Genomic DNA, 268,637 nt, shown 5'->3' on the forward strand with positions numbered 1-268,637 from the left:
GCTGCTCCCTCTCCCCCACCTCCTTCCATTCTCTAAAAATCAATGGGAAAAAAAATCCTCTGGTGGGGATTAACAACAACAAAAAAAGGTGATGCTGTCTGATCCTTTATCTCTTTACCTATCAGGGCAGTTGGTCTGTCACATTGTAAGCTCTTTGTTTCTTTTTACCTTTTCAAGTTCCAGTTAAGAATTCCACTTTGGAAATTTAAATTAGAGTCTGTGTATTTTTGAAATTTTTTTATCAGGCCATAAAAACCAGAAAGTGATAAATATGGTATGTGTGGCCCTAACAGGTTTGGCTCAGCGGATTGTGCCTGCTGACTGAAGGGTCCCAGGTTCAATTCTGGTCAAGGGCATGTACCTTGGTTGCAGGCACATCCCCAGTAAGGGGTGTGCAGGAGGCAACTGATTGATGTTTCTAACTCTATTCCTCTCTCTTCCTCTCTGTAAAAAATCAATAAAATATATTTTAAAAAAATATGGTAAGAGTGAAGCAGCACATCAAGATTGTGGCTTCCTTGATAATCTTCAAAAAATTGAAGTATCTATGAGTTATACTTGAGGGAAGAAGATTTTGAAATTCCGTTGGTGAGTCTCTAAGAAGCAATTATAGTCCATAACCACAAGGTGGAGCTGCTTTCTCTTTTTAAATATATATTTTTTATTGATTTCAGAGAGGAAGAGAGAGAGAAACATCAATGATGAGAGAGAATCATTGATCAGCTGCCTCCTGCACGCCCTCCTACTGGGGATTGAGCCCGAAACCTGGGCATGTGCCCTTGACCAAAATCGAACCCCGGAACCCTTCAGTCCACAGGCTGATGTTCTATCCACTGAATCAAACCGGCTAGGTTGAGCTGAATTCTCTTGATGAAAGAGAAAAGGCTTTTATCTTTTAAAAGCATTTAAAGTTTCACTATAAAATTTAAAATGCCAATAGTTTCGTTTCAGTAGATAGGCTGAAGACCTGTTTGGATGTGTGTGTGTTTTTGATTTTGTGGTTTTGCTGTTTGCTTTTTTTGCATCCCTGGGTGGGCCTGAGTTGATGGTTTTAAAAGAATAAAAATAATTCATTAAGCTAAAGTCTGATTAGAATGTATTTTCTGTTTTATGAAGCCTTCACCCCCCACCAGAAAATAGTTCTAAGGCTGGTCTACCATGCTAGCTGCAAACACTAAACTGTGAGGATTTGTTCAGACCTGCATTACAAAATCTTCAAATGAATTTCAAATTGAATTCATTTTAGAATGAAATTGACTTGTTTTAGAATTGTTTTCCCAATATGAAATAGAAGAACTGTAATAAATCAGAAAATCTTACCAGCCAGTTTTAATAGCAGTATAATTATGGTGCCCATCATTCTGTTAAATACTTTCTTCAACTCATTTAATTCTCATAACTGAATGCTATGCCTTTTTACAAAGGGAATTGAGACTCAGTTATTAATATTTTAATGCCTTAGCTCTACTTTGAGTATATTTGGACTTTGTTAGAAACAGTTGCCTTTCTTGTCGTTAGGTGCTCAAGATTGTTTTATTTGCAAAATTACCAGTTTTTTAAAGAAATTTTTAAGGGTAATTGTCAGCATAATAAACTGTTACAAAGGTTATTTACTTTACAGCAGGGGTGGGGAACTACAGCTGGAGAAATCATTTGGTCTGGCCCTGCCAAGGTATTAGGGGTGAGTTAATTAAATGTTTGACCAAACATAGCAGGCTAATTTTTAAGTTGATAATTTTGTATGGCCTGAGAATGATGTTATAAATATCCAAATGGCCCTTGGCAGAAAAAAGATTCCCCACTCCTGCAGTTTACAGTGTTGCCATATGTACCAAAACCTCCCTATTATCAACATGGTTGTTTTGTGTATAATGTATGGATAGTGAAACTTGCAAACTTAATTTGTGAATAGCATTTTAAAGTTGAAATTAACTTAAAACACAACAACACAAGTTTCTTCTTGCCTGTTCCCTTTCCTTACTGCATATAGGCAACCACTGTTTTATGCATAGGGAAGGATACGTTCATGCACGCGAGCGCGCGCACACACACACACACACTTAAAAACACAAATGTTGCCTAGTTTATAAATGTTTTTAGTATTCTAGGGATATTTCTACTTCTGCACATGTAAATCTGCTTATTCTTTAATAATAGTTATGTGGTATTTCATTATGAATGTATAGTATTTCTTTGGGTTTCTAATGATACTTAGGTTATTTCCAGTCTTGCTCATCTAAACAACATAGTGAGATCCTTTACACGCATCACTCTTATTTTCAGTACTCAAAGGAGATGATTTAACTCATAGACATGTTCAGTTTTTAACTTAAAAGCTAAGTTCTCTATAATCTTCATTAAAAAAGGATACCAGCCCTAACTGGTTTGGCTCAGGTTCGATTCCGGTCAAGGGCATGTACCTTGGTTGCAGGCACATCCCCAGTGAGGGGTGTGCAGGAGGCAGCTGATCGATGTCTCTCTCATCGATGTTTCTAACTCTATCCCTCTCCCTTCCTCTCTGTAAAAAATCAATAAGAATATATTTAAAAAAATAAAAATAAAAAAGGTTACCAAGTGAAAAATTACTTAAACCTAAGGTGGGATGCTAACTAAGTTAGTGTCTGGGATGTCTAAAATAACCAACACTGGAATTGGGTGACACTTGTGCAGTTTTTCAGGATATTTAGGTCTGATAGTTATAAATTTTAAGAGCTGAATTACCAATGGCTTTTTTTCCTTTATGCTAGTTGGAAATGGAGGATGAAGATACAATTGATGTGTTCCAGCAGCAGACAGGAGGTGTCTACTAAAAAGGGAACCTGCTACTTTACTCCAGAACTCTGTTCCTCCAGACCAAGAAGACATTCTCAATTAGAAAACTGCAATTTGGTTTCAACACATCTGACTACTACAGTATAGTTTTCTCTATTCTTTCATTTTCCCCTTCCCCATTCCTTTATTGTACATAAAGTAACTGATGTATGTGCACAAGCATTTGCATTTTTTTTTTTAACTAAATGGCCAATGGTATGTTTTGATCTACATCAAATGGAGATGGGATGGGGAAAAATACTGGTTCTGTGAAAACACCCCCTTTCTCCATTAGTGGCATGCTCATTCAGCTCTTATCTTTATATTCCAGTAAGTTATTTTGCTCTCACTGTTTAACAAAAAAGAACAACATAAAAATTCTTGCATACCTTGTTTGATTGGAGAATTTTAATGTTTTTCATTTATCATTGTAAAACCAAGGACAATTTTATAACTTTTTTGTACGTAGCTGTTACATGTAGGGCAATCTGTCTTTAAGTAGGGATAAATTACTCTAAAAAAATGAATCCTAGATAGTTTTCCCTTCAAGTCAAGTGTCTTGTTGTTTAAATAAACTTCTTGTTTAAAATGAGCTGTTCTCTTTATTCTGAGGATATTAAATAAGAAAATTGAAGTTTAGGAAAAAACATGATACCAATAGGCCTGCTAGAAGTAACATTTAAAGGAAGAAATAGAACTTTTTATTTGACAGACTAATGCAAAACAAAGAGTAACAAAGTTATAAAAATGACTATCAACGGATGTTCCAGCCTCCTCTTTGTTCAAAAAGCTTAGGCCCAAATATGCAACTTTACTAGCAAAAAAAAAAAATAGGTCATACTGTGTGGATTTACTCTCAAGCATTCTTTTCTGTAAACCATTACCTGAGGTCTTAGTAAATGCAGCTAGAAAAAAGGTTCTGGTTTAGCTAACTGCTGATAAGTCACTTAACTTCTCTAGCTTTCACTTTGATGAGTATGCCCTAATCTAAAATAGAATCTAATCTGTTTCTTATTTAAGGATGTTGAAGGACAGAAAATGTTTATCTACATATATTTCTTTTAGCATTAAATATACAGGTCATTACTGTCTTCAAATGTATGGGGAAAGATCACGGCTATAGAACCAATAGAGTATTTGAGCAGGAAAGATAAAAGAAGATGATCTAATTCTAACCCCTGTTTTAGAGATGAGAAAACTGATCCAGAGAGTTGTCACACAGCTACATGGTTATAAAACTGGGACTAGAGATAGGTTTCCTACTGCCTGTTAATTCCAATTGAATTCTCTAAAACTGGTTCTCAAGAAACAGTTCCCACCCCTGCTAACCCACCAATGTGGTCTTGTTGGATCAAGTCCCCATGTGCTATAATCCACGTCATTCACTTAATTCACTGTACCTCTTACAGCATGATCTCTTACATTCCCTATGTCCACAGTGAATGAGCTTCCCCAGAATCAGCAATTCTCTAGATTTTTGGCTCTATTATGTATATGCGTTAATCTTGAATCAATTTTTATTTTGCTACCAACCCATTTTTACAACTTATATTGTGAGATGGTGGGAAACCTGCCCCCAAGAATTCTTAGACGGGATCAGTTAAGTACATTTCACTTGACTTACTGATCTAGGTGCTATTAAATAGTGGAGTTTTGTGGTGTCCTAAAAACTAAAGTTAAATTGAAATTTAAATCTGAGAACTTTAATGTGGAAGGGGTCTTGAATTGGGTTTTCTTCAGTTGGAAGAATTAATACTATGAGTTTTTGCCTTGTTGGGAGAAGATAGACTTTAAATTCCTTCATAGTAGAAAAACTTGGTACAATTAAAAGAGCCAGAGAGAAATGTGTGGAAAGGGCACTGTTCAATAATATAGTATGTCGTAGCTTATTGATATTTGGGTCAGTGTATATACCTTATTTGTGTTCTTAAATGGACTTTTCTTGATTGTTGCTCTTGACCATTTCACATAAGTTGCTACCAAAACAAATATTCTATGGAAAAAACTTGAGTACTTTTTAAAAATCACTTCGAAAATAAGTGGAATTGTTTGAGTTGAAAATACTGAAAGTAATTTTTGCATTTTTTTTGGTTTGGGAGGGGACATTCAAGTGATGGGAGTTATGCTGCCATTTTGGTTAACTTATAATTTAGCTAAACTCTGGCTGCCCTCATATTTAATGAGATTGAATGCAAGATGGGAAGGAATAGTTTGAGGAGAATTGGGAGACGGGTGAAAGTGTGCAATTATATTGGGAATTGTGACAGCAGCAGGTCAGTGGACAGTGGAATCCCAGGATTTGAGGGAGTTTTTCCAAGATCTTTGTGTATATGTGCGCGTGTGTGTGTTGCGGGGTGTGGGGGGCGGGGGGTGGCGGTGGTGTATAGTATATTGGAGAGGGCCACCTGTGCTGCTGAGGGTTATTTTTGGGTTAGGTTGCTGCTGCTTTTAACAGTGATTCTGGAGATCCTGGTTTTTCATTAGAACGTCTGGGTGAGCTTTTAAAAAATACCAGTGCTTCTGCCCTACCCCCAGAAATGTATTTCCAAAGCATGTGGAATTGAGAAGCAATTCTGGGAGGCATCCTTACAACTCTTAAGTTAATCACCTTATGGTGAAGATTAAATGAGATATGTTTTAGCTAGAAAATGCCTCCCACATACTGAACTCTAAATTAAAGTTATTATTCAGCCCTGGCTGGGTGGCTCAGTTGCTTGGAGCTTTGTTCCATACACCAAAAGGTTGCAGATTCAATTCCCAGTCAGGGCTACCTAGATTTCGGGTTCAATTCCAGTTGGGGCTGGAGGCAACTAATTGATGTTTCTCTTAACATTGATATTTCCCTTCCTCTCTCTAAAAATCAATAAAAATATATCCTTGGATGAGGATTAAAATAAAAAGTTGTTATATCCAATGTGAAGTAAGGGCTCTGCCATAGACTGAATACCTAAATCTCTACCAGTTGGCCTGCACTTAATGTAAATGAGAAATCAAAGACCTGGCCAATAACTTTCTATTTATTAAAAAAAAAACACAACTGAATATGATCTTTGTCTCTTGTCTCATTAGTTTTTTAATAAATGCTTAATACTAAATAGTGCCCTAGTGAGTCTTGAAGGAAAAATATTCCTCAGGATATTTTTTTAATCCTCACCTGAGGACATAATGATTTTAGAGAGGGAGGAAGAGAGAGATGTGAGAGAGAATCATTGATCAACTGCCTCCTGCACGCTCCCCACTGGGGATTGAGCCCGAAACCTGGGCATGTGCCCTCCCCTGGGAATCAAACGGACCTCCTGGTTCATAGGTTAACACTCAACCACTGAGCCACACCTGCTGGGCTTTTAGCTATTATTTTTGCCAAGGAGGTGAATTCATTTTAGGAGCACGGGACAGATGGGTTAGGGACATTTTTGTTTGTTTTATTAAATAGAGAAATAACATCGGAATTGAGTAAAGAGGACAAACTTAAACTACATAGTTTTATTTTATTCAGCTCTTAGTCTGAAAAGAGGAAGAAATCGGGAAATATGAGTTACGCTTTCCCTCTATAATTCAGTGATTAAAAAGGACCTGAGGGGCGTGTGTCAGACCTTAGTAGAGTATATGTACCATTTTGTTTACCTTTGAATAAAGAGAAGGCAAGAACATGACAAAGCCATTTTCCATTATTTGAGACCTCTTCACGCATTTGTTTAATGGCAAATGAGTTTTAAGAGAACTTAGGCTGTCTCAGTGGGCATTGATCTGCCACCCTCCTTTTTTTGGTGAGGATATGGCTAAGAAAAGAATGGACAGATGCATACTAAATTTGGCTTTAAGAGTGATGGATGCAGAACTTATGTGTAAATATGTGTGGTTAAGTCATACGTAAGTGATACGCTTATGAAGTATACTGCAATATTGAGGCTGAGAAATAAAGCTTGTTAGAAATACTTGTCAGTGGGCCATTCATTAATTCAGTCACTAAACCAAATTCAAAAGCACATGACCAGCATTTGTTTTTAAATAGTGAAACAGAAGGGTAGAAAATATTAAAGAGTATGTATTAAACTGTGGTTGAACTTAAGCTGTTGCTATTCTTGTAGGTCTAAAATAGTCAAATATCTGCAGTTTCAAATGGTTCAACCTAATACGTGTGTATCGATGTCAGTGAAATGCACTGATCAAAGAGCTTGGTTCAAACCCAGTTTCAGAATCTAGGGAGAGTATTACCCACTCCCTCTGGCATTGTGGAATAAATTGGGGCAGGTTGAACTGCCGGGGGATTCAGCACATTGCAATGGTAGTGGGAAAGCTGATAACATGCAAGGTAAAAACAGGTGCTTGAGAGCTAAGAGTTGCTCTGTTAGTGCATGTTTTTGTTTTTAGTTACGACCTTAGCTAAAGTGGTGAGGCACAAAGTGGTGAGAAACAACTTGCATGTTATTTTGAGTAGGTTGTGCATTGCATTCTTGAATAAAACTCCAGATACCCAGTAGCAAAATTAAAAACCAATGGCTTTCCTGTCCATATTAAAGAAAAATTATTAGGGCTTCAAACATTTTTCTGACGTGTTTTAAATACTAGATTTCTTGTCACCTGATTCAGAACAATAGATTGTGTTCTGAGGAGAATGTTGGGTTTACTCAAATCTGTTGGGTAAGCTGATTTACTAACCTTTCTGAACTGAATTACAAATGGATGACTAGGACTTTGAATATAGTAAGGAAGTGGCAGCATGGGACTAAGGTAAATTTAAGAGTACTTAACTGTTTAAAGATATGAAAAGTTATAAAGCATGTGGGCAACTGTTCGTTCTTCTCCCCTTTACTGTATTTTAAAAGTAGGTGAAAATGGACATGCACATATAGGGCAGTGGTTTTATTTATTTATGGCAGTGGTTTTAAAATTGGAACCCTGCCCTAACCGGTTTGGCTCAGTGGATAGAGCGTAGGCCTGCGAACTGAAGGGTCCCAGGTTTGATTCCAGTCAAGGGCTTGTACCTTGGTTGCAGGCACATCCCCAGTAGGGGGTGTGCAGGAGGCAGCTGATCAATGTTTCTCTCTCATCGATGTTTCTAACTCTCTATCCCTCTCCCTTCCTCTCTGTAAAAAAATCAATAAAATATATATTAAAAAAAATTGGAACCCTGGGGTTGTACAAAAAGGTAGGTAGACTGCCAAACAGGCCTGCCTAAAATGGCCTTAATCTGATGTCTGTTTTACTAAATTTACTCTTTTTAATAAATCAGAGGAGATTAAAAGGGTTCTCCTGGGATTTATGTTTTATCCTTGAAGCAGAGGTTCTCAGCCCAAGCTATATCTGAGAATTACCTGTTTAACTTAAAGATATCCATGACTGAATCTGACACCCAGAAATTTCAGTTTAGTTGGTGTTGGATGGGGCCTGGCATTCATTTGTATTTCTTCAAAGCTCATAGGTTATTCTGATGTGTAGCCAGTGTGAGGCACCTCTACGAGAAAGCTTTCATTTACTAAGTACAACATTCTTAAAATTCTTAACCCCATTCTATAGATGAAACTGGGCTTGAGAGTATCAGTGTACTTAGAAGTGTTACATTGAGAGGGAGCAGACCCAGAACCCAGGCTTTTGGATTTCTAGCCCAGTGCTGTCTGACCACAGCAACCTGTTTTCTGCTAGACTGCAGGGGATGGGGGAAGTAAGGCAAGGCAGGTACAAATTCAAAAATGGAGGTTCAAAGGGACCCGACCCTAAAGAGTCAGGTACAAACCCCTCATTTCACATACAAAAAAGTTCAGATCGTTAGAAAGTATGTGATTGTTTTCCAAGTAAGTCAATAAAAATGGCCATCACTTGGATGACTTCTTATATGGCAGGCCAAGCAGTTTACATCATTACTTAATTCAGACCTCAGCTCTGTGGAATCCAGGTACTAGTTTATCCTTATTTTATGAATGAGGAAACGTGCTCAGAAAAGTTGAGATTAAAACCCAGATTTCTCCCATGAGAGCCTGAGCCAGCAACCACCATACTCCTCTAACTCCTAGTCTGTACCTACATGATTCTTATTTTGTTAGAGAGAGAGAGAAACATTGACGTGAGAAACACCCATCTATCAGCTGCCTCCTGCCCTGACCTGGGATGGAACCTGTAACCACTCCAACCAATTGAACCATACCAGCCAGGGCAGTAATTACATGATTTTTCAGGAGGGCTTGCATGCTCACTGGCTAGATGGATCTGAAGGTGGTTTTTTGTTTTTTAGCTTTTATTATTATTATTAAAGTTTTGGAAGTTTAGGCCCAGCCTTTAAGAGTGAAAAGATTTTAACCCAAACAAGTGGTGTGCTTCAAGTTTTTGTGGTAAGCACATAAATCCATGCCTTCTAGAAGAGAAGAACTTATCTCTGGCTTTTTATGAAAGCCCGGAAGAGCGGTTAACCAATAGTATAAACTTCTAACTGGAAGGAGGAGGTTATGCAAAGAGGAAAGTAGTTCAATTTTATGGAAATACTGAAAAAGCTCTGCCTTGAGGAAACATGCATGCGTTCCTATTATGTTTTTGTAAGCCGTCATTCCTGAGCCTTCCAAGTGTGTCTGCATTTGTTGCAGGGATAGATTTACCCAGACAGGTGGAAGAGTCATGACTTAAGGGTACAAACAGCTGCAGAGCTCTGGAATAGTCTTGATAGCAAAGGAAGTGGCCATTCCCAGCCACCAGGCATTAACAGCCTTAGAACAGACCTTCAAATCAGAACGACTATAATTTTGGTCTGGTGCATGCACCGCCCATGACAGCTAAATATTAACATTAAAATGTAAAGAATTTCCAGTCGTTTTAAAAGGGATCATCTTGGCGTGCTTTCTGTTGCTGACTCAATGTTGCTGCCCTGGGACTGTCAGGTTTCCACAGGAGATACACAGTAGGTACTCAATAAATGTCGATGTAGGGTAGTAATTTTCATCCCTTAAGGAGCATGCCCGAACTAGCCCACCATAAGGAAGGCAAATAAGTGTAGGGTAACGACAAATCTGCCCTGCCCTGTGGGTTCCAACTTACCCGGAGCGAGCTTTCTCCTTTGTCAGGTAACTTTTTGAAGTGACAGCGAGCATTACTCATACGAAGCATGGGGCAGGTTTGTCCTTTGTCCAATCATCTCCGAGATTTGAGGGTGGGGGAGGGGGCACTCCTCCAGACCCTCCCTGACCAGGAAGCGGGCGGGTTTAGGTTGAGCCTGGACCACCACAGCCCATCGTGAGGCGGCACGATGCTTGGCACTCCGGGGAACCAATAGGTACGAAGAGAGCTATTTGAATCGGCCAATGCCGGAAGGGCGGGGGCGGGGTTTACGAGCCCTATAAAAGCGGTAGCCGGCCCAACAGGCGGTGGCGGAGGCTTCTGCAGTGGTCGCTGTCGGTGGGGTGGGGAGCTCCTCTGCGCCCCTCGGGCCGGATCCTTTCTACTCTCTGGTACCACGCCAGCCTGTCTCACTCCTCGGCGTCATGACGACCACCACCACCTTCAAGGGCGTCGACCCCAACAGCAGGAATAGCTCCAGGTGAGGCGGCGGGTCCGCGCCACGCGGGACTCGGGGTCAGGAGGGCCGCTGCCCAGCGGGGCCACGCGGGCCGAGTTGCGGGTCGTTGGCGGTAACGTGCCCGGGGGCGCCACGCTTGCGTCTGGCCAGGCGGCGGAGCTCAGTGGCCAGTCCCGCCTTTGTGTCTCCCCGCGAGCCCTGCACGCTGCCCCGCCCGACTCCCTCTCCTCTCATTCATTCCTTCCCCGGGAGCGAGGGGCCGGGAGGGCCGGCCTCGCCCTTAAAGCGCCGCGGGTTGTAAGTTGGGATGTACCGAGAGGGTTCGCGCACTCCTCTTTTCACCGTGGCCAGCCCGTTCCCAGGGCGGTGGTCTTAGCCTCCGGGTGCCCATACAGTTTACGGGGCGTCTCGTCCAGGCCCCATTGTCTCACCCCCGGGCCACGCGCTCCTGTCACTTGCTCGGGGGCAGGTGGCGGCTGCGCGATCGGCGAGGCGATCGGATTCCGCGGCCGCAGCGAGCGGGTCTGGCGGGCTTCCACCCACTGGGGCCGGTCTGGCAGGTGGCATTGGTGGTCAGGCAGGATGGCCATCGCGACCCCCAACTCCTTCCTTTCCAGGACCCAACCGCCAACCCTTGCCAAGTGCCTCCCTTCTGCTAACAAAGGAAAGACCCCTGCTCCCTCCCCTTCTGCGCCCACCTCCGAACGGGAGAGGGAGTGTGCAGTCCGAGTGGGTTTTCTGTGCTCAAACCTTCGGACCTCGGTCTTTGCACCCCACGCCTTTGACGTTTGTTAAAGGAGTTCATCTGGGGCCCCAGTTCCCTTGCCGGAGGAGGTTTCCTGTTCTTGGGCGGGGCCGGAGACATCCATTGTCTCTTCCGTGTACTATTTCCACTTGGGCAGCCGGGGCCTCTCTGGCCACTTAGGCCACTGCGCTTGGGGAAGGGGCACTGGGCGCCGTGTTTGGACCGGGACCCTTTTCCAAGCGGCTGCCCAACTTGGCGGAAGGGTTTGGATCCGGTGGAACATGCCCACATTGTCCGGGCTGCTCTCTAAGGTGGGATCCGGGCATCTCTGGGATCCTTGCTCAAGGCTTGGAGGAAGCTCAGACTGACTCCCCTTTTTCTCGGCGTCTATTCTTCATCGATGGTGATCTGCCGTCCTGTGTGGCCAGCCTTGGGGTCCTGAGCAAGTGGCACAAAAGGGAGCCATTTTGTGGGGCTAAGGAGACAGCCGTGAAAGAGCAGTGTCTCGGGGGTTGGAGAACTTGGGGACAAAAGCAGGCCAGTCTTAGGAGGGAGCTTTGGCAATGACATGCCTTTGTAATTCATTCCTTTCCCTTTCGCAGTGTAGAAAAAACAGATTTTTAAAAACTAAATGAGTGGTTCCTGGGAGGATGGGGGAGCGTGGGTAGTACACAAAATACCGACGAGGGTCACTCCCTCTTCTGTTGTCATCCTTCCAATGAGATCATTTTTTTCAGAGGACACTGGAACAGATTGAACCCTGGTTTTTCCGTTTGTGCCACGGGGTCAACTTTCTGCGGGTCCGAATGTAGTGGTTGGAATGCTAATGTGTAAAAAAAATCTGAGGTTTTATCCTTTGGGGTTGAGTTCGGTTTAGTGCTTCATAAAGAATCTCGGTAACCTGGTCAAATGCATCCTCACACTGGCTTTTTGATATGTATACTTGAAATGTCAGACGGAAATGAGTTTTGGTTCTGCACAGTAAGTGTTTTAATTCACCTTTTGTCATCAGTTTCTCTCCAGTATTGTGATCTCGGGACGGTAGCATTGTCCTTTTATTTACTTCCTACCTTTCCTTCTTCCATAATCTCAGCTAATGCTCCTCAACTTCTTTCCTCCAGTAACATCCTCCCGGCCCCCTAAATGTGTGATACATTTAGTCTCCTTAGGAAATGATCTGCAAAGACCATATGGGAAGTCTAGGATTTTAAGAGAGAAGAAAGAAAAAGTAATTTTTAAAACATTGCTATCTGCAGTACGTGGAGACATTTTTGTTGAGTCTCAAATATGTAATCCCGATTTAGTTATCATGTGTGTTGCTCAGAAGGAGTAGTAGGGCCTGAAGAAGTAAAATTGATATAATTTCCGTCTTATGATTCAAATCCTTTGTTTGGGGATGTCTGGCTGTTACAAATGGGCTCCACAACACTGACGTCATCGGAGTAGGTACTACCTGCTGTTCTAGCAGGAACATGGACCTTTAAAAAGTTGAAATGGTCAGAGCTTTGACTTTTTTTTTTTTTTTTTTAAGCTGGTGTTTGGGTACTAGTGTCTTTTTTTTTTTTTTTTTTTTCAAGGCCAAAAAATATTTCCCAGCCCATTAGGGTTTTGAAGATTTTCATCTGGCTAAAAATTCATAAGGGTTTAATTATGATGGTAAGGGGAAAAAAATCACTAATCTCTAGGGAATGAAGGGGGAAGACAATGAAGCAAGTTAACTTTTGGGGTACAAATGTTGAAAACCTAGTCACTTCAAACTTTAACATGAGAGAAAAGCATATTTAGAATTTATACCTTTAATTATTACTTAAACCATTTATACCAACCTAAAATTATCATCTTTATAAAATGTATGACTGAACACACATAATTTAAGTGGATATTTAAAAAAAAACCCACAAACCAGTGAGGTTTTAAATGTTTGACATGTTAATAAGAGAACACAATGGATCTCTCCCCACGACACCCCCGAAGGGCAATATAATGACACTAGAGGCTTGGTGCACAAAATTCGTGCATGGGTAGGGTCCCTAGGCCTGGCCAGCGATCAGGGCCGATCAGGTTCCCCGCCTCCCTGCCTCCTCCTTCCTTCGCTCCCTCAGCGCCCCGACACTGCTGCTGGTAGCCTGCCATATTCTGCCCCGCCCCCTGGTGGTCAGCACATGTCATAGTGAGCGATCCAACTCCTGGTCGAACTCCCGAGGGGACAATTTGCATATTAGCCTTTTATTATATAGGCTTTTTATTTAGTGTAAATTGGGTACTGAATTTTACTATGGACAGACACAAATATCAGATTCAGGGTAGGACACTAGAGGACCTACGTAAGAATTATAAGACAGTTTAAGATTAGGAAGCAAGAAAACTAATCAGAGTACCAACTATGTGGGTTTGTAGTGTAAAGAGAAAAATGGCCTTGTGTGGTTCCCCCGTATCAATGCCAGGAACTGGGGATTTGGGTTTTGGTCCTGTCTGTGTCAGTTAACTAATGTTGGGCAATTTATTTGGAACTTCTCAGGGCCTGACTGGCTCCCTTAAAAATTAGGCTGAATCCTGGCTGGTAGCTCAGTTGGTTGGAGTGTGATCCTGATACAATATGCCAAGGTTACAGTTTTGATCCCTGGTCAGGGCACACATAAAAAAGAGGCTGTTGAACTGGATAGACAGGGATTTTTCAGACTTTTGAATCTCATGGCACACATAAACGAATTACTAAAATTCAGCACACCAAAAAATATATTTTTTGCCGATCTGACAAAAAAAATAGATATAATTTTGATTCATTCATACCGGATGGCTATTGTTGTGTTGGTTGTTGCCATTTTTTGTTTGGCAATCTAAGGGAAAAGAGGTCAGGGTATTGCATGTTTTAAAAATTCTTGCCGGGACACCAGCTGCAAATGGCTGGGATAGAGCAGAGCCCAGCAAATTACCACCTGAGGGCCAAACCCAGCTGGCCTCAGATCTTGACATTTATAAGTGGTTGGGGAAAAAAAAAAAAAGCAAGAAGAATAGTTCATGACTTGTGAAAATGACATGAAAATCAAATTTCCGTGTCCGTAAGTGAAGGTTTATTGGAGCGCAGCCACACTCATTCATTCTCACGTTGTCTGCGGCTGCTGTGTGCCATGTGATGAAGGCCCATAGTGCCAGACTGCCAGACCCGCAAGCCAAAAATACCTCCTCTCTGGCCCTTTCACACATAGGATCTCTAGTGTTTTTACCTCAGGTTCCACCTGTTACTCTTTGAGAGCATGGAGGAAGTGAAGGTTTAAGAGTCACTGAGGGGGCCTGGCCAGTGTTGCTCAGTGGTTAGCATAGACCCAGGAACCCAGAGGTCATGGTTCCATTCCAGTCAGGGCACATGCCCGGATTGGGGGCTCGATTCCCCAGTTGGGGCCTACAGGAGGCAGCCATACAGGTTTCTATCTCTCTATCCCTCTCCCTTCCTCTCTGTAAAAAATCAATAAAATATATACTTAAAAAAAAAAAAGAGTCACTGAGGGAAGGGTGGAGAGGGCACTGGTAGGAGAAAGTATGGGGTGGAGGTAAGCCGGAACTGTTTGGGGGACAGTGAAGAAAGTGGCCTGACTGGCTTGGCGAAGAGGGCAGTGCTGAGAGGAGGCCACATTGGGAGTTGGCGAAGTTTGTCTGCTTTCCTTCAGTCCTGCCTAGGCCTACCCAGACCGTGCCTCTGGCGTGTGGGTAGCAGGACTAAGACAGCACAGGGGAGCCGGTGGGAAAGGACACAGGACAGGGCAGGAGAGCATGCCCCTTGGGCAGGAAGGGGCAGTGTAAGGGAGCTGAGGCCAGGGTGTCGCCTACAGCCAAGGGGGCAGGAGCCCGCCCGGCTCAGGGCTTCTGGCTGAGTGGCACTCCCGCTGTGGGAGCGCACTGACCACCAGGGGGCAGCTCCTGCAGTGAGCGTCTGCCCCCTGGTGGTCAGTGCGTGTCATAGCGACCGGTCCTTCCTCTGGTCGATTTGCATATTAGTCTTTTATTATTTAGGATATTATGTAGGATGTAATTGGGTTTATATTTGTTCTCTAACCTTTTTTATTCACTGGGTTTTGGGTAACTTTTTGTATCCGCTAAAGGCAAATCTCACTGTAATGTGTATAGCTTTCTGTTGTATGGACAGACTTTGATACCTAACCTCCTACTATTGGATAATTAGGGTATTTCCAACTTTTCCCAGATTCACCTGTTTATAGGGGTATCCTTGTACATATGTATGCTTATCTCCTTAGGATAATTTCTGGAAGTAGAAATGCTGATTCATATAAAATGTAAACCTAAACAATTGATACACATACCAAAATGTTCTTTAGAAAGTTGGTACAAATTCATGCTGGGAATTGGCATTTATTTTCCATCTTCACTAGTCTAATAAGCAGAAAACCCCACAAAACTGTCATCTTGGTATGTGTGTTGTTGTTTTTTTAAAAGAGTTTATTTGAACCAAACCAACAAGATATGCAGGGGAGCAAGATCTCAAATGCTCCTAACTATCATCTTGTTTTAAGTTTTATTTGCTAATGAGGTTGAATTTTTAATATTTAGGGCTATCCATATTTTTTAATTGGATATTAGTACCGTTTGTCAGTTTTTTTTGTTATTTTTTTTAAGAGCACTGCATTATACTAGCGATATTATCCTTTGTCAAACGTGTATTTTTGCCGAGTTTAATCTGTCCATCTCCTGATCTCTGGCTTTCATCTTGTGCTAAGAAAGAAAGCCCTTTTCTTCAAGACGAGGACACATATGTACTTATTTTCTTCCAGTATTTTTGTTTTAGTCTTTTTTAAAAAATATATTTTTATTGGTGTCAGAGAGGAAGGGAGAGGGAGAGAAAGATGGAAACATCAATGATGAGAATCATGGATCAGCTGCCTCCCGCACGCTCCCCACTCGAGCCCACAACCCAGGCATGTGCCCTTGACCGGAATCAAACCTGCGACCCTTCAGTCCGCAGGCCAACGCTCTATCCACTGAGCCACAGCGGCTAGGGCTGTTTTAGTCTTTAAATGGAAATATTTGGCTTAGCTGGAACTTTTTGGTCAATGAAGTGAGTTAGGGATGTATATATTTTGTTTCATCAAAATGACTGGCCAGTTAACTCACCGCAGTTTCCCCCACTGATCTCAAATACTCCGGCGGCAGTCTTTTTGAGAGAGAACGCTTTATCGTGACAGAACTCTGGGAAAAACAGATCAGGTTCTCTCATTAAGTGATAAAACATTTAATTAGTAGATTTGAACAACTCCATTAACAAGCTTGATCAAGTGGACATAGAGAACATTGGCAAATACACTCTTTTCAAGCATATATAGAGAGATTTACAAAATTGACCACCTATTAAGCCATAAGGCACATTTCATCAAATTTCAAAGGGTTCATGTCATAAAACTGTTGTCTGTCTGTGTTATAATTAAAAGCTAGAAATCAATAAACTATAAAGATCTCTATATTTGGAAACTTACAAATGCACTTCTAAATAATGTATGGTCCAAGGAAGAAAATAATGACATGCTAAAACATTTAGAATGGAACAGTAGTTTAAAAAAAAAATCAAACCTTGGGAATGCCTTTAGTGGGGTATTTAGAAGAGAATTTATACCTTAAGTGTTTAATTTTTCTTTTACTTTCTAATATAAGGAGCTTAGTTTACAAATGACAACCGTATTTGTAAACTTGGATGAAATGGACATACTCCTAGAAAATTGTTTCTTATTCAAACTGACTTAAGAAGAAATAGAAACCAGACCTCTCCTATCTCTAATAGAGGAATTGAATTAGTGGTTAGAAAATCTTTCCATAAAACCTTCTCCGTTTTCTGTGTTTTGAATTTTTCTAGGGAGGGGACAGGGTGGTCAGCCTGTGGCAGGAAGATTTGGAAATGTGAAAGTACTATATTCATTGTTGAACAAAAACCTGTAGGTGGCCGAAACCGGTTTGGCTCAGTGGATGGAGCGTCGGCCTGCGGACTGGAGAGTCCCAGGTTCAATTCCGGTCAAGGGCATGTGCCTTGGTTGCGGGCACATCCCCAGTGGGAGGTGTGCAGGAGGCAGCTGATGGGTGTTTCTCTCTCATCAATGTTTCTAACTCTCTATCCCTCTCCCTTCCTCTCTGTAAAAAATCAATAAAATATATTTTAAAACAAACAAACAAACAAAAAAAAACACCTGTAGGTGGTGCCCGAAGGTGCATGCGTCTAGAACATGCCTGTGAATCTTACACTTGATGTCTCTTATGGACTTTCTCCCTGTGGCTAGTCACTTGTGTTTACCAGTGACAGCAGTGAGGCCCAAGTATATAAACAGGACTCATCTGTGATGTTGAGATAGGAGAGACGCTTCATTATTACCTTTGCTTGGCCTTCTAAATTGGTCTGGTTAGCTTTTAAAATGTATATTCTTCCATTTTTTATTTCGTTGAAAATAAAAATGGAAAAAATAGGTAACGAGATGTGCTTCTAAACTTTGTACATATAGGGTAGGGCAAAAGTAGGTCTACAGTTTGTATGGAAAATAATACAATAATAAATAATAATACAGATATAAGACTAAACTGTTTTGCATACTCACAACCGTACACCCACTTTGGCCCCACCCCGTATATCCAGCTAAGCCCAGGAGGCGAGGTCCCTTAGGTCCCTAGCTATTTCCTAAAAGGAGCCGCCAGCCAGGCTATTGTTTGTGATGACTTCCGGGCTATTGGGTGACAGACAGCCTTCCTACAGGTATTATAAAGCTGCCTTTTTGTTCTTAACACCCAGTGTTGGATTTATACCCCAGGGAATCACTTCCTGTCCCCATTAGCAACTTTCTTTTGTGGGAGGGAAGGGGAATGACTGGACAAGGGGGAAAGGTGCTGACTGCATTTTTGCCAAGCAATGTGTTGGTGTGGCTTGACAGTTCTGTTTTCCGTTATTCCTAGGGTTTTGCGGCCTCCAGGTGGCGGATCCAACTTCTCATTAGGCTTTGATGAGCCCACAGAGCAGCCCGTGAGGAAGAACAAAATGGCCTCCAGCATCTTTGGGACCCCCGAGGAAAACCCCCCTTCGTGGGCCAAGGCGGCAGGTATGGCTTAGGACTGATTGCCGGTCAAGGGGAGGACCCAGCGTGAAGCCGCAGCTGTCATAGGGCTTGTGAGCCAAATCTAGCTTTTATCTGAAAGATAAACAGCAGTTAGAGCTCCCCTTTGGGGGAAAGACTAGGACCAAGTCTCGGGAAATACTGAGAGCTTATGGGATGGATCAGGATAAGGAGTGACATCGGACAGGGTTATTCAGTCCCTCTGTCAACATTTTAAAGCCGTCACCTAACTTCCCTCAGCTGTTTGCTCATTTTGTCATATGAGACTAACGTATAACATTGCTCGCTAAGAAAGGGTTTGCCTCAGGTCTTCTATTACGTTCCTCAAGAAAGTGTCTTTTGCTTCAGGGGCCAAGTGCAGTGGTGGCAGAGAAGATCCTGAGTCGTCTGGACCCCAGAGAAGGAACTCCTCGGAAGCCAGCTCTGGAGACTTCCTAGACCTGAAGGTCAGTGTGGCCGTCGGGGGAGAGGACAGGCTTCGAGGAGGTTTCTGTTCAGAAATCAGATCCCCCTGGCGTGCTGAGAGCTTCAGTTCTTCCCCTGGAGTTCCCCATAGAGGTTGTTGGGAAAGGGACTGGGCAGTATTGGTGATGGATGATGGACAACTAAAGAGAGGGAAGTCAGAAAGTGAGTAAACGTGACCTTGCTGTCCTGAGGTCTCTTCAGCCGTTAGCATTGGTCTCACCCTCGTGTTGATTTTCAGGGCTTGTGAATCACAGCACACTCACTTCCTGTGTATCTCAGGCATGGCGGTATCTCTGAGTTCAAGGACTGTTTGAATTGTTGGCAAACGTTAAACGTCCAGTTGTTTTGAGCGGAACTCGAGGACTATAGCACCGCCCCAGAGCCCCAGCTGTGTGTCTGGAAAGCCGGGAGGGTGCCCTCCGGAGTAGGGATTTCAGGGCACATGGAGGCATCAGCCACCCAAGTGTGGGAGGCCCATGGGAGGGGGTTTGGAACGGTTAGATGCCTGTCAACCCCTAGGTCAGAAGAAAGGGGGAGAATGGAAGGACAGACTCACCAGTTTCCCATTCTGATAAAAGAGCCTCTGAAATGCTAATTGATATAAGACATCAGTATAGATGTTAAGATTTAAAAAAATAAAATTATTTTTAGTTTATTGGGGTGATATTGGTTAGATGTTAAGGTTAAATTTTGGGAGTGTTACTGGCACCGGGGCAATCTGTCCAGCATTGTCCCTGGTTGAATAAAGGTTACTTGTTGTGAGGCAGCCTGACCCTGACCTCGACCGCATCAAAATGAAAACACTTGATTTCAAAGACCTAGTAGTCTCTCCGAACTGTGACTGCTTTATTTGCATGTTGCAAAATTAAAATCCGGAGTAAAACTTTAATCTCTTTTCTTTTGCAGGGAGAAGGTGACATTCATGGTGAGTACTTCCGAAGCCCACATTCCTGGTTCTGTAAATGGTTTTAGAATCGATTGGCGCCCTGGCCAAGGGGCTCAGTTGGTCTCGTATACTGAAAGGTGGCAGGTCGATTCCCAGTCGGGGCACATGCCTGGGTTGCGGGTTCCATCCCAGGTTGGGGCATGTACTGGAGGTGACCGATTGATGTTTCTCTCTCCCCCTTCCTCTCTAAAATCAATGAAAGAATCGATTGGAATTTTGATTCAAATCATGTCTTGGGAAAGAGGTTGGGACTGCAATCTAGCTTTGCCCGAGTGCCAGCATACTCTGGGCGGAGGAAAGAAAAACGACACAGGAAAGTTAGCAAACGGCCACATTTGGTACGGCCAGCAGTGAGAGCAATGCTAGAAGTGTGTGCGAAAGGATTAAAAAACCCAAATCCTTTGCAAATATGTGTACATTATTCAGGCTGGTATTTGTTACACTTAACGAGAGCTTTTTGTAAATGGCTCTGGCAGTGCAAGCTTGGCCCAAGGCATTGAGCTTACAAAGTTTGTTTGATTTTTTTAAATATATATACTAAGGTGCTTATTTATCGAGACAATGGTAACCCGGTGATCTTATAAATGATGATTTAGGGGGCAGATGTAAATTTCCATCCCCGTGGAAATGAGCTATTGTCATTTAATTATTTTAATCTGTGAAGTCTTTATTGGCATTTCCTTCACAAGTGCCAGAGAAGTCCTGACAAGTGTGATGCGGAGTTGACACTCACCAGGCGGCGGCAGCGGGTAAAAACGGACTCGCTGGAATGCAGCTATCAGGCCCTCTGGTCCGGACTTGGCTTCCTCACGGCCTCTTCCTGCCACCACGTTCTGTGCTGCAGCCTCCCCGGGAATCAGATGTTTAAGAGCCACATTCCTCTGCTGTCCTCTCAAACATTGTTTCTTTTCTTTTCTTCTTTTTTAAAAAAATATTTTTATTGATTTCAGAGAGGAAGGAAGGAAGAGAGAGAGAGAAACATCAATGATAAGAGAATCATTGTTCGGCTGCCTCCTGCATTCCCCACACAGGGGATCGAGCCCGCAACCCAGGCACGTGCCCTGACTGGGAATCGAACCGTGATCTGGTCCAGAGGTCGATGCTCACACGGTGTTTCTCCACGGGCTGGGGAGAGCTCTTCTGAACCTCTGTGAGCATAACCTGAACCTCTGTGAGCATAACCCAGGCGCATGCTCATTGGACACATTCCCTTTGCACTGGCTGAGGATGGGTTTGTTTTTTGTTCATGTCTAATTTGTCCCATTTGAAAAGACTGTTCTGCAGGTAAAATATCTTCTAGGCTTTTCGATTCCACTGCTTTTTGTAATTCTGAAATGCTTGCACTGTTAGACCTTATTTAGCCACAATCTTGACTCACTAATTTTGGCCAATGAATATAATTAGGGATTTGGGGAGCCTGGAGAATATATGAAAACCCTGAGGAAGTTATGAGAGGACGTGTCATTTGTCCTGCTGAATAATTAATAACCCCCCACCCCAGCTCAGTTCGTTACAGATTCTTCAGGTAAATCGCTCATTGAATTGTGCAGCATGACAAGTCCTTCCTCCTTTTTTCTCTCAATGTCATCCATTTTGCCACCTGATTATTTTGTGTTCCTGATACCTGCTTTTACTTTATTTGTCATAAAATGACAAGGGGCCTAATGATTTCAGACACATCTGGTGGAGTAGAGGTCAACCCCAATGCTGTTGCCAAGTTGACTTCAAAGCCAAGCTATTCTGCTCAGCTTAAACAAAACAGATTTGTTTGGATATAAGGAAAATTGCCTTCGTCTTTTGAGCAATTAAATACAGGAGTGGCCACAGGGAGGACTTTGGAAATGTATAACGAAGAGGAAATTAAGGCCTGCTGTTGTTTAGTCTCCATATGTGCTGTTCTTTATTTTCTTCTCTCTTTTTTTGGTATGCTGTTACCTCGTTGTGAAAGAGAACATTTTATTAATAATAAAAGACAGAAGATGGGTGGAAATGAGCTTGATTTAGCTGAGAATCACTCTGCGGGAATTAATTGCCACGGTGGAGCTGCAGGGTAATTTTGTGTCCTTTAGAAGTACCCATTAGCTGCTTGGCCTCACAGACAGTGGAGAATTCAGGGAGATCTGTGAAGCAGGGAGCCGTGTCCTCGCAGCAGGAATGAGACCGCTCGCCTGGATAACGTTGGCTCAGCCTGAGTTCGTTGTCTGTCTTCATCTATGGGTTTTGGAGGTTTTGTATTTGTAGTACATCGGACACATTTTCTTTTTAAAAAAAATATATTTTATTGATTTTTTACAGAGAGGAAGGGAGAGGGATAGAGAGTTACAAACATCGATAAGAGAGAAACATCGATCAGCTGCCTCCTGCACACCCCCTACTGGGGATGTGCCCACAACCAAGGTACATGCCCTTGACCGGAATCGAACCTGGGACCCTTCAGTCCGCAGGCCGACGTTCTATCCACTGAGCCAAACCGGTCAGGGCTGGACACATTTTCTTAGGTTATATAAGGGACACTTATTGTGGGACTTGGGTCCTTGATGGTGATGCATGCGATCCTGTTTCTTGCGCAACAAGTGTAGCAACAGGAACTGAAGGGTAACCGACCCTTTCTCCCCAAGCTTCCGTTCACAACCGGAAGGGCTGTCGCCTTGGAAAGGATCCTGTGAAGAGTTTCACTTGGAGTTCAGTACTGTAGAACATGTGTGTGTCATATTATGTTCCTTCTGCAGAAGGTCCCAAACATGCATCAAATGCGATGGGACAGGCAGCAGGAGCTTGTATCGGAGATTTTGGTGTGTTTCTGATCTCAGACCACTTCTCCCTGGGACTTCTCCGTTTCAGGAGGCTAAATAAAGACTTGGTACAAGTGGTTTTAGGAACATGAACTTTTAATGTTTAGTCTTTGAAGAACTTAGAGAAACTATATATTTTTTTTTTCGAAATTAGAACTTTTCATTGGTGTCCAGTATGCGTCCATATGGAGTTCCTACATAGTATATAGCATAACCAATATTTCGGCTTCACTGCTTCCAGGGTTTTGGAACTCCCAAACTGGGAGGGAATACTTGTCTTTAAGCCCTGGCTGGGTGGCTCCGTTGGTTGGAGCGTCATCCCGTACATCAAGAGGTTGTGAGTTCTGTCACTGGTCAGGGCACATACCTAAGTTGTGGGTACGATCCCCAATTGGGGTGCATACAGGAGGCAATTGATAGATGATGTTTCTCTCTCACCTCTCTCTAAAACCAATAATACATATCCTTGGGTGAAGACTGGAAAACTTTTTTCTAAGTTTATGGTAGCTTTTCTCCCATGTCTGCTACTAAAGGTGCCTCTGTGTGTGATTATTCTAAGGCAGGTATTAGAATACTCAACTGAATATGGTCTAACACTGAATGAAATGAGACCTGGATTTTCTTTAAAAATCAAAAATCTAACATGCCTTAAAACTATGAAACTCTTCGTAGGAACTTCCTTTCACAGAATACTGAGTTTTTTCTTTTGCAGTTACTCTTAACTTTGAATCAATGACGTCTCTGATTTTGGAAACTACCTGGTTAAGAATATATGCTTGTTGGCAGTTTCACAAATCAGCCAGTGAATCAATCAGTCAAGCAATATCCAGGCTATTGGACAATAATACACTAATTCTAAATATTTTAATATGGAAAGTGCCCAGTTAATGAGAGATGGGAGTGACCTGGTTAATGGAGGTGTTATTACAAGCCAGTAGGGGAAAGGTGGACTCGTTCATAAATGTTGATGGTACAACTGGCCATCTGTGTAGTTAAAATCAACCTCGCCCAGTAATCATGGACATGCAACACAAAACAGGAACGCAGTACCATGTTCCTCCCATCAGCCCGGCAAATGTTAAAGCAAGGTGGTGAGGAGGCGGTGGGTGTGGAGGTGTCAGGAGGGCACACATTGCTTTGGGGGGTGGGGGGATGCGGTGGGACGTAGCACAGCCACGTGGGAAGGTACGGGGTAGTGTCTGCTTTACAGTTTTGTTTGCAATGCTTGGGCCGGTTGCTCAGTAGAAGACTGGATATATATAAACACACACACACACACACACAGCACTTTAATTAAGCAAGGTGAATTATGACCGTGTGTATAAATATGGGTACATTTGCAAAGGAGTGGGGGAAAAAGGAAGTTGATCTTGTTTATGTTAAATACAGGGAAAACAGTATTATATGTCACATGCTGGATATAAAATACGTAAAATATGCATACAACAAACCCTCTGGGCATAGGGCGAGGAGACCCATGTGGAGGTGGATTAGGAGTCAGGGATCTAGAGCTTATCTGTGATGTTCTAATTTACAATATTCATGTCTTGCTTGTTTGTGTAATTGAGGAAAGAACATACACAGAACAGGGCCTGGGGACACAAACCGCGGTTCCTTCTGGGTGGTGGGGACGTGGCTGGGGTGGCGGTTTGCTTCTTTCTGTCGCTAGGTATGTTTTGAATCTTCCTAAAAAACAACCAACCGACCTAGATCCTTCAGATTCACCGGGAATCATCGTTAGCCTTCCTTTCCTTCTGTCTCCATAGAAAACGTGGACGTAGACTTGCAGGCCAGCCTGGGGCAGAGCGAGGAGAAGCCGGTGCCCGCCGCGCCCGTGCCCAGCCCGGTGGCGCCGGCCCCGGTGCCGTCCCGGAGAAACCCCCCCGGCGGCAAGTCCAGCCTGGTCCTGGGCTAGCACGGCTGTCTGAGTGCTGTCGTTTTGTTTGTCTGTCCGTTTCCTCCATGCTTGTGAACTGCACAACTTGAGCCTGACTGTACATCTTTGGGATTTGTTTCATTAAAGAAGCACTTTATGTCCTGCTGTCTTTCTTTCCCCCTTTTTCTTGGTGAAGAGCAGGTTCTTCCTCCGTCCTCCTTCCTCCGGGTCGGTGGGCCCTGGCATGAGCGCCCCTAGTAGTAGAGTGGAGGGAAAGGAAAGCCTTGTGAACTTCGTCCCGTGTTTTTAAGAACAAAGAATTTGGTTCCAAATGTGTTAGAGGATCTTTTGTACTGAGGTTTTTAAAACCCTTTTCTGGTCAGCTTTACTTGGGTTTACCAAGCCTTGATTGGACAGGCCAGTAAACAGTCCACAGGCACCGTCCCTGAGCGCCCCCCGCCCCCAGGGCTATCTTTATGCCGAACCTTCAGGGTGTCGCCCCAACTTGTCCGTGCCCTTTGCTAAAAGCATCTCCCTGTGCCGAAGGGAACCGTAATGAGGCCTGGGCCTCATGCCTTGCTGCCTGCAGAGCGAAGAAACTGCCTTTTCTTTTTGAACCGTAAGCAAGAAGCCAGGCACTAACTTGGCTGGCCGGGAGCAGAGCCTCCTGCTGACCCGCGGAGGACGCCCCGCGTCCACTCCCGCTGACCGATTCCCAATGCTGGTGAGGCGAGCGAGGGCGTGACCGGCAGAGGAGGTCCGCTGGGGGGGCGGGGGGCAGTGCTCTGACAGCCGGAAGCTGCGTGCATGATGCTGGTGCCTGACCGTGACACGAAGTCTCATCCTTCAAAACTGTTGTACTTCCCAATCCTGGACTGTTGCTTCAAGTAAACAAATGTACAAATTTTGACATACTGCGTCCTGTGTCTCCTTTTTGAGATGGTTTCCGTGTTCTGGCTATTGCTTTTTTCTTCTTACTACAGATCCTCTGCTCAGTGATCGGTCACTCAGGTGAAAAGGACCCGGGAAGGCCGAGGCCAGCGGGCTTCTCCCTGAAGACAGTTCTCTAAAGCAGCCGGTTTCCATTCACAGCATGAGCTCAAAATGCCAAAATGATCATGACCTCTGATATCTGTGGCAATAGAATTCAGGGACCATGAGATGAATTGATATCTAAAATAATTATTAGCCAATATGCTGTATGTCTGACCCTTTTACTACCTACCTACCCTTCATGCTGGGTGTAATGGACTGTACACCCAGCACAGAGTCCAACCTGCAAGGTGCTTCTCAATGGTGGGTGGTCAGAGAGGGGAGCTCCAAAGGAAGGAAGGGTCCACATTAATTAGAAGGGGACGGGGAGGGGGGCGGGGGAAATCAGGCCCCTTGAGTGGTAGGGAGACGGCTGGGTTCTAGGGAGAAAGCTCTAAGCCAGTGATCGGCAAACCACGAGCCGCGGTTTGCCATTCTGTTGACTAATGAGTTTGCTGACCACTGCTCTAGGCCAACATGCTCTATCAAATGTCTAAATTGGGCATTATTAGGCCTGGCTGTTAGGCCCATCGGTACTACTGACCAGCTGCATTCTGTTGGCTTGTCATTCGGGACTCAATTTCCTAACTTAATTAAAAAGTGACACTTTTTGCTCTGGCCTGTTTGGCTCAGTGGATAGAGCGTTGGCCTGTGGACTGAGGGGGATCCCAATTTTGGTCAAGGGCAGGTACCTCAGTTGCAGGCTCCTCCCCGGCCCTGGTTGGGGCGCATGCCAGTTGATGTGTCTCTTCCTCTCCCTTCAATTCTCTAAATATCAATGGAAGGGTATCCTTGGGTGAGGATTAACAACAAAAGAATAAATTAATTTAAAAATGTTTTTTAAAAGTTACACTTTTGATGAACTAGATCACCTATTAAACCCCTCCCATGATCGAGATGGCTCGAGTATAGTGTAACCACAGACTCATTTGAACTATTGGGCATCTGGGAACAAGAGGAGTGTTTCCAGGTTGGGGGGTGTTAAGTTTCTCAGTGTAAAGCACACGAGCCTGAGTTACGGCTTCTCTCATGACTTCGGAGGTAGGCAACCAGCACCCTCTCTCAGTGAAGGTGGGGCTCCCGGAAAGATATGCCCCTGATTTGTGTCACCACTTATGATTTGGGGATTTATCTCCATAATCTACGGAGATAAATGCCTAATCAAAATTAAGGTGTTCTGAGGGAAGGACAGTTCTGCCTGTCATTTTGCTACGAGCAAAATGACATGGAATTTCCCAAGATAATTTACATAGAATTTCCTAAAATTCCATGTACACATGTTTGCTAAGGTTCAAGTTTCCAGTTAGAAAGTGTAGGGTCTAGAAAGTGAAATTGATTGATCTTACAATGATGATTAGAATGGACAGTTTGCACTTTTTTTTTTAAATTTGGTTGCACACCTTTATTTTTTTATTTTTTAAAATATATTTTATTGATTTTTTACAGAGAGGAAGGGAGAGGGAGAGAGTTAGAAACATCAATGAGAGAGAAACATCGATCAGCTGCCTCCTGCACACCCCCTTACTGGGGATGTGCCCGCAACCAAGGTACATGCCCTTGATCGGAATCGAACCTGGGACCCTTCAGTCCGCAGGCCGCCGCTCTATCCACTGAGCCAAGCCGGTCAGGGCCAGTTTGGACTTTTTACCTAGTTTGCACAACGTCAGTGTCTTTAGTGAATGAGGGGGAAAGAGAGACAAGTTCTCAGTGTTTAGTGCTTGTGCGGTAAACGCTTCCTCTTTTAAGCGTGTTTGTGTCGTCTTAGAATGAATGGGACGCCAGCCTCCGTGGTAATGCGCCTGTTGCAGTGGTTCGGCAGTATTCGGCGCTCAGATGGGGACCTATACTTGGATGTAGTCCGGACACTGAACGAAATCTACAAAAGGGGCGTTATTTCAGCATTTTCCAGAGGGGGGTAGCGAGGCGTCGGTGCCACACGGAAAGGCCAGTCGGTTCCCGAGCTTGACGGAAGCTCTTCCCGGCGGGACTGGGTTCAAAACAGCAGGTTGTGCATTCCTTTCTTAGGAGCTTGACTCACGCACCTTCACTGACTTCGGTTACCGGGAGCCCGAGATCCTGCCTCGGGTGGGCGCTGGCTGCAGGCGGGGCCTCGGGGCTCGGGGTTTTGGGGCGGCCGCGCCGGGTTCAGGGGCCGCGCTCCTCGTGGTGGGAAGAGGCGCCTCCGTGTTGAATGGCCCCGCAGGGCCCTGGTGACGTCCGCGGCGGCCGAAGCCCGGGAAGGCGACCCCTCCGCCACCCGCCGCGGCCGGGGCTGGGGTTGGGCCTCGCGCCCCGCGGCCCCGCCCACCCGCGGCTCCGGAAGCGGCGGCCCGCGCGCCCCGCTCGCCACTCGCTCGCCGGCCCGGCCGCCCTTTCGGATCCCGTTTCGGCCCCGGCGCTCGGCGATGGCGGCGGCGATGGCGGCGCGGCGCGCGCGGCCCGTGCGGGTGCTGGTGGACATGGACGGCGTGCTGGCCGACTTCGAGGGCGGCCTCCTGCGGGCCTTCCGCCGCCGCTTCCCCGAGGAGCCGCACGTGCCGCTGGACCAGCGCCGCGGCTTCTTCGCCCGCGAGCAGTACCGAGCCCTGCGGCCGGACCTGGCGGTAGGGAGGGGGGGGTGGGCGGCCGCCCTGGGAGCGGGGAGCCCTGCCCCACAGGCGCCCGGAGGGGATCCTTGACCTCAAAATCCGCCTGAGCGGGAACTCCGACCCCACAGGACACCTACCGGGGGGAGCCCTCCGCTGGGGCCGGACGGTCTCTGCTCCATTTCCCGAGACACCCCCTTCCTGTTCTAATTAGCAAAACTCACTTCAGACACAGTTCACACCGGATAGGAACAGCCTCCCCTCCCCCCCCCCCCCCCTGACTTGGAGGTCCCCGCTGGGGCCAGATCTGCTGGGGCAGAAGCCAGGATGGGAACACTGTATCTTTCAGGACAAAGTGGCCAGTGTGTATGAAACCCCAGGCTTTTTCCTAGGCTTGGAGCCCATCCCTGGAGCCTTGGAAGCCATGCAGGAGATGCACGCCATGCACGAGTGAGGGAGGCAGGGAGAGGTGGGGGGCGGGCGGGGCGGGGTGCGGGGGGCTGGCACCACCCCGACTGACGGCCTTCCCTGCAGCACCGAGGTCTTCATCTGCACCAGCCCCCTGATGAAGTATGAGCACTGTGTGGGAGAGAAGGTGCGGCTGCCCCAGGCCTCCAGACAAACGTCCCTTCCTAAGTCCTGTTTCTAAATAAACCAGCAGAAACCCGGGGGGAGGGGGGGAGGGGGGAGGGGAGCCGCCGCTGTCAAAGGCCACAGACCCCCTCACACTGCTTCCTCACTGGCCTGAATGCGGGGCCCGCGAGGCCCCACTGACAGACCTGTGCCCCCCACGCAGTTCTCCTGGGTGGACAAGCACCTGGGGCCCCAGTTTGTGGAACGCACCATCGTGACGAGAGACAAGACGGTGATCTTGGGGGACCTGCTCATCGATGACAAGGACACCATTCTAGGTGGGATCTGTTCTCCTTGGGAACCTCCAGGCACCTGGCCTGCTGGGATTGGGGAGAGGGAGCCGAAACCACCCGTTTACAGATTCTTGCTGCCTTTCTCCCGTGTCCTGTCCCAGGCAACGAGGAGACCCCGGCCTGGGAGCACATCCTGTTCACCTGCTGTCACAACCAGCACCTGGCCCTGGCCCCCCCAAAGCGACGGCTGCTTTCTTGGAGCGACGACTGGAGGGAGATCATAGAGAGCAAACGGGACGCCGTCATGGCCCCAAGGCGGTGGACAATAAGCAAAGGAAAGGATGACAGTCAGGCAAGGAAACCCAGCAGAGCTAAGTGACAGGGCGGCGGCGCGTGGTGACCCCAGCGCTGGGAGCAGCGAGGCACAGCAGCCTCTCACAGGCCAGCCACCGGGCACCTCCCGAGGTGGCGGGCGTGGAAGCACGGTGAAATCAGTCGGGAACCTCAATAAACAGTTTGGCTCACGCTCTGTCCAGGCTCTTTATTTGGGAAAGGAGAGCGCAGGCGCCCGAGGGCTGCAGTTGGATGAGGCTGATAGAGGCCTCCCCCCTCTCCAGAGGCCCCAGGACCTGCCCCAGCGCCCCGCCCCCCGTGCCATGCCTCCCTTGGTCACGTGGGAGGTCAACCTTAAGGGAGTACAGATGACCAGGACTCCCCACTGCTCCTGAACCCCAGCCTTCCATGGGTGTCCCACACCCCTTCCCTGTGCTGACCAGCATACACTGGACTACGAGCCACACACTTTAGGTCAGTATCTGGTCCTCTGTCCCCCTGAGCACCACTCTACCTGCATCCCCCAAAGCCTCCTGAGATGCACTTCCAGGGGCAAGGACCATGGGGGGGGGGTGTGTGGAGATAAGACGCAGCTCAAAGGGTTTGTGCCTGTCTGTATTCTGATGTCATCACCCTCAGGGCCTGGGTCTTAATGCCCGATGGTCACGTTAACAGTCATCGGGCTGCGTCACACAAGGGCAGGGACCACGTCTTCATCCTTGAAGCCCTCCCGTGGAGCCTGGCAAATAGGCCTGGGTGGGTAAACGGTTACTCCTGGGCCACAGAGTCCTCTAGGCCCAATGCCCAGCTACCCAGAGCCTCGAGACGGTTTTAACAACAAGGCTCCTCATTCCTGTTCCTCACAATGACTCCAGACCCTCTGGGAAGGGGGCCTGGCTCCCTCCTCCAGTGCGGGCAGTTTCCCGAAGCCCGGGCCCCGCTGCTCTCAGGAGAACCACCTTCTGCAAAAGCCCTGGCTCTCGGGCCCAGGTCGCTCCTCACAGGAGGGAGAGCCTGGCAGGGGGTGGGCCAGTACAGGCCCCTGGCCGTCCCTGGTGAGGACAGCCTAGGAAGAGGGCACTGCCTCCGACTTCCTTCTCCACATCCTCCTCTCCTGACGCCTGCCTCCTGTGTCAGTCCCTGTCAGGCTGAGGAAACTCACCTTAGAAATGGCTGCAAGGGCACCAACTGGGGAGAAAGCGCGCAGTGGGCGCCGTGCTGTCCTGCTTCCCAGCCCCCACCAGGATTGCAGGCTTGTCTCCGGCAGTAAGAGGACCGCGGCCTGCGGTCTCCGTGGGTCAGGGCTGCTGTGGGGCCTCGGTCCTTGGCAGTGGGATACCCAGGGCAGAGTGAGCCGGCCGGCGGCGGGCTTCGGCCACCTGGCTCGGGGAACAGAAGTCTTCCAGGAAGATCTGGGCCAGGTTCCGGAGCCTCGTGTTGGCCGAGAGCGAGAAGCGCAGCATGCACTGGACCACGGGCATGGCGGTCAGCTCGGGGTGGGAGGCGGGGCCTGGCGCGCTCAGGTACATGATGGTGGTGACCGCGGACAGCACCGTCTCCTCGTTGGGACTGGACAGGCAGTTGATGATGAGCGGGACGCCCCCCGTCTGCAGGATGTGCTCCTTGTTGGCCCTGTCTGAGCACAGGTTGCAGAGGCCTCCTGGGAGAGAGCAAGGTAAGCCTGGATGCTTCAGCCCCGGCCTCCTCCCCTCTCCCCTTTCTGCTTCTCTCTGCCCACTGAGGCCCGGGGAAGAGCCCCAGCCTGTGAGGAGGTGGCCCAGGGACAAGGATCCAAAGCCCATTCAGGTCTCCAGAAAGGCCTGCCTGCCTGCCACAGCCTAGCCTGAAAGTGGGCCCAGCCAGTTCAATGGTTGATATACTTTCCCTTTGTTTAAAGTAAAAGACAGTCACCAACCCTGGGACCTTTTGGCCCCCGATCTTCACAAACTGCCACCCTCTTGCTGGTAACCAGCACTCACTGCTCCCTCACCAGGGAGGGTTCCCTGGAGCACCCCACTAGCCACTCCCCGCCGTGTCTGGGGGACTCACCACCCCAGTCCATTTGCTCCATGTGCTCAGAACACTTGAGAACGCGTCTTTGCGGACCGTTTTCCTGTCACTGCCTGCCAAGCCCCACTAGCAGGTGCGTGTCTGCGATCAAGACCTCAGCTTCCTCTTGCATCCCAGCCGCCCAACGACTTGCCACCCAGACTGAGGAAGACCGGAAACTTGGGGGCCACGTGAGCCACGGCCGCATCGGCGAGCACAGGAAGCACCCGGGAGGCCGAGGTAATGCGGATGCCTGGCATCATCACAGGATCAGCTTCCAGGGGTACCACCTGGGTTCCTTGGGGAACTGGTGTGCGGCACGAGCACTCAGAGAGGACCCAGAGCTTCTGCCCCACTGTCAACCTCGCTAAACCGTGGGCCGTGGTCAGTGAGCAGAAGAGCGGAGCTGTTATCACTGACACGCGATCCCTGCTGGAGTCCTGGGGAAGGGGGCTCCCACAGCAGCCGTCACCATGGAGGCCAAGTTCGTCAGCAGAAGGGCTGCGGAGAAGGTTAAGGGGTGTGTGTGTGTGTGTGTGTGTGTGTGTGTGTGTGTGTGTCCTGATAGTTTTTTGAAATACCTTTTTATTGATTTCAGAGAGGAAGGGAGATAGAGAGAAGCATCAAGGATGAGAATCACTGATCAGCTGCCTCCTGCACGCCCACTTCCCGCCCCCGCCCCGACTCAGGAATCAAGCTCAAATGTGCCCTGACCAGGAATCAAACTGTGACCTCCTGGTTCATAGGTCGACGCTCAATCACTGAACCACCCAGGCCGGTCTGTGTCCTGATTAGTTTGAAGCCACATGGAGGGAAGTTCATTAAATGTTCACACGTTCTTTAGTTTAAAAAGAAAGAACGAGCCTCAGCTGTCTAATTCAGTGCCTGACCCACGGGGCACTCCACGAATATCTGTTGGAGGTTTTAAAGCAGTGAGGGGAGGAAAGGGTTACCTGCAGAGGGTTGGGGCTGCTTGGGATGGCTCCCTGAGACCCAGCCCACCTTGGACCCCCCCCCCCCCCGTAATTCTGGATCTGGGCTGTGGCTCCCTGACAGGGTACATCTGAGGGAGGCAAGGGGCTGAGTGACGTTCCTGAAATCAGGAGGAGAGGGAGACAAGGCTCTGATGGAGAGGTCCCTCCCTACTGGACACTCACAGGCCTTCCTGTCAATCTTCCCTCCTGCCCATTCACCCCAGTGTAGCTTGGCACACGGGGCCACCCCTGAGTGCCTTTGTACTGCTGCCTGTCCCCTTCAGTGGGCGCCATCGGGCAGGGCCCCGCTCTCTGGTGGCCCTCTGTATCCCAGCACCTACAGCTGTGGAAACTCCCTGACACATGCTGGAGACACGGATGAACCCCACAAAGTATTACCATCACCCCCGTTTTAGCAGAGGAAGCCAAGGCTGCTGAGTAACTCGTCCAGAGTCCCAGAAGATGGGGAGCCCTTTGCCACACCCCGGGGAAAGGTGTCCCTCTAGAAGCTCCAAGGACAACTAGCCCCGCTGTGCACAGGTGCCAGGCGCGACTCGGAGCGGGGACAAGAGCAAATGCTCGGGGAGGCCTCAGGCTTCTCAGACACACCTGCACCATCTCCCGCCCTGAGAGTGTGAGCCAGCCCCGACCCACCCTGCAGACGCAGCCCAGGGTGGGGCTGGGACTTGCCTCGCTGTAAAGTGGGAGACAAGGAGGACGGACTCACTCTCTGGCTGGTTAGTCACCATCACACCCAGGAGTGCCTGGGCGGGACACTGCCACCAAAGCCAGGGGAGAAGCAGATGGCAAGCCCTGCGGGTGGGGGCAGGAGGCCTCAGGAGAGCAGGCCCCACCTGTGCCCATGTGCAGGCCTGGGAGCCTCCAAGGATGGATCGGGTACCTGCCAGAGCTCACAACTGCCTGGGTCCAAACACGGGGGGGTGGGGGGCTCTTTTATAAAGGCTCCAAACTAGAAACAACTCGAATCTCCAACAGGTGAATGGGTGAATACATCGGGCACATTCATTCAAAAACACAAACTAGCCCTGGCCGGGTGGTGGGTTAGAGCGTTGTCCCGTTCACCAAAAGGTTGCGGGTTCGATTCCCAGTGAGGGCACATACCTAGGTTGTGGGGTTCTATCCCTGGTGGGAGCTCGTATGGGAGGCAACTGATGATGTTTCTCTCCCCCTCACCACCCCCTTCCCTGTCTCTAAAAACAGTAAAACATATCCTTAGGTGAGGATTAAAAAAAATAATACCCTAACAATTGGGATGAATCTCAAAAACATTTGTGGAAGAAAAGGGGGCCACATACTAAATGTGCATAGTGGCCCTCAAACGCAGAGATGGAGAGGAACCACAGGGTGATCTGAACATCAAAATTCCCAACTAAAAGTGGGTCATGGCGGGCAGTCACATCCCAGGCCTGTCTTCATCTTAAGTGAGCCTGCGTGCTGTCTTTTGCATGTGAGATAGCATGCCACCTTTCCCTGTAATTTTTTCCTGACCCTTCAGGGCGTAACCGCAGCGTCAGAGCAGGGACCACAGCACCTCTCATTGTTATCTTGTGGCCACACACTACCTCTATGTGCTGTCAATGTCTCCTATCCGGTACCCACCAATGTAAAGTGTGCCCTGTTTTATTCTTCATCCACTCTCAGAGATCCCCCGCTTGGCTTTCTCCCGCCTCCCTAAGCCACCACCAATGAATTTCATGTAACGTCCCCCCCCCTTACATCTCCTCCCTTGATTCTAATGTATAAAATAAGCTGTAAAACTGTCATTCTCTGGATCATTTTCTCAATCCATTGAGATTTTGCTTCTCAGCAATAGTCAGTTTGGCTCAAATAAACTCATAAAAATTCTCTCCACTGAGCCAAACCGGTTTCGGCATCTCTACAGGTTTGGATGTTTCTTAGGTCGACACATCGTTGAGTGAAAGAAACTAGACACAAGAGCACACATCCTGAATGGCCTGGATGGTTCAGTGGTTGAGCGGCGACCCATGAACCAAGAGGTCACCGGATTGATTCCGGGTCAGGGCATATGGCAGGGGCTGCAGGCTCCATCCCCAGTAGAGGGCGTGCAGGAGGCAACCAACTGATGCTTCTCTCTCATTACTGATGTTTCTGTCTCTCTTTCCCTTCTCTTTCCCCCTTCCTTCCCCTCTCTCTAAAATCAGTAAAAAAAATATTTAAAAAAAATTTTAAAGAGTATACATCTGCATGATCCCACTAATATGCAGTTCAAGAACAGGCTAAAGTAATCCATGGGGATAGAGGTTAGGTTAGTGGTTACCTTGGGGTGGGAGACACTGACTGGGAGAGGGCACAAGGGACCTTGCTAACACCTGATTCGGGCTGCTTACATTGGCATACACGTACTTAAGGCATATGCATTCCACTGTATGTTCCCCGGGCTGCAATTTAAAAATGGTTACCGAGCAAACACGAGGACAAGTTCGGACTGGCTGGTGAACATGTTTTGGACAAACCAGGCAGGAGAGAAAAAGAAAACAAGAGGCAAAAGAAGGGCCCTTCAGGACACACGGAGCCACAGAAACCCCTGGGAGAGGCAAAGGAGAAACCCCCAAATGCGGCCTGGGATGAGGAAGCTGGCGGCTCTAAGAGGTCAGGCAGGTGACTCTGGGTCACACAGCACGTAGGGCCTTGTTGCTGGGAGAGCCAGGATTGTCCCAGGGATTAAACGAGGTCATGCTGACACATGCTTAGCCGGCACCTGGTGCCTGAGGCGAGGCGGGCCTTGGAGAGATGGCCCAAGACATGACCACCTCGGAGGACCCGCCTACCCTGGGCCGGCCACAGTCCACCCCAAGTCAGAAATCTTCCTTTTTTTTTCTTGGGTTTTTGTTCTTGGGACTATTTGTTCTTGGGTTTTACGTTAGCATCTTGAAAATGGTTCTTTCTGAAATTTCAGATTTGGGGGACATAACACTGGATTGAAAAAGCTACCATTATGTAGAAGAAGGGAGGTGGTGGGGGGGGGACAAATATATGTATATGCTCACATTAGCTGGTTCTTCGTGAGGAGAGGACTGTGGAAGAGACAGGAATGGAGGGAGACTTCTTTAAAACCCTGTAATATAGTTTTGACTTAAACTGATGAATTTCATTTCTAGAAGTTTATCCTATAGATATAGACCCACAAGTAAGGAATGAAACACCAATAAGGTGTCTACTGAAACACTGGTTGTTCTGGCAAAATGGAAAGCAGCTAAACACCCATCCCTAAGGGGCTGGCGAGGCCTCAGTGGCTCCATGCCAGGGAATAAACACCACGCTGCTCTACAAGAATGACTGACACTGCAGGTATGTCAAGATATGCTGCTAAGTATTTTAAAAAAAAAAAGGCAAGCAGAATATAGATATAGTATACTATCACATGTGCAGAACATGCAAAAATATGTTCATATAGATATATACATGTTTGTAAATTCCAAAAAATATTTAAGAAACGAGTAACAGTGGTGAGCTACAGAGAAGGTTAGAGAGGGAGTTACCTTTCACTACCTTTTATATTTTGTATCATGTGAATCAATTATGCATTCACATAAATTAATAACAAACACGCAAACGTGCGCACGCACATGCGCTCTCTCTCTCTCTCTCTCTCTCTCTCTCTCTCACACACACACACACACACACACACACACACACACACACACTACTTGTGCCTAGAACTAAGAGATGGGGAATTGGGTCTCTGTAAGTCAGGAAAGATGGTGGAGGCTGCCCTCATCCCCATGAGGCCAGCCTTCTGAGCCAGTGAGGAAGGGACTAGTGGGCGAGAACCTCAGCACCACCTCCATCCTGTGAGGGAACCCTGCCGCCGGTGGATGGCCGAGGAACTTCTTCCTAAGCAGAAAGCTGTAGGACGGCAGGAGCCTGACTGATCAGTGGGAGAAGGATGTACAGGGAGCCACTGAGGACTTAGGCGACCAGAGCAAGCAACTCAATTTCTCTAAGCCTTGGTTTCTTCATCAGTAAAATGGGCAGAGAGAATGAAACAATGTGACTGAGGCCCCGCCCTGGCGCACAATAGACGTGGACGGACAAAGCACCTGTCCACAGCCCCGGAGGCTGGCACGGGGCCACACCTGCAAACCACACACACCGCAAAGGGCCGACACGTACAGGTCCAGGTCCGTTGAACAATGATAAAGCAAACGCCGGTGTAACCAGCCCCGAGGTCAGGAACTAGAACACTGTCAGCAATCCAGAGCCTGTGTCCCTTCCTGATCCAGTTCTCTCCCTCAGGTAAACACCTTCCTGGTTTGTAACAACTTACTGTTTGGCTCAGTGGATAGAGCATCGACCCGCAGACTGAAGGGTCCCAGGTTCGATTCTGGTCAAGAGCACATTATCAGAGTTGCAGGCTCGATCCCTGGCCCTGAGCAGGGTGTGTGCTGGAGAGACCCAACCAATCGATGGGTCTCTCTCATATGGATATTTCTCTCTTTGTCTCTCCCCCTCCCTTCCACTCTCTTTTTTTTATTTTTTATTTTATTGATTTTTTACAGGGAGGAAGGGAGAGGGATAGAGAGCTAGAAACATCGATGAGAGAGAAACATCAACCAGCTGCCTCCTGCACACCCCCTACTGGGGATGTGCCCGCAACCAAGGTACATGCCCTTGACCGGAATCAAACCTGGGACCTTTCAGTCCGCAGACCGACGCTCTATCCACTGAGCCAAACCGGTTTCGGCGCTTCCACTCTCTTTAAAAATCAATGAAAAAATATCCTCGGTAAGGATTAACAAAAAAATAAATTAAAAAAAAATTTTTAAAAATTTATAACATTATTGCATGGAGTCGTTGACTGTTCATTTGCCTTGCTAAATAGTAGCAACATCCCACAATGTTGGTATCCAGTCTACTGTTTACTGTTTCTAGTTTGTGTCTGTTACAAGTTTGCTAGTGACATTTTTGCACACGTGTCTGGATATGCATGTGCCCTACTCGGATGACTGTAACTGCTGGGTCAGGGGGTATGCCTATCTTCAATTTTACTAAATACTGTTTTCCAAAGAGAGGTCCCTGAGGACTTACCTATACCTGCCTTTTTCTGAGCACCACCACCATCTAGTGGCAGCTACGTGTATTACAGGAAATAGAGCACAGGAAAGAGATTTAACCTGAATTGTGGGAGGCAACCTATTTGAACCCTGTTTTAGTAACAAGACTGTCAAGTGTTCTGTGATGTCCCAGGATTCAACCAGTTTTCACAGAATAGAGGATTCTCTCCTGGTCCCTTTATGTCTCCATACGGCATCTAAGATGGTGCCGGTGTGCACCCGCAGCATATAGGATGCCTGAGAGTCAACCCCTGGTGCTTTGGGCAAACATTCCCAAATTAATGCCAAAGGCTGCCGGAGTGTTTATGTGGGGCACAAGCTCGGAATACTCATTCAAGTATCTGCTGAGATCCTGGCTTTATATCTGGTTCCCCATAATTCACTCAATTCCCACGCCCTGTCCTAACTTGAGCAGTACCATCTCCTGGTGACAGTTCCGCTTAAAACCTGGGCCGGGGATGACTTGCCACCAGAACCATCCCAGGGATGTGCTGGAGGTGGCCAGGGGCCATGGGAACCAGGGGAGAAGACACACTGGACTTGGAGCACTGGTTCCGGCAGCCGGGTCCCCTGGGCACAGAATTTGGGTCCAGGAAGATGGAATGAACTCCTGGCTCCAGTTATTGCTCAGTGTGAGCCTCAGGCAATGGGACTCACCTCACGGAGGTGCTGTTTCATCGCCGGTACAGAGGGCGCAGTGCCACGTGCCTGCGGTTGGTGGCCAGTCCTCTGCACCTGTCGGGCCCTCTCTCACCTTCTCCAGCCCAAAAGGCCAGAGCATTCAAGACAGCAGCGGAGATAAGCAAGGCTGGGCTCTGCCCTCGTGGAGATCACAATCTCAGACCCGCCACCGGATAAAAGATTCACAACGACAAAGCGCAGCGCAGAGCCTTTCAACAGCAGAGTGAGCGCTGACAGGGTTTCCCATGGAGCACCAGCCGCGTTAGGAGAAAGGAGAAGGCAGCAGTAACCGGATCCGCTTCTAAGCAGCACTGGCCCTCCTTCCAGTCTCGCACAATAAGGAAAAGAGAAACTGAATCTGCAGGGGATCCCGGGAAGAGATTCAGTGCCCAGACAGCCACTGCTCTGGGGACTGGGAACCTTGCTCTGGCGGGAAGGAGGGAGGAAAAAAAGAGGAAAAGGTGGCTGGGAGAAGAAAACTGGGGAGCTGCCCAGGAGAGCAAGAACTCAGGGCAGGCCCACGTCTCCCGGCACCATGGGCAAGGACCTCAGGGTGCTCCTGCTTGGTGCCTGATGCTGTGAAAACTTTTCTTGGGCGACTGCTCTTTTTATGCAACTTTTCTCCGGAGTCAAAAGCTTGAGTGGGAGGAGTCTATCACTCCGGGGTGAGGTTAGCCACGGGCTTCTGCAGGGGCCACTGTCACCATTCAGATGTGGGACGCTGTAGAGCCGAGTTACAAAAAGGCAGGGGATGGAGGACGGACACTGGCGAAAATCTTCAAGTAGCAATCTTTTAGGACAGTGGTCGGCAAACTGCAGCTCGAGAGCCACATGCGGCTCTTTGGCCCCTTAAGTGTGGCTCTTCCACAAAATTAGGAGCACCCTAATTAAGTTAATAACAATGTACCTACCTATGTAGTTTAAGTTTAAAAAATTTGGCTCTCAAAAGAAATTTCAATCGTTGTACTGTTGATATTTGGCTCTGTTGACTAATGAGTTTGCCGACCACTGTTTTAGGATATTTATTTAGCGTAATAATCTTCCAGAGGGGCAGAGACATAGGCTAGCACCACGCTCTTAGACCCGGGCCCCTGGCCCAGCTCTAACGGGACTCACTCTGGCCCTCTCCACAGGCTAAAAAAATCCAGGGAGCCCACCCAAAGCCCTCCCTTCCCCACACCAGGCCCTGAACCTCCTCCCACAGCGCATGGGCCTTTCCTGGATTCCTGACTCCGAGGGTGAACCCCACTGTTGGTGTGCACACTCCTGGGTCCAAGGAGAGGCCACAGGAAGGTGTGTGTGGGTGTGAACAGAGTTGGGTTGTCCACACACGTGTGTGAAGACCTGTCATGGTGAGAAGATCAGGGGTGACCTCATCTGAACTCTGGCCATAACACCACAAACATTAGGGGCAGACATGAATGGTCTCTCAAAATTTTCAATCACACTCACCTATGATGTATTCGGCGGGGGGGGGGGGGGGGGGGGGGATGTTACTTGATTCTATCAAGGCTTTCAATCTAATTTCTAGGTTACAGGAAATTAAGGGGGATGGAGGGACACACTAAATAACACCATGAAGAGATAGACTGAGGTCTAAGGAACGTTAAGAACCAGATAACCAGATTAACTGCATGGATCCGGGAATGGATTCTGGCTTACACAAACCAACGAAAAAAGTGTCCTTCTGGCCCCAGTCAGGTCAGGGCACATACAAGAAAAAGCAACAACCACAAAAGTCCTTTGGGGAATTATGAGGTAAATTTGCAATCGTTGGGTATTAGGTGACAATGAAATTATTATTAAAGGCTTCTTTCCCTACACAGATAAGATTCCTTTCACTATATAAAAATATGTTATTTTTAAACATATATATTTTTATTGATTTCAGAGAGGAAGGGAGGAGAGAGAGAAACATCAGTGATGAGAACCACTGATCAGCTGCCTCCTGCACGCCCCCTACTGGGGACTGAGCCTGCAACCCTGGCATGTGCCCTTGACTGTGATTCAACCCAGGACCCTTCAGTCTGCAGGCTGACGCTCTATCTACTGAGCCAAACTGGCGAGGGCGAAAAATGTTATTTTTTAGAGATGCAGCTGCAAAGATAATTTGTTTGCCTTCAGAATAAATTCCAAACTCCCGCAGCCTAGATCTAAGCCCCTCCCTGCCATCTCTGGTGCTGCCACCTCTGTGACCTCCCTTTGTCCCGGTCTCTGCTTCACTCGCCACAATCCTGACACATCAGCCTTCCTTTGGATCCTCCTGCTCTAGGGTCTCCCACCCACCACGTACGCCTGCCCATGATGGCGAAAATGGAGCAGCCCCCATCTCCTACTGCTCTATCTTATCCTGTTTATGTCCTTCAGAGCCTCAGCTGTTGGTTTGTTTGCCCACCATCTGCCTCCCCCTATTAGAATGACTTGTTCGCCATCTCTCCAGCACTTAGGACAGGACCTTGCTCACGCGGTTCATGCCCAATAATTATCTGTCCAGTGAAGAATTCAATAGATCTTAGACCATACGTCATTCTAAGTCACTACTTTTCTTGACGTGAAAACATTAAAATAAAGATGTTTAGAAGATCACTCTACATAGTTTTCTCTCCAGGTGGCTTCAATCCATTCCTTCACTTATGATCTCATCTCTAAGCAGGTGGGAAGGCAGGCATGCAGAGGGTCCCGGGCTTGAGTGCCAGACCTGACCCAAGCTGGCTGTGCCCCGGGCCCTGTGCGAACCCCGAAGGCTGCCGTTGCAGCTGAGGGGCTGCCTGAGATCGCTTTCCCAACCACTCACTTCTGACTCGCTTAGCTCACCACAGCCCGCCAGGCATCCGGGAGGCCGACCCATCCTTACCGATAGCAAACTCCACCAGGGTCTCATTCTCCTCCGACAGCGAATCGAGGAATAAGTCCAGGACCTGCAGCTGTCGCAGATACTGGTAATTGCTGGGGTCATAGGCGAAGTTGGCGAGGTTGGCCAGGACTTGCTCCTTGGCGTCTGCAGCGGAAAAGCGGCACTGGAGCCGGGTCCGGGGCGAGGGTCGCGGGCGGACCCCCGCCCTGTCCCCTGACCCCCACCCTGTCGCTCTCACCTTGGCTCTCCGTCTCCTGGAACTCCGTGACCAGCGCCTGCAGGTATCCCAGCCGCCCGACGTGGGGGTCTACCTTCGGCTTCTGGGCCATGGCCGGGGTGGCGGAGGGTGCACGGGGGACAGGCAGGAGAGGGCGGCAGATGAGGCCGGAAAGGCGGGCGAGAACCTCCCTGGGCCTCCCTCCCTGGGCAAGGGCGGGCCCGGGCGGGATACGGGCTCCTTTCCCAGCGTCAGGCTGTGCGGTAATTTGCAGTGGGATTGGGGGAATTGGGGTGTGGTGTGATGTGAGGACCGTGTTGGGCGTGAAAATCTAAACTGGGGCGCGGGGGACACGGAAGCGACAGGGCAGTGGAGGCGAGAGATGCACCACCCAGCCCCGAGCGGCTGGGTACGGTTTCCCGCTGGATCCCGGACTTCCGGCGGAAGCCGCGCTTGGCCCCGCCCCAGAGGGCGGGGCGGGTTGGCCCAGGCGGACCAGGGGCGGGGCCGTCGTGGGAGCTCGGCGCGCGTGCGCAGTAGACGTCCCGTCTCACAGCCCGGGCCCTAGCAGGGCTGTGGATGCTTAGGGGAACCCCTTTAGGGCCCTTAGGAGCCCAGAGGGGGCCGGCTGTCGAGGCAGAACCACCACTAGATCCCCTTGCATCTGACGAGGGGGCACAGGCCAGCCTCCTCGACCAAAGGACGCCCCACTGGAGCGTGGGCGCCAGCTCCCTGAGCCCCCCCCCCCCCCAACTCCCAGGGGTCCTTTTCCGAGAAGCCGGGCGAGCCTGGCACCCATGCTCCCCAGCCCCGAGCTGAGCCCTCCACCTCTGGTCAGAAATATCGGAAACCGGGTAAGGCTGTTTGCCAGCCAGGTGGACAGGGAGCGCTGGGGCAGCGCCAACCGGTGGTCGGAACCTCTGTCCACCCAGACGTACCGTTTGGGCCGCTTTCTGGGTTGGGGAGCAGTCCTGGGTGGTGAAGCCCTTCGGCCGGATTATTTTTTGGGGCTTCTCAGGAAGGTGGTGTGTGACCGGGACCTCATAGGCGCTGGGTTTATAAAGCGCCAGGGAAGGAGGTGGGTCCCACGGAGCTTGAAATGTGAAGGTAAAGGGGGCCTGGGCTGTGAGCTTCTTGAGGGCAAGGACCATGTGCCTTTGGCCCTGGGCCATACTCCATCCTGCTACCGCCCCATTGGGAGCAGGCCCCACATACACGGGCTCAGCTCCCTGTGGTCAGCCCCTGCCCGATGCACCCCCGCCCAACCCCTCGCCTGGGGCCTGCATAGTTATGGCCATAGTCTGGGTGCTTGGATATCGAGGCTGCTTCTTTGGGGACCGGATGCGATCTGGGGGTGTACACTCAGCCAAAGGTGGCCAGGGGGTTTCTCTGCCTCTGGCCGGACAAAGCAGCAAAGGCTTGTGGACAGAGCTCCACCCTGTGCTACTCAGGAACTGCCCCAGACCAGCTAAGTGTGGGTTCTGGAATCAGATGGGCCACCCATCCTCCCCCGCCCTTGGTTTCCTCCCAAGCCCTCAGGGGCCCTCCTCCTTGGGGAAAAAATTCTCAGTCCTTGGTTTTGTGTTGAGGGCATTGACCAGTTCTTACCGGTTATCTGTCCAGTCCCAGGCACACAGTAGATGCTTAACAAATATTTGCCTGGTGATTATGGCTACTATTGCCCGGGGCAGATAAAGTCAGAGTTCTTTGTGCTGAATGGTCACTGATCATCATTTTTTCCTTAAAAGAAATCTTTTAAGGAAGTGGGCCTGTTAGGGGATGCACGTTTCCAAGCCTGGGAGCCACTAGCACCCAAAGCATTTACCTTCTCACCAGCCCAGCCCCCTCCTTTTCCACTCCATTAAGATGGAGGAGACAGGACTTTGTAAAATGTGCCCATGCTTTTCCCCTTCAGTTCACAAACTGTGGGTGGTGGCCAAGCACAGGACGGGGTGGGGAGCAGGAAGGCAGTGGGGCGCTTCAGGATCCGACTTTTCAAACTGGGAGAGACTTTAACTTAACCAGGCCAGCCTCCTCCTTTTTAACCTCTTGCACTCGGATATCGAGTGTGACTCGACACGGTTAGCATCGGTAGCAGCTCGTATGTCGAGCCACACTCGACACGTAGTTTCACTAAATTATAGAGATTAAAATTACTCTTTGAATGTATCAATAATTTGAAATACAAAAAAATCCAAATAAATAAGTTTGTATGAAAAGAAACTCCAGTTTTTTATTCTACTGCCGCGCTTTGTAAAATCTGGGGTATTTAAAAAATTAAATCCCGAGTAGAATAAAGGAATCGAGAAAAAAGCAAGTGAGTGCAAAGGGTTAAAAGCCCAGAGATGCTGAACAATTTGCCCAAAGGCACACAGTAAATTGAGGCAGAGTCTAAGTCCCCTTTGCTTCGCCTCTGCATTACTTCCTTTGGCCATAAGGGGGCACTCATAGCAGGGTCCTGGAGAGGACAGGACAACCCCAAGGATGCTTACGCAGGCCAGCTGGACTTGTGGAGGAGGAAGGCTATGAAAATAAAATCAATCCTCCTGATAAGGTTTTCTCGTTGGAGCCTGGTTGAGCCTGAATCAACAAACAAGGCCCTGGGCGTGAGCAGCCCCTGCTAAGCTGGGAGGACTGAGGGGGGAGGAGGCCTCCTCCAGGCCTGTGTTCCTGCTTCATTAGTTCCCGGGGTTTATAATCTGCAGCAGGAAACATTTCTGTGTGTAATTCAAACAAACTTTTTCTCCGGTTGCCTCGGCTGGGACCCTGCTGGGACAAGCCTGGGCTGATGACAGCCAGCCCCCCACAGTGATGACCTCAAGGAAGGGCACCAGCAAAGGGTGTGTGGGGAGAGCTCTGACCTCCAGGCCAAACACAGGCCCATGGGCAGCAGGGGGGGGACTGGCAGCTGGCCCAGCCAGCTACTCACCCAGGGCTGACGCCTCTGACACAGCGGGGAGACGAGGAGGGCAGGAGAGGGGCATAGAAGGGCTTCTGTTGCGAAGGCAGCTCTATTTTCAGAGGCCCTTGGGCCCCGCCTAGCAATCGGACCCTCCCTGCTCAGTCAAATGCCTGGCTTCCCCCCCAACCCCAGCACTAATCTTCCCGGTCAAATACTGGGTGGGGCAAAGGAATGAGACCCTGGAGCGGGCTCTGCCGACTGTGCAGGGGGTTCCTCAGACTTCACTGATTCGAGGATCCAAGTCAGGTGCTCCCCTCCGATTCTCCGCACAGACGCCAGGACAGGTGCTCCACCGACATTTAATCTGTCCGAACCCTGATGCAGGCTCATCCGCAGCCTTGCCATCCACGGCTGCAGGCCACCACCAATTCTCTCCCAAGGCCCTTCTTCCCAAGTCCCAATCAGTGGGAGGCCCAGCAAACCTGTGCTGGGGGCAGCCCCGAGGGCAAGGGCTGGGCCACAGGGAGGAAGGGAGGCGGGAGGGCTTAGGACAGGTGAGCTCTTTGGAACTGTCTGGAGCTGGAGAAGGACAGAGAGGTCACCTCAGAAGCATCCAGGCTGGACCCGAAGGCCCGGTGTGTTGAGCTGTAGCAGCGGCAGTGGGCAGCCAGATGAGCCCGGTCGGCCGTGAGAGACCCAAGCAGAGCTCAGACCCACCTTCCTGGGCCCCTCGTACCCTGGTGCCCAAGGGAAAAAGTCAGGAGGACCGGCTCCTGGATTCTGCTCCTCGGAAGGAACCCTGAGTCTTCGGAGGCCAGCTCCTGGCTGAGTCCCGACGTGCGGGGGCGGGACGGGACGGCCTTTGGTTCGGGCTTCACGCGGTGAAACAGCAGGACATCCCGTTCCTGGGCGGAGGCAGTGTTCGCTCACTGACCTCGGGGCTCAGATGCCGGTCACACATGTGATCCTGGGGCTCAGACGCTGGTCACATACATGATTTCTTCGGTGCACGGCCGCTTCTCCGAACTGCCGGTGTCCTCCCGGGTGAGGGCCCGCAGCGGGGCGGCCTCCGGGATGGCTGCTTCGGCCTCGGCCGGCCTGCCCTGCCTCTCCTTCCTCTGAAGCGCACAGAAGCCGCCACCCATGAAGAGGGCGGAGGAGACGATGAAGAAGCTCGACATGTAGAACACGTAGCTGAAGTTGCTGTCGGTGTTGTCCAGGACGAACCCTGAAGGGCGGAGAGCAGGTTAGACCCGGCCCCGGGCTGCCAGCCCCGCACTGTCTCTGTGGAACCCATGCTTCTCTCACTGGGAACTGTGGCTGGCACCGAACAGGCACTCAATAAATAGTTGGTAAAGGGAAGGGGGAGAGGAAACACAACCTCCTCTGGCCCGGGCAGGAAGAGTCCTCCGGCCAAAGCGCCCTGAAGGGCATGTCTCGCTCACCCTGGGGCAGGCGCTGTGACAAGGGCCAGCGGAGTCGGGATATCGGCTCGGCACAGGCCAAGCCCTGGTTACGGCAGGGTCTCTTTTCTGCGTTTTGCAGATGACACTGTGGCTCAGAGAAGGTCAATGACCTGCGGGGTCGGTCCCACGGGCAGGAAGTGGCAGAACCAGGATGTCAGTAACAGCCAACCCGTGCCCAGTACTGACTCTGCCATCTTCTCTCCTAAGCGCTTTACGGTGTAACTTGTGACCCTCACCACAAGCTGAGCAGGTAGATTCTATTCTCATCCTCACTTTGTTGATAAGAAAGCAGGTACAGAGAGGAGATGACAGACTCAGGTAAGTGTGGTACCCAAACCCCTATTTTTAACTCTTCATACTGAGTGCCAGCTGGGAACAGGCTGCAGCCAGTCCCGTGAGGTGCCTGGGGAAAATCACAGATTCCAAGCCCCTACCCCTGGGATGCTGGACGGGGCCTGAATCTGTGCAGACGGTTCCCTCCGCCTCACCCCCTAACCCTGCCCTCCCAGGCCACGCCCTCCCTCTTGGGCCTCACCAGCCATTGGCGGGGAGATGAGGATGGAGATGCTCTCCAGGATGGTGCAGAGGCCCAGGGCCCTGGAGAACCGATCCATGGGGACCACGTCCATGAGGACCTGGAAGAAGAGGGCGCCGACCACACTCATGGACACGCTGTACACCAGGCAGTAGCCCACCAGCACGCGGAAGTTGGCCGACACCGTGCACACCAGGTTGGTGAGCCCGTTGAGCAGGACGGCGAGGCTGAAGAGGTACTTGCGGTGTGTGGCTAAGTTCTGGCGGCCGGCCACCAGCCCAGCCATGGGCCGCAGGAAGATGTTGCTAAAGCCGATGATGGAGATGAGCAGGGCGGCCTTGTGCTCGTCGACCCCGTGCCGTATGGCGTACGGCACCAGGAAGACTTGGGGCAGCGGGAAGCCGAGGATCATCCACGTAACGCCCAGCGTGAACACCCGGTAGCCCGCGTTGTGCCACAGGATGTCGAAGGCCAGGTGGCGCAGGACGGCCCGGCCGCATGCTGCCAGGCAGCCGGGCGCGGGGGTCTTGGAGGGCACCGAAGGGCCTCCTCTGGGTGCGGGGGCCACGCTGGGGGCCACGGGCCTCAGGATGGCCCCGCAGACGCAGCAGTGGAGGAAAACCCCGCCGAAGACCAGGAAGGTGCCCCTCCAGCCCAGGTCCTCCAGGAGGTGGCGGGCCAGCAGCGGCCAGAGTGTGATGCCCAGGGAGACGCCCACCGAAGCCACAGCGTTGGCCAGTGCCCGCCGGCGGGTGAAATAGAAGCCCAGCACGGTGATGGTCGACTGGAAACTGAAGCACAAGCCCAGGCCTGTGGTGGAAGAGGGGGGACCAGCTCGAGGGCGTTCTGGAGCCTCCCACAGCACCCACAGCGGGGGTCACAGGGTCATGTCCCACGCCTGCTCTCCTTCCCGTCTAGCCCAAACCCACCTCCAGGTCCCCAGGGATTTAAGACGGAGTCAGCCCGCCTGCCCTCCTCCCTAGAAACATCCGCCCCTCAGATCTGCCCTCCCAGGGCTGCCAGGAGCACACCTGTCCCCTGGGCACAGTACCCAGGGGATCTTTAAAAACTTAACAGCAGCCCGCCCGGCGTGGCTCAGTGGTTGAGTGTCAACCTATGAACCAGGAGGTCATGCTTCCATTCCCGGTCAGGGCACGTGACTGGGTTTCGGGCTCGGTCCCCAGTGTGGAGCGTGCAGGGGGCAGCCAATCGATGATTCTCATCATTGATGTTTCTATCTCTCTCTCCCTCTCCCTTCCTCTCTGAAATCAATACAAATATATATTTTAGCCCTAGCCGGTTTGGCCCAGCCCAGGTCCTGGTCAAAGCACGTGCAGGAGGCAATCAATCAATGTGCTTCTCTCACGTTGATGTTTCTCTCTCTTTCCCCTCTCTCTAAAAAAACCCAAAAACTATAGTAAGTAAGTCTCTCCCCTGCTTAACACCTTCCAGAGACTTCCCCTCACACCTAGGGGAAAAGCCGAAGTATTTACTATGCCCCGGGAGGCGCTGTACCATCGGGCCTCCGGCCACCTCTTGGATGCCATCTCAGGCCACGCTCCCTGTCACTCACCAGGAGGCAGCCACATCAGCTTTTTTCTCTTCCTCTGGACACCAAGCTGCTCCCTGCCTCGGGACATTGCTGCTGCGGTTCCCTCTGCCGGGGACACACTCCCCCCAACTTCCCTGTCCTGACACAGCTCACTCTGTGCCTGCCCCCCAACAGCTGGGCCTTCTGGAGAGAAAGCTCACAGCCACCCATGACCACCGGCCTCAGGCGGGCCCTGGGTGGCCAGATCTGTCGCCCATCAGCTCTCCCTCCTCCTGGAGGACGCCCGGGCTTTCTTCCTCTTTATACTCCACACCTCCCCGCTCCTCACTCCCAGCTGACAGCCGCCTTCCCTTCCGCCGGACAGTGGACCATCTGTGCTCCCAGCCCTTTCCCCCTGCCCTGCATCTTGTCCACTCGGAGGCATAGCCCTCCAGCCATTTCCCTCTCGCCTGCATCACCCGTTTTTCTCCTCTTTTCCAGATCATTCTCCTTCATTGTTGTTCCTCTCATTAAAAACAAAACACAACCCTCCCTTGACCCCACGGCCTCTTCAGGGTCCCCGCCCATTTCTCTGCTTCCCTTACACCAAAATTTCCTGGGATGTTTGATCAGCTCAGCCATCTCCAACTGCCCTCCTCCTGTGCTCTGTCGAAACTGTTCCCATCAGACTTTCACCCCCACCTCTGCTCCAGAATTGCTCTCGCCAAGGTCACCAACCTCTCCGTTGCCAAATCCGAAGAGCCTGGGCCCCACGGGGTCTGACCCGGCAGCAGCGTGGCACACTGAACCACTCCCTCTTCCTCTCGAATTTCCTTCATTTTTTTTTTTTTTCAAGAAACCCCACCCTCTGGGTTCTCCCACTTCTCTGTCACTTCCCCCTGTCTGGACCACTGCACACTGGAGTGCCCTGGGCTCAGTCCTCCCTCTCCCTTCCTGACAGCAGGGTGACACCTCAGCTCAAGACTTGAGTACCAGCCATCTCAGAATGTCCCAACAGCTCGCTCAGCTCGGGGCCTGTTCCACATCTGAGCTCCCCGTCTCCCTGCAAACCCGCCCTCCCCTCGTTTCCCATGGTGGTGAGTGGCCGCCTCATTCTTCCAGCAGCTCAGGGCACAGAGACTGGGGTCAGCCTTCCTGCTCTTGGCTCATCCTTACCTCTTCCCTGCACTTCCTGCTCTTGGCTCATCCTTACCTCTTACCTGCACTTCATGTGCTCAGTCTCCTACAGGGTTTTCTGAACACCCCGGCCAGCTGGCAGGTGCTTTGCAAACAGTGGTCAAATGAATGTCACTTACCCAGCCGCCTGAACCCCTCACATGACTTCCCATCTCACTACAACTGAACCCCCATCCAGCCTTCACCCCTTGTTCATGCCCCTCGACTCATCTGGCCACCAAACTGCTCCTGGCCACCGCAGGGCCTTTGCACTTGCTGTCCCCTCTGCCTGGAATGCCCTTCCCCCCCAGAGCCTCGGGGCAGACTCCCTTCTTCAGCTCTCTGCCCCCGTCCCTTCCTCTCAAGGCCTCCTCTGCTTGCTTGTTGCAAACAGCAACCTCCCTTCGACCCTGCGTATCTTCCGCTTTGGGCGTTCTTGATAGTCTACATGTTCCCTTGTTTAATCTCTGCTCACCACCGCCCTCCGCCAGGACGCTGTCACATCGGCTGTCCTGTCTTCTCACGCACTTGTTGCGATCAGATATACCCCTTATTTATCTGTCCCTGGCCTCTCTCCCTTGTGGGCTCCCTCCTGTGAGCAGCCCCAGCACTGAGCTTTGCCTGCCCTGTTCACTTGCATATGACACTTTCTCATAGGCGCCCCGTTCTCCAAACGGAATGACAATCACCTGTGAAGAAGCCTGCTGCGAGGTAGAGCTGGCCGAGGGAGCGGCAGAAGGAGCTGGCCACCATGCCCAGGCTGGCCAGCACGCCCCCCAGCATCACGGTGGCTCGGCAGCCAAAGCGTCCCACCAGGATGCTGCACAGGGGCCCTGTGGGTGGAGGCAGGAGGGGCAGGGATGAGAAGCCAGCCAGCAGGGGAGGAGTCCCAGAGGGAGGGGGCGGGGAGGCCGGGAAGGGGTTCCAGCAGGAACTAACCAGGAGGCTTAAAGGGCATAAGCCCTGGCGCCCGCAGTCCTGGATCCTGATGCCCACCCTGCCCCGCACTGGCCATGTGACCCCAGCAAGGCTCGCTCTCTCTCTGCCTCAGTTTCCTCTCCTACAGAATGAGGGATCAGGCTGGGGGACGTGGGACCAGGTGTGAGGTGAGGTGCTGCCAATGTCCAGTTTGACCCAGACAAGGACCTTCGCTGCCCTACCTGAGGCTGCTTCCAGCCGCTGACACAGGATCGGCTCCTGGCCGGGGTGCCCTCTTCACTGGGGGTCTGTCTCGGGGGCGGGGGGAGGTGTCCCAGGCACCTAAATCGTAGTGAGCACCCCTCTGTCCCTACTCGTACCCCATCCTGAAGAAGACTGGCCATAGCCCTCCCTCCAGCCTCCCACCTGTCTAGGGTGAGCAGCTGGGGCCCTGGGCCACTCTGCACCCCTTTGCACTGGCCTCTGGAGAAAATTGGGGTACCTTCTCCCCTCCCCCACCACCTCCAGCCACCACCAGAGCCCGGCACCCAGATGTGTGGCTGCTGTTGGAGAGGGGCCTGTCTTCCTCTACCCCACCCCCATCCCGAGCGGCTTTCTCCGGGCCCAGACCCAGAGGAGTAAAAACCAGCCAGTCCTGGCCAGCTGCTCCTCGGCACTGTGCAAGGCCCCATTCGCCCAGTGCCCTGCCCCCAAGTCCATGGAATGGAGTTTCAGGGAAAGTGTGTGTGCGCACGAGGTTTGTGTGTGCGTGTCTGGGGTGAAGAGGGGATGTGTGTGTGTGTGTGTGTGTGTGTGGCCGGTATCAGCTTTGGGGTGAAAGAGGAAGTGAGCAGTCCATCCTCAGAGATAATCGAGCAGAGGCCGCAGTAGAGGGAGGGGCGAGGCTTTGCCGTGCTATGACCACGGGCCCACATAGGCTCCCCGCCGCCATACGCTGACCTGTCTTAGGAAAGGTGATATTGGGGAAAGCCCTGAGTCATGGAGTCGGGGGTGGGCCTGGGCCGGGAGCCAGCTTAGCTGAGATAGCTGAGGGTGCTGGGGTGGGGCGCTGGAAGGCAGGGTGTTCCTCTGGCAGGCGCCAGAACTCACTCTGCAACCTTGGGCAGGCCTTGTACTTTGTTCTTGCTTGCTTTCCTCATCTCTGAAATGTGTGGGAGCAGGGGGCACTCAGGATCAACGATACTTTCGAGTTTAAAATGGTCTATCAGCCCTGGCTGATTTGGCTCAGTGGATAGAGCATTGACCTGAGGACTGAGGGGTCCTGGGTTTGATTCCGGCCAAGGGCATTAAAAAATAAAATAAAATAAAATAAAATAAAATAAAATAAAATAAAATAAAATAAAATAAAATGGTCTATCAATCTCTGAGCATGGGCTAAAGGTGTGTGAGAGAGACAGACGAGACAGACAGGAGTCCTAAGCAGACTGAGATGCGGGAGAGCCTGCTAGGGGGCAGTGAGTCAAAAGCTGGCTGGGAAGTGAGAGTCCCACTAGATGCCCGGCTCCCAGCCTGTGGCCCAGACCCATCTGGCTGCATGGAAGGAGCCCTCTGAGATGCCCACTTCTGCACCAACCTCGCAAGTGAAAAGGTCATGTGGTCTGGGCTCGGCCTGGCCTTTTCCCCTTGCCCTGAGCCCATGCCCCGGGGTGACAGGTTCAGGAGTCATTCCAGCAAAGGTGGCACCTCGCAGTCTGACCTCCCGCCCGACTGGAGGGAAGGAAGTGGAAGAACAAGCAGGCTACTGGTGCCAAGTGGAGGAAGTGGCAGGAGGTGGGCAGGGAGATGGGGTCTGCTAGGCAAGCACCCCACACCCTCACGCAGGGAGAGCCCTGCGGCCCCACCAGACCCCGCTGCGGGTGACCAGGCCCCCCCTAGAGGCCCCTGCGGAGTCTCCCTGGAGGCCAGAGCAGCCAGAAGCTCGGGGCAGGCCCCTGAGCCCAAGGCTGCTGCGCAGACTCCCTGGACAGCTCCTGACCTTCCCGCATGGCTGGGGTCAGGGTGAGGTGGTCACAGTCCTGGAGGAGCCAACCAGGAAATGAGGGGGGCTGCCTCCTCCACATCTCCCAGCCCTTGCAACTCCCCCTCTGCTGCCTGGTGAGAGATGGGGCTCTCCCAATGCCCCCATCTTGCTCCTGGTGTCTTCAAAGAGCCCCCTTCTGTCCTGAAGCCCGGATGAAGATCTCCAGGATACCAGCCTTCACAGCGGCTGACATTTCCCTCACTCAGCACTTGCCGAGTGTCACGTGATCTCCCCACGATCCCATGTGGGAGGTGGGCAGGACGCCGGGTGTCACCCCCATGTTGCAGGGGAAGGAACTAAGGTTCAGGGTGATCTCCCAGCGGGACCCCAGGCTGCGCCTCCTCTAGTCTGGATCCATCCTGCAGTGGCCATTGAGGGGACTGGCTTTGCATCTTAGGTGCCGCCCCAGCCCAGCCCAGCGCAGCCCAGCCCAGCCCAGCCCAGCCCAGCCCAGCCCAGCAGGATTCCAGCCCGGGGAGCGAGCGGCCCTGCTGAAATCAAGTGAAATCTTAGGAATTCACCTGAAAGGCAAAGCCAGTGGCGTCCAGGAGCGGGACCCAGGAGGCCAGCGAGGTTGTGGCTCCTTGTGCCCTCCCCGGTCCCCCCTCAGGCTGCTTACCCCCTGCGTGGAGCATGGCCATCAGGATGGAGGGGAACCAGGAGGTCTCGCTGTTGCTGGCCTGGAACTCCCGCTGCAGCTCAGTGAAGAAGATGCCGATGCACGTGGGGAAGCCCAGGGTGAGGCCCTGGGCCACCACGGAGGCCAGCAGGACCACCCAGGCCCAGCAGCCCTCGGGGCGCTCCAGGGCCTGGGGCATCCTCTGCTGAGAACGCTGCCACGGCCTCGCCGCCACGGCTACCAGCGCCTGGGCTGCCTGGGGAGGGAGGGGACAGAATGAAGCTGCCAGCCGCCCCGGCCGGCTCACCTGCCACCTTCCCAGCAGCTGAAACCGTCCCTCTTGCCTCAACACCAGGTATCAGAGGAGCGCCACCTCCTGGGAGGCGGCCAGGGGCCCACGCGTTGGCCTTGGCATCTCCTTTCACCCGCTTCCCAGAGCCAGCCTGGCAGGAGGAGCTGGCAGGTGTGGGATCAGTGGGACCCGGCAGGTGAGTGGAATCCTTTCCAGTCTAACATCCCTGGGTAGTCAGCAGGTGGGACTTCCGGGGCGGCGTTGGCCCGGGTACACAGCAAGCGCTGGCTGACCGCCTGGAGACCGGAGCAGGGCCCCGGGGCCAGGGCCAGGGCCGTCCCACTGACCCCACAGGCGCGCGCATACATTTCCATTCATAACCAGGCTCCCTGCACACAAACACAGTCTTTCGCAACGCCACGGCAACCGCGAATTTCTGTCCGTGCTGGAGGCCAAGGTGAGCAGGCTGGTGCCGGGTGCAGCCAAGGAGTGTCCAGAACACTTCACAAGGGCACAGCCTCTGACAGCCCTACAAGGCTCCTTCTAGAAAGATCCATGGCCAACAGTCCAGCTCCACAACATGCTGAGCCATGATCTACCTACCACCTGCAAGGGCTTCTCTGCGCACTACCCCTCCAACACGCCAATACACACACAGTCACACGTGGACACAAATCAAGACACATGCTCACAGACATACACACAGGTAGACACAAACCGACATAGACACACGCAGGCAAGCCCAGAGGCATGCAAACAAATGCACAGACAGGCACATGCTACATAGACCCCACAGACACACACACCCTCACATCTTTGGCTCAGTCCTATCTCAGTTCCTTGCCACCACCAGGTCACTCCCCCTCATCACAGAAGCCGCCATAACCAGACCTGGAAGCCCCAAGTCCCCCCGCCCCCCAAATGCAGAGCCCTTTTTCGGACCCTTCCCTCCATCCTGGCTCTCCCCAACATCCTCAGACCTCACCTGCTCTCGGGGCTCCAGGCTCGGCAGGCAGTGGGAGCAACTTTGGCCTCCGTGAAGCCACGGGTCCCATGAGCTCCTGTTCCCACAGCCTCCCTCCTTTTAGCTCCAGGTCCGGGGAAGATCCATGGAAACTCAGAAAACGCTCAGAAACATGAAACCCCCTCTTCCTGCCAAGCCCAGCAGCCCACACCTTCCCCCCAGGCCAGGCGCTGGCAAACAGCACCTCAGCTGGATCCACCCTAAAGGGGTGGCTCCAGGTGCTCAGATCCCTGCTCAGGGCACAGCCCTGCCCAGACCATTGTCCCACTCATCCCAGCCTCGGGGTGTGCGTGAGAGTGTGTGTGTGTGACCGCGAGCCCTCGACCGGGCCAGCACCTCCCGCCCTCCTGGCTCCTGCCTGGGACACTGGCCCTAAAGATCCCCTCGGCCCGATCCTCGGGCCAACCTCAGATTCGGCTCCTCCTCGCTGGCTCGGGCCCCTTCCAGGATTTCTGTGCCCTCAGCAAACGGAAAGGCCACCAATGCCACCTGATCCTCTGCACGGTGACCTGAAGGTCAAGTCTCCACACCCTTGTCCACAGCTCGCCCCTCCTCCCTGACACATCCCGGCCCCTCACCTTTCCAGGATGTGCCGCTTGCTTTCCCTTCTCGCTCCCAGAAGGGCCACCAACCAGCCTTCCCCTGCACCCCCACTTCCTCCTGCTCTTCCCTCCGCTGCTGCCCCACCCCCGGCACTCCCAAGCTCCAGACCCTGCGCTTCCCTTCAGAGCAGCACGGTCACGCACAAGAGGTGGCAGGGAGGGGCGATGGGAGAAGAGACATCGTCCCTGGTTCCTCCTTGTCCTGCCCCTCCGTGGAGAGGTCCCTTTCGTGCCCTCCTCGGCAGCCACTTCCCTAGACAGTCCCTTTGGGGACCTTCACTCTGCACCCACCTTCCTCCAGGAACTTTCGGGGGAGCCGGCTCTTCACAGCTTCTCCTCCCTGGAGACAATCAGAGCCTAGGAGACCACTCAGCACCTTGGCCCTCTCTTAGCTTGCTGCCTCCCAGCCTGGGGACCCCTGGCGTCGTCCCTTTGGGAGCCCCCCCCACAGAGAGGAGCGGGCCAGCCTCTCACACCTCAGCAACTCCCAGGCTTTTATGTCCCGTGGGTCCTTCAGCTCCCCCCCCCCAAGCAAGCTGCCCCTCCCGCCCCCCAACTTGGCTACCATGGTGGTTCCTCCAAAATCTTAAGCCAGAGAGAAGTCCGGTTGGTCCTTCAAGATCCCGCCCTAGGAAGCCACCCTGACCCCCACCCCCGTTGGGCTAGACCCCCTTCCTGTTTCCTCCCGTGAGCGGTGGTTTTCATACCACATGGGAGTGGGTCAGTCCTTCATCTCGTCCCCCTGCCCCTTCCCCCATCTTCTACGCTAGGAGCAAGGACCTGTTCCCGCGCTCCCACCCGGCCTCCGGCAGAGCCCCAAAATGCTATGAATGTGACCCACCTGTGTTCCCCAGAAGACGGGCAAGCCGAGGACCAAGGCTGACCTGGCTTCCGGGCGGGCAGGTCCATTCCAGAAGACTCAGAGACGCGACGGGGCTGGGGGCTCTGGCGTGGCCTCTGCCCCGGCGGGGAAGTGGTCTTTCCTTTGTACTGGGAACCATGAGTCACCATCGCTGCCTGGTGTGTGGTCGGGGCAAGGAGGGAGATGCGGCTAGAGACACCTCACCCTCCCTTCCTGGGACTGGAGGGGAGCCACCTTCCCGGGGAGCTGCCCCCCTCAGCGTTCAGGGACTCCCCCGACCCAGAGACCATCTTCATGCCCAGGTGACAATGCCAAGATGACATTTATTATCCTCCCAACCCCCGGGGCCGTTTTTAGGGCTTCCCATCGGATGACAGAGGCCCTGCTGGGCCCTCAGCATCCTCTCCCTGCCCTTCCGAGTTTGCAAGTATGGTGGAAAGGGCGAGCGACGCTCTCACGCCGGGGTGTGGGGGATCCCGGGCTGGTGTGCAGGGTGGAGGGCCTCCTCCTCTCTTCCTCTCCCTCTCTTCTCATGGTGAGGGGGAAAGGAGGGGCCACAAGCCCAGAGCAGACCCTGGAGCCCCCCTCCCTCACCGGACCACACACAGGTCAGGGTACAGGACACAGGGCAGGGGGCAGGCAGCTGTAGGGCTCCCCCATGGGGCCCAGAGCTGCAACAGCCGGCTTGAACCCTCAAACCCCTGCACCTGGCAGGGGCCCCGGAAGGAAGGCGGCAGTTCCAGAGGTCGGTGAGCTGGGGCAGGTCACCTTCGCCCTTCTCTGCCCCAAAACGTGCCCCACATTTCCCACAGGCGCCGGCCGGCCACAGCCTGCCAGGGGGGTGGTTGGCAACAGAAATTCGTGACCTCTTGCCACCCTGGGCCCTGTCTGCCGTCAGGGATCCTGTTTCCACTCCGCTTCCCACCCTCCGCTGGACGGAGCTCCTCGGGGTGGGGCTTGGGGACGTCCAGGCGGCGCCCGGGAGCATATTTCAGGCCAGGCCTTGGGGGGGCGGGGGTGCCCGTCCCCTCACTCCCCAGGTCGTGGGGGGTCAGCAGTCGCTTTGGAGAGACCCCTCAGGGGTGGGGGTCCCCAGCCATCGGAGGCTGGGGCAGCCCAGGAGCCAGGACAAAAAGGCTTTTCGGGATCCTCGCCCCGGACAGGCGGGAAGGGGCTCGGGAGGCCCCGCGCAGACGGGGGCCCCGGCGGAAGGGCGCCTTGGAGCCGTGGGGAGGGGAGGGAGCCCGCTTACCGGCTCGCGCGGGCCCAGCTGCCGGCAGCTCCACTCGCGCCGCACGGCTTCCTGCGGCCGGGCCTCCCGGGGCGGAGGTGGCAGGACGCCGGGCGGGCGGCCCCGGGGAGGCGGGCGCAGGGCGCGGGGGGTGGGACCACCTCGGAGCCGCCGGGGCGTGCGGGGAGGAGGTCTTGCCTGGAGGTGGGAGGGCGCGGCGGGGCGGGGCCCGGGCCAGCACCCTCATCTCAGCCTGGTCCCCTCCTCTGAGTGGCGTGGGCCGTCCAGCAGCCGGGCGGACGCGGCCGGGCGGGGTTCATTTGTATGTCGTTAGCATGTAATTTGCATAGACCATATGCTCCCTCTTCTGGACCCCAGGAGAGGGAGGGAGAACGCGTGTGATTCAGAGACTCCATCTCCCGGCGGGAAGGGGGTGGGAAGCCAGGATGGGGGTCACCTCTTTGAGGGCTTCAGCTGCCCAGGGGGCCTTCCAATGACAGGCTGGAGCTTGGAGAGCCACACCCAGGGGGAGCCAGGCAAACTCTGGTCAGAAGATGCCCACCACGTGCCGAAACCGGTTTGGCTCAGTGGATAGAGCATCGGCCTGTGGACTCAAGGGTCCCAGGTTCGATTCCGGTCAAGGGCATGTACCTTGGTTGTGGGCACATCCCCAGTAGGGGGTGTGCAAGAGGCAGCTGATTGATGTTTCTCTCTCATTGATGTTTCTAACTCTCTATCCCTCTCTCTTCCTCTCTGTAAAAAATCAATAAAATATATTTAAAAAAAAAAGAAGATGCCCACCACGTGCCAATGCGCCCCTCAGCCACGCCCCCAGCTAGCCAGCCCTCAATAAGCATTGTTTAAAATGTAATTACTGCCAAGTTACAGTGATGAAGACAGTGTAGTACTGGCATAAGGACAGACACAATGGGATCGACGGGACAGGATTGATTTTCCACACGAGTGCTGAGATCCAATGTGGGAAGAGTAGTCTTCTCAGTAGATGGTGCCGGAACAACCCGATATCCTCATGGGGAAGAATGAGGTTGGACTTCTACATCGCACCATTTAAAGAAAAACAAAAAGGATCCTAGATGGAAATGTGAGGCCTAAAAACTGTAAAACTCTTAGAAGAAAACAGGATTAAATCTCCATAAGCTTGGATGAGGCGATGGATTCTTAGATCTGACACCACAAGCATAAGGGACAAAGGAAAAAAAACATAAATTGGACGTCATCAAAATAAAACACTTTTTAAGAATAATAATATATTTTGATGGATTTCAGAGAGGAAGGGAGAGGGAGAGAGAGAGAAACATCAATGATGAGAGAGAATCATGGATCGGCTGCCTCCTGCATGCTCCTCACTGGGGATCGAGCTCACAACCTGGGCATGTGGCCTTGACCAGAATTGAACCCAGGACCCTTCAATCGGCAGGCCGACGCTCTATCCACTGAGCAACACCAGCCAGGGCAAAAGAAAACACTTTTGTACATCAAAGGACGCCACCAGGAAAGTGAAAAGATAACTCACAGAATGGGAGAAACCATTTGCATCTGATAAGGGACTTGTACTGAGAACTCTTACAACTCAGCAATAAGAAGACAACCCCAGTAAAAAGCGGGCAAAGGATCTGAGTAGCTATTTCTCCAAAGCAGATGGCCAACAAGCACATGAAAAGATGCTCAGCATCCTTATTCATCGGGGAAATGCAAATCAAACCCACGAGGAGATACCATTTGCCACCCACGAGGTGGCTTCACTTCTGGGTGTATCACAGACGCGATACTTGTGTCGAGTTGGAAGGTGCGTCTTAGACAAGTCATCGCTGTGCCTGTGGCTCATTTTTTGTGCCAACTGTCTCCGTGCCGGGGCTGGCTCTGACACGGGAGGACATTCAGTTTAACTTGAAGGTGTCTAGATATAAACCTTGGGAGAGTTATGGGCAGTTAGACAGACCTGAGCAGAGCAAGGACGACGGGCCAGGTGCAGAAGGTCACCAGGGCAGGAAGCCCCGGGCCTAGCAAAGGGCAAACCTGGGAAAGCAAGGACCTCGCCCCCAGGTGACCTTTCCTGCCCTGGCATCTCGCTGGTCATGTGGTTTAGACCCCCTGGCCTTTCCTCCCTAAACATAACCTCTAGGCTTCAGTGGTATTTCAGTGTCAGACCAGGGACCCTGTGGCTGCCTCAGGACCAGCTGCATTGACTCAGGACCCCCTGCCCTGGCACCGACCAATCAGTGGAGACCATGACCCGGAAAGAGCACACCTGGAAAGCTGATGGATATTCTATGAAGACCCTCTCCTGAGCCCTCCCCTAAGATTTCCACCTGCAAGAGAGAGAGAAAAACCCTCAATGCAAAGGACCCAACTCCACCTCTCCCCCAGGGAGCACGCCCTAGCCATCCCCTTCCCCCTTCTTCCCTCTAGGGGACCCCACGAGACTTGCAACCAGGGGAGCAGTGGGCAGTGTCACCTTGTCGCAGGCTAACCCCCTGAACCTGTCTCTAAGGCCCCCTTTCCTCTGACTTCCCGGTGAGCCCGAGCAGCCCGCCTGGGCTCTCCCATTGCTGCTTCTATGCTAAGCCCCTCCTGGTCTCCCTTCCTGAGTGTGCTCTTGCTGCGGCCAATGAATTCTTGCCTTCTCTGCTGCACTTTGTCTCTTGATTGAAATCTTTCCTTCAAGAAGACAAGGACTGAGGTCTCGTCGTCTCGCCGGTAACAGGAGGAAGGGATGGGATCTAGTAAGATTTATCTTATGGTCCTATAGGATGATCCCAGACCTAGGGAGGTCTGGATGGGGGACAGGGAGGATATACTTGGGGGTCTGCACCATCTTGGGCTCCTTATCTCAGCCTGGCCAGGGACTGAGTGGCAGCACCTACCCCCGGCACTCAGGACAGGCTGGGTGCAGCCTCCACCCCCGCCCCGGGTACCCTGGCAGGGCGCAGGCACTCCAAACCCAAGGGTGTCCTGGAGGATCCTATTGTTGTAGTGTAACCCCCCATCTTACAAAGGACGCCTCGAAAAGTCAAATTATGGAGTAATTTATTAAAGGCCGGCGGCATACGAGGGGCTAAAGCTCCAAATCTCACAGCCCCGAACAGCTTGCCACATCTGGCTTATATTGGCAGAATATCACAAAAGTATCGATTACATCTTTGGGTCTGAAATGAGGAACCTGTTTCGAGAAAAGCATTTTTACAGAAGTGAAACTGAGCAAGTTAGTTATCTAAAGTATCTATGAATCACTGAATCGACAGAAACACATTATCTGGGACCACCGGGGCAATTTAGAATAATTGTGCTGTCCAGATTCTGGAATCCCTGAGTCAACAGGAATGCATTATCTGTAGCTACTGAGGCAATTTAGGGTCTGTTCTGATTCCGGGACCACTGAGTCAACCGAAACTCAGTTATCTGTAGCTACTGAGACAGTTTAGGATAACTGATCTGTCCTGGGTCCCAGAAGAATGTGCTTCGATGACCAGTGAGATCACAATCAATGGGACATTCAAACCATCATCAATGGAGTATTGGGAGAGCATACGTAAGTTCAGAAAATCAAAATAACTTTTAAATGAGTACAGGACCCAAAACAGCAGGTTAAAATATTAAACAGCAATTTTTACCCAAGTATGGTTGCTAATACTTCACTATCCTCTCTGAAAAATCACCCCACTGCTGATTCAACCTGCACTTCACCCTGTGCTTCCTCAGGAGGAAGTTGACAGAGTTGTGGGGTACCCCCTCCGCCAGCCGGGACCCCGGGGGGCCTTTATAGAAAGAGCTTCCCGTCAGGCTGGGGCCCGGCCCCTGTGGCTGCAGCCCTCGGAGCCAGGGCCTCCCGCTCCCACAGGCAGTCCCCCCGGCTCCCCCCCCCGCCTTCCTCTGTGACTGTCCCCTCAGAGGGGGTCTCAGCACACAGCTTTGTTAGAGTGACCAGAGTGGAAGGGGTCGTCATCCTATAGAAAGGGGAACTGGCCCACCTCCCCAAAGAGAGGGGGCGGCGCTTGCTCCAAATCAGAAATCAATAATCAATAATTCATCGTTAACTGCCTCCTGCCACCGCCGTCCATCAGTCCATCAGTGATACCAACCTGCACCTCGTTCTCTTGCTGGTCTGCGGAGCCCCCCGCCGGCTTTGGTCAGTGTGCGCCGATGGCTGTGCCCTCTTCCTGGAACACCCTGTCCCCAGGATGCTTGTCTACCTATTGGCTCCTGGTTGGCCTGCAGGTGGCAGCTTCCCCACCTGACCCTGCTGAGTGCTGGGTGTCTCCCCACTAAGCTCCCGAAGGCTTAGGAGCTTCCTGGCCCCGGGGATCTGTTTCCCAGCACTGAGCATAGGGCCAGGCACAGCCAATAACAACTATAATAATGAGGGTCGACATGGATGGAGCGGCCTGGGTACTGACTCACTGGCTGAATGAAGGAATGGATACCACCCACCCAAGTCCTAACACCCCAACCCCAGAGCCTGAGGTCCTTTAAAATATTGAATTACTCCAAAGCTCCAGGATGGGCTCCTGCTCTTGGCCGGTGCTGTGACCGGCTGTGTCCCTGGCATAGCCAGAGTGCCCTCTGCTGGCAGAAGGGCGACAGGTCTGCTCCTGCTCCCCGGGATGCTGGGGCGGCTGGGGCCCTCTGCGCCTTCCCCGTCACAGCCCCTTTCTCCTTCGCTAGTAGGAGGGCAGCTTCTCTGTTCTTCCTCCATGTCACCCCTCTGCCCGTTTGCCGGGCAGGTGGGAGCTTGCCAGTTGGCCCAGAGGCCTAGGCTGTGCCACCAGCTGGCTGTTCCCCTCGAGGCCCCCTGAACGCAAATCTGGTGGGCAATCTGTCCCAGGGCTGGTCATAGACGCTGGTTGTGATGTTGGGGGACCCACTACCCCCACCCCCACTCCACTCCAGCCCCCACCTCCTCGGGGGGTGGACAGAGATGTCCTGATCTGTCCCAGTCAGGGCAGCAGATTACCTCATGCTGGGGAGCAGGATACGGGAAACCATAAGGTGACCTCAAGCCCCCTGATTTGGGATGGTCCCTGTGCTGAGCCCTGCCCCATTTCAGGGGTGTGGGAAGGGGCGATGGTCATAAATCCAGGCAAGTGGGCACGCCTGGAACTACAGCCTGGCACAGCCCTCACTCCAAGGGCCCCTTGCCCCGTCCTACCTTAGGGAGAGGCTGTCGGAGTGCGGCTCTCCTGGCTTTGGGACCCTTCTCTTCCTTCTCCTGCCTCCTCCTCAGCTCTCTGACCCCGGCTCTCTCCCCAGCCCACGCTCTCTCCGGAGCTCCAGGCCCATCTCCTTGAGATTGTCCCCCTGTCTCACTGTCCCCACACCACCCTCACCCTCACCCTCACCCTCACCCTCTTTGGACCACGCCCCACCTCCACTCTGACTCAGTCAAGGGCCTCATCTTCCTATCCAGCTTATCGCCCATCCTTCCCCGTGCTCGGGCCTCGTCTCTTCCTGATGCTGGGCCTCTTCGGGCCCATGTGGCCTGGACGCTGAGCCCGATAGGATCTCTCTGCTCGGCCCCCTGCCTCCCCAGACTCATCTTCCCAGGCTTCTGCTTTTCAGGGGCCGCTGGTGCCTGGCGGGGCTCTGGCCTGCACACCCTCTTCCCACTTCCCCGTTCCTTCAGCCCATGTGCCCCACAGCCCACGCATAGGACTCATCCCCCCACCCGCCACCACCTCACGTGAGGTCACGCCCTCACCTCCCGCCTCGTGCCTTCGCCTCACCTCCAGCGCCTCCCTCTCCCTCAGGCTGACCCTGGCTCTCAGGCCACACATGGGCCTCCCCACTCCAGCCGCCCTCTTTCTCCCCCTCTCCCGCTGCGGCTTCTGCCCAGCCCCTGCCAGGCTGACCTGGTGTGAGAGGCCCTCCTCTCACTGGCCCATTCCCACACCTCCCTCCTCCTTCCACCCTCTGAAGCTGGACTTCTGTCCCTTCTGGTCATCCCCGTGTTACCACATCCAATGGACACACTTAGTCCTCATCCGCCTACAGCGCTGACCCTCCCTCCCTCCTTCCCTCCTTGAAATTCGCTCCTTCCGTGGCCTCATGGGACACCATTCTCTCCGGGTGTCCTCCCACGTCTCTGGCCACGCTCCCATTATTTTGCGTTGGTTTCAGGCGTACAGCACAGTGGGTGGACAGTCACGTAATTTACAAAGTGTCCCCCACTCTTGACCTCTGCATGGCAGAGTTCCACAGGCCCTGGCCTTCACCTTTTCATCCCGAACCCGACAGCAGCCAACAACTTGCCATGGACACTGCTGCTCTCCTCCCCAACCGGCCACCACGCCCCTATCCCACTAGGGGACTCTCCATGTATCAAGTCAACTTCTCTCTCTCTCTTTTTTTTAAACCCGCCCGAGAATGTTTTCCCCTTGATTTTTAGAGAGAGTGAAAGGGAGGAGAGACAGAGAGAACATTGGTGTGAGAGAGACACATCGATTGGTTGCCTTCCACACTCACCCTGACCAGGGAGCCTGCAACTGAGGCATGTGCCCTTGACCGGAATCGAACCTGGGACCCTTCAGTCCACAGGCCCAAGCTCTACCCACTGAGCCAAACAGGCTAAGGCTCAGCTTCTCTTCTTCAGGGGGCACCTGGTGTGGGATGGCTCCTTTGTCATCTCTTCCCGAACAGGCTTTATCTCGGTGCGGGGCTGGAAGTGTTCCCTCCACCCACCAAGCTACTACCTTGCTTCTCACCGCATCCTCCATGGGGAGCCCTGTGCCCCGCCCACAGAGCTACTCAGGGGGCCTTTATGGAACATTGGAGCAAACTGAGCAGAAATCTAACCCTCCCCGTCAGCTCCAATGTGCGTGAAACACAAAAGAAGCGAGACACACGTCCTCCAGGCAGGAAGAATCCGGTCAGGGAGGAGGATTCAGCATCCAGAAGCACTTGGCAAGGCGCCAAAGCCTGTAAACGGGTGCCCTTGGGCTCCTGTCGCTTTGCCTGCGGTTTATTTTGGCAAGGGGGAGCGGCCCGAGGGATGTCACTCACGTTTCGCTTCAAGTGTGGGTGTCATACCCACGCCAACAGCCCGCTGCTCTGAGCTTCGCGGGACACTTGGCCCCTCCCCCTGGTCCAGCTACTAAATCCCACTAGTGCCCCCCAGACCTGTGACACCCTCAGCGAGGAGGCGAGTGAGGCAACTGCCTGGGGCTCAACATTTTTGTAAACGTTTTTTATTTTTATTTTTTTATTGATTTCAGAGAAGAAGGGAGAGGGAGAGAGAGATGGAAACATCAATGATGAGAGAGAATCATTGATCGGCCGCCTCCTGCACACCCCACACAGGGGATTAAGCCCGCAACCCGGGCACATGCCCTGACTGGGAATTGAACCGGTTCATAGGTCGATGGTCAACCACTGACCCATGCCGACCGGGCTGGGGCTCAAATTTACAGAGATGCCAACAACACGCAGTAATCAAGAGACACAATGCAATCCTTAAAGAAATGAGATCAACAAACTATGGCCAGTGGAACAATCACCTGTTTTCCAATAACATTCTGTTGGATCAGGGTTAGTGCAAGGGGTCTGGGGCAGGTGGTGCAAGTGCCCAGTCCGGTCTGACCTTTATTTACCATTTTGATATTCTGTCCATCGTGTGAGAATAAACAAGTCATCTTTTCTGTCAAAGAACAGTTTAGACAGCTGCCATTTTGGACTGTGTGACTTGGCAGCTGCCATGTTGGCCGCATGGCTTGCAGCTCCCCTGGGGGCCGCCATCTTGAAACAGCAAAGGCCAACCCCTCCCTTTGAATTAGCCAATCGCGAAAGACTGTGTGTGCCTGAGCTCCAATCAAGAGCAAAGGACAGGTCACGTGCATCAGAGATTATAAACCCGAGCAGCCCACCTGCTCTGAGTGCGCATGCTTCCAGACCATGTGTGCGCACCCTTCCACTTAGAAGTAAAGATGTTTACCTTGCTGCCTGCTCCCAAGTATGTTTTGTGTTCTACCAGGACCCCTGACTTGGGGGGCCCGCCTTATTTCTGTTTGTTTGTTTTGTATTTTATTGATTTTTCACAGAGAGGAAGGGAGAGGGATAGAGAGCTAGAAACATCAATGAGAGAGAGACATCGACCAGCTGCCTCCTGCACACTCCCCCACCGGGGGATGTGCCCGCAACCAAGGTACATGCCCTTGACCGGAATTGAACCTGGGACCTTCCAGTCCGCAGACCGACGCTCTATCCACTGAGCCAAAACGGTTTCGGCGCCCGCCTTATTTCTAACAAGCGTGACTTTTGCATTCATTTGATTTTGTAAATGTGCATTAAAATTACTTTCATAGAAAAATGCAGAAACACAGCCCTGGCCAGTGCGGCTCAGTTGGTTGGAGTGTTGTCCCGTACACCAAAGATGGCGGATTCAATTTCCAGTCAGGGCACAGACCCAGATTTTGGGTTCAATCCCCGGTTGGGGCTCATGCCAGAGGCAACCAATTGATGTTTCTCATAAAAATAAACTAAAAAAAAAAAAAAAAAAAAGGAAATGCCAAAAGACATTTAAAAGTTACCCAATCCTTTTGTAAGAAATAACACGGAACATTTTTTAGTGAAATAATCCTTGGAGACAGATTAGTTTCCAGCCTGTTTGGATTCACATTAAACAAAATAGTCGTTGCAAGCCAAGGCAGGAGCAGGAAGGCAGGAGACGTGTGTGGGGCATTCCAGGGTCAGGCCCCTCCCTGGTCTCTCCACAGCAGGGGGAAAGGGGGGGGGGATAGGGATCCCTGATGTGGATTATCCAAAAGTACTGGCTGATCTTGCACCCCGGAGGTCCCCCTCTGTATGGTCCCCCATGAGACACATGCTGCAAAGGACCCTGACATTTTGCTTTGCTGGCCAGCCTTACCTGCTTACCATTTGGCTTTTTGAAATACTAGAAATGATTTCAAAATGATTTCTATCTCTGTGGACGCCTATGGGCCCAGGAACTCCAAATGAGAAAGGCAATGATTTCCCTCTTACATCGGATGTGGTTTCAGCCGGTGTGTCCCAGGGTGTCATGGTGCCAGCATCACCCCACACCCCAATCTGGGACTACACGTCCCTCAGAGCCAGAAGGGGAGGGTACGCCCCTGTCCTTGTCAGCTCCGGATGGAGACCACGCAGCCAGCAAGAGCAGGGCCTGCCCCTAGGGCCACGCATTACTTTCTCCGCATTCCTTACCTCCACCCCGTGACACAGAGGCCTGCAGCCCCCTGAAGCAGGGACAGTGAAGACTTGGGGGTGGAGAGGCGAGATTTAGGCATTTTGGTGGGAAAGGTTTTTCCTGAACATCGGGGAAAGGTTTAGATTTCGTTCCTACCCATCACCAGGTAGCGGCCCCTGGGGAAAGTGCTTGGAATTGGTGCAGGGAGGAGGGTCATCGCGAGACCCCAGCCAAGGCTGCTCAGAGGAGCCGAAGGGAGCCCCACCCCTACCAGACCACAGAGCAGGCCCCGCAGCCTGCTCCAGCCGGCTCCTACCGAGAAGTGGGGGTCACTTACTTCTCCGAGAACAGAGAACAGGCCCGGCGGTGGAGTTCAGGCACACCCCCGTGGGCCCGAAGGAGTTTCTCCTGTGACTTGCCTCATGTCCTCTTCAGAGCCAATCATTAACCCCCCGAGAGCCCCCGCTTGGGAGGCCCCCGGAACAAGCGGCTGGTTGAGGCTGGAAATGCAGAGGCGGCTTCTGCAGGGGGGCCGAGTCCCCAGTCCCGCTCCTGCCAGGGTCGCAGGCCAGTGGCCTGGCCAGGGTCCAGCCTCGCTGGCTGCACACTCCCTGCTGGGCAGGTGGGGTGGCAGAGGCCCAGCTGAGGAGCTCTGTGGGGCGGGCCCGTGGCTGGGGCAGGCAGGCAGCCTCAGGAACACCGAGGAGGGTGCAGATGGTTTAGGGTTTGCCCACCCAGGGTGGCCTCAGTTCCCCAACCCCCCTGGACGATGCAACACCAGCCGTGGGAGACGCTCAGCTCTGGGCAGCAGCCTGTCTCTGCCTTTGGGGTCTGAGATGGGCCTGGGTTCCTCGCCTTGACCTCTAGCCTGCAATGAAGTCAGTAACTCAGACAGAACACCCCCTCCCCCCAATGTCAGGTGCCACCTCTCAGTCTGGCCACCCGGCCCAAGCCCCACCCACTCTCAGGCCGCAAGGTCTTTAGGGACAGGTACCTGGTGCCGAGTGGCCAGGACCAGCCTGGAGCACCAAGGCCTGAGTCCCTGGGACAGTCCAGCCTGGTTCCGAGCCCTTCTCCTGTGGCTGTGGGCACGGACGGGTCTGCCTGTGTTCTGGGATTCCCAGGCCCCGTTTCCCTGGATAACCCGCCATCTCAGATAGCAGCTCACATATCACCTCCTCCAGGCAGCCTGCCCTGATTTCCCCACAAGGCTGGTTCTCCAGTCCTTTTCTCCCCCTGGCACATCTACCGCTCCTCTGGGTCCTTCCCAGGATTGTGTGTTTCTATTGATTCCAAGCAGGAAATATATAAAGGGCCAAATGGCAGATTGTAGGTTTTGCAAGCCAGTGGGTCTCTGTCGTCACTACTCAACTCGGCTGGGTGGACCAGTTCGCTGCCCACCCTCAACCCCCAGCCAGGGGACCCGCGGGGCCGGCCAGCGCTGGAGTCCAGCTTTACTCGCCGCCGCCTACACCTGCTTGAGCGTGACCAGGGCGCCGCTGCTGACCATGACGGCGGGGTAGAGCGGCTCCAGGAAGGAGGCGAGGAAGCGGTAGAGGAGGCTGACGCCGCCCGCCACGCCGTAGAAGGACAGGCAGCCGGCGCCGCAGTCGAGCGCCACGCCGAGCGTGCGGTGGTAGCCGCCCTGCAGCACCGTCTGCGTGTTGTTGTGCCACACGGAGAAGCGCAGCGAGTCCCACTCCAGGCACCACGAGTCGGGGTTGCGGCCCAGCAGGTAGACGATGCTGCCGCGCGGGCGGCCGCTGGGCGGGGGGCTGCGGCGGTAGGTGACGCCCAGGCACACCCACGAGTTGGACACCTCGGCCTCCCAGTAGTGGCGGCCCTCGGCCAGGCCGCGCGAGCACAGCACCTGCGGCCACTGCTTGAAGCCGGGCAGGGGGCCGCCGGCCGGGAAGGGCTCCAGGAGGACCCCCAGGTTCAGCACCGAGTGCGTCTCCTTGAACAGGAAGAGCTCCTCGCTGGCCGAGGCGGGGTCGAATTTCAGGTTGCAGTAACCTGGGGGAGGGGAGGGAAGGGGAAGGGAGGGGAGGGGAGGGGAGGGACAGCAGCCGGTCAGGGCCCAGGGCACTGGCAGAGGACTCCAGTGCTTCCCCCAGCTCCTAGGAGTGACCCCTCCCCCCCTTTAAAGTCCCCGACTGGTGGTGGGGGAGGGGGGGTGCGGAAATAGTTTAGAGGATGAGATGGGTGTTGTCCCAAGGTCCAGCGTCTGTCTCTCTCTCTCTCTCTCTCTCTCTCTCTCTCTCTCTCTATATATATATATATATATAATTTTTATTTTTAAAAGAATAGTTTATTGATATTTAGAGAAAGAGGGAGGGAGAGGGAGAGAGAGAAACATCAGTGTGAGAGTGCATCAATCGGCTGCCTCCTGCGTGCTCTGCATGCTCCCCACCAGCTGGGGATCAAGGCCGAAACCTGCCCTTGACCGGCAGCCTCCTGGTGTACTGGATGACGCCCAACCAACCGAGCCCACACTGGCCGGGGCCCAAGGTCCACCTTTCCAGAAGCGTTGAGCGCTGAGGCTCCCTCCGTGCCCTCACCAGACCCTAACATAATCTCCCTTTTTATTTATTCAGCATGCAAGATAGAGTGGAACTGAGGGGGGGGTCAAGGGCTCCTGGAGGGGGTCACTCAGAGGGAGGGGTCACCAAGGGCAGTGCAATCCTGACCCTGGAGATCGCAGGGAAGTCCTTGGGTTGGGCCCCCAGCCCAGCCGGGGAGCGGGAGGGCTGCAGGAACGTCGAGTGGAAAGGGAGACGGAGGAAGAAATGGACAGGGTCTGCCCACGGGCTCGGCTAAAGCCCGGGGAGGCGGGCAGGCACCCAGCGGAGGACAGAGGTGGAGGGACGGCTGGAGGGCCTCTGGGCAGTAGGTGAGGCCTTGCCCCTCTCCCCCCCCCGCCCCGCCCCCCGCCCCGGGTAGGACAGGACAGAGTCTTTTCTTTCCTATCAGGGCCTCGGTCCCAGGCAAGAGAGAGCTGGCGTCTCTCTGGAGCCCTGGCCCGAGCAGAGGCGGAGCTGGGGAAGTCGAGGCACCTAGGGGCTCTGCTCCCTCCCCCCCCCCGCCCCCTGCAGTTGGACCCCAGGCCTGAGGACTCACACTTGAGCAGTGTCTTCCTGTCCATGGTGGTGGGCAGCACCTCGTAGGAGTTCATTTTAATGCCTGCGGAGATGGAGGGCTCTGCTAAGGACACCCCCAGCCCAGCATCCTTCTGCAGAGAGGCGTGGGCTCCCCGGAGGCAGCGTCACGGGGGGGGGGGGGGGGAAGCTGCACACGGGCCGGCAGGGCCCTCTACGACGCCCGGAAACCACCCCAGCCGCGGCCCTGCAGGGCTGGCCCTGCCCCAGAACGCAGCTGCGTGTCTGGGGCCCGGGCCGCGGGCACTGACCCTGCAGCAGGAGCTGGTTGACGAAGCCGAGCCCCATGCCCACCAGCCGGCTCCGGAGCTCCGCCAGGGCCTGGGGCAGCTGCAGGAAGCTCTGCTTCTCCTCCCAGCTGGTGCCCATTAGGGGTTCCATGCAGTCTTGGAAGTTCTTGAGCCGGGGGAACTCCTGCGTGCGGGGAGAGGCGGCGACAGTGGTTCCACCTTCCACCAGGGCCCAAGCAGATGCCAGGTGTCCCCGCCTCTGCGGGGGCTTGGTGGTGCCCAGAGCGTGGGGCAGGTGGAGAAGCTGCTGCTCTCCAACCTGGGCACCCCCCCCCCCCCCCCCGCCCCAGCTCCTGGCGTTTGGACATTGTAGCTTAGGGCTTTGCCAAAGGCCTGGCCTGGTGCATTACAGAGTGATTTTAGGAAACAGTGCTGGCAGGAGTGCCTCCGGCCTTCAATTGCTTAGTGAGAAACCTTGCCAAATGCTTCCTGGTGTGTGTGTGTGGGGGGGGGGGGGGGGCGGGGACAAGGGGAGGAACAGCCCTGAAAGTCTGCTCGGGGTGCAATGGCCGCTGAAGAAAGGAGAGCTGTGCTAGGAGTTCCAAGCACCGGGTTGGGGCAGCCCCCGGCCCCGCCCATAGAGAAGGCTGCCCCCCAACCTTCACCTGACCCCACCAGCTACCCTGCCTGGTGCCCCCCTGCAGCAGCACCCAACCAGGCTGTGGCGCCAGGCCAGGGCTGAGGGAAGAAATGGGATTTCCATCCGGGCTCTGTACATGGTTCTGTCCCACTTCCAGCCCTGCCTGGGGGCGTGTGGAGAAACTTAGACGGTCAGGTGCCCAGAACCCTAGGGTACACCCCCTCTGTTCCAGGGAAATGAAGGCAGGAATGTGAGGGTCAGGCTGGGTGCTGAGGTGGAGGAAGCCAAGGGTGTGGGTGTAAGCTCAGGACAGATGGCCTGGGGGGCAGGGGAGTGGACCGGTGACGCCGCCCCAAACGCTGATGGTGTGTCTGTGGGTGGAGGAATGGAGGTGGTGGCAGGGCCAGGCGCGGAGGTTGGGGGGGGGGGGGGCTTGCCTGCAGAAACTGCTGGTCGCTCGGGTTGGTGAGCAGCGTGCGCAGCCAGATGCTGTCCGCCTCCAGCTTCAGGAGCCAGTTGTGGCTCTGCTGGATGGAGCTGCCCAGCTTCTCCAGGGCGGCGGCCTCCTCTTTGTCCACAAAATCCAAGACCTTCATCTGCAGCTGTTTGACTTCCTGGATGATCCCCGAGAAGCAGGAGTGCACCTCATCTCGCATGGTCTGGATCAGTTTCTAGGGGGGGGGGGGGAGGTGGGAGGGTGCAGAGAGAGGCATCTCTGAGCTCCACCCTGCTACCTGCCTTGTCACGGTCCCCAGCCCACCTAGGATCCCGTCTCTGTCCGCCTGCCCCCACCCCATCCACGCCAAGCCCTCTGAGTCCCCTCCGCCTGACGCAGGGCGCTGGGGCAGCCGGGGCCGAGGGCAGGCGGGCAGACTCACCAGGAGGAAGGCCACCTGCTCGCGGTGCTTCTGGCTGTCGGAGGTGATCATCAGCATTTGGTTCTCCACGTTGGCCTGGACCTGCCGCAGCTCGACCTGGGTGACGTGGGGAGCGGAGGAGAGGGCCCCTGATGGAGGGGGCGCCTAGGAGAAGCCTTCAGCAAGCAGCCCCAGGTCCAAGCCCAGAAGAGACATTCCTCTTACATTCCAAAGAGGTTTCAAGGGGATGAGGATGAGGATGAGAAAGAGCAGGGCTGAAGAGGCGCCGGCCGAGGGCCCACCCCCCTGCTCCCGGTCTCTCCCCGTTTTTAGGAGTCAGGTTCTCTGCTCCTGGCAGTAATGACCTTCGGGTTTCAGGTCACAAGAAGGGGTTGTGGAGGGGTCAGTGGCTTCAGAGGCCTGGGAGGCAGTGGGTCGGAAAAGGTCACATCAGGTGGGGAGCCCTGGGCTCCCGGGGGCAGCGCTGCCAGGCCCAGTCCTTCTACATAAGCCCTGAGTCTCCCCTGCCCGGCGACGGGCGTTTTCCTGCCTCACGATGGATTACAGCTAGAACTGCGCTAGTCCAAGTGCCTGTCCAGGAACTGCTGCTGACCCGCAGCGAAACGAGAAGCTCGTGCCAGACGGTAAATCAACTCGCTGCTTTCTCGTTGAGAAAGTCTTGCCAAGGAGAGGGTGTCAGCTCATCACACGATCGTGATGAACTGGCTCGCCTTCCGGCGCGAGCTCCTTGCCGTGGACCGTGAACAGTGGCTGTGCTGGAACAGCGCTGCTGTAGGATGTACGTGATAGGATGGCCTCACACAGGAGGACGTCATGTTTGCAGTTTTGTATCTTTTCTTTCAGCCTTTCCTTTCTTCCGTTCGGTGCAAAAAAACCCACCCCAAACCCGCTGATCATAGGGTTCATACAGACCATGTGGGATCCTTAGTCACTTAACTGGCCAGCACTGTTTCATGTCACGCGTGACCCTCTTGGCCACACTTTTTTAAAAAAAATATATATTTCTTTATTGATTTCAGAGAGGAAAGGGAGAAGGAGAGAGATAGAAACATCAATGATGTGAGAGAATCATTGATTGGCTGCCTCCTGCACGATCCCCACTGGGGACGAATCCCAGGTTCGATTCCGGCCAAGGGCACATGCCAGTGGGGATTGAGCCCGCAACCCAGGCATGTGCCCTTGGCCGGACTCGAACCTGGGACCCTTGAGTCGGCAGGCTGACGCTCTATCCACTGAGCCAAGCTGGCTAGGGCTCTTGGCCACACTTTAACGGCTGCAGAATTTTCCTCCCGGGAAAGGTGTGTGGAGGTGGCGGGGTAGGGGTAGGGTAGAGGTGGGGATGGGGGAGGAGCTTGGGAAAGACTTGCACCTTCTGTGAAAGACTCAGAGCCCCAGGCCCCGGGCTCCCGCCTCACCTCCCGGCGGGCGCGCTCCTCCTGCAGGGGGATGGTGTCGTGGTTCCTGTGCTCCTCCAGCAGGCAGGTCCCGCACACGCAGCAGCCCTCCGTGCGGCAGTACAGCCCGCGCAGCTTGCGGTGCTTCCGGCACAGGCAGCTCTTGAAGTCCCACAGGGGCTCCAGGAGCTGGTGGTCCCGGAACACCTGGTCCTCCGAGTGGCTGCGCAGGTGCTTCTCGCACAGGGAGCCCATGCACTGCAGGCACGACTTGACGGCCCTGCGCTTCTGGGGGCCGCAGAAGTCGCAGGGCACGTCCCGGGGCCCGGCCAGCTTCCAGGCGGACGCCGAGGGCGGGCTCTTGGCCTGGGTGAAGCAGGTCACCATCTCCTCCAGGGTGACGTTCTTGCAGAGGCGCGGCCTGGAGGCGAAGCTCTCTCGGCACTGGGGGCAGTAGAGGGTCTCGCCCACGGCCGCCTGGTGGTCCCAGAACCCCTGGAGGCAGGCCATGCAGAAGTTGTGGCCGCAGGCGGTGGTGACCGGGCTGCGGAACACCTCCAGGCAAATGGGACAGAGGACCTGGTCCTCGAACTTGCAGAGGTTGCCGTTGTTCCTCGGCGGGAGCTGGCCTGACGGAGGTCTGGAGGGCTGGGCGGGGGGCTGCGGGGCTGGGACGTGGTCCTGGACGGGCTCTGGGGAGACGGAGCAAAGCCATGCGGAAGCCTAGGCAGGAGCTGAGGGGGCCTGACAGGCGTACGACACTCCTCTGAGAAGCAGCCGTCTGCCCATGGGGGACAGGGACTGTGCCATCAGTCAACCCGGAGCGGGGACAGAAGTTGGGGATCGTGTTCTCCTGGTCCCTAATTCCTGGAACAAGTCCCGGACGAGAGGGTGGATGGCAGAAAGCAGTCACATGACAAGGGAAAGGAACCGCTTCCCTGGCCCATCAGAAGGCAGGCAGGAAAGCAGGAAAGCACAGGTACTTACGTGAAACTCTCTGCATGTCGGGGGGAGCCAGAGGCGTGGCTGCCCTGTGGGAGGGAAGAGAGCCCGCGGGCACTCAGGTGCAGGGCCCTTGCCCCTGGTCCCATTTCACCAGCTGCTGGGAGGGTCCCCATCAGTCTAGTGGGTTCCCACCCCACTCTTGCATCTCTCTGGGGCTGATGGCCACCATCTCACCTTTCCCTTCGGCTGTGTTTTGCAGTCTTCCTATCTAGCTGCCCCCCACCCCCTCTGACTGTCTGCAATTTTGCTTCCTGACGTCACAATCCCAGTGGGACCAGCCCCAGCATCCTGCTTGTGACGTCAGCGGGGAAGGGGTACCGCTGGGCCCGCTGCGGTGCTGATGCGCTCTGCCTGTCCACAGGTCTTCCTCATTCCGGAGCCTGCGTCCCAGGAGGCAGAGCCGCTGCTGCACCTGGGGCCACCTGCAGTGGACGTGAGGGACTCATTACGAACCCGAGGCGGGAAATGGCAACTCAGTGGCAGTAGGATCTTGGGCAATTCGTTAAGTCTCTCTGGACCATGGTTCTTCTCTGATGAATCAACAGGGTTGTGGTAGGAGATGGTATTTCAAGGCCCGCTCTTGGTCTAGAGTGGATTGATCCGATCATTATCTGATTGGTGATCCTAAAGATTGTTGCTTCCCACTCTGGTCCTGACCCTCAGGAGGAAAAAAGGGATGAGCAAAACTGGAGAGAGACCCTCATTACCCTAAGGGCTTCTTGTTAGTCTTTCTCTTTCTCATTCTTCCCTGTCCAACAGGACAAATGTCCTGAGCAGTTTGTAATATATCACTTTTTTGCTTCAAAAAGTTATGAAACTTAGGTTTTGAGCTGCCAAATTTGACTTGGAGGAAATAATAGCCTCAAAAGAAAACTCACAAGGGCAAAAACTATAAATTCCACCATAAAATCAACATGGAAAACATCAATCTTAATGGAAATATTTTTTTAAATTGTCATTTGAATTTTTTGAAATGTTTTATTGCTTTTATTTTTTTTAATGTATTTTTATTGATTTCAGAGAGGAAGGGAGAGGGAGAGATAGAAACATTAATGATGAGAATCACCAATTGCCTCCTGCACACCCCACACTGGGGATTGAGCTCGCAACCTGGGCATGTGCCCTGACCGGAACTGAACCATGACCTCCTGGTTCATAGGTTGATGCTCAACCACTGAGCTACGCGGACTGGGCTGTTTTACTGATTTGAGAGAGAGAGAAAGGGAGAGGGATAGAGAGAAATATCCATGAGAGAGAAACATCGATCAGCTGCCTCCTGCACACTCCGTACTGGGGATCAAGCCCGAAACCTGGGCATGTGCCCTGACCGGGAATCGAACTGTGACCTTCTGGTTCATAGGTCAATGCTCAATCACTGAGCCAAACTGGCTGGGCCTTCATGAAAATATTTTTACGTAAAATGAAAATAGAAAACGTGGAAACAACTTAATTGCACTGCATAGAAAACCGATCAAGGAATTAAACTGGCTTAATGGAGTAACGGTTCCCTCCTGTGGAAAGCTTTCCTGATGAGAATGTGTGGTGTGATTCTTGCTGAAAGTTTAGCTGGAGGCTGCCACCTGGGCTTTGTGACTAAGCAGATTCGGCCACTGTCAGTGATCTGTTCCAGGCTGGTGCTGCCTGCAGCAGCCAGCAAGCCCTCCCGGGAGCACCAGCAGGCAGAACGCCAGGGTTTAGGAGTAGATCCTCGCCTTCTTTTGCAGATGAACTCTTTTCCTTCTGAGATACAGCTCCTGCAACCTAACCATGGGACATCAAGTAACCATAGGGCCTGAACTGCCCATCACAAACGGGGTTCTCTCACCCACCCAGCCAGTGTGAGGAGTAATTAACGTTGCTCAGAAACAGGTGTGACTCTTTCAGACGCCAGGACAATGACTGTTGGCACTGTGCTGCCTCCTGCTGGGAGAGGAAAAGATCTTTATTATTTATGTGTGTGTTTTTTATCCTCACCGGAGATATGTTTGATTTTAGAGAGAGGAAGGGAGACAGAACCATCGATGTGAGAAACATCCATCCGTTTGCCTCCCGTACTTGCCCCAACCAGGGATTGAACCCACAACCTAGGTATGTGCCCGAACCCTCAACCTTTTGGTGCCTGGGATGATGCTCCAACCAGCTGAGCAGCCACAGCACTGCAGCTTCTCTCGGGCAGCGGGGCAGCTCCCAGCAGTGTGTCCTTTGTGTCTCTACGCCGTTAGACCCAGCTTTCCTGAGCCCCGGGACGGCGGCATCCCCCTTTTCAGAGCCCTGACTTCTCCCCTCTGCTCCTGGGGCCTGGGAGCGTCCTGTAATCACTACACCTGCGACATCTCAGTGTGTCCCTAGGCCCTTTCCTTTCCCCACAACCTGTTACACTGGGGCCTCCCTCTCATTGGACCCTGGCTGATACCACCTTGTACCTTGTTCTTGACCTTTGTGTACAGTTGTCTCCCTACGGGGGAGAGGGGAGAAGACAAAGGCCTTTTGAGGATCCCACTCGCTGCCCGGTGCCTAAAGTGATGGGTCCTCACATTTCTTACCCTCCATCTTGCAGAGAAAATGGGCTACCTAGTCACTTATCCTCTTCCAGGAGGACTGTTTTTCCCTTAATAAGCATCTCACCCGGCCCGTGTGGCTCATTTGCTTGAGTGTCACCCCCATGAACCAAGAGGTCACAGTTCAATCTTAATCAGGGCACAGGCCTAGGTTGCAGGCTCCATTCCCAGTAGGGGGCATGCAGGAGGCAGCTGCTCAATGTTTCTCTCTCATTGATGTTTCTCTCTCTCCCTCTCCCTTCTTCTCTCTGAAATAAATAAAAACAAATGAAAAGAAAAACTACAAAAACACCTCATACTCCTCCCCCTGTCTCTTTCCAGCTCTGTGGGTAGCCCATCTGTCCCACCTTCTGGTTCTCAGCACTGAGTCCTTTCAGATTCAGGAAAATGAAAGAGGCCCAACACCCCCTCGGGCAGTTCTGGCAGCAGGAGGCCGGGCGGGAAGCGGTGACGTTCACCTCCAGAGAGGGCTCGGAGGAGCACGAATGGTGACGGTGGACACAGGAGCTGGCGATCCTGGGAAACACACACCAAAGGTCTCGAGATTCAGCAGTTCGTTTCATGTGTTTATTGACCAAAAGAAAAGAGGAAAAGGTCACACCATTTCAGACTCTTCAAGCACTCAGTCATAAAGGGCACCCACAGGTGATGGGCATGGTCCCTAACGTCTGAATCGAAGGCCACGCTGCAGGGTGTGGGTGTCCTCTCAGTCCTACCCCCTCAGCAGCTGTCCCTTCCTCCCGACACCCCTGAGATCAGCTACAACTGCAGGGGCTGGGTCCCCCCTCTGCCAAGGGCAAAGAGCAGTTCTGAGGACATGACAAGCCTACTACTGTCCGTCACTCGGCCCGCATGGCCTGTGGCCACAGACCTGGGCCGAGAATGAAGCAGGAAGACACTCCCCACTGGCAGCACTGGGAAGCTGGAGAGGATGCGTCACTGGTCATGTGACACCCACAAGCCAATGGCCAGACCTCTCTCTGAATTAGCCAGACTCTACCAGGGGGAGAAGGCTTTTAAGAAAAATACTCACTTGGCTCATAAAGGGTTTGGGTAAAATACTTTTCCAGAAACCTTCAGAAACAAACCATCTGAGATTTCTGGAGCGTTGGAGCCACTTAAAGGGTCACCGGCGGCCAGGAGGAGGGGAGCTTGGTGAAAGCCAGCCCTCGAGGAGATAAGAGCGGTCACTTAGGCTGTGTCTCGGAGCGCTGAGCAGCTCGGCAGCCCTTTACAGGCCGCTGCGGGTTTCTGCGAGGAGATGCATTCCCCAGGGGCTGGCCGTGCCTGCCTCCCGCCTCCTCATCCTGTGGCCCGGGACCAGGCTGGTTACCAGCACGCCCAGTGCCCGGGAAAGCACGTCTCACTGGGCGCGTCCCGCCCTCCTTTATTTGAGGTCCCTTATTCCAGTTGTGCAGAGAGACCCCCTCCAGTCCTCTGTCCTGTCAGAGCCGCTTTTCCCTGACACATTTAAACCTCCCCCCCCACCCCGACAGATGACAGGATGGATGCCTACAACCTTTCTGAAAGGTGACGGCTTTTACTGTAGGCAGAAGTTCCTCGACATGTCACAGCTGTGAAAATCCTGGGCACCTGCCAGACTTCTGAGGTGCCAATATGCACCTCAGGCTGGCGTGCAGCCTCGTCTGTCAGCAGACACACGTCTATCCTACTTTACACAGAGAAATAAGGTCAAAGTGAGAATTCTGGGCATGCGCAGGTCACGAGCTCAAAAGACATTTGGCACAGTATATATTCACATCCAAAAATTACGACCCCAGGCCCCCTAGCAAGCTGTTGAGCTGCGGAGCAGAGGGACCCTCAGCTTTGAAGAAACCAGAAGCGACTGGCTGGCGGTGGCTGACAGATGGGTGTTCGCGAGGCCCCTCCCCTCTCTGGCCCACCTGCCACGCTCAGGGCCATCAGGGAAACACAGGCTTCCCGGCCCCATGCGGTCACAGCTGCTCTCTGAGACTCAACGCCGAGAGGAGGTCCGGTACGAGCTCTGTGGCCACAGCTCAGCTCCCCCAGGGCAAACAAGCGTTTGGTCCTCAAGGGCATGGCACTCCACAGAAAGAAGTGACGGTGCGGTGCGGGTGGGTCAGGGTCGGGGAGTCCTCAGGCTGCCCGGCAAACGCATACACTCTAGCGGGAAGGTGTGGGGTCACCAAGGCTGCGGGGCAGGGCTGCCAAAGTGAGCGACCAAGAGAGACACACAAATATTACATGTTCAGTCAAGGCATTTCCAGGAGACAAGCACAGAAATAACACTTTGGACACCATAACAGGACACATTTGGCAACTCTTAAAGAAACAGCCATCCCCACCCCAAGCCACCAGGGGTCCAAAGTCCCTTTATCCAGTTTAAAAAGTCAGGGAAGGAAGAGGGACCAAGGGAGGGGAAGAGAAGGCCGCAGAAGCAGTTACACCGACTACCTACAGCTCCCACCTGCCGGTCTCATCCGGTGCAGAATGCCGCCTGCCTCCAACCTCTTCCTGGCAAGAAGGCAAGCCGCCTGGCCGGCCCAGGCTTCCGGAGACAAACGGGGCGAAGCTGAACGTGGCAGCAGCTGAACGGCCCAAACCCGAGCAGCACTCCCCAGCCTCCAACCACAAGCAAGGACGCCCCATCCTCCCTTTCCTCAGAGAGGCTTAGTTCATAGGAATGTGGGGTACTCTATCTTGTATCAAAACCCTCAGTTCAGTTCGACAAAGGGGAGCTAGACTCCTCTGCGTTGGTCTGCTACGTTAGTATGCGGTGCATAGAAGGAAGGGAAGAAGGTTACAGAGCGCCACCTCGGCACACTCAGGTGGAAGCCGGGCACAGCTCAGGGACTGTGCCCTCTCTGCTCCGCTTCCTCTCCCCTCCCCCGGCCCCAGCTCCCACTGGGAACCCAGCCCAGATGCGGGTGTAAGGTTTGTTAGAACGCTGGCTAAGAACACAAAGCAGGTTTCTGAAAAGGTATTCTGCAGCCGGAAGTTACGTCTGTCTTCAGGTTCCTGCGGGTGGGGTGCCGGTTCCTTTGGTTTGACCAGAACACTCTCCACGGGGGCCAGGCTCAGCTTTGCTTTGCAGCAGCTGTCACTGTACAGGAGCGAGATTTAACTTCCAGAGGTGCTCTGCCGGGGCGCGCTCGACGTTTAGGATTCTGGCGTTTACATCCGAGATCCTCTCTCCTGAAGAATCTGGAAGTGGAAGGTGGGGAGAGGGCTGCGGCTTGGACTCTGGATGCAGAGTGCTCTTAGGCCCAGCTGCTAAGCAGACTGAAGAAAGCAAGGAGACCCACCGCTTCCCACTGGCCCCGGCGAGCAGCACCCAATCCGTTACCCAGGAAGCGAGGCAGGACTGGAGGCCCCCCCCCCCCCCCCCGAAGCACTCTAGTTGGAGAGGACTAGCTGACCGGCGGGGCCAGCGGTGCTGTGGGACCACCTCTCCCTGCTCCCGGGAACGGGTCAGGCACACCACCTGTGGGCGACTTACAAGTGTGTGTGTGTTTCAGGGGGCCCGCTGGAGGGAAAAGGTAACTGTGTACAACTCCTTTCCAGTAACTGAAGCCACAAAGGTAACCTAACACCTTTCTTCTTGAGGCAGGAAAAAAAGAAGTTTCAAAGAATAACGGCGACATAGGTACTTCCCACGCTGAGGTTCAGAGTGCCGACCTTGGGGGGATTGGAGGGATCAGCCTTTCCTTTTCACGGATTCGACAGAGGCTGGGAACACTCTGCTCTTTTCCGTGTGTTCCCTAGCCCCTCCCACTGCTCAGAAATCCTGATTTAAATTACAACAATCAAAAGACCCAAGTGAAGGAGAACCGCAAAGCTGCCTTGAGAAGGGACGGGAAGGAACGAGACAGGGCCCCTGGGGCAGCAAACGGGTCCCTCGCAGACTCTGGGGAGCGGCCTCTTACCTTCGCCTTCTCGCTCGGCTCTATGACGATGCCGTTGGTGGAATTATTTAGTTCTCTGGAGACGACACAGAGGAATTCGGCCTGGTCCTCATTCCCATAGTTATAGGAAGACCCGATGTTGATGAGCTGATAAAACAAGGACATGGTGAACACACGGGCCCCTCCACCACTCGGTGCCACAGAACCCAAGCCTCTGGGGTGACCGCTGCGCCCTCCTCCTCAACGGAAGAAGAATTCGCTGGGACCGTCAAGGCCCCGGATCTCGGTGACTCATCAGGGCGTCATCAGCGAGGCTGCCCCAGAGGAAAAGAGTCCGAGTAGCGGAAACCCCAAAGGCAGCAGCTGGGAGTCACATGACCACATTCCTTCCAGCAAACACCAAGTGAAATAGAATGTCTCTGCGAATAAAAATGGACACCGCTTCAGCCAAACACCCACACAGCTGGCTCATCTGGACAGAAGGGCGAGACAGGAGCCTGGCGCCTGGAAGGCCTGGGAAAGCACCAGGCCAATCACGAAGAGCTACCATAAACCACGTGCTGCTGGTAGCTTTCACCCTTTTGGAGAACTGAGTGCGGGCTTTAATTCTAAGTAGGAAATACACCTGCAGAAGAAGCTGAGCCCCAGGGCGAGGTCTTCTTGGCGAGCCCCTGGGGCCGCAAGTCAGGGGACCATGACTGACATGCTGTAGGGCTGGGCTGCAGACACCTCAGCCCCTTTGTGCCTTAACTTCCTCATCCATGTAATGGACTCACTGGGAGCACACTTGGTCTTCCTACAGGACATGAGTAAGAATACTTTAGCCCGAGCTGGTTTGGCTCAGTGGATAGAGCGTCGGCCTGTGGACTGAAGGGTCCCAGGTTCAATTCCAGTCAAGAGCACATGCCCAGGTTGCGGGCTTGATCCCCAGTAGGGGGCATGCAGGAGGCAGCTAATCAATGATCCTCTCTCATCATTGATGTTTCTATCTCTCTCTCCCTCTCCCTTCTGCTCTGAAATAAACAAAAATATAAAAAAAAGAATACTTTAAAAATGTATTTATAACATCCTCTGCTTAAGACGTTAATTGGGGAAGCACTTCTGGAATGGAAGTATGGCAACATTTTGCAACCCACACCTGACAAGACTAGAAGGACACACAGGCAGAACGGATTCTGCAGTGGGAGGTCCGTGGGAGGAAAAACCCAGTATCGGTTCTGAAGACAGAGACACAAAAAGGAACTTCTGAGAAGGTAAGTTATGGTAACAGTTCAACTGGCCTACATAAAAATTGGCAGGATCCAAATAAAATTGCAATATATTCATTCTGTTCATGCTCAGCCCCCATGTTTTGAAGAAAGTAGACGAACAGAACAATTCTGCCATCTAATGGCACAAAGCTACAAGAACAGAATCCACAGCCGAGGGATGGTAACCATTCGTTTGATTCCTTTCCTATCCCTGCAGCTCACCAGGCTCTCTCTGCCGATGACACACAGATCCAGGATGATAAAGTTCTGACCTTGGGGCAAGCAAAGGAAGGGTTATTGGTGAACCCTAGTCTTCTTTAGGTAATTATTCTAGATGCGTCAACACGCATTTCTGAAGAAAATCCCTCTGGGGGAGAAAAAAAAGAGAGAGTCCCGGCCAGTATGGCTCAGTTGGTTGGGCACTGTCTTGTGCACCGAAGGGTTGCTGGTTCGATTCCCAGTTGGGGGCACATGCCCGGTGGGGGCATGCGTGAGGCAGCCATCGATGTTGCACTCTCACACTGATGTTTCTCTCTTCTGCCTTCCACTCTCTCTAAAACGCAATGAACTATTACCAAAAAAAGGGAGAGAGAGAGAGAGAGGCGCTTCAAGCCCAAACAAGCTGGCTGACTCCCTCTAGCACAATCAAGTTGAAACCTTGGTTATAAAGCTGGGAGACAAGATACTATTCTCCGTTCTCCCGACTCATGAGGTACTACTGAGCAAACTATCCACACCGAGTGGCTCTCTTCCCATGCTTCTGAGCAGGATCACATGGGGTCCTACCGAACTCCCAGGTTGTTACCTGGCTACGGAGGTCCATGTTTGGAGTGCGGACGCCCGGGGAGACACTGGGGCTGTATTACTTAAGAAACAAACCTGTTCGAATTTCCAGCCATCAGACATGGTGGAGACCATCTGCGTCAGCTCCTCTTCCTGGCACTGCAGGACGCGGTACACATGCTTCACGGGGCCCTGCGACAACCACGAACAGTGAGGCTAAAAGAACAAACACTGAGAAGGATTTGCTTGGAATATTTTCTTGGCAGCCAACCTCCGTCCCCTTTTACAATAAAAACTTCTCCAGAACACGAAAGGGGCCAGGGATGTGAGTCAGTGGGGAAAATTATTCTCTAGTGTAGAGGGATGAATTATATTCTTAGATTCCCTCTGTTTTCCTAAACAGAAAATAGAGTAAACTTACTTTGGACAAGAAAGCCACTTGTTCTTCTAAGTTGCTCGTGTCTAACATACATGCGGAAAATGTAGATATTTTGGTTTATTGGCAGTGACACCTGATTATGGGAATAACATGAAATAGGAACCCATCACATACATATGTCCCAGCTACCTTTACCCTCTGCCATGCTACCGGACAGGGAGAGTGTCGCAATGGGAGATGTGACATTCTGTTGCAGACCGTGGAATAATAAAAAATAAGCCCTGGGAATCTCCTGAGTGGTAAGTGCCTTTCATATGCTAATGACCGGTCACCAGAGACACCAAGCATGATGAGAGGGTTAGAACTTTCAGAATATCTAAGCTCTTAAATGTCTACACTAGGGAAAGGTGCCCTGTAAATATGATATGAGGTGGCAAAAAGTTGGTGACACTAGATCCTATTTCACTGGTAATCTGCAAACCAACTGGAAATTCATCTTTGATGTTAAAGCAGCCTTTCAGCCCTCAGCTGGATGGAAACCAAATGAATAAGCCCGTCTTTCCACCTCTGCAAACTGCTGGAGATAAAGTTCATTTTTTATCACAGGTGTCAGTTATTCCACTCAGATAGTCCATTCAGAGCCAGAAAACGGATCTGCCAAGTCAAACACAGGAGGAGCAAGGAACTATTTTTTTACTGTGGAAAGAAATGTACTGCCTTCTTCTCCATCACAGGAAAATTCTACGTTGCAACAGATTAGCTCTCAAGAAGGCCTCCACCACCGGAATCTGATGGGGTAGGAGGCACGTCATGCCACAGGACAGACGGTCACAGTGAAGTCGGACCCTGCCTGTTACTGCAGTTGTACTTAAAGTAGAGGCTACATACGTGAAAGGGAGTGTCTGTTTTTCCTGCTAGACCTCAAGCTTCTTGAGGACATGGAACTTCTCCTAGCGGTCATAGAGTCCCAAGGCCTAACAGAAGCCACTGTGGCCTCTTAAGACATAAAATAAGCCAAGTATGCTCTGTGTCTTCCCTTCCCAAACTAGGTGGGAACTTGTGTTTCATTTTTGTTACTATTATCTACTGAGTTAACACCAAAATCTAGACTTCATAATAAAATGAGAGGCTTGATATTATTTTCTCAGGAGCACAGCAGGACAAGCAGCCTCTAAAGTCTACACCATGAGACTGGTTACAGGCGGCTGGCAGGAGCCGGATATGATGTGGTCACACAGGGAAGGCTGGTCCTGATAGAGAGCAGCCAGCAGGTGCCAGCAGGACCTTGCCTGTCTTTCCGGGGAGGGAGACAGATGCTCTACCCGCGAGAACAGGTCTGGGACCTCCCACTGCCATATGGTGAGTAGCTGCACTCCCCATTCTTCTAAAGGGACACGAGGCCGTTTTGTTTTCTGTGTCATTCCTTCTCCTCTGTTTTCTTTGGTCTGCACACGTCTGGTGGAGTGCATGCTGCCTGCCTGGCAGATGGACAGTTTTCCACACAGACCTCAGGCGCCGAGGGCAAGTCACCCTTTCCTACCCACACCCAGGCCCATGGACGGACAGACAGCCACGTGAGGTAGTTTCCCCTTAAAAATTCAAAATCCATTACTTGGGAAGTTCTGTTCTCATTGTCCCGTATCCTTTCCTTAACCAGCCGCACGAGAGAAGCGATGTTGTAAAACTCTGCCTCTTCCAGCACACCTAGAACAAGGACCAAACTGTAGTTAGAGATGTGTGAACGCCCCAGAGAGCCAGAAAGGCTGGCGTTGCATCTGGAGGGTACATGTTTGCCAAGAGCTGCATTTTTCAAATGCCAGTCTAGCCTCTCCCTCAGCCTGGGAAAGGCTTCTTTGCTGTTGAGGGTGCACCCATCACCTTTGCCCAGCGGAAGGGAGTCAAGCAGAAGGGTCTGGCCTGTCCACTCCCTCTCACCTTTAGTTTCCTACCAGCCCCTTCCCTGACTCTCCCTGTACCTGCCATTAGCTGCAGGACCCCGTGACCATCTATCACTTAGTTCCTGGAACTAGTCACATTAGACAACTCCTGAGCTTGCAATTTGTACCTGAACTTGCAGTTTGTCCTAAAAATGACCGGGGGTGGGTTGTGTGTGTAAATATCTATGGACCAAATTTAACAGAATGCTTATTATTTGAACAATATAAAAGGCAATAATGGGAAGAATCCCATGCCACATAAAATCAAAGACTTCAGACAGGACAACTACATGGGATATGTGATCCTATCCAGGAAAAAAATTTACTATAAAGGCCATTATTGGAATAGTAGACATAACTGGAAAATAAGCCATAGGTAAAAGTATTCATCAATATTAAATTCCCTCAATCTGATCACTATACTGTGGTTATGTAAGAGAATAGATTTGTTCTTGGGAAATATCCATTGAAGTATTAAGGGGAGAAGTCTAGAATCTATTCTCAAATAGTTCAGAAATAAACCTGTGGGAGGGGTGGAGGATGGAGAGGCAGGAGGAGGAGAGAGAATGAATGAATGATAATGCAAATATGACAAAAAAATGTTAAAAATTGGTGAGTCTGGGTAAAGGGAGTTCTTTGTACTATTCTTGCCCTTTTCTCCTAGTGTGAAATTATTTCAAAATAAAAGTTTTTGAAAAGGCATTAGAAAAGAACTGCATTAAGAGTCCTCTTTTCAAGAAACAAGATTACCCATGAGCTGGCAATTGTGGAAGCTGGATGCATGGAATTTACTGTGCCATGGCCGTTACTTCTGTATGCATTGGAAATGTGTTTCTGTTTTGTAAAGAGGGCATTTACAAAGAGAGCAAGTTCTCTTTTCACTGCTAGAAACAGAGGTGTTTTGCAGCTGCTTAGTTAACCAGCACAGCCATTACAGTTTCCTTACTCAGCGAACATTCCCGATCAGGGTGCCCTGGACTCAGGGACAGGCCCCAATCTTCAACTGAAGGCCTTCGATGAGACCAAGCCAACCAAGCCTTTTAGAAAGACATCTAGACCCACTCAGTCTAATGCCCTAAAAAACAAAAAGATGAGGCCACTGATGATGAACCTGACATTGGATTGGAGAATGAATTAGGTCAGCTGCAAAAACTGACAAGGAGGCATGAGACCAGTCTTAAAAGAAATGAGGCCAAGCCTTTATTATTTCTTTACAGCTGCAAGTTCAAACTAAAATAAAAAACATAAATAACTAGATATCAGAGATGTGTTGCTTCAGGCTATGGACATTCACTGCTAGCATATAAGTAAATGTAAAAAGGGATCCTGAACATTCTGCAGATTTGGAAAAAGCTCCCAAAGCTATCGGCAAAGCTGAGCTACCTCTTTCCCTTCTCATTAAGGTGGATGAACAGAACACGAGGAGGCTCCCTTAAATAAGACTCCCTCAGACGCCACTAAGTAACTGAGGCTCCCTGCTCACTTTCATAAACCTTTACTATACCTGCACATGAGCGCAATACAAGTCTCAAACAAAAGTCAAAGCTGTGAAACAGACTCGACCTGAATTTTGGAAATGCCTGGTTCAAACGTTGTTCTTACCTTCTTCTGCCAACTCCTTCGTAATGATGAGTTTCCCATGGCGGAGGTAGTTTAGGATAGGACCAAAGTAGGTGGGGTCCCTGTCAATCAGATAGGCCCCCGTCTCATCCTGCCGACCAAACACAAGGGTTATCACTGTGGAGCTTTTAGGCCAAGTCAGGACAGGGGTTCAACCCGGTCACAAATCATTATGAGAGGGCAGGTTCTGCTAGACGTTTGCATATCACAAACTACTGGCAGGAAGGCTAGTTTTATGTATCTGGTACTTTAAGATAATTTAAGGTGAGACGTTCCGGATGTACAGTCACATCATCTAGGTGTTTACTTGAACTTTTAAAATATTTACTTGGACACAATGACCAATTTTTCTGGCTACTGTTTTTTGGTTTTTTTTAAGGGAGGAAGAAAGCGCCATAGTTGTGGTTAAATCTCTGCTTGAGATGGACATTCTGAATTCCCTATTGTCCCTGAATCATATTCCTAATTCTAAGAAAACCTGTTTAGTTGGCAATGCTCCCGCGTTCAAGGCCAACGTCAGTGGCAGTCTGCAGTGCCAGCTGCACCTCACACACCCCAGCTCCGTGCCCAGAGGAAGCTTGGCGCTGCCAGGGCTTGGCTCTGAGCAGTTTTAATCCTACTCATCTTTACAGTAAAAGAAACAAGAATAAACTGGAATCTACTGCAATTAAGGGAGACTTAGGGTAGATAACAACAATTTCTTTAAAAGCAAGGGTTTTGGAATCTTTTTAAAGTTAGGGCAGGACAGGTTTCTATCAATCTGAGATTAGAGGAGAGGTCAGAGATAAATAAATGAAATCAACCAATGTTTACCCAACCCCAAGTCTGTTTCCAGGTAACAGGCTGCATGGTATATGGGCTACAAGGTGATGTGAGCAGTGACCAACTCCTATACGTTGGGAACTAAAAGCTGAATGTGTAAAGTTAAAAAAAAAAAATTCAAACAACAGTTCAAACTGGAAATGGGTTAAGTCTCTTGGGTCCTCTCAAGCCGCTGGTGAGCAGCGATGCATCTTGCCCAACAGCATTCCTGTTTTCGTTTTCCCTGGATCTTAACCCGTGGTCTGAGGTTGGCACCGGAAACGGTAACCTCCTTCCCAGGAATGTACCTGATCTCAAAGATGGACCTGAAACAGGGACTGTTGCCAGCTCCCAGCTCAGGGGCCGTGACCCCAGGAGAGAAGTGTGATGGCAGCTGTCAAGCCATCCGCTAACCCAGGCTTTCACCCAACTTGGCAGAGGGTCCGAGAGGAAGTCTGAGAAAGCTACAAAGATGCCCCGGCTCTCCCTGACCCAGTTCTGGGTGGATCTGGCACAGGCTGTGAGGGGCTGACGAGGAGCCAGGGAGAAACTCATGCAGACCCGAGGGGCTGGGATGCGGTGGAGAGAGGAATACGGACCAGGGGTTCTCGTGCGTGCGGGTGGGCGGTGTGGCGAACGAGTCGCTGACACCGAAACGAAGGGTGGGGTCCGAGAGAAACCCGGGGTGCGCCGGAGCCTGGGCGAGAAGAGCTGCCGGGGCTGTAGCTTGGAGCGGGGAGGGGGTCCAGGCCCGAGGAGCCCGCCTGTGGGGAGCGGGTCACAGGAATCTGGGGGACCAGCCTAGGAGGAACGAGGGGGTCTGAAGGCCGGGGGCGCGCCCGAGGGCGGGGCGCACCTTGTCCGAGTCCAGCTCCGGGTCCTCCTGGCAGCAGAGGCGGCAGAGGAAAGACTTGGGCTCCCGGCCCAGGGTCTGTCGGGTGGTCACGAAGTAGGTGCCGCCCACGTTCAGCCGGACCCAGCGGGCCGCGCCGGCGCCCCCTGCCCGATCGGGCGGTCCGGGACCCGGCTCGAGCGGCTGCGCGGCGGCGGCGGGCGGGCGGCTGTGGCCGCGGGACGTGGGGCCAGCGGGGCCAGCGGGGCGAGGGCTGGGAGGTCCGCGGCCCGGGCCGCCCCCGTCGCCCAGCCCACTCCCACCACCCCCTCCCAGCCCGGCCACCGCCGGGTCCAGTTGCAGCTCCGCCATCTTGGGCCGCCGCCGCCGCCACTGCCCGCGCGCCGCCGGGCCGGCCCATCTCGCGGCAGGGAGAGCCGGGCCGGCCCATCGGCGGGGGTGGGGCCGGGGGGAGGGACGAGAGCGCCCCCAACCAACACCCGGGGATCCGCACAGTGGAGGCGCTGTGCCCGCCCTTGTAGGCGGGACTTCCGGAAGGAACCTTAATCTTAATTGGCTAACCTGTGCGGCAAGGCCCGCCCCTTTGGATTAGTGGTTGGCTGAGGGAAGCCTTTCCGGTGACCCACTTCCGTTACTTTCTCTGTGGACCGTGGGCCGCCGGGGTCGGTGAAGGTGAGTCGGGTTGGGACGTTGGGTCCGACCCCAGGGGGTTCCTCTGCTCTTTCGCCTCCAAACCTCGCGCCGACCCTTGTCGCAATGCTGTCGAGGACGCCAGGTCCTGCGGGTGCCTCGCTGGAGGAGTGCCCCGGGTGCAGTCGGTGCCGCTCTGCTCCGCGCTCCTTCCTTTTCCGTCCCCCGCGCGAGAGGTCGCAGGGCCCGGCTGTGACCTGGTCACCTTTAACTTAGGCGCTTCCCAGACCCGCTCTCGTCCCGGGCGCCCCTGGAGCGGCGGACTGTAGAAGTCCGGTTTGGGGGCCGGAGCAGCGTCACCTGAAGATAGTAATGCACCTTGATGCGTCCGCCCTTCCCTCCCGAGGGTTCCAGCTTTCGGGCTGTGGACTGGTCAGAGCTCCTCAAGCGCAGGGTTCATGTACCCCTTCAGCAGAGACTCATTGAGCACCTCCTGTATACACGATCTGTCCTAGGCGCTGGGGACTCCCCAGTAAATAAAAGACAAAAATCCCTTCCCTTACGGAGCCTACCGGCTGCTGGTGCTTGGGAAGGCCTCTGTGAGGAAGCTATTCCTCTGGCATCTTTAAAACTCACCTGCCCCGGACCTCCATTCCAGCAAGCAGGCTGTCCTGAGCGGGAAGGAAAGGAAGCGGCAGGTGTTGGACAAGTTTCTTTTTAAGATCTGGGGAAGATTCACTGCCACCTCCCTGGGATCCGCCCCATGGTCTCTATAGACCTTTGACATTTCAGTCTTTCTCCTGGTGTCTGACACTGATCTTACTGAGTTTAAGTGGACTATTTTACTCTATTCTGTCTTATTTTAAAAAATGGCTGTGGTGGGTGCGAAGTAATCAACCAAGAACCTTGTATGCATATATGCATGGCCCATGGCCACAGACGGTGGGGCGGTGAGGGCCTGGGGTGGGGGGGCGGGGTGGACTGGAGGGGGGTGCCACTGGGGGGGAAGGGGAGACATATGTAATACTTTCGACAATAAAGAGTTATTAAAAACAAAAAGGCATGCCCTAACGGGTTTGGCTCACGTCGGCCTGTGGACTCAAGGGTCCGGGGTTCGATTCCGGTCAAGGGCATGTACCTTGGTTGCGGGCACATCCCCAGTTGGGGGTGTGCAGGAGGCAGCTGATCAATGTTTCTCTCTCATCGATGTTTCTAACTCTCTATCCCTCTCGCTTCCTCTCTGTAAAAAATTAATAAAATATATTTTAAAAAAAACAAAAAAGCTGTAATCACTTTCCTTTTTGTCTCACATTCATATATATGCTTAGGGTGTTGCCAATAGTATACTCAGCGTGTGCTGGTGCCGCCGGGGATACATCAGACAGGAGTAAGAAGTGCAGACATGTTGCCGATCTGATAGGGAGGGCATAGAGAGCCTCTTACTTTTGTATAAAACTGTAGAGGAAATTGATGTGCACTATTTCATTTGATACTTTCAGCAGCTTTCTGAGCTAAGCAGGGCTGATGATACCCTCACTTTCCAGGAACTGAGATTCTGGTCTAGAGTCTGCTCTATTGAAGCCTTTGTGGGAACGTGGGTATGTGTCAGCGAATAAAACACAGTCTGAGTGAAAACGTATTTAAATTAAATTTTTAACTTTAATGCAAGGCATGAGTATTACTTCAGCAATATTTCCAAAGGTACGTGGAAAACAAGCACTAGAGAACTGGGGTTTAAGGGTGAGTTAGGAGTTGGAGAATAGAGGGAGGAGCATTTAGGGGGAAGAGAATATATTTACATGTCAGGTTGCACACCTTGAATTTGAAGAGCTGCGCTGGCCTTTTCTGGTTTGTCATCCTGACTTTAGTTGATAAGTGCGTCCACCAGCACTCGGAGGATGCGGATCTGTTTCTGAAATGCGGCATGTTGCCAAGATGGCCTCCCTAGAATTCTCTCCAAGAGCCCAGTTTTGATCTGACCTGTTTTATTTTCCAGGATCTCAAGATGGCTGGGCGAAAACTTGCTCTAAAAACCATTGACTGGGTAGCTTTTGGGGAGATCATACCCCGAAACCAGAAGGCCATTGCTAACACCCTGAAATCCTGGAATGAGACCCTCACCGCCAGGTCAGTCCCTTTTTTTTTGTTTTTGTAAGCGAACAGTTATTGGGTAAATCACAGAGGTAGAAGAAGTAATTCCTAGAAGAAATGGGCTTAGGAAACAAGTTACCGAGGTAAAGGAAGGGCCCTCGGAGCGAATGGTGAGGTGCCTGGGGCGGGGCTGGAGGGGGAAGGGGCAAGGGAAGGCACAGGCTTGCTCCCTGGAGGAAGAACGCACTGGGCCCTCCATCCTAAGGGTTTTAAGGGCGGAGATTTTGGGGGAGGTCCCAGGGGAGGATCATAGAATATTCAGCAGCTTTCCAGGCGTGTCCTTTCAGGGCTGTGGTCTCCACTGACTGGGCACCAGGGCGGAGGTCATTATTCAATGCAGCTGGGCCTGCGGCTGGTTTTGTTGCGTACCTGGGGGTACACAGCACACAGCAAGGCCGCACAGCGAGGCAGTCTCGGTGTGCCGCCTCCTTTACTTCTCTGGTTGTAGGACTTCCATTCTGCCAGCTTTCAGGCGGTTCTGAATGCTGGTTGTTCTGTATTCTACTTGTCATTTTGGTACGGTTATGGGAGGCGGCGAGCACAGGCAGTTACCTACCCCTTCATCTTGGTTCTCTCCAGGTTAGTCCCTTTCGGAGAGGGAGTTTTTTGACTTGCCTTTGAATGTGGAAACGAAACAGTGATTTGGAGCTACATATGACTTTGTGGTGCTCTTCGAAAAGTATAAAGAAATCATGTATTTTCCACATGAAAGTAACTTGTTTTGCATTCCAGTGCTTTCCCACCCAGAGAAGTGAGGATACATCCAGGCGGTAGGAATAAGGAGCAGGGAAATTACTGTGTGAGTTTTCTGTTCACAGAACAATCTTAACTCTTGTTTTCCCGTGTGAGCAGGTTGGCTGCTCTACCTGAGAAACCACCTGCTATCGATTGGGCTTACTACAAGGCCAACGTGGCGAAGGCCGGCTTAGTAGATGACTTTGAGAAGAAGGTGAGACCTCAGGCAGCTAAAGTGCTGGCCTCGTAACGTGGCTTGTGGGTAGAGGGGGGACGGTAGATAATTACATACACGGATGACAGCAAGGAAAGAAGGGTGGTGGTAGCACTCAGATCCCAAAGGAAGCTCAGGTGAGGTGCGTGTGGCCAAAGGTCTCATGTTAGTGGAATTCTCATGCCGAGAATTCAGGGTCTATTCATTCGACAGGTTTTTATCCAAAGAAACAGCACAGTATGGCCTTACGCAGGGAGCCAGAGGGCTGTCAAGTTATAGGTTTCCACTCCTCCTCCTGAATTATCTCTTGGTCCCCCACCTGTCTGTCTCCTTTGGAATAGACTGATATCTTTTCTACCCTTTCCCTGTTTTCCTCCTTTCTCTACTCTGCTTTTTTTTTTTTTTTTATGTAACTGTAATTTACAAGCTGTAATTTCTTGTTTACCTATCAAGGGCCTGCTCTGCCAGGTGCAGCGCTGAGTGCTGGGGCTATAACACTAAGCCATCTTCTAGGGAGACCATCTCCATCTCCATTATGCAAACATTAGTTCCACCAAGTCCACTAGGGTTTCACTTAAAAGAGAAATAAGAATTTCTTTAGAGCTACAAGTTTCTAAGAGATCCCCCACCCCTCCTTTTTTTTTTTGGTAGAACCATTGATTTGTTGTTTTACTTATGTCTGCATTCATTAGCTGATTCTTGTATGTGCCCTGACCGGGGATCGAACCCACAACCTTGGCATATTGGGATGACGCTTTAACCAACTGAGCTACTGGGCCAGGGATAAGAGGCCATTTTTGAGGTCATCCAGTTCAACTGTCCTTTTCAGATGAAGAAACTGAAGGTCATCGTAATAAAGAATTGTCCAAGGTCTCCAGTTAGTGACAGGATTCAGGAGAACCTGAGATCCCTTTCCCTGTCCAATGTTCTTTCCACTGCAACACCCTAGATCCATACTGTTTTTTTCTTGGAATGGAGAATGTGTTCTTATGTGATCTCTAAGGATTGGCAGCGTCCATTAACGACAGCTCACTGTGCCTGTGTTTGTAGTTTAATGCCCTGAAGGTGCCTGTGCCAGAGGATAAGTACAGTGCCCTGGTGGATGCTGAAGAAAAAGAAGATGTAAGTAGTTGAGACTCTTTTATTCCAAAACTAGTAGCCCTGTGCTCGAATCCGTGTGCCAGGAACTCGCCATACCTCGCTGCGGCCCTCCAGTAGCTCTCCGCCTGCTGCCCCGCCTTTTTGTAGTGTGTAGTGCCGACCCCCCCCCCCCCCCCCCCCCGCGCGCCTCCCCTCATAGCTTGCTGCCCTACCCCTTCCTGTAGCTCTCCGTCACTTGTAGCTGGCTGCCTCACTCTCCTGCTGATCCGTGATCCAGTCATTGTGCGGTCGGTCATTAGGCTTCCTGGCATAACGACCATTTGCATATTACATCCTTATTATATAGGATGCTCTTAATTCCTGATGACTCTTCTTAGTCATTAGGTTGAAGTAGAGTGAACTAAAAGGAGAAATAAAACTAGAAAATGCAACCTCTGTATTGCCTGGTAATTGGAGAGAGGGGGCTGATCAATGTGTTCTCTCTCTTGATTGTGGCGATGGTTTCACAGGTGGATACATATAACTGACCAAGTGGATTCTTTAAATATGCGCATTTTTATTTTATGTCAGTTATACCTCAACAAAGCTGTTACAAACAATTAAGGAGTTGGAATTGGGTAGGAAAATTACCCGGTGTGCTTGGAAGTACTGAAGGCCAAATGTCGGAGTGCAGGTGGCTCCACAAAAGAGAAGTCTGGCGAGGTGGTCAGGCAGCTTGTCGTGACCCTTCGGTAACCAGCACCTACGAAACATGGCATTTTGCAGGTTGCCGAGACGAGTCACTTGCTGAAGAACCCTGGCACTGCCGTCGTAAGCTGCTTCTCCTGTGTGGGCTTCTTTGTGCATTTAGGCACCGCTGTAGTTTGCCTCCCAAAGCCAGCTCCCCCAGTAGTCATGGCAGCTACAGGTTCTCCGTAGAGACTGCGAAAGCGGCAGTGGTCTGGCTCCAGGACTTCTCAGATCTTAGGAGCCTCAGGGTCAGGGCACTTTAACTTGGATCCAAAACAGAATTTCTCCCTTCTTTTAAAGGTGAAAAGTTGTGCTGAGTTTGTGTCTCTCTCAAATTCCAGGATTGAGCAATACGAGAAAGAGGTAAGGATGACTGGCCTTTGGGATATGTTTCCTCTCTTCTACCAAGTGGCATTAACCTGCCTTGGGTTCCTTTTTTGCATCTCTGCAGCCCTACTTACCTTAACATATTTCCCCTCCTTTCAGCTGGAGAAGATGAAGAACATAATTCCATTTGACCAGATGACCATTGAGGATTTGCATGAAGTCTTCCCAGAAACCAAAGTAGACAAGAAGAAGTATCCCTACTGGCCTCACCAGCCAATAGAGAATTTATAAACTTGAGTCTGAGAGGAAGCTCTGGTCCTTGTATTATAAACTCTCTGGACATTAAAAATAATCAGATAGCGCTGCGTGTGTCTGCTCCTTTGCAGTTGAGATAGTTACAGCTCAGGTGACCTCACTGGAAGTGGGCTTTTTGTTAAAATGGAAAGGTGAGCCTATAGGTGTATGTGGGTTCAGTTGTCTAATGGTCAGGATATGCTCTTAATCCCAGAAGATAAAGATCTAGAGGAATCTAGAAGATTCTTTGTTGAGTGCCAGCACTATACTTTAGTCATATTTCTATTCCCCAGGGCTTAGCACTGTGCTTGGGAATTAGAAGAGCCCTAATATGAATTCGTTATAAAAGAAAGAGAAGAAATGTGAGCCTTCAGGGGTTCACAGCTAGCTAGGAGATTATCACGTAAACCTTGAATGATAGGGCCAACTAGTGTATTAGTAAATAATAATGATCATGACTTACAAAGCATATACTACGTTCTAAGAATTGTTCTAATCACTTTAGATAAATACCTCATTTCTCCTCAAAACAACCCTATGAGGTAGGTAGTGTATCAGCCAAGACAGTGGTCGGCAAACTCATTAGTCAACAGAGCCAAATACCAACAGTACAACGATTGAAGTTTCTTTTGAGAGCCAAATTTTTTAAACTTAAACTTCTTCTAATGCCACTTCTTCAAAATAGACTTGCCCAGGCCGTGGTATTTTGTGGAAGAGCCACACTCCAGGTGCCAAAGAGCTGCATGTGGCTCGCGAGCCGCAGTTTGCTGACTACTGAGCCAAGACATTAAATAAGGCCTTTGAAGTCATGGCTGGATTGGCACATGCTGGGGTTGCAGGTTCCATCCCCAGGAGGGGGCTTGCAAGAGGCAGCTGATCGATGTTTCTCTCTCACATTGATGTCTCTCCCTTCCTCGCTCTCTAAAATCAATAAAAACACACACATATATATATATATATATATATATATATATATATATATATATATACACATATACATATATATATATAAAGTCCTTTGAAGGTGACAACATTACCAATGATAAGTTTGCTATTCTCTACCCAGAGGTCTTCTCTGACTACTCGGTAGTTTCCCATTGCCCTCTATTTTGAATCATCTGTTAATTACTTACTGTCCTCTCTCTCACTGGAATGTAAGCTCCTGGGAGGCAGAGCCCGGAGGATGGTTTCAGGGAGAACAAGCCTGAAACAGGAAAAGAATCGGGGTCTCAGTGCAGAGGAGTCCACGGGGCTGCAGTTATGTGGCAAGGCTTGGGAGCCAGAGGGAGCTTTAACGTGGCTTCCATGACACTTGGTGACTGGTTTGGAGTAGAGACAATTCTGGATGACCCTGGAGAAGAGAGGGGAATTCTGTATTTCTAATTCTTTGTTTTGTTCGTTAGTTGTTTCTTACAAAAGTACAAGAAACTGGTTTTTAAACTTTTTGGAGTCAAGGACTTCTGAAAATCTCATCAACAACACATAATGTGAGAGATTCAACCTTGGAAGCCCAACCATACTCCTTGGGAGCTATGGGCCTCAAGGTTAAAAGAAAAAAGTTCATCTCTGGCCAGACTTGTAGCTTAAAATTTTTTTTCTAAAGGATACCCAGGAAAGTGTGAAAATCATAAATGTACATCTCTCCAATAGTACCTTTTTATTTTATCTTTATTTTTAAATAAATTTTTATTGATTTCAGAAAGGAAGATGGGGGAGAGAGATAGAAACATCAATGATGAGAATCATTGATCAGCTGGGATCAAGCCTGCAATCTGGGCATGTGCCCTCAACCAGGATCAAACCTGGGACCCTTCAGTCCACAGGCCAATGCTCTATCCACTGAACCAAACCAGCTAGGGCTAATAGCCTCTTTTTAAACACTCCTGGGATCAGACAATTTGCGTGCCATCTTTTTTCCTGCACAGAACTGTGGGTGCCATCTCAATGGGAACAGCGCACAGCAGAATCTTTGGCATAGAACTGGGCAGCATTTTCACCCCAATGGGAGGCAGGGAGAGACCAGGGGCTAAGGTTTTGCCTATTAACTTTACAGTGATGGTCTCTCACAGAACACACTCCTTTCACCAGATGAGTGGGTACCAACTCAGAGGCAACAGGAAGTAGGGCCCCATAAGTGCAGTACAGCTTGATCAAAAAGAAAGGATAAGCCCAGTTCATAGGTTCATAGGTTGTGGACCTATGAACCAGGAGGTCACAGTTTGACTCCGGGTCAGGGCACATGCCATGGTTGCGGGTTGCGAGCTCAATCCCCAGTGTGGGACGTGCAGGAGGCAGCCCATCAATGATTCTATCATTGATGTTTCTATCTCTTCCTTTCTGAAATCAATAAAAGAATATATATATACATTTTTTAAAAAGGGTAAGATAATTGCTACTGAGGCTCCCCTGTGCAACACATACAGAAAAGGCTATAAAAAAGAGAAAATAGATGGCAAGTTTTTTGTTGGTTTGTTTTTACCTTATCTGGGGTCTAGAAAAAAGTCAGTGGTTAACTACCTCACCCCAGATGGGACTCGAACCCACAATCCCTGGCTTAGGAGGCCAGTGCCTTATCCATTAGGCCACTGGGGCATCACGCAGGCGGCGCGCGATTATTTGCCTTTTGACTGTGACGGGGTTAGGCTGCGTAATGACGTCATCCCGGAAGCTCTGGGCTGCAAAAATCAAGGTTACCGCGCAGTGGGATTGCAGTCCTGAACCCAGAGTGGGTTGGAAGACTGCAGAGGTCCGAGGGAAAAGGTTCAAGTTTCAGGTTTAACACAGTGTGCTGTCCTCTCCTTAAGAGAAGACTAGAACCTTCCACCTCCTGAGCCAGGGTCAGACAGTTTACCCGCTGTACCACACACGCCCTGTAAAGGTGGAGTTCTACGGCGATGCCTCTTTAGGGATATAAGGACGCACCGCACAGACGTTGGCTGCATAGACTGCATCCTGGTTCCGCCTTTCATGCACCCTGTAGCCCAGCACCGGCACTCGTCGCCTGAGCCGCCGCTGCCACCTGCGAGGAAGTTACACCTGAATATTATATTGCTCCGTGTTCAGCACGAGGACCGCGTGGCCTAACGGATAAGGCGTCTGACTTCGGATCAGAAGATTGAGGGTTCGAGTCCCTTCGTGGTCGGCTTTACGTTTTTTTGGAGAGGGGGCGGTGGCTCGTGGCTGGGGGGCATAGCAATCCCGTTCGGCATCGTACTGGCCTCCCTCCTCCTCTCCGCTCGCCTTCCGAGGACCTCGCTCATCTCCTTGGAGGTGCGCGCCGCGGGGCGCCCTTAGGTCTCAGCTGGTACCTCCCAATCTTTTCGCCTTACCCTTCAGCTTTTCGCGGAGCCCGGCGGGTGTACCCTCTGGTTGTCTAGTTGGCTTTCTGCGACTTGTACTAAGTTCGGGTCTAGGGATACGCGGTCCGGCCGCCGGCCCGACAAAAATATACGAAGTTTGTGCACGTGCTGCTGAGCATTACCATGGACCACGTGGGTGAGGTGTTTTGTCTCGCCCCAGTGGCCTAATGGATAAGGCACTGGCCTCCTAAGCCAGGGATTGTGGGTTCGAGTCCCACCTGGGGTGGTGCACGTGGCTACCACCACGAATTTTTGATCCGCGAATGTGCAGACCCTCCCGGACCCTCCCGTGCACACGGGCAACCAGAGGCTCCATTCCACGTGTTTTGGGCCGCTCGGCCTCTGGAGCCCTGCCCGCTCTCTTACAGCCCCCCCCGCTTTTTCGATCAGGGTGTGTCTACGCGGCTCCCCGCCCCCAGCTCATTGTCGCCTTCGCCCCCTTCATCGCCTCGCGGTCCTGGTGTGTCCTGGGAACGCGCTGCACCCTACCTACGTCTACAGGGCAAGTCCTGCTCTCCAGCGTCGGCTGTGAACTGGAGGAGAAAAGTAGGGGGAGTGTGTTGCTGTTGGGGAACCTTTCGGTGTTCCGGCCCGGTGCACTAGGGGTTCTGTTTTAGTTTTTTACTAGGATCCAGCTGTCAAAAACGTAATTGTACCCCAGGTGGGACTCGAACCCACAATCCCTGGCTTAGGAGGCCAGTGCCTTATCCATTAGGCCACTGGGGCCTGTAGGTTATAAGTTTGGTATTTCTCCCCTTAGTAGTCCATCAGACTCCGGGTCTTTCAGGGCAAAAATTAATGGGGCACACGTTTACTGGGGGACCCCAAGTCCGGGATGCGCTTGGATAGGCTTCCGGAGCTCACGACGGACCCGGATGATGCAGGAAGACGCTACCCTGGGAGGTGAGCTGAACCACTGCCAGCCACCGCACGGGGATGCCCTGTGGGGCTGGGGCTGCCGGGACACCCAGACCGTGGCCGGTGAAAACTGAGGTTGGAGCTGTTATGTCCACCCTTCCACTGAACTGACAGAAAACCCAGGGATTTTTAGGGAAAAGGGGTGTAGGAAGTTCACGAGAACAGAAGAGCCTCAATCATGAGTGGCGAAACAAACCCTGGACAACTTCACCATCGCGAGGCAGGGACGACCGGGAGGAACAAATCCTTCTACATAATAGAAATATAGGCATACACTGAGTGGCCAGATTGTGATGATCTCTGAACGCATAATAATCTGGCCACTCAGTGTATATATATATAATATATATTAGAGGCCCGGTGCATGAATTCGTGCATGGGTGGGGTCCGGCCAGCCTGGCCAGGGCGAGGGGACATGGGCGGTTGGCTAGCCTGCCTGCTGGTCGAACTCCTGGTCAAGGGGAAAATTTGCATATTAGCCTTTTATTATATAGGATATACACTGAGTGGCCAGATTATTATGCGTTCAGAGATCATAATAATCTGGCCACTCAGTGTATATTCATAATGTACATGCTATATACAAATGCATACTATACAGAAAACAAATATTACCAGCCAAATAGATACTTCGCCCTAATATTTTATTCCTTTAAAACTGTTAGCTGGAAAGTAGTACAAATAAAGAATAGGCACATTTTTAAACCAGTGACCGACCCGTTAGAATCCATGCGCATCTGAAAGGGGCCACAGCAGAAGCTTCAGCCACGGGCCATGCTTTCCCATCATGCCTGCCTGACACCTGGCCTCCCCCTCCGCCGCAGTAGAGGGCACAGAGAACTTGGACACGTTCTTCTGTTTCTCTCTCCAATGTGCGGAGTCTGCGGAAACCGATCTCCTTCCTTCCACATCAGCAAGAAGGGTTTAAAGGCATCGGCTCCAGGCTCCTGCCCTCATTTAAGTCAACCAATTTGTCTGTTTGTTGAGGTGTAACATGCATGTGGCAAAGTGTACAGCTCACAGGCCACAGCCTGATGCCATTCAGAACATTCCCAGCATCCTAGAAAGCTCTCTCCCTCTGCCCCCACCCCCGCCCAGTCAGTCACCACCTCCCCCAAGTACTTTCTCGATTTTCACCACCATAAAGCAGTTTCGCCTTGTTTTGAACCACATATACATGGAATCATACTCTGGTAGCCGGGCCTCTTTTGCTCAACATTGTGTCTATGAAATTCACCCTTCCTTCTTTTGCCCTCAACTTTTTTTTTTTTAATTATTCTGTCAATTTGTACCTTTTATTTATTTATTTATTTATTTATTTATTTTCACTTTTTTTTTATTAAGGTATTATATGTGTACATATCTTACCATTGTCCCCCCCACTGCCCTCAACATTTTAAGAGTGGGTCCTCACCCTGTGCTCTCCTCTCCATCCCCAGCCTGTTCTGTTCCTCTGTCCCCCTCCTTCCCCTCTCATCTTGGCTTTTCCAGGGCCTTTCACGCCACCAATGCCTGAGGTCCTCGGGGTCCAGACTTGGCTCAGGGGCAACCCACAGGGATGTCTTCTCCGGCTTCCCACTGACACCATTGACCCAGCCTCCCTGGGTTCTGCCAGCTTCATCCCCAACTGCTCCCAGCCATTCCCACTCTGCTTGTCCCCTCCATCCTGCCTCTCCCAGCCGCAGCCTCACTCCCCAGCTCCAGGGCGCCATCCCCTCTCCTGGGCATCACTACTCGGCATTCCTCCGCAGGCCCCACAGTCCGCCTCCCCATCCACCCCCCACGCCTGCTCCTTTGTGACGTTCCTGTTTCAATGCACAGCAGCACCCATGTCACACGCCTGCTCCCATTCCGTGTGGACCACTTTTCTGTCCCCGTAATCCTTTTGCATCTGTTCTCTCTCCCTCCTGTTGTCACTGCCCTAGTTCCAGGATGGGTCCCTGACTGCTCGTGTGGGTCAGTCCACCAACATGGGCCCGTTTCCCTGCAGTCTTTTCTCCTCCATTCACGGTCAGATTAATCTTCCCCTGACAGCCGCTGTGGGGTAGAGTAAATGTCTGAACCGTCACATTTAGGACTTTCTAGACCTGGCTCCCACTCAGCGTGGCAGATGTGTCTGTCTCCCACAGCTCCTCATCCCCCGGGCCCCAGCCAGGCTGGGCTATTAATCACCGTTCCCCCAGTACATACTCAGCCATTAACCACTTATTTATTCACTCAAGTCCCACAACAACCCCAGGAGGCCTGCAGTGATAACATCATCCCGTTTCCAGAGAAACAAAGATTCAGAGAAGCCCACAGCTGGCGGGGGTGAGGGGGGTGAGTGGGGGGAGGGGTGGAGGAGGGGGGCGGGAGGCAGGGACTGACCAGGGGAGGCTGGCTTCAGAGCCCATCCTCTCAGATATAGTTCACTGTCCTGGCTGCAGGCAGGGCCCTGGCCACACTGCAGCCTCCAGGTGCCAAGCTCTTCGCTCGCTGGCATGGCCAGCTCCTCCCATCCTTCAGGCAAAGACTCCCCTGACCGTCCAGCCAGAACTAATTGTTCCTCTGCCGCCCACAATGCTGAGACCTTTCTCATGTTACTTATCACGTTTTAGGCCACGTTACCACACGGGGTTCCCCTTTTCTTAACCGGTGGAATGTCCATTCCCTGGGAGAGAGGACTTTGTTCACTGCTGATTCCCTGGGGCCTCTCAGAGCCTCATGAACTCTGAGTGCTGCCTGTCCTTGCTCCCCACTGGGCTCTCACCCATTGAGGGCTGGGGCCATGTCTTCCACACCTTTTGTATTTTCCAAGTCACGTATTGAAGAGTCCCCTGCTTTGTTTACACTCACGTGAATGAGGTCCCTGCTCACAGAGTGTACGCACTGCTCTGTTGGTCATCTTGCATTGAGAGCATCGCAGTGCGCATTTGTCAAATGAGTGAATTAGATCAAAACAGAGAACAGTCTGTGGAACTCACACATGCCAGTGACCTGCTGTCCTGCTGTCCTGGGTGCTGCCCACACCCACAGGATGCAAAACCCCTTGTCTAGTTCCGGTTCCCTCTTCCTGCCCCCAACCCGGCAGCTGACAGCAGCGAACCCATGACACTCCTTCCCACTCAAGTGGTTCTCTTACCCACGTTTCTTCAACTCTAAACCGCTTAACCTGAATTTGAGTCTCCACAGTGAGCTTGTCTCCCTCCCTCTCCAGACGTACCTCCCTGACCCCCCTGCACAAATGCTCCGCTCACATGGCTTCCTCAGTCTCCTCCACCCCAGCCTTTCCTTTGGTTTTACCCACTCTGTTCCCTCCAATGGGCATGCGCTGCGCGCCTTTCTGCTGATTAAACGCTGTCCCTTTTCCACGGCCCCGCTCAGAGGCCCACACACGGCCTCAGCCTCTGCCTGACCGTGTGCCCTGGAGGGCAGGCACCCGGCTCCTTCCTGTGCCCTGGGCTGGGACTGCAGTCGGCGCATCAGGAACCCTTACCCGCGGGCAGATTTCAACCCGAGAGGGGTAGGGACTCCGTCCTGAGGCACCGAGGAAGGGAAGGCCCGGCATTTAGAATTTTATTTTATTTTAAATTTCTTTATTGATTAAGGTGTCACATATTTGTCCTATCCCCCCATTCCCATCCCACACCCCTCCCCACGGATGCCCAAACCCCCTGTTGAACTTAACCATTGGTTAGGCTCATATGCATGCACACAAGTCCTTTGGTTGATCTCTGCCCCCTCCCCCCACCCTCCCCTATCCTCCCTCTGAGGCCCGATAGTCCGATCGATGCCTCCTTGTTTCTGGTTCTGTTCTTGTTCATCAGTCTATGTTGTTAGAATTTTATTTTACTTATTTTTTGCATTTAGCATTTTATTGCAGCTAATACATGAAGTGGGTGAGGTGTGACAACATGTCATCGCCTATAGAGACCTTTGACACCAGCGCCTGCCACCCTCATTCTGAGCGAACAATCCCAATGGCTCCAATGTTGGAGACAGGCATTAAAACCGCAAACCGCCAGGCCGTCTCCTGCCAGCACTCGAGCTCCCGCCGGCTGCCCGGCGCCCTGCGGAGGGTCTGCCAGCTCTGGAGGGTGATTTCAGTCCATATCTACCCTCCTGCTGGCCTTTATGGCGGAATTTATTCTCTTTTTTCTCAGCCTTTCCCGATTCATGTTTTCTATCCTGCAAACAAAATGAACAAAAAGACCCCAATTAGGCCCAGATGCCCAATCAGTGCTTATCAGAGCGGGGAGAGGAGCTGGCAGCGCAGCGGGGAGCAGAGCAGCTAAGTCAGCAGGCACCAGCTCCAAGCCCCCACTCGGGGCCAGGAAAGCTCCCATTGCCCCCTTTCCCCCTCTTCGCTGGGAGGCCCGGGGCTTGGCCCTGCCCCCTTCCTTCCCGGGGCCGCCCCTCAGGACTCAGCTGGAAGACGTTTGGGGCGTTCCCGGGCACCTGATTCTTCGGAGGACAGCATCTTCTTTGGATGGCTCCTTGGGCGTCTGGCTGGCTTCAGCGATCATGTCTCGAATTTTCTGCAGGCAATCTGCCAGATTTCGGAGCTGATAGCGGCTGCATTCGGAGGTGAGTATCAGCTCTCCCAACCTGTTGATCTTATTTTTATACTGCAAGAAACAAAGGCAAAACCAGAGTTCTACCGAGTAAAGGTTGAGAAGCGGCTGCGGCATAAAAAAAAAAAAGGAAGGGGCTGGGGTTACCATGACGGCCATCTTCTGGCGCACCGGCTCTGCGATCCAGTCGGCGGTTGCCAAATGGAACCTGATTTCAGCCTTGGAATTCACTGGAAAGAAAGGGACAGGGAGCACAGGTCACTGAGGCTCCAGGGAGGCTCAGCTCCTGGGTGATGACTGGTGACCATCCTGAAACAAAGGGAGGTGAGAAGCCCAACCAGGTGCCCTATCCTGAGCCAACTTGGGGATACCAAGCTGCCATGGGATGCGCCTGCCCAGACAGTGAGGCACTTCGGGACAAGAATCACCTCCAGGCACGAAACGCCCAGTGCTTCTCTTACAGTTTATGGGGCTCTGAGAATGGGGGATGGGCTCCACAAGAAAGAAGGGAACCTGTGCTGGGAGCTGGCTGCCAACTCGCCCTGTGGTTTCCCTTTGTTTAACTCAAAGGCCAATCCTAGTCCTACAACCCACAGCTGAGAGGCTGAGAATCGGACCACATTCAAAAGAATAAAGAGGATTATTATAAACTGGCGGTATTTAAGCTTCTGCTGGAAAAACGCCCTTTATGCCCCATGAATGTAAACACAGAATCCTCAAGTCCGTCTTCTAAGTTTTAAAGTGAAAGAACACGACAAGGCGCCCGGTACCTTTGTTAACGTTCTGGCCTCCAGGCCCGCTGCTCCGACAATAAGATATTGTCAAGCGATCTGTGAAACAACACACGCCAAAGAAATGATTACCTCCTGGCAAACTCCCACACTTCTCTCTCAAACACTCATATAAAATCAATAAAATATATTAAAAAAAAACCCAAAACACGTATATATAAACCTAACATTCAGGTCAGAAGAGATTACTTGTAGATGTCAAAACTAAAATCAAGGGACTTTCCCAAGGTCACACAGACAGCAGAGGATGTAAAATGATGACCCAGGTAATGACGGTCATGGCAGCTTCTGAGCCTCCCTTGTGTCTACCTGTCCCCTTTGTTCCAGTGATACTTAGTTTAATTGTATTTATTTAAAAAATATACACGTATTATTGATTTCAGAGAGGAAGGGAGAGGGAGAGGGAGACAGAAACATCAAGGGTGAGAAAGAATCATTGATCGGCTGCCTCCTGGTTCACAGGTCGACACTCAACCACTGAGCCACCCCAGCCGGGCTGATTTTATTTATAAAACCGAATTACTCACCTAGAGGAATGTCGTTGGCTTGCTTCGCGTCATCCTGTAATGTAATGCACACAGTGTCAAATACATATCACTGCTGGGTGACTCCTAGCTGGTCCAGGGCACCAAAGAAATGATGGGAAGCCACAACACAAATGTAATACAACTACTTTCAGGCTCCCAGCCAAATCATAGCGGAGGACAGAGCAGCTTCCTCAGACTCAAGAGGAACCGTCTCAGAAACACTCCTCCAGGAAAATGGAACTGACTCCTCTCCAGCCTCCCTGCCCCCCACCTCAGCGAGTGTCAGGCACCATCGGAGGCCTAGCTCCTCCGAGGGATCATTCCACTTCTCTGCCTCAAGTCCTCCACTAGGTCCCCATGCCGGCCTGCTTGCTGTTCCTGAACAAGTAGGGCATGCTAACTGCTTTAAGGTGGCTACACCTGCTGTTCGCTCCGCAGGGATGCCCGTCTCCCCTCTATTCTCTGGGCTCACTGCCTTGCCTCTTCCAGGTCCTTACTCAAATGTCACCTTCTCAGGGGCCTTCCCAGACCATCCTACTTAAAACTGTAGCATTACCCCTACCTCAGCACTCCTCTTCCAGGCTTTAGTTTCTCCAAAGGAAAGCACCATCTCACATACTCTGTACTCCTTATTTTACCTATTGCGGTCTCCCTCCATTAGAATGCAAGCCCCACAAACATTAGGATCTTTGTGGTTTTTTTACTACTCTATCCCCGTGCCTAGCGCAGTGCACCAAGCTTGCTCTCAACAGAAGTCTGCTGAACGAGTGAATGAATCAACGAACGTTCTCTCCCAGTCCTGTGGGTGGAAACTCAACGGAATTGGCTGGGTCCTCTCTCCCCCGCCCCGGGCCGATCCAGAGCCTGCACACAGCGGGCTGCTCTGACATGCATCCCGAGGAAACGAATGAGAGCCCCGTTTGCTCAGGGGTGCTGGGGTTACTGGAGGCTAAGGACAGTGTAACTTTCCAAAAGACTCCAGAAGGGAGCAACCACCTGGTCAGCCTCCTGCCTTTATTGTCTCCTCTGCAGGGCCAGACGCCCACATTTTCCCTGGGACAAGAATGTGGGCCGGAAGGTGAGGGAACTAACAAGGAAAAGGGGGTGGTCTTGTAAGAAGCACACCCTGCGTGCTCTCCCAGCACCCCCACACTACGACCTCCACGGGCGCCTAGCCCCGCCCAGTGGCCTCTCTCGGTTGCCCGGGCAACCAGCTTCCTTCCGCTGCGGCCCCTGCGATTAACGGCGCGCATGGCCAATAGGGCCCCGGCTTTCTGACGTCACCTAGCAGGCGCGGACACGCCCCTTCCGTCTGGCCCACCCGGCTCACCGGGACCCTCCACGCGGTGTCCGAGCCCCGCGACTCCGGGTAGAGCTTGTCCAGGCTGTAGATGCTCTGGAATCCGGTGCCGTCTACCTGCTTGTGCAGATCCCGGCGCGGGCAGTGCGGGGGCGGTGGGGGCAGCCAGGCTCTGGCTCGGCTCAGGCCCCAGCGCAGGCACCGGGCGGCCGCCATGTTCGAGTCTCCGGGTTGCTTCCGGTGGGCGCTCCCTTCCGCGGGCCGCTAGGTCGTGTTTCCCGCTGGACTTTGGTTCCGCGCAACTTTTAGGGCCCTGGGGGGAGGCGGCGAGCTGGGCTCCCGGCGTGGCTCTTCCGCGGCGCCTGTTAGAGCTGCCTCCGAGGGCATGGCGGTAGGGAAGACGTTGGCCAGACGGCGAGCTTTTAAGGGGAGCCTCGTGGCGAAAGAACCCCCAGGTCCGTGTCCCCCAGAAACACCACCTCTCTCCCTTTCCGAGTCTGTCACCTCCTGGACCGCTCTCCCCCCATCTATGAGGCCTGCCCTCTCTGGCCTAGTTCACCTCCATCCCCTTTTACCCTGCTTTACTTATTTTTCTAGTTTATTGCCTGTCTCCCAGCCGGAATGTAATAAGCTCCAGGGGAGGCACTGGCTCACTGCTGGAGCTCCAGAACCTGCACATGATAGGTCCTCAATAGGCATTGATAGGACCGTTTCCTCGGGAATGTGTTTGTGAAAGTTGATTTCCGCTGGAGCTGAGTTTTAGTAACGCCAGGCTCGTTCACAGGCAGCTATGAGCAGGAACCCGCTGAGCAGGTGTGAAAGCTCTGGACAAACACCAGATGGAGGAGAGGCAGGCAGGTGGAGAAGGAAGTGTTGTAAAGAGTGAACCACGCCCACCCCACTGCCTTTGTTGGGGGAACCAGCAGTTTTGCGGAGCAGGATGGCAGTCTCCCAGCCAGGGGGTAAAGGGAGGCTGAGGAGGTAGGCGGAGATTCAGAAAGCCAGGCCGGCTAAGCAGGACCCTTCTACAGGGCTGTTAAGGCATGAACTCCAAAATTGAGACGTTGTAATCCCAAGAAAGGTTCAAAGTAGAGCAAGCAGTGTTTGGAAACAGCTAAATGTTGGCTGAGTTACTTTGTTGAGAGGCAGTGTGATAAATGAAAACAGAGCCGAATGAATGTTAGTGATTATTAGTAACATTAGTGGTTGTTTCTTAATGAGTGCTATTTTTAGGAAAAGCATAATTATCTAGAAAAATATGTCCCTGGGGATGTTGGCTGTTTCAAACAGGAGATCGTCATCAGATCCAGGTTTTACCACTTTAGCTTTATGGATACAGGCAAATCTCTAGGAGGGAATGAACTGCCCCCTCCCCCAAGCACTCCCTTTGTAAACCCAAACCAGGAAGAGGATGGCAGTTGGCATATGCCTTTTGGGCTCTAGGTTGGAAGGGGAGTCTCCTGGATCCCTCCCTGTCTGACTTGGTCCCAAGACCTCAGAGGGAGCAGAGGCGTCTCCATGGTGACTGCAATAAGCTTCTCAGGGGAGCGAAGCCAGGTCCCTGGCTCTGGGATTCTGACTAACCAAGTCAGCACCATTCTGTGGCATCGTTGCTTTGCGGCTGGACTCCAGCCCTGTGCCTGACCCAGAAGGATAGGAAAAGGAAGCTGCAGATTTCCATGGCCCCAAATAAACACAGCCTGCTCGGGCCATCTGGTGCCCTGGATTCTGGGAGAGGAGGCGGGAGAGGGGAGAATGAGACAAGTTACCCTGGGATGGAGAGAGCAGCTGCCAGGCCCCTTTCCCGCGGTGCTGGGTGAGCCATCCAGAATAGAGGCCTGGGAAGAACAGGTGAGAGGTTCGGCCTGTCCTCTAAAAGGTGGGCGGAGCCAGCCTTCCTTCCCTCCTCCATCCTCCAGAGGCGGAGACTCTAGTGCTTCAGGCACCGGCCCTTCTCCATGGCCTGTGAGTTGGGGTACCACCCAAATTGGCTCTTAAAACTCAACATTAGTCCAATTGGCGTGGCTCAATGGTTGAGCGTCGACCTACGAACCAGGAGATCATGGTTTGATTCCGGTCAGGGCACATGCCCGGGTTGTGGGCTGGATCCCCAGTTTGGGGGCGTGCAGGAGGCAGCTGATCAATGTTTCTCTCTCATGGATATTTCTCTCTCTCCCTTCCTCTCCAAAATATATATACTGAAAACCTTCAACATTACCTGGAAATAGGGAATGTTCAGTATCACGTAGTGGGATTGGATCAGGTCTGGGTTCAAATATTTCTATGTGACTTTGAACTACTAACTCGACCTCTAAGCCTCAGGATCCCCATCAGTAAAATAGAGATTTTACAGCTGCCTGTCAGCAGGCAATAAGAATTAGCTGCTACTAAGGCATGCTAAGGGTGTACAGGTTTTTTGAAGGAATTTCCTTTTACTTCAGAGAGCTGGTGGCTTTTATGTTTTTTTCTCTGCAGCACTGGGGAGGGAAGTCCGGTCTGACTCGCTGTAATCCACACCTTCTCCCCTGAGGGGCTGGGCAGGCAGCACAGAGCATGCGCCCGGGCATGGGTGGGCAACGCTGCCCCCTTCCTGGAAGCGGCTTCCTTTCTGCCTCGTCGCCTGCAAACACCGCGAGGCTTCCAGCTCAGGGTTTGCAGGGCGGGCACAGGCAGGCCTGTTTCCTGGGGTCATGGGAAGGGGGACCAGTTCCTCTTACCACAGTGCTTGGTCTCGGGAAGGTTGTCAGTCTGGGAGAGGAGGAGGGAGACCCCTGGGGAGGCGGCCGAGTAAGGATCAAATGGTGCCGGGAAGGAAGGAGGGGCAGGAAAAGATATGGCGAGAGGGGGATTTGAAGGCGAGGGACGGTGGCTGGGTAGGAGTCACAGCTTCCTTTGTTCCAAGGGTGCAACTGCTTCGGTGCCTCACCCATAAGGCGCGCTCCACCCGCTGGGGGCAGGCCGCACACAGAATGGACAGCATTCATGCTGTGCACTGGGACCGCATGCTGGGCAGGTGGGTTCAAAAGCAGTCACCACCACTTTGGGGTCTAGCTGTGGACTCCCCACACCACACCGTCCTCACCTCCAGGGCCCCAGGGAGGTTGCCCCTGGCTCCTTCAGGAAGGGAAGGGGTGCAGCGGGGAGCTCCCTGAGCTGACCTCCGGGGGAAGGTTATGGAAGCGTTTCCTCATGGGATTGGGACCCACAGAGCCCCCAGAATTTTCCATGTGGAACTGAAGTGTGGAGAAGGCAGCGAGGAACTGAGCCCCCCCAGATTCAGGGCCTCTTCTTTGGTTTCTGAAGTCGAAGCTGTTGGCAGGTGTGGGTTGGGAGCTGCAACATCTGTCCAACAAGGAAGGTGCCCCCAGCATGGGGTGCCCCTCATAGCTGGCACTCGTAAACACGGCAGCTTCCGAGACCTCCCACTCAGAGCTCCCTAACTGCCATGCATTGGGGGACGGGGCTCAGGAAGTCCTTTCTCCCCAAAGCTAAGTGATGGAGGTGGGGGGGGGGGGTGAGACGCACAGAAGCACATGGGTCGGGCCATTTCTGCTTTTAGAATACTGGTGCATTTTTTATTAAAGAAGAGAATAAAGCATTTGCAAATATATTTCTCTCATGTATACTTCAAAGGTGATGCTGGTGGGCTGCTACAGAACAGGGAACAAACAGGCAGGAGCCCTTCCCCCACCCCGACGCACCCACCCCCTCCCCCTAGATGACCGACACGGGAGGGCTGGGAGCTGCCCAGCCCCACAGGACAAAGGGCTCCAAGGTGTGTGGACAGAGGACCGGCCACAGCTCAGCACAGTGCTGCCCAGAGAGCCGGTGGCGCCTCGGGGGAGGCCGGCGTGCTGAAGACCCCTGTACCCCTTAGAAACAAGTAAGGCATGGAGGTTCCCGCTGGGCTCCCAGCGGAGGCCGGGCCACCGCCTTCACCGGGCCGTCTGGCTCCTCGGATTTCTGAGAGTGGCTCAGGGCAGGCTGGGACCTTGGCATCCCTTAGTTGCAGCTGGCCTTTCTAAAGCCTTAACCAAAGAGTAAGCCCCTGACCCCCGGGTCCTCGAGGCCCCCCACCCTGGCAGGAGGGTAAGAGCAGGCTTTTTATGGGAAGGAGACATGTTCTCCATCCGGGTCGCGTTTCAGAACCGTTCAGTGTGGGGCGAGTCTCGGGCCGCCCAGTGAAGGGGGGCAGGGGTGGACGCTGGGGCCGCTGGCTTGTTGCGCATGCCCAGGACGTTCTGGGGGGCAGCAGGTGTGACCTGCTGTGGGGTCAGCTGGGGGGAACATGGGAGTGAATGAGACACGTTATGGTCCCTGAGGTGGGGGTAGGCAGAGGCCAAACTTGAGTTGCAGGTGGGGTGCAGAGATGGGGGCTCCCCACCGCCCAGACCCCTGGAAGGCTTAATGCCCAGAAGGCATTTCCAGGGCTGGAGCCCGAGGAGGCTGGCTCTGAGGGAAACGGTGCACCGCTCGTGTATGGCTGCGAGGGGTTCTGCTCCCCTCCCGATTGGCTACAGATCTGCAGTGGGCTGAGGGTCTCCGGGGAGAAGGCCACCTCACTAGGGCGGGGGCGGGGGTGGGTGTGGGGGGAGGGGCAGGGGGCACTCGGGGCCAGGCTGAGGCTCTCTGCTCTGCATGGCAGGGTCATCTCTGACCTGGGTGGGGCCCTGGGGGTGGGACAGCTGGTGCTAAGGGAATGACAGTGTCACAGCTGGGGAGAAGCAGTGGGTGGTCAAGGAGACCCCGGGAACCGGCCACAGCTGGCTCTGGGGTCCCCCTTCAAGTGTTTCCAGTTGTGGCAAGGGGTCAGGGGGACCTTACATTGCAAATCTCTTAAAAAAAACCCAAACTTTGGGGCAAAACAAAACAAAACAAAAAAAAACAACTGGTCCAGATGGCTTTTAGAAGCCTGGCCACAAATCTAGGGTCAGAAAGCTGGGGGCTGGGAATCCCCAGGGAAGGGGGGACGTTTGGCTTTGAAACTCTTAGCTGTGCCTTGGGCTGACACAGGACGGTGGGGGGTTCTGGGAGGCCAGGCGTGTTGACCTGTGGATCGCCCCCACACCTGCAGGGAGCAGCTGTGCCCCCGCCAGCTCTCTGGAGCGGCCTCCACTGGGATGTACTGCTGCCAAAAGGCTCCCTCACTCACCAGCGGCAGCGGGCCCAGGCTCGAGGGACCCGGGCCCGGCCTGGGGGAGGCTGCAGGCCGGCACAGGGTCACTTGCTGCTGTGGGTCTTGACCTTGGTGGCGTTGATGTCGGCCTTGGTCTTCTGGATCCTGAAGAAGATCTCCTTGAAGAGCGCCTTGTACTCGGGCTGGCTCTGCTCCAGCCGCTTGTCCACGGCCTCCACGTGCTGGCTCAGGCTCTTCTCGCCCGCCTTGGCCTCGCCCTGGCCCTCCTCGCTGCCCCCCAGGTCCCTCCACGAGCTGTCCCGGGAGATGGGCCGCGAGGTCTGCACGCCCGTGTGCCGCACGCCCGCGCGGTGCTGCCGGCACTTGTTCAGCAGCTCCTCGTACTTCTCGAGCAGCGCGTGGTACTGCTCGTCCACCTCGCGCAGGATGGACATGCCCCGCTTGCGCACGCTGTTGGCGTGCAGCGTGAGGTTGCCCGCGTGCCGGCTGGCGGGGTCTTTGGCCACGATGGCGTTGAGCGCCGTGTCGCTGCAGCTCTTGCGCACAGCGTGGCTGGGGGAGGTGGCCGGGGAGGAGACGCCGTCCTGGGCCCCGAACTCGTCCCCGCTGCCTGGCTGGGGGTCATCGGCCTCAGGGGCCTGGGTGAGGGGGGCCAGCAGGGCCTCGGCCAGGTGGTCCTCCCGGCCCAGCAGGTAGGTCTTGGCCTGCTTCATCTGCTGCAGCTCCAGCAGCTCGGCCTCCAGCTCCTGCACGCGGAGGCGACAGCCCTCCATCTGGCTCAGCTGCTGCTCCAGCTCCGAGTACTCCTGCAGCACCGAGGCGAACTCGCGCTCCGCCCGCTCCTTGCGCTGCCGCTCCTGGCTCACCTGGGAGCGCAGCACTCCCACCAGCGTCTGCAGATTCTCATTCTCTTGCTCCAGGGGCCGGGGGCCCAGCTCCAGGGAGGAGCTGTGCAGGCGGAAGGCATCGTTGCACCTGGGAGAGAGAGGGGGGCAGGGGGGCAGGGGCTTTGGTCATGGGCAAGGCCCGGGAGCCCAGCCCCGGACACTTACATCTTTCTGGTCCACAGAGCTGCATATCCTGCTTGTCCCTCTAGATCCGCTCTCGGCCCTTCTCCCTCTGACCTCAAGGGACTGCTTCAGCCAGGTCACCTGGCTCTCTCCTGAGCTCAGCCCGTGGGAGGGATGGGCGGGCCGAGGGCGGAAGTGGGAGTGGAGGAGGTGGTGGGAATGTCTTCCCCAGGCGCCTTCCTGGTCAGTGCGGCCAGGCAGCACCCTCCATGCCTTCCAGGTTCCAGGAACCTCCCTGCCCCGGGCCCCTTTGGGCCTAGGGAAACAGTGCCTCACTATGGCCACCCCAGGCGCTGCAGGGTCCGCCCCTCCCCGTGCTCCTATGCCTCGTCCACACCTCTTTAGTAGGCGCCCCTCAATTACTGTGAGAGGCACTGTCTTTGGCCAGGACCGCATTGAAACGCCCACTAAATACACCACATGTGTTACATTCACAAGTCATCTCCTTGAGGTTGAATGGCCACTGAGGTGTAGTGGTAACCCCTCCTGGCTTACTAACAGGTGACCTTGGAAAGACACTTAACCCTCCGGGTTCAACTTCCTCATCTGAGCAGCGAAGATGATAAACACCTCATGGTAGCCGAAACCGGTTTGGCTCAGTGGATAGAGCGTTGGCCTGTGGACTGAAAGGTCCCGGGTTCGATTCCGGTCAAGGGCATGTACCTTGGTTGCGGGCACGTCCCCAGTGGGGGCTGTGCAGGAGGCAGCTGATCGATGTATCTCTCTCATCGATGTTTCTAGCTCTCTATCTCTCCCTTCCTCTCTGTAAAAAAAAAACACAAACACCTCATGGTACTGCCATGACCATTAAGCTGCTTAGCAGAGTCCTGGGCTCATGGCCAGGGCTCAGCGAACGCCAGCTGCGGACCGTCAGCAACGGGACCAGTCTCGCCAATAGCCCGGACGACGCACCAGCGCTCCTTGCCCACCCTCTCCCTGCTCTCCTGAATGGCATCCTGGGCACTCAGACACGAGTGGCGCCCTCGCCTACCGGGGGCTGCTGGTGCACAGCTCCTTGAGGCAGGGGAAGGTGTGGATGGTGCGCCTGCGCTCCCGCTTCTCCCGGCGCACTCTCAGCTGCTCCAGGCCCCGAAGCTGCTCCACCTGGGCCTGCAGCTCCTCCACCTGGGCCTGCAGGCGCTCAATGGTCTCCGTCAGCCTGGGGGTGGGGTGGGGGACAGGCAGGGGAGGGACTTTAAGGGGAGGGGCCAGCCCTCTTCAGGCAAACTCACTACCATCCCAGGTCCCCAGCCTGGGCTTCTGGGAGAAGGAGCAGGTGTCACACCCCTGGGTCCCTATGCCCACAGCACTCCCAGTCCTGGGCCTCCCCTCGCCACCCCTCCTCCCCATAATCCTCCACTGGGCCCTCACCCGTGGATCTTCTGCTGCGCAGCCTTGCTCTCCAGCACCAGCTTCTGGTTGGTCAGCTCCAGGTCGCGGGCTGTCAGGTCCAGCTGCTCGTACACTTTGGCGTGCTGCTCATTCACGTGCCGCAGCGTGTCCAGCTGTTTGGTCAGGTACTGGGGGTCGGTAGGGGGTGGTGGGTGAGTGACCTTTCAGAACAGGGTTCGGGAGAATGTCTCTGCCTGGGCTCTCCTCCCACTTCTAGGAGCAGGTTTGCTTTGGGGGTAAAGACAGTGGTGCAAGAGGGCTGCCCGGGATGGTGCGCAGGGCGGGCCTCACCTCGATCTCCTGCACCTGCTCCTCGTTGGTGGCGTACATGTGCTGCAGCGACGCCTCCAGCTCCTTGTTCCTCTCCAGCAGTGTCTTCCCCAGCTCAGCGGCCAAGTGCAAGTCTGGAGGGAGGGGCGGGGGGTGGGAGAAGCAACGAGCAGTGTGAGAAAGAAGCCAGAGGACCCCCACTCATGTCTGAGCATTCATTCTCAGCTGGGCCTCGGGGACCCCAAGGCGACCAGGACACGGGGGCTGACTAGGGGAGCCCCCACTTGGGAGGGGATGCAGGCCAGGAGCGAAGCCTGTGCACTGGCTGTTGCTTCTGCCTGGAATGTCCTCGCATCCCCCGCCCCCCCCCCCCCCCCCCCCCCGGCTCATCCCTGTCTGCCTTCAGGTCTGTGCTTCCATGTCCTTTTCTCCAGGAGACTTCTGCCAACTATTGATTTTAATGGCACCTCCCCTGTCCCACACCCTCCCCACTTAGCTTCTTCTCCTTAGCACAGATCACCACCGAGCGCACCCAACAGCGTGCTCCCTCACCTGTCGCCTCTCCTGACTATCAGCTCACAGGGCAGGGGTTTGGCCTGTTAGTTCACGGATACCCCCAGGACCTAGATCAGTACCTGGCACCGAGCAGGTGTATCGATCCTGCTCGAAAGAGTGAGTGAGGAGCGTGTGATGAGACCCAGGGGCAAGTGACTTGGACGATAAAAAGGGAGAGCTCGTCTTCCTGGGGCCGGCGGGCGGCTGGCCATGGGCAGCCTTGGAGCTGGTTTGGGAGGGGACTGGGAGCGCAGAGAGGTGGCGGGGCGGAGGGGCTCGCTGCGTATTAGAGTTTGATGAGGCTTCAGAGCTCTTTGGCGTAACATCCCCATTCTATGGATGGCAGGCCAGAGAGGGGAGAAGGACTGGCCCAGGTCCCCAGCGGGGATGGCAGGCCAGAGAGGGAAGAAGGACTGGCCCCAGGTCCCCAGCGGGGTTGTAGCCATGTTGAAAGCAGAATTCAGGCCTCCTGGTCCCAGTCGGTAGCATGTGGTCCTAGTGTCACGTGCCTTCTCTGAACACTCCTTTCCCTGGGAAACAAGCCGTCCTCTTCCCCCTCAGCCCAGATCTTGTATCTGCAGGACTGGAACCTCCTCTCCCCTCCCAGCCCGAGGTACATGAACACCTGTCAGAGGCTGGGAGGGGACCTGGCCTGGTTTTAGGAGGCGGTGTGGTGGGGCGGGGAGGGACCTATTTGATTTGTTCTGCCAAAATGCCATCCAGGACAGCTGGATCCTTGTCCCACGATGAGGCCCTCAGTCGAGGCCAATGGTATGAATCCCAACCCAGAGGCGTGAAGGCAGCTCTGACGGGGCCGAAGGGCTGCGGGCCAGGGACTGAGCTCGGTACCATGTTCCCTTTCCAGAAAGACAGTGGTGGTTCTAGGACCCCTAGAGGATGGAAGGCCTCCATGCTCCCTCCTGGCAAGTTTCAGAAACAGTGGGTTCAGCGGGCCCCTCCCTTGCACCCAACAAGCGGGGGTGGGGGGTTCCTCTTGGAGAGCCCCAGAGAGCAGTGACTCCAGGTGGGCATTTGAGAGCAGAGCCTGGGCTTGCTTCAGCCGGCTGGGGGGGGGACTGACCTCACCTTAGAAAGCTGGAGGGGACTCTGACCAGCCACCAGCCTGGACCAAAGTCCTAGCCGTCCACTAGGAACAAACCTGGAGTCTGTGCCCACACAGAGGTGAGATTTTAAAACAGGCAGCATGCAGTCTCCAGGCTGGACCTAGGCCAGGTGCGGGGGGCGGGGGGCTGTGCCCAGATGTCACCCAGAGGAGTCCCTGGTTGAGGAGTGCAAAGCCGTGATCCCGGAGCAAGGCTGCAATGACAATGGCTTAGCCTGGACAAACGAGCCGCTCTCCTCAACACCTTCCCCGCCTTTCCTTTCGACAAAATCTCAGCTCAGACAAATCTCAGCTCAGAACCATGAGCCTCGAGCAATTCATTAACCTTCTGATGATGCTGCCAGGGAAACACGGGCTACCTGGCAGGAACCTAGTGGGGGAGTGAGGACACTTGTGGTAGGAATTTATCAGCTGTGAGTTGGGCAAGTCTACAGAGTGAGAGGCTGGATGTGAGGGTTGTGAACCCAGCAAGACCACCCCTAGGGCCACACTCAGCAACCTCTCCTCCCTTGGGAACTGTCAGGTAGCCTGTAAAGAGGCCATTGCTACTGATGTCGCCTGCAAGGGTGTGAGGGGACAGGCTCTGTGGGTGGCCTGCGTGGACCCCCTGCAGAGTCCCAGGGCTCAGAGGGAGCGAGGGATGGTCCTGAACGCTGCCCTCTCTGCTCGCTGCCCGCTCTGCTCGTCCTCCCAGGTGAGCATCGGAGCTGCGGGCATTCCCGCAGCAGCTGAAGTCACACTACAGACCAGGGACGCGGCCCTGGAAGGCATGACTGTGGCCTGGGCCCCCCCAGTGATTCAGGAACGGGAAGAAGGGAACAACAGAAGCTCTGGGGGTGGGGAGACTCTCAGGGACTATCACAGGGAAACTGGATCCTAATGCAAGCTCAGCTGGTCCAAGCTGCCAGGAGGGATCTGGAGAAAGGTCTAGAAGGTGCACGGCCAGGGACTGAGGGGAGCCAGTGCCGGGGAAGGGCAACAGCTTACGGAGGGCTCCAGGGAGGGAGGCCTGGGAGTGGGAGAATCGGGGAGCTGGCTAAGCCAGAAGCCGGAGGAATGAACAGCGGCCACAAGCAGACCACTGGACCAAGCCAGGGAAGGTACAGAGCCTCCCGCCCGTCCCCGGGCCGGACCCCGGGTTTCTGGGTCTCCTGCAGCGGCTTCAGCGGCTTCCCCCTGGACCAGCTGAGTGCTGCCCAGGAGCAACGCCCCAGAAGCCTGCGAGGTCACGGCCAGGAGACGGGGACGTCTTTCGAAAGAAATGCTGAAATCCCACTGCGCTCACTGATTGGGGTCTGGTGGGGCCCCAGGCTCCGGAGCAGGGCGGCAGGAAAGGGACAGGGGACAGGCACAGGGAAGGAGAGACAAGGATAATGGGGGGGGGGGGGGGGGGAGGAGAGGAGAAGGCCATCTACCACCTGGCAGGGCTGCGGGTGTCCCGCTTCCAGCCTACAGGGCCTGAATGTCAGGAACTCTGTGTCCACAGAATTGGGGTCCGGGCACCCAATCTCAGTGCCACGCCGGAGCTCTCGCCGGAGGCTGAGTCTCAAGGTCAGGCGCCCAGGACTTCAAATGTGTGACTCAGCAGCCCTGTCTCGGTGCAAAGAGGCACCCACGGGTCTGCGATGGGAGGCGGGTGCCCGTGCTTACTAACGCATGGCGTTCTCTATTTTTACAAGTGCTGGCAGTGAGCAGCGGACAGGGGGAGCCAGGGACCTTGCTATTGGGGTGCAACAGCATCCCAGTCAGACAGGATGCTGGTGGCCACGCTCCGGGAGTGAGGCTGGGGCCTGCCCTGAGGGGGTGGTGCTGCTCCAGAGCCAGGCTGGCTGGGCAAACTACTTCCCGGGACACTAAGGGGCAGCTAGGGAGCAGCTGGCAGAGAACTGGGGAACTGGGTGTAGAGAAGGGGGCGCAACAGGCATCCGATCCCCAATGGGGCCGGCTTTTGGCAAACACTCATGCCACCCTCCAGCTCTCCACGCTGGCCCCACGGGGGTGCCGCAGTACTTGTGCCTGGGACTTCCTCCAACCCCCCCACCCCACCCCAGCCTCTAAGCCCTACTTCCCATCACGCATGATCTTTCCACGTTGCTCCATGCCTTGTATAGCGTCCCCTACACCCAGAATGCCTGCCCTCCTCCCTCGGCCCGGGGAGCACCTTCCCCCCTCCGCTCAGAGGGGCCTGTGTGTAACCTTCGGGAGTCTGCCTGCCACAGCGCCCCTGTGGCTCCCGCAGTTGCTAGTTTGATCTCCTTTCTGCCTCCTCTGCTGGAATGTGGAGGCCCCCCGAGGGCAGAGGTCACTCCCCCGAGGGCAGAGGTCACTCCCCAGGCTCAGCACTCATTGGTGTTTGGTCAAAAGCTCCTGACGTCTCTGCCACCATCTCAGTACTGGTTTCCCTCCTTGTTCCAGGGCTCTGGGTGCAAGCTGAGGCCAGGAGGGGAGGCTGACTGCAGAGGCCAGAGCAGGGGGCCAGCTGGGACCATCCCCCACCCCGGCCCAGAACAGGCACCCAGCCCAGTGGGAACCGGACACGTCTCCCTCTCTGGGAGCAACACATCTCCCACCCTTACTCCCGGGCTCCTTCCCCCCACATCTGGGCCGGGCATGGCGCCAGAGACTTCCGTAAGGGAGCAGGAGAGAAATGAGACAGCAGTAATATCAGCATCTGCCTCCCGGGAGGGGAGGCCATTTTCCAACCTTTCCTTCTAGGCTGCCTCTTCCATGCAGCCCTCTCATTGCATCCTGTCACCTGCACTCAATTACAAGCCCGCCTCCACCTGGTCCAGTGCCCAGGATCGTGTCTGACCCGAAGGGGAGCCTGATGGGTGTTTGTGGCAAAAGTAGTGCCCAGGGCTGGGAAGGGGTGGTCACAGCCAGTATTGGGCCTCTCGCTCCAGGCAGGGAAGCTGAGGGTAGACTCCGGGGCATAGAGGACGGCAGGGCGCAGCCCAGCACGCCCAGTCCCACACACAGGTGCTCAGAGGCTCTGATTACCCCACATTCCTGAGCACAGGACTGAGCCTCATCTACCAGCAAATCTGGCCACGTGAGGATGTGGGTCAGGGCCAGTAACAAAGGCTCCAGGTCTGGGTAGATGTCTCCCTGAGGTAAAAGCCAGGCCTTGGGGGCCGAGGGTGGAGCCCCAGAGTGTGTGTGTGTGTGTGTGTGTGTGTGCGCGCACTCAATCAGACTTGTGTCCACACCTGCCCACCGGGGGCTGTGGTCACTTCTCCTGGACACGCCTCCAGCCCTGACCTCCAAGAATGAGGTGCTCTTGTGCGGGAGAGGGTGGATTTGACTCCCGTCTAGCAGGCCTTGGCTCTGACCCTCAGGCCTACTCCTCCTTCCGGTCCTAACAGCCGGCTCCTACTCTTAGTGATGTCACTTCGGCCACCTCATCACCACCTTCTAACCCACTTCCAGTCGCCCTCGCTGCTCACAGATGGAGGCGGGAGGTGGCTCCCTCTAATCTGGGCTCTTGCTCAGAATTGCCAAACCTGACCCCCAAACCATGAGCAGTTCGGGAGGGGGCGGGTTTTTTTGGGGGAGGGCCAGGGGACTCCAAATCTTCACCTCTCCCCTGACTGGGTGCCCGCACCCCTATCCCCTCCCTGGGTAGAGGGGAAGGGAGTTGGGGAAACTTTCCGCGAGTCTTAGAGCTCAGGAATTCTGGCAGGGAAGAAGGGTGTCGCTGGATTGGGGATAAGATCATTCTCCCCCTCCCCCCACACACTCCACCCCGCCCAGCCAAACAACCGAGGAGCCACGTCCCGGCCTCCAAAGAATCCCAGCCAGTACTCAGGCCCCCGGCAATATCGGGGGGGGGGGGGTGGCCCTGGGCAGTGCCTGCCTCCAAGTTGGGGTGGGCGAGCTGGGTGAAGTATGTGCCCCTGTCCTTCGGGGAAGAGGAAGACTGTTCCCCCGACTTTTGCAGGTCTTCGCGGGCCCGGGCCGGTCTTCGCGGGCAGCGCGCCCCTTCTCTCCACGTCCCCATTCTCCACCCGCATCACCCATCGGAGTCGGGGCCGCGGGGTGCAGCTCAGCCCTCCCGGGGCTGACACCGCCCAACAATGGAGAAGTGAACAGAGGTCGCGGGGCGCACCTCGCTCCCCGGCCCCCTCCTCCGTGCTCACCCTGCTCCAGGTCCTGCTGGTCGTACCAGTGCTCCTCTTCCTCTGCGGAGAAGTCCTCCATGCCGGCGGCCCTCCGCATGGCCCTGCGGGGGCGGGCGGGCGCTGCGGCGGCGCGGCTCAGGGCCGCGGTGCGGGGCCCGGGACAATGCGGCGGAGGCGGGCCCGGGCTCCCGCGTCGCGGACTCGGGCTGCAGCGCCCCCGCCCGCGCTGCGCCCCTTCGCCATCGGCCGCTGACCTGGCGCCCGCAGCGGGCTGATGCGCCGCGGCGATCTGGCCCGGCCGGGGTGCTGCGGGGCCGGGAACTCCGAGCGGCGGCGGCACAAAGGGTAGAGGGGAGGGGACGGCGGGCGATTAGGCAACAAGGAGGGCCCGGGCCCGCAGGCAGGTCCGGGGAGCTAAGAGTGCGCGGGTGCCACGGCGGACGCCCCTGGCCCACCTCCGGCCCGCGATGCCCCCGGCCCGCCCAGCGACACCCGGAGCAGCGGCCGCATCTCGGCCGGGTTTGCCCGGCGTTTCCCCAACCGCCTAGAGCTTCCCCAACCGCCCGCTCCACGGGGTGGGGCCTGCCACCGCCGGCCAATCAGAAGGCGTATGCAAAGATGGAGGCGGGGCCTGGGGCGGGGTCTCCCTGGTGCCCTGGTTTGGCTGCCAACCCGCCCCTTCCCTCCAGGCTGGGCCCCTTCAGTTTACTAGTAGGTCTCACTGTCTGAAATTATTTTATTTCATTTACCTGTTGTGTTTCTCTAGCTCTGGATCTCCTGACAGCAAGGAACTTACCTTTGTTCACAGCTGGCTGCTCAGTGCCTAGAACAGCCTGGCTTATTGATACCTTCCATGAATGAGTGTTCATTGACAATTACAGTACCCGTAAGAAGTTAAATGTTTAAATGCCTGTGGCTAGAAACCTCAGGCCAGAAGAGGGGAGGTTTGAGGGTGAGTTACGTGCATTCTGGGCCTTCCTCTTTAAGGTTCCATTGCCCTCTCCTTGGGATCCATAGCCTATATCCAATGATACCCATTAAAATAAAAAAGTTTCACCTATCCAAGCATTCTTTCCTTAAAGGAGTTTTCAGACTCCAGCATTCATGTAACTCATTTTTAAAAATATATATATTTTATTGATTTTTTACAGAGAGGAAGGGAGAGGGATAGAGAGTTAGAAACATCAATCAGCTGCCTCCTGCACACCCCTACTGGGGATGTGCCCGCAACCAAGGTACATGCCCTTGACTGGAATCGAACCTGGGACCTTTCAGTCCGCAGGCCGATGCTCTATCCACTGAGCAAAACCGGTCAGGGCATGTAACTCATTTTTATTTTATTTTTTTCTTAATCCTCACCTGAGGATATTTTTTCCATTGATTTTTAGACAGAGTGGAAGGGAAAGGGAAAGACACACAGAGAGAAACATCAATGTGAGAGAGACACATCGATTGGTTGGGACGGGGATCGAGCCTGCAACCGAGGTACATGCCCCTGACCAGAATTAAACCTTCGACCCTTCAGTCCTCGCCGATGCTCTAACCACTAAGCAAAACCAGCGAGGGCCATCTAACTCATTTTTATTAGGACCCACTATATGCTGGCACTACTGTTGAAATACCCTGATTATATCCAGCCACCCTCCCTGTGCCCCAGTCCCAGGAGCAGTGCCTGGTAGGGGCGAGCATGTCACCAAGGCTGGATTCTCCTTGCTGCCTGAGCACTAGACAGGGTCATTCAGGCTGGACCCCCCCTAGGTCCCACAAGGCTGGGGTGGGCTGAAGCTGGGCAACCAGCTCTGCCAGGTTTGTGGAGCCTCCCTGACAGCTTCCCAGGGGGACAGAGGCTGGAGGATGGAGGCCCAGGTGACTCAGAGCTGTGGATGCGGGGGTGTGGGGGGGTGTGGGGTGTGGGGGGTGGGGGGGTGGGGTTCCTGCTGTAGACCAGGCCTGTGCTGGGCCCTTTGCCCAATTCGGTTCATCAGAACCCAGGCTCCGAGGCCAGTGGGATCACCCTTGTGCCTTCCGGGCAGATGTAATCATATTTTCTAGACTCTTGCATGAGGAGGAAAATGAGATCTGCCTTTGCAGCAGGAAATTCCTTTGTCTTCCTGAGCTCCCGGCCAACAAGCCCTGGGATCCATTGCAGGCCTTTTCCTCTCAGCAGAGTATAGAGCCACGTGTGGCTGGGACTTATAAATCAGCTGATCTTGGGAGCCCCCAGAGCCGGTGCCCCATCTGTGGGTCACTCAGACCTATTTCACCGTGTTCCTTGTCAGGAGCGTCCAGACGCCACGTTGACCGGCTCAACGTCCCCCAAGCCCTGGGCACTGTGATTCCCCTGCGGCCGATTTCACACTCCGGGGACCGGGAGCGCTTCCCCAGGCCCCATCCGAGGAGCTCCCGGATCCTAGAGGCGGGACTAGAGCCCAGATAGGGACCCGTGGGAGCTCGGAGCCCCATGCAACTGCAATGAGGCAAACGCCCTCCCTGTGGGGTGGGCTAGGGACTCTGACGCGACCCTCTGCGGGCACATTGCCAACCCCCAGCCCAGCCCACCGGAAATGACGGCGCAGGCGGTGCTGACGTTAAGGGTCTCGGTCACTCCCAGTCCCGCTGGGGGAGGGCTAGGGTGCCCAGCCCTAGCCTCTGGGCCCCTGCCACCCCTCTCCGCTCCCCTCCCACCCCTCTCCGCTCCCCTCCCGCTCATCTTGGATTGAGGTCAAGGGATCGAGCGGCACCGGGACACCTTCCTCGGGTGCCCCCACCCCTGCAGGCCTAGCTGTCCCCAGACATTCCCGCGCTGGGCACCGGCTGCACTGAATGCTCTTGCCCCATCTGTCCCGTCCGTCCACCAGTCTGAGGTCAGTGCCTGGCAGGGTAAGGCGCTGGATATATTTGAATGAGTGAGGTCATCTGGTGCCCTCCCTTCCCCCCATCAACCATCTGAGTCTGTCCGGGACAAGATTCTCACAGTCCCTGTGGTCGGGAAGTGCTTCCATACGTCTACCTCGAATCCCTGCAGTTAAACCTTCCAGGCCTGTCATTTAGGATGCATATGCTGAGTGTCCTCCTGTGGCCTCACCTTTCTCTTTTTTTAAATCCTCATCGAGGATATTTTCCCCCATTGACTTTTAGAGAGAGGGAAAGACAGAGAGAAACATCGATGTGGTTGCCTCCTGCACATGTCCCGACCAGGACCAGGGCCCTGGCCCCCGGCTGGGGAGGAGCCTGCAACCGAGGCACATGCACTTGACCGGAATTGAACCTGGGATTCTTCCGTCTGCAGGCCACTGCTCTATCCACTGAGCCAAACCGGCTAGGGCTCACCCTGCTCTTTCAGTACCAAGTCATGGGGTTGTTGGGAGGATTCCCCGCGTTAACACAGGCCAAGTGCTTAGAGCACCAGTCAGTGTTTGCCTTCAGGGTCATTGTTATTATAACTACTTTTACCTGGAGGATTGCTCCTCACCGACCACCACCCCTCTGCTGGCAGGGCTCCTGGGAGTCCTGTCCAGGGACCTTCCCTTCCTGGTAGGGAGCGGGGGCCGAGGGGGCAGGCGAGGCTCTCAGTCAAGGCCAGAGCCATGGACCTAAGAGACCTGTGGCGAAGCTCCAGGCACTGCCAGATCCACCCCTCAGACTGGGAGCTCCTTAAGGGCAGGCACGTAGCAGGCCCAGCGAGTGAACAAAGGAATGCTCTAGAACCAGCGGTGCAGCCAGGTCCCTTGGCCCTTCCCTGTCCCAGCTCAGATCCACCCCCCCCCCCCCCCGCCCAAAGGCTCCTCAAAGTACTAAAAACTGGATCTGAGAAACAGCCGGTGAATTCCTACTTACTGACGTGGACAATCCAAGTGGCTCCATCTTCTACGATCGCCCAGGAGTCACCGTCACTCCCCTGCCCAAGAGGTGATTTCTGTGTCCAGGCCAGTGCAGGTGCTGGGGTTGCAGGGAGCAAGACAGGCCCAGTCCCCGCTCCCACGAAACTTGCATTTCACCAGGAGAGACAGACATAAACCAAATAAAGAGACAAACATATTTCACACGGTGGTAAGGTTTTAGGGAACACCAGGGGCTGAAATAACAACCGCTGGGGATGGGAAATCTGTCAGGAAAAGAGGCTTTAAAGATAAGACTCCCTGCCCTAACCGGTGTGGCTCAGTGGATAGAGCGTTGGCCTTCGGACTGAAGGGTCCCAGGTTCAATTCCGGTCAAGGGCATGTTCCCAGGTTCGATTCCGGTCAAGGGCATGTACCTTGGTTGCAGGCACATCCCCGGTAGGGGGTGTGCAGGAGGCAGCTGATCGATGTTTCTCTCTCATCGATGTTTCTAACTCTCTATCCCTCTCTCTTCCTCTCTGTAAAAAAATCGATATATATATATATAAAAGATAAGACCCCTGCCTGGCCGGTGTGGCTCAGTGGTTGAATGTCAACCAGGAGGTCAGGGTTCGATTCCTGGTCAGGGCACATGTCTGGGTTGTGGGCTCGATCCCCAGTGGGGGGTGAGAGGGAATGGTTCTCGCTCATCATTGATGTTTCTATGTCTCTCTCCCTCTTTCTGAAATCAATAAAAAACTATTTTTTTTAAAAAAAGATAAGACCCCAAGGAGGAGAGGGGGACAGGCACACGAAGAGGAGGAGGAGGGCTGTCCCAGGCGGAAGGAACAACCTGTGCGGAGACCTGGGGCAGCAAGCTCAGGGGGTTGGGGAAACGTGGGAAGACCAGCGTGTGGAGCTGGGGACTCGGGGGAGGGGAGCACGTGGGCTGGGAGGTCACAGTGCAGCCTGAGGAAGTCGTTCCCAGCAAAGGACTCTGGGGCGTTTTCAGTGGGGGAGGGCTGTGAGCTGCACTTTACGGCTGCCCGCTGTTCTGCAGAGAAGAGATGAGAGGGGCAGGAGTGGAGGCTGCTGTGGATGGGGGCCAACCCCCGGGCTCTGGCGAGGGGGGCAGTGGAGATGATACGTGTGTGGGGAAGAACATCAGGGTGCAGTGATGGATTGGCCTTGGGGTGACAAGAGGAGAGGCGACAAGGGTGACACTGATTTGGGGGGAAGTGCCATTTACTGACATGAGGCTTATAGACAAAGGCCAGGAGAGAGAAGGGCGGGGTTTGGGGGGACAACGTGTGGAGAAGAGAATCACCCACAAAGTGGCAGTTTGTTTTCTTGACATTTTACAAATCCTCACCCGAGGATATGTTTCCTGAGGATATGTTTATTGACTTTAGAGAGGGAGGAAGGGAGAGACAGACAGGGAGGGAGAAACATTGATGATTGGTTGCCACAAACCGGGTATGTGCCCTGACCAGGAATCGAACCAGTGACCTTTCAGTGCATAGGACTACACTCAACCCACTGAGCCACACTGGCTGGGGCTCAGACGCCTTTTCTGGTTTGCACCCTTTGGGACACTCACTCTCAGAACCCGGGGCCTTGCTGTGCGATGCCCAGGCCACACATTGGGTCCCATGCTGACGATTCCAGATTCAGCCCCCGCTGAGCCCCGCCTTTACCTCCTCCCGACATGCCAGGTGCCCGATGTGTGAGTGAAGAAGCCTCCAGATGATTCCAGCACCCAGCTGCACCGAGTTAACCCCTCCCCTGGCCATTCTATCTCCCCGGCTGAGGCCCCAGCGGTTGGGGAGCGGGCACAGGCCACCTCAGCTGAATCACCGACTGCTTCCTTTATAACCATGTTTATGGTTCTACGCCAAGTTTGGTGGGGAAGTAGCCATAGTACCGAGACCATGCATCCACCTGACAATCAAGATTCCACATCCCCATCATCACCTGCATCCATAGTCACCATATCACCGGTGACTGCCTAGGTTCAACCCTCATCATCTCTCTCCGCCCCGCCCCCCCCCCCCCCACGCCCCGCTGGATTCGCTGTGTTCGGTCACTGTCTTTCCTGCAGCAGCCAGAATGACTTTGCTAAGACATAATGACATTATTCCCCTGCTTCGAAGGCTCCTGTTGCTCAGAGCATGAGATCAAGGCTCCCTGACAGGGTGTATGCAGCTCTTTCTGCTCTGGCCCTGGCCTGTCTCCAGCTGTAGCTCCTGTCACTCTGCATTCGCCCCACCAGGTGTCTGCGATCTGGTTGTCCCAGGCTCTCTGCGCTTCTGGGCCTTCCTTCTGCTCCTGCTCCCTCCACCTGCCTGGCCGTGGGACACGCTCCGTTCGCCCTTTCCAACCCCTTTCCGTTGTCTCCAGCTGCTCCAGGCCCGGGGGCTGAAGCTTTTGTGGCTGCACCTGTGGGTCCTTTGTCTCTTGCTGTCTGTGGGCCCCCTGGTGGGAAGCACCAGCAGGAAGTGGAGGGGAGAGGAGTGAAGGTGGGGGATCTCTCCGACAGCGCCCTCCCCTGGGAGGCCCCTGCTCCTGTGGGCCTCTCCTACAGCTGGGCTTTCTTCTTCTGGGCTCGGGCAACCACGCCTCCCTTTGCCCCTCAGGCTTAAGGATGGCCCAGGCTCCCCGCTGCTTCTAGCCCCCCGAGTGCATCACGGTTCTTGTTGGTTTCCCTCTCCTTGTAAATCACCCCTTAATGAACCGCTGCTGGCTCCTCTGTCTGCGTGTTCCATCCGCTTCCTGTTGGGACCCTGACTGATGCTCTGTCATCCTCCAAACCTAGTCCCGCCTTCCCCACACTGCAGAGCTTTCCTCACCATTCCACCAGGGCTCTGGACAGACTCCCACTCTCAACCCTGTACCTCTCTGTTGCTCCCTCTCCCCCTCCTCTCTCTCTCTCTCTCTCTCTTTTTCCAGTAGGAACTTGCCTCGGTAGCTCAGGCCCTGGCAGCTTGCAAGGTGCCTGGCACTTAGTAGGTGCTGAGTCAATGTTTGTTGCATGATTGATGGTTGAATTCAGAACAAAAAGGGCTCCAGAGAGGGCTGCGGCAGCCCCAGACTGGTGACTCCTCCTCTATGCTGGGCATAAATGAAGGTCACGGCATGCTTTCCGTAGGGGGATCATAACTAAGAACCTACTAGGGATCATCAAATGAAGGGCTAGTCATCTCTTGAGACATTCTAAAGCTCTCTTTTACTACTAATATGTTTTCTGAATACATCGTCTTTTTTCTTTAAAAAAAATTACTATCAAAATTTATATACAGTCCTGGAACCACCACCACTACCTCATACCCTTTGGTAGGCAATCCCCTTAGCCTTCTCCCAGTTTATGGCTAACATTGATGTGTTTTCTGTCCCAATGTTTTGCCTTTCCCAGAATGTCATATAAATGGCATCATACAGTTTACCTTCTGTGTCTGGCCAATGCCTTTGAGATGGTCCACACTGTCCCTGCATGTATCACTCGCTGTTCCTTTTGTTGCTGAGTTCTAGTCCCTGTGCATAGCTGGACCACAATCTGTTTATTCATCAGACGATGGGCATTTGGGTTATTTTAAACTTTGGGTGATTATGAATGAAATTACTATCAGCAGTACACAGGCTTTTTGTGTGAGTATCTGTCTTAATTTCTCCTGGGTAAATACCATGAGTGGGATTATAGTTTTTACCTTTATAAGAAACTATAAATGCTCCCCATCCTCACCAATATTTGGTATGTCAGGATTTTTGGAAAAAACCCATCCTAATCTATATATATATAAAAGGCTAATATGCTAAGTGTCCCTCCAACCATCCAACCGGTTGCTATGACGTGAACTGACCACCAGGGGGCAGACACTCAATGCAGGAGCTGCCAAGCTGTGGTGACTTGGCAGCTGTGGTTCTCAGGTGACACACTGGGAACCAGAGAGGAGGGAGCCCGATTCTAGGGTGCATCACCCAAGAACTGCTCTCTTGCAATCCGGGACCCCTCGGGGGGATGTTGGAGAGCCAGTTTCTGCCTGATCCTTGCAGGCCAGGCCGATGGATCCCAACGGTGCACGAATCTGTGCACCGGGCCTCTAGTAGGTATATAATGGTTATCGTATTGTGGTTTCAATTTGCATCTTTTTAATGACTAAGATTCAGAGTTTTATTTTTATTTTTTAATTGATTTCAGAGAGGAAGGGAGAGGATAGAAATATCAATGATGGCAGAGAATCATTAATTGGCTGCCTCCTGCACGCCCCCTACTGGAAATCAAGCCCGTAACCCTGGGCATGTGCCCTGGCCAGAAATCAAACTGTGACCTCCTGGTTCATAGGTTGATGCTCATCTACTGAGCCACTGTGGATGGGCAGATTCAGAGTTTGTAATGTCACTCCGGGCTGGGCTAGAGTTGGGTGCTTTGTAGAGTGGACTGGGTTTTTTTTTTTAATGCCCAATAAAGGTGCCATTCATTCGTTATCTCAGAGAGATCAGAAAAGCCATGGAGCCTGCCCAGGATTTCATCCAGGGCAGGGAAAACACACCTCTGGAGCAAGGACAGACCTACTCTGTCCAGTCCGCTCACTCAGTGACATGTTGACACCCTGTCCCCTCCTTCCCGCCTCCACACCTGTCCTACCCTGCCTTTGCCACCCTTTGCTGCCTCGATGGTGCGTCCCTCATTTTTCACCGGTGGAATTCCTATTTAAGCTGCATTTCACCTCCTTTTGAAGCATCTGGGATTTCCAGAAGCTTGCAGACATGGCATGCAAGATGATGTTACAGAAAAAGCGCAACCTCTTTTGGGGTGAGTTGGATTTTTATTTTTATTTATTTATTTTGCTTTGCTCCTTACTAGTTGTGTGACTTTGGGCAAGTAACTTAAATGTTTTGAGCCTCAGTTTCCCCAAATGTATAATGTGGATAATACTTACCTCAGAGGTAGGATTCTGTTGTTAGCGATATTGTCGTCACATTATTATTATTAATTACTACTACTACTACTACTATTTTGCCTCTGTCAAAGGCTCCCTGGTTGAATCGTGGCTGATTCTTTTCTTGATTCTCTCCCTAGATAATTGCTCATTAAGAATAGGCCCTGTCACTTCAGCCCCTGTGCTCCCATTCTTGACAGTGTTGCTAAATACCAGTCCCTCAGCACGTTTGTTGAAATGGACGGACTTAAAAGGGTTTTCAGGGAAGGCAGGTGGCCAGAAAGGAGCTGTGGGACCCAGAGGGACTCCAGCTCTCATCAGACCCCTGCGCAGCTTTCCTGGAGCAGGCCATGGAGTCCGCCTTCCTCCCGCCGAATGGATGGCTGAGCCTGGGCTGTCTGGACACGTGGGTTTCACAGGTGAGAAAAAGGGGAACCAAGAGAGCAGATACTAAATAATAGTAATAATAATAATAATAAGAAGAAGAAGAAGAAGAAGAATTGGGAGGACAGGATTGACAAGGAGTAAACTCAAGGGAGAGAGCTGGCTGAGAAAGTGTGGGCCCAGTGATGGCGTGGGGACCGGGAGGATCGGGGACTGGGGCTGGGGCGGAAATGGGAGATGGAGCGGGGACAGGGCAGAAGGAGGGGCGCGGAGGCATGGGGTCCCGCTGAGACGGAGAGGCAGACTGGGCGCCGGGAGTGGCCAGTGCCTGCCGAGGCTGCAGGTGCTGTGGGGGCGGGGCCACCAGGGGCGGGGCCTGATGGGGGCGGAGTCCCTGGAGGCGGGGCCGACGCCGGGCCGGCGGGCGGGGTGCCGCGCTCCGCTCTGCTCCTGCGAGAGCAGCGGGGGCCGCGGAGCTGGAGCTGGAGCTGGATCCCGAGCCGGGGCCGGGGCGGGAGTCGGGGTCGGGGCCGGGCCGGAGCGGGCTCCAACGCTATGGGGTCGGCCGACTCCAAGCTGAATTTCCGAAAGGCGGTGATCCAGCTCACCACCAAGACGCAGGTGCGCCGGGGACCCCGGCCTCCCCACCCACCTGCCGGGCTGGGGGCTGGGCAGGGCCGGGGGGGGGGCTGCGCGAACTTGGCCTGCCCTGAGATGGGGGAACCAGCTGGGCCGGCGGGTGGTACTGAGGTCAGAGCCAAACCCCGCGGCCTGTACCCGATGCTCCATCCCCTAGCCCCGGTCCCCCACCCCCAGCCTTCTCTCCCGGGAACATCCTCTCCCCGCGGCCGCTGCTGCCACCTTAGGCTGACGTGTGCCTACTTCCCGAGCCGGCATCGCCGCTGTCCACCCCCTGCCCATCCCCCATCCACTCCGTCCCTCCAGTCTTATATCTTCAGCCTCTCCCCGCCTCCTCCCACCCGTCCACCTCCCTGCTCCCCTCCCTGCCCCTCGGTGCCCGCGGGTCCCGGACACACAGAGCCGGCTGACTCAATGCAAACAAAGCCGGGCCGGCGTCCGCCCTGGTCGGGGAAACAGCTGGTGCGCGGCGGCAGCAGCCTTCCTGGGCCCAGGTCGATGCCCATGGCGGGAGAGGCCCAGCAGCCTGGCTAGAGGACCGGTTCCCAGGTCCGTGGAACCCAGTGTCCCAGCTGGGACCACTCCTGGAGGGAGCTTCTCCTCTGAGGCCCAGCTGTGGGGACGGCTGTGTTTGTGGTGCCCTCTGTTCAGGGCTGAGACCTGCACATTGCCCTTGACCGGCTGGTGTGGGGCCTGGGGGTGTCTTGCAGCTTAGTCCATGCTCCCCCCAGTCCACAAGTGGCACAGAGGCCACCTCCTTGCCCTCTCCGCCCCCCAAACAGGTCCTGGCCCAGCAAGGCGGCTTCCTTGCCCACCCCTTCTCTCCTCACCCCTTGAATCAGGCCCTTCTTGGCCACAGAGATGCCGGCCCTGACTCCCCAGATCCCCCACTTTCAAGGGAGTCAGGACCTGCTGCTATCTGGGGCTTTCCTCTCACCCCCAACCCCACCCCACCCGCCCCACTGCTCCTCAGCGCTCTGCTCTCTCTTGCTCTTGGCAGCTAGGGTGGGATGGAGGGAGCCATTTCCACAGCCAGCTGGTCACAGCTCCAGAGGCCAGACCACAGGTCCCACCCTCTCCCGTTCCCATGAGAGAAAGGCCAGGTGCTGGCCACTGCCCAGGGCCTCTGGAGAGTCCAGCTGGCGGAGGGGTGTGTGATAGGAACCAGACCTTGCTCCTTGCCGCTTCCCCGGGCTCCTGGTTCGTCTGGCCCTGGGCTCTCTAGCGGTGGGGCGCCTCGGGCTGTGGGTGGCAGGGCGGCCAGCCCTCAAGGTGGGGCCACAGAGAGAAGAGGAAGGCAGGCTCCAGTGTTTACCTACCGGCCAGGGAAACAGCTGGTTGGAGAAATGAACTATGGGCGGTGGGCTCAGCTGCTGGGGTCCAGTGCTGGGCCAGCAGGACTAGCTCAGCCAGGTCCCAAGGGATCTGGGTGGACTCCATTCCTACCTGCTCCAGCCCCCCCTCCCCCCAATACAATGATGGAGCTGACTGAGGCATTGCTGTCCCATTTCCCAGCTGAGGATAGTGCGTCGACTTGGGACAGGACTGAAGCCAGAGGCCAGCCTGGGTCTCCCTCTGGGGAGCACTGGGGCCCTGCAGGTGGGAGGGCCTGGGCCGCCTGGAGGGAGCGACCCTCGGGGACTGGCACCTCAGGTCCTGTGCAGTGACCTGGCTTGGGCAGCTTGGGAGTGAGGACCAGCTCCCAGGTAGTCCTTCCAGACCTTGCCCCTCCATGTCTCCGAGGAGATTCAGGCCGGTTGTCCACGGGGTACTCTCCAGCCGCGGGCCCCCCGGAGCTGTGCTGCGAACACAGTTTTGCTGTGGGCAGTGACCAGCCGGCCCCGCGCCTTTCCCCACCGCCCAGCCTTCCTGTGCTGCGTCCTGTTTCCTTCCTGCCCGGCCTGGGCCCGGCCCTGGTTCTGAGGGCCCGGAGCTTTGGCTGGGTTCCCTGCGTCTTTCCCAGGGGGGTGGGGCCCTGGAGGGGGACATTCCTGGACCTGGACCCTCTCCTCGATCCCACATGTTGTGAGGTGCTCTGCTGTTGGGCAGATGGGATCCGGCGGGTCCATGTTTACATGTGTGCACATGTACGTGCGTGTGCATGCCGTGGTGACTCACCTCCAGGACAGGTCACCCTTTGCAGGCTGGTCCTTCCCTCCTCCCCCCAGAAAGGTTTTTAAAGATGCACCTGGGCCCCAAAGAGGGGGAGTTCCTGCCTGAGCAGGTCCTGGCAGAGCTGGGGTGAGAACCGCTGGTTTCCCACCAGGTAGCTCAGTGCCCCTGGTGGTGGGGGCCTGCCCGGCTGCTTCTTTTCAAAGAAACTGGCCTGGATTTTAGAGCGTCTTGGGTTTGGTGGATCCCAGCTGGGGTAACTGAGGCAGGAGCTAAGCCATGCCCTCCTCCCCACCCCCACCCCCGTCAGAGCCTACGGGGCCCCAGTGACCCTGGCCAATACCTATAGCATCAGGCTAGGCTGGTATGGTCAGGCAATGGTTGCCAAATTGAAGTGTCGAAGCCACGGTGGGATAGGGATCGGTTGGGGAAGGGGGAGGTGAAAGTCACCACTCTTGAAGTTCAAAGCCAGCTCCCAGCTGGGACTCTCCTCTGTTTCAGGGCTGGCCTACCCTGGAGACACTTGCTTGATGAACTAGGTCAGAGGCCAAGTCTACTTGGTGTTGAGATGAGTTTCTGCCCCTTTAAGGGGGGTAGTGGTTACCTGGGAGGTGGGGAAGGTGTAGAGATGAGAGCTTCCCATAGGTGCTCCCAGATTGGGGAGGGAGGGCTCTTCATGTTTCTGGGATGTCCTTTCCCACCCCCACCCTGGCCACACACACTGGGGTGTGGTGCCCCTGGGACCCCAGTGAGTGTCAGAGGGCTGTCCTGGCTGAGGGCGCCAGGTGCCAGCAAACCCCAGCCCCAAGGCTTCTCCTTTGGCCTCTGTTTCCCCCCCTCCCCGTCCCCCCTTCCCCACTAACTCGCTCTACCAGTTCTGGGACTGAGCGGGCCTTGGTGCCAGGCCTGTCCAGAGGGCCAAGGCCACATGCTGCCCCGTAGCTCGTGGGGGTTGTTGCTTGGGGAGTGACCTTGGTGAGGCTTGCGACCCCAGCCCTAACTCTGGACAGCCCCCCTGGCCCTCGGCCCTGCCTAGTGACTGGGCTGAAGGGGTAATTATAGCCTTTAGCTGAACAGATATCGCCTGAGCATCTGCCCTGTGCCTCAGCTGCAGGTCAGGGAGGAAGGGCTGTGGATGAAAGGGGCCTCAAGTCTGGTGGAGCCAGGGACCATGGTGAGTGGGTTGGGAGGGGGTTCCAAGGTGGGAGCAAGCCCATCTGTCCAGAGCTCTGGGAGACTTCTTGCAAGAAGTGGCTTCAGAGAACACAATTATTATTATTATTATTATTATTATTATTATTATTATTATTTAAACTAATTTCAGAACTCTTTATTATTATTTTCTTTTTAATCTTCACTCGAGGATACTTTTCCATTGATTTTTAGAGAGAGTGGAAGAGAGAGGGAAAGACAGACAAATATCGATGTGAGAGAAACACATCCAATCAGTTGCCTCTTGCATGTGCCCCAACCAGGGCCCGGGCCGGGGAGGCGCCTGCAACCTAGGTACATACCCTTGATCGGAATCGAACCCAGGACCCTTCCGTCTACAGGCTGATGCTCTATCCACTGAGCCAAACCGACTAGGGCCAGAATTATTATTATATTTTTCTTTATTTATTGATTAAGGTATTATATATGCATCCTTATCCCCCATTGCCCCCCCCACCCCCGCTCATGCCCTCACCCCCCTGGTGTCTGTGTCCATTGGTTATGCTTATATTCATGCATACAAGTCCTTTGGTTGATCTCTCCCCCTTACCTCCACCCTCCCCTACCTTCCCTCTGAGGTTTGAGAATCTGATCAATGCTTCTCTGTCTCTGGATCTGTTTTTGTTAATCAGTTTATGTTGTTCATTATAGTCCACAATTGAGTGAGATCATGAGATATTTGTCTTTCTCCGACTGGCTTATTTCGCTTAGCATAATGCTCTCCAGGTCCATCCATGCTGTTGCAAATGGTAGGCGTTCCTTCCTTTTTACAGCAGCGTAGTATTCCATTGTGCAGATGTACCACCGTTTTCTAATCCACTCATCTGCTGATGGGCACTTAGGCTGTTTCCAAATCTCAGCTATGGTCAATTGTGCTGCTATGAACATAGGGGTGCATCTATCCTTTCTGGTTGGTGTTTCTAGTTTCTTGGGACATATTCTTAGAAGTGGGATCACTGGGTCAAATGGAAGTTCCATTTTTAGTTTTAGAATTTTTTTTTTAACAAGATATTTCTCTTTCTCAATATACGGGTAATGCATAGTACTACGTGTGGATCCATGGGGCTAGCCGGGCCCTTGATCAGCCCTTGCAGAGAAGGGAGAGCCTAGGCCCTAGTGCAGTGATGGCGAACCTATGACATGTGTGTCAGCACTGACACGCGTAGCCATTTCTGATGACACGCGGCCGCATGCCGAGGATGAAACATTTGCTGCTCCTGAGGATGAAACATTTGCGACTAGAGTCTTGGAGTTAGTTTTTTCCTCAAAGTGACACACTACCCGAGTTATGCTCAGTTTTTTGGCGAAGTTTGACACACCAAGCTCAAAAGGTTGCCCATCACTGGCCTAGGGGGACGGGGCAAGGGGGACGGTCTCTTGCAGGAAGCGCTCTTCAGAAAGTAAGAGAGCCTGGTAGCCTGGCCCTCAGCAGAGGAACATTCAAAAGGAAGAAACTGGTAATAGTCCGGAGCTTACAGAAAAGCAGAACGAAAAAACAAAAAACCACCCGGAGAGATCATTGCTGTTAACATGTCACTTTGGTGTAGGCTATCAAGTTAACACAAAACTGTGATAGTCTTTTATCCTTTGTTCACGTACCCTGACACTGTGAATATTCATGGATATTCTTTGAAAAGTGATTCTGATGGCTGCGTAATATCCCTTCGTATGAATGTGCCTTCACTTTTTTTTAATTTTTATTATATATATATATATATATATATATATATATATACACATATATATATATATATATATATATATTTAAATTGTTTAAAGCAGTGGTCGGCAAACTCACTAGTCAACAGAGCCAAATATCAACAGTACAACGATTGAAATTTCTTTTGAGAGCCAAATTTTTTAAACTTAAACTTCTTCTAACGCCTCTTCTTCAAAATAGACTCGCCCAGGCCGTGGTATTTTGTGGACGAGCCACACTCAAGGGGCCAAAGAGCCGCATGTGGCTCGCGAGCCGCGGTTTGCCCACCACAGGTTTAAAGTATTACCTATAGTAGTACATATATCTCCTTTTTTCCCCCCATTGACCTTCCCCCAGCCTCCCCTTCCCCCTGTCGCATGCCCTCATCTCCCCCCCCCCCCCCCGCAGTGTCTGTGTCCATTGATTGTGCTTATATGCATGCATACAGTCCCTTGGTTGATCTCTGTGCCTTCACTTTTGAAAGCACTCCCCGATTGCTGGTTACTTAGATTGAGCCCAACGTTTTACCATTGTCAACCATAACACTTCCGTTGGCATCCTCATACATGCATAACTGTTTCCTTGGGAAATATTTCCAGAATATTACCATTCACAGGGGTTGCCTGTATAATTCAAAAGGCATACATGTGTTTAAGGCACGTTGCCTCCATAGGGCTGGTGGGACTTTGGAATGTGTCAGGAGGGGTGGGCATGCTGGGAAGAGGGGGCAGTCTGAGGGAAGGCTAGGAGAAAAGATGGCCTGGCTGTGTTGTAGGGACAGCAGATACAGGCGTGTGTGCATGCACATGCGTGTGTGTGCACATGTGTGTATGCAGGTGTGCAGCGTGTAGGTGTGTTTAGGTAAGGTCGGGGCTGACTGGCTGGCTGAGGTCTGGACTCAGTCCTGCAGGCAGCGGGGTTGGAGAAGGTCTCCAGAGAGGTGGATGGTCACACAGTCCCTCAATGCCCAGCGGACCCCTGACCATCTGTGCCACGTGTCCGCAGCCTGCCTGTGCGGGCCAGGACCCATGGTGGCCACATGGGAGGCTCCTGGGCACCAGCAGGGGTGGAGTAGGGGGACCATGGCTGACCTCTTGGGGGTTTCCTTGGCTACATGTTGGGCAAACTATGGGCTCTTTGGCAAGGGATTGTGCAACTCTGGACACTGGATCTCCCCCCCCACCCCCAGCCTGTGGAAGCCACCGATGACGCCTTTTGGGACCAGTTCTGGGCGGACACGGCCACCTCGGTGCAGGATGTCTTTGCGCTGGTGCCGGCGGCGGAGATCCGGGCGGTGCGGGAGGAGTCACCCTCCAACCTGGCCACTCTGTGCTATAAGGTGAGGGTACCTGGCCCCCCCGCCACGCCCAGCTGGGCCATTTGCCACCCGCTTGGGGACACTGATGCCGGCCCGCTCTGTGGTCCGAGACGTCTGGCGGGCCCTGGGTTCTGGGGAAGCGATCACGGGGAGGTGATCTGGGCCAGACCTTGCTGAGCACTTTCCACGGGTCAGCTCAGTTAGCTCGCCCTGTGCGGCTGCCACTGATAGTGCCACCGTTTTACAGATAAGGAAACTGAGGCTCAGGCGGGTGGTCGCTTAACAAGGTCGCAGCCGATGAGCGGTGGCCTGGCCCACGTCCCGTCCACCTGGGCTGGCTGACCCTGTCTAGAGGGGGGCCCTGTGGGGTTGGGCCTCCACCTGTGGCCCCGCTGCCTCTCCCCCTCTGAGCCTGGGGTGCCCATCCCGAGCCACGAGCAGGGCCCCACTCCCCGCCCTGCCAGCGTGCCCCTCTGCCACCCCACAGGCTGTGGAGAAGCTGGTGCAGGGCGCCGAGAGCGGCTGCCACTCGGAGAAGGAGAAGCAGATTGTCCTGAACTGCAGCCGGCTGCTCACCCGCGTGCTGCCCTACATCTTCGAGGACCCGGACTGGAGGGGTTTCTTCTGGTCCACGGTGCCCGGGGCCGGGCGCGGAGAGGTCTGTGCCGGGCGGGGCTGGGTGGGCAGTGGAGTTGTGACAGGGCGGAACCGGTCCAGCACAAGAACCAGGCCGGCCACACTCCTCCAGACCTTCTCGGGCTCTGGGGAGTGCGGGGTAGGGAGAGTGGGGCTCCATTCCTCTCCCCGAGCCCTCAGTTCCTCTCCCACGGTCTCTGCCCATACAGCTGGGCACAGCTGGGCACAGGGCAGCTAGGCCTCCCCCTCTGTCTCCCCTCCCCCCTCTGCCTGGGTTTATCTCCAGGCACCTGGCCGGGGGGCTGCCCAGTGGTTCCCTGCAGGGCTGAGGGGACACAGAGTCTCGGGGACATGCATGGCCTGGCCCCTCCCGTCAGCGGGAGGTTTCCTCACTGCTCCCAGTCCGCTCTGGTTCTGTCCCAGTGACCGCCTGGGCCAGACCCCGTCCTCCTCCCTTCCCCCAAGCCCTGGGGCCGCCTCTCCTTGGCCGGCCCCCACTGAGGGGGCCCGGGGCGCTGTGTCCTGAGCAGGGAGAAGACGATGACGAGAATGCCCGGCCCCTGGCCGAGTCCCTGCTCCTGGCCATTGCCGACCTGCTCTTCTGCCCGGATTTTACCGTCCAGAGCCACCGGAGGAGCACTGTGGTGAGAGCTGGCTGGGCGGGCTCTGGCTCTGGGTTGGGGCTGAGTGAAGTTCTAGGGCAGGATGTTTCGGGGACAGGGCTGCATGGTCCCAGGGAGGGGTGGAGGCTGGCACAGTTGGAGTGGAGCCACCTGGTGCCCGGCCATGCCCCCTGCATCCGGGAGGCTGGGCACAGGCTCCTATTGTCTTTGCCTGGGTGGTGGGAGGGGTGTGGGGCTTGGGCACAGGAGGCCTGGCCCTTTCACTCTCCGTTGGCCCACGGACTTGACCTTGAGTGCTTCCTGCCCCCCATCCCCGCCCACCACCAGACACACCCAATTCCATTCCCCTCCCTCCCCATCTCTCTCTCTGCGTCTCACACTGGACTGAGCGAGTGAAAGCGCCAGACTGGAGGGCATGAGCTTTCAAGAGGCTGAGAACATTATTTCTTCCCTGTGCGTTAGTGCCGGGGGCGTTTGAGAATCTGTCTTTGGGGTAATAGGAGGGACAGGGGGGGCCTAGGTTGGCCCTCCCAGCCCGATCGCTCCCTGACCTTGTCCCCAGGACTTGGCGGAGGACATGCACTCCCTGGACAGCTGTGAATACATCTGGGAGGCGGGCGTGGGCTTCGCTCACTCGCCCCAGCCCAACTATATCCACGACACGAACCGGTGAGCTTTCTCGGGCCCAGAGCACGTGGCCGCTGGACCCCAGGCCACGGCTCAGGGAGGGAACCCGCCCTGGCCTTGCAGAGGGAGGCTGCTCCCTGCTGACCCAGCGCAGCCCCACAGGGAGGAAATGGGGCCATTTCTTTTCATGGACCTGAGCTGGGGCTGGGCAGGGTGGGCACGCCCCCCCAGGGGAGCACTGGGATCCTCAGGGACTGCACCCCCTCCCCAAGGACGGAGCTGCTGAAGCTGCTGCTGACCTGCTTCTCTGAGGCCATGTACCTGCCTCCGGCTCCAGACAGTGGCAGCACCAACCCGTGGGTGCAGTTCTTTTGTTCCACAGAGAACAGGTGAGGCCCGCCCCCCGCCCCCCACAACCCCGGCCTTCCTTTCCCGTCTCTTCCTCCTTGTTCCAGGCGGCAGAGCCGAGGAGCTAAGGCCTCGATGCAGCCCTGGGAGTCTTATTTGGCGGGAGGTGCTGCCCCCTGGTGGTGATGACCTGTAACGTAACTGCCACACTTGCCAGTGCTGTCCAATGTCCCACTGGGGTCCCCGGGTGACAGGCGCCTGGATCCTCCATCTAGTAGAAATAGAATGCGAGCCACACATGCAATTTAAACATTTCTACTAGCGACATTAAAAAGTAAAAACGAAACAGGTGAAGTTAATGCTAATAATATGTTTGATTTAACCCAACCTAGCCAAAATATTAGCATGTAACATGCCATCAGTATACACAGTTATTGAGAGGTGTGACATGCCCTTCTCATGCTGAGTTTTCAGGATCAGGTGTGTGGTTCACACAGCAACTCCCAGTTCGTACCTGCCACATTTTAAGCTCCTAGGACAGTGGTCGGCAAACTGCGGCTCGCGAGCCACAGGCGGCTCTTTGGCCCCTTGAGTGTGGCTCTTCCACAAAATACCACGGCCTGGGCGAGTCTATTTTGAAGAGGTGGTGTTAGAAGAAGTTTAAGTTTTAAAAATTTGGCTCTCCAAAGAAATTTCAATCGTTGTACTGTTGATATTTGGCTCTGTTGACTAATGGGTTTGCCGACCACTGTCCTAGGAGCTACTGCGGCTTGTATTGGGCAGTGCAATGTATTTTTTTTGGGGGGGGTGGGGGTCAGTACAATTTAGACAATGGGTGGGGGGGCATAATGAATATACCCTGAAGGATGGGGAAGCCCGGCCCGAATGGGGTGCTCGCTCACGGGCCATGGGGGCTCATGTGAGTACATGAGGTGTCACATGGCGAGACCATTTGGAGCAGATACAGGCCGTTCAGCTGTGCAGCTCCCGCTGTGCCCTGGGCCGTGCTGGCAGCACCGGAGCTCCTGTCCCCGAGGGTCCTGGTTCATCCCTTACTTCCAGACTCTGGTGCCCACATGGCACGCCTCCTCCTTCAGATTTTCCTGGCGTCCCGCCCAACCGCCCCCGCCCCCCAGCAGGGAGCCCCGGGGACCCCTCCACCAGCCACAGTCCGGAGCCGGCCAGTTTGCTTCCTCAGCAGCCTTATCAGGCAGACGGCCACGCCGTGCCCCTCGCTCACCTCGCTGGGTCTCCGTTTCCTCATCCGTAAGATGAGGAGCTTGAACCCTGACATCTCACAGATCTCTGAATGGAGCCACCCGGGCCTGGGAACTGGGTGACTGAGCGTGTGCTCTGCTTCCCGAGGGAGGCTCCCCTCCCGTGGGCCACCAGCCCCTCTCGGAGCCCCGAGGGAGGGCGCCTGCCCCTCACAAGCCCGGGGGCCACATCATCACACATTTGCCCCAGCCTGTAGGCTGCCCGGCACCGAGACTGAGCCTGATGGGAACGGTGGGTTTGGTGCTTCTGATGTGTCGATGCGGCTCGTCGGTTGTGCACTGATGGTGGGGGAGCCCGCATGTGTGGGGCGGGGGTGTGGCACATCACTGGACCTTCTTCCGTTTTGCTGTGAACCACTAAAAATAGTATTAAAAAAAAGAATAGGCTTCATGCCCGGCCGGCGTGGCTCAGGGGTTGAGCATCGACCTATGGTATGAACCAGGAGGTGACAGTTCAATTCCCGGTTGTGGGCACATGCCCAGGTTGTGGGCTCGATCCCCAGTGTGGGGTGTGCAGGAGGCAGCCAATCAATGATTCTCTCCCATCATTGATGTTTCTATCTCTTTCTCCCCCTCCCCTCTCTGAAATAAATAATAATAATAATAATAATAATAATAATAATAAAACTAGGCTTCACCCCTGGCGGGAGGAGTCTGAGGGATGTGGCCCTGACTTCCTCCCAAGAGCCCCTCCTGACCGGCCCTCCCACGCTGGGGAATAAATTCCTCCTGCCGCGGCCCAGCCTGGTGCGGGTCCGGGTCCGGAAGGGACGAGCTTCCCGGCTCTGCGGCCCAGCCCCGCCCAGAGCTGGCGCTGAAGCTCGTGTTGAAGGAGCGGATGGCGGTCGGGTCGGGATGGAGGAGGGCTGGGCCTGGGGGGTCTCCCAGCCCCCTCGCTCCTCTCCCTGCAGACACGCCCTGCCCCTCTTCACCTCCCTGCTCAACACCGTGTGTGCCTATGACCCTGTGGGCTACGGGATCCCCTACAACCACCTGCTCTTCTCCGACTACCGGGAGCCCCTGGTGGAGGAGGCTGCCCAGGTGCTCATCGTCACCCTGGACCACGACAGCGCCGCCAGTGCCAGCCCCACCGTGGATGGCACCACCACAGGCACTGCCATGGACGATGTCGATGTAAGAACAGGCGGGGGGGCGGGGCCTCTGGCCCGGTGGCATCCCCTCTAGCAGAGCTGGGCGAGGGATACCCAGTGGGCACCTTGTGGTGAGCCGGGGGGTCGAGGGGGCACAGCTGCCTAGGCCTGGGGTAGGGGCAGAGGGTGGGGGCACCTGCTCACCCCGGCTCCACCCTCAGCAGCCTCCAGGGCCCGAGAACCTGTTTGTGAACTACCTGTCCCGAATCCACCGTGAGGAGGTGAGTCTCAATGCCCACCCCACAGGGTTATGGCCTTGCAGGGGGTAGTGGGGTGGGGGGCGGGTGAGATGGGGGTGGGGGAGTCCTCACCCCTACCTAAAGGAACCATAGTCCCCACGGTCTCCGGCCACTACAGTAAAACAGTGACAGTAGGACTGTGAGGGTCTCAATCTGCAGAAAAGGGCCAATGGCCTCAGCTGGGTGAGGGGAACCGGGAAGGCTTCCAGGAGGAGGTGGCTGTGGTGGCCAGTTTCTCAAAGGTCAAGGGAGGGGGATGTAGTGGCCCTAAAGGCCAGGCAGACCCAAGTTCATGTGTCTGATGTGACCCCAAAGCCCTGCCCTCTGCAGCTGCGACAGGGGGCCCGTCGCTGTTCCCGGGCTTTGTGAGGACTGAGTGAGGGCACAGCACAGCCCGGCGGGCAGCGGGTGCTCCGAGAGCGACCCTCTTGCGGGAGGGAAGGGCCCCTCAGGCCAGCCTTGGACTCGGAGGGGCTCCCCCAGGACAGCTATTGACGCCGTTGGAATCTGGGCCCCTCGGGCTCTGGGTGGGGCCGGGCTCTGGGGGAGGGAGAGGCCTTTGTTGGGAGCCGGACTAGACAGGCCCCTGCGCTCCCTCCCAGGACTTCCAGTTCATCCTCAAGGGCATAGCCCGGCTGCTGTCCAACCCCCTGCTCCAGACCTACCTGCCCAACTCCACCAAGAAGATCCAGTTCCACCAGGAGCTGCTGGTCCTCTTCTGGAAGCTCTGCGACTTCAACAAGGTGGGCCAGCGGCGGGCAGGGGTCTGCCCTCCGGCGGATCGGCTGCTCAGGCCGGGCCAGGGGTGGGCAGTGTCTGGGGAGCCTCCCGGAGGGGGAGAGGGGGGACGGAGCTGCCCCTCCCTCTGACCCTGCCTGCCTGCTCCCTCCTCCCTCCCCCAGAAATTCCTCTTCTTTGTGCTGAAGAGCAGCGACGTGCTGGACATCCTGGTCCCCATCCTCTACTTCCTCAACGATGCCCGAGCGGATCAGTGTGAGGAGGGGCGTGCACAGGGTGGGAGGCGCACAGGGTGGGAGGGGTCCTTGGAGAGGGGTGGTCTGGCCAGTCCGGCCACCTCCCAGGAGCTCAGCCCCCCGGGATGGCCCCTGCCCGTGGGCTCCCTTCCTTCCCCCCCACCCTGTGTGGTGACCCCCCCACGCCCCCTGTCACAGCTCGGGTGGGCCTGATGCACATTGGTGTCTTCATCTTGCTGCTTCTGAGTGGGGAGCGGAACTTCGGGGTGCGGCTGAATAAGCCCTACTCAGTGCGCGTGCCCATGGACATTCCGGTCTTCACGGGCACCCACGCTGACCTGCTCATTGTGGTAAGGGGGCCCCTGGGTGCATGGGGGTGGTGTCCTCTTGGCCGAGTTTGGAGGCAGAGGGGACCCCATGGCCGCCCCTCTGCTCCCCGGCGCAGGTGTTCCATAAGATCATCACCAGTGGGCACCAGCGGCTGCAGCCCCTCTTCGATTGCCTGCTCACCATCGTGGTGAATGGTAGGGCCCCCCCACCCCCCCGGAACCCGCCTCCCCCCTGCTCACCACCAGGTGGCGCTAGGCCACAGGCTGACTTGCCTGCCACTCCCTGCTTCAAACCCTTGTCCCATAGAAATGCTAGGGCAGCCACCTGTGTACTGGTCAGTTCTCTCGTGGCCACAGGAAAAAGGAAAGGAAGCAACAGGTGGCCGTAATTTTATAGTAGACGTGACTGAACCCGCTACATCCAGAACGCCATCCGCTCCATGGGCAGCCAAGACACTTACATCCGTTCACATCCAGGCTTCCACATCTTATGTGCGACGCACACGTGCAGCGCCATCAGTTAGGGCTACCCACGTTTCCGGGCTTAATAGTCACACGTGGCTCGTGGCTACGGTTTGGGCCAGTGCGGGTCTGGACCGGCTCAGTCCTGGGTGCCCTGATGTGCCCCGCCCACCAGGGAGGACTGCGGACAGCTGCCTGGGAGGGAAGGGGAGAGCTGGGCCCAGCGAGGCGGCAGTGGTGGGCGGGGGCAGGATGACTTCAGCGTGGCTGCCTTGTGGAGACCATGGTCCCGGGTGGGTGGGGTGGTACAGGGCCTCTAGCTCCGCCGTGAGCCCGGGGGCCTTCCCTAATGGTTCACTCACTGGCTCCATCCGCAAATCTTAGCCGGGCCCTGGCTGCGTGGGGCCAGCTCGGAGAATGCATCTCTGAGCCAGGCAGCCACCGTCCCTGCCCCCGCTGGTGAGGGAGGACCTGAGACAAGGAAGCGCACAGGTCAATCGTGTGACTCCAGGCTGTGTGCAGCGTTTCATCCGATCCCGCCCCCCCCCCTGCCCCCCACAGGCTATGCCACAAATACGTGTTTAATTCTATGGAGACTATCACTTGGATGTGCTAGCAACACCTAGCGATCCTGAGTTTGTATTCCTGTCCCATCGTTTTACCACTGCGGGACTTGGGGCAAGTCTGTGTACCTCTCCGAGCCTCAGTGTCCTCACCTGTAAAATGGGGATGGTTTTGAATACGACCCACCTCCCGCTCAGGGGGGTGGGGAGCGGTGGGTGGGATGGCGCGTGTGAGTGGTTCAGTAAACAGGACAGCTGTCCGCACGGTGGAGGGACAAGAGTGGAACTAAACTGCTCCCAGGGTGGCCTTGGCCTCTGGGGTGTCCTCTTCCTGGATTTTCAGGGACTTGGCAGGCGGGGGGGCGGGGAGGGCTTGGGAGCAGGAGCATCTTGTCCTGCTCCGGCCCAGGCTGTGCCCGGGTGGCTGGTGGGGCCCAGGGGTAAGCCGAGCCCCTCCTGCAGTGTCCCCCTACCTCAAGAGCCTGTCCATGGTGGCGGCCAACAAGCTGCTGCACCTGCTGGAGGCCTTCTCCACCACCTGGTTCCTCTTCTCGGCCGCCCAGAACCACCACCTGGTCTTCTTCCTGCTCGAGGTCTTCAACAACATCATCCAGTACCAGTTCGACGGTGAGGCCCCGCCCCCGCCCCGCCCCACCTGGCCTTGGGGGCAGGAGGTGGGGGGGCCGTGGGCCAGGATACCTTCCTGTCTAATGGGCAACAGTCCTCTGCCCCCCGGTTTGTCCAACGGGTATTTATTGAGCACCTGCTGTGGACCAAGCCCTGTGCTGGGTGCGGGGGATGCCTCGTGGCATTCACAGCTGGGATGGAGGCGGGGAGGGCAGCTTTAAACATCTGGCCACATGGACAGAGCATCTTAGTCTGGGGAGAGGGACGTTCTGACGGGCACGACCTAGACGGGGTCACAGAGGCCGGGCTGCCTGGTGTCAATCAGGGCCTGGGCACTTGGCTGTGGACGCATAACCTCTGTGAGCCTCGGTTTCCTGTGGTGAGATGGTGCTCCTTCCCTACAGGCAACTCCAACCTGGTCTATGCCATCATCCGGAAGCGCAGCGTCTTCCACCAGCTGGCCAACCTGCCCACCGACCCGCCCGCCATCCACAAGGCCCTGCAGCGGCGCCGGAAAGCGCCCGAGCCCTTGTCCCGCACCAGCTCCCAGGACGGCGCCTCCATGGAGGGCTCCCGCCCGGCCGCCCCCGCCGAGCCGGGCACCCTCAAGACCAGCCTGGTGGCCACCCCAGGTCTGGCGCTGGCGGGCGGCAGAGGGTGTGGACACCGGCATGGGTGGGGGCTGGACAGGGTCTCGGGGGGGTGTCACCCCATCTCTGGCAAAGGGCATGGGAAACTGAGTAGGTGGGGATGACAGCTGAGTCGGGCGCAGAGATACTGGAGCCCAGAGGAAAGCTTAGTGGGGCACTAGCCGCACGCCTGGGTGTGGGCTCTATGAGGGGTGCGGTCAGGGTGGGGGCATTGGGGGGTCAGGCACAGCGGCTCTAAAGTGGGGGGGGGAGAGGGAGCCTGGAGGGGGCGGGGCCCGGTGGAGGCGCTGCCCAGGGGGGCACTGGGCAGGGGTCCTCACGCCCACCTGGGCCCCCCAGGCATCGACAAGCTGACGGAGAAGTCCCAGGTGTCCGAGGATGGCACCTTGCGGTCCCTGGAGCCTGCGCCCCCACAGAGCCCCGCGGACGGCAGTCCAGCTGAGGAGGTGGGCGAGGGGCTCTGGCCTCGGGGTGCGGGCCCGGCCTAGGCCGCCTGGGTCACCCGCAGCAGAGGGGGGGGGGGCACCCGCTGAGTCTCCGTGGAGGGCGCTTTCCCAGACCCTCCCTGTTTTATTGGTCCTGGGCTTAGCCCTTGGCCTTCAGACTCCTCATCCATCAGCCTTATCTGCGGCCGGGCTGGCCTTTACCCTAAACCTGTCACGGGCTGGGCTGGGTCGGGCAGGGCCTGGGGCCCAGGGCCCAGGGCAAAGGGTGCGGGCTGGGCTGGCCCTCATTGGGAGTGAGCCCCCCCTGCTCCCGGGCCAGTGGGGAGATCTCACTGCCCGCCCGGGTTCCAGACTGTGGGATGGGCTGGAAGAGGGGCTGCTGCTCTGCCTCACCCTGTACCCATGCCTCCCACCCTCACTCCCACCCCTCCCCTGGGACCAGGAGCCCAGCCCGACGTGGCGGGAGCAGCGGCGACTGTCCAGCGCCTCAGCCAGCGGGCAGTGGAGCCCCACGTCGGAGTGGGTGAGGGTTGGGGCAGGGGGCACCCCCGTGGGGGCTGGGGCAGGGGCCCTGGGACGAGCATCAGCTCAGGAAAGCCTCGGTGGGGATGTGTCCAAGTCCCAGGACTGGCCCGGGAGCCAGGCTCGGGACCAGTCCTCCTGGCCGGCTGACCGTGGCCTCCCTCTGACCCGGCGTGGAGCTCCAGTTGCCCACAGCACTGATTTTCCTAATGAATCACCCTCCCCACTCCTTCCCTGGATTGCCCATCCCTGTCTGTCCTGGGGCCACACTCATGGCGCTTGCATGGGGGGAATCAACACTCCTGCCTGAGCATGCCCTTGTGAGGGTCCAAGGGGGCCGTGTCTGGCACGTAGGATGTCTCAATGCCAGGCCACGCTGACCGTGAAGAACAGTCACTGCTCAGGGGCGCGGCCCGTCCAGGCCTTGCGGAGTGATCTGGGACACTCTGGCCCGGGGGAGCCTGCAGTTCTGGGTCAGGGTCAGGTTTCCCCAGCGCCAGGAGCCCCGGTCCCTCCCCCAGGTCCTCTCCTGGAAGGCGAAGCTGCCGCTGCAGACCATCATGCGGCTGCTGCAGGTGCTGGTGCCCCAGGTGGAGAAGATCTGCATTGACAAGTGAGGCCCTGGGGGGGAGGGGCGGTGGGGGGAGAGCTGGGCTCTGAGGAGGGGCCAGTCCAGGCTTGGGTGGGGTATGATGGGGGGCAGGGGCCTCGGGGGTCCAGGGTGAGCCCCAGGCTCCCCTTGACCTGCATGGTGGGCTTCCCACGTGAGCATGTTGAAGACACCCCCTCCCCGGCAGGGGCCTGACGGACGAGTCGGAGATCCTGCGGTTCCTGCAGCACGGCACCCTGGTGGGGCTGCTGCCCGTGCCCCACCCCATCCTCATCCGGAAGTACCAGGCCAACTCGGGCACGGCCATGTGGTTCCGCACCTACATGTGGGGTGTCATCTACCTGAGGTGGGCCCCGTGGGGTGGGCCTGGCGTCTGCCTCAGGGTCTGCCCAGTGGGGTTAATGCCAAGACAGTTAACTGGGGTGGTCCTGTCTGGTGGAGGGTGGGCACCCAGGGTCCAGGGTGGGACATTGGGGTGGGCATTGGGGTGGGCACTGGGGCGGGAGGGGTCTGGGCGGTGTCACTGCCCAGCACCTCCCGGTCTTTTCTGCGAGGCCTCCCCGTGCCCAGTGACAGCCCCCTCCCTCCGCAGGAATGTGGACCCGCCCGTCTGGTATGACACGGACGTGAAGCTGTTTGAGATCCAGCGGGTGTGAGGATGGAAACCGACAAGGATCAGGGGCCAGGAGAGGGTGGGGGGCCCGGGTCCCCCCATCCTCCTCCCCACACCCGACCCACTGACCGTTCTGAGCTTTAATTTACTATGATCAGGGCTGGGGGCTGGCAGAGTGACCGAGCCCGGGGTGGCAGCTCCCGGGAGGAGGCCCCTGACGGCTGGGAATGCCGGGGATCGGCTCTGACCTTCCCCGAACTCCCCCACCCACGCCTGGAGCGTCCTGTCTCCCTGGCCAGAGCCCCACCTCCCTCTGCTCCCCCTCGAGACCCGTCTCTGTGCGGACCCTCGGTGCCCGCCCAGCTCCCGGAGGCCACCGGTGCCCTCTGCGTTGTCTAAAGGGAGCTGTGGGCTGTTCCTTGAGGCACCTGGGCAGTGCGGGAGCCTTAGTCTCCTGCCTGAAGCCACCTGGGCGGTCTGGCTCGCTGCCAGGGCCTGAGGGAGGAGGGTGTGTGGCCAGGGGGCTTGAGGAGGCTGGGGGCTGGCTGGCTGCAAAAGCCAGGCTAGGCTGGGGGAACCCCATGCATTTTCGGGGTTTGGCGTGTCGAGGGTATCCTGCTATAGTCTTCCTGGTCAGTGGAGACAGCCTGGCCTCATCTTATATCCAGTAACGGGGGCAAAGGGAACAAGGAGGGGGGGCAGCAGTTCAGTCCCCCCCACCCACTGCCTGGAGGACCTGTGGGGGGCAGGACGCCACCCCTCCACCCTCCCCTTCGTCCTCCGGGCTCCGGCCTCTGGCCTCCCTCACCCCACCTGTGTCAGTACAATCTTTGCTGTGTACAATCGGCCACTTTACACAATAAACCCTGTCCACGCCCTGGCTCTCTGTGCTCGGAGGGAGCTGAGGATTCTGCCTCCCAGAGTGAATCCCCAGAGGGCCCAGGTGCCTGCTGGGAACCCGTGTTGGTCATTTTCTTGGGGGTGAGGGGGCTGGACCATTGGACCCCTGGGCTGTGGCCACAGAGAAAGCCCACAGGAGAGGGGAGGGCCTACCTCCCAGCTTCGGGGGCGACCCCCATGGGCTCTGCTGGCCCCAGGCAGCCACTTAAAGGGGGTGGGGGTGTCCTGGGGCCTTGGCCTGTGCTTGCCTGTGCCCAGCGTCACGGGGAGGGGCCTGGGGCCGCCCTCCCTGGGCCTCACCCGCCTCGCCCTGGGCCCGGCCCGGTGTTTGCACTGGGCTCAGGGAGATGGATGGGCTGCCATCTCCGCCCTTTCTTCCTGATGGCTCAGAGGACCCGCAGGCCTGGGCACCCGCAGCCACGCCACGGCCCTGTGGGAGCCAGCTCCGGGAGTCGCCTGGGGCTCGGAGTCAGAGAGGGTGTGCTTACAGGGGTGGGGGGGTGAGAGCACTGGCCCCTCTCTCCCCACCTCCTCCCATGATCAGACAAGACCTGGTTTCGACCTCTGCTGGCCCAGAAACAGGACCGTCCCAGCCCCACAGCCCTGCCCAGGACGGTCCCTTCCCACCGTACCCGAGGGAGCCTGTCCCTGGGAACAAATGCCACGCAGCAGCCCGAACGTAATCAATCAAACAAGCAGAGTGAACGTAATCAATCAAACAAGCAGAGTTTATGGCAGCGGGAGAGGGCTGTTGAGCCCTGCCTGGCAGCTAATTAATGAGCTCATTAGGTTGTGGGGGGAGGAAGGGCAGGCTGCCTGCCGAGCTGTCTGCTCCCAGGGTGCCCTGGGCCGAGCTGTCTGCTCCCAGGGTGCCCTGGGCCGTGCTTGGACCACACGTCCTTCCTCCAGCAGGAGGCAGACCCCAGAGGCCTGGCTGGGTAGGGGCGCCCCTCTCCAGGCTCCCAGACTCAGTCATTTAGGGCTAGTCCTCCCAGAGTAGCTGTGGGCCTTCCTGGGGGGGGGGGGGGGGGGGGAGAGTGACCAGGGCCAGGCATGTGCCCTGTCCTCAGCGTGGGCATCAGAAGCTCAGTGTTCAGGCTTCACCCTTGGTCTTGGGCTGTGAACAGTAACCCACTCTCCGCCCCCCAACTCCCCTTAGCGAGGCTCTGGGGAAAAGGAGGCGTTGGGGGAGCCCCGGCTGCACCAAGTGCCCCCTGGAATGGGGCATCTGCTCAGACTCTGGGCTACATTTCCCCAGCCTTGGCATTTTGGGGTTCTGCCAGGGGTGGGTTCCCTGGGCAGCCTCAGGCCCCCAGGTAGACCTCCACCAGCCCCCCCACAGAGTGCATGCGGTAGAAGACGCCCAGCGGCAGGCCGAAGTTGACGATGGTGAACCACGCCCGGTAGCCATAGAAATCCTTCTCCAGCCCGTTCTCAAACTCGGGGTGTATGCCAAAGGCCGGCATCATCCACAGCTGGGGAGGGGAGGAGAGGAGAGGGGGCACTCGGTTCAGGGGAGGCAGGCCCCGAAGCCACAGCTCCTGCAGCACGTCCTCGCCCGTGGCCTTCAGAGCCAGCCCTGTCCCTCCTGACCCCTCTCACCCACACCTCCCCTGACCTCCGACGGGTCCTGAGACCCCCGGAGCCACCACCCGGGGTACCACCTGCTCTGCCAAGCTGGCTACCCCTGTGCCTTGATCTCAGCCACCTTCTTCTCCTGCTTCGTTCTTCAGCTGGTCTCTGCCCCTCGACCCCGGCTCTGCCTCCGTCCAAATCCTACCTGTTTCCCAAAGCCCAGCTCAGACTTCCATGGAGCCTCCTGGGCCGCTCGGGCCCACACTTCCTGCCCGGAGGCCGGCGGCTCTTGGGGCCCAGCCAGGCCTTGTTATCTGCCTGGACCAGGGGTTTCAACCCCGGAGGGTGTTTCCAGCGCCGTCCTTACCACCATGAGCTCAAACAGCCTTGAGTTGCACAGCTCTGCCACTTAGGCGGCGGGGCCTCGGCAGGTCAAACGACCCAAGCCTCAGTTTCCTCGTCTGTGAACCAGGACAGCAGTAGCGCCTGCTGCGTGGTTACTGGGACGACTCACGAGATGCTGAGCTATTGCCTGGAGATGAGGACATGGGACGGAGCGACCATCCTCAGCATCTACCGGGAGCTCTTTCTGACCTCTTCCTTGGACTGAATTCAGCGGAACAATTCGGCAATTCCCTAATTGTTCCCCTGGTGTCTCCCCAACTGGACGGGAGCTTCCTGAGGGTAGAAATCTTACACATCTGTTTATGAAGTGCACTCGGCTGTGCCGTGGCACGCTCATTCGTGCCAGGTACCCTGCAGGGAGCTGGGGGCCACTCTCTGCTCTCACGTGTCCTAGAGCTGGTTGGAAAGAGGCATGTGTCCCTGACAATCAAAGGGACAAGCCAATCCCCCCTTGGGACAGTCAATGTGCACTGAGTGCGCCTTGAACCATCCCTTCCTGAATGAGGCTCTCTGGGCCAGCTCCGCCCCTATGCCTCCCCGGGTACCACTCACTGTGATATTGCAGAGGATGAGGAAGAGCGAGATCTCCTTGAGCGCCCGCCGCTTCCAGTTGAGGTGGCTGTAGGAGTGGATGTAGGCCCGCGAGGCCCGCCGCAGGTCCTGGCCCAGCTCCAGCAGGGAGCCCCTGCGGTGGGGCTCGGCCTCCGGCTTCTCCGCCGGGCCCCCGGGAGCCGCCTCCCAGAGCGGGCGCCGGTGCAGGCCCTCGATGATGAAGAGGTTCTGGGCGATGTGCTGCAGGATGAGCAGGACCGAGTAGGCCAGGATGAGGCGGTTGAGCAGCTCGTGGGGGCGCGTGGCCACGATGGCCACGATGGAGAAGTAGGAGATGCCCATCTGGCCCAGGGCCGCCCCCATGAGCAGCACCACGTCCACGCTGCGGGTGGGGTTCTTGAGCGTGTCCAGCTCGCGCTCCTCCAGCCCGTGGATGGCCGTGCCCGCCAGGCAGGCCAGGCTCATGCTGGGCAGCACAGCTGCGTAGAAGGCGTAGTAGAGGGTGAAGTACTGGCGTGCGATGGAGGGGCCGCTCGCTTCAATCTGGAAAATCACGAAGACACACACGCCCGCCACCAGGGCCAGCAGGCCCAGCAGCGGCCCAAAGATGGCCCCGTGCAGGTGGAAGGACGGGGCGCCCGGGTGGGCGCTTGCGTGGGGGGCCAGGCGGCGGCCCACGTTCTTCCACATGACGAAGAGCACAGCACAGCAGATGAGGCAGTACTCCGTGCTGAAGGGGTAGAGCATCAGGTAGCCCTTCCGGAAGACCTCGCACACCGTGGCGTTGAGGCACAGGCAGGTGTTGGTGTCGTTGCCTGGGAGAGGGAGGGAGGGAGGGAGGGAGGGAGAGAGGGAGCCTGCGGGCCTGGCTTGGAGGAAACCCGCTGCACAAATCAGTCCCTTTCACCCCCTAGAGCCGTGGCCGGCAAACTGCGGCTCGTGAGCCACAGGCGGCTCTTTGGCCCCTTGAGTGTGGCTCTTCCACAAAATACCACGGCCTGGGCGAGTCTATTTTGAAGAAGTGGTGTTAAAAGAAGTTTAAGTTTAAAAAATGTGGCCCTCAAAAGCAATTTCCATCGTCGTCCTGTTGATATTTGGCTCTGTGGACTCATGAGTTTGCCGACCACTGCCCTAGAGTAAGCCAGAGGTGGAAGGCACCCAGCCACCCATTTCACAGGTGTGGACACTGAGGCCCAGGGAGCAAACTCAGAAACCACACATTACAGGAAGGTCACTCCTTTACCGAAGGATTCCAGGCTTCCTGTGTCAAGCTTATGTAGAGCATGTGATGCCTGGGTGGTGGCTATATCCTGTTCTACACATCTCTGTGTTTGAATTTTTAGTAAGAAACAATCTCGGGTGGTACTTGCAGAAAATTCTCTCGGCACAGCCCCTCTGAGCAACGTATGCAGGGGGTAGAGTGCGCACAGTGCGCAGGCGTGCGTGACGTGGGCGGCAGGGCTGTAAATGCACGTGTGTGTGTGCTGGGAAGGCCTGGCTGTACACAGGGCAGGATGGCGATGCCCCCTGGGGGGCTGTATGCACACAGGTGTGGCTGAACCCCACAGACAGGGATGTGCCCACGCAGGCTTATGGGACACCGCCTCTAAGGGGCAGACCGTACAGGTGGGGATTGGGCACGTGGAGCAATGTGGGGGGGTTCTTTCTCCCCAGAAATTTGCCGTCCCTTCTGATACGTCCAGGCACCCCCAGTTGTACTAGGAATCATGCCTTTTTGGTTTGTTGCAAGCAAAATGCAAACACCAGGGGTGGGGCGCTTACCTGCCCTTATCAGTGAGTAGCTCAGCCGGGCTTAGTGGCCAGCTTGCTGACAGCTAGATGGGAGCCTGGAGTAGGGGTGCAGGGTGCCAGCACCCGATGGGGCAGGCACGGGAGGGGGCAGGATGGATACTACTGGCAAATGCCTGCGTTCTGTTTAGCCATGATCCAGCCTCTGGAGTTGGCTCGAAACTCTACATACTCACTGAGCCTCGCCTGATGGAGGGAGTGGGGGTGTGCGTGCGCGCACATGAACCATCCAGCGGTGGGGGTGGGCCTGGTCTCTCCGTACCTGAGAACTTTTCCATGAGGGCACTGAGCTCCGCCTCAATCTCACGGTGCAGGGAGTCATTGGTGACGGCCAGCACCCACATTAGCAGGTTTGTGGCCAGGGTCAGCATCAGGCCGCACCTGGGGGAGAAGCCACACGCTGTCCACACTGCTGGCCGGCTCCTGGGGTGCCCAGCCCTCACCGCCACTGCATCTGGGGCGGCCCCTCTCTCCCCAAGCCAGATCCCGTCTGCTCTGGGACTTCAGCAGAGGCAGCCCTAGTGGGCACCTGGGGCCACTCCCAGACCCGCCGGCAGCCCAGGGCCACGCTGTCGGGGAAGCTGCGGGGAGCATGCACTAGTTGGGGACAGGGAGCCCCAGGAGCTGCTGGAGGGAGAGAAGGCACCCCTCTTACCTCGTGAAGTTGGTCTGGACCTGAATACAGTCCTTACAGTGTTTCCAGAGGACCCAGGTCTGAAAGAGACAGGGCCTTGAGCCCAGCGGCAGGGGTGGGGGAGGGGGGGGAGAGACAGAGGGTGTGCCCCAGCTGCTTGTGTGTATTTTCAGTGGAAGACACAGTGAGGAAACCTGGGTTGAATCCTGGCTCGTGTTTCCTTGCTGTGTGGCTTTGGGCCAGTGGCCAGATGTCTCTGAGCCTCAGTGTCCTCAGCTCTAAGAGGTGCTTCATAAGAATGCCTGCTTGTTGGGGGAATAAAAGAGATCCCGCAAATGAAACACAGTGCCTGGCGCAGGACAGGGCGTCAGGAGGGAGCGGGTACTCAGCATTGAGGGTGCGCCGGGATTTAGGTACGTGCACAGCGGATGTATCTGCAGGTGTCTGCGCGGCAGGGACACGGTGTGTGAGTGCAGTCTATGTAGGTGTGCGTGGAGGAGGTACGCAGGCAGGCGTTTGTGGGGAGCCGAGGTGTGTGTACATACTCTAGGCCACGTAGGGATTTGCCCGGGAGGCTGTTTCCAGGCATAGGTTGGGATGTGTGCGCGCGGCCTGGGCAGGGACAGTGTGCCCGCGGCCTGGGCAGGGACAGTGTGCCCGGCCGGGGGCGGGCGGCCTGTTACCTGGAGGCCGGTGAAGACGATCTCCAGGGCAGGGAAGATGAGCTCCAGCTGCGACTTGCAGTGGATGTGGCTCACGTCGTAGCCCACGCGGAAGACGTTGAGGCAGACGGTGCAGCTGCCAAAGAGCAGCAGGGAGCCTGGCTGGACCAGCGGCCATTGGCACCCCCCTGGAACGGGCCGCCCTCCCACCCTCTCCATCACCCGGCGCCCCCATACTCACCCCGCACCCAAACGGGCCCCGCGTGAGGGTCCCGGTAGAGCACGGCGTGCGGCCGGCGGGTGGTGCCCGCCACGTAGCAGAGGAGCCAGAGCAGGGCCAGCGCCTTCAGCACGGCCAGCAGGATCCACACGTCGCCCAGCGTGACGGCCACGTTGTTGAAGATCATGCTGCAGATGAAGGCGCCGCCCAGGAACACCACGTTGAGGGCCAGCAGCCCCGAGAAGAGCTGCCCGGCCTTCTGCGCCTGCCGGTCCCGCCGCAGCAACAGTGAGAAGTGCCGCACCAGCCAGGACTTCTGGCCCGGCGAGGCGGGGGCCCCTGTCTCCTCGGCCTCCATGTCCTCTAGGTTCTCCTTGGCCGGGGCCGCTTCGGTGTCCTGTGCTCCTGTGGAGGCCACTGGTGCAGCCTCAGCAGGTGCTGGGGAAGGAGAAAGGGTCCTGGTTGGCTGCCGGGCTGTCCTGGGTTCAATTCCATCCCTGTCCCTAACGACTGTGTGCCATAAGGCAAATTAAGCAACCTCTCTGGTCAGAACATTGGGAATTACAGCAGCTGCCCATCTACCTTACAGGACCCTGGCCGTCCAAACAGACCAGGGGCTCTGGAAACCCTCTGTGCTCCACATTAACACAGACGATTTCCACGGGTTTGAGGACAAGCCCCCCCCCCCCCCCCCCGGCCCACCGCCTGACTCAGCGCCTGATCCTGAGATGGAGTAATAATGTCTGTCTAGGGAGCCAGGCAGTCTTTAGGGCTGTGACATTTTTGCCATCAAAAGGCAGCTCATGCTCCACTGACTTCTGGGAGGAAGTTCACTCCCGAGTGAAAGAGCGAGTAGGTGTCCTCTCTTGCTCGGACTCTGACTCTTGGGTAATGGGCGCCTAGAGTGCTGTGTTGAGAGGACTCTTCAGGCCGAGTGTGGGCTTGGTGGGAAAGAACGCTGTGGTCGGAAATAGTACTCTATTATGGACACTAGAGGCTCAGTGCATGAAATTCGTGCACAGGTAGGGTCCCTAGCAGCTGCCGGTCGGGGCCTCCCTTTGTTCCCTGCCACCCCCTGGTGTTCAGCGCACATCATAGCCTGTGATCAAACTCCCGGTTGGTCGAACTCCCGAGGGGACACTTTGCATATTAGGCTTTTATATATATAGATATGAATGTATACGAAATGATGGCCTCTCCATCCCCACGTATTTCAGTAGAGAAACGGGCATGTTCCTTGCTTCTCCCCTCACCAGTCCTCCTCTCGGGCCCCAAGCCTATCCATTCCAGCCCACGAATTGCTCTTGGATCTTTCTTGACCTCGACCACTGCCCTGGTCCAGGCCCCCACCCTCGCTCCTGGACTGGTCTCCCTGTCCACCAGGCCTCTCCCCTACTGTGAGCCCTGCAAAGGCCAAGTGTTGCCTTCGCATAAAGTCCGCACTGCCTAGCGTGCCCTCTCACAACGAAACGCGGCAGAGTGTGTGCGTTGTGAGCTCGTAGCGCGGAGGGCTCGAGGCAGGGTAGCTGCTGCCACTTCCCGGGCTGGCCTTGACTTCCATCTCCAGCACTGCCCTCGGACTCCCTGGCCCATGGGCCGTGCCATCCTGCTACTGTTCCCAGAATGCCCTGCCTTTGCTCACCTCCCTGTCTGCCCACACCCCACACCCTGCCCTTTGCTCATAATGCCCCCTTCTTGCTTTGTAGCTGACTGCAGCTTGCCCTTCAGGACTCAGAAGAGCCCACCTCCTGTAAGCGGCCTCCCCTGAACCCCCCGCCCCCGCCAAAACTGGCTCAGGTGCCCGCTCTTGGCGCCCCCACCGAGCCTCAGGCTTGTTTCTGGAGCCTCGCCTCTCGAACTCTATGTAATTGGCTGTGCTTTGCTCTGTCTGTCCCTTTGAACTTGGAGCTTCAGAAGCTTCAGATTCTCCCACTCTGACCACCAGAACACCCTCATCTCATTTGGTTCTAAAGTGTCCCCATTCTCCCATGTACAACTTGCTTGATATTTATACCTCTACTCTTCTCTTCCGGGGCAAATAGAACAATCAAACGTGGGTAGTGGTTGAGGTCAAGAAAGATCTGAGAGCAATTTTAAAGGTTCTACAGGATTTCCTCCCCCTTCCCTAGTCCTTGCAGTCACCCTCGCTCCACTTCTGCCCTCTCCCTGTCCAGCCCCCTCATCACACTCCCCACACCTGCCCCCCACATTTCTCCATGCCCAGCCAGAGGGATCCGCATTTCTCATGTGGTCTCCTGCCTCCCACCATTGCCCCTGGAGCCCACTGTGCTTTCTGCCTCCCCTGCTTCCCTCCACGTGGTTCTCACCCATCCTCACCACCCACCTTCAGGGCCTCTCCTGGGAAGCCTGCTCTCTCTGCCCAAGAGTGGGTGTGCATTGCTGTGGGTGTGGCTGGCTCCCCTCAAGGCCAGGAGCTCCTCCAGGGCAGAGACCAGCTCCTGCTTAAGCCAGACCCCCCCCCCAAACTTGGCACAGCATGGCATTCAACCAGTGTTTGCTGACGACTCTGGCATTTTTTCCGGGGAACTTTCAGCACTAGAGCCATGGACAGAGACCCTTCCCATGAAACCTTTTCCATCGTCACCCAAAGAGATTTTTTCAGACGATCTTTATCTTTCCTCCTAGTCTCCTCCGCCCAGGTTGAGCAAGCCTGACTCCTGGGGACACACCTCTGTGCTCCTTTCTCCCAGGCCTAACTGCTCCATCTCACCTTTCCCAGAATCTCCCCCATCTTCCCAAGGCCTGAGGATGAAGAGCCCCGATTCTGACACCTCCTACCTGCGTGATCTTGGATAAGCTACTTAGACTCTCTGTGCCTTGGTTTCCCCATCTGTAAAGCAGATATACAACTATGGAATATACCTGGTATTTAGTAGCTGTTCAGTGACGATTTCTTGAATGAATAAATGAATTAATGCATAATACCTAGGCTACAGGGGTTTATAAAAATTAAATGATTTAATTTATGCAAATGAATGCAGATCAGTGTCTGGCACACAGAAAGCTCTCATTGTTAGCGATGTGAGCATTTTCTTCCAGTTCCTTCGGAATCCTAGGGCGGCTGGAAGGGTCGGGATTACTGGTGAGTTTCAGTGGACTGCAAGCATAGAGGGGACCCGGGAGGACAAGGTTGGGGGTCCTCTCCTTCCAGGGTCCTCAGCCTACGTCCTCGCCCTCCGCCCGCAGGGTTCAACCCTCCGACAGCCGCTAGAGGGAGCCCTCAAAGTGGCGGATTCTGTCCGCCCGGGGAGAGGGTGCCGGGTCCGCGCAAAGGGGTCGTGGGAAGAGGGCCAGGGCGCCCGGAACCCACAAGGAGGAACCTGCCACCCTCTGGCACGCCCTTCGGCGCTTCGCCAGCCCCAGGGCGGGCCCGCGTAACTGGTTTGTGGGGCACGGTCAGAGGCAGGTGATGAAAGCCGCGGCCGTCGGGGCGCGGCGCCCAGCCTGGAGCGCAGCGTCCGCTCCGGAGGAGGCCGCTGAGCGCGGGCCGGGAGCTGCGGGATTTCTTTCTGAATCTTTCGGGGGCTGCGGGGCTGGGGCAGCCGCTACACCTGTTCCTCAGACCCGGCGCCCAGGCAGCCCCAACCCCCACACCCTTTTTTCTGGCCGTCCTTCGGGTTCCCCCTTCTTTCTGCTCCCCCTTTCGGCTGTGCGCACCCATCCGCGGAAAGGAGGTGGGGCGCGGGGCCGGGGTTGGGGTTGGGGTTGGGGACCGAGAGGGGCCGGCGCTCGAGTGGTTGGCCTTCCCGGAGTCACCCTGCCCTCCCGCCGCAGCCCCTGCAGCCCCAGGTGTCTGAACCCCGGGGCAGCGGGGGTGGGGGGGGCGGAGGAGGAGATTGGAGTGTCCAGTGGGCTTGCCCGGAATGTCCCGCACCACATCCAGGGGCGCTCCGCGCGGCCCCAGGGCGCCGCCGGGGCAGGGGCGCCTTACCTGAGGCCTGGGCAGGCATCGCTGCCCGCTGCCCGCCGCCCGCGGCCGCTGCACCGACAGTCCTTCCAGGTGAGGCCCCGGCGCCCGCACTGACGCCCCCGACGCCCTCCCCGGCGGGACTGCGCAGCCGCGGCTCGGGCTCCCCGGCCCATCGATTTTTCTGTTGACTTTGGGGATGTCATTAATCCTTCGTTAATTACCCCGCCAGGGGCTCGGGCCCGGGCACAGCAGCCAATGGCGAGGCGGCTGGACGGGCGGGCGGGCGGGGCCGGAGGCGGGGCGGCGCCGGGCGCAGGGTCAGGGGACCCGCCGGCGACCGCCTCCGGGGTGGGGTGGGGTGGGGTGGGGTGCGTGTCCTTAGGTCGCAGTATTGGTCTTGCGGGGGTGCAGGTCACACTGTCCTCTGGCTTCCAAGCAGGGGGTGGAACCCCTGGGTCTGGGGTCGCCTTTTCCTGTCAGCACCAGGCGGCTGCAGCCTCGCAGCCACCTTGCCACCCCCTGTCTCAGAGCCCTCTCTCCCAAGTCAGCGGGGAACGTGGGGCGAAGAGACCCCATTGGGACAGGGCAGGAGGCGGGTAAGGTGAGAGGTTGCCCCTCCAGCCCGCTTCACGTCTCCGGTGGCTCCTGAGACGTGCCCCCCTCATTCTGCTGGCAGGCATTTTCCTCTGGAGCCCCCCACCCGCCCGTGTCCAGTCCTGCTGCTCCCACGCTCTCCTCCCACCCAGCCCACCCCACTTTCCACCCAGTCCCACCCTAGCCACAGTCCCCCTTGCCCCCCGCTCAGCTGGCCACCCATCCTCCCCCTCTTCCAGCTCCTGAGCCTCTTTTTCTCCGTTTGTGGTCTCAGTCCCTCTCCCTGCTGAGCCCATCTCTCTACCTTTTGTAGAGGAGTCTCAGGGACCCCCCCCCCAAAGTGGGGGTGCTGAGGGAGAGGAGGCCCAGGGGGTGAAGGTCTGTATCCCCAACTCCTGTTAAACTAGAAGAGCCCTATCCATGCCTATGTTGGAAATTTGGGTTCCTGAAATAGTTCTGCTGTTTGAAAATTACTATTCTTAGTACACAGGCTCCAGCCCTCTAGCTGTGTGACAGGGGCAAGTCCCATGACCTCTCTGGGCCTTAGGTTCGTTCTTTGTAAAACGGTGGTGGGCTGGGTCCGCGCCTCCTAACGTTTCCTGTGTTGGGGGACACGTGGAAAACGTGTTCCCTTGAGGGTACAGGGCAGGAGCGGGCAGCTCGGGGACTCTGTCCAAACCAGGTGTGTCCCTGGTGTGCAACTCAGACTTGGTTCAACCACTGGAAAGCTGAAGGCCTGAAAATCTCCAGGGGCCCTTCCAGCTCGGACCCCCAAGATCCTCTCCTGTGATCATGTCACGTGGGGTGGCTGACACAAGAAGTGGGGGGCAGGGGGCGAACTGCAGGTTTATTGGTTCCCAGCTCCGGGCAGCAGCACTGGCCGGTCACAGGGCTGGGATTAGGGGCGGAGCCGGAGCCACGGACACTTCCCGATCTGACCAGGTTCTAGAAACGCTTTAGGGAGAGGTGTCCCTGCCCCGGAGCCCCAGGCACCAGGGTCACGCCGGGTGGCTGGGCGTGTCCTGGTTGCAATTGAAAAACATCCTGAAAAAATAGCTTTTGTGAAAATTCCACTCGGGGGCCAGTGGGGGAACGGAGCGGTAATGTGCCAGCCTGGGGCTCCCTCCCGAGGGTCTCTGGGTGGACGCTTGCTGAGCCCCCCTCCACGTGTCTGCGGAGCCTCAGGCCAGCACGTAGACCTCCAGCAGGCTGGAGACCGCATGCATGCGGTAGAAGATGCCGAAAGGCAGGCAGATGTTGACGATGGCGGCCCAGAGGGAGTAGCCGTAGAAGTCCACCTCCACCTTGTTGCTGAAGTGGGGGCGGGCCCCGAAGGCAGGCATAATCCACAGCTGTGGGGGAGAGGGCGTGTCAGGACCCGGCCCGACTGGCCACATCGGTGGGCTTTGCTGGGGGTCCCAGCCCTGCAGTTGGGTGGACGGCAAGGGCTGGGTGTTGCTGAGTGGGGACCTCCCACGTCTTGGGAAAGGACGGGTGCTCTCTAGGGAGTTCAGGGAATGTGCCCAACTCAGCTTGCCCATCCCATAAGACTCGCCCTGTGGTCACAGCTCCCGGGGGAGGCCCCACTTGTGGGCTGGAGAGAGGGAGAAGAGGTTTCATTAGGTGATGTGAGAGTTTGATGCACATTTAGAAATGGCTAAATCAGGAGCTGTGGAGAGATGTGTGGCAAATCAGACAGGCCCAAGGCCGGAGGGGCGGGATCCAGCCAGAAGGTTCTGGTGTGGGCTCTGAGGCAAACAGCAAAGGCTTCTGGGCTAGCCCCACCTTCCCCATCGCAGCCCTTCTCTCCACCTGTTTCTGTCCTATAAAATGATGCTCTCAGAGCTGATCCAGGCTCAGATACCTGGAGCAAAAACAGCCTTCCCACAGGTGACTCCCAGCCAGTGGGCGGGGCCGGCAGAAGGTGAGGGCAGGGCCAGGGCTGGGGCCAGGCTCAGGATGCATTCCACCACCGGGAGGTGGGAGATTGCCGATCCCTCCTTTTCTATAGGCTGCCTATAGGACGGGCAATATTTACAGAGGGGACTTCACTAAGAACGCACCTCAGTTAGGATGGGTTGTTGGTGTTTTCTTTTCTTTTAAATTTTATCCCTCTTCTCCTGTTGGTGTTTTTCATGGGGTGGGATCTCTCTGGAGATGTTTTACATTGACATACCCACATCAAGGCTGTTTCTATATCACGAGTATTTTTTCTATTGAAGGTGATAGCTGAAAGAACTATGTTCATATCGAGTGAAATTTCTCTAGAGGTGTGTCTCTCCCCGGGATGTACTCACATGGGCACCTGTTTCTGTGTCAGAGATTTCCCCTGGGGATTAGGTCAGTACCGTGGGGTGGTAGCTACATTAGGGGTGCTCCTCTATTGGGGTGCACCGTTGTGAGGAGAGTTTCCATGCTCGGTGCATATTTGTGTTGGGTGAAGTCTGCTGGGGTCCAGAGGAGTTTCCCTTAGTCGGGGGCTTTGCTGAATCACGGGGGAGGGGGTGCTGTTGTGGGCGCCCCCCTTCCCGGCCAGCCCGCCGCTGCACGCTGCTCAGAGAGCTTGCACTTACACTGCTCCCCGCTGCTGCCGGCCGCTGCCCCAGTTATTCTAAGCAGCAGCCGGTCACAGGTTCCCAGGAGCAGTCACACCGCCCACCTGAGGGTGAGGGCCCCTACTCCCCAGATCAGTTCTCACAGCTCCCTCTCCCCTCAGCCCAGCCCCTCTCCCCGCCCGCCCCCAGCATTCCCTGGGATGCTTCCGGCTCCTGTGGTGGCTGCCTGGATGCCAGAATGCCAGGACTCCGTCCTCTGGGTGCCGAGATGCTGATTGCCCGGCTGCACCTGACCCTCTGGGAACCTACTCCTTCCCTAGACAGACATGGATTCTCGAGTAGGCGGGGCCAAGACGGAGAAGGCCAGGTGACTAAACCTGAAAGAACCTCCTTCCTGGCCTCCCCCCGCCCAGCCCCAGCCCCCATGCACCCCCCCCCCCCAGGTACTCACGATGATGTTGCCGAGCAGAAGAAACAGGGAAATGTCCCTCAGGCACCGGCGTCTCCAGTGGGCCCTGGGGGCCAGGATGATGGCCATGGCTTCCTGAGGGCCCACCAGGCTGGGGCCCTCCAGGCTGGGGGTGGGTGGGCAGGCTGGCAAAGTGTGGAGGGCGTCCGGGTTGGCGAAGGTAAGGCAGGGTTCCTTGGGAGGGGCGTCGTGGGGCTCGGCCCCCGGCGGGCCCCGGTGGAGGCTCTCAATGATGAACACGTTCTGGAAGGTGTGCTGGGCGATCACCAGCAGAGCGTGGGCCAGGCTGAGCGCCCCCAGCGTGTCCCGGGGCATGCCCACCACCACGGCGACGATGGAGTAATAGGAGATGGCGTACTGGCCCAGGGCGGCGCCCATCAGCAGGGCCACGTCCAGGGTGCGTGTAGGGTTCTTATGGTGGTCCATGGCCCGGCGGTCAAAACGGTAGATGACCGAGCCGCTCAGGCTGACCAAGGTCATGAGCCCCAGGCAGGCGATGTTGAAGCTGTAGTAGGTGACCAGGGCCTGCTGGGTGTGGCCCCCGTCCCCACTCACCTGGACCTCATAGATGACGAAGACGGCCAGCCCCACCAGGAAGAGCACCAGGCCCAGGACTGGGCCCACAAAGAATGTCTCCCGGAAGAGGCTGGCCCGGGATGGGGTGTGGCCGTGGCCGTGGCCGTGGGTGGAGGAGGCCAGCAGCCTGCCCACGTTCTTCCACATGACGTAGAGCATGGTGGAAGCGAAGAGGCTGTACTCGATGTTGAAGGGGTACAGGTAGAAGTAACCCTGCTCGAAGATCCGGCACACGGTCGTGGCGCAGGGACAGTCTCCTCCCGCCTGGCTGCCCACGCGCTCCGCTGTGGGGAGAGGGGCACAGAGCTGCACCGCCCACCCCTCTTCCTGGCGGGGCCCCGTCTGAAGAGCCTCACCCCTAGACTGTGACCTCTCTGTCTGCCACATTCACTGCCGTGTCCCAAACGCCCACGCTGGGCTTGGCGTGTTCATCCATACCACACATGTTTATTGAACACCTACTGTGTGCCTGAGGCTGCAGGACACGTCAGCAAACAATAGCCGGTGCTCAATTAAAAAAATAAATAAATCTGAACCGCAAAGCTGCCCCCTTCACCCCATTCCATTCCTTCAGGAAAACACTGTCAATCCGTCCCCCCAGGAATGACCCCAGGCTGCCTGACGTCGGTGAGGGTCTGGGCCTGTAGAAGGTGGCCGGCTTGGAAACCCCTAAAGTTCCAGCTTCCTCTGAGCTCTCCCCGCATCTGGCGCAGCCCAGAAAGCCAGCTGCTGGGCCTGGGTCTGGACCCTGACCCCCGTCACCTGGGCTGTACCGCACTAAAAGGACCCTTGTCCTGCGCCCAGACTGTGCTTTGTAGGGCGCCTTGGGCCTTGGCAAACATCTCTTTGACCCCCAACACGGTGCCAGCTGGTTTTGCAGGTGGAGAAACTGAGGCTCGTGGAGGTACAGTGTCTTGTGATGGCAGAGCTGACGCACATGAGCTGCCTCTGAGCCCGGGGCAGGTACCTACCTCTCCAGCGTGCCTCCCTGTACCCCGCAGCCCCAGCACATTCCGTTGGCTGCCTCCCCAGGTTGGCTTTTGCCACCGTGAGGAACCCCCTGCGTGTAAAAGGTGGCCCTTTGTCAGTCTTGCTGGGGTGTCAGGGGGGCGGGGAGGGGCTGGGCCCACGGGCTCCCTTCCTGGACTCTCCCAGCCTGGGGGCGTGCTATGTCTTCAGGTCAAGTCCAGATGGACTTAGTCATCTAGTCTGGTCCTGACTAGTGGGGGGCCCTAGAGAAGTCCAGAGAAGCAGGACCAGGGGGATGGTACCCCATTCTTCCTCGGGATAGCATTTTGGTTAAAAGCAAAGATGGATCTGAACACTGGTTGCCCAATTTCAAGCTCTGTGACCTTGGGCAAGCTATACACCCTCGCTATGCCTTAGTTCCTTCACCTGGAAAATGGGATATTAATATTACCATCTCGCAGGGAGGCTGTGAGGGTTGAGTAACATGAGGTGTAACACACTGGGCACGGCGCCTGCATGCAGAGCTCAGTGGATGGCCACCGTTGTGGCTGTTATTTCTAGCGTCTCCTTGCGGCTCTCCATCTGATCCTCTGCTTCTGCCATCAAGACCCCCTGCTCCCTCCTCCTCCCTCCAGTTCCATCGGCCTTGCCCTGTCTTCTGGGAGCCCAAGCCCCTTCTTTAGTGGAATGGGGACCTGGACAGTGGGACCAAGGCTGCGTTCTCCAGGATGAGAAGGTGCCCCCCACACTGGGCCCTCCTGTGTCACCTACGCCCACAGGTCAGCGTGAGAGCCAGAGCCTGGGCAGGAGGCAGCTCCCCTGGGAGGGCGCAGAGATCCACTCTACAAGCCAACGAAGCCCCCAGCCCGAGGCCCAGGGTCACAGGCCAGGGGGCATCTGGCATGGCACTCACGGTTGGGAGCCAGGCGGGCGTGGCTGGCATTGCTGTGGGAGCGGGCCTGGTGCACGGACTCATCCACCACGGCCGCCATCCAGATGGCCAGGTTGGTGCTGAGGGTGAACATGAGGCCACACCTGTTTGCGGGGAGAGAGCAAGAGGCCAGTGAAACCCTTGGCTCATCTTGGGTCGCTGGCAAGATGGAGAGAGGGTCGGGAGCTACAATGGGAGGTGGTGCTGAGACACAAGAAAGCAGTCAGGCCGCTGTGTGAACAGGAAGCTGAGTTTGGAAGAAACAACCTGGCGGGGATGCAGGGATGCCGGGGGGTGGGGGTTGGGGGTACCCAGGGGCTCAGGCCACCCTGTTCCCTCTCTTGGGGAAAAGGACATTTAGTGCACTGCACAGCCCATCCCGCCACACACACACACACACACACACACACACACACACACACACCACTGCACGGGGTGATGGAAATGCAAATCAGGCTGCCTAAGGGACAGAAAGAGGCCCCAGGCCCCAGGCAGCCCTCATCTCTCAGGCAAGGTGAGCACTGGCATGCCGCGCAGGGCCAGGAGTGGTGGGCAGGCCCTCACCGGGTCAGATCCAGGTGGACGTGAACACAGTCCTTAGCCGAGACCCAGAGGAAGTAAGTCTGCGTGGAGAGAGAGTGGCGCGGTCATTTACTCTGCAGAGCAAATACAGCTGGACCCAAGTGTCCACGTCCACGCCCAGCAAATTCTCTCTACCTCTAAAGCCCTCACACTAAGTTATTAAGTTTATTTTAGCTCCACAAAATGAGGCCAGGAACGATTCACCTAAAACAGTGCTCTGTTCTTTAACAATTTGTAAAATGTCACCTCTGAGACCTTCTGGCCCTCGTGTTTGTGTTCTGTAGGGTCGAGGCCCGGCAGAGTTGGAGTGTCTGGTTATTTATTCCTGGGAGCAAGGCCAGACTCAGGCTAGGTCTTGTCCAAGGTAGAAAGACTCTGGTGACTTCTCACTCGCTTTGGCAACACCCCCTCCCCATCTTCATCCTTGGTTGCCCTGCAAGGCCTCGCCCTCCTCTGGCTGCCAACCAATCCTTGCCGTGTGGGGTATCTGTGTTTCCCTTTCACCCAAGTATTCTTCAAACCCACAACATGTAAAAGACTAAAGCGACGTGAATGCTAGTCAGAAACGTGTTGAGCTGTGAACAACTGGCCCCAGGGACAATGGTTCAGGGGAGGAACCATACATGGGATCATCCCGGTCTGACAGGGCTGGGTCCGTCTGGTCCCAGGAAAGGCCAGTCCTGCCTCAGCTTGGTAGAAAGATCTTTCAAAGTGTTACATATGCAATAAAGAAAAAAATATATCTGAACATCTAGGAAAACCCCAGGTACAGCATATGCTATTTCCTGAACAAATACACACTACAGGGGCCAGGGCTGAGGCCAAACTGGCCATGCCCAGGGCGGGACCTGGGCTGAGACTGATGCCCTCCACGGGCATCCAGGGAGGGCAGGCCAGGTTCTGGGAGACAGGGTGGCTGCCACGCTCACACCTCTCAGGTGTGAACTGGTGGCACTGCTCAGGCTGAAGTGAAACCACAGGGCGCCTGAGTGGGCCCTCACATTTGGGTATTACTTCATTATCAAGTGCTACCAAGTGCCTCATGATCTCTACAGTCCTGTCCCCACAATGTCTGACTGTTCAGGGCAGAATAAGAGTGGAGCTCAGCTCTCCTGACCCCACTCCAGGTGCTGGTTCCTGTCCACCACATTTAAGGACCCTCTCCCCACCCATCCACCCACCCACCTGGACAATGACAAACACAGCCTGGGTGAGAGGGTGCAGAATCTTGATGGCCGACTGGCACTCCAAGAAACTGGAGTAGTAGCCCGTCTTGAAGACATCCATGACCAGGGTGCAGATCCCAAACAGCACTAGCCCACCTGGAAATGGGGGGGGGGGATCAGAGAGGCGGGAGAGGAGGCTTATGGATCTGAGGAGAGATGACTAGATGAATGGCTGGTTGGATGGCTGGGTAGACGGATGGATGAATGGGGTCCGACAGTGGCTGGCTGGCTGGCTGGCTAGGTGGATGGATGAATAGGTGTAGAGGTGAAGGGATGCACTGAAAGATGAGCGGTGGATGGAAGGATGAGGGGATGATTGAGTGGTGGATGGAAGGATGAGGGGATGATTGAGTGGTGGATGGAAGGATGAGGGGATGATTGAGTGGTGGATGGAAGGATGAGGGGATGATTGAGTGGTGGATGGAAGGATGAGGGGATGATTGAGTGGTGGATGGAAGGATGAGGGGATGATTGAGTGGGTGGATGGAAGGATGAGGGGATGATTGAGTGGTGGATGGAAGGATGAGGGGATGATTGAGTGGGTGGATGGAAGGATGAGGGGATGATTGAGTGGTGGATGGAAGGATGAGGGGATGATTGAGTGGTGGATGGAAGGATGAGGGGATGATTGAGTGGTGGATGGAAGGATGAGGGGATGATTGAGTGGTGGATGGAAGGATGAGGGGATGATTGAGTGGTGGATGGAAGGATGAGGGGATGATTGAGTGGGTGGATGGATGGCTGTCCCATTGAGCGCCCATCTCTTTGGGGCTAAGTAGACAGGGAGGCGGGCCCTCACTGGGCTCCTCTGGCTGCAGCTGTCACCTCTTCTCTCATCTCCACCAGAGGCTCTCCCAGGGCCACCCTTTCTTGATCTTTAGACTCATCCCCCTCCGGGACCCTCTCCCTTCCTCTTCTCCCTCCCCTGCAGCCCACCCTCCCTCAGCCACATCTAGACTTGCCAGGGGAACGTCTAACCCTCTCCCTCCACGCACTCCCCAATTCCTCGGAGAGCCCCAGCTTCCAGCTCCCTGCCTGGCCCACCCCACCTCCGCCTTCGCTTTCCCCGGCACCTCGGAGCCAGATGGGGCCCGCGTGCGCGTCGCGGTAGGGCACGGCGTCGGGGCAGCGCGCGGTGCGGAGCAGGTAGAAGGCGATCCAGAGCGCGGCCAGCAGCATCATGGTGGTGAGCAGCGCGAACACGTCGGTGTCGTACACGGCCACCTTGTTGAAGGCGCCGCCGCTGACGAGCGTGCAGGCGAGCAGCAGCACGTTCACGGCCAGCAGCACCGACAGCAGGCGGCCGCCCTTCTTCCACACCTCGCGGGGGCCCCGCGGGCTCTCCTTGGGGCCGGCGGCCGGCTCCTCGGCCATGGCAGGGGCGACGGCAGGAGGTGGGCGGGGGTCACTGCGGGGGAGGAGCGAACAGGCCCCCAGGTTCGTTGCCCCCGCGTCTCCCTAGATTTGGGACCAGGGACTTCCTGTCTCGGAGGGGGCTGCGGGCGGGAGGGGGGGGGCGCAGAGATAGAGGACGCGCCGGGAATGGGAAGAGCAAAGCGGAGACTGCGGCTCTCGAGCGGCGGCAGCCCCATTGGGCCCCGTCCCAGGTCCCCACCTCCCAAATCCGTGCGCCTCTGGCCCGGGCACCCACCTGGCTGCGCCGGGAGCCCGCGCCGAGCTGGGGGTCAGAGGGTGGCGAGCGTCGCCTCTCTCCCACGCTGGGCTGGACGCGCGCTTTATAGCGGGGCAGGCGGGGTGATTTACAGCGCGCGGAGCTCGGCTCCATAAACCTCTCAGTCCCACTCACATGATCCATCTTTCCTCCGAGCTGCATTTAGGGAAGAGCGCGGGAGCCAGATAAGGTGAGATTTATATTTACCCGTTAAGAGGCGCCCCACCCCACCCCCACCCCGGCCGCCCCGTCACCTCTGTGGGGCCAGGCTCGGGGACGGCCCCGCACTGCGGCACCCAGAGGGCACCCCGGCCCACCACGCCCTGGCACCCCGGAACCCTGAGAACTTATGTTCCGGGGATGCCCCGAGGACCTGGGGGCATCGCAACGCCCTCGGTGCGCCCAGTGCCTTTGTGCGCCTCTGTTGCTGCCCCAACTCTGGCCCCTCGTGCCCCTTTCCCCGGCGCCCTCTCAGTGATCTAAGTTCCCTGTCCCTCCTTCCCCTGCCCCCCTGCCCCTGCTCCGCGGGATGCGCCCAAGTCGAGCTCGGATACAAGTTCTCCCGCGGCGCGCGGAGTCCGCGCCGGTCTCCAGCGCCCCCTGCTGGACAGAGTCTCGCTGACCCCGCGGGAGCGGACGGCGGACCGGACCGCCGGGTTCTACTCGCTGACGGTCCCGCGGTTGGTCCTAATGACCCTCTCGGGCCCACTGTCCCAGGGGTCGGGACTGCCGCAGACACCCCTCCCCCGCCCTCGGCCCGTTCCTGGGGTGCGTGGAGACACGGGAGCCGCGCCCCCGGGCTCCCGTGAGGACAGACCTCGGACTGCCCCTAGACAGGGCCTCACTGCGCAGGGAGCTGGGGTGGACATTTTGGGGGAGAGGGCAGGGCCTCGCCCGGTCACCCCAGTGCTCTCGGGCCCAGGGTGTTTAGGACCCAGGGGCAGCCGGGGGCGGCTCCCTGGGCCGCAGCAGATCCTCCCCCTCCGGCCGGTGCGCGGCTCAGATGTCGGAGTAGCGGCGGCTCTGCGCTCCGCACCCACCGTCTGCGGCAGCGGGGCTGGCGGCCCCAGCCCCTGCCCTCCCCCCTCCCCCCACCCCATGCCTCAGTCCTAACCCCGAAAACCTCCCCCGCGGGGGGCCTTTCCCCGAGCCGCTGGCCCGCCCCGTCCAAGTCGGGAGCCATGAACGACCAGTACCACCGGGCGGCCCGGGACGGCTACCTGGAGCTCCTCAAGGAGGCCACCCGGAAGGAGCTGAACGCCCCCGACGAGGATGGCATGACCCCCACTCTCTGGGCGGCTTACCACGGCAACCTGGAGTCTCTGCGCCTCATCGTGAGCCGGGGGTGAGTGCCCAGCCCCGCCCCGCAGCGGAGCGGGCCGAGCGCCCGCGCTCTCAGCCCCCAGCCCCTCCCGGGTCCCAGGCCCCTCTCCTCTGAGCCACTCCCTTCCCTGGGGACGGACCCTGGGGGGGGGGGGACCTTGGGGCCTGGCAGTCGTGGGAGGGAGGGGGACACCGGCGGAGGCATGTGACACTTGTGACCTGGATATGGGGCTGGGAGAGGAGGGCTAGGATTTGGGGGTTCATGATTGTGGGAGGGGCTGCAGAAGGAGGGGGAGGGGGAGAGGTCTCCTGCGTGGGTGGCACCTTGCAGCAAGTGTGAGAGGCACAGTGAGAAGGAAGAGAAGGTGCCGAAGCCTCAGAGGGGACAGGGGGGCTAGGAAAGGAGGGGTCCCCGCTGCCCACCCAGCCTGGATCTGAGGGCTCGCCCAGCAGGGTGCCCCTCCCCCCCCCCCCCAGGCTGGGCTCACACTCTCTCTCGGCTCACTGCCGGGATTTATGGGCATTGCCCACAGCACCAACTGTCCCTGGGTTCAGCCACCCCACAACTCCCGCTGCACCCCTCCCCCACGGAAGGCTCCCTCTCCCTCCCTTTGGAATTGTCTAGGGGGAAGGGGCGCATAGAGCCCAGGCGTCAGGGCCAGGGAAGGGGTTTGGGGGTAGCCGCTGAGGAATGCAGGGTTCAGGGACACTGAAGGGGGCTCCCGGGGCTGAATGGCATTGTGGACAACCCCCCCCACCCCCGCCCCAGCAGATTTATAGAGAAGTCAGGCTGAATGGACACACACCAGGGCAGCCTGGACCGAGAGAAAGAGGAGGAGATGCCCCAGGAGGTCCTGGGAACATGTGGAGGGCCGGGGCCGGCTGGCCCTCGCGCCAGGGGCTGGCCTGTGGCCTGAATATGTGGTGGGTGGGGGAACCCCTTGCCTTCCCTGGGTGGCTGTTCCTGGGGCCCAGCAGGCGGGGGCAGCCCCTACGACCAGGCAGCTGAACCATGTTCCAGAAGGCTAAGACGGGCCCGCTCCACGCCAAGAGGGCACACGTGATCCTGCCCTCCTGCCCCTCCCTCGGAGAGACTCATTTCCCCCAGCGCCCCCACCTCCAACAAAGGGCACGGGTGGTGTCTAGGTGTGGACACCAGATGCCAAGCAGCCCTCCTCCCCTCATGGCCCTGCGGGGCTTGGCAACGTGGAAGGGAAGTGAGGAGGGGGTTGCTCAGGGAGCGGTGGTGACAAAGGGGTGATTCTTTCCCCAGCCCCGGGGGTGGCCTTGTGGCCTCGTTAGCCTGAGGCAGAGGCACTGAGCTAGGCTCCTGCGGGAGGGGGGAGCCTGCCCTGCTGGGGGGACACGGCCTGGTGTGGAGGGTGCTGCAGGGCTGGGTGGGTCCCGGGGACAGGCCTGCCTCGCAGGGCTCCTAGTGACGGGGCAGCGGGGCGGAGGGGGCAGCGGGGCGGAAAGGGCGCTGGGCCCCGGTGGCAGGCTTCCCTCCTCCTCCGCCCTCTAGTCCTGGCTGCCCCCACGCTCCCCTTCTGGCCCAGGCCAAGACCCGACACCTGCTCTCACACTCGGGCTTGCCAGGCCTGGCCCCGCTCCCTGCAGACATGGCTGTGCCCGCCGCCACGCAGGCACACACCCTCACGCACACGCACTCACCCAGGGCTCAGGCCCAGCACACACCACCCCTCACCCACCCCTCATCCTGCGATCACTCCCGCACACGCAGCCGCGCTCACCACCACGCCTGCCTAGAGACCCAGACGCGCCCTGGCCCACCACCTCTCTGGGCCAGCTCCCCACTGGGCCCCATGAATAATTCACCCCTTTCTCTCTGGGCATCAATTATTCATCCCCTGAGATTCCCAGCCCTCCGTTCTCTTGGGGAAAGCCCCGCCCTGGCCCCGCCTTCCCTGTCGCCCCACCCCCTGCGCACCCGGGGCGTCGACGTCCGACTAGGGGCCCCGGGCTGCGCGTCTCATGGAATCAGGAGAGATCTCAGGCCCTCGGGTCCCCGCCTGAGCTGCGATGGCTCCTCACCCCTCCCCACGTGTTCCCACTGCAGGGGCGACCCGGACAAGTGTGACATCTGGGGCAACACGCCCCTGCACCTGGCCGCCTCCAATGGCCATCTGCACTGCCTCTCCTTCCTGGTGTCCTTCGGGGCCAACATCTGGTGCCTGGACAACGACTACCACACCCCGCTGGACATGGCCGCCATGAAGGGCCACATGGAGTGCGTGCGCTACCTGGACTCCATCGCGGCCAAGCAGAGCAGCCTCAACCCCAAGCTGGTGGGCAAGCTGAAGGACAAGGCCTTCCGCGAGGCGGAGCGGCGCATCCGCGAGTGCGCCAAGATGCAGCGCAAGCACCACGAGCGCATGGAGCGGCGCTACCGGCGCGAGCTGGCCGAGCGCTCCGACACGCTCAGCTTCTCCAGCCTCACGTCCAGCACCCTGAGCCGCCGGCTGCAGCACCTGGCGCTGGGCAGCCACCTGCCCTACTCGCAGGCCACGCTGCACGGCACCAACAGGGGCAAGACCAAGATCCAGCGGAAGCTGGAGCGGCGCAAGCAGGGCGGCGAGGGCACCTTCAAGGTCTCCGAGGACGGCCGCAAGAGTGTGCGCTCGCTCTCGGGCTTGCAGCTGGGCAGCGACGTGATGTTTGTGCGCCAGGGCAACTACGCCAACCCCAAGGAGTGGGGTCGCTCCCCGCTCCGGGACATGTTCCTCTCCGACGAGGACAGCGTCTCCCGTGCCACGCTGGCCAACGAGCCGGCCCACTCGGAGGTCAGCACCGACTCAGGCCACGACTCCTTGTTCACCCGCCCGGGCCTGGGCACCATGGTGTTCCGCAGGAACTACCTGAGCAGCGGGCTGCACGGGCTGGGCCAGGAGGAGGTGGACGGCGCGGGCACGCCGCGGGGCCGGCTGCAGAGCTCCCCCAGCCTGGACGACGACAGCCTGGGCAGTGCCGACAGCCTGCAGGAGCGCAGCTGCGGGGAGGAGCTGCCCTGGGACGAGCTGGACTTGGGCCTCGACGAGGACCTGGAGCCCGAGACGAGCCCGCTGGAGACCTTCCTGGCCTCCCTGCACATGGAGGACTTCGCCTCCCTCCTGCGGCAGGAGAAGATCGACCTGGAAGCCCTGATGCTGTGCTCGGACCTCGACCTCCGCAGCATCAGCGTCCCCTTGGGGTCCCGCAAGAAGATCATGGGGGCCGTGCGGAGGCGGAGGCAGGCGCTGGAGCGCCCACCGGCCCTGGAGGACACGGAGCTGTGAGTGCCTGCCCCCCCCCCCCCCAATGGGCCGGGAGACAGGGGGGAGGGGTGGGGGGAGGGGATCTGCTTTTCCCGGAAGTGAGGGGTAATACCGCATTTCATAAAACCCAGTCCCCACCCATCACATGAGGCCCCACTTATTATTCCCTTTACCCCCAGTTCAGAAAAAGGGGCTGCCTATTTGGTGAAGCCTTATCACAGCGAATGAAAAGTGCACCTCGGTTCCGGGCAAATCAAAACGCGGGGAAATGGGTGTCTTAGTCTGGACGAGACATGGGGGTCACAGTCATCGCAGCCCTCCCAAGTCCCGGCTCCTTGCACTTGTCCTTTCATTTCATCCTCCCCAGCTCCCCAGCGCAGGGCTAGATCACCCCCATTTTCTAGTGAGCAAGTGGGGGCTCAGAGGGTTTGAGTAGCTCACCCCGAGGGCCTGCCGCTGCTGGGGCAGAGCTGGGCTGGCTCCCTGTCCATGTGACTCTAAAGCCTGGGGACCCGGTGACTCCCAGGAAGGGCAGCGTCGTCACTTGCTTGCGTTCAGGGAACCTTGGGGCGCCCAAAGCTGCTGCCACACCAGCTGAGCCTCGGCCCATCCCTGCCCCGACCCCTCCCTCCTGGCAAACCACAAGCCCTTTTGGTATCTCTGGCCTTTTCCCTACAAGTGTGGGCAGGGGTGGATGTGGGGAGGCATTCTGGTTTAGAGTTTGGGGTGTGGGGTGGGCCCCCCTAGGCAAGTGTCCCCATTCCTGCCCATCAGCCTGCCCAACGGTAAGTTGTCAAGTTGTCCAAATGGCTAGTCTTGGTTTGACCTTCTCAGAGGCTCTTCTCTGAGGCTGCTTCTGTCTCTTCCTCCACAGATAACAGGGGCCTTCTCTCCCAGACCAAAGTGAATTGCAAGTTGCCACAACCCTTGGTGGGGCCACGAAGCCTCCACAGTTGCCAGCCCTGCAGCCCCAGGCCCCTCCCCAGGGGCAAGGACTCGGAAGTAGAGGGTGTGGCCATTGGAGTGGCCCTAAAGGACATGCGGATTTGCAGGAGGCCCGGGGGCTAGACGAGGTGCCCATGAGAGCAGGTGGGAGTGGGTGTGTGATGGGTGGGCGCAGCCTGTCCCAGGGGCCCCTGTCTCCCCTATCCCTCCTCCGGGGATCCCGTTGCTCAGGCTGGACACTTGCTCACGTCCTACATTTTTGGGAAGAGGAGAGTTTGGGCTGCCCCCCCTCACACTCCAGAGAAGAGGTCCTGGCTCGACTCTTCAGCCAAATGCCCTGACCTCAGTCCCCGCCCCTGCCCCTAGCACAGCCGGCCCCCGCTCCGTCTCCCACCGGCCATGCTGGGGAGTTGGAGTGCCAGGCTGGTGACTGGTGCCCTTCCCAGCTTACCCTGGGGTGGAGCCCAGCCTGACTCTGCCCTCCCTACCCTGTCCTCCTCCACCTCCCCTCTCCTTGGCTGTGTAGCCTGGTCCCCCAGGGACCCCAGAGGGTCAGGGCAACAGACACAAGGTGCTAGAGTAACCGGCTGCAGTATTATGGCCCCAGGCCCGAGACAGGCGGAGGCTGGGCATGGCCGGGAGTCCAGCCTAGTGTGGGCAGGCCGTGGTGCGGACACTGGAGCAGCCTGAGGAGGTGGATAATCTAAGCTGCTGATTGTCCCCAGGGCTCTGTGTGCCTGTGTTGGGGGTTGGTTGGTGGTGGGTAAGCGAGAGCTCGAGAGCTCGCAGGCGGAAGGCCAGCCCCTTAAGGTCCTCAGACAGGTGTCCTCTGAGCTCTCCAGTCACCCCGAGGTCACAGATGTGGGAGTCACTCAGGAGCTCACACACATGTGTGAGCACATGCACACCCCCATGCAACGGACCCCATCCCCAACCTTCAGCTTGGAAGCAGCTTCTGCTGGGAACACTGCCACAGCCCTCCCCGCCCCCCACTTCTTCCCTGGCTGGGGCAGGGAAAGAGACCCCCCAAAGAATGCCACAGGCCTCCCTTTGGGTGTCTGGGCCCTGTCCGGCCATGCCCAGAGCTGGGGGTGTGATGGAGGTGGTCTGTAGTGCCTGGTCCCACCCGGAGGGCTGTGCTGCCTGCCCCTGCCACCCTGAGCCCACCCCAGTCCTCCTCCCTGTTCTCGGCCTGAGCCTGGGGCCACCCAAGTGCCGACTAGATTTCCTCGGAGCCCCAGGTGCTGCCCTTTCTCCCCCGTTCCTGGCTGTGCACGGCCTCGGCCCCTCCTGTTCTCCTGTGCTGGGGTGGGCGGGCTCTGTGACTCCCCCCCTGTGCACAGCGCCCCTCCTGCAGGTTCATTATAACTTTTGCAGAGTATGTTCTGCATCATTGTCATGCCTGTGTCCTGTTCTTTAATCACGTGGGGGTGGGGGAGGGTTGGGATGAAGAGGGCAAGGGGGTGGGGTAGGAGAGGGAGAGGGTCTTTTTGTGCCTTCGAGGACTTGGTCCTATTCCTTGCAGGGAGTCTTGGGATGGGGTCTTGGGATGGGCGGTTGGGCACTCCTCCCTGGGCATCTCTGCAGGGCCTCCCCTCCCCCTGGGCCTTCACCTGCTCCCTGGGCCCAGAATTTGGAGCTGATGGAGAGGGAAGGCTCAGAACTGGGGTGAGACAGTCCCCAGCAGCTGAGTGAGGAGGCAGCCCAGGCGCCAGCCCTGTTCCCAGGGCCTGCAGCCGCTGAAGGTAGGACCACGCTTTCTCTCCCTCTCACCCGGGTCTGCCTGGGCTTCTCCAGACACGGGCCGAAGCCGAATCCCAGCACACTGCCATCCACCACCTGGGCCCCATCAGCCCTGAATCAAGGCCCCTCCACCCCCGGGAGGCCTCCCAGGCAGCTCTTGGGGCAGCCCTGTTTAGAACCCTCCTTTATTCCGGCTCCCCCTTAAGCTGCAGGACAATGAGCTCTGTTTTCTCAGTCAAGTGTGGGAAAGGGCTCTGGAGTTTTGTTCCATTCCCTCAGGATGCTGGTCCAAGGGCTTCTACTAAGGGGAGTTCCAGACAACCCCCTCCCTCCGGCATCAATCCGAAAGGTTCACAGGACCTCAGGGCTGGAAGGTTGCCTAGCAACTATCTAGGGGTTCTAGGCCACCTCCCTCCACTTTACAGATGAGAAAACTGAGGCTTACCAAGAGGAAGGTCCAGACCTGACACAGGCCTCCTTTCCTCACCCTGGGTCTGTCAAGGGGGCCAACAAGACGTGAGATTCTGCCTCCCATAGCTCAAAGGGGTTCATCAGCCCAGCGACCCCTACTGGCCATCCTGGTCACTGCACCTACCTCTGGAAAGACCGGCCGGTCCCAGCAGCGAAGCAGGTCTGGGGAAGGACATGGGGATGAAGACTTGAGCGTCAGTGGGGAGGCAGAGGCTAACCGGAAGCAGTGGGGCGGAGGTCTCCAGAGGTCAATGTGGCTGAGGGTGGAAGCCCGGGGCGAAGAGCTGGTGGCTCCAGAAGTCTGGGGGACACACAGAGTGAAGGGGAGAATTTTACACCAGACTCAACTTTCTCCACTCGTTCCCCTAAAAATTCAGATCGAGTTAGGGAGATTCTTCCTAAAAGGTTAGGATAACCAATGATGCTTAGCCGTTGGGGATTAGAATCTGATGATAATATGGACACTTTCCCTGGAAAATGCGCATCGGGCACACACACACTCAAGTGCACTTTCAGTCACAACTTCAGGCCGGTCACGGAGCCCCAAGAGGCCCAGGGGCCCAGGTTACGAGCCTTAGTGCGCCTGCTGTGGACCGTATCCTAAATGGGATGACCGATGGATGGAGATGAGGGTGGGGAATGAATCAGGCAGGAAGGGCCTCCGGGCATGTGGCTCATGGTCTCATTTTTACAGACGAGGTTAACTGAGGCCAGAGGGCAAGGGACGGGCTGAAGGTCACAGAGCAGCCAAGTGGGCAAAGCAGTACCAGGTTTCCCGATGCTTTCCATGGTGCCAGCTGCCTCCTGTGCCCACGTTAGCCAGTCCTGGACAGCGTGACACTCCCGTTCTCCCAACCCGTGCCTGCGTCACATCCTCTGAGATAAGCCTGGGTTTATGGGAGGCGGCAAACCTCAGGGGGCAGCCAGCTCTGGGCAGCAAAACCATCTCCGCCCCTTTCTAGCTGTATGGCCTGGGATAAGTCACCCCCCCTCTTGAGTCTGTCAAATAGGCATTATAATTTATTATAATAACAGTGTTAATCCCATAGGTCATTAGGGGGGTGAAATGATAATGGGGGCAAAGCACTTAACGCACAGCAGTTAATAATGATCGCGCTTATTGGTGGCCTGAAACAGACCCATTGTTCCTGTGGTCCCAGCCCCGCCCAGTTGGTGAGCCCTAGGCAGTCCCAGGGTGCAGTCTCTTGAGACGGAGCCCCTCCCCCACTAAACAAACACATAGAGGCATCCTCATCTGACCAGCAGGGGGCGATGACAACCCACCTGACCTGGTGGACAGGAATCTGGAGATGAGGAGGGCTCATGGGCATCCGCCAGGCCTGGGCATCCCTGTGCCCATGGCAGGGAGAACGGACATGCTGGGGGGTCCCCAGACTCCCCTTTCAGTGCTCCCCACACCATCTACACAGCGTGGTCATACTTCAGGGCTGTGGGAGGAGTCATGGCCCTATACCTCAGCCCTACACACACACACACACACACACACACACACACACACACACACACGGAAAACATGGGCAAGAAGGAGCGGGAAATAGGCAGAGCGAGCATGTTCAGGCCCTTTTCTTGCTGGAAATGGAAACCACGTTTTACTATCATTATCGATACCAAAGGGCATCAGATTTAAATCTTATCAATATTCAACATAACAATAATAATTACAATTGATCTTTTCTGGCTGGTGTGGCTCAGTGGTTGAGCGCCAACCTATGAAGCACGAGGTCAAGATTCCATTCTCGGCCTGGGTTGCGGGCTCCATCCCCAGGAAGGGGCGTGCAGGAGGCAGCCGATCAATGATGCTCCTCTCTTATCTATTTTTTTTTTTTTATCTCTCTATCCCTCTCCCTTCCTCACTTTCTAAAAATAAATAAAAACATATTTAAAACAACAACAACAAAAGAAATGATCTTAATACTCTCCCCAGAGAACTGTTACGGTAACTGGTATCACCTTCATCCACTCCGAACCACCCTCTCAGGAAACTGGGGCTCACAGAGGCCAGGTGACTTGCCTAAGGTCACACAGCAAGGACTGGAACCTGGGTGTGTCTGAGTCCAGAGCCTCGCTCTACACACGGTCCTCGGCCTCCATACTGTGAGAACCCCGGCTCTCCTCCCAGCCCTGGCACCAACCCCGCCAGGCCCAACACACGCCCTTAAGGCGAACCCATATCCAGAGTCACTGGCACACACTGGACTGTGGTGCCAACCGGACTCAGAGGGAGCAACCAGGTGCCCCTTGGGGAATCTCACCAGCCAGGAGCCTGGGTTCCTAACATCCCCAGCCTTGGGCGTTCAAGGACCTAACTTGCTGTGTATTTTGGGAAGGTAGCCTGGGCCTCCGTTTGCTTTCCTGTAAGGTGGGGACAGACTGACAGCCCTGGGAGCCTCAGCAGCGTCCCCAGCAGCACCAGGCTGGCCCCCGCTCCCTCACCCCCTCACTCCCTGACCTGCCTCTGGGCCGTCACCAACCTGGCTTGGTCCTTGCGGGATGCGGAGAGAGGCTGCAGGCAGCTGGGGCAGGCCAGGGGTCCGGTCCTCGGAGGTGAGGCCAGGGCACCCTGTCAATGTGGGCCCGCCCTGCTGGAGCCCGGGGAGCTTGGGGTGCCAGTCCCACTCTCAGATGACCAAGATCTGAGCCAGAGGCTAGGCTGCTTCTGCCCCAGCTCCCTGGACCCCACCCCTGTGAATAATGCCGCTTGCCTCACGGAGCTGGGCCTCACCAGGCTTTGATGACTGGGGGGTGGGGGTGGGGGTGGGGGTGGGGGTGGGAGGGTGGCATGATGGGTGGAAGACAAGAAAGGGTTAAAGACCCAGCCACCCAGGCTTAGAGCATAGAAATGGTCGCATTGCTGGAAGAGGTGTCCCCCAGCCTCCCAGGTCTCCCAACTCTCAGGATCCCCCTCCAAGCCCTGGGGTCAGGGCAGGGCTCCTTCCCACCCCAACCCCAACCACAACAGTCATTAACCCCAGTGAACCCCAGCAAATAAAGATCTGAATCACAAAAAGGAGGAGTCATCGCTGCCCCAGGGTGGGGAACTCCGGAGGTCCCGGGAAGGCCAAACCTAGCATCATGTGACACCCCACTCCCCACACCACTGCTAGGGCTCACCTGTCTTGGGTTTGGACCAGAGAGAAGATTAAAAATAAGATAAATAAGAAATAAAAATAGCCCTAACTGGTTTGGTTCAGTGGATAGAGCGTCGGCCTGCGGACTCAAGGGTCCAGGGTTCGATTCTGGTCAAGGGCATGTACCTTGGTTGCGGGCACATCCCCAGTAGGGGGAGTGCAGGCGGCAGTTGATCATGTTTCTAACTCTCTATCCCTCTCCCTTCCTCTCTGTAAAAAATCAATAAAATATATTTAAAAAAATAGAAAACTGTACATGTCTCTTCCCTGAATATTCTAGTATGTCCCGGGGGGAGGGGCTCAATGGCGAGATAGGGAGGGGAAAGGGCACCTCCCCCTTGTCTGATTTTAAAGCCTCTGATATAAACAGAAGGTCGTTGGGTTTGGGAGCGAAGTCCTGGCTCTTCCATTCAGTGCCTGTGGGTGCGTGTTGGGCAGGTTAGCTCCTCGCGCTGGGCCTCCGCCGATGGAAGTGGGATGAGGCCACGCTCCGCAGCTGCGGGGAAATCCCACAACCCAACACGGATGTGAAAACCATGGTACCTTCAAGGAGTGGATGTGTGTGTGGTGAGAACTGGTCCATTAGGTTGTAAGCCCCTTAGAATACTGACCCGATAAAGAAACCCTGCCCTTTTGTAAAGAATTGGGAGGACAAACTCAAAGAATTCATGAAGGAAAACAGAAGGAGTCTCCCTCCCTCCCTCCCTCCCCTGGTCTCATCACCCCTCCCAAAGGTCTCCTGCTGAAAGTGCTGCTGCCCTCACCATACCAGACCTCATTTCACCCCGAAAAGTATATTTTTATTGTTTTCAGAGAGGAAAGGAGAGGGAGGGGGAGAGAGAGAGAGAAACATCAATGATGAGAGAGAATCATTGACTGGCTGCCTCCTGCACACACACACACACACACACACACACACACACACACACTGGGGATCGAGCCTGAAACCTGGGTATGTGCCCTGACTAGGAATCCAACTGTGACCTCCTGGTTCATATGTTGATCCTAAACCGCTGAGCCGTGCCCACCAGCTGGGCCCAGACCTCACTTTTTATTTTATTTTTTAATATATCTTATTGATTTTTTACAGAGAGGAAGGGAGAGGGATAGAGAGTTAGAAACATCAATCAGCTGCCTCCTGCACACTCCCCACTGGGTATGTGCCTGCAACCAAGGTACATGCTCTTGACTGGAATCGAACCTGGGACCCTTGAGTCCGCAGGCCGACGCTCTATCCACTGAGCCAGACCGGTTAGGTCACCAGATCTCATTTTTAAAGGGACTTCAGGGTAAGACCAGGGAGAAAGTAAAACAAAAGCAAAATGGAGAAAGCTGAGAAGGGAGTTTGCAGAGCACAGTGGCTCGAGCCTCCAGCCCTGCTGGGTGGGGACCTGGGCTGATGGGAAGGGGCTGGGACCCAAGTCTTGGGGGGAGGGGGGTGGGAGATGTTTGCTGTGGCCTTGGCCTTGTTCCTGGGTCCAGACCTGGGCACCCCTGAGTGAGTGAAGGATCCCACTGGGAATGGTGAAATCTGGATGTGTTTCCTCTACAGCTCTGTCACCCCAAAATCACTGGACTGGCCCTGGCTGGTTTGGCTCAGTGGATAGAGTGTCGGCCTGTGGACTGAAGGGTCCCAGACTCGATTCCAGTCAAGGGCACATGCCCGGGGTTGCGGGCTCAATCCCCAGTGGGGGGCATGCAGGAGGCAGCCGATCAATGATTCTTTCTCATCATTGATGTTTCTTTTTCTCTCTCCCTCTTCCTTCCTCTCTGAAATCAATAAAAAAACATTTTTTAAAAAATCATTGGACTGGTGGGCCATGGGCCAACTCTCCAGGGGTCACGTGTCTGCCAAGTGCTACTAAGAAAAATACTCCGGCTGTGGAATAAAATCCTGCAACCGGAGCAGGTGAGGGGACAGGAGTTGTTTGAGGTCAGGCGGTCAGGGGGTATCCGCGCATCCCCCTGCGCTGGTCCCCTCTACTCTGGGGGTGGGGTGTTGGGGCGGGGATCTCGCTCCCAGTCTCCTCCCCACCCTCCCGCATCTACCCGCTCCTCCCGAGGAAGTTCTGGTCCCGAGGCGCTCGGTGCCCAGCGGGAACCATCATACGGGGCGGGTGCCAGGCGCGTGACTCCGCCCCGGCCCGCCCCCGCCCGTGCCCTGCGCCTCGCCGGGCGCCGCAGACGCCGGTGTCTTCCCAGTGGTCCGGGGCCCATGGAAACGGCGGCGCGGGGAGCGCCCCGAGGGAGCGGCGGGGCCGAGGCGCTGCTGGGCGAGCTGGAGGCGCGGGTCCAGGACGTGGTGAGGGCGAGCTCGTGGTGGGAGCGCCACGGCGTGGACTGCTCCATCCTTGCGCTCAGCCTCCTCGCCCTGCCGCCTGGTGAGGACGCGGGACACGGGGACACGGGCGACAAGGGGCCCGGCTGGGGGGAGGGTGCGAGGAAGGGGTGAAGAGGGCTGGGGGTGGAGTTGGGGAGACGCTGCGTGCTGGGGACCCCAAATCTGACCGTCTGTTTGGGGTGTCCTGCCCTGTGTCCTCAGAGGACCTGGGCGCGGGGTGGGGGGTGGGGTGGGGGGAGAGAGAGGCCAGGCATGAAGGGCAGAGGAGGGGCAGCTGAGAGGGGTGGGGAGGCTGGGAGGGGTGAGGACCGTAGTCCAGGGGAGGGGAGGACGTTCCCTGGGACCACCAGGGATGGGGTGAAGAGGGAGGGCCTTTCCCTGGACTTTCCCTGGTCTGGACCCCCACCAGGCCCAGCCATTGCTGCTCTGGCTGGGGCCCAGGATCAAGACTCCGGGAATCTCCTTGAGGAGTCAACGGGGCTCTGTTTTGTCCCCCAATCCTGATGAGAGAGCCACCCCCTCAGGCCACAGGGGGACCCGCCTCCCCGCTGCCTGTGGTGGCCCCCAGGGCTGAGCTCACTTTGGTCTGGGCTTCCCCGGGTTTGGGCCCAGATCTCCAAAAGCTGAGAAAAACCTTGCTCCCCCCCCCCCCCCCCACCACCACCAGGGTTCCTGTGCCTGCGTTCGGAGAATGGCCTGGTCTTTGTCCTGGGCATCACCATCCTGGGTGTGTGCCACTACACGCTCACTGTCAAGGGCAGCCACCTGGCCACACACGGTGCCCTCACTGAGTCCAGGCGCTGGAGCAAGATCTGGGCACATTTCTTCGTGGAGGTGAGCCTGGGAGAGGGTGAGGCAGCTGCTGGGCCAGGCGGGCATCCTCCTTGCTCGGTGCCAGTGTGCAGGTGGGCACAGCTGTGTGCCCACGTGGGCGGGTGGCTGCAGCTGCTGGGATGTGGGTCCAGCCTGCACCACAGTGTGTGTCTGTGGGTGCCCTGGAGGGTGGTGGTATCTGTAGGCGGAGAACCGTATGAGGGGATGTACGAGTATCTATGGCAGTGGACTCGGCCTGGGTACCCCTGCTTCTCCGGGGGCACCCGCTCAGCTCTCTGCAGCACTAGCCCACGTGGTGACGGAGCTTCCTCCTCCTCCGGACACCTGTGCCTGGCAGGTCTTGGCTACAGCCTTTCGGGCCGCCTGGTTTTGCAATCAGGGATTAAAATGTGAGCCGGGGACGGGAGGGGGCGGGGAGGAGGTGCCGGGTGTCAGTGTCCCAGCTCCGGAACACATGTCCCTCTGATGCCTGGTGACGGCCGAGCCATCCTGAGAAGGCCCCTCCCTGCTCCCCCAAGTCTGCTCCAGGAAGGACCCTCCTCTCTCCTGACCCTGCGCCCCCTCTTCCGGCCCCTCCCCATCCGGCTTCGGCCTTCTCACCCTGGCCCTCGGGCAAGGCCAGGGAGGCAAAGGGTTCTGGCCAGGTTGCCCGTCTCTCTGGCCTGGTCTCAGGCCTCTCCGGTTCTTCTGCGGGACTTGCTCCCTCCTCCTCGCCTGGACCGCGGCCTGGCCAGCCAGAGCAGGCCACAGGGTAGGGCACGGCCTTGGGAGCTGCCCCTCCCCGGTGCGTTCCCGGCCCCACTGGCCGCCTGACCTTGGGCATGTTATCCAGTTCAGCCTCTAAGTGTTCGCTTCCTCATCTAATAAACGGGACTGACCGCATTACCGCCCTCGAAGCCAGTGTGGGGATTCACCGAGACCTTGACGTACGGCCCGGACCTGCTCTTCGGCGCTTGCTCGTGTTAGCTGTGCTTTCTGCTCTCCGGAGGGCGCGGGCAGCAGCGAGGAGGGGCCAGCAGTTTTTGTTGTTTGTTCGCGTTGTTTGTTTTGAACGGAAAGGTTGATGCAGTTATGCAAAGCAGACAGAACTGTGTGTGTGTGTGTGTGTGTATATATGTGTGTGTGTGTATACATGTGTGTGTGTGTGTGTGTGTGTGTGTGTTGGGGGCCGTTGGCTGTGGCTCTGGCCCACCAGCTGTCCTCTGCGTTGCACAAAGGACCAGCTCCTGCTGCCCAGGACCCTCTTGGACCCCTGCCTGTCCACTTCTCCCACGTCCCGCGGTCACTCTTCTTGCTGGGTGCCTGAGTCTCCCATCCTTATAGAAAAATCTAGTCCTCCACTCCGCAGCCTTCGGTGTCCGCTGAGTATCCTTGGCTTTCCTGGGGCACCCCGTTTTGCCAGGTTCCTCTCAGGGGCTGCTGGCTCCAGATGGGGGTGGGCAAGGACCTCACCCTCTCTGACCCACTCTCCCCATGGGGGGGAGGGGCAAGCGGTGACACTCCAGGTTGTTGTTGTTTCTCCACTAAAGTGTCCCAATCATACGTACCTCCCCACCCAGCAGGAGCCTCCCTCTGAAGACCCACTTCCGGTCTACAGGAGGAAAGTTCCAGTCCTCTTAGCCTCCCTCTGACCCTCCCTCCAGCCCACTGATAACCTGCCTTCCCCTGCAAGAGCGCCTGCCCCTCCCTGTCCCTGGTGATGTCACAGGGACTGCTGGTGAAGGGCCACAGGAAGGTGGGGGAGGGTGGGGGAAGGTGGAGGAAGGTGGGGGAGGTGGGAGAAGGTGGGGAGAAGTGGGGGGAGGTGGGGGAAGGTGGGGGGAGATGGGGAAAGGTGGAGGGAGGTGGGGGGAAGGTAAGGGGAAGGTGGGGGGAAAGTAGGGGGAAGGTGGGGGAGGTGGGAGAAGGTGGGGGTAGGTGGGAGAAGGTAGGGGAAGGTGGGGGGAAGGGGAGGGAAGGTGGGCGGCGGGGCCACCACCATTAAGTCCTGAAGCTCGGCAGGGATTAACTCCTGAAATGAGAGGGACCTTAGACACTCCCCTCCTGTCCCTCACAGATGCTCCCCAGAGTGGGAGGGAGCAGGCTGTGCCAGGTGCTAAGCTCCACTGTTTCTCAACTTCCGGGGCGGGCGAGTCCCAGCTGCTCCAGAGCCAGCACAGCCCAGCTCTGCCCCCAGGAGTCTCACCCACGGGGAGGCCCCACCTTCATCCAAGGCCTTTGTGGTGGCAGAAAGAGAGCCAAGAGCCACAACCTGGTCATAATTCTCGAATGTTCTCTTCCCAGGAGTTCAGTGTGGCCATCATCCTCAGGGCTGACTCTCTGACCTTCTCTCTGCATTTTCTCTCCTGAGCCCCGAGGGGTGTTAGACTTGTAGGCTCAGCTATGACTTAAAAAAAAATTTTTTTTTTTTTTTACTCCTCACCCGGCGATACTTTCCCCATTGATTTAGAGAGAGACAGAGGAAGGAGGCGGGGGGGCGGGGGGGGGGGAGAAACATTGATGTGAGAGAGACACATGGATTGCACCCCCACCAGAGCCGGGGAACCTGTAACCAAGGTACATGCCCTTGACCGGGAATTGAACCTGAGACCCTTCAATCCTTGGCCTTAAGCTCCAACCACTGAGCCAAACCGGCCAGGCTATGACTCTTTTCTTATCTTTTAAAAAAAATATTTTTATTGCTTTCAGAGAGGAAGAGAGAGAGAGAGAAACATCAAAGATGAGGGAGAATCATTGATCGTCTGCCTCCTGCACGCCCCACACTGGGGATGGAGCCTGCAACCCAGGCATGTGCCCTGACTGGGACTCGAGCCGTGACCTGGTTCATAGGTGGATGCTCAACTACTGAGCCACGCCAGCTGGGCTATGACTATTTTCTTAATTTAAAAAACTAATTTAGAGGACAAAGGCAGATCTGCAGTCCAGCGTGACAGGCTGCCCAGCCCCTGGGAGTCAGGGAGAGGAGCTGGGTGGGGGGCGGGGAATGGGAGCTGGCAGACTCCAGCCCAGAGTCCGTCCTGCCCGAGGGACGCGCGATGCACAGCCCGCTTTCTCATCCTGTCCACGCCTGCCGCCCTCCGCTCCTATGTCCACCTCCGGAGCGGCCCGCCATGGCCCTGGCCCTCACCTGGAAACCTGGCCTTGTCCCTGATTCCTCTCCTCCCCCAGCCCTCACCTTTCCCCCAGATCCGCCTCTGGGCCTGCCCGTCCATCCGCCCTCACCATCTCGCATCTCCCAGACCAGCAGCCTCTGGCCAGTCACCCTCCCCATCCTGTCCCTCCCCTTCCAGTCTCAGAGCGTGACCTATTTGACACCCAACTTCGGTTGTGTCATGATTTTATAATGATGGTGTTTAATCCTGCAAAGTATTGTCTGTTTAAGAAATAAAATAAAAGGAAATATTAGAAGACACAGAAGGGATTGTGAGCCTCCCTTACCCCCTAGGGCAGCTCAACCACTGAGCCACACTGGCCGGGCTTCCTTTTTAAAAAACTTTATTTCCACCCCCTAACCCCTTCCCCTTTGGCAGCCATCAATTTATGCTCGGCATTTTTGAGTCTTTTTTGCTCTGTTTATTCTTTTGTTGTTGTTGTTGTTGTTTTAGATTCCACATATCAGTGAAAGCATGTGGTAGTTGTCTCTCTCTGACTGACATACTTCACTTGGCATATAGCCCTCTAGGCCAGGCGTCCTCAAACTACGGCCCGCGGGCCACATGCGGGTGTTTTTGCCGTTTTGTTTTTTTACTTCAAAATAAGATATGTGCAGTGTGCATAGGAATTTGTTCATAGTTTTTTTTTAAACTATAGTCCGGCCCTCCAACGGTCTGAGGGACAGTGAACTGGCCCCCTGTTTAAACAGTTTGAGGCCATCCATGCTGTTGCAAATGGCGAGTTTTCATTCTTTGCGGTGGCTGAGTCCTGGTCCACTGTATGTACGCACCGCTTCTCCTTTACCCGCTCCGCTGCTGACGGCCCTGGGCTGCTGCCATGGCTGGGCTATTGTAAATAACGCCGCAGTGAACATAGGGGTGCATAGTTTTTTTTCAAATTAGTGTTTCTGTTTTCTCCGGGTAAATACCCAGAAGCCGAATTGCGGGATCACATGGCAGCTCTATTTTTAATGTTTTGAGGCACCTCCATTCTGCTTTCCACCGTGGCTGCACCGGTCTGCATTCCCCCCACAGTGCACGAGGGTCCCGTTTCCTCCACGTCCTCGCCAGCACCTGCTATTGGCTGGTTTACTGGTGATTCAACTGGCAATTCTTGATGAGAGAGGCAATGCAGGAGGCCTGACCTGGGAGCGGAAGGGCATAGAAGGAGCAGTTACGAACAGTTGCTTCTCCCACGTGGGACACACCGTGAGCCTCAAAGCCCCTGGCTGCAGCCCCTGGTGCCCGCCGCCGGGCTCCTGCCACTGACTTGACCCAACCAAGGGGCCCCGGAGACCAGCAGGCCTGGGAGAGATGTCACTTTAAGCCACGAAACCCTCCCACCCTCTCGGGTTCTGTCCCTGTTGCGAGGTTACAAAAAACAGAGAGCACAGCCCAGCCCTGGGGGTTACACCACCTGAGCAACGCAGCCGGGCCTGTCTCCCGGGACTCGGCAGCAAGGCTGCCATTGAACGGGCATGTCCCCCAGCTCCTCCCCCCCCCCCCCCCCCCCCCGTGCCCTCTGCCTTCGCGGACAATGCAGCAGCGACCTGCCACATCTCCCGTGGCTGCTGTAAAACTGCACGGTGCCATCATTACCTGTGCTCCTCAGTCTCCTTTATATTTTATTTATTTTTAAAAACTATTTTTTATTTAAAAGATATTTCTTATTGATTTTAGAGAAGAAGGGAGAGAGAGAAACATCAATGATGAGAGAGAACCACTGATTGGCTGCCTCCTGCACGCCCCCTACTGGGGATTGAGCTCACAACGCGGAATGGAACCGAGACCTCCTGGTTCACAGGTGGATGCTCAACCACTGAGCCATGCCGGCCCGGCCTCAGTGTCCGTTAGATGGAGCTTCTGGCTCCATCTCGGCTCCATTTCGTTCCAAAGGAGAGCGTCTCTGCACAGTGTGGGGACCGTGTCCTTCGCTGTCTTCCGTCTCCTCCTGGCTTTGCCTGGACCCAGAGCCTGGGCCCTGCTCTCTGGAGCGAGTGGCACGTCTCAGGGGTCGTGTGGCTTATCTCGGATGAAAGCTGGGTTCAAATTCCACCTCTGCTGCCTGCATCGCGGAGTGAGCTGGCTGGTCCCGTGGCCTCTCTCTGTCTGTTTCCGCTTCTGCTGACAGTGGGTAGTCACAGCCCTGACCCCGGGCTGGAAGGCTAGCGAGGCACGTGGAGTGCAGAACGCTGCGTGCTCACCGAAGGCCCCCTGCTGCCTGAGAGGCTCCCGGGGACTGGCTTCGGGGAACCCTTCCCGCTCCCCCGCAGACAGGCAGGCCGCGTCTTCAGCACAGTTAGCCGCACCTCGTGGCCTGGATACGATGCGGGAAGAGGCTGCCGTCTGCACGTTCACCTGCAGGCCTCGGCGTAAGAAGCACCTTAGCCCCTCTTTTGCACCCAGAATGGCTGCTCTTGGCGTCAGAGACCGGCTGCTCAGGACCGGCTGTGGAGAACCCCACAAATGCTATAGAGGAGCCATCCCAGGGAGCAGGGAGCCCCGGCACCCGCACCCCAGGTGCCGCTCGCGTGGACAGCCTAGGACATGGCCTCCCTTCACCCCTGACTACTCCCACACCGCCCCCTCCCTGCGCAGGCTCAGGGTGCAGAGGAGAGCTCTGAAGATCTTCCCAAGATAAACAGGCACCAGAGAATGGCAGTCAGGCCAGGGGCGGGCCTCGTGCAGGCCTCTCAGGCTGGCAGGTTGTCTGCATGGTCAGGGGCAGCGTGGCAATCGGGGGGCTGGCCTCGTGCCCCTGACACGTTGCAGCGCCACACCCGGCGGACACCGTCACTCTGACTGGCTGCCACTCTGCGCTCACAGACACCTGAGAGTTGATGGTCAAGGCTGATTAGCTGGGGCTGTGAGCGAGGCAGGCAGGCCCTGGAGGGTGGGGCGCTCTCGAGGCTCCCAAAGGTCCTGCTTTGCGGGGCTGGGCTGACCGGGACCCTGGGGCCCTCTCCGGCTCCCTCCTCTAGGTGTGCACGGCCTTCCCCGCCGAGGACGCCCGGCACGGGCACGTCAAAATGCACCACGGCTACACCAACGTGCTGGGCCTGGGCGACTCGAGCACCTGGAGGCTGCCTTGCCTCAACCGCTACGTCTACATGTTCCTCGCTCCTCTCTTGATCCCCATCATCACGCCCCTGGTGGCTGTCGGTGAGTGTGCCGGGCCTGGGTCCCCAGTGGCCTGCGGAGACCTGGTCTTCCCTTTTCTTCCTCCCCTCCTCGCTCGAGGAGGCTGCTCGTGGAGGAGGTGAGGAGCCCTGAGTTCAGACTGGGCAGGAAATTTCTGAGGCAGCCAGGCTGGGTGGAAAGAGCTCAGACCCGGGGCCAAGTCTGGCTTAGCCGCGTACGGGCTGGTGACCTCAGGCAGGTAACTTGACCTCTCTGAGCCTCGGGTTCTTCCCTGCTCCGCCTTATTACCTAATGAGATCATAGATGTTAAAACGCTTTGAAAATGCCTCGCACTGTATTGCATGTTAGACTTTTTTATTTTTATAAAAGAAACTTTTTTAAAAATTTTTTTCATTGATTTCAGAGAGAGATAGAAACATCAATAATGAGAGAGAATCATTGATCAGCTGCCTCCCACACGCCCCAGTGAGCCCGCAACCCAGGCATGTGCCCTGACCGGGAATCGAACCGTGACCTCCTGGTTCATAGGTCAATGCTCAGTCACGGCTGGGCGCATGTTAGAATTTTTAATATCGTGGGAGCAAATCCTCTGGTGGAAGGACAGGGGCTGGGGGCGGCAGACCTGGATTCAAGCCCCAGGCCGCCAGTCACTATCAGAGTGACCCCGGTCAAGTTGCCTAATGCTCCATTTCCTCATCCGTAACGTGGGTGAGTCTGCCTTTGGGGCTGAGGGCGGATGACCCAGATCGCCTCGTTAGCACCACTGGGCCAGCAGGGAGCCCGCTGGGATGTGAGCCTTGCCCACCCGTCATCGCTGTGTTCCTTGCCCTCCGGCAGAGCGGCTGAGGAAGGTGAAGCTCGGGGCGGCTCTGCGGGCGCTGGGCCTCATCTCCCTGGGCCTGTGTTCTCACTACTGGCTGCTCCGGCACGTGTCCGGCTTCCGGAGCCCCGCCTCGGCCCTGGCCTGCATGCTCTGCACCAGATCCCTGCTGGCCCACCCGTACCTCCACGTTAACGTCTTCCAGGTGAGGCCTCCCCGCCCTGGGCGCTGGGGACTACGGGGTACCCAGGCCTCGCCCCTCACTGGGGACCAGGGGGTACCCAGGCCACGCCCCTCACTGGACAGATGGGGAGAGAGGCCCAGAGATGGACGAGACTGAGCTCGGGGCTCAGCCTCTTCACGCCTCTACCAGGTCCCGCCCGAGTGGGAGTGAGGGGGGCAGAAGGGCCCGCTGATCGCCGAGTGCCGGGTGAGGACCCCGGGGCGGGGTGGGGAGGTGCAGGAGTGGCTCGGGCCGTGACCCGCGTGTCTGTCACAGCACATCGGGCTGCCCATGTTCTCCCGGGACCAGAAGCCCCGCCGGATCCACATGATGAGCCTGGGGGTGCTGAACCTGCCCCGGCTGCCCGTGCTGGACTGGGCGTTCGGCCACTCCATCATCAGCTGCCACGTGGAGCACCACCTGTTCCCCAAGCTCTCTGACAACATGTGCCTAAAGGTAGGGGGGTGGAGCTGGAGGGCTGGTAACCTTCAGCATTCGCCTGAACCCTGCGTCGCCCAACTGGCCTGGTCAGAGGGCCCCAGTGGGGGTTTACGGTCGGAGACACGTGGGTTTCTTATTAGCAGTGCGACTCAGCAAGCTCACGGGCCTCTCTGAGCCTCAGCTTCCTCATCTGACCTGGGCAGTGCTTACATCCACAGGCCTTGAGCATGAAGTGGAGAAATGGCTCTGAAATGCTGGGCACACAGTAGGTGCTGCTAAGAGGAGCCATGGTTTGTTCCCTCTGTGCCAGGAGGACGGTCCCTAGTTGGGAGCCCTGGGGGATGCTGCGGAGAAGTCCGCCCCCCTGTCCCTCGCCTGCTGGGAGCGGGGAGGCAGGAACTCTGCAAGCCCCCAGCTCCTCCGGAGCCAGTGGAACTGGGCAGATAGGCGCGGCGCTGGGAGGCAGGAGGGCCCCGGGGAAGGGCCGGCCCGCCGTCCGCAGGCCAGGCCGGCTCAGCGCCTCCTCCCGCCCACCTTCCGGCAGGTGAAGCCCGTGGTGTCCCAGTTCCTCCGGGAGAAGCAGCTGCCTTACAACGAAGACACCTACCTCGCTCGCTTCCGGCTGTTTCTCAGTCGCTACGAGGAGCTCCTGGTGCACGCCCCTCCCATCACTGAGCTGGCGGGGCTGCAGTGAGGGGTGCTGGCGGGGGTCCCCCTGCTCCCTGCCCCGGCCCAATCCCGGATCTTCTTTTTCTGCTTGTCACTCCGGGGGCCCAGAGGGCGCGGCCCCGCCCCAGTGGGTGTGGCTGGGTTGCTGGTGGCGGACCTGCAGCGCCGGACCTGCAGCGCCGAGGCTCTGGGCGGGCAGGGAGCTGGTGTTTCTCGGGCTTTGAGGGGTGTGTGGAGGAAAGGACTAGAGGTGGGCATTCTGGGCAACTTCATCTCAGGACTACACAGCTGGGGCCCTCCCGACTTGGCCTGAGCCTTGGTGGGCTAAGGGAGGGTGACCCGGTGAGGAGAGGCCTGTGCAGGGGGCAGGCAAGGAGGGGGCATGGAGAGAGCAGGGTCAGCCCTCAGCTAGGGTCTCCCTGGCCCTAGGAGAGTCGTATTCGTAGCTGGCCACTGCTTCGTCCTGTGCCCGGGAGCCTCCTGTCCTCTGAGGAGCCCTCTCGCAGGGACCACGGGGAGGCGGCTTTGGCAGGACCTTCCGGCTTCCCAGCCAGAGGCGCCTGTGCAAGACACTGGCTCAGCAGCTCCCCGGAGCCGCAGCCTCAGGGAGATCAGGGAGATCAAAGCGTTTGTGCTTTATAAACAAAGAGGACATTCCGGTTCTGGAAGTAAAGGGAGAAAGTATAAATAGCTTTGAGCATGATCTTGGCTAGCTCCAGAAGTCTGCCTTGTTCCATGACATTTAGAAGGAGAGGAGAGAGGACCTGGAAGAATTATCACTGAGAGAGAGAGAGAGAGAGAGAGAGAGAGGGGGGGGGGGGGGGGGGGGAGTAACAGGCCAGGGGTGATGGCACAGGGTCTGGAGGGCAGGCACTTTAGAGAGGAAAGGAAGGAGGAGGAGGAGGTGGGGAGCACACATAAGGGCTGGGAGTCCAGGGCTGGGCTGGGCAAGCATCGTCTGCAGCCCGGGAGCCAGCCTACAGGGCAGACTTGAGAGAGGGCTGGGGCTGCCCTGGCCGGGGCTGGAAGAGGAGGAGCAGGAAGGGCCCAGCTGGAGCCGAGGGAGGAACAGAGAGGGGGCCGGAGCAATCAGGTTGACCAGGGTTTCTCCCCTCCGCACGGCGACACTTGGCTGGAGAAGGCTCTGTTGATGGGGTCTGTGGGTGCATTGCAGGGTGTTCAGCAGCATCCCTCGCTTCTTCCCGCTACGTGCCAGGAGTCCACGTGGTGGCAATCAAACTGTCTGAAGACACTGATGAAAACCACCCCTGGTCGACAGCATAAATCATGATCTGAGTGCAGAACCGCCTTGGTTTCCAGTGAGGGCCTCGGGCGGGTGAAAGGCATGGGGACCCTGCTGATGGGCTGTCAGCCAACGGGGCTGGGCGGAGGGTGCGATGGCAGGTGAAAGGTGTTCTCTGCGCCTGGTCCTGTCGGAGAACCCACAGGTGTGGCCTGAGGGGGCTCTGCTGGGGGGCTGCCATTCGCCCCTCCCCATCCTTCCCCCACTCCTCTCCACCCTGCCTGTCGCACCCGCTCCTGCAGCTACAACTCTCACTACCTCGCAACAGCCCCTTCCTTCGCTCCTCCGGGGCCTGGGGTGGGGGTGGCCTCCAGCGGTTGGTAGCCCAGGGGTGCTTCACTGGTCCCTCAATCCTGCTCACACCTCTGTACAAGGTTCCTTCAGTGAAGCCTCTACCAGTGGGCACTGCCAGGCGTGCCATCTCTTTCCTGCTGGGAGGCTGGCGGACCCAGCAGAGCTCGGGCTCCAGCAGCCCTCTGGAGGGACGCAGGCTTGGCAGCCTCCCCAGCCCGCTGCGCCGCTGCACTTCCCTGCTGCTCCTTCGAAAGGCATTAGTAGCTAGAAATGGCCTTCAGGTCCGGGAGTGCGACTCATCAAACTGCCAAATCTCCACGTGAAAAATGCAGCGTCAGAGAAGGCCCCATTGCCGAGTCCTGGCTAATGATTAAAGCCATCCTAATACATAACCAATGACTCAGGGTTATTGATCTGGGCCTGAGTGGGGCCTGGGCAGCAGCTGGAGGCCCTGGAGCAGACTTGGCTGAACCACAGGCGCCTGGGAACAAGCCACTTGCTCATTCTGAGACCCGATGTTCTGTTACTCAGAGAAGGTGGACTGGGATGCACGGGGCTCGTGAGGGGAGGGGCGGCGACAGGAGGGCACGAAGCCCTTCGTGGGCTCTGCGGTGACCTAAGACCTAATTTACACAGGCCTGTCAGAGGAGATAATATTGATGAGGATGATGATAGTTGACATCTATTCAAAACATAAGGAAAAAATAAATAAATAAAACATAAGGCACTTTTTTTTTTTTTGGTAAGAGAACATTTATTTATTGGGTAAATGACAGAGGTAGGAAAAGTAATTCCTAGAAGAAAGGGGCTTAAGAAATGAGTTATGGAGGTAAAAGAAGGGCCCTTGGAGCTGGCGAGTGGAGAAGCTAATGGTGAGGTGCCTGGGGGCAGGGGGGGAGAGGGAGGGGGGAGGGGGAGGGGGGAGGGGGAAGAGAAAGGCTCCCTGGAGGGAGAGGCACTGGGTCCTCCATCCTAAGGGTTTTAAGGGCGGAGATTTTAGGGGAGGCCCCAGGGGAGGATCTTAATAGGATATTCAGCAGCTTTCCAGGTGTGTTCATTCAGGATTGTGGTCCCCACGGATTGCGTGGTGGGCATCAGGGCAGGGGGTCCTTATTCAATGCAGCTGGGCCTGAGGTCAGCCATGGCTGGTTTTGCTGCCTCTCTGGGCCGGGAGCTGAACTACAACTGCGGCCTAGGTACTATCTTAAGGCACATTTTTACCTTTCCCATTTAACTTTAATCTTTACAAGCACTTGATTCTATTTTTCCCAACGGGGCATGTTGTGAGGATCAGTCTTGGAGGGATTACATTTCTCAACGTCATGTAGCTGGTAAATGGTGGGAGAAGGATTCGAACCCACGTGTCCAACTCCAGCCTCCCTGCTCTTCCCCACCAAACACAGTGCCTCTGGGAGGGGAGCCTTAGAGGGCTTTCAGTATATCTGACCCTGCGTCTCCTTCCCTTACTCCCATGGAAAGAAGAATAAAGGATTTGATCATCAAGACAAACTCTTGCCCTAGCCGGTTTGGCTTAGTGGATAAAGCATCAGCCCGCAGACCGAAGGGTCACAGGTTCGATTTCGGTCAAGGGCACTGGTCCAGCCGTGGTCTGGGCATATGCAGGAGGCAACCAATTGATGTGACTCTCACATCGATGTTTCTCTCTCTGTGTCTCTCCCCCCTCCCTTCCAGTCTCTCTAAAAATCAATGGAAAACATCCTCATGTGAGGAATAATAATAATAATAATAATAATAATAACAAACTCTTTATGAACAACTTTTATGTGCCAGGCACTGTGCGCAGCTCTGGGGATATAAGAGTGAACGAGATTGGGCCCCAATCTCCAGGAGTTTACAGTCCAGTTCGGGAGTTAACAAACTTTTTGGAAAGGACCAGATAGTAAATATTTTGGGCTTTGTGGACCATGTGGTCCCTGTCACAAATACTCAAAATTTTTTGTGCCATGTAAGTGTGAAACAGCTATAGACATACAGAAAGAATGAGCACGAGTGTATTCTAATAAAAAATTTTGAACTTGTGTAATTTTTACATGTCACAAAATATTACTCTTTATGTTAAAAAACACACACAAAACACTTAAGAATGTAAAAACCTGCCCTGGCCGGTTCGGATCGGTGGTTAGAGCATGGCCCTCGCATTGAAGGGTCTCTGGTTCAATTCCCGTTCAAGGGCAGGTTCGATCGCTGGAGCTTGTGCGGGAGGCAGCCAATTGATGTATTTCCTTCACATTGATGTTTCAGTCTCTCCCTCTCATTTTCTCCCCTCCCCTCCTTTCCACTCTCTCTAAAAAAAAAAATCAATGAGAAGAAAATATCCTTAGGTGAGGGTTAAAAAAAAAAAAGAGTAAAAGCCATTAGCTTGTGGGTAGTACAAAAACAGGTGTTGGGTAGGGGTTGGCCTGCAAGCCATAGTTTGCCCACTCCTGTCTAGGAGGACAGGCACAAAATGCAACGGCTTATCAGAAATCGGAACATTAGGAGGGAGGGGAAGTGATGAGAAGGGGCGCGAGGGGCTCTGGGGGTGCTCGCCATGTTCTACTCTTGATCTGGGTGGTGGTTACATGATAACATCTTGTGATAATTCATCAAACAGCACACTTCTGATTTGTACACTTTTCTCTTTGTTTATGCTTCAATTAAAAATAGTAAGACAATATAATAAGTAATAATGGGGTCGAGTGTTAGAAGACAAGAAGGGGCCCTACACCAGCTTGGGAGAGGATGGGTCAGGGAAGGTTCTCCAAGGAAGGGTTTGACAAGAGGGCCCTCGGGAGAAAAGGAAGCTGAAGCTGGTATTAGGGTTGCTGGGTCAGATGGGACCACGGATCCTGTCATTTAAAAATATACTTTGCTCACCGTGTGTGTGTGTGTGTGTGTGTGTGTGTGTGTGTGTGTGTGTTGGCATTAATTTTGCTCTTTTAAAATGTTGCATTAAATTATTATTTATGTTGATCACCGTGGTTTTTGGTACTCTCTTAAATTCTGCACTGGAGGCCAGTGCCTCCCTCACCACACACTATTCCAGCCCTGGGACAGGGTCAAGGCCTCTGTCCACAGCACCTGGGGCAAATCGCTCCTTCCATTTCCTCACCTATGTAAAGGGAAGGGACGAGACAGGACAAGATCTCTGTGGATGAAAAAGGGGTTCTACAGAAAGTAACCTCACAGGGTGATTTGATCATAAATTCCTTAAATGGGCAGTCTTGGTGGGCAGTCATGCCCCAGGCCTATAGCTTCTTCAGTAAAAGGTTTTTAAGCCAGCCCTGTCCATTGTTTTTGTGCATATAGGTTAACACATTTTTGAAATACCATAAGTAATACCTCTTGATGCTGTAAGCACCCTCAAGAGAGCACATAATCTAGTTAACTATCCTGTAGTCCAAATCCTACCTTGCTTTCTCCCACCTTCATAGAATCTTCCTTATTAATTTCAAATGCATAAAAGAAACTGCAAAACTTACTCTCGGGAGCATCTGAGATCTTGCTTCCTGGCAATTATCATCAGTTTTGGCTCAAACACATTTTTATAAAAATTCTCTACAGGTTTAGACAGTTCTTATGTGGGCATCTTGGTGGGGTCACACCTGTATTGCACCCTGATAAGTGAAAAGGGCCGCCAAGTTCCAGGCGGAGCCCCTTTTTAAGGGACTTCCGGGTTTGCTTGAGCTCACTGGTGATTGGCTAGCAGGAAACCGGCCAGGCAGGAAGTACCTATCAAAAGGGAAAGGCGCTTTGCGTCATCAGCCAGCGACGAGAGGCTAAGTAAACTCCTCTCTAATTGGCTCCCTTCTTCAAGAGGGATTGAAACAGCGATGGGGATTTGCTCTTTTTTAACTCCGGACTTCAGATAACGGGAGAGAGTGTGAACATTGGGGAGCAATTTATTAAGTCACGCAGGGACCGGAAGTCTTGGGGGCGGGCCTTCAGCAGAAGGAGGTGGATCCAAGGGCGGGCTTCTCCTTTGGGGGCGGGATTCCTTCCGGCATGGGGGTGGAGCAGCGACGCTGTGCCTTCCCAGAGCGTGGGAGGCGGGGTTTGGGGCGGGGCGGCACCTGTAGGCGGGGGCGGGGCGGGGCCAGGTCGAAGCCCGCGCCCGGCGCGGAGCTGGGCGGTCACCGGCATCAGTTCCGCAGGCTGAGTGCAAGTCCCAGCCATGGCTGCCCGCTGCTGGCGCTGGTGGCACTGGTCGGCATGGCCTCGGACCCGGCCGCCTCCCGCCGGGAGCACTCCGAGTAGGAGCTGGGCACCCCTGGGCCTGGACGGGAACGCGGGGAGGAAGGCCTGCGAGCGCCAAGTGGAGGGGTTAGAGCCCGACTGGGGCAGAGCTGGAGAGGGACGAGAGAGGAGACCGGGGGCGAGACTGGAGGCGTCCACTCACCGGGACGAGATGGGGTGGTGTACGGGGCAGATGGGAGCCTGTGGGGTGAGGTGCCTAGGGTGAGACGAGGGTCAACAAAGGTGAAAGGGGAGACCATGACTCCACAGGTGGGAGAAGGGGTGAATGAGAGTGATATGGAGGTCTGTAGGGCAAGAGAGAAGTCTGAGGCGAAACAGGGTGGATAGGAATGAGGCGGTCTATTGGGGAGGGCAGGTTCTATGGAGGGGAGGGTTAGAGAGGTCGTTGGAGCACTGTGGGAAGACCCACGGGGAGAGATTGGGATGATACGGGGTCCGCTGGAAGGATGTGCTATTCTAGCTGGGTGGGTAGGAAACCCCGTAAGAAAAATGGAGTACTGTGCAGCGCAACTTCAGGGGTGGGTGGGTGGGGGGTTGTTGAGTAGGTCATCTTCTGCGACATAGTAAGTTCATGCGTGAAATGTGGGGTTCTGAGTGAAGACACGGCCTTTGAGGCTCAGGTGAAGTAAGGAACCCGACCAACAGCAAAGCTTTGACGGAAAGGAGGGACGCCCCCCCTTGCGTTTCACACTAAAGTTGGTTTGGGAGTGGGAGGGCGTGTTGTTCTGACCTCCCCTCCCCCATCCCCAGGCTCCCGCCGGCAGCTCTCCACGCAGGAGCAAACCCCCCAGATCTGTGTGGTGGGCAGTGGCCCGGCTGGCTTCTACACTGCCCAACACCTGCTGAAGGTAAGCCACGCCCCCCTGGTCCCCTCACCCATTCACTTGCTGCTCCAATCTCGGGGGCAAGCCCCACCCTTTGGGATCCCTGATGGGGAAGGGGCTCCGGACTCATCTAGACAGGACACTTTCTACGTACTTTGTCACCTGCATCCGGGGCTCCGCACTCTAGTCCTCAGCTATGAGAGAAGTGTTTGTGCCTCATGAGTGATGGTCGATGGTCAGTGGCAGATGGTGGGCGATGCCTCCTTGGCCAAGCCCTCCAGGGAGCTGGTGCAGACCTGCAGGATGACTTGATCCTGCCCCTCATCTTCCCTTTCTTCCCTGTCTCCACTCTGCCCCCCGTATCCTGCATCTCGAGGCTCTGCCCCCCCTTCTCAGGGTCTTCTGGAACTTTATTCACTTCCTGTGCTCTCCTCACCCTTGACCCCAGTCTCCCCACGCTGTTCTTTCAGCCTGCTCTGCACCCCCTCCCCTCCCCCAAAGGCCAGGGTCTCCAGGCTTACAGTATTGGCCTTGGTGGGCAGGGCCCCAAGGTTACTCATTACCCTTGAGACTTTGCCAGACCTTGGACCGTGGTGGGAGGGAGGGGGAGCCATAGTGAGGCCTGAGGTAGGTGGGCCCAGATCCTGGGGCTCAGAAGCCACCAACCAGGCTTGGACTCAGACTGCTTACCGTGGTGCTGCCCACCCCTCTCCCTCCACACAGTCCCGTATTAAAATGCACATTCCTGGGCCTAGCTCAGGCCTAATCAAGCTGTGGCTGGAGCCCAGGAGTCCATGGTTTTAAACACCCCGGGCAATCTGGTGCCCGCTGCCACCGTGGTTCCTTCACTGAAGGGTTTTAGGGGAGGGACTGCCAGCACCCCGTTTTTTATTTGGAGCTCTCTCTGCCTGCAGGGCAGACAGTGGGGTGGGGAGGCAGGGCAGGTGGCTGGGAGGAGTGGGGGGCTGCTGTGCGGCAGTGGGGAGGAGGGGGAGGGGAGGGTGGGGGAACCCCCTGGACAGAGTGGAGGAGCCCCAGGTCTGGGCTCCGGGTGGATGTATGGAAGGGGGTACAGGAGCAGAGGGAGAGGTTTGGGGGAAAGGGAGTGGGTTGGGATCGTATGGGTTTGAGGTGTCTGGGGTGAGTCCAGGGCTCTCAGGGTTGGAGCTTGTGGGGGGCTCTGGGCAGGAGGGAGAGAGTGGAATATCATCAAGTCCACGGAATTTGAGGTCACAGGTGGGAGCCGATGAACCTTCCCCAGGGGATGTGTGTCTAGAGGGGACTGGGGGTCCCGGATTAGAGGAACCTCAGAGAAAGTTTCTGTTAGAAGGGGACAGATTTGATAAAAATAAAAAAGAAGAAGGGGGATGCCCTAGCTGGTTTGGCTCAGTGGATAGAGCATTGGCCTGTGGACGGAAGGGTCCCAGGTTCAATTCCGGTCAAGGGCATATGCCTGGGTTGTGGGCTCGATCCCCAGTAAGGGGCGTGCAGGAGGCAGCTGATCAATGGATTCTCATCATTGATGTTTCTATCTCTCCCTCTCCCTTCAATAAAAATATATTTTAAAAAAGAAGAAGAAGGGGGCAGAGGAAGAGGGGACTGAGAAAGAACAGCTGGAGGCATAGGAGGGAACTTCAAGGTTAGGGAGGAGAGGGCTCCCTGGGAGTCGAGGTCGGCCGTGCAGGCTAACACGTCCGGCGGACTTAGCTTTATGGGGGTGGCCTTGGAGAGAGCGGGGTGACCTAGAGGGAAGGACCCACAGCCAGGAAGAATGGGAGATAAAGTCGGGTTGTGTAAGGTGTCCGCCAGGCTCAGCAGTTTGAACTTTGACCTGTGGCAGTGGGCAGCCAGGGAAGATTCATGGGCGAGGCCGTGACTGGCAACAACAACAGTAATAGTAATGCTAGCTTGGGCGGGTTGCACACTCACCGTGGTCAAGCCCTGGGCCGAGTGCGTCAGGCCTTGCCTCAGGCCAGGAGCGATGTCCTGTGGTACCGAGAAGGTAGAGAGCCAAAGGGGGTGGGGTCCCCGTGGCTCTGGACTCCAAAGCCAGCTCTCCCTGGGGGCCGCATCAGCGGGGTTTGAGGAGGTGGGTCAGGTGCCACCGTGGCAGGCACGGACGGGGAGAGTCAGGCAACACCGATGGGCGATGGGCGGCGGGCGGTGGGCGGCCTGGACTGGGTGCAGGCAATGGAGCGGAGGGAAAGGGGGACTTGGGCAAACGTGAGGAGGTGAGCACGAGCCTCTGTGGGGATGGGGGTGCCTGGCGGCAGGAGCTCCTTTGGCCTGAGTCCCGCTGAGTCGGAGCGTTACAGCAGGAGCCGGGATGGGGTGCGAGGCAGGCAGTGTGTCCTCGGACACGGCTTGACTTCGAACCTGCTTAAGGCCCAGAGTCCCTCACTGCCCTGACCTCCAGGGTGCTTCCCCACCACCCTGACGGGGGTGTATCCGTCCCGGCTCACAGAGACAGGCAGATCCTGGACTTGCCAGTCACGTGGCTGCTGGGTGCCTGACCCCCAACACTGTGCCCTCCCACGGCCCCTCTAGGTGCCCCGGAACCAGCGTGTGAGCGAGGTGTTTTTTTTTCAAGACCGAGAGGAGGGCCACTTTTTTCTCCCTCAGCCCCCACAGGCCCCAGCTCAGTCCCCTTTCCGACAGGATGGTGGGAGACGAGAGCGAAGGCGGGCATTGCCAAGGCTGACTCTCAGGCCTGCAGCCTGACCGGGCATGTCTCGGGGCGCCGGGGCTCTAAGGCGGGGCGCGTGGAACATTGACCAGGGAGCCGAGGCAGCTCCCTGGCCCCCTGCAGCGGAGGGAACACTGACCACCTTCCTGTGGCCGAGTTCTCCGTCCCCCTCGGCGGCCCATTCCTCTCGTGTGGCTCTCTAGGCAGATGGGGAGTCAGGGGCCTCCTTGCGTCCTCTGCCCACTGCTCTGTCTGGGAAGGGGGGACCCGAGGGGCCCAGCCTCCCCGGCCCACCACCTGCCGCCCTCCCGCAGCACCACGCCCAGGCCCGCGTGGACATCTACGAAAAGCAGCTGGTGCCCTTCGGCCTGGTGCGCTTTGGCGTGGCGCCCGACCACCCCGAGGTGAAGGTGGGTCTCTCTGGGCACGGAGGGCAGGTTTGGAGACGTTGGTCAAGGGGAGGAGGGGAGGGAAGCCCCCTGGCCGCATGGAATGACCCCAGACCCTGTAGATGCCACCGAGATCCCATCCTGGGGACATTGTGGGGCGAGGGTGGCACGAGCATGGTCCCTGGAGCTGCCGCATCCTCTAACCCTTCCCATCCGGGGCCTGGCAGAATGTCACCCACACCTTCACCCAGACGGCCCTCTCTGACCGCTGCGCCTTCTACGGCAACGTGGTTGTGGGCAGGGACGTGACCGTGCCAGAGCTGCGGGGGGCCTACCACGCTGTGGTGCTGGTGAGTGCACGTGGCAGGGGAGGGGGCCAGGGGCAGGGCAGCAGCAGGAGGTGGAGGCTGAGGGGTGGAAGGCAGAGGGTGAGGCCCAGGGCGGGGGCCCGGGAGGAAGCCGAGGAGGCTGGTGGGCTGTCTGGCCCCGTGGCTGGCGCTGAGGGCCCTGGGTCTTTCCTCAGAGCTACGGAGCAGAGGACCATCGGGCCCTGGAAATCCCTGGCGAGGAGCTGCCTGGCGTGTTCTCGGCCCGGGCCTTTGTGGGCTGGTACAATGGGCTTCCTGAGAACCGGGAGGTGAGTTGGGGAGAACTCCTGCTGCCTCTCAGCCGGGGCGGGGGCAGCTCTTAGATGCCGGAGCTGGGGGAAGAAGGAGCCAGGGTCGAGGACTGGAAGGCTCCCGGGAGATGAGAGGAGAGACATGAGGCTGGTGAGGTGGGAGGTCAACCGTGGAAGAGAAGGGTGGGGCCAGGTGAGGTGGGAGGCCTGAGTGGAGGCTCAGATGGTGTGGATTTCTCCAGGGTGGGGGAGCCCAACTAGATCCAAGGCTAGGGACACCCTATCCAGACCTCTCCCCTCCAGCTGGCACCGGACCTGAGCTGCGACACGGTCGTGATTCTGGGGCAGGGGAACGTGGCTCTGGACGTGGCCCGGATCCTGCTGACCCCACCTGAGCAGCTGGAGGTGAGTGGGCAGGTTAGGGGCGGGAGAGGCGGGGGAGGCCACGCTGAGAGGAAGCCCCTGCTGTGGGCTCAGGGCTCATCCCTCCACGCTGGGCTCAGTGCCTCTTTCCCCTTGGTGTCAGGCAGCGGCCTCCTGAAAGGCAGCTGGGAGCTTCCTCTCATGCAGCTTCTCCTTTACTTTCAGCTCTAGCTACATGGGCCTTAAAAAAAAAAAAAGTGTCCGGTGTGCCTCAGGACCTTTGTACATACCACTCCCCCCGCTAGGAACCCTCTCAGCTCACCTCCTGCTGGTCCATCTTTTAGTTCTTGCTTAATTGTCCCTTCAGGAAGCCTTATGCTCCCTCTCATAGACTTGTCTACTGTGTGACCGCTTTCATTTTACATTTTTCATCAGTGAGTATTTGATAAGCATCTCTTCCTCCGTCAGAGCAGAAGCTCTGTGAGGGCTGGCACCATGTCTCTTTTGTGCCCCATTAGCACCTCCCTCCCCCTGCCCCTTGCATGGTGCCCTGCACATGGTAAACTTGTTGAGTGAGAGCATGCACCCGGTTTGCTACTAGTTTGAGCCATTTGCAGAATTGGCGGCAGTGCTCCATATGGCCACCAGGTGGGGGCAGAGGTACACTTTCCACTTTCCAGCTGTCCCCTCTCTCAGGCTCTGGGTAGGGACATGACGAAGTGGAGAGGCTTAGTGTTGGATGAATTTAAGGCCCTCCTTTTGTGCCAGAAAACGGACATCACGGAGGCTTCCCTGGAGATACTGAGGCAGAGCCGGGTGAAGACGGTGTGGATAGTGGGCCGACGTGGACCCCTGCAAGTGGCTTTCACCATTAAGGTGCTGGGGCCAGAGGGAGAGGGGTCTGGACCCTAAAAGGATGGTCTTCCCTTGGGAGGGGGAGCAGGGCAGAGCCCTTTGGAATGCTACTGCCCAGGGTCGAAGAGGGGAGCCAGACGGGGACGGGGGAGGGTGTCCCCTACCTGGCCTGGGCTCTGGGGTGTGCTCAGGAGTGGATAGTGCTCTGGGCCTGACCTCCTCACCATTTCCCACCCCCACCCCCACCCCCACCCCCAAGGAGCTTCGAGAGATGATTCAGTTACCAGGAACCCGACCCATTTTGGATCCTGCGGATTTCTTGGGCCTCCAGGACAGAATGAAGGGTGAGGGCCTGGCCTGGACCCCCCGCTCACCAGGGAGGGGATGGTCTAGGTCAGCAAGGGCTTGGGGAGGGCATCTGGGAAGAGGGTGTACCCCAGGGACAGCCCTGAGGTGCTCTGTGCTGCTGACAGAGACGCCCCGCCCGAGGAAGCGGCTGACGGAGCTGCTGCTGCGAACGGCCACCGAGAAGCCAGAGGGGGAGGAGGCTGCCCGCCGGGCAGTGGCCTCCCGAGCCTGGGGCCTCCGTTTTTTCCGCAGCCCCCAGCAGGTGCTGCCCTCACCGGACAGGCAGCGGGTGGCAGGCATCCGCCTGGCGGTCACCAGACTGGAGGTGAGTTTCCTGTTACCCCAAGACACCCCTGTTCTCAGGTCTCCTCACCTCAGCCGGGTGTTGCCCACACTCTCCCCAACAGGGTGTCGGTGAGACCGCCTGGGCAGTGCCCACTGGCGACACGGAGGACCTCCCTTGTGGGCTGGTGCTGAGCAGCGTTGGGTATAAGAGCCGCCCCATTGACCCCAGTGTGCCCTTTGACCCCAAACTTGGGGTCATCCCCAATACGGAGGGCCGGGTTGTGGACGTGCCAGGTGAGAGGGTGCAAGAAGGCTAGGCACCACACTATGGCGGGGGACAGGGAGGCCGCTGTCTCCTGGGCCGTTCACATTCATTCATTCATTCATTCATCCAGGGACACGCACTGGGAAAGGGCTCTGAGCCAGGCCCGGGGGTCTGGGTCCTGGAAGCAGGGCCTCCTCCCCCCGGCCCTGGGGGAGCTCCCCGTCTAGCTCGATGCCCACCTATGTGTGCTCTTAAGTTGTTCCATCTCCTGAGGGAGGCCTGTCGGGGCGAGGCCCTGCACTCAGTGCTGCGTTTGGAAATTAAAAAGCAGCCCCTGTCCAGGGGCTTCCATTCAGATTAATTAGCCACACACTTGTCTGTTCCTTCAGTAGAAGTTTATGAAGGGCCTGCTGAAACTGGAGGCGGGCAAGACCCAGTTCCTCCCCCCAGGGAAACAGGTGTAAGGGGAGAGGGTATGGTAAACAGGTTCAGCAGAATCCGGGGAGATGGGGCTGTGGCCACAGCGGGCCCACCTGCTGGGGCTGCTGGGAGGACTTGGGGTGTTGGACATATGTGCACACAAGTGTCCAGCCACCGGCCCTTGCTTTACCCCTTACCCCCCCCCCCCAGGCCTCTACTGCAGCGGCTGGGTGAAGCGGGGGCCCACGGGCGTCATCGCCACCACCATGACCGACAGCTTCCTCACCAGCCAGACCCTGCTGCAAGACCTGAAGGCCGGGCTGCTGCCGGGCGGCCCCAGGCCTGGCTATGCGGCCATCAAGGCCCTGCTCAGCAGCCGAGGTCTGGGCCCCTGGTGAACCGCTGGGAGTGGGGTGGGCGGCCTGGGCCTTCCCGTTGGGAGGGGTGCTCTGGGCTGGGATGGAGGGAGAGGCAGGGCCGTGACTCACTTCCCTCTGCCTCAGGGGTCCAGCCCATCTCTTTCTCGGACTGGGAGAAGCTGGATGCCAAGGAGGTGTCCCGGGGCCAGGGGACTGGGAAGCCCAGGGAGAAGCTGCTGGATCCTCAGGAGATGCTTCGGCTGCTGGGGCGCTGAGCCCAGACCCCAGCCCGGCAGGGAGGGGGTGCCGTGCAGAGGAGAGGGGCCGGGGTCGGTCTGAGCAGGACTCTGCACACAGCTGCACCCTCTGCCCGCCCTGGCCCAGGGCCTGGGCTGCCTCTTTCCCAGGGACCAATGAGCACTCCCTCCTGCCAGAAGGTCACCCTTGCCAGCGTGGGTTTAACTCTCGGCGAGGAGATAGCCTCAGTTAGGGCTGGGTGCAGGTGCAGGCTGACCTCGCTCCCCCCTCCCACCTCTCCTGCTGGACTGTGTGGGTCACCAGGTCCAGAATGTGCTGAAAATAAAACAGCTGCAACAGAGAGCCAATGGTTGATGTGCCTGTGATTTCTTCTGGGGCCTGGGGTCACCTTCCAGCCGCAGCTCCCCTCCAGCCCCCAGGTGGCGCTGCAGAGCCAGCTCCCTGCTCTGGGGCCTCCGGGGGCTGGAGGTGGGTTTGGTAGCCAGGCCTGGCGAGAACCCTCCCTCTCTCTCCTTAGTCCTGCTGCTGTGGCCTGCCTGCCTTCTGCCCACACTCCAGGCACCCTGGCACCCGGGCCTGCCTGCCCTGCTGGTCTCACTGGTCAGCTACCGGTACAACCAAAACAAGAAAAGAGAAAAATGGGAGTGAGGGGACTGGGCAGCAGCTTGCCCACCCGTCCTGTGCGGGTGGGTCCCCTACTCTGTTCCCAGTGCCTTCCCTGCCATGTCAGTTTCCAGCCCGGTCCACAGGCCGACAGCACGAAAATCTCCGTAGCGCTTTACAATTTACAATTTACAAAGCATGTTCACCGTCTAAATGCCAGTCCCCAAGATGCTGGCCTCGCTTTGTAGACTGAGGGATCCTCGAAATTAACTGGCCCAAGGTCGCACAGCTCGTGAGCTGCGGGCTCGAACCCAGGGCTCCGGGCTGGTGTTTTCTCCGAGGCCGCCTTGGTTTCTAGCCTCAGTCTGGAGACACGGTCCTGAAGAGGGGCGAAGGGATCCGGGCGATGGCGCGCGGGCAGCAAGGAGGGGGTGGAGGAGCGCGGGTCCGGGCGGCGGGGCGGGCCAGCCGGGGCGGGGCGGAGGCGCGGGCCTGGGTGAGCGCTCGCTCGGCCACAGCCGGCTGGCGAGCCCCGGGAGCCCGAGGCGCGGCGCGCACCCAGCCTGGGACAGGCCGGCCAGAGGGGCGCGGGGGCGGGGGCGGGGGCGGGCCCAGCGTAGCCCAGCCCGCCGCCGCGCCACGGGCACCGGCCCGCGCTCCCGGGCTCCGGCGCTCGCCGAGCTCTGAGCTCCAGCGCGGAGCCGAGGCGCCGGGACGTGCTCCGCGCGGGAGGCAGCCGGCGCGGCTCTGAGCGCGGGCGCAGGGCCCCTTCCCCCGGTGAGTGGCAGGAGGAGAGCCAGGGGCGCAAACTTCGCCAACTTGGGGCTGGTCTCGGGGGCCGCGCGGGCAAGGACGGCGGAGGCAGGCGCGGGACACGCGGGGAATTGGGCCGATGCAGGGAGCCAGAGAAGGGGGCGGCCGGGGGAACGGGACCCTCGGGACCAGGCCTGGGCTTCGGACTCAGGCGGGAGGAGAGGAGGCGAGGAAGAGAGGCCGAGGTGACAGGCGCGCGGCGGACTTGGGGGAAGGACGCGGGGCCAGGCGCCCAAGGCGTTCTTCTCCGGGGTCGCCTAGCCCTCCCTCCAGCTCCTTCGCCTGGCGGTGCGACAGCGCGGGGGGTGGGCCGGTGCGGGGACGCGGGAGTCGGGGCTGCGGAACCCCCAACTGTTGCTGCTGGAAGGCGCTGGGGCAGGGAGCGGAGCCGTGAGCAGGGACCGCGGCTGGGTCAGAGCGCGGTGGGCTGGAGCGGGTAGGAAGCAGGGAAGAAGGGGGTGGGGTGGGGGGAGGGGGCAGTGGATGACTCCAGGCGCCCGCCCTCCGGCTCCCGGAGGTCCACTGAGCGCTTACAGAGCGCGTCTGCCTTCAACGCTCCCTGCACCGCTCTGAGCGCCTCAGCCTCCCCCCCCCCCCCCCCCCCCGCTCCTTCTTCCTCTCCGAGGCGGGCTGAGCTCCCTCCTCTGACCCCGGCGAAGCAGCGTGGGCTTTAGGGGGTGGTGGGATCTTCCCAAATGCTGACCCTGCGCCCCACGGACCCAGGCTCCGAGGACGAGAAAGAAAGGGTGGACGGAGAGGCCCTGGGAGAGCCGGGAGCCCGTCGCGCTGGCCTGGGCTGCCGCACCAGCAGGTGGCTCTGTCCCCCGAGGCTACGACCCTGATCCCCGACGGGGAAGGGAAGCCCGAGCCCCTGCGGAAGGCGGGTCCTGGCTAGGCCAGGTGGGCAGGGCCAGGGACGTGCGAAGGCCAAGCTTCCAGCAGACAGAAGATCCCCAAGGTGCGTCCCCCGACCCACCCGAAGGTCCTGCGGGGTGAGTGAAGCGGAATTCCGCCGGGCCCTGTGCTCACCGCACGGTCCACGCTGGTTCCCACCCCTGCCAGCGCGATGGGACTTCTGGCTCCATCCCCCCGCCCCCCCCCCCCCAGCCCTCTGATGGTGGCACCCCCTTGGCTGGGTCCTCAACGCTGGGCCAGGGGGAACCGAGAAGGAACCTGTCAGGTTGGTCTGCTCTGACTCGGAGTCCGTCTAGTGTCCAGCCAAGCCCGTCCGTTACGAGTCTGTTTGTAAACTCCCTACTAGGAATTTGAATAGGAACTTGAAGGGGACCGATAGGCCGGAAACGGGGCTCCAGGGTTTCCTCCCGGTCCTGGGGCAGGCCCAGGCTGTACCCCGCCCACAGCCCGCCTGCAGGGCAGCTCCGGACCCCACCCCACCCCACCAGCGGGGCTGCGGGCGACCACTCCGCTTGGGGGCGTGGGAGTGGGGGCCTGGGAACCCGGACGCCCTCTGTGGGTGGCGGCGCGGCGGGGGGCACGGAGTGCGCGGTGCCCAGTTTGGCCGCCAGGAGGCGTGGCGCGGATCCCCGAGCCCGGAGTCACCCCCGCGGCTGCCGCTGCCGCCGCCGCCGCCGCTCCCGCTGCATCGCGAGTGTCCTTGAGCCGCGAGTGACGGTGGCTCTCGCCGCTCGAGCCCCCTCCTCCTGATGCCACGTTCCCTGTGAATTTTATCGCCGCCTAAAAATACCCCGAACTTCACAGCCCTAGTGTAAGAGATTCGGGCCGATGGGCGGGGGTGGGGGCCCGGGGGGGCGGAGCAGCTGGGAGGAGGAAGACCTCCGTGCGGGAACCAGGGGGGCAGGACCGAGGGGCCGCCTTCTCCCCTGCCGCCTGGGTTCGGGTTTGGGCTCCGCAGAAGGGAGGGAGGGAAACCCGACGGCAGAGCCGAGGCCGCTCGCCGCCGGGGCAGTGGATCCGCCAGGAGTTGAGGTCCCTCCGCTCGGGAAGCAGCGCAGCTGGTGGGCCCCGGACCCGGCAGGGGGCGCCCTCCGTGCCGGGGTGTGTGTGTGTGTGTGTGTGTGTGTGTGTGTGTGTGTGTGCGCGCACGCACAGGTCCGTGTTCGGAGCTTGCCAGAGACTGGGGGAGCGGGGGTAGAGGGTGGGGGAAAGTCCTCCCCCGGGCCATGTAGGGGCCCATGTTCATCAAACATTAACTTCTGCGTTTGTGAAAGGAAGGGGCCGCAAGTGGGTGGGCAGAGCTCTCTAAGACAACAGTCCTCTGTGGGGTTGGGGCAAGACTGAGGGGCGTACCTGCCAGGGGCCAAGGACAGGAGCCACCTCAGAGGCAGAGCCTGCCGCTCCCCAACCCCAGAGGTGGGTGGGGGGGGAGGCAGTGCACCTGGCCTAGAGCCCCGCCCAGACCCTCGGTCTTCTCACCCCGTGTCCAGAGCCTGGATGGACCAAGGCCGGTGCCAGGGAGAGGGACCGAGGCTGGGCTCTGGCGGTTCTGGAATTCTGTCGTGGAGAACAGCCTGCAGGCCGGGAGATGAGGACTGGGGGCTGGCAGGAGAGTGGGGTCCATGGAGGGGAGGGCACGTGGTCAGGGTGTAGGGAGAGCTGTCCATGGGGCCCAGATGTCTGGCCTTCATCGGTGGACGTTAGGAAGCCACTGCGCTGTTTGAGGAGGGGTGTCGTGGCCGGGGGTGCCGGCAGGGTGGGCGGATGGGGGTGGAGAGGTGAGAGGCTGGAGGAAGGTGAGTGGCAGGTGGCATTGGCCAGGGCTGGGGTCCGACCCTCCTGTCTTGCAGTGGCTGGGTGTCGCGTGGTGACAACCTCCTGGAACCTTCCCATTGCTATTTGAAGCTCAGAGACTGGCCTTCCCCGGGCGCCTCCCTCCGGGGTCTCTGTGATCACAACTCCCTCTGCTCCTCCGCTCCAATCCCGGAGGACACATTCCCGTCAGAGAGCGCCCTGGGCCGTGCCCGGGAGCTGAGAGCTGGGGGCATGCTGTCCACAGGAGAGAACGTGAGAGCTGCAGGTGTAGTTTAAAGATTTCTCTAGTCGCCTTAGAAAAAGTAAGAAGAAACAGGCGAACATGATTTTAATCGTATATTTTATTTAACTCAATGCATCTAAAATGGTATTAATGTAATGCAACATGAAATGATTAGTGAGATATTTTACTTTCCTTTTTCTTACTAATCTTCACTCTCCAGTGTGTATTTCGCACCTGTGGCACCCCCATGCCGACGAGGAGTTGCATTTCTGGTGCCCAAGTCCCAGGGGAGGTGGCTGCTGTACTGGTCAGCACGTCTCTGAGCTCAGAGCTGGAAGGCAGAGGTTGCGGGGGGGAGGGGGTGTCTTAGGGCTCCCAGAGGGCGGGCAGCCTGCGGGGACTGATGGTGTGGGCACAGGTGGGCATGACAGGGTGTAACCTGCAATCCCTGGTGGGTGGTGGCTGAGTGTGGTGTGGCACGGCACCCTTAGGTGCCCTTCCCAGACTCACTGCGTCTCCAGGCCGACAATGTGCCAGGAAACCATACACGGGGGGTCTCAAGGGCACCGAAATGCGTACAGTGCTCCCTCCCAGCCCCGAGTCCTCTTCTCGGAGGTTCAGGCAGGCCCGCCTGGTCGCCCGTTGGCGTTCCCCTGTCCAGAAGCTCCGCTGGGGATGTGATGAAGATGGAGAGGGCGCAAAGCTATGGCCGGTGGCCAGCTGGGAGGGAGAGCTACGTCAGTGGGCACCACTCCCAAAGCAATGGCATTCGTGTAGCAGGTGTACACGGCAGGCTCTGGGGTCAGGCTTCAGGGGTCCCGCATAGCAGTGGTGGCCTGGGAAGCAGCTCGTGCGTCAGACGCCGACCCCAGCCCTGCACAGGCCGGCGGGGTCACCCTCTGCTGTGGAAGAGCTGCCGCTGATTGAGGCCCTGGGGGAAGGGGAGGGATGGCCAGTGCCGGAGGAGGGGGCTCTGTGCCAGGCAGGGCCACGCAGAGCAAGGCCCCTGGGGGTGTTAGATTCAGTTTATAATGGAGAATGTAGTCGGGGGGGGGGGGGCAAAGGAGAGGGCAGAATGTCACAAAAGCTGCCTTTCTTCACCCGGCCGAGGGCTGTCACCTACAGGATAAGGAAGCTGATCACAGTGGGTGGCCCTCACACTGCTGTGAAGTAGATCCTGTGATTAGCGCAGGCAGTGGAATGTGGCTCAGAGAGGGTGAGCAACTTCCCCAAGATCACCCAGCTAGTAAGCGGCAGAACTGGGACTTGAACTCCGGTCTGTTCGACTCAAATCCATGCACTTGGACACCAAACCTTCCTGGGGCAGAACCCAGCTGGACAAGTTTCCAAAGGTCTGGCTTTCTGGCCAAGCGTGCGGTTCAACAGCTGAATGGGAGCAACGAGCACGCACCGTGGCTCCTGTTCTTCCCAGCCCCTGCCCTTCGGCGCTGCCCTGGGAGGCTCAGCTAATCTCTGCCTCTTTCTCTGTGTCTGTCTGTGTCTGTCTGTCCGCCTCTCTCTGCCTCTCTTTGTGGAGGGTTTCCCCCTCTTCTCCTCTGTCCTCTGGATGTGTGTCCCTTTGACTCCGCCGTCACCTCCTGTCTGTGTGTTCATCTTTTTGTTCCGTGCCTCCCCCCCCCGCCCCCTCCCCCCCGTGCCTCTCTCTCCCTCCCTGTGCCTCTCCTGATCTCTCTGCAGGACACGCCTGTGGATATGGGTGGGGCCCTGGGGACCGCCCTGCTGCTCACCTCCCTCCTCGGTGCCTGGGGGCTGGGCCCGGGGCAGGGCGAGCAGGCTGTGACGGTGGCCGTAGTATTTGGCAGCTCGGGGCCGCCCCAGGCCCAGGCCCGGACTCGCCTCACCCCCCAGAGCTTCCTGGACCTGCCCTTGGAGATCCAGCCACTCACCGTGGGGGTCAACAACACCAACCCCAGCAGCCTCCTCACCCAGATCTGTGCGCTCCTGGGTGCGGCTCGCGTCCATGGCATCGTCTTCGAGGACAACGTGGGCACTGAGGCCGTGGCCCAGATCCTCGACTTCATCTCCTCCCAGACTCACGTGCCCATCCTCAGCATCAGTGGGGGCTCCGCTGTGGTCCTCACCCCCAAGGTGCCCATTCAAACGCGTGGCCCCTCGTCCCTTGGGCCTGGAGCCGGGCTGGGGCTGGGGGAGCATGGCTGAGTCTGAGCCGGGGAGAGACCTAGGCCTTGGGAAGTTGGAATAGGGTGGGACGGGCAGGGAGGTGCAGACCAAGGGTGTGGCTTGGGGGAGGGAGGAGAAGGCTGTGGGAAGGAATGTTCTAGAAGATAACCATTCTGGGCTGCTTTCCCATGCTGTTGTCTGGATGAGCGGTGGGCAGGTGGCCTTCCTTGGCCGGGCTGTAGACTCAGGGGTGGAGGGCCAGGCTGGGCAGGGGACCCAGGAGATGCCCCTGCAGGAGAGAGCATCCAGAGGCCGCCACTGTGTGAAGCATGGGGGAGGCGTGCCCTCACAGAGCTTACATCTGCGGCCACAGCAGCATAGTGTTCTGGAGGAAGAACACAGGACACCACAGGGGCGTCAGCGGGGGCCATCTGGGTGGGGCTCGTTCAGAGACGGCCTCTTAAGAAAGGATGTGGAAGCTGAGACCTGGAGGATGAGGGGACGGCATGCTGTGTGGGTGGGACAGGTGGCAGGGAGTGTCCCAGGCAGAGGCAGGCGGTGGGAACACCCCGAGGTGAAGGACAGAGAGAGGCCTGGAGAGGGAGGTGGAGTCCGACCCCGTGGGAGGACATTGGGGTTTTGCCCTAAGTGGGGAGCCGAGGAATGCGTTCAGGGGAGACTGACCTGAGTTGCCTGTCTTTATGATTATTTTTTAAAAATATATTTCATTGATTTTTTTTACAGAGAGGAAGGGAGAAGGATAGAGAGTTAGAAACATTGATGAGAGAGAAACATCGATCAGCTGCCTCCTGCACACCCCCTACTGGGGATGTGCCCGAAACCAAGGCACATGCCCTTGACCGGAATCGAACCTGGGACCCTTCAGTCCGCAGGCCAACACTCTATCCACTGAGCCTAACTGGTTAGGGCTATGATTATTTTTATTATGGAGCGTCTTGAGCACACGTGCAGGTAGCAGAGTATATTGACCGCATGTGCCCCATCCACCCCTGACCGGCCCTGCCCACCCTTACCCCCACCCAGGCCGCCCTCTGCTGCCATTGAAGCCAAGCCCACATGCCCTATTATTCCATCCATTAATATTTCCGGGTGTATCTCCGCTAGACAAGGGCTTTAAAAGAAACCACCACCTGTTATCACACCTAGAAAATAATAAAAATTCCTTAACATCATCAGACAGACAGCCATTGTTCAAATTTCCCCACCCCTTGTTTCATAAATGCCATGGAAGCTAATTTTTGTTTGTTTGTTTGCTTGCTTGCATCAGGAGCCAAGTTAGGTTCCCATGTGGAATTGGTCCATGTGACTTCTGAGTCTCTCGCTTTTTTCCCTGACTTTTGTTTGTTGAAAGAACTGGGTTACCTGTTCTGTAGAATTTCCCCAAATTTTCTTTTTAAAGATTGGGACAGTGCGGTGAACTCTTGGAGGGGCCGCGGTGGCCGCAGGGAGCCCTCAGTTAGGGGCGTGGCTAGCATTAGCCTTAGAGCCGCGGTTTGCCCTGGCCGGGCTGGAGCCTGCGGTGCCCTGGACGCTGGTGGTGGCGGAGGTGGAGGAGGAGGAACGTCCTCATCCCCTGGGCTCCGTGGAGGCCGGTCCTTTCCCGGTGACCTTTGGGCCGGATATCAGCTCTCAGCCCGGTGGTTCTCCACCCTCAGCTCCTTAGAAAGACACTCCAGCCAGCGCCCCAACTCCGAGAATCCGATTCCGTTGGCCAGGGGGCTGGAGAATCACCTGCAGAGCTTGTTGAAATACAGATTCCCGGGCGCCACCCCCAGAGACTCTGATCCAGCAGGTGTGCGAGGCGCCCCAGAATGTGCATTTCCAACAAGCTCCCAGGTTTTGCGGGGCAGGGCCTCCCTGGGCTCAGCGCAAAGGCATCGAAGGGCTGACCCAGGGAGCCGAAGCTGGGGCGCGGGCGCGGGGCGGGACTCGGCTCGCCCCACCCACCCCGCCTCAGGCCCCGCCCCGCCTCAGGCCCCGCCCTCCGCCCGCAGGAGCCGGGCTCCGCCTTCCTGCAGCTGGGCGTGTCCCTGGAGCAGCAGCTGCAGGTGCTGTTCAAGGTGCTGGAGGAGTACGACTGGAGCGCCTTCGCGGTGATCACCAGCCTGCACCCGGGCCACGCGCTCTTCCTCGAGGGCGTGCGCGCCGTCGCCGACGCCAGCTACCTGGGCTGGCGGCTGCTGGACGTGCTCACCCTGGAGCTGGGCCCCGGCGGGACGCGCGCGCACACCCAGCGCCTGCTGCGCCAGATCGACGCCCCGGTGCTGGTGGCCTACTGCTCGCGCGAGGAGGCCGAGGTGCTGTTCGAAGAGGCGGCGCACGCCGGCCTGGTGGGGCCCGGGCACGTGTGGCTGGTGCCCAGCCTGGCCCTGGGCAGCACCGACGCGCCCCCCGCCGTCTTCCCCGTGGGCCTCATCAGCGTGGTCACCGAGAGCTGGCGCCTCAGCCTGCGCCAGAAGGTCCGCGACGGCGTGGCCATCCTGGCCCTCGGCGCCCACGGCTACCAGCGCCAGCACGGCGCCCTGCCCGCCCCGGCTGGGGACTGCCGCGGCCACCCCGGGCCTGTGAGCCCTGCCCGGGAGGCCTTCCACAGGTGGGCACCTGCCCGGGGCATGGGGTGCGCGCTTCAGGGGACCTGGGTGGCAGTGAGCTTGGTCTCGCTGGCCACACCTCCCACTGGCTGTGTGCCTGGGACCAAGTTACCAGGGTGCGATGAGAATGGTGGCGGTCAGTACAGGGAAACAGAAGAAGAGACAATAAATGCTCCCTGTTGTCAGGTGGTGAGGCAGATGGGCGGGGGTGGGTGGGGGTGGGGTGGGTGTCAGAACCTGAGCGGGGCTGCGGGCAGGGCTAAGGGAATGCCCGGCTTCTCTCCCGCTTGCAGGCACCTACTGAACGTCACCTGGGAGGGCCGGGACTTCGCCTTCAGCCCCGGCGGGTACCTGGTCCAGCCCACCATGGTGGTGATCGCCCTCAACCGGCACCGCCTCTGGGAGATGGTGAGAAGGGGGTGAGCCCAGGGTCCCCCCCCTCTTGTGCCCACAGCTGAGCAGAGTCCCCTCTGTCCCTCCCCCAGCCCCTCATCCCCAGGTCTCAGCTGACACATCTCCCCGGGGAAGCCTTCCGGGTCCCCAGGTTGGGTGAGGCCCCTCAGCTCTGGGCTCCCACACACCCTGGCCCCCCTCCACTGCAGAACCTCCCTGCCACCTTATCACATAGCCCTGCCCCTGTGGGAGGAGTAACCCGCAGCTGTGCTGCCCGGCTGACATGTAAACAAATAGGATTTGGGGAGATCGGGGGCTTAAGTAGAGATGCGTGCAAAGCATTATGGGAGTAGAGAAGAAAGGCAGGAATTAGTTCTGCCTTCAAAGGAGGAAACTGGGGAAGGCTTCACAGCAGTTGGGACATTTGGGCTGGGCTGTGGAGGGGTGAGTAGGAGCCCACCAGGAAGAGACACTAACCTGGTATGGACACAGGAGCAGGAGGGTTTGGGCATCTTTAAATGATGAGGAAGAAGAGTGGGGCGATGGGTTAAGGACTTTATACTAAGGTCAGGAAAGTGGGTGTGGCGAATGAGTGACAGACTCAGGTGTGGGCTCTAGGCAGGCGCTGGGCGGCCGCGTGGAGGCTGGACGGGACAGCGCAGGGACTGGAGCGGGAGGAGGCTGCAGGGAGCCCTCCCTTTGGCCCACGCCCAGCCCCTGGCCCCGACCCTCCTGTTGAGCAATGTCCGGCCCAGGCCCTGCTCTGTCCTGCTCCAAGCATCTCGAGGTGAGGGACAGGGGTTCAAGGCCCTGGCGGCCCCACCAGAGGCCTCGCGGAGGGGGGGAGGCCTAGGGCTGGCGGCCCCGGGCTGAGGCCGGTCGCCCTGTGCAGGTGGGGCGCTGGGACCGCGGCGTCCTCCACATGAAGTACCCAGTGTGGCCTCGCTACAGCGCGTCCCTGCAGCCTGTGGTGGACAGCCGGCACCTGACCGTGGCCACGCTGGAGGAGCGGCCCTTCGTCATCGTGGAGAGCCCGGACCCTGGCACAGGCGGCTGCGTGCCCAACACCGTGCCCTGCCGACGGCAAAGCAACCACACCTTCAGGTCCGTGAGAACCCGGGAGCGGTGAGCGCGTGCCGGGCTGCGGTGCGATGGCAGCGCGCGGTGTGGGGAGCCAGGCGGGGGGGGGGGCGGGGGGGGCGCGACCGGCTCTGACTCCTGGCGCTCTCGGTGGCAGCAGCGGGGACACAGCGCCCTACACCAAGCTCTGCTGTAAGGGCTTCTGCATCGACATCCTCAAGAAGCTGGCCAAGGCGGTCAAGTTCTCCTACGACCTGTACCTGGTGACCAACGGCAAGCATGGCAAGAGGGTGCGCGGCGTGTGGAACGGCATGATCGGCGAGGTAGGCCTGCCCCGGGGTCCGCCTGAGCCGCCCACCAGCCCGGCTGCCCAGGCCCCACCCCCCGCTCAGCCACCCAGCTGCTCCTATGGGGCTTCCTCCTGTGTGGGGGTCCTCGAGGGTGAGACCCCGGCCCAGGCTGGCAGGGGGGACCGGGCTGTCACCGATGAAGCCCCTCGGGTGGTGAGCCCTGAAAGCGGAGCTCTGAGGGCCCCGGGTGGGAACTGACTCGGCTGGTGGTGCAGGAGGGGGGGGGCCGGGAGGAGGCTGGGGCAAGAGCTCCAGTGTGGGAGCCCCGCCTCCCCGTGGCCCCAGGTGTACTACAAGCGGGCGGACATGGCCATCGGCTCCCTCACCATCAACGAGGAGCGCTCCGAGATCGTGGACTTCTCGGTGCCCTTCGTGGAGACGGGCATCAGCGTGATGGTGGCGCGCAGCAATGGCACCGTGTCCCCGTCAGCCTTCCTGGGTGCGCTCGGGTGGGCAGGGATGGCGCTGGGCAGAGGGGCCACGCGGTGGCTGTGCGGAGCGTGGGTGGAGATGGGGAGTAAGAGGAGGATGGGGGGCCCTCCGGGGCAAGCACAGCAGCCTCGGTTCCCCTGAGAGTGTGGTGCGGGGGGGGGGGGGCTGGAGGGGAGTGGGGTGAAGGGGGCCCCAGATGAGCGACAGGAAAGCCAGAGCAGGCTGGCTTCAGGACCGCCTCGTGGGCGGGGGCAGCGGAACAGGGAGACGCTCCTCGGGGCGTGGAGAAACCCCGGAGGAGCGTGGGAAGTGGTGCTAGTTTCTGACTGACTAGGAAATGGGCATCGTGTGTGGTGCCACGCTGGGGCGGGGAGGCAGCCACAGTCCCGGCCTCCCCAGAGCGCCCCGTCGGGAGGTCAGCTGGGACTTGCAGTGGGGGGTTGACAGAGAGGTCAGCTGGGACTTGCAGTGGGGGGTTGACAGAGAGGTCAGCTGGGACTTGCAGTGGGGGGTTGACAGAGAGGTCAGCTGGGACTTGCAGTGGGGGGTTGACAGAGAGCCGGGAGGACAGGTGAGCCCCTCCCTCGGCCCGGAGCAGAGGAGGGAATCCCAGCTCTGCCCCTTCCTGCTGTGTGGCCTTGGGCAAGTCACTGAGCCTCTCTGAGCGGGTACCTCTGCCCCTTCATAGATAGGCATCGCACCAAAGGAGCAGGTGCTCATGGCAGCAATGGCTTCTCCTCAGGGGGACTGACAGGGTTTGTCAGAGGTCAGGCTGCTCTCCCAGCTCCGGGGGCCTCGGCTTCCGTGTCAGGAGGAGAAGTGAGACGTGACCTCCGAGGCCCTGGGCGAGCAGCCAGCTCCTCCGCGTGGGGCCAGGGAGGGGAGCTCCAGCGCAGGAGTGCGGGCAGGGGGCTGGCGCAGAGGGTGGCGAGGACGGAGCAGTTCCTTGGGTTTGCCCATGTGGCTTCCTGGGCTGAGGCTCGGGGTGGGGGGGTGGGGGGGCGGGTACAGGTGGAGGCAGTTGCAGGCAGGGGGATGAGCGGGGACGGGAAGGAGCGTGGGGATAGACCTTCTTTTCCTGAAAGGAAGTGGGGGGAGGAGAGCCAGGGGCCGTGTGAAGTCAAAGGGAGGTGTCCTGGGAGGGGGTGATGGGACCCTGTTCCAGGGCAGCTGGGATGGGAGACCAAGAATGCGGGAGAGCCTGACCTCCCTTGGGGGGTGGGGTCTCTCCTGGGGCTCTGCTCAGGCCTCGGGGCTGACGGAACCTGCCTTGGCCATGGGGACCCACTTGTCCACCCCGTGCTCTGGCCTGTGGGGGTAGCGGCAGCGCCCAGGCCGCTGAGCCGCCTCCTGGTTCCCAGAGCCCTACAGCCCCTCGGTGTGGGTGATGATGTTCGTCATGTGCCTCACCGTGGTGGCCCTCACGGTCTTCATGTTCGAGTACTTCAGCCCCGTCAGCTACAACCAGAACCTCACCAGCGGCAAGAGTAAGCTCGCACGCGGCCTGGGAGGAGCGAGTGGGGCCGGGGCATCTCCGAGGGGTGGGCTGCCTTGCCCTGGGGTGGGGATGGCCAGGGAGGGGGTCCCCACCCAAGAGGGAGGGGGGACAGGAGCTGTGGAGTCGGGCGGGCTGAGACCTGGCCCCTCTGTGCTGGGCGGGAAGTCCCAGCGCCCACCCTCTCGCCCCCAGAGTCCGGGGGCCCCTCCTTCACCATTGGCAAGTCCGTGTGGCTGCTGTGGGCGCTGGTCTTCAACAACTCGGTGCCCATCGAGAACCCCCGGGGCACCACCAGCAAGATCATGGTGCTGGTCTGGGCCTTCTTCGCCGTCATCTTCCTGGCCAGCTACACCGCCAACCTGGCCGCCTTCATGATCCAGGAGCAGTACATCGACACGGTGTCCGGCCTCAGTGACAAGAAGGTTCTGGGGCCACGGCCAGCGGGGGGCGGGGGGTGCCCGGGGCAGGGGCAGGCCTTGGGTGGGACACAGGACAGAGTCAGTAGAAGGTGACCTGGAGGCCAGAGCAGGAAGGAGCTGGGGAGCCTGGTGAGGTGGCGGGGGGGGATGGGGGGTGGGGGGCAGGGGAGAGATGGCTCAGGTCCGCTGACAAAGTCTCTCTTTACTCTGGCCTCAGCTTCCCCACAGGAGTGGCCTGAGCAGAATCTAAGACCATTCTGCTCAAGTGCCGACCATGGGGCTGGGACTGGGGGTGGGGGAGGTGGTGCCTGGAAGGTTCGGGGGCGGGTCACGGATGGCGGCCGCCCTCTGCCCGCAGTTTCAGCGGCCTCAGGATCAGTACCCACCCTTCCGCTTCGGCACAGTGCCCAACGGCAGCACGGAGCGCAATATTCGCAGCAACTACCGGGACATGCACACCCACATGGTCAAGTTCAACCAGCGCTCCGTGGAGGACGCGCTCACCAGCCTCAAGATGGGGTGGGTCCTCAGCCCTACACTCCCCTCTGTCTCTCCCCACGGCTCCCCTGGCCAGCTCCGTCCCTGCCTGGGAGACCCACGTTGGGGACAGTGGAGCTGGGCTGTCCTGTAGGACTCCTGGGGGCGGGCGGTGGGGGGGTCTCGGGGCAGAGTGAAGCTGGAAACAAAAGCGACGCCCTCAGGTGGTCCAGATGTGCAGCTGTGGTGCTGGCCAGGGTGCGGCCTTGCCCTGAGGTGGAGGTTGTGACCTTCTTAGGGTCTTAGGGACAAGAAGGGCTGCGCAGAGAGGGCGTGTCCTCTGGGGGTAGAGAGTCCCCTGGCCTCTCTGAGAAGGAGGGTGGGTGGGGTCCCCGAGCTGTGGGGGGGGGGCTCTTCTCTCCATCCTGGACCCAAGGGAAGCAGGGAAGGCTCTGGCCATCCACCCCCCTGGGTGCTGGCCCCGTACGATCCCTGCCTGAGGGCTCCGCCTGTCCCTAGGAAGCTGGACGCCTTCATCTACGATGCCGCTGTCCTCAACTACATGGCGGGCAAGGATGAGGGCTGCAAGCTGGTCACCATTGGCTCCGGCAAGGTCTTTGCCACCACCGGCTACGGCATCGCCATGCAGAAGGAGTCCCACTGGAAGCGAGCCATCGACCTGGCGCTCCTGCAGTTCCTGGGGGATGGTGGGTGCTGCTGCTGCTGGGGGCTGGGGGTCCAGGGTGGGCCGCCGAGGCTGGGCGGGATGGCTGTTCAATGGCTGGTCAGCATCACCACTGTTCCCAAGCCCCCAGGGCCTGTGGACAGGGAGAGGGCTCTGGGGTGAGAGATTAGGGCAGTGTGTGTGTGTGTGTGTGTGTGTGTGTGGGTGTGGTGGGGGCGGGGTTTGGAGGGCCTGGATGGAGACCTGGGGAAGAGATGGCTTTGCTGGGAGGGAGTGGGCAATAGGGTTGGGGAGTCCCTGGAGGGCGGGAAGACAGGAAGGAGCTCAGGCCACAGTGGGGTTGGGGTGGCTGAACTTTCTTTTCCCATCTCGAGACGACCTGGGTAGAGCCAGGGCCTGCCTAGTCCGAGTCGAGGCCCAGCGGGCCGTGGCACCAGGGCTCACAGGTGTGAGGAGGCCAGCTGAACCTGCCCCCCAAACCCAGAGAGAGCTTCGAGTTCAGAGTCCACCCCTATGAGGTAATGAATGGTCTGATTTCCCGTCAGGACCAGAGAGCAGCGAGAGAAGGACCACAGAGGTGTTGGTGGTTTCCCCGGGGGCCCAGGCCTTCTGTCTGTGTGCCCAGCTCCATGCCTGGCATGAGGGGCCAATACGTGTTCGATGAATAAATGAATGATAACATGTACCCAGCCAGCAAGCTTTTACTAGGCCTGAGGGGGGCGGGGATGTCAAAGGCTGGCACTGCCCACTCAGTCCCCGCCCCCCCCCGCCCCCGTGCTGTCCTTTCTTCCTGCTGGTTGACACCTGACCCCTAATCCTGGGCCTGCCTGGCCCTATCCCCGTGGTCCTACAAGGGCTGGCACCCTGGCTCCAGGCCCTGCCTGCTCAAGGCGTGGGTGAGCAGGGGGAGGGTCCCTCCTGAGCTCCGTGTGCCCCCGCCCAGGGGAGACCCAGAAGCTGGAGACGGTGTGGCTCTCGGGGATCTGCCAGAACGAGAAGAACGAGGTGATGAGCAGCAAGCTGGACATCGACAACATGGCGGGCGTCTTCTACATGCTGCTCGTGGCCATGGGGCTGGCCTTGCTGGTCTTTGCGTGGGAGCACCTGGTCTACTGGAAGCTGCGCCACTCGGTGCCCAGCACATCCCGGCTGGACTTCCTGCTGGCCTTCAGCAGGGTGGGTACCGCCCCGCCCCTCACAGCTCCAGCTTTTGGGGCACCGGCCCAGAGAAGTCAGAGGCAGCCATGGCCCCATTCACAGAGATAAAAACTGGGGGTCCCCGAGGTGGCCTGGCCTGCGGCATCACAGCCCCAGGGAAGCAGAGCTGCGCCCACAGGCCCCTCCCCGCCTGACTGCCTGGGTGGCTTTAAAAGGGGGTAACTTCTTGGAGCCGCAGAGAGTCCTGGGTAACCTCACAGCAGCACAGTGCCTGGCACTGGGGGGCGCTTAACAAGTGTTAGTTGCTTCCTAGGACTTAGCGGTGCCTGGGCTGGTGCCTCAGACTGGGAGGGGGCTCCCCCGAGAGGCGGGGCGCTCACCGCGGGTCTCCCGCCCCCGCCCAGGGCATCTACAGCTGCTTCAGCGGGGTGCAGAGCCTGGCCAGCCCCGCGCGGCCGCCCAGCCCCGACCCGTCGGCCGGCTCCGCGCAGGCCAGTGTGCTCAAGATGCTGCAGGCGGCGCGCGACATGGTGACCACGGCCGGCGTGAGTAGCTCCCTGGACCGCGCCACGCGCACCATTGAGAAGTGGGGCAGCCGCCGCGCGCCCCTGACTCCCGCCTGCCCGGGCCCTCGGCCGCCCACCCCGCGCCGGCCCCCCGACCCGGGCTCCAGAGGAAGCGGCCGCGCCGCGCTGGGGCGCAGGACCCCGCAGCTGCTGGGCCGCCCCCCGACGCCAAGGCCGCCCCTGCCCGACGGCTCCCGGGTGTCGAGCCGGCCCGCCTGGGAGGTGCGGTGGCCGGTGCGGACCCGGCGCTGCGGGCGGCACCTCTCGGCCTCCGAGCGGCGAGCGCTCCCGGAGCGCCCCCTGTCGCCCGAGCGCTGCCACTACAGCTCCTTCCCTCGAGTCGACCGGTCGGGACGCCCCTTCCTCCCGCTCTTCCCGGATTGCCCGGAGCCGGAGGATCGGCCCCTGCTCGGGCCGGAGCAGCTGGCCCGGAGGGAGGCCCTGCTGCACGCCGCCTGGGCCCGGGGCCCCCGCGCGCGCCACGCGTCCCTGCCCAGCTCGGTTGGCGAGGCCTTCGCCCGGCCCAGCGCGCTGTCCGCCAGGTGCGCCCGCCCGGCCTGCGGGCGCTGGGCGCAGGCGCAGTCGATGTGGCTGCCGTCCTACAGGGAGGCCTGTGAGGACCGCGCGTGGGCAGGGGTCCCCGCCTGGCCCCACAGACAGCACGCCTGCCTCTACGCCCATGCCCACCTGCCGCTTTGCTGGAGGGCTGTCTGCCCTCATCTCCCACCCTGTGCCAGCCACGGCCCCTGGCTCGCCGGGGCCTGGGGGCCTCCAGGGCACAGGAGCAGGACCCTGGGGCTGAGTACAGGCTACAGGGACAGTGGGGGGCCGGGAGAGGTCAGCAGGGCGGCCTGTGGGACGCAGGGCCTCCTGGGACCTTGCACCTGGAGGCGGATCAACAGCTTGGAGTCAGAAGTGTGAGGTGTCGCCTGCTCTGGCTCCCGGTCAGCTGGGTCCTCCACGTGGCACTGCCAGCGTTAGGGGCGGGCAGGCTTGGGCTTTTCTGACTTTTGCCATGAAATCCTGGCCATGGCGCCCAGCGACAGTGTCCTCCGTGGTCAGTTGAGTGACCTCAGCAGCCTCGGGTCCTAGTGTGGGCTCGGTTCTCGCTGTCCCCTCATCGTGCCCAAACCTTCCCCGGGGCCTGGAGTCAGGGAGCAGCAGGGGTCGCCTTCCTGCTGTCAGCCAGTCCTACCTAGTCTTGGCTTCGGGCGGCGGGGGCTTGGTGTGGGAGCACGGAGGCTGGAACTCGGCTCCACTGGCTGGAGTTTCCTCTCAGAGCGTTGGGACATTAAACAAACCTTTTACAACCCACTGGTCCTGGCTTCCTCATTCTGCATCCTTTGGACACTAGGAGCATCATGGGAGTATCCCAGGAGGGGTGTCTGCCTAGAGCAGGCGGGAGCTCCCTCTGGGCGAGTATCTGGGAGGAGAGGCTGAGAGAGGCTCCGGGGGCAGAGCCACTTGGTATTCAGAGCCAGGCCCACCCACCCCGGTGCCAGGTGTGACCCATGTGCTCCGCCTGGGGGCTCCGCTAGTGATGGATGGAGTTTCCCCCGCAGTTTCCTTTAAGAGCGGCTGCTGCCAGGGGCCGTGGGTGTCCTTCCTGCCAGGAGCCGGTCTGGGAGCCTGAGTGTTGTGGTGGAGACGGCAGAGGGCGGTCTGTGGGGGGCTGCTGGTATCCCCCATGATGGGGTGCAGGGCTCCGTGCTGCCTGCTGGTTCTGGAAGCCTGGCCCAGGGGCTTCCCAGGTTGGGCACAGCTCAGCCTCGCTGGTGCTGGGACTCCCCGGGAAGGAGGTCAGAGAATCGGCCCACAGCCTCAGTCCTGCTCCTCCCTCGGGCTCCCGGCCCTCCCTCCTTCCTCTGTCACATGTCATTAGCCCTGGGCCTGATGGCTCTTGCTGGCAGTTCTCAATGTTTCCACATCCGCGGTTCCATTCAGCTCCCACAATGACCGTGAAGCGAGCGAGCAGGCCCTCGCCCTTCCATTCATTCCACGAACCCAAACCCGGCGAGCGTGATGGTTGCCATCGGGCCCCTTAACTGCAGAGCACATAAAGCCCGAGGCCTGGCCATTCTCGACAAGTTCAAGTTCAGTGAGGCAGGCCAGAAAGTAGCCCCGTGGAGTGGGGAGGAGGCCGGGGAGGGCAGCCGGATGCCACCACCGCGAGCAGCCCCTGCCCAGTGCCCTTTCCTCACGTCCCCTCGTCAGACGCGAGGCCCCACTGCTGGGACTGGGCCACGAAACCTGGCCATGTCCTGTTTGGTTTTTAGAGCGGAAACGGTAGCGTGTGGGATATCGCTAATGCCCTCCCCCTCTTGGCTGGAGAGCCTGACACCCCCAGGATGGGTGGCGGGTCCGTTGCTGTCCGTCTCCTGTTCTCTGCCCTCTGGTGTTTCACGGATCCAGGTCCAGACCGGGCTGTGTCTCGGGCGGCAGGTACGAGGCCAGCACCTGGAAGGGAGCTTGACGTTGGTGGCAGCCACTGGTGGTGAGAGGGTTAACTGCTGGCCACCAGCCTGACCCCCTCCCGCCCCGGGGTCTGAGCACAGCTCTGGGTGGAAGGCAGCAGCAGGTGGGGCTGCGAGGACTCCCGAGCTCCAGGCTGCTCTCCGCTCAGTGCCCAGGATCATTAATAACCAAGAACTGGAACGATAATTAAGGGCCAAATGTGGAACCGAGCCTGCTGCTGGCCGCTCCGAGGAGGTGCCAATCCTGCTCCTGGGGCCCGGCTCTTGGCCGCCTCGTTCCTTCTCTAGGAATGAGTTCTGGGGACAAGCGAGCCTTATGGGAAGTAGGGGCAGGAAGGACGCTTTCTGCAGCTCCAGAGCTGGGCTGGGCTGGCTTCCCAGCCTCCTGCCCCTCCGAGGCGGCACCGAGGAGGGTCCTGCACTATCAAGGGGAGGGGACGAAGGCTGGCAGGAGGGAGGAGGGGCTGACATCTCTCCTTCCGGAGATGTCCAGTCACCATACACAAGGGCCTGTGTGGCAAAGAGCAAGCTGCATCCACCCAGACAGACACCCCAATGCTGGTGGGACCCCGGAGAGGCCCTTGGTCACTAGTCTCAGGAGTAGGGCATCTTCACTCTCTCACCCTGTTCCCTCCTGCGGCTCTGGCGCTGGGCCCTCTCCGTCTTTCCTGAGCAGCTCATGTCCACGCCACCTTTTTCCCGGGAGCCAGGTGTATGTGGGGGGAGAGGGCGCAGAGCTTAGAAAACAACAGGCACGATGTCCTTGGTCAGGAGGCCTGGCTCTTTGTTTGTTTTTTTAGCTTATTATTATTTTTAATCTGTATTGTTGAGAGTATTACAGTTGCCCCCTCCCTTGTGCCCCCATTGCTCCCCCTCCACCCGGTTCCCAGCCCGCACCAGGCCTTCACCATCCTACTGTCTGTGTCCATAGGTAAGATCTTTGGTTCATCTCCCCCTCTCTCCCCCCCCGCGACTTCCCTCTGAGATTCATCAGTCTATTCCATGCTTCCACGCCTCTGATTCTATTTTATTCACCAGTTTATTTTGTTCATTAGATTTCTTGTTCATTTTGATTTTTAGATTCAGTTGTTGATGTGTATTTGTTGCCATTTTATTGTTCATATTTTTATTTCTTCTTCTTCATCCTCTTCTTAAAGAATACGCTTCAACATTTCATGTAATACTGGTTTGGTGGTGACGGACTCCGTCAGTTTTTTCTTGTTTGTGAAGCTCTTTATCTGGCCTTCAATTCTGAATGAGAGCTTTGCTGGGGCGAGTAATCTTGGTTGTAGGCACTTGCTATTCATCACTTTGAATATTTCTTGCCACTCCCGTCTGGCCTGCAAAGTTTCTGTTGAGAAATCAGCTGACAGTCCTATGGGCGCTCCTTTGTAGGTAACTGCTTTTCTCTTGCTGCTTTTAAGATTCTCTCTTTGTCTTTAGCCCTTGGCATTTTAATTATGATGTGTCTTGATGTGGGACTCTCTGTGCTTCCAGGACTTGTAAGTCTATTTCTTTCACCAGGTGATTATTTCTTCAAATAGGTTTTCCATATCTTGCTCTCTCTTATCTCCTTCTGGCACCCCCATAATGCAAATGTTGGTACGCTTGAAGTTGTCCCAGAGGCTCCTTACACTATCTTCATATTTTTGGATTCCTTTTTCTTTTTGTTCTTCTAATTGGGTGTTTTTTTTTGCTTCCTCATAGTCCACATCATTGATTTGATTCTCAGACTCCTCTACTCTACTGTTGAATCCCTGTAAGTTATTCTTGTGTTTGCTTAATTTCTGACTGGTTCTTTTTCATTCTAAGACGCTTGAAAGTCCCTGTGTGGGCTGTGTACACTGTCTTGTAGTTGAGCCTTGATTGCTGTTGGTGTCACTGGGAGGAACTGGCCGCTGTGAGGACAGGTACAGTGGGAGAGCTGTGACAGCAGCTACAGTGGGAGAGCTGCTGTGTAGGAAACACCCCTATGAAGCAGGACTGCTTCAGGGGGGCTTTGGTGCTCACTGAGTCTGCCCCTGAGTGTAACCTGCTATGGTCTGAAGCTGTCCACGGGGTGCACTGGCTCTAGGGCCTCCAGGGAGGTGCAGTCAGCCACTGCCTGGGGCCACCCTGCAGGAGCGTTTGTATTGGGCTTGGAGGTGCCCAGACGAGGCCCAGCTGGGAAGCAAGGCAGGCTCCTGCTTGTGCCGGGTCTTGGGCCTTTTACTGATAGGCTTGGGGCACCCTGGCCCACCTGCAGCTTGTTTAGAGATTTTAGCAGTCAGAAGCCGGAGCAAGGACAGGCCATTTATATGCAAAAGCTGCTGCAAACAGGTTGGGTGAGGCTTCAGATCAGATGGGGCTATAAATTGGATGGGGCGGGGTCTCAGGGAATCACCAGGGTGGAGCAGAGATGGCTGCCAGTCAGCCCTGCGACCTGGGAGGTCCCAGCACAGGAACAATGACCTCTGGGAGCATCTCCATCTGGGAGAAAGCCGCCCCTGAGTTCCTACCCTGATGCCAATCTAGTTCCTCCCTGTTTGTGTCTGGGTCCCCCAGAGCCTCGCCCAGCGCCGGAGCTCAGAGGAAGCGGGACCTTGTAAGTTCAGCTCATGTGCCAGCCCTTTAAAAGGAGCAGCTGTCTCCGGCAGCCTCCGTGTCTCTCAGCCCCCAATCCCTGCTGGTTTTTATAGCCTGTAGTTATGGGGACTTTTCTTCCCAGCTCTGGGAGCCTGGGCTGGGGGGTGTGGTGGGGTTGGGACCCCTTGCTCCTCATGGGCGGTCTCAGGGTAGACGATCTCCCTCCCAATTAGAAAAAAGGTGCGTGACGGTGTCGGACCAGCTGGTTCTGAGCCTCCGCCCCTCCGACCAGCCTCAAAGTGCTTTCTCCTTTTCTAGTTGTAGAACTTCCGTTCAGCCAGCTTTCCGGCCGTTCTGAATGATGGTTCTGTATTTTAGTTGTGATTTTGATGTGGTTGTGGGAGGCAGTGAGTACAGGCGTTTTCCTACACCACCACCTTGGTCCTCTTCCCAGCCTGGCTCTTTGAAAGGAGACGGCTGTCAAGTTTCCTGGGGTTGGGGATCCAGAGACCACCCCCTTACAAAGCCCCCTAGGTCCTGAGAATTCAGAGACCGTTTCTGAATTGTAGCAGGCAGTTGCCACCAGAAGACACTTGACTAATTAGGAGGCTATGAAACTAGGTGCCTGGGGACCCAAACAGGATGTTCCCCGTGAGTGGGGTCTGTGGCCTCCCGCAGCCCTGACTTTGGTGTTGGAAGAGCTTTTTAGTGGCCATTAGCATGGCTGGGCCAGGCATCAGCCCTGCTCAGGAACTAAGCCCCCGGCAGGCCTGGTGTCCGCCTTCCTGCCCGTCTCCGTCTCCGTCTCCCAGCCCTAGAGCCTGGCACTGCTTGGTCCTTGCCCTCGGGCTGGTTCCCTCTGCGGGGCAGCCCCTGTCCTCATCTCCATGGGTTTAGCCTCAGCCTGTTGCTGGGGCTGCTCCCAGCCCCCCTGTGGCGAGAACAGCTGTGTGACTAAGGGCCTGGCAAGGTGCCCGCTGCCCACCTTCCACCGCTCAGCAGTGCCTCCCAGCCTGCCACCTGCCCCATGCATACGCCCGAAGCGGCCTCTCTGGCCGCAGGTGAGGGAGCGGCAGGAGCTGCTGGCACGGAGCTCCAGGGCTTCGGCAGGGGACGAGGCAGAGACTGCCAGCTCCCACCTTGGCCTGGCCTGACCTCGGGGCCAGTCAGGGGCGGTGGGCGGAGGATGTCGCGTGAAGGCTGCGGAGTCTTCATCCTCCTCCACAGGGAAGCCTGCCCCTGGGCCAGGCCGGGCGGCATCCTCGGCTGCCCTCCCACCACCGACCCCCTGGGGCCCTTCTATCAAGCGGAAACCATGACCCAACGGCCCGCCTCCCCCAGCGGATGTGACAACAAATGTGCCTGATGCACACGGTGAGCCAGCATCACCTGGGACGTGTCCTCTCCCTCCACCCGGCCCCGTGGCTCTCAGTAGAGAGGTGACCCCATCTGACCTCCAGCGGGACAGACAGCAGGACACGGAGCCCAGGAACCCAGACAGTGGCAGTGGGGCGCACCCGGCTTGCTATCAGTGATGTGGTCACCTCGGGCCAATTCCCTCCAGGACGGGGGCTGCCTGGCGTGGAGGGGGCCGCAGCCACCAGACTCCACCGCTGTGGCTCCTGATGGCCACATAAATCACCCGGGCCTTACGATGCTCACACACTCCCATCCAGAACTGGTGCAGCCGGGAAGAGGGTGACTTAATTTGCTTTGTCCTTAAGCAAAAGGAAACGTAAGCGGAGAAGGGCAAGTACAGACGTTTTAATCGAGTTGTCAGCGGTGGGGCAGCTCCAGGGGGCCCGGCACCTCCGGGGCTGGCCGACCTCACGGCGCTCCCTGCTCTGCCCCTCAGGCCGGGCCTCCGGGAAAGAAGCCACAACGGCAGATGGAGGTGAACGGAAAACGATGACGCACGGGGACAAGAGGAGAACGGAAGACGTGGGACCACAGTGAGAAAGTGGGTCACAGGGTTCTCACAGGTTGGGCCGAAGGTGGGGGATAGTGCTGCCCGTGGACGCCCACGATCCTGCAAGTCCCACGTGTCCTTCCGCCCCCCGAGACCACCTCGGGCCCCAGGACACCCAGTGTCGCCACTCTGTCCAAGATACAAAGCTGGTGCAATGTGGGGGAGGCAGCAGAAGTTCCCTCACAAGGGCTGAGCAAGGCACTGAAATCAGGACGAAGGGCAGGGGCCTGAGAGCCCAGCTCAGAGGCAGCTCCTGTCTCGGGGCTCCGGGACAGGCGAGGGCAGGCCCGGGGCTGGGGCAGCGGGAAGGTCAGAGAGGAACCCAGGCTGAAGCAGAAGGCACATCGAAACACAGAGTTCATCCGTCACCTGCTCCCGGGAAGGCTGCCCGGAGGTGCATGCATGATGGTGGCGGGCGGGGTTACGGGAGAGCTGGCAAGGTGGGTGGGAACCCGGCCCTCCCTCCGTGGGAACGGTGGCCTGTGCTCCAACTCACCCCATGGCGCCCCAGGGACACGCAGTGTGTGAGCACTGAGCACCCACAGCCTGGCCGGACAGGCCCCGTCGGTGCCAGGGCAGGAGCAGGCTGACTGCCTACAGGGGGAGCCGCAGGGCCACCACTGCTACAGGCCCTGGCACTCCCACGGCGCAGCCGTGGTGGGTGGGACTAGCTCCCCATTACTGGCCCTTATACACTGCACCCCCCCCGCAGCACTGCAGGAGGCCCGAGAGCCCCAGCAGGACCCTTCCAGGGGGCACAGCTGCGCCTGTGGGAGGGCTGCCCCATGCTGTCACGGCTCAGGAGCCCCGCCCAGAAGCCGGCGCCCACAGCAGGGCCCTCACAGCCCTGGTCTGAGGACCCTGGTGCCCGTTAGCACCTCCTGTTCTTGCCATCAGGGCAGGCCAGGCCCTCCCCGAGGCATCACTGGCAGGCCCGGCGGGGAGGGGAGCTGGGGCCCGGGGTTCATCCTGAGGAGGCAGCGTCTATGAAGTGGGTTTCCCAGACCAGGATGCCGGAGGGCTGGGAGGAGTAGGGGACACGGTGACCAGTATAAATAGTGGCAGTGCCAGCGCTGCGTCTCTACGGAGCAGGGAGAGGAGCCCGCCCCGTGGTGGGGTGATGGGGCGTGTGCGTAAAGCAGGGGGTTGATTCCGGGAGCCGGTCCTGGAGTCTGGGAGAGCTTCGTGCGGCGAGGTGCAGGCTGGGTGGGAGGAAGCCGGGGTGGAGATAAGATCCCAGCTAGCTGTGCAGGGTCCCCTCCCAGAGCCCGGCCGCATGTGCCCCGTAGAGACCTGGGAGGCAGCCAGCCGCGGTCTCTGCAGCCGGGGGGACGAGGCGGGGCCCCCACCCGTCTCGTCGGCAGACGCGCCCCCCATCAGATCTTGGTCTCGCTGAGGACGATGTTGGCGGTGACGAAGAGGAAGCAGGAGAAGGCCCAGAGCAGCACGAAGCCCACCCAGAAGGTGTGGTGGAACGGGGACCGGTGCTGGTTGGCGGCCCGCGGGCCCAGGGCCAGCTGGGTGTCCTTGCGGCAGAGGTACACCAGGAAGGCGGGGATCACGTACTGGATGCCCGTGCCTGCGTAGGCCCCCGTGATGCCCACCAGGGACTCCAGGTCGTGGGTGCAGAAGGCCACCAGCACCGGGGGCACCAGGGTGATGGTGGGGAACACCACGCGGTCCACCACCCAGGGGTACGTGCCGCCCTCGCGGTGGAAGAGCGTCTTCCAGTTGTTGCGCAGCGTCACGGCGATGATGGGGAAGTTGGTGCTGATGGTGAAGACGGGGAAGAGGCCCAGGAAGAAGCGCACGGCGGCCGCGCTCACGATGTCGCAGCGCGCGAAGTTGAGGGTGTACATGTCCAGGAGGCTGTCGCCGCGGAAGCAGAAGATGGCGGTGAAGGAGAGCAGGCTGTAGAAGGCCAGGATCAGCACGTAGTCCAGGAAGACGAGGCGCGTGAGGTGGCGCTTGGAGGAGACGGGCGTGAGGAGGGACGGCAGGGAGTGCTGGCACATGAAGGAGTACACGCACACCCCGAACAGGTTCCGGACCCCCGAGAGGTCGGCCAGGGGCGGGTGCCCCTCCCCGTGCCCACGCCCGATGCGGACCAGGGCCAGCACGATCATGATGGTGAAAGCTGCAAAACAAACGAGAGGGTGTCAGCAGCAGAGGAGACAGCCCGCCAGGCAGGGTCTGGTCTGGGGCGCCCCCAAGGGACTGGGGCCCCAGGAGCAAGAGCTGTTCCATTCACGTGACCCTGACAGCCTCATTCTGGAGCCGGTCAGCAGTTGCTATGGATCTTATGAATGCACTGGGGTCCCGACCCCATGTCCCGTTCACCCCCACACCAGCAGGTAAAGCCCACGGTGACACCTGCCATTTCTTGGTGAGTGACATAGGCAGAAGGGAGCAGTGGGCTGCCAGCTGGCCCCTCAGGGGCTCAGGGCTCCCCCGGGGTGGAGGCTGGGGGTCTCCGCACGGCCCCCTTCAGGCCACATCACACCAGGCTCCCTTCGCCTGGGACTCACAGGAAGCCAGGGTGACCCTCCGCTCTGCCTTCCCACAATGACACTTGGAAACGAGACGACGGGGACATCATCTATTGCTTTAAATCAGAGCTGCCTGACACCGTCGGGGACAGGAGGGAAGGAGGGGGCGAGGGGACAGGCCTGTGAAAATTGCCAATAAATAAAATGATTTGTTTCGGACTCTCAGCCCACCCCAGTCCCTGCCGCTCACTCCTGCCACTGAGGGCCCGCGACTCTCGCCGCCCCAGGGACACCACAAATCTCGCCGGCTCTGGTCAGTCAAGGGGAACGCAGCCACTTCCTCTCCAGAGGTCGCAGCCCAGGAGCTGCCTCTGGCTTAACCCTCGAGGGGGTTGGGGGGGTCTGTGACAGGACACCCCTGGGGGCCTCCCCGCTTCACAGGAGCCCAGGACCCCGGCAGTCTGCCTCGTTATTCCTGGGGGTGCATGCAGGGCCAGGATGTGGGGAGGGGGTGGAGGTGGAGTTCCCTGTGCCAGGAGTCTGTCCTCGGCCAGAAAGGGTCATAAAGCTGAGCTGAGCAGGCGGGCGGCTGCAGCGGGGAGACTGGGGGCCTGGGCTGCCTGGTGATTAGCTCTTCCAGAGGCTGCAGCTGACGCTGTTGCCACAGGCAGGGCACTGGGGTCAGAGCAAAGGGGATAGCCGCGGTAAGGCGAGATTCAGATGCTGCTGTGCCTCTCCTGTCTCGGGGTGTCCCCTCGGGACCTGGTGCTCCTCCCGGCCTGGGCCAAGGTCAGCCCGGACTCGGAAAGAGGCAAGTGCAGAGCCCTCTCGGTTCTCGCCGGCCGTGGCCTCGGGGCCCGGAGCGGTGAGCACGTGGGAGCGGCTGTGGGATGTGAGCGTCTCCCAGTCACGCTCTCCGGTGGGATGCTGGCCCGTGCTTCTCGGCCCTGAATCTCCAAGAGGCTGTAAGAAGCGCAGGCGAAACAGCTTGTGGGCTGTCTGGGCAGCCTGGCTGGGCTCTGCTTCTTGCAGGTAGACCAGTTTAGGAAGCAGTTTCTGAAGATCTTCAGAGATGGCTGCTCTCGCTGTATTAATAACTCACCAAAAGGGACCACTTGGGTTTCTGCTGAACCTGACCCCCTCGTATCCCATGCTGGGTCCGCCCTGTGGCTTCTGGAGGGCTCCGGCTCCATCCTCCTCCTCCTCCTCCTCCTCCTCCTCCTCCTCCTCACCCGGAAGCAGAGAAGGATGTTGCAATAATTAAGCTGCAGGCCTGAGGTCCTCCTCTGCGGCTACATTATTTCTCCCGAAGGACTCCGAGCGGAGCCTCCCCTCCGAGTGTGTCGGGGAGGAGGCCGTTGATAAAGGGCAGGCGTTGGCGTCTCTGAGGCAATCAAGTCTTAAGTAGGGAATCAAGAGTCCGGGCTCTTCATCCTTCAACTCTCCACGCTGTGGCCCGCGGCGCCGGGGAGGACAGGGGAGGGCGTCCATTTTTCATCCCCAGGCTGTCACAGCCTGCTCCGCCTGTCATCGCCGGGAGACGGGCCGAGGGGCCTCTGGCCGCCGGCCGACTAATCTTCCCGAGATTGGAAACTAAAACCCGGCCCTGTCACCTCTCCTGAAGGCTGTCAGCCGGTGCCTCTTGTTATGAATGGTCTCCCCACAATTCTGTGTCAAAGCCCTGACCCCCGGGTGACTACCTGCAGATGGGCCTAGACGGAGGTAAGGAAGGTGGAATGAGGCCATGGGGGTGGCCCTAACTGACAGGACCAGTGCTATGAGAGAAGGAAGAGACGCCAGCTGCCCTCTCCCTGCACAGAGAGGCCACATGAGGACACAGCGAGAAGGTGGTTGTCGACAAGCCAGAAAAAGAGGCCTCCCCAGACACCAACCCTGCCAGCACCTTGATCTTAGGCTCCCAGCTCCCAGAACTGAGAAAACACACTTCTGTTGTTGAAGCCGCCCGCTGTGGTGGGGTGTTATGGCGGCCTGAGCTAAGACGGCTCTTAGGCAGCCGCTGGACCAGAGAGAACGCAGGGAGAGGGGGATGAGGAAAGCGGTGCTATGAGAGCGGCCCCTGGAGTCCCGAGCTGAATGTCAATTCCCAGGCCCCGGGCCTGCTGTGGGCCACGCTGGCTCTGCAGACGTACGGCTGCCGGACTCTGTCCGAGGCCGCAGCTGCCCGGGCCCTCGTGAAGCCCAGCGCTGCAGAGGCACCCCTGCACCCACCGTTGGTCAGATGCCTCACCCCATCAGCTACTGGGGCCTTATCTTTCCTTCCCTTGCTGCTGTCCTGACAGCTGGCCCGCCAACTTCCCGGGCGGAGCAGGAGTCCTCCTCCCATCAGCGCACGTCTCAGCCACTCGCAGAGCAGAGCTGCCAACATCCAGGGCTGCTGGAGGCGGTGGGGGGCGGGGGGGAAGGGAGGATGCCAGGCAGAGCTCCGAGGCCGGTCCTGCCCCTAAGGAAAGGGGTCACTTGTGGCACGTGGCTGACTCTTCACCAAACTTTAGTTACGTGTCTATTCTACCCCGAGAGCCTTAAGATAGAAACCCCGGGCTCCTCTCCTTTAAACTGACCTCTGCGTTTGCAGAGAGGACTTTTCAAAAACCAAGAATACAATGAAGACCAAGGTGAAATGTACACATAAAGGTTTTCCTGGATCCCCTCCACGGGCTGTGACCAGAGAAGCTGGATGCTTCAGGCCCAGGAGAGCCTGGATGGTGGCCCAGAGGGAGGGCGGGCCCAGAGGGAGGCCCACTTTGGAAGGGGGTCCTTCCCTGCCCTCTGAGGAGCACGTGTGGAGGGAGAGGCTGTGAAGGAATTCGTGCACCAAGCTGGCGTGCGGAACCAACAGGCTGTGAACAGATGGCCCCGACAGAGACCCCGGCGGCTGGTGGTGACAGATCAGAGCAGTCCCACCAGGAGACACTCCGCCCAGATCCTCCGGGATCTGCGGGGGGGTCAGCCGCGCGGCCACAGATAATTCTGGGGACAGGTGAAACCAGAGCCCTTATGTTCCCTCCTAGGTGAAGTCTCCTCCTGAGGACCTTCTGCCATTTGGGCCACCAAGTCCCCCCCTCGCCCCCCCCCCCCGGACTAGAGGACAAATATGGGGCACCTGCCAGGGCGGGCGGGGAGGGCAGGGCCAAGGAACTTCCCGAGGCAGCTCCGGTTGATCTGCGGACGCTCGCCGGCTCGGGGCGGGGGGGGGGGGGGGGGGAGGACGCCTGACCCACTTGGAGTGGAGGAGACGGAGACGAGCAGCGTGTGTGGTGTTGCTCTGAATACACAATCAGAGGGAAGGCAGCCCTGTGGGTCCCAGCAGCTCAGACCCAGACCGAGGAGGGCAGCCGCGCGGCAGAGCAGTGCTTATTAGAAAGAATCAGTGTTTTAATAACGCCAAACGGGGCGCCCTGAGCAGAGCCAGCTGTCCGTGTCCCCAGCTGGGAGGTGTCTGCTGGCGTCTCTGGGGGAAGTTGGTAATGGGAGTGAAGGAGTGTCCCAGGCGGGAAAGGTCTACACCAGGGGTCCTCAAACTTTTTAAACAGGGGGCCAGTTCACTGTCCCTCAGACCGTTGGAGGGCCCGGCTATAGTTTAAAAAAAAAACTATGACCAAATTCCTATGCACACTGCACATATCGTATTTTGAAGTAAAAAAACAAAACGGCAAAAACACCCGCATGTGGCCCGTGGGCCGTAGTTTGAGGACGTCTGGTCTACACCAAGCCTGTCAAACTCAAAGGCTAACACCGGCCAAATAAACGAGGCATGCTGCCCGCGGGCCGAGGGTTTGACACCCTTGGTCTACACTCCTCATTTGAGCGGCTTGGGGCGTGGGCTCTAAAGCCACAGCTGCGGGCCTGGGGGCACGAAGGACAGCACTTTGGGCTGCGGCTCTCTGGGTGAGCCTGGTCTGCGGGCCACGGACAGGGAGAGGCAGGAGCTACAGAGGAAGCCTCCGGCATCCCTGTGTTGGGGGCTGCTTCTCCTTTCTCTGGGGCTCAACCAGGGCAGGGGGTTACCCCGGGGGCCAGAGCTGGCCTGTGGGAGGAGCGCACACAGGGAGGAGGTGCAGAGGGGGTGGCCGGCAGGTGTGGCACCCGGGCCGGAGCCCTGCTGTGTGACCTGAAGCAGCCGCCGGGGGGAGCGGCCGTATGGCCACCGGAGCCCCTCCTGGCATGTGTGAATTCAGAGGCATTTGCAGCCTGGGTCTGCCAGACTGACCAGCCTGGTCTCCCCAGGACTTGTTTGGGGAGCAAAAGAAATGCATCAACACTGGTATCTGTCCTACGTGTCCTGACATGTTCCCTGACAAATGGCTCCTCGAAAAGGCCAGCCAACCCTCCCAATCCCATTGAGGCAGCGCTAGGGGCTTCCGGCTAATGGCGGAGGGAGGGCGGAGGGTGCGGAGAAAGCGGGGCGGGCCCTGGGCTCCGGGGGGCTGCTCGGGGCGGGCTCCTGCAGTCCTCCCGCCTGGGGTTTCAACAGATGGCAGAACAAATTCCTAATTAAGCACAAGAAAGCTTCCGGCTCAGTACATCTATGATTTTCCAGTTCCTTTGCTGCTCATTTTCCCCTTTTGTTTTTCTAGAACCCAAGCCAGCTTACTGCCACCCTGACTGCCTCACTCGCGGTCAGACGCCTGGGCCCCCGAGACGGGGAGGGAAGGGGGGGAGCGTGCCGGAGGGTCACGGGGCCACGGCGCGCAGCTGCTTTTCAAAGGCAACGTGAAAAGCAAGTTCGTTATCACTGACAACTTGGTGCCGCCTTGAGGACAGACAGGGCTTTGGTGCTCACTGCCTTGGAGGAGTTCTAGAAACCTCACCTGGGATGCACCTGGGCTAGAGGAGACGCCCTCCACAGCCCCCCTTCCATCGGCCTGCAGACACCCAGGGGGCAGGCAGCCCCTCCCACAGCGGGACGGCCTGGCCAGGGTGCTTGGTGTCCCCGGATCCCCCGGATGCCACGCTGCTGTCTCCCACCAGCTCCACAGGAGAAGTGTCCCGGCTGCAGTGCCCGCTGGGGACGGGCCCCTCGGCTGACCCCTCGGCTGGGCTGCATGTTAGACGTGACTGGGCGATCTCTTACGTGAGAGGGTTACTTCCCGAGCCCAGAGGTCTGAGTCTCGGAGAAAGATGCTGGTGCCGGCGCCCAGAGCCGCTGGAGGACAGGCTGGCTGGCTATCTCCCGAATCAAGGGGAGAAAAGAGGCAAATGACTTGCAGAGACGGCGACACCAGACAATGTCACCTCCCAAGCATGAGTGTGGGTGACCTTCACGAGCTGGGCTCCGCCTCCAACCCTGTCTGAGGCCCAATGCCTCTCAAGGCCACTGCCACTGGCCGTGCTGCTTCAGGGGCTGCCTCCCTGGGCGGGCCGGGGCCTCCAGGGTGTGGGGACCCCGGGGAGTCCCACCGTGTCCCTGCTGCTCTGGGGGAGGGGCCCCGGCTGGGAGAAGGAGAGGCAGAAGGGTCACCCAGGCTGGGTGGCCTGAGCCCTGGCAAAGAGCAGTGGGTTGTCTAACGCACCCAGCTGCCGACTCCGCTCTGTTCGAGGACACCAGCGAGGGGTGGAGGGTGGGGGGGTTCAGGGTGTTTCCTTGGAGGCCCCCGGGGCCTGCCTCTCCTCTGCAGGTGGGGGCTGTGCTGACCAGAATCTGGGGGAGCCTCGTATCCAGTCAGCCTCCTCCTCACCCTCTTACAATCTTCTCTCTTCTAATGAACGTATTGCTCATCAGACACAGAGGACTCTGTCACTCTGAACAGGCCCTGGGGTGCTGCAGAGGCCATTAACGGTCATTATCCGCGGCCATCCCCTCGCGGGCGGCACGGGAATCCACCATGCCGCTAACGCACGGCATCCCCTCCATGCTCCCCCTGCTCCTGCCGCCTCCTGAGAGGGGGCGGGGCCGGGCACCGCCGTTTAACTAGCCCCTTCCCATTGCCAAGGCGGCACGCCAGGGACAGCCAATCCCGGGCAGGCGGGGCCGGGTTTTCAGGACTTTGGGCCCCGGATGCTGGGACAGCAGCTTAAGCCAGGGAGGCCAGGAGGGAGAAGGTTTTTCTTCAAATGCTGCTTTCCTGAGAAAACGCCTTCTGAAGGTCACTAGGGTTCTCAGACACGGCCACTGATCCCGGACTTTTGGTCACAATCCCTCCTGCACCCAGGGAGGCTCCAGGCCAACGCCGTGCCCTTGGAGCTAGCGCGACCCTCACATGCTAAGCAACGCAACGCGTCCACATCTCCCCAGGGGGTTGCGTTCATTTCACCCCGGACTGCGGAGCTTGAGAATGAAATGTGAACGCAGCACCTGACGGTGAGGGCAGCGCAGACCCAGGCACGGGGCGGACAGGAGTCTCGCCTGTCCAGATAGCACACAGGTGTCCTCCTGTCCCTCCTCCTGATGGATGCGGATGGCCAGGCTCATCAGTGACCGAGGCCCCAGAGCTCACCCTCCAGACCACTCAGCCCGCGCTCACTGCCTTGCAAGGAAGGACCAAGGGTGGGAAGAAGTTACAGGCTGGGGTCTGGCTCACGCCACGGCAGAACTCCCAGCACTGACCGAGGACCCCTCCGAGCAGCTCTCTGAGCTTACAGCCTTCCCATCCTGAGCTCCCGTCCCCATGGGGCTGGCCTGGAGGACGGCCCCCTCCCTTCCAACTGAAGATGCCAGGACTCCCGGGAGGCGGTCGTCCCCTTACGCTGGGGTCTGTAATGCCAAGGGGGGGCCAGGGGACTGCAGGTGCCAGATTGCTGGAAGTCATTTGGATCAGAAACTGTGAGCTCGTCATGACTAGTGCTGAGCGCCGGCGGCAATGAGGAGCGATGAGGGGCGGACGCCTGGGAGAGGGAGCGGGGACGGGGGTCAGAGGGAGTCTGGAACCATCCTCTTTCACAGGAAGGGGGAGTCCCCACCAGAACAGCAACAACAGGTTTCGCTTTTAGATCAAAACAAGCGTGCAGCCCAGCCAGCGTGGCTCAGGGTTTGAGCGTCAACTCATGAACCAGGAGGTCACGGGTTCGATTCCCGGTCAGAGCACATGCCCAGGTTGTGGGCTTGATCCCCAGTGTGGGGTGTGCAGGCAGCCAATCAATGATTCTCTTTCATCATTGATGTTTCTCTCTCTCCCTTTCCCTTCCTCTCTGAAACCAGTAAGAATATATATTAAAAAACAAAACAAAACAAAACAAAACAAGCGTGCAACTGGTCCCAGAGCACGTGCCAGCGATGGGGCAGCAGGGAGCCCACACCCTCTTGTCCTGGGTCCAGGTGGTCAGCAGCCCGGGCCGTCAGGGTGGCTGGCAGGATGGAGTGGGGGAATGAATGAGCAACCCACCCCACACCTGATTTAAGGGGAGAGACCCCCACCCAGGAAAGCAGTGCTCTTGCTCAGAGGGGAGCCAGGCAGTTAGAGGGCACTGTGGATGAGGGGTCTTCACACCCTGGTGGCTGGGGATGCGATGGGGGCGCCACGCCCACTGGTTCATGGCACAGCTCTCATGCCCGCAGGGAGCAGGGCCCTGACCCAGGCCTTCCGGTGTCCAGCCTCCAGGCCAGGTCAGCGGGGAGGGACCGGCGCGGGCGTGTGAAAGAGGCTGGTCCCCGACTCCGCAGTCCCAGGCCTGGCTCCAGCTCCGCCCACACTACGTGATCGTGAAGTGACTTAACTTTTCGTGACTGAATTTCCCCACCAGGAGGAAGGCAGGCGGAGCACGGCCTCCTCCTTGCCCCCGGGAGCCCACAGAAACCCGCACCACGTTCCTGGCTGTCCCTGAGGGCGAAGGAAGGGCCGAGGGGCGGAAGGGAGAGAGCGAGCTGTTCTGACTCACCGACCCATCGCATCAGGGAGGTCAGGATCTGCAGGTACTTGGTCTTCTGGACGTCAAAGAAGGTGAAGGGTCCCAGGAGGAGAGTGAAGACAGCCTGGGTGACAAAACGGGAGTGAGGGGGACACCGAGGCCGGGCCGCACTGGGCACGCCGGGTGTGAATGTGTGTGCGCACGCGCGTGTGTGCGGGGAGCATACACCGTCCACGCAGCCTCTGCCCAGGGCCGGGCCAGTCCTGACCCAGGTGCGCCTGGACTGGCAGAGGCTCCCGGGGTCAGACGGCATCCGTGTGAGTTTCCCGTGTCATGCGCACGGGAGCCAGAGCCTCGCTTCTCTGCCCGTCCGCCACTCACTGTCCCAAGACTTCTGGAAAGGGGTTTCCAGGCAAGTCCCAGGCGACACCCTGGGAACATCACCCATTCACTTCAGCAAACACTGACGAGGGAGGCACAGCCTGGCACCGAGTGGGCACGAGCGTGGATCAGGTACCAGAGGGCAGGAAGATGAGGGTGGGGGCAGCACCAGCCACGCCTCGGGCACTCAAGGCTTCCTGGGAGGAAAGGACACGGGGAGGAGGGGGCACAGGGTCCTGACAACACACGGGAGGGGAGGGGCGCCGTTCTGAAGGCTTCAGAGGAAAGGGTCAATCAGGATGTTGTTAATCAGCGATGTTTTGTGTGTGTTTTTTAAAAAAATATTTTTATTGATTTCAAAGAGAGAAAGGGAGAGGGAGAGAGAGAGATAGAAACATTAATAATGAGAGAGAAACACAAATCGCCTGCCTCCTGCACACCCCCTACTGGGGATCGAGCCCGTCACCGGGGCATCTGCCCTGACTGGGAATCGAACTGTGACCTCCTGGTTCATAGGTTGATGATCAACCACTGAGCCACGCCAGCCAGGCCACCAGCAATGATTTTACCTGACGGAGGAGGGGAAGCAGGGAGAACAGAGCCAGTGGCTTCCAGGGCAACTCCTCAGAGAAGGACCCCGGCCCCAGAAGAGCAGGGCTGCACCCGGGAGGGGGAGGGTATGTGGGTGTGAAAGTCTGGGATTGGGGAGCCCGGCCCGAGGGGGCACTTCGGGCTCCTCGGTTCTCTTTCTCTTTGGAGAACAGGGGAGAGTGAATGTTTACTTTGAAAAAACGAAGAAATCCAAAGCCGGTCTTAAACGGGAAATTCGAATCCTCTCTGCAAAAGAAAATGGGGTAAACGCGGCACCGCGGAGCCTGGGGCTGGGAGGCGGGAAGCGTAGGATTTCCACGCCAAATTGGGTGCTCAGGGAGAGAGGAATTAAACGCCGCTGGTTGGCGTTGCGCTGATGGCACCATTTCCAATCTGCCACTCGGAAGCGGCGGCGGCATCAGACCTTATTAACATTTACACGGTGCCATTTTACCACGTTAATGCTAATGACACTCGCCAGAGACGCAGCCAGCCGGCTCCCAAGGCGAGCGTGGGGAGCGGGGCCCACCCCGGGGAGCCGGCCGGGTCCTGTGACCTGGGAGAACATTTCGCAGCTGCGGGGTCTGCCCTGTGCCAGGCAGGCGGGAGCCCCACGGAAGGGGGGCTGGGCCCGCCCCTCCGCCGCCCCCGTGGCACGGAGAGCAGGATGTGGAACAAGCTGTGACCTCTTATCCGAGTCCATTATCACTGTGCGCACGAATGACAGGAAGGACTAAAGTGGCGGCTTGAGAAGGCTCTAATTAGCGGGGTCGCGGGGCCTGGCCACGGGCTGGGAGGCTTCTGGCAAGAGCTTTCCGCTGGGGCCCAGCACCAGACCTGCTTCTGTTCCGGGGGGACAGAGCGTCTCACCAGGCCCGGGAGGGGGCTGGGGCCAGGGAGGGGGCTGGGGGCCGGGGAGGGGCAGAATCACCCCGCTTCGCCGAGCAAGTCTGTGTGCAGCACCGCCAGCACGTCACTTAGGAAAAGGACGCTGCAGGGAGACTGTCCACAGATGAGCTCCTGCTGAGGGACGGGAGCGGGGACGTCATGTGGAAGACACATAGGAGGCCACTGGGCACCGAGTCCCCAAGTGACCGTGGCCTGACCTGGACGCCTGCGGTGCCCGGGGCGAGGTGGTCGGCGTTTCACCTCGGACCTGCGACGCCTCCCACTGAAACGGGCGCTCAGCTGTGGGTGCTGGGGATTTCCTGGGGCGGCCTACGTGGGGGGTCAGCTCTCGTCTCTGAGGGCGCAGGACTGGGCTTCAGAAAGTCCCGCTATGTAAACACGGGGGGCGGGAGGGGGGCAGAGCCAGCCCCAGGCAGGGGGTTCCGCCTCCGCAGGCTGCACAGGCCCTTCCTGCAGGAGGCCACTTCCTGCCGAGCCCCCTTCGTCCTCCGCCCAGCAGAGGTTTGTCCAGACCCGACCGCCCAGGAGGCCTGTTTCCTAGAAGCCTGTCGGACGGGATCCAGCCGGTGAGAGCACCCTCTAGTTAAAGAGACGGAGTGTAGGGACACATCTCGAGGAGGCGGAGTGAGAGCTGCCGTGAGGTGCAGCGACGGGAGGGGAGTCGAGAGGCACGCAGACGAGAGCCCGCCCCGCCCGGCACCGTGTCCAGTTCTAGCCTCCGAGTGGGGAAGGTGGGAAGGGCTCTCTGGAAGCCCCGTTTGCTCAGCAGCGGCGGCATCCATGGCTGGGCGGCAGCTGGGATGTGGTTTCTTTCTCTTTTCATGCTCAGGTCCACAGACTGACGGTGCCACGTGGGAGGGTGGGTGCAGGGCCACCTGGAGGAAGTGCACCCAGACCGCCCGCCGCACAGCAGCCCGTGCAGGCGGCCGCTGGCTCCCACACCTGAGCGCCCAGACCCAGACGCACGGCACAAGCTGGGGCGCATCGCGGAACAGGCGTCCTCTGCAAACGAGCCAGAGCCGACGGGCACCTGCAGGGCTGCATCCGACTGGGGAAGGACGGAGGATTCAGAGCAGTGGCGGGGGCTGCCAGGTCTTGGGGAGAAAGGGGACGGGGCACAGGAGACAAAAGGGCCCCAGCGTCCATCTCTGAACGCAGTACAGCCACGTGCGGCCCCTTCCCTTTTTAAAAAGAAGAAATAAAAAGCCGGCACCCAGCTAGGGAATGGGAGCGCCCACGCGGTGCTCCTTAAGAGACGGATCGGATCTGTACGTCAGGGGCTCTCAGCTCAGACCTGCTGAGATGGAGCTGCGTCCCCCACCTGCCGCCCTCCGACTCCTCGAGTGTTAACCCTACAGCCCACCGCACTTCGGGGGAAGGCCAGCCACTCAGTCCTGTCACACCCGGAGCCCAGGACAGGCACGCACTGTCTGCTTAACTGCACAAAACGGGGAAGGGGTGCGCGTGTCAACATCAGCACAAAAGCAAAGCAGATCGATGCCTCTCTCCTCATCCCCAAATTTCTCTGCATGTTTCCCTGGTCAGAGAAACAAAACGGGAACTTCAATGAGGAGCTAATCCCCAACTGAACCCCAGCAAACAGGCTGCACACCCTCGGGGCCCCGCCTTCTGCCTGCGGATCCATCGCATCAGCCTCGGCCCCGTCTCCCCAGCTGCTCCTGCTGACCCTGCCGCGTCCACGCTGTCCCGGGATCACGTTGCCGCCCAGGGCTGCAGGTCCCCTCGTACGCAGTCCATCTCTCTCCTCTTAAGGGGGGAGGCGATGGAGAGCGCGCGGTTCTTGGAGGAAAGGGAAGATAGAAGAGAAGGACGTGCTACAGTGACGGCCACCACACAGGACGAATGTCCTAAGAACGGTAACCAGTTACCTTCTGCAACAAGTAACCGTGAGGGAATATTCTAGAAGACAGGACAGTCAGCGGGGGGAATTCCTCCTAGCCCGTGCCCTGACCTAGACGTGAGCCAAGGGCGGCATCCTTGGGGACGAAAGCCGAAGGTTGTGAGGCCAGCAGTGGCCATGAGGCGCAAAGCACTGCTCCGTGGTGCCTCTGAGGCTGGCCCTGGCCGGTGTGGCTCAGTGGATGGAGCATTGACTTGTGGACAGAAGGGTCCTGGGTTTGATTCCGGTCAGGGGCACATGCCCAGGTGGTGGGCTCGGTCCCCAGTGGGGGGTGTGCAGGAGGCAGCCGATCAACAATTCTCTCTCATTGATGTTTCTCTTTTCCTCTCCCTTCCTCTCTGAAATCAATAAAAATATATTAAAGATAAATAAAACTGAGGTTGACTTGCTCGATGCTGTTTTATTTCCCTGCGAAAGTAAAGGGTTTTGGGGTTTGTTTGTGGCTCCCGTGTCGTGAGATGGAGCTTCCAGGAGCCAAGAATTCAGGCTTGGCTTCCCTTTCACCCCTCCTGCCAGTCAGTCCCCGGAGTTTCAGCATAAAGGCCAGGGGGCCACTTAGCACCTCCCCGCTGGAGGGCAGGGGGCTCGGATTTCTCTGTTAACCGGGCGACGGAGCAACAAGTCTTGGAAGGTTGCATGGCGAGTGCTGACCTGCAGAACTGACTGCTGACTCCGGACACATGGCGAGGCAGGCTGGGGGGTCGGGGATAGCTGGGGCGCAGAGGGCAGCGTGCGATGGCACAGCTGCGTGGTCTGGACCCCCCTGGAGGTTACTCTAAGTGGTAAAGGAAACTGATGCCCAGACTACAGGGCTGTCCTTGTGGGGAGCTGGGGGTTAAGAGCTAATTGGGGTTAATGGCAACTCAGCGGGCGCCCATCCCTCCTCCGGAACTGAACTTTCCACGCGTCCTTGAAGTGCAGTGGAGACATGTTCAAGGATTCTATTTTTACTTCTCAAGTGGCTCTGAACATCTTGGTTTGGGAGTCTATTTTCCCAACAAGAGTGACAACGTCTGGGGCTTCATCCAAAAGGAGGAGGCGCGTTCCGAGGCAGCGAGGACACGGGAGGGACAACGGGCTTCGGGACCCCCTGCCCAGTCCCTCTAGGGCGCGTCCCTGCTGCCCAAAGGCAGTGGGTATGCCCTGGAGGGGGTCTACCCCCCACCCAGGCCCCTTGGGGGCTGGGCCGGCCCAAAGGCGGCCGCCTGGCACCGCTGCTGTCCCCCTGCCTTCTTATTGGACAAGACTGTGGGTCTGTGTTGTCTCTTTTTCAGCTGGAAGGCCAGATGGTACCCGATGGTGGGCAGAATTCCAAGGATTTGATGCCCAAACTGCCACCTTCGTGGTTCGGGTGGAAAAGATAAATATTGTGGAAAGCCCACACAGTCACTCACTGAATGACTGTCAGCCACCGGGGTTTATAAAGGACAGCTTGGCTCCTCACCGCATGGGAGAGACGGAGCCCACACCCTGTGTCCAGGGGAAAAGACAGGCTGGACTTGAACGAGGTGGGCTTCAGGACATGACAAGGCGCTGGGGTGGGGCCAGGGTGCATGTGCCTGAGGCGTGGGAAGTGGGGTGAGACAGGTGGAAGGCGGGAGGGGGGGGCTCTGCCTGGAGAACCAGGTCTGACACCTGCTCAGATACCTCACTGCTCACCTTGCAGGCACCGAAGATGTCAGAGAGACAGGTGGGCGGTGAGTCCCCGTCTACCTCCTCCCAAAGGCAGGGTGTCCCTACGCCCCTGCTGAGGGCGGGTGGCTCCTGTCCTGCAGTGCGGAGCAGAGGGTGACCCGGCCTCCAGGAAAGGAGGGGCCGGCTAGACATGGAGTTTTCTGGCTGGAGTGGTGGCCGCCAGCTGTGGCGAGCCCTGGGCGGGAGCAGGTAGAGGGGTGACGGAAGAACGTGCCCACACACCCAGCGGTGGCAGGCCAGCCGAGGGTGGTCTCGTCCACTCAGACATTCCCGGAGCGAGTCGCTGTGTGAGGCCCCAGGCTGGCTCCAGACCCAAAGGTGGACAATAGAGCCCTGCCCGTGGAGCTCACAGCGAGGCAGAGCAGCAGAACACGCATGCAAGTCCCATGAACAGGTCCCAGGAAGGCACGGCGGGAGGGGACGGGTGCTCTGCCTCACTGTGCTGCAGGCGTCTCGGGCAGGGCCCCGAAGCTCTGTCTGCAGGAAGCCAGGTACGTGAAGGGCGCGCTGCTGTGGAACAGCCCAGGTCTTCGGGGGACACTGCCAGCGAGGGTGGGGCAGTGGTGAGAGAAAGTCCCAGAAGGAGACTGGAGCAGACTGTGCCACGTGACTCAGACACTGCCTTGCTCAGAGGCCTCTGAAGGGTTTTGAGCAGGGACATGACAGTCAGATATACTGGAGTCGGTAGGGCTGAAAGAAGGAAATACCATGACCTCGGGGCCATCCTCATGCTGGGAGGGGCCAGGGCGGATGCCAGGGAGCAGGGCTGTGCGTCCCCTGCGTGGGGGTCCTCTCTGATGACGGGAGGAGGTTTGAAAGGACTTTCGTCCTCTGAGCCACAGGTCTGGGCGGCGGAGAGAACGTGCCTGTCGCTCCAGCTGGGCTGCGGTGACAAATGAGTGACTACGCCCTCAGGTCCCTGCAGCCGGCCCCAGGGCACCGGAGCGAGGAAGGTGCCGTGTCCAGGGCAGGCGGCGATAAAGCCTCTGTGGCAAACGGAAACGGGTCTTGTAGGGGAGGCAGGGCTTTCCCGGCGGGCAGTTTGGAAGCTCAGAGAGAGCAGCGACCTCGCTCCTCTCCGTGGGCTGAGTGAGCAGATGCAAAGACAGAAACTTCCCCGGGACCGAGGCTCGGTTTACTGGCTCTCACTTGTAGCCACTAAAACCCTGCGTGGAGAATCACACTAGCCGTGTCTTGGTCTATCGACGCAGAATGCCAACCGAGGGAGAGCATGGGCACACGGACTGCCCCCCAGGGCTGTTCCTGGCGGGCTGGCCTGGGGGGAGGCGGGTGGCTGCCTCGCACAGAGAAAGCTGGAGGAATTCATCGTGCCTGGCCACACGCCTCGGGGCTGGGAACGGCCGCGGGGTGGGGGGTCAGCTGGTCCTTAGAACAACAGGACTAGGGAGCAGGACTCGGGGAGTGCTCTGTACCCCATGGACTGTGTCATGAGTGACGGGCGGTGGGGAGCCTCTGGGCCATCAATCCTGCCCCTCAGTCCCCTTGGAAAAAAGCTCGCCCAGCCCCGCCCCTCGCCACCACCTGACTGCCAGGAATCCGGCGGCTCAGACATCTTGGTGATGAGCGGTGTGGGCGCCCCATGGGCCTCAGCCTGCGGGGCTGTCTGTCTGCATCCCTAGTTTCCCGGAGGAATCTGATTGCTTGTGGTGCCTGCGAGGAGGCAGAGCCATCGCTCTCTGTCACCTCAACTGCCTGGTGCTCGAGCCGCTCGAGGAGAGGTGCCAGGTGATCGCTGCAGATGCTCCCGCTCCTTCCCGTCCTCACTCGCTCTAGCTCTACCGCTGTCTACGCAGGAAGGGCGGTGCGGGGGGGGGGGGGGGGGGGGGAAGGGGTGCTGAGCTGGAGCTGGGGGCAGGGAGGGAAGGGAGTCAGGTGCCCAGAACACGGGAGCCCAGCTGGCTCCACCCCTTCCCCGCTGACGTGGGACCTCGAAATAGAGCCAAACAGAGCGGGATTGGAACAGGAGTCTTTGCCGGCACTGAGTAACCTTGGAGGTGGGAAGGCAGGAGACAGCACGCCGGGCTGGCTGGTGAACTGCTCTGTGCCACTGGCGACAAGACACTACACTAACCGGCCCCAGCGGCCTCCCTGTGGACTGTCAGTGACTGGCACACGGTGGGCTGCGGGAGGAAGCCCAGAGGGACTTGTCGGTCCCAGGTGACAAGGCAGCCACTGCCAAAGGGGTGGTGCTGGAGCCCCTTTCTCTAGGGACACTCGGTCTGGAAGCGTCGGATCAGAGCAGGCGACGCTGTTCTGTCTGCACCGAGTGCCTGACGCATGGACCCCAGGGGTTACTAGTAACGCCAGGCTGGAGACCCGGCCACCGTCTGTCCGGGTAGGGGCACGGCCCAGGAGGGCTCTGGCCGCTGCCTTCACAGATACACGGGCAGCCGTTCTCCAAGGGAACCCAGGCCGACAGGACCATTTACGCCTGCGAGATGTCCTCTAAGGCCGTGGTCGGCAAACTCATTAGCCACCAGAGCCAAATATCAACAGTTCAATGATTGAAATTTCTTTTGAGAGCCACATTTTTTAAACTTAAACTACATAGGTAGGCACATTGATATTAACTTAATTAGGGTCCTCCTAAGCTGGCCTTTGCTAAAAGCTCAAGGGGCCAAAGAGACGCATGTGGCTCGCGAGCCGCAGTTTGCCGACCACTGCTCTAGGGGACCCTCCTCAGAACTGGTCCAAACGCAGACTCCTGGCCCTGCAGCCTTAGATTCTGCTACACTGGGCCTGGGGTGAGACTCCGGGATCTCCACGTTTAACCAGAGCCTGAAGGTGTTCTCGTGCCAGTTGGTCCTGGAACCAAACTCTGAGACACAGAGGAGACTCCTCCTCCTGACCTGGGGGAAGGGCAAGAGCGGGGCCGGGCTCCTGAGGCCTGTTACCTGCCCGAACTGGTGAGGAGGAAGGTGCCAGAACTGCTTGGATGCCCCAGGCTGTGTGTGTGTGTGTGTGTGTGTCCTCCAGCCCTGGGCAGCACCCAGCACCTGGCCCCGCAGTCTCTTCCCTGATCTTGTCACGGTTTCCAGAGAACGTCTCAATCGCGCCTACAGGAAGTCCTTCCCCTGGCAAACCCACTGTGCCCGGCCGCGCCCAGTGCCCCTGGGTTCACACTGGCCACAGAGCATCTGCTCAGCACCTCCCCCGCAGCATCTCCGGCTTTTTAAAATGGACCTTGGTCTACTCTCAGCTAATCCGCACGGCATCCGGAGCTCATGCTAATTAATCAGCAATTAGTCATTAATATGCGCCCTAATTGCTCATGTCCGCCTCATGCCCATCATGCCCGCGCCCCAGGCACCTTCTGCCAGCTCCTGTGACCCTCTGGGGCTCTGCGCTCCGCCGCGCCCTCCGGGCCAGCCTGCAGACCGGAGACCGTGCCCGGAGACACTTGTATTCTCTGCACGGTCTGCAAGGCAGGCTGCTGGTGAGGAAGCCAGCCCCGCGGAGGGGCACGGTTATTACTTTGGAATGAGTGCTTTATTTAATTAAACAATTACTGCCGAGGCCCTGGGGCACCATTCAGAAAGACACCGATTCTGCTTCTAACAGACACCCTGGAAGGCAGAGCGCGCTGCGTTCAGGGAGCGGCGCAGCCCCACGGAATGCTGCAGGGCCTTCGCCAGGGCCCCGCACTCATCCACAGAAGCCGAGCATCAGAGAGACACGGAGCCGGGGGAGGAAAACGGCTTGGCATCGTTTCCATTCTAGTTAGCACAAAATAGTTAAGGACATTCCAGATGACTTAGAACTACGAAGAGGCTGCTGGATTCTTTAGACTATAGTTTTTTCCTGCATTTTGGGGAAAATAAAGCAAAAAAAGGGGGGTGTATTTGGAGGGAAGCAGGGGATCTGAAATCAACGACCAGGACATTTCCTTACAGAATACAAAGCCATTTCTAGCTCCTGGCCCAGGAACGGGAGGTGTGGAAGCGGAGGGCCGCAGAGCGGAGACAGCCTGGCGGCAGCGCCGCAGGAGTTCCCCTGGAGCAGCTTCCGAGGGGAAAAGACGACCACGCACGGGTCAACGACCAGGAGCACCAGGCTTGCACCCCGACGGGGCGACTCCCTGATAAGGAAGGCTGAGCCTCAAGCTCCGGGCTGCCTGGGACTGGTGTGAAGTGCGATAAACACGGTCGTGAAAAAGCGCAGCACAGAGGTCCCCGCAGGGATGACGCTCTCCACGGAGACTGGTTTGGAAGCTTCCCAACCACACTGGCCTGTGCGTGAGCATGGCCGTGGGCGTGTTCTAGGCTCACGGAGCCCTCCCGGCCCCGGGCGGCGTGTGTCCCCGGCGCTCTCTTGCCGGTGGGCTGCCGGCGATGCCTATTTCTGCAGGAACGAGGGCTCAGGTTTCTGCACCGCTGCGCATGAACATGTGGGTACCTCCCTAGACAAGAGCCGGGCTTCTGCACGTCCACTTCATAAAGGCTCCGTTTTCACAGAATAACATTTTAAACGCATGAGGGGAACCACGTGCTGAAGAGGAACCTGTGGCGAGCCCTTCTGTAAAGTAACGAATCATCTTGTAACAAATCGTCACCACCCCCTGGTTTGTTTTCTGCATTTGGATATTCATATAACGGGGTTTATTAGGCGTCGCTGAGTAAGGCTGAGCATGCTTGGGGCGGCGGCAAGGTTATGGCACAAGGACGGGGGCAGGAGAAAGGGTGAGAAGCCAGACAAGTCAAACGGACATTTCCCCACGTGCCCAGGAATAAAGCCGGCTTGCCTCGGGCGCGTGGTATTTGCAAGGTGTACTCATTCCTTTCCCGACCACGGAGACGGGGAGGCACTTACACTGCCGTCGAGGGGACGGGGTCTGGGGCAAAATTCAGGAGCCAGAACCACGTTCCCTTTACCCAGCAGAAACCACGCCCATGGGCTTGTGACCCAGGTTCCCATAACCTGGTGTCTTTGCTGGGAGCGTGGAGAAGGGGGCGCGGGGGCTGAGCATCGTCCTCTAAGCTGGTGTGGCAGGTACCGACCACGGCAGAGAACAACCTCTCACTGAGCTGGAGGCAGCGAGGTGCCCAGACGGGGGTGACAGGCTCAGGGAGGTGCGCCCCCGGCCTCCTGGGAAAGGTGGGGCTGGTCCAGAGCAATGCTCGGCAGCAGCTGTGCAGGCACCGGGGAAGGCCTGCCGGCGGCGCCCAGACCGAGCAGCAGCAGTGGGGGTGATGAGATAGTGGGGACTCATGAGGTCCCTTGGCAAGAGTGTGCTAGACAAAGCGCGGCGCTGGGCTGAGTGACAGAGCAATCGGAATTTCATTTGGAAAGGCTGGGGCTGGGGCTGGGGCTGGGGCTGGGGCTGGGAGGCACACCACGCCGCCAGGAGCCACTCCCGGGACAAATATACAGACAGCTCCACAGGAAAAAAAAAAAAAAGACAGACAGAAAGAAAAACGCTCGCCTGTCCCTGTAGTATTGATTTTCTTGAAAAAGAAAGAGACCAGCTAATCCTTTAAAGTCAATCATTTCGATCTGAGTGCTGCTCGCTGGTTGAAGTTCGAGTTCACTCAACATCAGAGTGGACTGTTTGGGTAGTGGGTGCACGTATTTTTGGGGTGTGGGCAGAAATTCATTGTTTCTTGAGACCCAGGATCATGAGATGAAAGCAGAGGGTCAGCAAGTGGGGGGGCTGTACACGGGGACAGGGGTCCTCCCAGAGGTCACGCCCACACAGGCCAGAGGAGCTGGCAGAAGACACTGCAGACCACTGCAGGCCACGCTCTGGGGTTGGCCAGGCAGGCGCGTGGCCAGGAGAGCCGCTCCGCTGGCCGCACCTGCAGTGCCTGCCCAGGTGACTGGCATCTTCCCCGGGGCACGTGGGGAGAAGAGTGAGAGGCAAGACCACACCGCCCTTTCCGGAGCCCCCAGAACTGAACGAGGAGGAGCTGACGAGAAGCGCATTGTGGGAGGAAGGAACGAAAGGGCAAGAAACACGGTGGCCTCCCTGGGAGGTCCCCAAACAGGCACCCTCCTCTGAAGAGGGTGCTCGGATGCCCCAGCCCCTGTAGGCAACACCCTCCAGCCCCAGGCAGCCCGGAATCTCCTCTCGGCTTGCTTCATATTGGGGGGAGGGGGGCGGCTGCCAGCAAGAGGGAAGCTGCCACCGGGCCGTTCACTGAGCGTAGGATCCTGCTGTTTCCAGACTCAGCCCCCCCCCCCCCCCCCCCCCACCGATGCCCCCATGAGGACAGCTCACTGTCCTGCCAGTCCTGCTAGCCTCCAGTGGGGGCACCTTTCTAGCTCCCGGGGCTTCATTCCACTCCCGGTCCCCGACACCGTGCAAACAGGGGCGGCGTTCATGCCGTGTCCTGCCGGAGCTGTGCTCGGGGGCACCTGCCCCTGCAGGTGTGCAGCAGTGTCCCCGAGTCTCCGCGTCCTATGAAGTCACTGCCGTTGCTGAAACCTGTTCCACCCAAACCTTCCCCCTCACTGGTCCTGAGGCCTCCAGGCCACCTCCTGCCCCGTGACCGGTAAGAACACACATTCCAGTGATGGCAGCGGTGACCCACTTCTTAGCAGATGTCACAGCCCCGGGCACGGCGGCGATGCTGACAGAACAGAGGGAGACGTGGCAGGGAGGGAAACGTCCTTGGGAAGGCGCCTGCTATTCCAACGCCGCGTCACTATCTCGGAGCCGAGCGAGGGGCGGTAGGAGCGACAGCTAATCAATCCGGCGACACGCAGGATGTGCGGACGCGGATCACTGCACAGGCACCTTCCTCGGGAAGCGTCGCCCCAGCCCTCCACAAACGTCAAGCGCCAAGGGCTGAGGCCCAGGTGCGACCGGCCCCCTCCTCACCTGGGCCTGGCAGCGGGGCTGCCCTGCTAGCTGAGCAGGTCTATGTCACCCGGGCCAGAGGACGTGGCTGAGAGGCCGAGGAGCCGGGCCGCAGTCTCTGCCTCAGCTCCGAGGCCCTGGGGGCAGTCACAGCCTCCAAGCCTCAGCTTTTTCTGCTGTCAAATGGGGTAAGATGTCACGGACCTTACTGCATGGCCCGAGGACCAAATCAGAAACGAGACGGTAGCTGGCAACGTGCTACGCCAAAGCAAGACAAACGCCAGCAGGAAGGACCAGCCACGGCCTGGCACACCACTGCCCGGGGTGCACTGCTCCCTTAGACACCCCCAAAGGATGTGTTCCCCTCAAACAGTACTGTTTTAGGAGAAAACCAGTTGGGGTGAAAAAGCGGACTGCACACTGTTTTAAGGGTTGCAAGTGGACAGTGCCAAGTGTCGCCGAGTAAGAAGGACCCAAGATGGAATGAGGGGACACGCCTCCTGGCAGAGAGAGAACCCAGGACTCTCAGGGAAGGCCAGGGGACCCTTCCGATGTTACCTGGGGCCGGTTCCCAGACTCTCTGCTCTAGGAAGAGAGTCCAGCAGACAGAACTCCCCCTTGGCCCCCAACACACACCCTGCTTCTTTAGGGGCATTTCTGAGGGAGTCTGGGGAGAACCCCTCTGTCCCGCAGAGGGTGGCGGGGTCACTGGCCGGGCACCTGCAGGCTGCATCTCTCTCCCTGCTCGCCCGTGCCCTGAAGGTGGGTCTCACAGCTCCTGCGTTCAAGGCAGGGTGACCTTGCCCTGTTCCAAGGCAGCCTACGAGGGTCCCCCGCTCAATACCGCCCATGTGCGGCCGAGTCTCCATCCGGGATGAGCTCCCTTCTGCCATCTGCGCTCCCAGCTCTGCCCGGCCCGTGCCTGCTGGGCTGCCGGTGACCCAGCAGCCCCTGTCCACCTGTGAATGGCGGATGCCGCTTCTGTGAATGGCCAGGAGCCCTCCGCACTTGGGGAGTCCCACTGTCCCCCCAGGCTTCCCTCTGACACTGGGAAGGAGGAGGCAGTGACGGGGCCCAGGCCCTGGGCGGAGGAGGTGAAGAGCAGGCTGGGAAGCATGTGGGCATGAGGAAATGAAACAGGAACACTTGGCCGTGTCCTTGACTCTCGGGGACTGTGACCCATGTTCTGGTTCCCGAGCACGGAGGACAGTCCGAGCCTGGGTGGGACTGATTTACGTACCATCCTAGCACGTCACCAGGGTCCCCGGCCCCTGCTCACCGTAGAGGAAGGAATGAAATGCTAGATTCTGGCTTTGTTTGCTACCAAGCCGCAGAAGCTCTGCAGAAAGCATCCCAAGACATCCCAGCCCGGAGGCAAGGTTGCGGGTAGGAAAGAGCACTTTGCTAGTTGATCCTTCAAAGGAGCAGGAGGGGCCGTGTGTGGGGTCCTGAGACTCTGAGGCCGGAAAGTAGGTCCTGATGTCAGTTCTCATGGGTCCTCATAACAGGGCCCAGGTCACTGCTGGCTCCAGCTGCGGCCACTTGCTGGGGCGCCCTGGGGAGCACACGTGACTCACAGGACCCCCACCTCCCAGCACCCTGTGATGGGGCCACTCTGAGGAGGGAGAGGGAGAGACTGACTCATGTTGGCCGCACTGCACTCACAGGACGTGGGCGGAGGTCGCCAGGTGCAGGAGGGGAGGAGGAATTTTCCATCCGTTAAGGTCAAGGGCTTGGAGAGGGGACTGGGAGCTGCTGGGAGAAAGATCCCTCCCTGAGTGTGGTCCTGACGCTGCACACGGAGTTAATACCCCAATATTCTCATTCTGCATGTGCACCGCAGCAGGCTCTGAAAATTAAACCGCAAAATGAAAGCCTGTACCTTTATCCCCCAGAACATACTGTCCCGGAATAGCAATGAAGAAGTGGTCATTAGGAGGCCCTTTCAAACACGCAGGCCCAGACAGGGGCACCGTCTGCCCAGGACAGAGAGAGGGCTGTGCCGGGGTCAGAAGGGCGCTGTAAGTCCGCTTGCTGCCTTGCCCGACACTTGGGTGAAGCCTGGCTGGCAGCAAAGTCAGAAACAGCTGGTAGAGAGGGGCACGGGCGTCTCTGGAAGGGAAGGACAACCTCCTGATCGAGGGTGACTGGGGGCAAGGGGAAGGGCGACCTTGGTCCCCCATGATCCAAAGAGGCCGCGGGGGAAGATGCCATCATCATGGGCAACAGAGAGCCCAGGACCCGCGAAGGAACCCACACCTGCCAAGCCCTTCTCCGCTCGCTTTGCCCCTCCCACCTCAGAAAAAGGGACGCAGAGCAGAGCACCCGGACCTCAGGGTCGGGAGACACTGTTCTGCAGCAGCCAGGGGCCTGGGAGCCACACGCAAAGCTGTGAAGTGACTCTGCAGACAAAGGCACGGCCCACCTGCCGTGCATCTCTCCAAAGCGGGGGGGGGGGGGGGGGGGCGGGGGGAATGCAGACCTTGGAGCAGCCCCGAGCCCCGGCAGTGCGCAGGGAGGGCGGTAGCAGCAGCCCAGAGAGAACAGGCCGTGTCCGCTCGCCCTCCCCGTCCTGTTTCTACAGCTTTTGCCGGCCTGGTGGCAATTAGCTGTAGGAGCTATAAGCACGTATCTGGGCGGCGAAGGCAGTAATTAATGCCCGTCTGCTTTCCTGAAGGTTCCTTCTGTTCGGTCAGAGTTACTGAGATCCGGGGAGCGAGGCTCCCAGCATGTGGAAGGTTTACAGGAAGAAGTGAAGGAACAATTGAGGAAGACAGTAATGTTGCTTCTAAATAATTTCACCCGGCCAATGGCAGCAGCCAAGATCCCCAGGCTCCGTATCTCCTTTGCCGTGGGAGGGGGATGTGTCGGGCAGAGTCTGCACAGAGGCCAGCGGCCTCCTGGGAAAGACCCAGCCGAGTGGCTCTGCTGTCCCTCTGCCCACGCGCTCCGTGTCTGTGGGAGCCTGCCCGTGCCGGTTAGAGATCCGATGGGTTGCTACACTCCTTGGTGCTTTTGCTAAAGTTATCCATCACTGTCAGAGGCTAACAGACCGGGGCTCTCCTGGCTGCCCCACCTAGTTCCTCTGCCCACCCCCAAGGTGGGAAGGCAGGGAAGGGGGGTAGGAGATCAGTTCGCTACCAAATTACCAGCAGGCCTGCGGAAGGGGGAGCGCAGATGCATCTCCCCTAAAAGATCAATTCCCAGCCAGAGCCGAACGTGGGAGAGAAGAAACACAGACCATCCGACGGCTCCAGAAACGCAGAGGGGGAACTTCTCCCTCCGGGTTTGGGCCACAGGACCCCTCTGGCAGGTCTCTGGGGTTGGGGGTGGGGAAGGCAGGACAACCACCCAGCAGCCCCGGGGGCTAACGAATTCAGACCCGAACGACACAGCTGGCAGGGCCTGCGCAACCCTTCGCCAGGATCGGCGTAATTAAGTTAAGAGGCCAGCTCCCCGAACTGCTCAGCTCTCTCCAAATCAGCTAAGTGGCCACGTGTCAAACTGTGTGTCACCTAGCACACCTAAATTTGTGTCAGGGCTGAGGACCAAGAGGAAGCAGAATATTAATAGATACTGCAAAAGGCAAAGAGAAACATTGCTGAGTCCCGCCCGCAAAGCAGGCAGAGATAAATAACTGTCTGGTTTTGTATCTTATTACTTCTCCTCCCCTCCGCCCCTGCCCGTGGCACAAAGCAATCAAGAAGGAGCCTGGAGATTCATCATCTTCCCTTGTCGGCGGGGGGCGGGGAGCAGGGAAGCCAGCGGGGAGCAGGGAAGACGGGGAGCTCAGATGGCAGGGAAGGCTGGTGGCTCAGAAAAGCCTTCGGGGTCCCCCTGGAGAGCCAGTTAGCATGGCTCAGTCCTGCCTGCCCGCGGGAAACCTGGTGTCCACCGGATGCTCCTGGGCTGGCCAGGAGGGAGGTCAGAGCATGGACGCCTCCAGAAAAGTCGCCCTGGCACTCACTCCGACGGGGCTTTGCTCAGACTGCCCCTCAAAACCCGAGCTACGTTCGCCGCCGCGGAGTTGGCAATGATCGGAATGCCAACTCTGGACCACATATGACGGAGGCCTGGTTGCCAGGACCCTCGGGGGCCAGAGTCTTAGTGACACGATCCGCTTTCTGCCGCGGGCAGGCGCCAGGCCACTCACCAAGTAGATGCGGTAGACGTCCACTCGGCGCAGGCGCCCCCAGCACAGGTCCGTGTCGTTGTACTTGGTGTCGGCCTCCACCCCGCAGGAGTCGTTGCCGGTGGCGCTGCTGATAAAGAGAACAGTGGCTCAGAGTGGCCCTCCTGCTTGGCTGGAAGCACACAGAAGGTCACATTGTTAATCACCAGCAACCACTGAGCCCCCACTCCCCCCCAGCTGCTTTTGGTCCAACAATCTGACTCTCCACAAACGGCGTATTCCTGGGTTTCAGGGCACGCATCACTCGTTCCTGTCGCACCGTCAGGACCCCCAGGGGGCTCCCAGTCACCTCCCGATGGGGCAGGGCAGGGGGCAGCTGTGCAGTGGGTCTCTGAAGGACAGCATGCACAGCTGGCTGGGTCGTGCTGACGGGTTCACTCGGTGTTGTGTTTCCACCCTGAGAACGCTGCCCTGACCGCCCCAGGAAGCCCACGTGGAGACACGGGGGGGACACTCACCAGGACACCTGCATGAGGGAGAAGGGCACGGCGGCAGCGTAGATGGCCAGGTCCCCGTACAGGTAGATGATGATGCAGAAGTAGAACAGGTTGACCCCCACTGGAGGGAACAAAGTCACCGGTCAGGCAGCCCCAGGAACGCCTGCATTCTCTTCGGAGGACTCAGCTTCTACCCCTCCCATAGCGTTTGGTCCTCCTGGCTCCCGTTCTCTCCAAAAGAAATGAGAAAACGACCCCAAAGCTACACTGGAATGCAGGCAGGAGACACATCTGCTCACAACTTTCGCCCGAGAGGGGCTGAGTGAGGTGGGAAGGTTGGAGGCGCCAGGTGAGTGAGAGGCGTGGGCTGGCTGGGGAGGAACCAGAGGCACCTTCAGGCTCCGGACAGGGTTTCTGGGGAAGGGGTGGAGAGGGAGGAGAGGGAGGGGAAGGAGGGGAGGGGAAGAGATGTCCTGGGTGAGGCCCCTGGGCCAGGGCCCCCTTTACAGCCAAGCCCAGGCTCTAAGACAGAAGACGGCTACCAAGGAACTGAAAAGCAGAGAAGGGAACAGAAGGCCCAGCTTCTAAAGCTACAATTGAGAGGGTAAAAGCCCTCGATTTCCAAAGACCGATGGCCAAGCCCCGGAGGGGGAGGGGCGGGGGCGGGGGCGGGGCCAGGCGTGCGAGGAGAGGTGCTGGGAGAGGCAGCAGCAGGAGCGGTGGGCCAGGTGGGCCACTCTCCTTATGAGGCGTGGCCAGGGAGGATGCTGGCATTGGCAGGGCGCATGGGGCTCTCTGTGCAGGGGTGAACCCTGGTCTCCCGTCCTGCAGCTGGGAGGGCAGGCTCTGGTCCTGATCCCATTGGTCTCACTTCCCAGCACCCCGACGGCCTCCAGTCCTGTACAGTGAGGACCCCACCAGCGCTCAGCGCCCGCTGTGCCTCCAGCTATAAAGACGCTGAGGGAAGGCCTGGGCCCTGCAGCCCCAGGGTCACAGCCCGACAGCCGTCTCAACCCTCCGTGCAGACTGACGGCTCATTTTGATGTTACTGATCTCAAGCGGCTGGCTTCACGGGGAACAGAAAAATGAAGTGACAGCCCCCTCCTGATGCCGGTGGCTCAGAAAAGCCTCCGGGGCCCCCAGGGGAAAGCCGGGACATGCTCCTCCTGGGCCATCTGAGGTCAGCTCTGCTCCTAGGAGTCTGCGGGGGCGGGGGGGGGGGGGGAAAGACCAGGAAAAAACAGACCTTGAAAGAGCCCAGGAGGCTTCAGACAGCCTCACTGTCCAAGCTCAGTGGCCCCCGCGGTCTGCCTGCCACTCACACCCAGGCTCCAAGGACAGCCGGTGCCCCAGCTTGTCTTTTTGCAGGGAGGACCCTCCTACCCCAGCCTCTCCTGCACCTGCCACAGAATCCGGGGTCAGCTCTGTTTATAAACTGCCACTGGCCCTCCCTGATCAATAAATTTCATTGTTAGACACAAAATGTTGGGAGATCAATGAATTTCCTGAGAGGACAGCAATGACGAGGCCTGGCATTCCTAACGACAAGAGGTGAGGCGGGACTCATTTTGAGGAGGGTGGCAGCCTTTGGTGGGGGGTGGCGGCCTTTGGTGAGGGTGGTAGGTGACAACCTGTAGGTTGGGAATAGAGCAGAGCAGTAGTTTTCAACGGGGGGGGGGGGGGGGGGGCGGGGGGAACTTTGTCCCGCAACCCCTACTAGGGACATCTGACGATGTCATAACTGGGAGGTGCTGCTGGCAACTAGTGTGCAGAGGGCAGAAACGCTACTCGGCACCCGACACGCACAGGATAGGCCCCTGACAAAGGGTGGTCCGGCCCAGACGGCGCTGCCGAGTGGACACCGGAGCCGACGGAGACGGCGTCCTCTAAGTGGGCGCTGCTCGCACACGGATGTGCTGACTTCCTACTCAGCTGAGGTGAACCAGGAGCCTAGCGCACGGGGCGGGAAGACAAAACCAAACCGCGAGGTCCTAGAATTCGTAAAGGAATCAGCGCCGACTACAAAACACGCAAACCAGAAAGGAGGTTTAAAAGGTAAGTGTCTGCCCTCCAATGTGCTTTTAAAAACACATATTTTTATTGATTTCAGAGAGGAAGGGAGAGGGAGAGAGAGAGAGAAAAAAACATCAAGGATAAGAGAGAATCATTGACTGGCTGCCTCCTGCACAACCCCCAGCCTGGGGATTGAGCCCGCAACCCGGGTCTGTGCTATGACCAGGAATTGAACCCTGACCTCTTGGTTCACAGGTTGACCCTCAATCACTGAGCCACACCGGCCGGGCTCTAATGTGCATTTTATTTCAAAAGCTTGCATTTGGAAGGAGACCGCGTATGGTTCCCAGGGAGACGTAATTATGATCTCTTATCTTAGTCTAGTGAGGTGGGGAGAGGCAGAAATGGAACAAATCGACACAGAAGTGGGCAGACACGACCGATCTGGTTTTCATGAATCCTGGAAACCCTCCGTGAGGCTGGCACGGGGGATGGGAGCAGACGCTCGGGCCACCTTTGCCTGCTGATGACAATCTTTAGGACTAGACAGTCCAATCACACCACCAGTGGGATAGAGAACACGCAATGTCCTAAAAAGCAGCAAGAAGCTTCCAGCTTCTACAGCCCCACCCCCACCCCAGCTCTAAGTTATACAGCCACGTTCAAAACGGAAAAGAACGGGGGGGGGGGGGGGGGGGGATGCCCCGCTCTGCACCCAGGGGCTCCGGCAAAGGGGCAGAAAACCTCCCAGGGGACCTGCAAAGGCAAGGATTTCAGATGTGTCTGACTCGACGAAGGAAAAACAGGTCTGAGCATTAGAAAACGAAACTCTTACACTGCTCCTCTTCCGAAGGAACAAGATTTGCCACGGAGGTGTAAGATGTTTCGGTGAAAACACCCAACAAGCCAGCGCCTGAGCTCGGTTGGATCCCGTCAGCTTGTAGCCAAGCCCCCGAAAGGGAAGGGCCGGGAATCCCAAGACTTGCACAGGTAGCGAGTGGGGAGAGGTCCTAAGACGCTCAGATCCCAGACAGCAGCCCTGTGCGCGGGCTCCTAGCGCCCTCTGCTGGCCACCGGGAAGCGACAGAAACACACGCAGCAAAGCCTCCTGCTCTGTGTGGTTCTACACAGAAGAGTCCAGAAGCAGAGAGACAAGTCAGAGGCAATCAAGCAAGAGGCACAAGGTGACCAGCCGGCCGCCGTGGGTCCCCTTCCTTGGGCAGCTGCTCAGGACCGCCGACCTCTATGTCCAGCAGGAGATGAGCGGCCGCCTCTCTATTCCTAACGCCGACGACAGAAGAGGAATCCAAGGAAACCACCTGAAGCCGCCCGGGTCTCTCGGCAAGCTGGCTCCTCGGAGCACTGGGAGCCGGTCAGCCATCGCTCCTCCCATCGCCTGTCCCACCCCACTGTCCAGGTGGGACCCACATTCCAAGCACCGGGGTCAGTAGGAAGTGCTAGCTCCCCCTCCCTCGCCCACCTTGGAAATAACGTATACCTTTACTGAAGAACATGGAGGCCATCTGTCCCATTTCCACCCGGTCTGTGATTTCAAAAAGGTTCGGAGATCCGCGTCTCTCTGTGGAGCCAGAGGACAAGGAAGAGGAGGAGGTCGGTTCACTTGGCTTCTAGAAGGGGCTACGGAGCTCAGAATTCTCCAGAATAATGAAATCCCCGCGTTGCTTATTGTTCGAAATATCTAGAAAGGGATCTCATGGGGATGCTGGTCGTGGAGTGAGAAGGGGGACACTTAGCCCTTGCTCGGCCAGAGCAGAGATCAGACTCTTGGGCATGTGCAGTGCCAGTGTGTGAGTGTGTGTGTGTGTGTGTGTGTGTGTGTAGTGGGATGGGAGGAAGGAGAGAACTCAGAGACCCTAGATTTACTCGCACTTTCAGTGTGCACCAGCACTGACACAGGTATTTCATTATTTCCACAACGCAGCAGAGGTGGGAAGCTGGGGTGCCCAGGTTAGGCAACTTGCCCAAGCTGCAAGTGTTACTAAGTGCTGAGCCTGCAGGGGGGAGCCTGGGTCCTGGACTCCGGAGCCTTCCCAGGAGCCACCTGCAGGCGAGAAGGGCCACGGGGTCTCTGCAGAGACTCCCCCAGTCCTCTCCATGGGGAAAGGGACCCTGTGGCCACGGGGAAGCGCAGGCTGGCCAGGAACCCGGGACTTACGCACAGAGAGGATGGGCCGTTTCTCTGCCCGCTCGTAGTTGTCCTGGACGAGACTGTCACTGTCAGAGGCTGTGGAGGAGCTGTCGTCGTCTTCTTCCTAGGACGGGGTGCGACAGGGAGGAGGGGAGCAGGCAAAGGAAAGGGAGTCCGTTACTGCAGGAAACCCCGTGACCACGGAGCACCTGCCTCCTTTGTTATTTCTTTCTGGAAGGTATCGGATTGGGAAGCTCTCGACACGTCCACTCTGTCACATTAGAAGGTGCAGGCACACTCGGACGTCGGGTCCAAGGCCAAGGCACAGATCCTGGTGCAGATGCTCAGCGGGACTGAGCCAGGTCAAGGTGGCGGGGGGACGGACCCGGGAGGCAAACTGGAAAGGGCAGAGGCTGCAGGCGTTCTGTGAGCTTAGGTGGCTGCTAAGCTTCTGCTCTGGGGCAGGGTCCCTCCTAGCGCTGTGGACACGGGTCCTCCACGCATCGGGAGGGAAAGGCCTGGCCAGTGAGTGGCACACAAGTGGACGGAGGCCCTGCCCAGAGGCGAGGGCAGCGGGCGCACCTGGCGGTTCTCCATCCTCTTCCAGCGGAGCTGCGCGTTGGCCGCGGCCATGGCCTCCACCACAAAGGTCGTGGTCACAAAGCTGCAGGGGAAGGCCACGCGTTAATCGCCAAAGGCAGGCAGGAGGGTTGGAGGAGGAACAAAGAAAAAGGAAAAGTCATTTCAAAGGCCTGACGGGACCAACAACCTGACCAGACCGAAGCACTGACCCTCCTTGGAGCCGTTTCCTGGGAAACTCTCAGGATGGGTCTGGCCTGATCAAAAGTGTGTGTGTGTGTGTGTGTGTGTGTGTGTGTGTACACGGGCTGCCTCGTGTGCTTGCCTCGATGTCCCCGACCCCATGTAAAAGGTGTTTCCGATGCACGGGAGAGGCCACACAGGGCCATGCAGTACCGCACACCAAAAAGGGGCCTGTTGGGGGAATGGGGGAGGGCCGGCCCCGCCTGGTGCTCCAGGTCAGGAAGAGGAGGCAGGTTCACGGGCCGGGAGGGTGCCGGGAAGGGCAGAGGCAGCCTCCACGCTCCTTGCCGGGACACAGGCAAGCGGTCAAGTCCCAATGACACGCGCCGAGGACGGAGCACAGGCAGGATAATTGAAAAGGATCGCTTGGCTCTGGAGCCTGTCCTCGCCGCCCTTTCTGGGGTGGTGCGTTCTGACTTTCCTAATAACCTGGCTAACAGGAAAATAAGCTTGCGTTTTTATGGCCTCAATCAAAAGGGAGGCTGGGAGGCGGCACCAGACAGCTGCCGAGAAGTCAGACCACAGTGACAAATCACCCTTTCTCTTCCTCGCAAAGAAACCGGAGAGGCCCAGACGACAGCTGGGACGCACGGATGCTTCTGTCGGCAGGAGGCACGGGGAGGCTGCCTTCCCGCCAGACCCGAGGGAGGGCTCTGTCCCTGCCGCCGCCACCTGGACAGCACGGCTCTGCCGCTGGACTGGACCCTGAGCCCTCCGAGTGCGGCCACCTGCCCGAGGCGGACTGCTCAGCCCAGCAGTCAGGTGGCAGGTGCGATAGGAGTTAAATCCATACCCACTCCAGGTTCGGGGAGGCGGGGAGGTGGGGGGCGGTGCGGCAGCCGGCTCGGCATCTAGGACGGTTTCTCATTATCCTGCCTAAGTGACCATTTTAAGGCTTTAGATTTTCCCTTCTTTTTGGAAGTAAAACTAAAATCAATCTTAATTAAGGCGTGAAGAGGCTTCTCACGGTTGCACAAAGCCAACTCGTTGATCATGTTCAACTATAAATGGGGTGAGCAAGGCGGGGGCATGGTGGCCCCTACCCGGGGCCCCCAATAATCACTCCCACTCAGACGGCTGCCGGTGCTGAAGGGCCTTTGGCGGGGACAGCGGAGTCACAGAAGGACAAGGCTTTAGGGCTCTCGGCTGCCGAGGCTCACAGCACAGTTATGAGCCAACAGCACCAAGGCTGGCCCCCAAACCACCCTGAAGAAAACGCACGAACGAACGGAAACTTGGGCATTTTCCTCCCCCTCTGAGCCTCTTCAAGGTCTCAGTCGGCTTCAACTACCGATGTTTCCTTCTTCCACTCCTCTCTCCTTGCCATCTGCTTAAATGCCGCCCTCCATGACCCCCTGAGCACCGACCTGAAACTGTGATCACCCGCCTCCCCACACTGTGTTTGTGGGGTTTTGTCTCCTTATTACTGCATCACCTTCTAACTTGCTCTGTGGCTTACTTATTTTATTATCTTACTCCTCACTGCCTGTCTCCCCCAGAAAGGAGAGTGCAGGGCAGGGCTCCGTGCTGCTCAGCGGGGTTCCAGCACCTGAGAACCCCTGGTGTCACGTCTCCGGGGTGTTTACAGGTGGTGCCTCCCACCTCTCTTTTAGAGCTTGTGGATTCCTCCCCGGGGGAGAGGGCTTAGTTCTGAACCCCTCAGCAGCCTGGGCACGGGCTAACCGGCGTCAGACCTGCCTGCCTGCGTCCCACACGCGGCTCCGGGAGCAGGACCCCGGGAGGCTGGAGGGCGCCGGCCCCCTGGGTGCTGCCGGGCACGAGGCAGGTGAGGGCCACACCCGGCTACGCGTGCGCCGTGTGTTTACCGCTTCCTCCGTGAACTGTCTTAAGCAAACTCTAAATCCCAAACTGATTTCCCCGGCACCTTCACCAACGGTCATATTCTTTTCCTGCGGCGCGGTGCTGTTTTCTCAAGAACGTACATGAGGGGAGGCCCCGGCCAGGAGGAACCACGTGAGACATTCCAGTCTCCTGTTTAGCTGGTCAGGGCTGTGCAGCGGCTCCACCTGACGAGGCACTCGAGACCTTTGTCCCCTGCCCTCTCCCCCAGCCACCTTGTTGAAGACTCATCACCGACCTCCTCCTGCCCCCAAGGACACTTCCCCACCTCCCTGCGCTTCCTGGGCAGCTGCTCAGCTCTGCCCCGGCCCTGGCCCCGGCCCCGAGTGGCAGCCTCTTACCTCATGAAGCCCAGGAACACCAGCAGGAAGAGGCTGACAAGCCACCCGGCAGAGGCAAAGGCCTTGGGCATGGTGAGCGCGCCGGTGCCCACGATGAGGTTAAACATGTACACCAGTCCAACCTGCGACACACAGAAGCGACAGTCAAGCCCGGACATGAACTAACCTCTCCCCGCAACGGCGCCCAAGGACGACCCAGGGGCAGCACGACCACGGCGGCCAGGAGGCCCTCCAGACAGGGAGGCGGAAGGAGGGAGCATGCCGCCCAGGTGCTCACCAGGCCTGCTCTGTACCCGGATGTTGGGGACCAGACGCCCACACCTGGATGACCGAAGCCCCACATCCCATCGATCCTCTCCAGTGTCTCCGACGATCAGTTTTATGCTCCATGTTTGCCGCCGCCATCCCACCTCGCATCATTTCACACGATCCAGAGCTGCGTCACAGATGTCAGCTCGTTGCCCAACCAGACCGTGGTCTTCCAGTTTTCCTAGCTCGCCGGGCACGCGGCCCAGGCCTCCTTTCCACCCTCCTGCCACCGTCCTTTGGGACCCCGACATTCCTGCTGCTTCCCCTTCCCTGTCTTCCTCCCCACACGAACTTTAGGGATTTTAAAAAAAAGTTGAGATAGAATTCACATGCCACGAAATCCATCCCTTTAAAACACCCAGTTCAGTGGTTTTCGGTATATTCATGAGGTTGTGCAACCAGCATCACCATCTAATTCCACCTCATCACCCCAAAAAGGAACCCTGCGCCCACCTGCAGCCGCTCCCCATTCCTGCTAGTCCCTGGCCACCAACCTCGGTGCAAGCGCAGGGTCACTGACGTCAGGGTTTAAACTCAACTCTAATTCACGCCAACCCGGCTCCAGCTCCGTTAATTACAACTATTCCTCCCGCCTTGGGCCTGGCACACAGCCTCAGGACAGGAACCCTCAGCGGGCGGCGGGGACCTCGCTCAGGTTCTCTCTGACATGAGTCTGACAGTTTCATTGGTTTTAAGCATCATTATCTTTTTTTAAAAAAAATATGTTTTTATTGATTTTGAGAGAGGAAGGGAGAAGGATAGAGAGATATAAACATCATTGATTGGCTGCCTCCTGCACAGTCCCCACTGGGGAATGAGCCCACAACCTGGGCATGTGCCCTGACCGGGAATTGAACCAATGACCTCTTGGTTCATAGTTCAGTGCTCAACCACTGAGCCACACCAGCCAGGCTTAAGCATCGTTCTCTCCATGTGATCTTGTGGACAGATCCCAGAAGGATGAAAACAAGTTTGGCTCGCCTTCCACAGTGCCTGATTGGATCCCACACACTGCCGTGTGACACCCCGCTGGGAGCCCTGGCACGGGGGGACTGCGAGAACCCGAGGGTGGCGGCCGAGTGAGACAGGACACACAGCCCACCTGGCCTTCCCAAAGGGCAGTTCCCAGAGCTGGCTTTGCACAAGTTACTCTGCGTGTCCATGACACACCGGTTTTCCCTTCGCTGGCTGACTTCAATGCACCGAGGCTGGTACATCCCAGTGCGGGGATGAGCCCTTAGCTAGCTCAGTTCTGCTCATTCTCTCGTCTACTCAGCCACTTCCCAGAGCCTCCCGTGGGCCTGGCTCTGTGCTGGGAGCTGGGGCGAGGACACCGAGCCAGACACACAGGGCCCTTGACCTCACGTGGGGGGAGAGGCAACAGGGGAACAGTGACGAGCGCCTCGCAGAAGCGTCCCGAAGGAAAGAAGCCAGGCGCAGGCACCGTGACAAAGGATCACGGGAACGCTTTAACTACAGGACGCTCAGGAAGGGCTCGTGGTGACACTCAAGCCAGGACCTGGAGGATGAGAGGGAGCCGCCCAGGGCCAGGGCAGAACCTCCAGGTAAAGGCCTGAGGTGGTGGGAAGGGAGGTACGGCCAAGGGACTCTGAGGCAGGTCGGGCTGCAGCACGGCCAGGCAGTGGGACGGCGTGGGCCCTGGTGCACGTGACGGGGGCTAAACGTCGTGCAGGGTTTCTAGGACACGGACAGACCAGGCCCTGTTGACGGCCTAACATCTGATCTCCTGGAAGCTTTGTTCTCTATCATTTTTATAAGAAGCAACCCTTGCCCTGGCCGGTGTGGTCCAGGTGGCTGGAGCCTTGTCCCCTACATCCTTCTGTAAGGTTCCTTACCCACTGAGCCCAGATCCTGCTCTCACAGGGGATCAAGAACTATTCTCCCAGGATGACGGGGTGAAGGAGACCTCAGCAAGAAGGTATGTTCCTGCTCATACCCTGACCACTAAGTCCTGGTAATGCCACCTCATTCTCAACACAGGCCATCTCTCCCTACCTGTAGGATAAGAGAATACACGAAGTTGTTGATGGCAAATGCCCAGAGTAGGCCCCCCCAAAATCCTGAACACATAGGAAATGAAGGATAAAAAAGTATAAAAAGCAGCCCAGCCAGTGTTGCTCAGTGGTTGAGTGTCATTCCATGCACCAAGAGGTCACCTGCTGCTTCCTGGTCAGGGCACATGCCCAGGCTGTGGGTTCGATCCCCAGTAGGGGACGTGCAGGAGGCAGCCACTGGATGCATGTTTCTCTCTTATCGATGTTTCCATCTATCCCTCTCCCTTCCTCTTTCTCTAAAATCAATAAAAACGTATTTTTTTAAAAAAAGCAGAACCCACCGAGGCCTTCAGGGTTCGCTGCCCCATTTCCTGTGGGCACACGCTGACATGTGAAATGATGACATTTCAGCTGGAGACACAAGAAAAGTGAGCGTATCAGTTTTTTCCTTCCTCAAACTCAGTCGCAGAGATGACTCAGCTCTAAGCTCTCTGATGTTCTGAGCAGCAGCAGGGACCCTGGTGACTTGTATGGACAGTGTGGACATTTCCCTGCTGGTGCCAAAAGGAGGCTGTGTGCTGATGAGAGGGACAGATGAGAGGGACACAGCTCAGTTCATTCCAAGTTCAAGAAAGACTCCCCCCGGCACGTTGCTGAGGCGAGGAAGGCTCCCTCCGTGCTGCACACGGATGGCACATGCCCAGCGGGAAGACCCTGCTGTGGAGGCTTTTCCAGCTGTTCTCAGAGGTACCTCTGCGTCCATCACACCACAGCTGCAGAGGCTGGGACGCTAACGGGAACAGAGCAGGCATCCCAGGCTGGGAAGGGCAGTGCAAAGCAGGGTGGGCGGCTGTTAAAGGCTAGGTAAGAAAGTTCTAGAAAGAGGACTCTTGCTACTTAAGACAGTGCTGCTTTCCCTGGATACCTGGTAGCAATGTGAGTCAATCCTTTGATTATTCCCACCCTCCAGCTACTTATTCAGGCAAGAGCATGCCATGATGTAAACATGACCAATCTTATATTACACAAAGAAGATAAACTGAGTGTGTGTGTGTGTGTGTGGGGGGGGGGGGGGTTAGGGGGATGGGGGGGTAACATAAACCCAAGACGGAGAAATCAATCATTCTAGATGTTCTAATTACAGACTCCACCAAACTGCAGCTGGAAGCGTCTGCGTGCTTTCTCTGCCTCTTACGCCATCCAAGACTATAAAAGTTGTGCAACTTAAAATTCAGCTAAAAACCCAAGTAGTTTCAAACCGCTGAGATGAGCAAAACCCAGTCAACAGCTGTCCATCACTGTCCATTTGAAGGACAGGCAGCACAGTGCGGAGGGGGTAGCGGCCCTGAGGTCAAGATCACAAAGAGTCGGCAAGTCAATTTAGTTTTCTTGACCACTCTCTGATCAACATCTAAAAAGTGAACAAACCTGCCCTAGCTGGTCTGGCTCAATGCATAGAGCAGCAGCCTGCAGACAGAAGGGTCCTGGATTCGATTCCAGTCAAGGGCACATGCCTGGGTTTCGGGCTTAATCCCCAGTAGGGGGCGTGCAGGAGGCAGCCAATCAATGATTCTCTCTCATCATTGATGTTTCTATTTCTCTTTCCCTCTCTCCCTCTATGAAATCAATGAAAATATATTATATATAAAAAAAAGTGAACAAACCTGAGTCTCATTAACACTGAGCCACACAAGGCTGCTGCTGAATGGAGGCCCCCCACCCGGCTCTCCCCAGGGTCTAGGCACGCGCCAGGCCAGTCCACAGCGAGCAGAGTGCTTCTCAGAAGCCAGGGGCAACTCATGTGGGCAAAACAGGTTCTGAAAGTAAAACTCACGTAGGGAGAATAGAGCTCCCCGGTCTCTGTGATTTCACCCGCCATTTCCAAAAGTGAGGAAGGGAGCGTCGGCGGGGCGGAACTTTCTTCCTCGCGGGGGCGGCGGCTGCTGCGGCTCCCTAAGGCACAAGAGCAGACGTCAGCTTTCGGACGGACCTCGATGGAGGTGGCGGCAGGTCTGCAGACCCCCCTCCCCCCAGGCACTCATGGTCTCCACGTCGGTCCCAAGGCAGCCGGAGGGAAGGTCTCCCGGATGACGCCCACCTGCCTGGTGTTTCCTGGCTGTGCAGGGCAGGAACGTAACTCCATGCCGCTCAGACCCCAAGTCACATAAGAGGCCTTCGGAGCCACTAAGCCTCACCCACCACAAGCGCCCCCTTGCCACACTGGGACGCTTGCTCCCCATTTAATGCAGGAACAGCGAGCTCACTACCGCACAGGGCAGCCCAAGTCACTGTCTGCCTCCTCCGCCTCGGACGAGGGGCTGGGGGCTTTCCCAGGTCGCCCTCCAACCCAACTGCTCGCCTCAAAGCCTCTCCTTTTTAATGGGGCCTCCACTTCCTGAACCCCTAACCTGGCTTTCTGCCCTCCCGGCCGTAGGGCTCCCCACCCTCAAGCCTCCCCCTCTTCTCAAGAGCCCCCGTTCCGAGCCTCTCCCCGACTTCTTCCTCCCTCCAGAGAGAACACGGACTCTGCGCCACCCCAGCCCACCCACCGTCGCGCGCGGCCCCTCACCTGCAGCGTGGCGCGCTCCGGGCCGCCGCGGCCGCCGCCTCCAGCCCCTGGGCAGCTGCCGGCGCCAGCTGTCCCGCACCAGCGCCCACAGCACGCATGCGCCGGCGCCGGGAGCCCACCTGGCCGGCGCGCGCTTCGGGCGGGGTGCAGCGCGCTGATTGGGCGCCACGTGGGGGCGGGGCCGGGATTGGGCCCCGGCGGCTGCCGTCTGCGTGGCGGAAGTGGGCGGGGTGTGCGCCCAGCGTGTGCGGGTGGGGCGCCCGTCGGCCGGGTCGGGAAGCGGGGCTAGTTGGAAGAGGTGGCTCCCACGTTCTTCTAGGGACGCTGTCGTGGGGGGGGGGGGGGGGGGGGAGGGACATGGGGGTGAACTTGGCCGTCCGGGGACCCCGGTGGCTGGGGTACGGGGGAGGGTTCAGGAGAGTATCCTGTAGCTCCGCACATAGGGGAGGGGGCTGAGGACTGGAGTTCGCCCACCCTCAAGTGGCCTGGTGACCTGGCTTGGGAAGTGGGAGACGGAGGGCCGGGGGCCAGGAGGGTGATTGGGAATAGGTTGAAGGGCAGGGCTGGGAATTGATCCTGGGGCGGGGTCTCAGGACTGGGCGAGTGATGGGAGCTTTGGGTTGGAGGCTTCGAAGTTCTGGGAGGTGGGGCGGAAGGAACCCGCAGGAATGGCAGCTCCGTCTGGGCTCTTTAAGACGCGAGTCAAGGATCGTTTCGCTATCTTTAGCCAGCCGGCCGGCTGCCTTTCTCGCAAAGGGCTTACAGCCCCTGTTCTCTGCAGTCTTTCGAAGGAAAGGACACCTCGGCCCCTGGAGGCATTCAGCGAGTCGAGAGCCTGGGCTCCCACCCGAAGTGGGAGGCAACTCAGGGTCCTGAAGTCTTTGCCCTCCCCACCCTCCGGCTGCTACCATGAGGTTAAATCAGAACGTCTCGCTCCTGGGGAAGAAGGTGGTGCTGGTACCCTACACCGCAGAGCATGTGCCCAGGTAACCGTTCCACCCGACATGGGTGCCAGGCAGCTCTCCAAGGGGCAGCCCCAATGTCAGAGGCTCTTTCCTCCGAGGAGAAGCATTGGTGTGAGAAGTAATTTCGTGCAGGAAAAAGTGAACAGTGAAGCGAAGGGCTCTGACTTCCCTGGGAGAAGTCACACGTCCCCGCTGTTCCCTTTCGCCCTCTCAGCTTCTTTTGGCCTCTCAGCAAGGAATTAGTTAATGTACACTAAATGTAAGAACAAAATTGTCTTCTCGCCTGATTGTGAAATAGTGACATTCCTTTGGTGCCAGTGAATATTCTGTTCTTGGAGATTTTAAGTTACTTGTCATACACTGAGCTGATGAGGTGGTTTGAGGTCTCCTGTTTTGAAAGGCGGGGACTGAGTTGCAGGGTGGGGCTGTTTGGAGGGCAGTTGGCAAAGTCTGGTAGACTGGAAGGGTGGTGGTGTAGGGGTGTATTCTCTACTTGTAGTTTTCTTTTTGGGGATTCCTTGTGCCCAGCCTTTGTGGAGGTCTGTCCAGCCTTCTTTGCAGTGGTCAGCTTGCCATATTCTTCCCCTCAGGAATTCGAGGAATGTTTGGCTTTATACCACTCCCCCACACGGACCCCAGAGACAGGGTGGGAAACTGGACAGATAGAACTGAACCCTCCTGCTGCTCTCTTGTAGGTCGAGCCTGCCTCTAGGTCTTGTTTCTCTGGCCCTCTGCCTTGGGAGCAACGATAAGCCTTTTCTTGGGTCTTCTCTGAGCCCTTGAGTTAGCCCGATGGGGCTCTCCTTCCGACCATCTGTTTCTTCATCTCACAGTGTCAAGATCCCGTGCTCCTGAATCAGTCCTGCCGGCTGAAGGCCGCCCCTCTGTCCCTGCAGGTACCACGAGTGGATGAAATCAGAGGAGCTGCAGCGTTTGACAGCCTCCGAGCCGCTGACCCTGGAGCAGGAGTATGCGATGCAGCGCAGCTGGCGGGAAGATGCGGACAGTGAGAAGCGAGACCCTGGGCTGGGCTGGTAGTGGGAGGGCCGACTCCAGAGGCAGCCTCCAGGGCCCCTCCCATTCTTTCCCAGCTGTAGCCCTGCTGAGGCACAGAGACCTGGGAAAAGCCTGAAAGGTGCTTGCGACCCTCACACTCGGATGCCACTGAAGCCGGTCCCTGTGGCGGACACCTTGTCCTCTCCCCCGCTCCCTGGGCCAGGCCTGGGAGGATTTAAAGGAAGTATTTTGGGCTGTGGTTGTAATTGAGGCCCTGCCCCTCACATCCTTTCCTGCAAGCCCCGTGTGATTACTGCTCTTCTTGGAGTCCCCTGCTGTCTGAAAATACACTTGCTGTTTGGAGAAGGCCACCATTTCCTGCAAGAGGCAGATTTAGGGCTTTTTAATCAGCTGCAGGAAGCTCTGGCCCGCCTTTCTCCTGCCAGACTCCGAGACGCTGGTGGTTGGTTCTCTGGCGTGGCGAGGAAGACTGGCCTCACGGGGCGTGGCGATGACCCCGTGCCTCCCTCCGTAGAGTGCACCTTCATTGTGCTGGATGCAGCGAAGTGGCAGGCCCAGCCCGGCTCCGCCGAAGAGAGCTGCATGGCGGGAGATGTGAACCTCTTCCTCACAGATCTGGGGGACCCCACCTTGGGGGAGATTGAGGTCATGATTGCAGGTTCGTTTCCTCCCTTCTGGGCCTTGGATCTGCTGAAGGTTAAGGCAGCCAAGGCTGCCTAGGGACCTCCAGGGGCTCAATGGGAGGCTCTGGCATTGGGGAGCCCAGCACCTGGCTGGGGCAGACTGCCACTTGGCACCGTTAGCCTGTGGGTCACTCTGTTCCTGTCTTATGCGTAGGTGTGAACCCAACCTTTGGATTTAGGGTCTTCGAACTTCACTCTGCCCTGTTTTGGGGGTGGTCTGGGGGACCCTCTAAAATAGTTGATCTTCCCTGGAGCATCTTCCCAGGCTGTGGGAGGAGCCCCTCCAGTTTCTGTGTCCTTCTTGGTCCTTAGCCTTCTCCTAAGAGGCTGTGCGACTCCTCCTAAGGCAGCACGTTGAGGTTAAAGGGTCAGCTTTTGGGGTCAGGTTGCTGGGTGTCTCCACACTGAGACCTTGGGCAAGTCATTTGCCTTCTGTGGGCCTCTGTCCCTCATCTGCAGAATGGGAATAATGTTTACGGACTTGGCAGGATTGTGAGGATTAAATGAGATCGCATGTGTTGTGCCTGCCCTGGAGCCTGGCACAGGGTGTCCATGATTGTCGTTTTCTCCTAGAGCCCAGCTGCAGGGGCAAGGGCTTCGGCACCGAGGCCGCGCTCATGATGATGTCCTATGGTAAGGAGGTCAGAGCAGACAGTGGGGAGAGGTGGCCAGGCCGCAGGCGAGGGCTAGTGCATGTTGGGGAGTGAGCCTTCTTCAGGTGTGAGGTGCAGGCGGGGGAGTGGGGAAGACACTGCACACGGGGACAGGTGGGCGGGGGGTGTTGGAGGGACCTTCACCCTGCAGCTTGTCCCTTTCTGGTCTCCTCTGGGAGGAGTGACCAAGCTAGGTCTGACCAAGTTTGAGGCTAAAATTGGGCAAGGAAATGAACCGAGCATCCGGATGTTCCAGAAACTTCACTTTGAGCAGGTAAGGATGAGGCTGGCCAGAGGTGAAGCCTGGGTCTGGGCGGTGGGGCCCGCTGGTGCTAGAACTTGTGGCTGTAGCTTAGACCTCTGGCTGTCCCAGGTGGCTGTGAGCAGCGTCTTCCAGGAGGTGACACTCAGGCTGGCGATGAGTGAGCCGGAGCGGCAGTGGCTTCTGGAGCAGACCAGCCACGTGGAAGAGAAGCCCTATAGAGATGGGTCCTAGGAGCCCGGCCCAGAGCCCCGCACCAGGAAGTGAACGGACTGGGCCACCCTCTCCAGGCCGGGGATCTCCTCTCAGGGCCCTTCAGACTCGGGGCAGGACTTGCCGTGGCCTCCGCCCCCCGACTGGCAGTGGGGCTGAGCGACTCCAGGGAGCCCCTCCTCCCGGCCAAACCTGGACTTAGACTCTGAGAACCTGGGGTGGACGGCATGAATCCACGGGGAGAGGCAGAGCTGGAGATAATGGGGGTTGGGGAGGAGCCTGGTGATCAGGCCGGACTTCCCCTTTTCCTGGAAGGCCAGCGGTGCCACTCTGGGGCCGCGGCCCTGGCCCGAGTCAAGTGCACTGCACGGCCAGCTCTCCGTGCCTCACTGCCCGCAGCCTGGGTGGAGGTGAGCTGCCAGGAGGCCACCTGCAGCATCTGTCCCGTCCAGCGTGGGAGCGACAGGGCAGCTCATCTGTCATCCTGTGCAAGCAGGCTGGGTGTGGCCCTGACAAGTTAGGAAACGAATGAGGGTGGCCCTGTTAGGAGGCTTGGAAAATGGGTGAGAATCCTTGCTCCCCCTTTCTCTTCTTTGGAGCCAGTTTTGAGTAAATTAGTTCTGGATACAGCCTGTGGCTGGACAGCACCCTCTGCTGAGTTTGAGGCCTCCTGAAGGCACCCGTGTCCTGCCCTCCACTCCATCCCTCCACCTTTGGGAGCCGCTGCACCTGTCAAGGCCACAAGGGGGCGCCAGAGGCACCGGTTTGGGATGGCATGGCTGCCTGGCAACCTGTGCTTAACAGAGCTGGGCCAGGTCTGGCCACCTCGGAGCAAGGGGGACACCCATTGACTCCTACCTGTGCCCAGGCCCTCCCTGTCATAACCTGCAGTGCGTCAAGGAAAGCCAGTCAGGCTTCAAAGCACAGTCGTGGGAGAGACTCTGGAGGGCACCTAGGGCATTTTCAAGGGTAAGGAACAGCCCCAGGTGAGTTCGGGCGGCTTGCCTAAGGCCTGAGCTTTGACGGCAGAGTCAGAACTAATGCTGAGGCCTCCCGGTTCTCAGTTCCCTTGATCCTGTAAAAATAGAGCCTGAAACCAAGAGAGAAACTCCACTTGCTGGGGCCCCCTTTATACCAGGCCTCCAGCCCCACGTCACTGGTTCCCTGGGAGCCACCTGTCTTCCGCTTAACCAGCCAAAGGTCCCTAGGGTTCCCCACCCAGTAGGTGACCTAGTGGGGCAGCCC

At 57.4% G+C, this 268,637-nt stretch overlaps 19 protein-coding genes across 52 annotated transcripts in view; 10 read left to right on the plus strand and 9 right to left on the minus strand.

Moving 5' to 3' along the window:
- SUMO2 (small ubiquitin like modifier 2) overlaps positions 1–3,403 on the plus strand; it is an 11,395-nt gene extending 7,992 nt beyond the window's left edge. The window contains exon 4 of the mRNA XM_079797895.1: positions 2,748–3,403. Coding sequence (XP_079654021.1) covers positions 2,748–2,810 — 63 coding nt within the window. The 3' untranslated portion in view covers positions 2,811–3,403. The remainder of the gene's footprint in view (positions 1–2,747) is intronic.
- A 6,743-nt stretch (positions 3,404–10,146) lies between these two features.
- On the plus strand, positions 10,147–24,390 carry JPT1 (Jupiter microtubule associated homolog 1). 2 transcript variants are annotated; one of them, XM_079797324.1, is made up of 5 exons: positions 10,147–10,333; positions 17,997–18,139; positions 18,503–18,600; positions 19,526–19,544; positions 24,124–24,390. In XM_079797324.1, exons 1-5 carry the CDS (start codon positions 10,278–10,280, stop codon positions 24,270–24,272), a joined length of 465 nt encoding a protein of 154 aa, XP_079653450.1. In that variant the 5' UTR covers positions 10,147–10,277; the 3' UTR covers positions 24,273–24,390. The 2 variants fall into 2 exon arrangements, with proteins under 2 accessions (XP_079653450.1, XP_079653451.1); XM_079797325.1 differs by lacking the exon at positions 10,147–10,333 and adding an exon at positions 11,201–11,368.
- ARMC7 (armadillo repeat containing 7) lies at positions 19,552–41,345 on the minus strand. Of its 5 annotated transcripts, none has more exons than XR_013815028.1 (4): positions 40,942–41,345; positions 40,704–40,847; positions 30,212–30,709; positions 19,552–20,480 (listed from the first exon to the last, which is right to left on the minus strand). XR_013815028.1 is itself a non-coding variant. In XM_079797322.1 (3 exons), exons 1-3 carry the CDS (start codon positions 41,030–41,032, stop codon positions 30,348–30,350), a joined length of 597 nt encoding a protein of 198 aa, XP_079653448.1. In that variant the 5' UTR covers positions 41,033–41,345; the 3' UTR covers positions 29,396–30,347. The 5 variants fall into 5 exon arrangements, 2 of the variants coding, with proteins under 2 accessions (XP_079653448.1, XP_079653449.1); XR_013815029.1 differs by lacking the exon at positions 19,552–20,480 and adding an exon at positions 28,672–28,803; XR_013815030.1 differs by lacking the exon at positions 19,552–20,480 and adding an exon at positions 29,396–29,801.
- NT5C (5', 3'-nucleotidase, cytosolic) lies at positions 25,569–29,316 on the plus strand. 3 transcript variants are annotated; one of them, XM_079797321.1, is made up of 5 exons: positions 25,569–27,868; positions 28,200–28,300; positions 28,385–28,445; positions 28,647–28,761; positions 28,844–29,316. In XM_079797321.1, the coding sequence occupies exons 1-5, from the start codon at positions 27,671–27,673 to the stop codon at positions 29,059–29,061; spliced, it is 693 nt and encodes a 230-aa protein (XP_079653447.1). In that variant the 5' UTR covers positions 25,569–27,670; the 3' UTR covers positions 29,062–29,316. The 3 variants fall into 3 exon arrangements, with proteins under 3 accessions (XP_079653447.1, XP_079653445.1, XP_079653446.1); XM_079797320.1 differs by having other exon boundaries at positions 25,574–27,868; positions 28,878–29,304; XM_079797319.1 differs by having other exon boundaries at positions 25,570–27,868; positions 28,647–29,313.
- Positions 41,346–43,189: 1,844 nt separating the features above from the next.
- Positions 43,190–56,375, minus strand: SLC16A5 (solute carrier family 16 member 5). Of its 3 annotated transcripts, XM_079796781.1 has the most exons (6): positions 56,141–56,375; positions 54,911–55,043; positions 52,109–52,364; positions 49,220–49,363; positions 45,824–46,633; positions 43,190–45,050 (listed from the first exon to the last, which is right to left on the minus strand). In XM_079796781.1, the coding sequence occupies exons 2-6, from the start codon at positions 55,025–55,027 to the stop codon at positions 44,797–44,799; spliced, it is 1,581 nt and encodes a 526-aa protein (XP_079652907.1). In that variant the 5' UTR covers positions 55,028–55,043; positions 56,141–56,375; the 3' UTR covers positions 43,190–44,796. The 3 variants fall into 3 exon arrangements, with proteins under 3 accessions (XP_079652907.1, XP_079652908.1, XP_079652909.1); XM_079796782.1 differs by lacking the exon at positions 56,141–56,375 and having other exon boundaries at positions 54,868–55,003; XM_079796783.1 differs by lacking the exons at positions 52,109–52,364; positions 54,911–55,043; positions 56,141–56,375 and adding an exon at positions 49,691–49,721.
- A 6,985-nt stretch (positions 56,376–63,360) lies between these two features.
- Positions 63,361–77,737, minus strand: LOC307115231 (E3 ubiquitin-protein ligase TRIM65-like). Of its 16 annotated transcripts, none has more exons than XM_079798346.1 (9): positions 75,619–77,220; positions 74,432–74,525; positions 72,585–73,187; positions 71,619–72,289; positions 70,204–70,299; positions 69,763–69,996; positions 68,707–68,869; positions 68,418–68,480; positions 63,361–67,313 (listed from the first exon to the last, which is right to left on the minus strand). In XM_079798346.1, exons 3-9 carry the CDS (start codon positions 72,598–72,600, stop codon positions 66,766–66,768), a joined length of 1,791 nt encoding a protein of 596 aa, XP_079654472.1. In that variant the 5' UTR covers positions 72,601–73,187; positions 74,432–74,525; positions 75,619–77,220; the 3' UTR covers positions 63,361–66,765. The 16 variants fall into 16 exon arrangements, 15 of the variants coding, with proteins under 15 accessions (XP_079654472.1, XP_079654483.1, XP_079654480.1 ...); XM_079798357.1 differs by having other exon boundaries at positions 74,432–74,522; positions 75,508–77,220; XM_079798354.1 differs by having other exon boundaries at positions 72,585–74,363; positions 74,432–74,522; positions 75,508–77,220.
- KCTD2 (potassium channel tetramerization domain containing 2) lies at positions 77,371–87,061 on the minus strand. 2 transcript variants are annotated; one of them, XM_079798360.1, is made up of 6 exons: positions 86,674–87,061; positions 84,999–85,107; positions 83,072–83,163; positions 81,177–81,296; positions 79,069–79,194; positions 77,371–78,346 (listed from the first exon to the last, which is right to left on the minus strand). In XM_079798360.1, the coding sequence occupies exons 1-6, from the start codon at positions 87,019–87,021 to the stop codon at positions 78,317–78,319; spliced, it is 825 nt and encodes a 274-aa protein (XP_079654486.1). In that variant the 5' UTR covers positions 87,022–87,061; the 3' UTR covers positions 77,371–78,316. The 2 variants fall into 2 exon arrangements, with proteins under 2 accessions (XP_079654486.1, XP_079654487.1); XM_079798361.1 differs by having other exon boundaries at positions 81,177–81,272; positions 86,674–87,059.
- Positions 87,062–87,252: 191 nt separating this feature from the next.
- On the plus strand, positions 87,253–92,917 carry ATP5PD (ATP synthase peripheral stalk subunit d). Its single transcript, XM_079797754.1, has 6 exons — positions 87,253–87,342; positions 89,297–89,427; positions 90,304–90,400; positions 91,451–91,522; positions 92,531–92,593; positions 92,717–92,917. The coding sequence occupies exons 2-6, from the start codon at positions 89,306–89,308 to the stop codon at positions 92,846–92,848; spliced, it is 486 nt and encodes a 161-aa protein (XP_079653880.1). The 5' UTR covers positions 87,253–87,342; positions 89,297–89,305; the 3' UTR covers positions 92,849–92,917.
- A 7,957-nt stretch (positions 92,918–100,874) lies between these two features.
- Positions 100,875–104,524, minus strand: MRPL58 (mitochondrial ribosomal protein L58). Of its 3 annotated transcripts, none has more exons than XM_079798813.1 (6): positions 104,417–104,524; positions 103,000–103,033; positions 102,452–102,511; positions 101,829–101,911; positions 101,566–101,735; positions 100,875–101,295 (listed from the first exon to the last, which is right to left on the minus strand). In XM_079798813.1, the coding sequence occupies exons 1-6, from the start codon at positions 104,513–104,515 to the stop codon at positions 101,211–101,213; spliced, it is 531 nt and encodes a 176-aa protein (XP_079654939.1). In that variant the 5' UTR covers positions 104,516–104,524; the 3' UTR covers positions 100,875–101,210. The 3 variants fall into 3 exon arrangements, with proteins under 3 accessions (XP_079654939.1, XP_079654940.1, XP_079654938.1); XM_079798814.1 differs by having other exon boundaries at positions 100,875–101,290; positions 104,330–104,524; XM_079798812.1 differs by having other exon boundaries at positions 104,330–104,524.
- A 3,342-nt stretch (positions 104,525–107,866) lies between these two features.
- On the minus strand, positions 107,867–118,497 carry CDR2L (cerebellar degeneration related protein 2 like). Of its 2 annotated transcripts, none has more exons than XM_079797795.1 (5): positions 117,986–118,497; positions 112,190–112,302; positions 111,878–112,011; positions 111,498–111,665; positions 107,867–110,411 (listed from the first exon to the last, which is right to left on the minus strand). In XM_079797795.1, the coding sequence occupies exons 1-5, from the start codon at positions 118,062–118,064 to the stop codon at positions 109,520–109,522; spliced, it is 1,386 nt and encodes a 461-aa protein (XP_079653921.1). In that variant the 5' UTR covers positions 118,065–118,497; the 3' UTR covers positions 107,867–109,519. The 2 variants fall into 2 exon arrangements, with proteins under 2 accessions (XP_079653921.1, XP_079653920.1); XM_079797794.1 differs by having other exon boundaries at positions 111,878–112,026.
- Positions 118,498–127,583: 9,086 nt separating this feature from the next.
- On the plus strand, positions 127,584–145,700 carry HID1 (HID1 domain containing). 2 transcript variants are annotated; one of them, XM_079796838.1, is made up of 19 exons: positions 127,584–127,727; positions 133,958–134,107; positions 134,574–134,744; positions 135,253–135,366; positions 135,908–136,014; positions 136,245–136,361; positions 138,509–138,731; positions 138,913–138,969; positions 139,590–139,730; positions 139,890–139,980; positions 140,160–140,311; positions 140,407–140,485; positions 141,778–141,942; positions 142,347–142,574; positions 142,932–143,038; positions 143,481–143,561; positions 144,082–144,173; positions 144,358–144,516; positions 144,763–145,700. In XM_079796838.1, the coding sequence occupies exons 1-19, from the start codon at positions 127,662–127,664 to the stop codon at positions 144,824–144,826; spliced, it is 2,364 nt and encodes a 787-aa protein (XP_079652964.1). In that variant the 5' UTR covers positions 127,584–127,661; the 3' UTR covers positions 144,827–145,700. The 2 variants fall into 2 exon arrangements, with proteins under 2 accessions (XP_079652964.1, XP_079652963.1); XM_079796837.1 differs by having other exon boundaries at positions 138,910–138,969; positions 144,763–145,698.
- A 951-nt stretch (positions 145,701–146,651) lies between these two features.
- On the minus strand, positions 146,652–155,597 carry OTOP3 (otopetrin 3). Its single transcript, XM_079798938.1, has 7 exons — positions 155,493–155,597; positions 151,562–151,978; positions 151,342–151,478; positions 150,680–150,738; positions 150,287–150,405; positions 148,216–149,030; positions 146,652–147,158 (listed from the first exon to the last, which is right to left on the minus strand). Exons 1-7 carry the CDS (start codon positions 155,509–155,511, stop codon positions 146,988–146,990), a joined length of 1,737 nt encoding a protein of 578 aa, XP_079655064.1. The 5' UTR covers positions 155,512–155,597; the 3' UTR covers positions 146,652–146,987.
- Positions 155,598–157,246: 1,649 nt separating this feature from the next.
- On the minus strand, positions 157,247–164,747 carry OTOP2 (otopetrin 2; the record flags this gene model as incomplete). Its single annotated transcript, XM_079798961.1, has 6 exons — positions 157,247–157,417; positions 159,072–159,949; positions 161,548–161,669; positions 162,130–162,188; positions 163,333–163,469; positions 164,447–164,747. The coding sequence occupies 6 exons, from the start codon at positions 164,745–164,747 to the stop codon at positions 157,247–157,249; spliced, it is 1,668 nt and encodes a 555-aa protein (XP_079655087.1).
- Positions 164,748–166,226: 1,479 nt separating this feature from the next.
- On the plus strand, positions 166,227–169,661 carry USH1G (USH1 protein network component sans; the record flags this gene model as incomplete). The annotated part of the gene is made up of 2 exons (XM_079799080.1): positions 166,227–166,390; positions 168,446–169,661. The coding sequence occupies 2 exons, from the start codon at positions 166,227–166,229 to the stop codon at positions 169,659–169,661; spliced, it is 1,380 nt and encodes a 459-aa protein (XP_079655206.1).
- Positions 169,662–178,105: 8,444 nt separating this feature from the next.
- Positions 178,106–189,873, plus strand: FADS6 (fatty acid desaturase 6). Its single transcript, XM_079797755.1, has 6 exons — positions 178,106–178,329; positions 178,957–179,123; positions 185,257–185,437; positions 186,254–186,441; positions 186,736–186,915; positions 187,445–189,873. The coding sequence occupies exons 1-6, from the start codon at positions 178,164–178,166 to the stop codon at positions 187,592–187,594; spliced, it is 1,032 nt and encodes a 343-aa protein (XP_079653881.1). The 5' UTR covers positions 178,106–178,163; the 3' UTR covers positions 187,595–189,873.
- Positions 189,874–193,260: 3,387 nt separating this feature from the next.
- FDXR (ferredoxin reductase) lies at positions 193,261–201,434 on the plus strand. Its single transcript, XM_079799081.1, has 12 exons — positions 193,261–193,419; positions 194,174–194,271; positions 197,248–197,343; positions 197,550–197,672; positions 197,846–197,959; positions 198,245–198,346; positions 199,073–199,180; positions 199,419–199,503; positions 199,633–199,832; positions 199,915–200,086; positions 200,688–200,858; positions 200,981–201,434. Exons 1-12 carry the CDS (start codon positions 193,341–193,343, stop codon positions 201,109–201,111), a joined length of 1,479 nt encoding a protein of 492 aa, XP_079655207.1. The 5' UTR covers positions 193,261–193,340; the 3' UTR covers positions 201,112–201,434.
- Positions 201,435–207,155: 5,721 nt separating this feature from the next.
- On the plus strand, positions 207,156–218,196 carry GRIN2C (glutamate ionotropic receptor NMDA type subunit 2C; the record flags this gene model as incomplete). The annotated part of the gene is made up of 12 exons (XM_079799131.1): positions 207,156–207,572; positions 209,621–210,219; positions 210,511–210,625; positions 211,503–211,714; positions 211,848–212,013; positions 212,326–212,479; positions 213,834–213,959; positions 214,163–214,392; positions 214,748–214,908; positions 215,386–215,573; positions 216,495–216,727; positions 217,114–218,196. Exons 1-12 carry the CDS (start codon positions 207,177–207,179, stop codon positions 218,194–218,196), a joined length of 3,663 nt encoding a protein of 1,220 aa, XP_079655257.1. The 5' UTR covers positions 207,156–207,176.
- A 5,864-nt stretch (positions 218,197–224,060) lies between these two features.
- On the minus strand, positions 224,061–263,738 carry TMEM104 (transmembrane protein 104). Of its 2 annotated transcripts, none has more exons than XM_079797797.1 (10): positions 263,600–263,738; positions 262,865–262,983; positions 258,707–258,828; positions 256,266–256,347; positions 255,711–255,807; positions 255,033–255,113; positions 251,543–251,642; positions 251,046–251,151; positions 234,606–234,699; positions 224,061–226,420 (listed from the first exon to the last, which is right to left on the minus strand). In XM_079797797.1, exons 2-10 carry the CDS (start codon positions 262,907–262,909, stop codon positions 225,660–225,662), a joined length of 1,488 nt encoding a protein of 495 aa, XP_079653923.1. In that variant the 5' UTR covers positions 262,910–262,983; positions 263,600–263,738; the 3' UTR covers positions 224,061–225,659. The 2 variants fall into 2 exon arrangements, with proteins under 2 accessions (XP_079653923.1, XP_079653922.1); XM_079797796.1 differs by having other exon boundaries at positions 251,046–251,154.
- A 269-nt stretch (positions 263,739–264,007) lies between these two features.
- On the plus strand, positions 264,008–268,019 carry NAT9 (N-acetyltransferase 9). Of its 4 annotated transcripts, none has more exons than XM_079797801.1 (6): positions 264,008–264,585; positions 265,461–265,570; positions 266,007–266,239; positions 266,838–266,897; positions 267,097–267,191; positions 267,291–268,019. In XM_079797801.1, the coding sequence occupies exons 1-6, from the start codon at positions 264,268–264,270 to the stop codon at positions 267,411–267,413; spliced, it is 939 nt and encodes a 312-aa protein (XP_079653927.1). In that variant the 5' UTR covers positions 264,008–264,267; the 3' UTR covers positions 267,414–268,019. The 4 variants fall into 4 exon arrangements, with proteins under 4 accessions (XP_079653927.1, XP_079653926.1, XP_079653929.1 ...); XM_079797803.1 differs by having other exon boundaries at positions 264,382–264,585; positions 266,096–266,239; XM_079797800.1 differs by having other exon boundaries at positions 267,097–268,019.
- Positions 268,020–268,637: the final 618 nt, after the last annotated feature.

This window comes from Cnephaeus nilssonii, assembly GCF_951640355.1.
Source record: "Cnephaeus nilssonii genome assembly, chromosome: 19".
NCBI classification, from domain to species: domain Eukaryota; kingdom Metazoa; phylum Chordata; class Mammalia; order Chiroptera; family Vespertilionidae; genus Cnephaeus; species Cnephaeus nilssonii.

Bases quoted from the DNA above. Each gene is read 5' to 3' on its own strand.
- JPT1 (XM_079797324.1), top strand. From the start codon at position 10,278: ATGACGACCACCACCACCTTCAAGGGCGTCGACCCCAACAGCAGGAAT. The intron at 10,334-17,996 runs GTGAGGCGGCGG...CGTTATTCCTAG, and splicing joins AACAGCAGGAATAGCTCCAG to GGTTTTGCGGCCTCCAGGTG. The intron at 18,140-18,502 runs GTATGGCTTAGG...CTTTTGCTTCAG, and splicing joins TTCGTGGGCCAAGGCGGCAG to GGGCCAAGTGCAGTGGTGGC.
- NT5C (XM_079797319.1), top strand. From the start codon at position 27,671: ATGGCGGCGGCGATGGCGGCGCGGCGCGCGCGGCCCGTGCGGGTGCTG. The intron at 27,869-28,199 runs GTAGGGAGGGGG...TGTATCTTTCAG, and splicing joins CCCTGCGGCCGGACCTGGCG to GACAAAGTGGCCAGTGTGTA. The intron at 28,301-28,384 runs GTGAGGGAGGCA...CCTTCCCTGCAG, and splicing joins GAGATGCACGCCATGCACGA to CACCGAGGTCTTCATCTGCA.
- ARMC7 (XM_079797322.1), bottom strand. From the start codon at position 41,032: ATGGCCCAGAAGCCGAAGGTAGACCCCCACGTCGGGCGGCTGGGATAC. The intron at 40,848-40,941 runs GTGAGAGCGACA...TTTCCGCTGCAG, and splicing joins CCAGGAGACGGAGAGCCAAG to ACGCCAAGGAGCAAGTCCTG. The intron at 30,710-40,703 runs GTAAGGATGGGT...GCTCTCTCCCAG, and splicing joins CCTGGTGGAGTTTGCTATCG to GAGGCCTCTGCAACCTGTGC.
- SLC16A5 (XM_079796781.1), bottom strand. From the start codon at position 55,027: ATGGTTCCCAGTACAAAGGAAAGACCACTTCCCCGCCGGGGCAGAGGC. The intron at 49,364-52,108 runs GTAAGCAGCCTG...CTCCACCCACAG, and splicing joins GGCCATGCTCCACGCAGGGG to GGCCCCTGTGCAGCATCCTG. The intron at 46,634-49,219 runs GTGATTGTCATT...CTTCCACCACAG, and splicing joins CGCAGCAGGCTTCTTCACAG to GCCTGGGCTTGTGCTTCAGT.
- LOC307115231 (XM_079798347.1), bottom strand. The intron at 69,997-70,203 runs GTGAGTCTGCCC...CCCCCCCCCTAG, and splicing joins AGCAGGTGGCCTTCCTCCTG to AAACTGATCCAGACCATGCG. The intron at 68,481-68,706 runs GTCAGTGCCCGC...CCATCTCCGCAG, and splicing joins CAACCAGCTCCTGCTGCAGG to GCATTAAAATGAACTCCTAC.
- KCTD2 (XM_079798360.1), bottom strand. From the start codon at position 87,021: ATGGCGGAGCTGCAACTGGACCCGGCGGTGGCCGGGCTGGGAGGGGGT. The intron at 81,297-83,071 runs GTAATGGATTTT...TTGTTCTTTTAG, and splicing joins ATGAGAACAGAACTTCCCAA to CCTCACTGTTCGTGGTTGTC. The intron at 79,195-81,176 runs GTTTGTTTCTTA...TTGTTTTATCAG, and splicing joins ATGGCTGGAAATTCGAACAG to CTCATCAACATCGGGTCTTC.
- ATP5PD (XM_079797754.1), top strand. From the start codon at position 89,306: ATGGCTGGGCGAAAACTTGCTCTAAAAACCATTGACTGGGTAGCTTTT. The intron at 90,401-91,450 runs GTGAGACCTCAG...CTGTGTTTGTAG, and splicing joins TAGATGACTTTGAGAAGAAG to TTTAATGCCCTGAAGGTGCC. The intron at 92,594-92,716 runs GTAAGGATGACT...CCCTCCTTTCAG, and splicing joins TTGAGCAATACGAGAAAGAG to CTGGAGAAGATGAAGAACAT.
- MRPL58 (XM_079798814.1), bottom strand. From the start codon at position 104,515: ATGGCGGCCGCCCGGTGCCTGCGCTGGGGCCTGAGCCGAGCCAGAGCC. The intron at 103,034-104,329 runs GTGAGCCGGGTG...ATTACATTACAG, and splicing joins ACACCGCGTGGAGGGTCCCG to GATGACGCGAAGCAAGCCAA. The intron at 102,512-102,999 runs GTGAGTAATTCG...GTTGTTTCACAG, and splicing joins AGCCAACGACATTCCTCTAG to ATCGCTTGACAATATCTTAT.
- CDR2L (XM_079797794.1), bottom strand. From the start codon at position 118,064: ATGCGGAGGGCCGCCGGCATGGAGGACTTCTCCGCAGAGGAAGAGGAG. The intron at 112,303-117,985 runs GTGAGCACGGAG...CCCTCCCTCCAG, and splicing joins CCAGCAGGACCTGGAGCAGG to ACTTGCACTTGGCCGCTGAG. The intron at 111,666-111,877 runs GTGAGGGCCCAG...CCCCACCCCCAG, and splicing joins GCGCAGCAGAAGATCCACGG to GCTGACGGAGACCATTGAGC.
- HID1 (XM_079796837.1), top strand. From the start codon at position 127,662: ATGGGGTCGGCCGACTCCAAGCTGAATTTCCGAAAGGCGGTGATCCAG. The intron at 136,362-138,508 runs GTGAGGCCCGCC...CTCTCCCTGCAG, and splicing joins TTTTGTTCCACAGAGAACAG to ACACGCCCTGCCCCTCTTCA. The intron at 138,970-139,589 runs GTGAGTCTCAAT...GCTCCCTCCCAG, and splicing joins CCCGAATCCACCGTGAGGAG to GACTTCCAGTTCATCCTCAA.
- OTOP3 (XM_079798938.1), bottom strand. The intron at 151,479-151,561 runs GTGAGTATGGGG...TGGTCCAGCCAG, and splicing joins GGGGCCCGTTTGGGTGCGGG to GCTCCCTGCTGCTCTTTGGC. The intron at 150,739-151,341 runs GTAACAGGCCGC...TGTCTCTTTCAG, and splicing joins TCGTCTTCACCGGCCTCCAG to ACCTGGGTCCTCTGGAAACA.
- FADS6 (XM_079797755.1), top strand. From the start codon at position 178,164: ATGGAAACGGCGGCGCGGGGAGCGCCCCGAGGGAGCGGCGGGGCCGAG. The intron at 178,330-178,956 runs GTGAGGACGCGG...CACCACCACCAG, and splicing joins CCTCCTCGCCCTGCCGCCTG to GGTTCCTGTGCCTGCGTTCG. The intron at 186,916-187,444 runs GTAGGGGGGTGG...ACCTTCCGGCAG, and splicing joins CTGACAACATGTGCCTAAAG to GTGAAGCCCGTGGTGTCCCA.
- FDXR (XM_079799081.1), top strand. From the start codon at position 193,341: ATGGCTGCCCGCTGCTGGCGCTGGTGGCACTGGTCGGCATGGCCTCGG. The intron at 198,347-199,072 runs GTGAGTGGGCAG...CTTTTGTGCCAG, and splicing joins CCCCACCTGAGCAGCTGGAG to AAAACGGACATCACGGAGGC. The intron at 200,087-200,687 runs GTGAGAGGGTGC...CCCCCCCCCCAG, and splicing joins CCGGGTTGTGGACGTGCCAG to GCCTCTACTGCAGCGGCTGG.
- TMEM104 (XM_079797796.1), bottom strand. From the start codon at position 262,909: ATGGCGGGTGAAATCACAGAGACCGGGGAGCTCTATTCTCCCTAC. The intron at 255,808-256,265 runs GTGCGCCCGCTG...ACCCCGTCCTAG, and splicing joins AGAGGATGGAGAACCGCCAG to GAAGAAGACGACGACAGCTC. The intron at 251,643-255,032 runs GTATACGTTATT...TGTTCCCTCCAG, and splicing joins CTCCATGTTCTTCAGTAAAG to TGGGGGTCAACCTGTTCTAC.
- NAT9 (XM_079797800.1), top strand. From the start codon at position 264,268: ATGGCAGCTCCGTCTGGGCTCTTTAAGACGCGAGTCAAGGATCGTTTC. The intron at 266,240-266,837 runs GTTCGTTTCCTC...GTTTTCTCCTAG, and splicing joins GATTGAGGTCATGATTGCAG to AGCCCAGCTGCAGGGGCAAG. The intron at 266,898-267,096 runs GTAAGGAGGTCA...CTCCTCTGGGAG, and splicing joins GCTCATGATGATGTCCTATG to GAGTGACCAAGCTAGGTCTG.